This window comes from Dipodomys spectabilis, unplaced genomic scaffold (genome assembly GCF_019054845.1).
Source record: "Dipodomys spectabilis isolate Male_0828 unplaced genomic scaffold, ASM1905484v1 ptg000483l, whole genome shotgun sequence".
In the NCBI taxonomy this organism is placed as follows: domain Eukaryota; kingdom Metazoa; phylum Chordata; class Mammalia; order Rodentia; family Heteromyidae; genus Dipodomys; species Dipodomys spectabilis.
In genome coordinates, this window is record NW_024871160.1 from 111,475 (window position 1) to 399,832 (window position 288,358).

Here is a 288,358-nt window from a genome sequence, read left to right on the forward strand (position 1 = left end):
TTGTTTCCTTATTATTCAGATCTATAATTTTTACTATAACGTGTCTAGAAGTGTTTCTCCTGGGATCTTGCTTGTTGGGTGTTCTATATGCTTCTGTTATGTAGGTAAGATGTTCTTTTTTGAGGTGGGGAAAATTTTCACCGATTATCTTTTTGAATAGGTGTTGCATTCCCTTGCTCTGTAATTCCTCACCTTCTTCCACTCCAATTATATGAAGGTTAAATTTCTTGGCATTATCTGCTTGCTCTTGAATTTCCCTTTGGCTTAATTTGAGTGATTTTTCCATATCTGTCACTTTTGGTCCAGTTGGTGTATTCTGTCTTCTGTATCTGACAGTCTACCTTCCATTTCGTTCACTCTGTTGACCGTGGCTTCTATTGTGGTTTGCATGGAGGAAATTGATTCCTTTATGGATTCAATGTTGGTTCTCAAAGTACTGGTCTCACCACTTAATGAGGTGAGATCAGTATGTATTACCTCTAATTTGGCATTTATCTCACTTCTAACTGAGGTTTGTGCAGCTTCTATTTTTGCATGCATCTCCTGTTTGATATCCTGTATCTCTTTTGATATTTCATCCTTGTGCTCTTTCAATTTCTGATCTATTTCTCGCTTTATTTTTTGAGTCATTGCCTCCAGCAACCCTTGGATGTAGCTTTTGTCTTCCATTCCTGCTTTGCTCCCACTGGGGCTCTCCCCTGCGTGGCTGCTGGCTATTGAGGATAGCTTGCTCTCCTGCGTGGTAACAAACCTTGTAATTTTTCTCTGTGATTTTCGCATGGGAGTTCAGGAGACTAATCTCCAATCTTGTTTTGGTGTGTCTGTCTTTGCTTGGTTGCTGAATCTGTATTGGTAGAGAGAGTCTGTGCCTGATCTGGGTTCTGTTGGGAGCCTACCTCCAGCTGCCGGTCTGACCTACTTAAGATTCTCGGCTCTCTGCCGTATATCACTGGCAATTCCCGCCTGTGGAAGGGTTGAGCAGCCTAGACTGCTCATGTTTGCTCCAGCGGTGCTCGTGGCAAGATTAGATGCTCTGGATGCACTCTCCCAGATGCTGGAGTCTGCTATGGGCTCCTGATGGTTTTTTGTTTGTTTGTTTGCTTTGGCCTGGTTGTGGGCTTGAACTCTAGGTTTGGGTGCTGTCCCTCAGCTCTTCAGCTCAAGGCTGGCACGCTACCATTTGAGCCACAGCACCACTTCTGACTCTTTTTGCTTTTGTGATGCTGAGGAATCAGATCCAGGGCCTCATGTATCCAAGATTATCACTCTACTGCTGAGTTGCCTTATCAGCCTGAGCTCCTGCCTACTATCAGGTGCTGGTGGCCTGTGTTGTCCAATTCCCAGCCTAGAGTATATGGGTTGGGTTTTGGTGGGGTTTGTGCTTCTCTTGTCCTGAGCCTTCTTGTCTTTTTGGTCATAGGCATGCTTCCCAGGGGGTGCAGTTCCCTGTTTTTCTCCCCTCTGCTGAGGCGTATGCTCAGCTTTTGTCTTCACTTGGGAGGAGTTGGTTATGTTGTTCAGGCGCCGGATCCACAGGCCTGGTTCCGGCCCCCGCCTGGATGGTGCCGGTTGGGCCTGTGCTGCTGTGTATACCACCTAGGTTATGTAGCCTGGGGTACACAGTTCAAATTTCTTCTACTGTTGGTTGTCTTGACCCAGGGGCGCTGTTCCTGGCTTGGGCATTTAAGCTCCCTTCCAGTGGCGCTCTTGCTCTAGCCTGGCCAGGGGAGTGTGCTCCATGGGCTGGGGGAGATCTCAAACAGTTCCCAGTTTTAGTGGGTCCTGTGGTCCGGGTGTTGGGGTAGGGTGTCTGGGTCAGGGTCTGGGGATGCCCCCAGCTCTGGTCTCCCTTGAGGGATACACTGTCCCCTGTGAGGTACTCACCCTGGAGCTAGTTGTTTCTGTGTGGTGTAGTTCGTCAGTTGCTGTTGCAATCCGAGTTCAGTAGGGGTGGTTGCGGGCTGGGCTGGGCAGTGATGGCTCTGTGTGATTCTCTTCTGTCTCTGCATCTGTCGAAGCTCAGGTGGCTTCTGTGAGGGTGATCTGCAGGCGGCCCCCTGTGTCTCTGGGGCTCAGGCACCCCCACCGGTCCTACTGGCAGTGGCTTATCGTGCTGCCGCACGGCCAGTAAAGGTTGGGGGAGGGGTCCTCTCTCTTCTCTGTTCTGAAATTCTTCTTTTCCTCTCTTTCTTTTTTGTTGTTTTCCACCTCCTGTTTTTCTCTGACTGTTCATCTTTTTGTTGTTGTCGGTCTCTTGGGGAACTTGAACTCTCTTTGGGTTGGGGAGAGCTGTGGCGTTTCCCTACTGCCCTGTCGATAACTTGGTCCCCTCTCACCCATTGTGTTTTTACAAACCTATTATGGCCACATCACATCTTAGAAACTTCAAGGCCTTTGAGACTTCAAGCTCTTTCTGTGAACTCGTGTAGTTATTATCTCTAAGGCAAGGAGACAAACCATTGAGTTCCATTTAATATATTAAACCAATTTACACTAGAAAGGAGACTGTGATTACCTTATCCTGGACTGGATAACCAGGTCCAAGAGCAGTCTTGACCACCAAACCTCAGACCTCCAATGGGCAGCCCCACCCTATCTTAATTGGCCTGCAAACCACCAGCCAAAAAATTATGATCTCCAAAGCTCCAAACCTCAATGGGCCAGGCTTTTAACTTTTCCATTACTCACTCATTCGCTACAAACCTGTCATTCCATTCTAGTCTTTCTCTTTTTCCCTTCCACCACTTCCTTCTTCTCTTCAGGCCTCTCCAATCTCCACAGGCCTGCACTACTCTGCCCTAATGACCACTTTTCTGCTTCCTCTCTTCTCAGGTTTTCCCTTCCTGCTGTCTTACCACTTTCTTCCATCCGGGTAGCTTTCATTTTTATCTTCCCTTACAATGCTCTGAAAATGCAACTTATATATAGGTTGTACCCCTCCTCATTCCAATAGGTCTTCTGTCTAACAGTTTTCAACCTTCATTTCCCAAACTGCCCAATGTTCAATCACTTCTTGACAGCTCACCATGTGAGGCTTGACACCTCCACCTTTGGTGGCATTCCCCACACTCTCCGGTTGGCCAGGCCAAGAATTTACAATGATTAACAGCTCCCACAGATAATTATGGCTCCACTAGTTATTACAGTATCCTCATAGTGAATTAGAAGAAATTGAAATTGTATATGTGGTTTCTATATTACAAACTTGATGAGACATCACTAACCCATTGTGACCTCATCACTGCGGTGACATCACAAACTCATTGTGATATCACATTGCTATTGTGCCACCATGATCACATTGTGACATCCCAAACTTATTATGACCTCAGAAGCTTTGAAAGAAAGCATGGCCTTTGTGACATCACAGGCCATTTGTGTACCCATATCCTCATTTTGAGCTAATGACAATTGAGATCATACATGCCATTTTAACATCGCAAACTCTTTGTGACATCATTACCAGTGTAACATCACATTGTCATTATGACAACATCAGCAAATTGTGACATCATAAAACAATGACATCATAGCATTATAACATCACATGGTCATTGTGATGTCACAGATACATTGGAATGCCTATTCTGTTGTTCCATTCTATTTCAAATGTGGCAGAGGGGTTGATATTAGAAATATATTGTGACCACATAATCATTATGACATCCCAATACCTTGATAACACCACATTGCCATTATGATATCACTTACCCACTGTGACATAACAAAACTGTCTTACTCTCATAAATTTTTTGACATGCTGCCAGTGTGATCTCTTTGACATCTCTGAGTTCATATATTGTTTAACTCATACTTCAGGTATGACATGTGATATCAGAAATCCACTGTGACATCACATTGTCAGTTTTCATGACCATTGAGTCACATTGTGACATCACAAACCTGTTAATACCCATTACACTTGTGCCAACATATGCCTTTGGATACATCATTATCCCATATGAACTTATATATTCATTGTAAATTAGAGATTTGGCAGGAGATTGTGACATCACCATCCCATTGTGAAATCACAAACCTATGTGACCTCATCACCTGTATGGATCACCAACTATTTGTGACTTCAAAACAATACTATCTCATGTAATAGTAACATCACATTGCCAATGGGATATCTCTGTCCCATTGCATTTTCACCAACCTATTATGTCCTCATAATATTTTACAAAATTTATGGCTTTTCTGACTTCTAGAAACTTATGTGAACTTGTATCTTCATTGTGATCTAGTAGAATGAAATTGGACATGTAATGGTGATATTACAAATTCATTGTGACATCACTATCCAAGTGTGACCTTATCATCACTGTGACATCACAAACCCATTGTGACATCACATTGCCACAGTGATATCACGATCACCTTGTGATATCCAAAACCTGTTGTGATCCCTTAGCACATTTGAAAAAGCACATGGTGTTTGTAACACCACAGTCCCTTTGGGTAACCATATCCTCATTGTGAACAAAGGACAACTGACATCAGACACGCCATTGTAACATTACAAACGCTTTGTGACATCATCTATAGAGTGAGATCACATTGTTGTCAGGATACCATCAGCCCATTGTGACATCTCAAAATGACAATGACATCATAGCTTTATGAGACCACATTTTCATTGTGAGGTCATAGAGACAATGTGATTGCCTATTCTGTGATTTCATTCTACCTCAAATGTGGCACATAGGTTGATTTCAGACACCCATTGTGACTGAACTAGGCCCTGAGAAGAGACTCGAGCTAGGACAGCTTCTTTACAGGTTTTGTTTTTGTTTTAGGGATTTATAGAAAAAAAAAAAAAAACAACTTTGGCTCCAACCAGCTCAGTTTTTGGAATGAAAAGAATGCCTCTAGGTCCCCCTCCCCTTAACAACTTAACCCACCTTCATTGTTCTGTTAAGGACTGACCAACTAAACAGATAGCCAGTAATCTGGCTCATGCTGGCGTGCTGGGGACATCCCGAATTATTATAAACTCTGCCTTTTTCACATGCTTATGTTAAACTCCACTAAACTCCTTTGTGTATGTTTACCTTAAGCTCCGCTTTACTGTTGAATTCGTGAGTCATTTAAACCAAAAGTGATGGGCTGATTTAAACAGCCAATATGTGACAAAGTGTAACCTCATTGGCCACCTGCGTGTGGTCTGGTATGACTGTGCAATCTTTTGGGTGTGTGAAAATCTCATTGATCACCTACATGACCAGGCTTCACCTTGTGATTTTTGCCTTTAAAAACCTAAGCACGTGGGCTGCTCGGGGTCACAGTATCAGCTCCCGAGCCTGTGCTGCGGCCCAGGCTGTCAGTGTAGGAACCTTTTCAATAAAGTTGCTTCTTTAATAACAACTTTGTTGTGGTGGGCTCTGTCACTCCAGACGACTAGGTGGGCTTGCCTACCTGAGTAGGGGTCTTCCTACTACATGTTAATGGGGGCTCGTCCGGGATAGAGCTCTTAGCCGCTCCAACCTGAAGGGGACCGGGATCCCCGGTGGAGAGGACAGTGTTTGGGCACTCGGCTGTTGGAGAGAAGTTGGAGGAAAGCCTCGAGGTAAGTGAAGTCGACCTAGGTTAGAGAAGGCGCCAGAGTCAGGCCAAAAGTAGGGTGAGGCTGGACGCAGCAGAGTCCCCTACGGACGAGGAGATCCAGGGACGCCTGGACCCCTCAATTCCACCAGTCCTAGCAGTCCTAGTTGAATGGGGGCTTGCTTGTGGAGAAAATAGGTTGAGAAAAAGTAACTTTTGGTTTTGGGATCCCTCCTCGTTCTGTGTATAATCGTGTCTATGTGTGTCTCATTGTGCTTTTGCTTTTGCTTGCCATGTTTGTAATTGGATTTACTTTACAGGAAAAATATGGGGCAAAGTGAGTCCACTCCTGGGGCACCCCTAGACCTTGTCCTAGTTCTTTTAAAAACAAAAACAAAAACTGCTGGTTCTGCTTTTTTAACTTGCTTGTTTGTCAATTATGAAATAGCCACTGACCACCTGCAAGTGGCTCCAGTTAGATCTCAGCCTTAGGCCTTGGCTCAGGGGGTCTGAGCTTGGGGGAGAACCTGTCAGTCTGAGGGGACGGCCGCTAGGGATTTTTTTCCCTTTCCCCAAGATGACTGGGAATTCTCCTCCGCCTTGGAAGGCCCCTGGGTCAACGTTTGCAAGAATCTAAAAAGAAAAATTCTCTGGAATGAGTAGAGGGGGTTCGAGTCCCCTGCTAAGTGGTGCGATGTCACCCTATTCACTGAGACCTGAGTTTGTCTTTGTGGCCACTTGTCTGTCTTGTTTACTTCGGTGTGTTTTCTGTTCTGTTTCCAGAGGTAGGGAAGTTTTGGGTGAGCATGGCAGGCTCATTCAGCAGACTCTGGATTCAGCTTGCTGAGTGGGAGGAGCACAGAGTTCTGGTAGGGATAAACTGGGTCCCATTAGTCCCCAACTCTGCCTTTGGTTCTTGTCTAGTTCTGTTTTAGATTGTGGATCCTTGGTTTTTGTGTTTATCTGTGTTTTAGTTATTTATTTATTTGAACATCTTTGTGGAAATAAAAGTTCCAGCCTTCGACTGGGCTCGGTCACAGACCTGCTATGACCCCCTCCCTGTGAGACCTGGAAGGTTGCTGGGCTAGTTTGGTTTCCTTCAAGCCTCAGGCTGCATTTTCTCCTTGTGGAGGCTGCTGGCAGGGAGGGTGTAGAAGGCTGTGTGCCTGGTTTGGACTTTTTCAGCTAGTCCTGACAATGTAACAATTTGTAAAGTGCTCTTGTCTAAAATTGGATAAAAAAATCTGGCAGGTTTAGTTTTAGGTGACCCCCTCCCCCAGCCCTCCTCCAACAGAAGGGATTCAAAAGTCTAATTAGTGAATTGCCTTGCTAAATAAGCAAGCTCTGGGAAAATGAAGCCCAACAAATGTACTTAGTTTAAAAGGTATACTGTCTTAAATTTTTGTTTAAAAACTTTAAGATCTGTGTGAGTGTTTTGTGTGTATCTGTGAACGTGTTCAAAGATAAGAATTGCCAGCATGCTGTAACAATTGGGTGAGATTAAATTTAATATTCAAAAGGTTATGAGGTTTGGACATTACAAAATTTTTAAAGAATCTTCATAGTGTCTTAAATGACTTTTTAATGATTCTTTAACTTGAAAAATAGAAAATCTGGTATTTTAAAAACTAATATTTTAAAATGCCTAAGACTGTTTATACTGTAATCAAGTTATCTGGCTTAATAAAATGCATTGGCTATTTGGGATTTAGTTCACTTGGCTAAAATTTGGGGATAACTATTAGAAATTTAATTGTAAAGATTAGTTTAACACTGTCAAAGACAGTACCTGTTTTGTTTAATCTGTGTATTTCATTCAAGAACCAAGATAAGAGACAGGGAGAAAAACTTAGAAACCAACAGACCTGTCTTTAGAGGTAAGGGGTGAACAGGCAGAAGTGCAGTTCAGCTGGTCATGCATGGTGGGACAGGCCCTGGGAGGATTCCACGCATTGTGAAAGAGGGCAAGCAGGCACAAACGCTAAAGAGTCCGATTGGGTGTGTGCCTATTCCATAGAAGGGGCTGAGTGGCCCATCTTTGTTCTCTCTTTTCCCTGCAGATAGACACTGAAAACATGATGGTTAAAATGAGCGATGTGATGATCTGATTAGTATTGCTAAAACTTCCCCTTGGATGTGTTAACATTAAAATTAGGAAAGCCTTAAAAAGAGGGTAAAGAGCTATTTGTATAATGTGGCTTACTTTGAATTATGTTCTACAATTAATATATGTTCTTAAAAGTCATAAAGGTGTTAAGTGTAGCTTTTTGGTTCAGTTATGATGATTGTTATTTTCGCATTAAGGAGAAATTATCATTTGAGTTTAAAATTTTTAATGTGTGTCTGTTTTAAAACAAGCAGCCAAGAGACAATGAGTGACCCTTGGCCTCAAGATTTCAAGGGACCTCTTCAAAATGCAAATGAAATCTAAACTATAGAATATTAGAGGAGATTAATAAGAAGCTTAAAATTTAGGATGGATTTTTGGATATAAAGTTTAAAAGTAAAATTGCTTTTAATATTGGCTTCAATATGCACAAAGGAAAAATTAGGATTAACAAAATAATTGCTATGCCAGTTTGCTCTTATAGGTTTTTTAAGTTTCCAGCAAAGCCCAGAGCAAAGCACAGAGGATTCTTACAAGTTTGTCAGATGTAACTTTGGCTCTTAAGTTCCAGGTAAGAGCATGCTTAAAAGCTACTTCTATGTTGACCACGTTGTTGCTTTTAATTGGAGTAAAGTGGCCTTTTATAAGACTCATTGATCTGCAAACTGGTTCAAAGCCATCCCGGGCAGAAAAAGGTCCCTGTGAGACTGTAACCTCTACTCAGGCAGCAGAGTGCTGAAAGATCAAGCAGAAATGCTTTGGGACTCAAAGTGGCAGAGTGCTAGACTTGAGCTGTAGAGCTGAAGGACAGTGCTCAGGCCCCGAGTTCAAGTCCAGCGACCAGCTAAAGGAAAATGCCAATGAGGCATTTATCCGAATGTGGAGAAGACACTCCTGGGACAAAAGCAATGGAGGAGTATCCAGAGGCAGTAAGCCACTGCTTGGATGGCAGAAATGTCAGATCCTAGAGTCATTTCTGCGTGGCCCTTCAAAACTGGTCAGAGCCGGGAGGTCATGGGAAGAGTTTGTAAGCATGCCTACTGTCTATGACTATCTACCTTGTAAGGTACAGGAACTTGCCAGTCCTCTGTGATAGTAAAAAGCTAATGTTATAAAATGTGGAGGATAGTTTAAATCTCAACCCCTTTATGTGCCAAAAGCTCTAATTGGCAGTAACTATTGAGCTGACACCAGCTACATGAAATTCATTTGCTCAGGAAAACGTTTGTAAACCTGAGAGTGTGTTTCTATTGATATATGTCTAAAGGCCTGCAAAGGTAACTTAGGCATTGTTGGGATCATTAGAGATCACATTCCTAAGCCATCTAGAAAGATGCTTTTGCAAACCAGAGTGCTAAACAAGCTACACTGCTGTAGCCGGAGAAGAGGTCTGTGCAGTTGTCAAAAGTTAAGTATTGTTCTTATTGACATCTAACCCTGATAGCCTCTTTGTAGAATAGGGTAAGGTTATAGGTTCCTAGCTAGGTAGGATCAACGCCCCTGAAGTCAGCTTGAAGAAGATACAGAAGATGGACCTTCGTCCTTCTACCCCCTTTTTAAGAACAAGGGTCCAGAGTCAGTTTTGGAGAAATGAGGCAAAATAGATAAAATATTTTTTTTTGGAAAAGGCATAAAGAATAGTGTTAACAGTTGTAGGTGTGCAAAGTGTGGAGACTGCATCTGTCAGAGATGGTAACAAGAATAAGCCTTCTGAGCCTTCTGTGTCTATTTCCAAAAATATCTGGTTAGTAAAAAAGTTGTGATTTTGGTAAATTGTCCTGGGCTATTGTTTAATGATCCTAAAATCCAGCAGGATCAAAGCCTGTCAAGCCTATGCATTCTATCCTTAACCAGTCTGCGTAGGAATTTACAGCCCAACATGAGGTGTGACAGTCCCTTGGAGCCACTGAGAGATCCTGCTGCTGCTGCTGTTGCTGCATATCCTAATGGGTAGAGTTTGAAGACAGCTTCACAGTCACCTGGAGGAAACCTATGTCGTCACCCAGACCACCTCCACAGTAGTAAAAGTAGACTGAAATTCTGCCTGGTTCCATCACCTGAGACTGCATCCTGGTTGAAAGCTGCTAAATCTAAGATCATGTGGGACATTCTTTTGGGTGATATCCAGAAACCCTCTCTATTCCCACAGTGGATATTGGGAACAAGGATATCACTGGCTTGTCTTAGGCACTTGAGTGCATAGTGACTGGAAAGCCACTCTATAGTCACAGTCTAGTTTGGCTCTGGTATGGTAATAACCTGAGTGTGTTATCAATGCAGGTAGTAATGAGACCCAGCACTGCTCTTAGTCTTAAAATCTAGCAAGCTTCTGCATCACAGTGGTGCCTTAAGGCTGTTCTAAAATAAAGGTTCTGCAAGCCAAAGGAAAATTCGGCAGTTTTAAACTCCAGCCACAAATATGCTCAAGGAATTGTAAAGAAAGAAAGAGGGTGGTGAAGAAAGCCTTGAAAAAGGAATTGGGGAAAAATTGGTATCCTGGATAAGAAAGGATTTGAAAAGTAAGTATTGTCTTTAAGTGTTTGAGAAAAGGAAAGAAGACAAACCTCAGAAAGTATAAGTATGTAGCAAATGGTATGAGTATGTCTTGAAATTGGAGATTACGATAGAGCTGGTATAAAATTAAGTTAGCTGTGCTATACATAAAGTCAGGATTGGTGTACTGATATGGAATATTCTTTGTCTTATCTATATGCCTACTGCAATCTAGATGCTGGTTCAGTTAGAGCCACCAGGTAGACTCATTGGCAGAGGTAGTTCTCTGAAATCGCCTGGAACTGGACTTCTCTTGAAGCAAGGTAGCCTTTGTATTAGGAAAAGTTTGGCCTTGGTTAGAAGAGTCTGAGGGACTGAGTCATGTTATCAGCCTCTCTTCTCATGGTCCCCATGGGCGACAACCCTAATAACTGCCCTGGCTGGTGGAGTTCTCTTGCTTCTGACATTAAATGTAGTTCTCCATGGATGATGACCCTGATTTAAGCTATTACTGCCCACCTTGATTCTTAGCTTCCTGATGCTATAAATTGGCCCTTGTGTAATTAATGCATTAATGTCATTCATACAAAAGAGTATTGGGGCAATAAAATTAACGGTAGTGAGAACTCAACATGACTCCATCCCAATGGAAAAATTGAGTCAATGATTTGACTCAGGAACAAGTCAAAAGGAGGAATGAACTAGGCCCTGAGAGGAGACTCGAGCTGGGACAGCTTCTTTACAGGTTTTGTTTTTGTTTTAGGGATTTATAGAAAAAAAAAAAGAAAGAAAAAAACCTTGGCTCCAACCAGCCCAGTTCTTGGAATGAAAAGAATGCCTCTAGGTCCCCTCACATTAACAACTTAACCCACCTTCATTGTTCTGTTAAGGACTGACCTACTAAACAGATAGCCAGTAATCTGGCTCATGCTGGCGTGCTGACAACATCCCCAGTTTACTATAAACTCTGCCTTTTTCACATGCTTATGTTAAACTCCACTAAACTCCTTTGTGTATGTTTACCTTAAGCTCCGCTTTACCATTGAATTCGTGAGTCATTTAAACCAAAAGTGATGGGCTGGTTTAAACAGCCAATATGTGACAAAGTGTAACCTCATTGGCCACCTGAGTCTGGTCTGGTATGACAGTGCAATCTTTTGGGTTTGTGAAAATCTCATTGATCGCCTACATGACCAGGCTTCACCTTGTGATTTTTGCCTTTAAAAACCTAAGCACGTGGCCCGTTCGGGGTTGCAGCATCAGCTCCCGAGCCTGTGCTGCGGTCCTGGCCAGTCAGTGTAGGAACCTTCTCAATAAAGTTGCTTCTTTAATAACAATTTTCTTGCGGTGGGCTCTGTCACTCCGGACGACTAGGTGGGCTTGCCTGCCTGAGTAGGGGTCTTCCTAGTACAGCGACCACATTTCTATTGCAACATTGCAATCCCTTTGTGACCTCATATTGATATTGTGATACCATTAATGCAGTGTAACATCAGAAACTTGTCTTGTCTTCATACATTTTGTAACAAGCGACTACCTTGACCTGAGCTGGATGCTCAGAGCTAATTGCAGCCTCAACCATGAACCCTCAGGCCTCCCAGGAGAAACCCAGCCATTTAACTGGTCTTCAAACAACCAACCCCCAAAATAATCATCTCCAAAGCTCCACACTTCAATGGACAAGGCTTTATCCTTTCTCTTCATCCTCCTTCTCTACAGACCTGTCCTACCTTTCAGGTCTTTTCATTTTTTCCTTCCACCATTCCCTTCTTCTCTTCAGGTTGCTGTACTCTTGACAGGCCTTCCCTGCCTTGTCCGGGTGGCCAGTTGCCGTCCTTCACCTCCTGCTCTCCCTCAATTTCCTCTCCTCCCAGGTCTTTACCCTCCTGCAGTCTCATCACTTCTTTCTTTCCAGGCCTTTCCCCTTTTCCTTCCCCCTTCTGTTGCTCTGAACATGCAACCTATATATAGGCTGTACCCTGCCCCCAATAAAACATGTTTCCTGCATAACAGTTTTCAATCAATACTTCCCAAATGTCCATACCCAATAACTTCTTGGCAGCTCACCATGTGGGGCTTAACATCCTATCTCTTCAGCAGCATGTCCTGCCCACTCCAGCTGCATGAACCCGCCTCTCTGGTGGTCCAGGCCAGGAGGTCATGATGACTATCTGTTCCCGTGGATTGTAGGGGTACTGCTGGTTATTACAGTGTCCTCATGGTGAACTAGTAGCGATTGAAATTGGATATTACAAACTCATGACCTAACTAACCCATTGTGACCTCAAAACCACTGTGACATCATGAGCCCACCTTGACATCACATTGCTGTTTAGACACCAGGATCACATTGTGACATCCCAAATCTATTATGACTTCATCACCTTTGAAAAAATACATAGATTTGTGACATAACCGTGGCTTTGTGTGTCCAAACCCCACTGTGAAATATTGACAATTGAGAATCAGACATGACATTTTAACATCAAAAATTTGTGAGATCATCACAACTGTGACATCACATCGTCATTGTGATACCATCTGCTCATTGAGAAATAACAAAACTAACATAAGATAAAATTATAACTTCACATTGTCATTGTGATATCATCGACACATTATGAATGCCTTTTCTGTGATTTCATTCTACTTCACATGTGGCATATAGGTGGATATCATAAACAAATCATGAATTCATAAGCATTGTGACATCACAAACCCTTTGAACATCACATTGTCATTGTGATATCACTAACACACTCTGACATCACAAAGCTGTCCTGTTATAACTTTTGTGACATGCCTTTTTTCCTCATAATCTGTTGGAGACCTCATTAGATTTCACATATGACATTTGATATCACAAATTCCAGTGACATCATGATCATGGTGTCATCACACTGCCAGATGTCATTACCATTGTGTCAAATTCAGACATCACAAAGCTTTTAGGATTTCAATATGTGACAGCACATACTTTTGGAGAAACCATAGTCCCTTTGTGAACTCATGTACTCATTTTAAGTTAAAGACAATTGAGAACCATCATTTCATTGTGACATGGCCAGCACATTGTGACATCACCAATCTTTGTGACTTCATCACCAATGTGACATCATCAACTATTTGTGACATCAAAACAATATTCTGACATGATGTAGTCAGTTGACATTGCCATGGTTATATCACTGTCTCACTGTGTTTTCAAAAACCTAATATGACCTCATAACATTTAAAAAAATTCATGTCCCTTAGGACTTCAAGCTCCTTCTTTGAACTTGTATGCAGATTGTGAAATAGTAGCGATTCAAATTGGACATGTGTTTGAGATATCACAAAAACATTATAGCATTAAAAACCCATTGTGTCCTCATCACAATTGTGAATCATAAAGCTATCATGACCCCTAAGTACATTTGAAAACACGTATGGCATTTGTGACATCACAGGCCCTTTGTGTACCCATATCCTCAATTTGAACACATGACAATTGAATTCATATATGCCATTGTAACATCACAAACCCTTTGTGACCCCATCACCAGTGTGACAACACATATTCATTATGACACCATCACCTCCTTGCAACATCACCAATGTACAATGACCTCATAGCATTATGACATTATATTGTCATTGTGAGGTAATAGACACATTGTAAATGCCTATGCTCTTATTTCAATGTATTTTAAATGTGGCATGTGGGTTGATATCAGAAAATCATTGTGATCTCATAAATATATGGCATCACAATCACTTTGTGACATCACAGTGCCATGGTGATATCACTAACAAACTGTGATATCACAAACATGACCTGTCCTAATAAGTCTTGTGACGTGCTGCAATTGTGATGCCTTAGGCCCTTTATTAGCTCGTAATCTGTTTTCAAACTTATAATAATTCAGTTATGATATGTGATATTCGAAATCCACTGTGACATCATGATCATTGTGACATCATACTGACAGACATCATGACCATTGTGTCACACTATGACATCACAATCCTCCTAGGACTTCATCACATTTGTGACAACACATGCCTTTGGAGATACCACAGTCCATTAGTGAACTCAAATTCTCTGATTTCATGATAAATGAGAACTTTTATGCAATTTGGATATCACCAACCCATTGTGACATCATAGACCTACTGTGACCCCTTACCTGTATGGCATCACCAACTAATTATGGCATCAAAACTTCTTGTGATGTCACAATGTGACACGATGTTCATGACATCTGTCAGTGTGATGTCACAATGGTCATGATGTCACAGTGGATTTCTGGTATCTCATGTCATACATGAAATATGAGGTTGGAAACAAATTATGAGGGCAAAAAGTTCTAAGATATCACAATGTCAGCATGTCACAGAAGTTATGAGGATAGGAGAGGTTTGTGATGTCACATGCTATTAGTTATATCACAATGGTTCTGTGATGTCACAACGTGATTATGATGTCAAAATGGTTATGTAGGCACAAAAGTGTGTTTCTGATATCAACTCTCATGCCACATTTGAAATACAATGAAATCACAGAATAGGCATTCACAATGTGTCTATGAGGTCACAATGACAATTGTTGTCATAATGCAATTATGTCATTGAGTTTAGTGATGTCACAATGAGCTGATGCTCTCATAATGAAAATGTGATGTCACACTGTTGAGGATGTCACAAACACTTTTTGATATTATAATGGCATGTCTGATCTCAATTGTCATTAGTTAACAACAAGGATATGGGTACACAAAGGGACTGTAATGTTGAAAAAGGCATGTGATTTTTCCAAGGAGCTAAGAGGTCATAATAGATTTGAGATGTCACAATGGAATCATGATATCACGATGACAATATTGTCACAATGGGTTTGTGATGTCGTGCTGGTGATGATGTCAAAATGTGTTTGTGATGTCACAACGAGTTTGTAATATCACAATCAAATTTCCAATTACAATTGCTACTAGTTCTCAAGGAGGATACTGTAATAATCAGCAGGGCCCCGATAATCTAGAGGGTCCGATAATCAGCGTGGCCCCATCTTCTGGCCAGCTGGAGAGGACAGGGCATTCTGTGGGAGGGGCTGGTACATTAATCACCAAGTGTTGAGCTGTTAAGAAGTGATTGGGCTGTGGGGAGTTTGGGATGTGACAGTTGAAAACTGTTAGCTTTTGGAGTGGAGAAGGGGTACAGACTTTATATATGCTGCTTGTTCAGCGCAATGGAAGGGGAGATAAAAATTGAAAAGTCCTGGATGGAAGGAAGTAGTGTGATAGCAGAAGGGGAAAGACCTGGGAGGAGAGGAAGTTGAGGGAAGGCAGGAGGTGAAGGATGGCAACTGACGACCAAGGCAAAGCAGTTCAGGCCTGTGGAGAGTAGAGAGGCCTGAAGAGAAGAAGGAACTGGTAGAAGGGAAAAAAGGAAAGACTTCAAAGGATGCATAGGTCTGTAGCGAAGGAGAGACAAAGGGAAGGGGACAAAAGGCTTGCTCTTTGATGTTTGGAGCTTTGGATATCATAATTTTGGGGGTTGGTGGTTTGGAGAACATTTATTATAGTAAATGTGTCTCGGTGGATTCTCTTGAACAATAGAGGTCCGAATTTTTGGATACCCCATGGAGATTAATCCATTTGGATGGCATCAGGCCTTGGCCCCAGGGGAAAATCCCCATAGGTGAGTGTCAGCCTTCAGGGCCTCGAGTGTTTGTCTCCAGAGGACTAACATGGACAAAAGTCATCTAGGTACCTCTAGGGGTGCATCTGGGCAAGCTTGTTTTTGGGACCCCCCTCTAGAGGTCATTTGTGGCTTTCTTGGGAAGCCATCTGGCAACTCCTTGAGAGGTCACGTAGGGCTTCCTTGGGAAGCCATCTGGAACTTCATCAAGAGTGCATTTGCAACTTCCTTGCGAAGCCATCTGAGACCTACCCTGGAGGTCATTTTGGGCCTTCTCCAGTGGCCATCTTGGACTTCCTCCAGAGGTCAGGTGGGGCTTCCTCAGGAGGCCACCTGAGACCTATTCAAAAGTAGTCATTGGGGCTTTCTTAAGAGGCAATTTAGGACGACCTCCTGAGGTCATTTGGAGCTTCTTTGGGAGGTCATCTCGGGTTACCTTGATGAAAAATCTGACTGTCTTCAGACATCATCTGGGAATTCCTTGAGAAGCTATATAGGACCTTTTCTGGAGGTCATCTGTCACTTTCTCAAGAGGGTTATCTGGAACCTCCTCTGGAGTTCATATGTGGCCTCCTTCAGTGGCCATCTGGGAGCTACTCAAGAGGTAATCTCAGCCTCATGGAGAGGACGTCTGGGGCCTCCTTTGGAGGTCATCTGACACTTCCTTGGGAAGTCATTTGGAACCTCCATGAGAGGTCATCTAGGGGCTCCTTGGGAGAACATATGTGACATCCTCCAGAGTTCATCTGCAGCCTCCTCAAGAGGCAATCTGGGATGTTTTCTCTGTCATCTGGGACCTCCTGTAGAGGTCAACATTGATAGGTATGGGAAATGTGGGTTAAGTGTCTGTGGCTATTTGTCAGTGTGTGAATTCTGATAGTTCGATCTGTGTCCTGTATGCATCTCTGTTTACTCCTTTTCTCAGGATGGGAGAACAGGCCTAAAGTTGTAATATCCAAAAAATATTCTCCCCCAGGGTTACAGAATCCTTCAGAGGAAGATGCACTGATGTACTCTCTCTCCTATTCTTTGCCATCAGCTCCTCTAAACTAAAGTCCTCCCATACCAAAAGTGGTTACTTGTATCAGCCTGAGGTGGTACAAAGTAGTATGTTACCCTTATTACCCTTGAGGCAGGAACATAGAGGAGATGATGAGCAGGCCCCCTTTCTAATATATTTTCCCTTTAAAACTAGTGACCTGTATAACTGGAAACATCAAAATCCATCCTTTTCAGAAAAAATAAAACGAGGGGATCATTACCTCATTAGAGACACTAATTTTCACACACAAACACATCTGGGATGAGTGTCAGCAAATTTTACATGTGTTTAACCTGGTAGAAAAGGGAGTGAATCCTGCTCAGTGACTTAAAGGTGGTCCTTGGACCACACAGTAGCCCCACTATGAATCAGATCCTTTGGCGTTTTCTTTTTGGTAGTTAGTTGGAGATAAGAGCCTTAAAGGCTTTCTTGCCCTGGCCTTAAGCCTCTATCCTTCTAACTCAACCTTCCAAGTAGCTAGTAGGAGAAGCATGATGCTCCAGCATCCAGCTCAAACCAAGGTTTCTTCATGTGCTGTGAAACCTTTTTTTGTCTATGACCTCCCCAAATACTGGACCCTGGCACACTGTAACTCATTGTTGGATAAATAAATGAGTATCTGCCTATGCCAATACTACTGAAAAGTCCCATTCTATACAGGTAAGCATCCTGGGGGGGGGGAGGGGCAAAGCCTGATGTAGCTCTCCCAGTTCTCTTTCTTCCCTCTTCCCACCCTCCTGGTGCCACCGGACTTAACTGTTTTGGCTCCAAGGATGTGAGCCACGATGTACTCACTGGATTCTGGGGCCTCTGGGATGCCTATCTTCTCAAAGATCTCTGACCAACGGCTGACCAGCTCTGTGGCACTCAATTCCCTACTCATGTGTGAACAAGGTTGCCGCAAGCTGAAGGCCTGACTCAAGGGGCCTCCTTTGTTCCAACCGGGGCCAGCCAGGATGTTCTACCACATCCAGCCCCCAAGTTTCATGTTGCAGAGAAAGGATCCTCGAGGCGTCCCAGGTTTCTCTATCTCCCAGAGTCCAGTGCAGGTGCTGGGAATCATCTCTGTTCACAGCTGGCAGGCTAGGGATGGTGAGGTCACAATCTCTGTTCCCCACGACATCCTCGACTGTGGTGGTCACCCTAGAGAGAGCCAGAGGAGAATCAACAGCTGCCGTATAAAGGCAGTCAAGGCACGACGTTCATAGCAGGAGACCATCTGGCGAGGGAACTCTGCCTGTGTTGCTTTGAACGTCATTGTTTGTTGGCTGAAGTGGTCTATCTAATTTGACCCATAATCCCAGGTGTTAATGGAAATTGCCAGCTTCCAGAAAAAACCCTGGAAAAGTTGGCATTTCAGTTGTCCCAATCAAACTTAAAAGGTTCTAAAGTCACCAGTCCCCTTTTCCTTCCAGACAGCCTACAGCAGGTTAAAGAAACTGGCATTCAGAGAGCCTTAGCTAACTGCCAAGGCCTGATACCGAGCAGGCTCCAGGAGGGGAAACACACTTGCCTACCACTGCCTAGCTGGAAATGGCCTAGGAGGGACACAGATTGGAGTCTGCAGGACTCCAGGGAGGACTGCCCAGCAGCGCACTCCCCCAGGAGGAAACACCACCAGTGGGGGCCTGGGGCACCCTGCCCAGATGCCCATTGACACTGTCAATGCCCTGGGTAAGGTTGCCCCATCATCCTCGGCCGTGGTGAACCATCTACTATATAACAACGTTCACCACTCCCCAGACACTCCTAGATTCACTGCCCCTGCTCGACGCCCCCACATCTCATTCCCTAATTACGTTTTGTAGACACATTCCCAATCCTTGAATTAGCTCCAATTATACACACGAGAGCAGACTAGCTGGCTGGAAGAGTGCGGCTGTGGTCACACTCGTCTCACAAGCCTTCAGGCTGAAGACAGATGCACAGGTGTAAACTCTGATCTGCAGTTCACATAGGCCTCCTAGGGGAGACGCATGCAGGCCCAGCAGCTACTGTGGGATACAGAACAGAGGGAAGAGATAGCTGGAAAGGAATATCTACTGAAACCTTCCCCCAAAGGAGCCATGAAACGGTGAAGGAGAAAACAAAAATTATGGCTAGACTCCTACTTGGAATTGATGAAAAAAGAACAACAAACACACACACACAAACACACACATACACACACAAATAAAATGCTTTTGCTCTTTTTAGACATGGTGACTTAAATATATTTTCATTTTTCTCATCTCCCTGCTCTCCCAACATACACACACATCCAGACTGTGACAGAAGACTAATCCATGCAGTACCTGCAATTTGCCAACTGATCACTCAACTGAGCACAGTTAACTTGTATAAGGGAAAGATGGTATCTCTCTCTCTCTCTCTCTCTCTCTCTCTCTCATATGCACACACACACACACATACACACACACACAAACAGACTCAGAGCAATGCCTCTCCTGATATTGTTGGTTCCTCCTCTGGGACAAGGTGCAAGCTGGAGCACGAGGGTTCCCTTGTCAGAACCAGGGGCTCGACCCAAGGAAGCACCACTCTAATAATGCTGAACCACCCTGCCTCTCCCTTTCTTCAGGGCCAGACACTTTCCCTTGGGAACAACCAGCCTTGACTCCCCATTCACCAAAACCCCAGGTCAGGATGCTGGGTGAAGTTGTCAAAGATAGGTGGCTCCTCTGAGCCAGGACTGAAAACAAGCAGGAGGTCCTAGTACCCCAGAGGTGTGTCTGACCTGGGGTGAGGGCAATGTTGGGTAAATGGATGGGATCCTAAAGGCTACATACATGGATGGACTCCCTACTTCCAGCCTAGATGAGTCTGCGTGACTTGGTGGATTCTTGGGGAGGACTAGGAGACCAGATGAAACTGGAGCATAAGCAGATGGTGGCAGAGCTGGGAAATGTGATCACCCTGTGAGGACTGTTGACAGCTGGGATGGAGGGGGGACAGGCCGAGTGTATGTGTGTCATAAGGGGTGTGTTCCTCCCAGATATTCACCTTCTATCTGACCCCCAGTGCCCTCACCTCCCTAGTGGGCTCTTCTGGGACCCTGCTCAGGTAAAAAGGTAACCGAGCACAAAAGACAAGGGCTTACACAGCAAGGAGGGCCTATCTTCTGCATCCAACACCCACCACCCCCAGCAAAAAGGAAAAGACCCCAGAAGGCAGGTGAGGTGCTGCTCCCCACCTCTGACGAAAGCCACCAGGTTCCCACCAGGGAGAAGAAGGGTGCAGATGCATAGCTGTGTGTCTCCGACAGCTCCAGGCCAGGGGCTCTGTGAAGCCCCCTTCTCACTCTTTCCAGCATCTTCCCATTTCCTGGGACACTGGCCACTAGATGTGGGTGGGATCCCTGGGTCGACACCCACCCCCACCCTCCAGCCCTGGGGCACATTTATGGCAGGGCCATGGAGGACTTTGGGGCATGGCGCAGGCGAGGGAAGGATGGGAGAGGGGAGGCAAGAGGCAGGGGTCCGCGTCAGCAGAGGAAGAAGGGAGGCAAGAGGGTTCACAGGTTGTGGGCCCTTGGCAGCCACTCACCTGTGCTGCTGGGAGAAGCTGTAGGCAGTGGCTTTGTGTGCATGTGGGCCTGGAGTCCAAGGACTGAGGGCTGGGGTTGGGGCCAAAAACCGGCCAGGGGTGCGCCATCTCTGTTGGGTGACTCTGAGAGACAACACGGGTCCAAGCTATGTTTGAAACACCATGCTGCTGGGAGGGGGCAGGTGTATCTGCGTGGAAACATAGGGCGGCTGCACGAGAGCTTTGCTCTTCTTCCTCTTCCAACGCCACCCCTGCCTCAACTGCCACCATCGCCTCTGTGCTCCCCTATACCGGGACCTCAGACTCAGGGCTGCCATGGCCCTGAGTGGCTACCTGTGGCTGTGTGCCTGCTGTGCCAGCTTCATGTACTCTGTGCTCCCCACTAGGACCTGTGAAATTTCGGGGAGGCCGCTAGATGATGAAACTGCTTGCCCTTGTGCATGTGCTTGCTCTTCTCTCTCTCTCTCTCTCTCTCTCTCTCTCTCTGCCCCCACTCCTCTCCTGGGCCACCTCGTGCCTGGCCCCTCCCCCAGTGCCTGCCCCCATGCCCCTGGCCACTGCTGCCATCTCAGGGAGCACTGGGCCCTGCCCCCTCCTTCCCTTGGCCATGTCCCCTCTTCTGCTAGGCCCCTCCCCACACCCTTGGCTGCAAGCCCAGACCTGATTAGGCCCTAAAGCTTCCAGGCCATGGCAATTGCAGCCTCACCTCAGCTCAGCACTCCCTCCCAACCCCAGTCCCTTCCCAGGGGATTAATTCTCCCCTAGCCCCACTGTTGGAGGAGACTCTCCACCATCTCTCTCCACTCCACACACCAAGCAGGTACACAGTGATCCTTTGTGTGTGTGTGTGTGTGTGTGTGTGTGTGTGTGTGTGTGTGTGTGTGTGTGTGTGTTTGTGTGTGTGTGTGATTGTGTGTGTGTGTGTGTGTGTGTGATTGTTGAGGATAACAACCTCTCAAGGACTCAGAACATAGCAGCTTTTGAGATGACTCAGAACACAACACACTTCAAAAAACAGCATAAAGCACCCTGCGTAAAGGATTCAGCACACAGCTCCCTTTGAAGGACTCAGCATATAGTATCTTGTGTAGAGTACTCAGCACACAGCATCCTTTGAAGGAGGGAGTCCATAGCCCGCAGTGTAAAGGACTCAGCACATGGCATGCTTTGAAAAGCTCAGCATGTAGCACTCTTTCCCAGGGACTCAGTACATAGCACCCTGTGTTAAGAGCACCCACAGCCCCCTTTGAAAGGCTGAGTATGTAGCACCCTGTGTAAAACAGTGCACAGCACCCTTCGAAAGACTCAGCACATAGCACAATTTTGAAGGACTCAGCACAGACCACCCTGTGGAAAGATTCAGCACATACCACACTGTCAAAGAATTCACCACAAAGCACCATTTGAAGGACAGTACAGAGCACCCTGTGTAAAGGACTCGGCACACAGCACTTGAAAAATTCACCTCATCCCTCTTTTCTCAAGGGCTCAGCACATAGCAGCAGCCTTTGGGATGAATTAGCACACCGCACCTTTTGAAGGACTCAGCATACAGTACGTTATGTAATGGACTCAGCACATAGCACCCTTTGTGATTATTCAGCAAACAGCAACTTTTTGAGGACTCAGCACAAAACCCCAATGTGGAAAAGCCCCAGCAAACAGCACCCTGTGAATGACTCAGCACATAGCTGTATGTCACAAGTGCAGCTGTAATTAGAATTAGGGTGCTTTCTTCAGTATCACCATTCTTCAGAAACACTTCACAAATCCTACTAGTTTACTTTAGCCAACATGTGTTTTATGGAGGAGAGTCAACTGGGGGGTCTTGAACTCAAAGCTTGGGGTCCCTTTCCCTGAGCTCTTTGGTTCAATGCTAGAGCTCTACCACTTGGAGCCATAGCTCCAATTTTGATTTTTTTGGGTTGTTCTTTGACAGGTCTTATGGTGATCAGGAAGGGAAGGCCAAGTTGGGGTGTCTGTGGGCAAAGACTCTTAGCTCGGCCTGGAACTGACCTCTCCTTTCCTTGTGCCCCTGGGTGCTGGGCCTCTGGAGCTCTCTTGGCCTAGGGGGGAACAGACCTGCTCTGGCATCAGCACTCAGGGTGAACAAAAGTCAGCTTGGCCCTGGTCACTTCCGAAAATTAAACTCTAGAGAATGGCATGGGGCTGCATATCCCGCATATGGCCACCAGGGGGCAGGGGTCACCCACCATAGGGATTGTACCTGCAAGTTGTATTTACTCTTGCTTCCATGGGACCCCCATCATGCTTCAAAGCCACTCTGGAGAGGAAAGTCCTTGAGACTCTTACTTACAATTAACCATCAAAAGGCAAGTGGGGCTGTGGCGCAGGTCGCAGAACATTAGCCTTGAGCAAGAAAACTCAGGGATAGAGCCTAGGCACTGAGTTCACACACACACACACACACACACACACACACACACACACACACACACACACACACACACACACACACACCACATGCATGCAAAATCAGAGATCTCTACACTGCATTCTTCGAGTATTCTCTACCTTTTCTCCACAAAGCCTGATGGCTGTTGACCTAGGTGTTTGATGCATCCAGCACCACCTGTCATCTTTAATTTTGGGGAACAGAATGGCTAGAAGGTCAGCTTTCCACCATCCCAGCTCCTTGATTGGGTCATGGTCTATCCAGGCCCTTTGGAGCTCCTTTTACAGACTTTCCAAGATGCCTTCAAAAGGTCTCACATGCTGTGCACTGGTGGCTCATACCTGCCATCCTAGATACTCAGGTAGCTAAGATCTGGAGGATCATGGTGCCAAGCCAGCTTGGGCATGAAAGTGTGTGAGACTGTTTTCCTCGATGAATCATCATAAAACAAAAGTGCCCCTACGGATCAAGTGGTAGAGTGCTAGCCTTGAGAAAAAGAGCTCAGGGACAGTGCTCATGGACAACAAGGAGAGGCATTGCATGTTGACTTTGGGATTGGTATGGGCCAAATATAATTGGAATTTTCAAGTGCTCCAAGACAAAGCAGTACCTCCTTTAGTCCCGTGCTCCTCCATCTTGTCTCACACCCTGGCCTTGGCCATGCTTTGGGTCAGCATGGCTCTGGCTTGATGGCAGGGCTCCAAGGAGGAAGATCCCAGAGCAATCACACCGCCTCCTTCCACCCTTCTCACCCTGCTGCTTCTGCTCTTTGCCATAGACCTTCTTCCTGGAATCCATCCATGACGTCATCACTGCCAACATTGTGGTGAGTGGTGGGTCCAGCCTAACTCGGGGTAGTCAGAGGTGGAAGTCAGTCGGGGATTAGGAGCTTCTACCCTGTGTGTGGGCTGAAGTCAGGGCTGACCTTTATTTCATCCTGAGCCTTGAAGTGGTGGAGAGATAGTGTAGATTCCACATTGAGTCAGGTAAGATTGGAATCTAGAGGACCACTTGTGTGAGGTAGGCTGTGTGTCTCAAGAGGCCACTGTTCATGGTACTCCTCTCTTGGGACTCACCTCTCCCTCTCTCATCCCTAAATGTTAGAATAGAAAGTTCAACTAAGTGGATCAAAGAGGGGTCAGAGGAGTATTTCTGTGTGAACCAGACTTGTGCTTCATATTCATCCTAGCCCCTACTTCCTATTTATCTGAGGAATGGCCATATGGATTTGGGGGGGGAGGAATCATCCTAGCTGAGAATGTGGCTCAGTGGTAGATGGTCACCTAGCATGACTGACACCCTGGGTTCAATTCCATACAGAAAAAGCTGGAAGGGGAGGTAGGGCTCAACTGGTAGAGTGTCAGCCTTGACCAAAATAGCTCAGGGACAGTGGCCAGGCCCTGAGTTCAATGTCCAGGACTGGAAGAACGAATCTTTGTTGGAGGCTTTACTTCCCTTTGAAAATAATTTATTGTTTGTGAAAAGCCTAACATGGGTCTCTTCCCTGGCCACCAATGGGCCATTAGATGTCCCTTGAATTTGGGCCACATCCCAGCAGCCTCTGCCCTACCTGACCCACAGTTTTTTCATCCCATCTCATGGCAGATGGAGGCCTGAGAGAAGGCCACCTTGCCACCTATTTCTGGTGGCTTCCAAGGCTTTTGAAAGTCAGTATGTCATATAGAGAGTCATCATCCAGATCAGTCTACAGAAGAAAGGGAGGGAGCACTCCTTGTCCGAGCCTGAGAGCTGCAGGCCGCTCTGGATGTGGGGCATCTTCTGCAGGACGTGCTCCGTGGGGGAGTTATCTACATGTTCGGGAACTCCGACCTCTTCTTTGGCAGTTTCCAAGGTGTCTTGAAGTTGCAATTCTTCAAAACCTTTCTGCTCCTCTCTCATTTCCCCCACCCCAAAGCATAAGTCATTTGAAGCAGTGGCAGGGAGCTGGAGCCTGCTGTCTGTGCCTTCCCCTGCGAGGAGCGACAGCAGCTCCTGCAGTTCTCTTCTCCATCTACTCCTGGGAGAGCCAGCACATGAGCTCGGCTTTCTCCCAACACAGCTCATCCCAGATGAATGTCTGCTCTTTATACCCCATGAGGGACTCCTCGATAGTGCATATGTGTGCCAACAGCTCGCTGCATCGATGGCGGAGCTTATCTGCTGGACTATGGAAGTCCACTTCATCATTCAGGTCATGGACAAACCAGATTTTCTTTTTGGATGGCCACGTGTCCCACTTCCTATCCCTACGCCTGCTGTGGTGACAGCTCACAGAGCAGGGGGCCTGAGGCTCCAGCTCTGTCTGGCACTGTGCTGCTGGGTGGGCCTAGCACCTGCATCAGGGCCACCGCTCCTGCAGCAGGGGTTTCCCCCTGTGGATCTCAGCCTCTGAAAGCGCTCACAGAGCCATGTCCCTCTCGGTCTGGGGGACATCTCCAGACTCTACTTGGTCACATCTGGGGGAGTTACCTCCTCAACTTTTGCTTTTCAGGGCTCATGCCTTTCCCTTCTATAGGGAAAGCCAGGAAGCTCAGCTGGGCCTGCAGGCACTCCTCCTGTGCTCTGGTGGCTTCGGGGCACTGGAGCATGTCCTGCTACTTTGGGGACACCAACTGTTCCCCCCAGTTGGTTGGGCCTTGCACTTGCTTCAGCTGCTTCAGCAGCTGGGTCTACTTCTGCAGGTGCTGATGCAGGGCCTCCTTCTCAGTGTTCAGCCACTCATTGAAGACAATGTGCTGCTGACAGGTGGCTCTGAGCTCCTGCAGCTGGGCCAGGGACTGCTCATGCTGCTTCTGCAGCTCCCAAGCCACATGGCTCTGTCTCTCGGACACCCCTTTCCATTCCTCTATCTTCTCTTCTAAGTGATCTAGCTGTTCCCACAGCTGTTTCTTCACCTGCTGCTCTGAGTCCAAGATGCTGTTGAGGTCCTCCTTCTCACCGCTCACCCTGTGGAGAGCATCCCACAGCAGGGCCAGCTATTCCTCTGGCTATGGGTCACACACACATGCATATCATGGGGGTCTCGGATCTCCTGCCGACCCTTGGCCTTGTCCTCTAGTATCCGTAGTTGCTCCCACTGCTCCACGTTCTAGAGACAGCTGGTTTTCCTTGACCTGGATGTGACCTTGTTCCTCCAGGTTTTTCAACTCCATCTGCGTGTGCTAGGCCTGCACCTGCAAATGTCAATCAGCCTGAGATGGCTCTATCAGCTTCCTTCTAATTTCCCCCACCCCTGCTCATTCTTTAGGTACAGCACCTGCCTCTCTCTTTGCTCCTTCTCCTCTGTCAGTTGGTTTACCTGGTCAGTCAGCCACTGAGCCTCCTCCTTCCATGAGGACCTGTCAATGCACAGGTCCTCTGTGAAGGTGTTTCTCTCCAGATTTTCTGAGGTCACCATTCAGCTCAGGTTGTCCAGTAGTCTCTTCAGTACCTCCTGCCCCGCCAGCACTTGTTGGAACTTGCAGATTCTGTTCTTCCTGTTACTCTTCTGTGTCCAGAGTGCTTCCAGCTTCTCCTGCAACAGTGTGTTCACTTGCTCCAGGTCATTTAAGCTTCTGGTCTTTTCCTCGAGCTGAAGTGTCACATCATTCAGCTGTTCAAAGAACATTTCTATCTCCTTCTGTGCAGCAGTGATGGCAGAAGCGGCCATCTCCACCTCTGCCATGCCCCACTCTGTGGCCTGAAGGTGGCAGGTCAGAGCTTCTTGCTCCATTTCTGTGTCATTGACCACCTGCTTCACTTAGGCCGTTGCAGATTGTAAATCACTTTCTACAGAAACCAACCTCTGTATGGGTAGCTTGTGGATCTCTAGCTCTGTTTTTGGTTCTTTGTGCACCTCAGCTAACTTGTCCCTCTCTTTCTCCAGTCGACCCTGCAGGTCTGTCTTTTCCTGCTTCAGTGGTTGGATTTTGGCACAGAGTGACTGATTTTCCTCTTTTGCTGCAGTCCAGGGTGGGCACCATGTGTCACTAGCACCTCTGCAGATCCTTGGTGGTACCGCGACACTTGATATTCTTGACCCTGTTGGCTTTGACTGTGTCCAAAGGCATGGGAGGACCTCAGTCAGCATCACCTTTGGCTGTACCCTCCGTTGAATCACCCTCCCCAGTTGTGTTTGTCTTGGGGATCCCTCCCTTTTTCGTGTTCTGTGTTTTCTTGAATGTTGCAGGTCTAATGGTAGGATTCTTCTGCCAGTGTTCTGGTAGTAGTTTCTGTCCCACAGCTCTCTCATGAAGTCTTGTTGTTTCAGACATCTGAGCACTGGAATGGGAAAGATGGGCTGGCCACATTCCCAGGCTCTGGGAAATCTTCTATTCTCCCACTCATTGACAAGGACGTCAATTTCCTACTCTACTAGAAAGTTGCCTCAAGTCTCTAGCTCACCACTCAGTCACCTCTACCTTCCTCAACTGCTGATAGTGGTGTCAACCAACAGAGGGAATCTTGATGCTTAGCAGCATGGAATGTGGGGTGGCCATCATTCTTGTATCCCATTGGTCAGAAAGAACAATGAAAGAATGGGGTGTGACCAGAATCCTGTGATGCAGGCAGCATGGTCAGAGTCAATATGACAGAGGCTTCCCCAGCCCCTTTCCCAGGGAACTCTCTCCAATTCAGTTGGGGACAAGAGGATGACCTGCTTTAGTTGAATGACTGCACAGATTGTTGTGTATGTCTGTTTTTTGCCAGTCCCAGACCTTGAACTCAGGATCTGGGCACAGTCTGTGAGCTGCTTTTGCTCAAGGCTAGCCCTCTACCACAAGAGCTACACTGCTCTACTTCTGTCTTTGTTGGCACTGAAGTTGGACAGGGGTCTCAAGACTTTCCTGCCTAGGGTGAATTTGACTATAATCCTCCCATCACAGCCTTGTAAGTATCAAGGAGGACTGCTGAGAGCCACTGGTGCCTGCCTAATGATTAATCATTCTGTTCTTGGACAGACAAGTGAGTTCCCTATCCACAGGTTAAAATGGTGGGAGCTGGAGGCCACAGTTCAAATCCTGGTCCTGCCACCTCCAAATGGCAGGAGATCGTTAGAAACTCATTACTATCTATATGAATAGCAATGGAATGTGATGTATGTTATGACTGAATGGGCAGACCTTGAATGATTCTAGGATAAAATTATACACAATTATAGTAAAGGAAATTGATTGATTTTAATCAATACTTTATGTAGCATTTAAAAAATCACAGAGTATAAAGTTGCTATTTTTTCTGCCAGGACTGGGATTGAAACTCTTGGTCTGGGTAACTCTGTTGCACAGTGTGGAAAGGGGAAGCTGGCCTCCTTGAACCAAGAAATTCATGTGTGATCCTTAGGTCTGAAATCGATCCCCAGCACTGGAAAACAAGCTATTCATGTACATTTTAAATATATGATTTATATTTATATACATATGTTGACTCCATATTGCGTTCAGTGTAGTTATTCATTTTATTTTTTGTCTCATTCATGTAATGATTTTATTTTATTGACTATTATGGCACATAGAACATTGATTACATGATTAAATTGGATATAGGTCTGCATCTGTATTCCACTTATACCTGACACCCAGGACTTTCACAGAAAAAGAAACATGTGTCACCATCAGCTTCTTACTCCACGTTCATTGTTTGGGAGTGCTGGCATTTGAACTCACGGCCTACAGGGCCAAATTCATGAATGGATGAGGGTCAGCATGCCCTCCTGGGGCAAATTGAGCTGATAGGCAGATCCCAGGACCTTAGATAGAACCCTAGGGGTTGAGAAAATAAGAACAGATTGACACACAGATGGAAGTACCCTAATAAATACATGTGTTTATAGAATGCCAGAGATGTCTATCCATTATTCAGTTATATAGACTACTTTTCTACAATTCTTGGGCATTTATTATGCCTCCATGTAATTAATGTTATTATTTCATCCTCAATAAACTATTAAGTAAATCAGTGTCCTGAAATTATTGCATCCTTTTGAAAAATAGTATTCTTTTAATGCTTCATAAGATATTAAATAAAATCACTAAGCCGACTGATATCATGAAGTCTAATTTAATATGAGTGTCACTCATGAGCAACTCATTCAACCATGACGTTGATAACATTCCATCGTTATTCCTGTGGATGAGAACGAGTCTCTTAGGACCTCCCACCACCTGGAAGTGGCATAACTGGGATTCGAACTGTAGGCCTATGTTGCCGTGCAGTACTATGGCTAACCCAATAGCCCGCAATAAAAAAAAAATTATTTAGCTCCCTGGTTTGCAATTCATGCCATTTTTTTCTGCCAGGCCTGGGATTTGAACTCAAGGTCTGTGTAAATATGCAGCACTGTGAGGGAACTGAATCTGACCATGCTTGAAGACAAGAAACTCAGGCCTGTTCCCTAGGCATGAATTTGAGCCTCAAGCCTGGAAAACATACTCCTTATATCCATTTTAAAGATAGGATTTATATTTCCATACAGATATCCAGTCTATATTGTGTTTGGTGTGGTTATTCATTTTATTTCTTGTTTTATTCATTTATTTACCAATTATCTTATTGACTCTGATGACACCTCTACATTTATAATATTTTTAACATCTTATCACATAGCATCCAGATTTGTAGATATGTTCTCCATCATGCCTGACACCAAGGACTCTCCCAGAAAAGGAAAACATGTGTCACACTCGGCTTCTTTCTCCAAGATTAATTTTTTCGCTGCGATCTGAACTCAGGGCCTAGCAGGCCCAATTCACGAATGGAAGATTGTGAGCATTGCAGCCTCTAGCCAAGGAAGCTGTCAGGTGGCTCCCAGATGCTGATATCCAGCCCCAGGTTTGTCCAAAACAGTGATACATGGATAGGTAGACGGTGCTATACAAATAAATATATATTAGTAAAGAGTGCCAGAGCCGTCTAGCTATGATTGAATGACACCTACTATGTTCCTACCAACTCTTAGTTATTTATTATACTGCCATTAAAGGAATATTGTTCTTTTCATGCTTAATAAACTATTAATTAGGATTAATCAGGTTCTTGGGATTATTGCATCCAATTTTAGACTAGACAGAAGCATGAGCTACTCTTTCAATTGGTATTCCTATGCATAGGAACGAGTCTCTTCTGATCTGCCATTGGTAGGTGTCAGGACTGGGATTTGAACCCAGGAACTATATTGACAAGATGGCCTATGGCTTCACTGATAGCCCACCAGCCTTCAACAATAGCAGGTCAGGTCCACTTTGCAACCGTATCATTCAGACCCAGGATGGTCACTGTGCAAAGAAAAAAATGTAAAACTTCCAGCCCTCTGCAGCTCACCACTTTTTATTCTATCCTACTTTTTTTTTCTTCTTGCAAGCCATCTGGGCCTAGGATCCCAGGATCAGCTATGGGTCCAGAGGCTTCACCCCAACCTAGGGCAATCGAAGCTGAAACAGAGTTGCAAAGACCTGAGTTCAAGTATTGTGTTGTCAAAATAAAGAATAAATAAAAAATTAATTAATTAACTAAATTAAAAAAGAAATAAAATTCCCTGGTATGGAATTTCTGCCAGTTTTCTTTCCTAGACTGGAATTTGAACTCAAGGTCTTGGTAAATCTGTAGCAATGTTTGGGAAAGTGCAGAGTTGCCACTTCTTGAGATCAAACCCCATGCAAAGCCAAAAATAAAAAATTAAGTGACTGAGCTCAAAAGAGGGAGTAGTTGTGGAGATGGGAAGGAAGGCATGGTAGGGGGAAAACAAAGAAGGAGGCAACAATATTCAATAGGAAATGTACTCATTACCTTGATCATTTAACTGTAACTTCTCTGTACAACGTTTTTACAATACAAATTGAAAAAAAAAAGTAGTGCTCAGAGAAGCATTTTGGGGGTAAGGGAAAGATGTCTGAATAGATGTACAAAATTCTACACTGCTTTTTTTAATGTTCAGTATGGAACTGAATAAACATAACTGCTTCCATTAAAAAAATTGTTACTGTCTTGGAACTGGGGCCAGTATTTCCATCATTGCTGGGATTTGATCTCACCATCTAGGTAAATCTTTTGCACCATGGGTGAAGACAAAACTCACTGTCCTTGAGGAAATGAAATTCAGGCTAGAGATACCAGGGTCTGAATGAACGCCCTGCAATGGAAAAATATTTCTATATAGGTGTAATATATGATATATATTTACATATGTAAGTTTACATATTATGATTTTTATTATTGATTTTGCATTTATTTTACTTTTTACTTGATTCATTTATTTATTGTTTATTGTATTTAGTATTATTAAACACATAATATATTTAGTACATGTTGTACATCTATTATAAAATTATACACAATAATTTAGGACATTGACTCATTTTTCATTAATACTTTTTAAGTGTTGAACATGATACATAATTAAATGGAAGCATCTGTCACAGTCTTCACATGTTTAGAGTCTCTTCCAAGTATGAGCTTTGTCTTATTTATCTTTGGACACCTTCCTATAGGAATTTCTTTAGATGATTTATACTTAGAATCCTTTTCTTGAGGATAGGCAAGTTGAGGGATAAAATTGTAAGGGTGGGGCTAGAAATTTGTCTTACTGGTAGAGAGCTTGCTCAGCATTCATGGATGCCAGACTTTGAATCATCAGTGCCACAACTCAGAAAAAGCCAAAAGCTGTGGAGTGGCTCAAGTGGTAGAGTGCTAGCCTTGAGAAAAAGCTCAGAGACAGTACCCAGGCCCTAAGATCAAGCCCCAAGACTGTCAGAAACAATAGACCATGTGCTGGTGGCTCACAACCGGAACATTAGCTTCTCAGGAGGCTGAGATCTGAAGAACACAGTTCAAAGACAGCCTAGGCAAGGAAAGCCTGTTAGACTCTTCTCTCCAATGAACCACAAAAAGACCCCATGTGATGCTATGCCTCAAGTGATAGAGTATTTGCCTTGAGATGAAGGGCTCAGGTATAGTGTCTAGGCTTGAGTTCGAGGCACACATCAGGGGAAAAAGTGAGGGTTAATCAAGGTATTTTTCCTATTTGCTAATTAGGAGAACATTCTCCGGAAAATGAATGCTGATCTACACCAGAATTGGAGTCAGAACTCCATGTTGAAGTGTAGAATATCCATATGCCCAGCCTCTCAGGCTCTAGCATTATAACCGTGTTTCCTACAGGGTTCTGAAAGGTCCAATGTTGTAAAGCTTAATACGTTCCCCAAGCCTTTTGTGATAAGCAGTTGAATTATATTGTTAATGTCATTACAGTTCTGAAACTAGTAGAGCACCAGTAGCTCATGCCTGTCACCCTAGCTCAGGAGACTGAGGTCTGAGGATCACAGGGTGAAGTCAACCAAGGCCAGAAAGTCTATGACATTCTGACTTCCACTTCTGAAATGTCAGATGTTCAAGAGCTTCCTTTGTTTCCCTTGGTGATGAGAAGTTACTTGCACTTTAAATGTTCTTAGAATCCTTGAGCTATAGAAGCAGGAAAGAAACATTATTGAACCATCCTGGGTTCAAATGAAGTTCTCAGGATCCAAGCCCTAGCCATGTTAGTAGGATGAACTCCGGTGTAACATTGGATTTGAAGGCAGAAAACAGTTGCAAAAGCCAAAGTAGGTGAAGAGACCTAGGCCTACAGGATTAGGAGGCAGAAAGTATACACTCAACAGGGAAGTGAGCTGCAAAACCACTTCATTCATTCCAGGCATGGCCAGCCATGAGGGGAAACTGGAAATATTTGTTAGAGTTACAAGGTCAGGCTTTCCTCAGGCTCTTCAAACAATGACTAATTAACCTTCCTCCCTCAGGTGAAGGAACTTCAGGCTATCTTGAAGATACTAATAGAGAGCCAGTTTAGTGGGGGAGTGGAGAGGAACAGAGTAGAAAAACCATGCTCTTTGGTCTTAGGGAGTGGGTTCTTGACTCTCCATCTGTCAGATTTGAAGGTCCTTCTTCTACCTCTACCAGACCATTCTCCTTCCTTCATTCTCCCCATCATTAATGTAAATCCACAGTTCAAGGAGAGGCAGGGCCTTTTCTCTTCTGTCTCCAAGCACCTGAGTTACAACCTAGCTCTGCCCTCTGGACTCTGGGGCCCTGCCTGAGAAGTGGGAAAGAGACAATCTTCTTGCTCTGTAGTTGTTTGAAGGAGATGCTGGTGGTCTGGCACACTGCAGAACGCATCATGACTGGGATTTGTTCCCTTCTTCCCTCCTGACAATGAAGACTAGATTCATCTATCTATCTATCTATCTATCTATCTATCTATCTATCTATCTATCTATCTATCTATCTATCTATCTATCTATCTATCTATCATCTATCATCTATCTACCTACCTACTTACCTACATACCTACTTACCTGGCTATCTCTTTGCTGGTTGTTGGGTTGAACTCAAGGCCTGGGCATTTGCTCTAGAACTTTACTACTTGAGCCACAGCACCAATTCTGGCTTTTTCTGTGTATGTGCTACTAAGGAATCAAACCCAGGGCTCCTTGAATGCTAGGCAAGGGCTCTCTCACTAATCCACATTCCTCCCCCCCTCATATTTATCTTTTTTTTTTCTTTTTTGGGTCCAGTCATGGGACCTGAACTCTGGACCTGGGCGCTGTCCCTCAGCTCTTCAGCTCAAGGCTAGCACTCTACCACTTGAGCCACAGCGCCACTTCCAGCTTTTGTTCATGTTGCTTATGTGGTGGTGAGGAATCGAACCCAGAGCCTCAGGAATGCAAGGCAAGCACTGTAACATTGAGACACCGTCCCAGCCCCCTCATCGTTTTCGTTTTTTTTTTTTTTTAATTTAATTTTATTTTATTTGAGAACATACTGTACAGAGGGGTGACAATTACATGGACAGGATAATGCATACAATTCTTACCAAGCATTGCAGCCTCCTCCTTTGTTTACCCTTCACCTCCCTTCCCAACCTCCCCCCTCCCCCTCACCCAATCATACCCCCCTCCCCCCAACACTGACATTGTAAAGCTGGTTTTGACATGACATTTTTTACTTCTCATTGTTGCAACAGGTCCACCTGAATCCTTAAACGACTTGTTTGTCCCCATCTCCTCCACATGTTATACTGACATCAAATATAGTGAAAGCGGGGGTTACACTGTGGGGGAGGGACATACAAAGCAACAAAGAAATAATCTTATAAATGCGTTAGAAACACATGCATGAAAGAAACAAAAACATTAAAATACATATTTGAGGGTTCGTTTTCCTAACATCACATTCTCTGACTTTTTCCGCTTGACTCATACCTATACTAGATATTGCAAATAAGGGAAACCATGGGACCTATGTTTCTTTGGGCCTGGCTTACTTCACTTAATATAATTTTTTCCAAGCCTTTCCATTTCCTAACAAATGGGGCAATGTCATTCTTTCTGATGGAGGCATAGAATTCCATTGTGTATATATACCACATTTTCATGATCCTTTCATCTACTGAGGGGCATCTGGGTTGGTTCCATATCTTAGCTATGGTAAATAATGCTGCAATAAACATAGTTGTGCTGGTAGCTTTAGTGTGGTCTTTTTTGTAAACATTAGGGTAAATGCCCAAAAGTGGGATTGCTGGGTCATAGGGGAGTTCTATGTGAAGTCTTTTGAGGAACCTCCATACTGCTTTCCAAAGTGGTTGAACAAGTTTACATTCCCACCAACAATGAAGTAAGGTTCCTTTCTGTCCACATCCCCTCCAGCATCTGTTGTTGTTAGAGATCTTGATTTTTGCTGTTCTAACTGGAGTGAGGTGATATCTCAATGTTGTTTTGATTTGCATTTCTTTTATGGCTAGGGATGTTAAACATTTCTTCATGTCTATTGGCCATCCTTCTTTCTTCTTCAGAGAAGCTTCTCTTTAAGTCTTTCGCCCACTTACTTATTGGGCAGTTGTTTCTTTGAGGATTTGTTGTTGGGTGGTTTAATTTTTTGAGTTCCAAATATATTTTAGATATGAGACCCTTGTCCGTTGTATGGCTAGTAAAGATCTTCTCCCAATCCGTGGGCTTTCTATTGATCTTGCTAGCTATGTCATTTGCCCTGCAGAAGCTCTACAACCTTATGCAATCCCATTTGTCCAACCTTTCTTTGATTTGTTGTGTTTCCGGAACTCTATTCAGAAAATTTCTTCCTGAGCCAAGGAGACCTAGGGTTTCTCCTATTCCATCCTGTAATGTTTTCAGTGTCTGCTTTGAGTTCAAGGTCTTTGATCCATTTGGAGTTGATTCTGGTGCAGGGTGATATATAAGAATCTAGCTTTAGTTTTCTACATGTAGTTAACCAATTTTGCCAGCACCGTTTACTGGAGAGGTTGTCTGTCTTCCATTCTATTGTTTTAGGTCCCTTATAAAAGATTAGATGGCTATAGGTCTGTAGGTACATTTCTGGGTTTTCAATTCTATTCCATTGGTCCTGAGGTCTGTTCTTATGCCAATACCAAGCTGTTTTGATTACTATGGCTTTATAGTAGAGTTTGAAATTTGGTATTGATATTTCTCCAGCAGTGTTCTTTCCGTTGAGGAGCGTTTTTGCTATTCGAGGTCTTTTATTGTTCCATATGAATTTTTGGATTGCCTCTTCTATTTCCTTGAAGAATGAGGGTGTAATTTTGATAGGTATTGCGTTGAATTTGGAGATAGCCTTGGGAATTATTGCCATTTTCACGATGTTAATCTTTCCAATCCAGGAGCATGGGAGTTTTTGCCATTTTTTAAGTTCTGTGTTGATTTCCTTTTTCAAGATTTTAAAGTTTTCATCATAGAGGTCCTTCACTTCTTTAGTTAATTCCTAGGTATTTTATTTTTTGTGGGGCTATTACAAATGGAGTTGCTTTCCTAATTTCAGACACACTTTTCTCATTGTTGGCATACAGAAAAGCCATTGATTTTGGGGGGTTAATTTTATAACCTGCTACTTTGCAAAGGTTTGAATCAGCTTGAGTAATTTGGGAGTGGAGTCTATGGGATTCTTTAAATACAAGATCATGTCATCTGCAAAGCGGGAGAGTTTTATTTCTTCTTTCCCTATTTGGATCCCCTTTATGTCTGCATCTTGTCTTATTGCTGGAGCTAGGCATTCTAATACTAGATTGAAGAGAAGTGGAGAGAGTGTGCATCCTTGTCTTGTTCCTGAGTTAAGAGGAAATGGCTTTAGTTTTTCAACATTGAGTATAATGCTGGCTGTAGGTTTGTCATATACAGCCTTTATTGTATTGAGGAATGTTCCATGGATTCCTTATTTTTCCAAAACCTTCATCATAAAGGGGTGTGGGATCTTGTCGAATGCTTTTTCTGCATCTATTGAGATAACCATGTGGTTCTTATTCTTGCTCCTGTTGATGAGTGAATAAAATTAATTGATTTGCGTATAATGAACCAGCTTTGCATCCCTGAAATGAATCCTGTTTGATCGTGGTGTATGATTTTTTGGATGAATTGTTGAAGTCGGTTGGCCAAAATTTTGTTGAGATGTTTTGCATCAATGTTCATCAAACAAATGAGTCTATAGTACTCTTTTTTGATGAGTCCCTGCCTGGTTTTGGGATGAGGGTTATGATGGCTTCATACAATGTGTTAGGTAGTGAGCTTTCTCTTTCAATTTCATTGAAGAGTTGGAGGAGAATTTGTGTGAGCTCTGCTTTGAAGGCCTTGTAGAATTCCGCTGTAAAACCATCGGGTCCTGGACTTTTCTTAGCTGGGAGGTCGCTTATTGCTGTTTCTATTTCAATGCTTGATATGGGCCTGTTAAGATAGTTTAACTCATCTTGGTTTAGTTTTGGCATGTCAATATTTGCTAGGAAGAGGTCCATTTCTGTCAAGTTCTCAAACTTATTAGCATAAACGTTTGAGAAGTATTCCCCTATAATGTTCTGATTCTTGGTTGTTTCTGTGGTGATGTTTCCATTCTCATCTCTGAGTTTATTAATTTGGGTGTGTTCTCTTCTTTTTCTGATAAGATTTGCTAAGGGTCTGTCAATTTTGTTAAGTTTTTCAAAGAACCAACTCTTTGTTTTGTTGATTCTTTCTATAGTTTTTTTGGATTCTAATTCATTTAATTCTGATTTAATTTTGATTATTTCTTTCCGTCTACTGGATTGGGGTTTATCTTGCTGCTCTTTTTCAAGAAGGTTTAGATGTGTCATTAAATTGTTACTTTCAGATCTCTCCAATTTGTTGATGTAGGAGCTCAGAGCTATAAACTTGCCTCTGAGTACTGCCTTTGCTGTGTCCCAGAGGAGCTGGTAATTTGTGTGTTCATTTTTGTTGAATAGCATGAACATTTGAATTTCCTTTCTAATCTCTTCCATGACCCACTCATGATTCAGCAGTGTGTTGTTCAGCCTCCATGTGATACCGGACTTTCTTTGGTGGCTTTTTGTGTTGAGTTCTAATTTTATTCCTTTGTGGTCAGAGAGAATGCAAGGTATAACTTCAATGTTTCTGAATTTAGACAAGTTTGCTTTGTGGCCTAAAATGTGGTCTATTTTAGGAAATGTTCAATGTGCTGCTGAGAAAAACCTGTATTCTGATGCTGCTGGGTGAAATGTTCGGTAGATGTCTGTTAAATCTAGTTGATCTATGCAGCTGTTTAGATCTGCGGTTTCTCTGTTGAGTTTTTGCCGAGTTGATCTATCTAGTGGGGAGAGTGGTGTGTTAAAATCCCCAACAATTAATGTCTTTGGATCTATATGGGATTTGAGGGAAAGTAGTGTTTCTTTGATAAATTTGGGTGCTTCATTGTTTGGCGAATAGATATTTAGAATTGTAATATCCTCCTGAAGGAGAGATCCTTTAATTAGTATGTAGCCACCTTCTTTATCTCTTCTCACGAATTTTAATTTGAAGTCTATTTTATCTGATATTAGGATTGCAACTCCCGCCTGTTTATGGGGTCCGTTTGCTTGGTAGATTTTGTTCCAGCCTTTAATATTGAAAATGTGTTTGTTTTTACGGGCAAGGTGTGACTCCTGCAGGCAGCAGATAGAAGGGTCTTGTTTTTTAATCCAACTAGATAGTCTATGTCGCTTAATTGGAGAGTTCAGTCCGTTAACGTTAAGAGATAGGACTGAGAGGTATTTGGGAGTTCCTGCCATGTTGTCTACCTTCTTGGGGGTTGCGAAAACTGGGTTCCTGGATTCTCAGTTTGGGTGCAATTTCTTGACCTTTATTGCGGTCTTGTTGGTTTTCTATGTGTAGGACATCTTTAAGAATCTTTTGTAGGGCTGGTTTGGTGGAGATGTATTGTTTCAATTTTTCTTTGCTATGGAAGGTTTTTATTAGGCCTTCAGTTATGAAGGCGAGTTTAGCTGGGTACAGTATTCTTGGTTGATAGTTGTTTGTTTTTAGGTCATGCCATACATCATTCCAGGCTCTTCTTGCTTTGATTGTCTCTGCTGAGAAATCTGTGGTGATTCTAATTGGTTTACCTTTATAGGTGATTACCCTTTTCTCCTTGACAGCTTTAAGGATCTTTTCCTTGTTCTGAGTTGAACCTGTGTGGATTATAATTTCGTGGTGGGATGTCCTATTCTGGTCTGGTCTATTTGGGGTTCTAAAGGCTTCTTGTATCTCAACAAGCCTATCTTTTTGCATGTTCGGGAAGTTCTCTGTTAGGATCCTGTTAAACAAATTTCCTAGACCATTAACTTCTGTTTCTAGGTGCTCCTCTACACACATTATCCTTAGGTTAGGCCTTCTGATGGTGTCTTCCAGGTGTTGGATAGATCTATCATATTTGTTGGACTTGTCTTGGATGGTTGCATGTTCTTTCTCTATAATATCTAGGCTGTCTTCAATCCCTGGGATTCGATCTTCTGCATGGTCTAACCTGCTGTCAAGACTCTCTACTTTGTTTTTTATCTCTTTTCCTTCTAATTGGTTAGCTTTGATGGCTTCAAGTTCGTTGTTGAAGCTCTGTTTTAGGTCTTGTATGAATTTCTTTACTTCCTTAATTTGGTGTTTAGTGTTTGTCCTCAAATCACTTAGTTGATTGGTTATGGTTTCTTTGGACTCCCATTCCTTCTGTTGGGTTCCATTCAGCATTCCCTTTGTGGTCTCCCTGACTTCCTTCAGCTCTTTGTTAATGGATTCCATGAATGCCTTTAGTGATCTTTGTGTGTACTCTACCTGGTCTCTCAATTCCTGTATTACTCTTTGATTAGCTTCCTCCCGTTTGTGGGATTCCTGCAGTTCTCTTTGAGTGTTCTCAGCCTGCGCATGCCATTCCTGCCTTTCTCTTTGAGTATTCTCAATTGAGCTGCTCATGCAAATCCTGTATCAGTTTTTGAGTAGCTTCCTCACGCTTATGATATTCCTGTATAAACTTCTGGGATGCCTCCTCTCTCTCCCTTTCACGCTCATACAGAGTCCTTTGTACATTGTCAAACTTCTCATTTGTCATGTTTGCCAGCAGTGTTTGTAGAGCTATTTGGGAACTCTCCTCTGGATTATTCATTATCTGTTCTAACCCCTGATTATCAAGATTGGGAATTGAGATACCCGAATTTGCCATTTTTCTTGTGTTTTTCCGGCTTACTCTGCCCATTTGAGATGAAGATAGCACCAGTTTTGTGCTAGAACACTATCTTAAGGCAACCATCAACCAAAGTTTGCATTTGTACAGTCAATAGTCTACAGATACAATCTAGTTCAACAGATACATCTATTTGACATCAAACAACTATATGTTAAAGGACTTCGAACCGCAGAGAAGAATTTGAAAAACCAGAAATTATTAGGGTTAGGGAGAGATGTGGGTAAAAAATAGGAATAGATTGGTGTGGGGAGGTACAGGGAGAGTTAACTATGTCCTAATCACAATGCAGGAAATAGGTTGGGTAGGATGCAAGTAGAGAGAGAGAGAAAAAGAAGAAAGGGAAAAGGGAAAGAAAAGAGACCAGAAAAAAATAGAAATGTAAAAATTAATGTTATTATAGAGATTAAAAGACCATCTATTTAGAGAGGAATGTGAATATATTGAGAGAAAGGGAGGGACATAGAGGAGATGTGAAAAACTTTAAAAAAATGCTTAAAATATTATATAGGTATGAAGAGGTAGTACTGCTATTAATGAATTTAAGTCTCAGAGGTTTTGAATTGAGTAATAAGTTTGTGGATTAAGTGTGTACACAATGGGGGATAGGGTCCACTAGTTAACTACGGGTTTATCTGAGGATGTGCAGGACAAGAGTTAAGTCACATAAAGAAGAACAAAAGAGATTAAAAGGTGGAAAGGATAGGAAAGTGAGAAGAAAAGATCGGTACTTCAGTAGAGCTAGACAAAAAACTAAAAGATAATTAAGAATGAAAGAAAAAGAGAAAGAAGACAAGAAAAGAAAGGAAAACACACATTCATGTATTCCTAAAATAAAAATTATAAGAGGAGAAAAAAAAAGTTACTAGAAAACAATTATTTTTTCAGAAGAGGCAAAAATTAAAGATTAATAAAAGTTTTAGAAAAGGAAAAATTTTTTTATATATATATAAGTTAACAAAAAACAAAAAAAAAGAAAAGAAAAGAAGAAGAAGAAAAAGAAAAAGTTCTTTGATTTTTTTTTTTTTGGGAGGGGTGGGAAGAATCCTGTATCTCCCTTTTGTCTGTAACCAGCCTCTTGTTGGAGTCTCTGGTCAGCTTGAGGTCCTGTGGCTTGATTGGTTTCTTAAGTCAGTTTGTTGGAACAGGCAGAAAAATGCTCTGCTTTACCCAAGATTTTGAGATCCCCCTCCCAGTTTAGTTTACCTGGAGGGTGATCTGCTTTGAGAATCACAAAAGAGGGGGATGCAGTGATGAGGCTAGGTTCTGGGTAGAGTTGAGGCCTTTCAACAAACAGTAGCTTTTCCCTGGGGCTATTTTGTGAAAGAAACTCACAGCACCCAGCTTGGAGCCATTCTCAGGGTTTCTGTTTTTCAATTGATTTTGGTGGCTGCTAGAGGGAGGGGCAGCCTCTGGCTGTGGTTACCCAGTGAGGAGAGCCACTCCAATGGCTGGCGCCTGAGCTGGGTGACTTTTCCCTGGATGGAACTTAGCCTGTGAGGTCAGTTCGCCGTTAAGTTCTTGTGACCTGCTAAATGACTCGTTTTATTCCAAGGCCTGAGCTGGAGCTAGCAGCTCCTCCGAGCTTTGTCGGTATCCAAGATGGAGATCATCGGTGCTGGGGGGGGAAGGGTGGCCTTCCCTCGTCTGCTTCCTGAGAAGGAGTGAGGACATCGGGATTCTACTCACGCTGAGTCTTGGATCCTGGGTCGTCTCTGGTCTGCAAACTGCAGGATGAAGGTGTCCGCTCCTTGTCGGTTCTTGCTGGTGTTGAGTAGAATCCGCTCGACTGCTGCATCTGGCTCCTTCGTCCTGGACTGTGTCTCAGGTATGACCCCGTGGCGGTGGTCGCCGCTGCGACCCTGCCGCCGTAGCGGCAGCTGCTGGCAAGCGCTCAGATGTGTCTGCTTGGCTTCCCCTCTCTTGACTATCTCTCTGTCCTGTGATGGCACACTTGGTGTGATTCTCTGGCTTGGGACTATTCACTGGAACTCTGAAACTGCTTTCTATGCAAGAGCTTGTTCAGATTCCAGCTTCTCCTCCGCCATCTTCCCCTCTTGCCCTCATCTTTTTCTTAATGGTCGTTTTTACATAAGTATGCTGCCATTTCACGTCCCCAAGTTTAATTTTCTGAATATAGGTTACTTCTAAGAAACCTGATCTTCTCTTCACCTTCCTGGTTTGTGACTGTTCCTGCATTGGCCTCAAAATAAATTGCAAAAAAGGCTATTGAGGGCGACCTGCGTTTGTCCGATGGCTGCACAGATTGTTCTGTATGTCTTTTAGTTTCCAGTCCCAGACCTTGAACTCAGGAGCTGGGCACTGTCTTTGAGCTGCTTTTGTTCAAGGCTAGCCTTCTACCGCAGTAGCAATATGGCTCTACTTCTGGCTCTGTTGGCACTAAAGTTGGACAGGGGTCTCAAGGACTTTCCTGCCTTGGGTGACTTTGACCATGATCCTCCTATCACAGCCTTGTAAGTATCAAGGAGGCCTGCTGAGAGCCACTGGTGCCTGCCTAATCACTGGCTGATATTCTTGGACAGACCGGTGAGTTCCCTATCCTCAGGTTTAAGTGGTGAGAGGTGGAGCCCACTGTTCCAATCCTTGTCCTGCCACCTCCAAATGGCAGGAGATCCTAAGAAACTCATTCCTATCCATATGAATACTAATGGAAAGTTATATATGTCATGATTGAGTGGGCAGTTCCTAGATTATTCTAGGATAAAATTATACAGAATTGTATTATAGTAAACTGATCGGTTTTAATTAATAATTCATGAAGCATTTAAGCAATCACATTCATTAAATGGAGGCATAATGAAATACCTAAGAATTGGGAGTCACATATTTTAGAGATGCCATTTTTTTTCTGCCAGGACATTCTTTAGTTAATTGGTACATACCATTTTCTGAATGTAGTTTGGTATATGAAACTAGGATATATTATGCCTGAACTATTTTTATCAGAAATGCTTATAGCGAAATGTAGAGGTAAAGACAAATTATTTATATTTGTAGACAATGCTTGGTTAGTCCTATTCTCACATTCTCCATTCCCTTCATGAGAATAATACACATTGTAAGGAAATGCTTAGAGTGTTTTGGAGATATAGGTTGACTTTAAACCAGTGAGTGACTCTATGCTGCATTTTGTTTACTTTATATACAAAAAAGCTAAATTCTTACTTTATAATTTTCCTTAGGCTTTATACTAAGATTTAATATCTGATGGGTGACAAATGAAGATATAAATATTTTTAAACAGTGACTAAATTTAGGCTGAGAAATCTAGGTACAATGATACTCATGCACATAGGCCTCATCAGTCATGAGACGATGATATCAAAATGTTAACCAATGGGTACTGTTGTCATGCTTATGAGATTTTGTGTATTATAAACAGTGGTTATTAGAATTTTTTGTAATCTACATCATTTCATGGGTTATGAACTGAAGTGAGATATTATACTCAGAACAAAATTTAAGGAAGCATCCAAAATTATTTACCAGATATACATCATGTAACAAAATGGTATAAAAATGCAAGCTAAACTAAATAACTTTTGGGGAAAAAAAAGCATTTACTATTAATACAGAATCAGTATGATTGATTTTTCTTTTACCCAAGTTGCAATATGACTTACATGATGACTTTTCTGGTTATATGTTTAGTTAGGTCTTGATATTTAGTTGGAGAAGTTATGTTCTTTCATATATTCATTTGTCAGATCAAAGAGGAAATGAATTCCATGCCAGAGTCAACATCCATAATAATGTTACAGATGTATCCTTCTACTTTGCAAAAGTTTCAAATCAACTAGAGTAACTTGGGTCTTTTTTTGGACCTAACTAAATAGGTATGCAATTTTGTCAGTGCTAAAAAGATTTTGACCACCATTTATTAAACTTTTACTTTCCAGAACTACTTTTCTCTTTTCAGGAGATTTTTAATTTCATTTATGTCAAGTGTTAATGTTTTCTTTAGATAAGCCACATTCAGTCTTCTGCAAAGTGTAATTGGGAGTAGTTTAAATTATGTACAGTCAGCTACACTGCTCAGATTCTATTATTTGCATATTTTTTCTTGTTAAGTCAGCAGGAATTCATTCAGAATATGGATACTATTGTACATATTCATTGCCTTTCTGAATTGTTTAAAAATGTCATGATTTTGTTCTTTTATTCTTTTAAATATGTGCAGATCTCACTCCGCATACAGTCACATTTGTTTTAAACAATTTGATCCATTCAAGGGATTTGCTATATTAGGTTCATCTAGATGAATTTAATTACAAATTAACACAACCGCATTTCTGAGACCCAGTTATCTTTATGGCTCTACTCCAAGTTGACATGTATTTGAAGTTTTTGTGTATAAAAAATCTGGGCACAACATGTTTTTGTTCGTGGGGGATTTCTACATTTTTGGTTGTTTTTCCAGTTGTGGTGACTTCAACATATGTGTGCATTTTATTACAGTTGGTTTGTGTCTATATTTTGTTTCATATAACAGAGAGTACACAAAGAATCAGTGATTTAGAATGTTTCCTAATACAATTCAAGAGAGACATTTGAAATTTTGTGACAACTGGGAATGGACAGGTCTTCATAGTGGAGGGGGTAGCAGAATAACAGAGACATAATATGACATGATTTGAATTCTTCCTCCTCTTGCCTCACTATTTCCAATAATATTACTTCAAAGTCTTTAGCGAAAAGAAAATAATTTTGTCTGTATAAACTCAGAATTTTTGGTTCATTTGGGACACACTACACATTCATATTCATTTTAACTCGAAAATCTTCTTTCCTTAGTTTAAAATCACAGATGTGAATTTATAATGCTAAAATAGCATCTACTAATTTATATGAAATGGTCCAAACTATTTTCACTTCACACTATATGTAACATAGAGTGTAATAATAATAGTGAGTAATACAGTATGTAACAACTAACTTTGGGGAAAGTCAATTACAGTGGATTTTGGTGAGATATTGAGTAATAGTAAAAGTTATATTTGATTCTAATAAAAAATTCAATTACATCTAAAAATGACTCATAGTTATAAACTAATGCTCAAAAATAAGATTATTTACTGGAAAAAGCCAGTTTCTATATGCTTGCTTTTTAAAAATTGTCTTGACTCTGCGCTGTGGTGGCTCATGCCTGTAATCCTTGCTACCCAAACGTTGAGATTTGAGGATAGTGGTTCAAAGTCAGCTTGGGAAGAAAAGTCTGAGAGACTCTTATCTCCAATATATCTCTTGAAAACTAGAAATGGCACTGTGGCTCAAGTGGTACAATGGTATCCTTGAGCTGAAGAACTGAGGGACAGTGCCCAGGACCAGAGTTCAAACCCCACGACTGACAAAAAAAAATTGACATGGGGGCTGGGAAGGTGGCTCAGTGGTAGAGAGCTTGCCTTGCATGCATGAGGCCCTGGGTTCCATTCCTCAGCACCCCACAAGCAAAAAGAAAACAAGGCGGAAGTGGCACTGTGGTTCAAGTCGTACAGTGCTAGCCTTGAGCTGAAGAGCTGAGGACAGTTCCCAGGCCCAGAGTTAAGGCCCCACGACCAGATCCAAAATAAAAATTGACATGGATTTTTACTTTATTATTTCATGATTTTTTATTATGAAAATACATACAGAGGGGTTACAGTTACATGAACATTAATTAGTACATTTCCTATCAACATTGTTGCCTCCTCCTTTGTTTCCCCTTCCTATCCCTTCCCATCTCCCCTTCTGGGCCTATCCGCCCCTCTCCTCCACGCCAAAGTTGTAAACTTCGGTTTTTGATATGATGCCTTGTATATGACATTGTTGCAATAGGTACACCTGTATCCCTATTTGTTTTTCCCATCCTCTCCACAAATTATACCAACATCAAATACAGTGAAAATAGGGGTTATACTGTGGGATAGGGACATACAAAGCAACAAAATATCATATTATAAATATACTGGAAACAATAGCAGAAAAGAAAAAAAATTGAGTCTTTATCGTGGGGTTCATTTTGCCTAACATCAACTTATCTAACAGTTACAGTTTGTCTCTGACATATACTGGATATTGCAAATAATGGAAACCATAGGACCTATGTGTTTTGGGCCTGGATTACTTCACTTAATATAATTTTTTCCGAGGCTTTCCATTTCCTAACAAATGGGGCAATGCCATTCTTTCTGATGGAGGCATTGAATTCGATTGTGTATATATATCACATTTTCTTGATCCATTCATCTACTGAAGGGCATCTGGGTTGGTTCCATTTCTTAGCTATGGTAAATAATGCTGCAATGTGGGATGGGAAGGTGGCTCAGTGGTAGAGCGCTTGCCTTGCATGCATGAAGCCCTGGGTTCGATTCCCAAACACCACATAAGCAAAAAGAAAAAAACCCGGAAGTGGTACTGTGGCTCAAGTGGTAGAGCGCTAGCCTTGAGCTAAAGAGCTGAGCGACAGCGCCCAGGCCCAGAATTCAGGCCCCACCACGGACCCCCAAAAAAATTATGCTGCAATAAATATAGTTGTGCTGGTAGCTTTAGCATGGTCTTCTTTGTGATCATTTGGGTAAATGCCATGGGAATACTGGGTCATCAGTGAGCTCTATGTAGAGTCTTTTGAGGAACATCCATACTACTTTAGAAACTGGTTGAACAAGTTTACAGTCTCACCAACATCCCCTCCAACTTCGGTTGTTATTAGAGTTCTTGACTATAGCCATTCTAACTGGGGTGAGGTAGTATCTCAGTGTTGTTTAGATTTGCATTTCTTTTATGGCTAGGGAGATTGAGCATTTCTTCATGTGTCTATTGGCTATCTTCCTTTCTTCGTCAGACAAGATTTTCTATACATCTTTAGCCCACTTATTTATTGGGCAGTTGTTTCTTTGAGGATTTGTTGTTGGGGAATTTAATTTTTTGAGTTCCAGGTGTATTTTAGATATGAGACCCTTTTCCATTGTATGGCTATAGAAGATCTTCTTCCAATCTGTGGGTTTTCTATTGATCTTGCTACTTTTGTCCTTTGCCATGAAGAAGCTCTGCAGTTTCATGCAATCCCATTTGTCCAACCTTTCTTTGATTTGTTGTGTTTCTGGGTCTCTATTAAGAAAATTTCAACCTGTGCCTAGGAGACGTAGTGTATCTCCTATATTGTCCAGGAATGTGTTTTCAGGGTGTCTGCTTTGACTCGGAGGCCTTTGATCAATTTGGAGTTGTTTTTTGTGCAGGGTGATAAATAAGGATCTAGTTTTAGTTTTCTACAAGTGATTAACCAATTTTACCAGCAACATTTACTGAAGAGGCTGTTTTTCTTCCATTCTATTTTTTTAGATCCCTTATCGAAGTTTAACTGGCTATCGGTCCATGGGTACCTTTCTGGGTTTTCAGTTCCTGAGGTCTGTTATTGTGCCAGTACCAAGCTGTTTTGATTTCTATGGTTTTGTAGTAGAGCTTGAAATTTGGTATTGATATTCCTCCAGCGCTGTTCTTTTTGTTAAGGTTCATTATTGCTATTCAGGGTCTTTTATTGTTCCATATGAATTTTTGGATTGCCTCTTCTATTTCCTTGACGAATGAGGATGGAATATTGATAGGTATTGCATTGAATTTGTAGATAGCCTTGGGAAGTATTGGCATATTCACAATGTTGATCCTTCCAATCCAGGAGCATGGGAGGTTTTTCCACTTTCTAAGTTCTGTTTTGAATTCCTTTTTCAGGTTTTTAATGTTTTTATCATAAAGGTCATTTACTTCTTTGATTAATTTAATTACTAGGTATTTTATTTTGGGGGGGGCTATTACGAATGGAGTTGCTTTCCTGAATTTAGCCACACTTTTCTCATGTTGGCATACAGAAGAGCTATTGATTTTTAAGATTTAAATTTATACCTTGCTACTCTGCTAAAGTTTTGAATCAGCCTGAGTAATTTGGGAGTGGAGTCCGAGGGATTCTTTAAATAAAAGATCATGTCATCTGCAAAGAGGGAGAGTTTTATGTCTTCTTTCCCTATTTTGTATCCCCATTATGTCTGCATCTTGTCTTATTGCTGTAGCTAGGCATTCTAATACTAGATTGAAGAGAAGTGGAGAGAGTGGACATTCTTGTCTTCTTCCTGAGTTAAGAGGAAATGGCTTTAGTTTTCCACCATTAAGTATAATGCTGGCTGTAGGTTTGTCATATACATCCTTTATTGTATTGAGGCATGTTACCTGGATTCATAGTTTTTCCAGAGCCTTCATCATAAAAGAGTGTTGGATCTTGTCAAATGCTTTTTCTACATCCATTGAGATAATCATGAAGTTCTTATCCTTGCTCTTGTTGATGTGATGAAGTATTTTAATTGATTTGCATATATTGAACCAGCTTTGCATCCCTGAAATAAATCCTGGTTGATCGTTGTGTATTTTTTTTTGGAGGAATTGTTGAAGTCGATTGGTCAAAATTTTGTTGAGGAGTTTTGCATCAATGTTCATCAATGAAATGGGCCTATAGTTCTCTTTCTTTGATGAGTGCCTGCCTGGGTTTGGGAAGAGGGTTTTGATAGCTTCATAGTGTGAGTTCTGTAGTGAATTTTCTCTTTCAATTTCATTGAAGAGTTGGAGGAGTATTGGTCTGAGCTCTGCTTCAAGGCCTTGTAGAATTCTGGTGTATATCCATCTGGTTCTGGGCTTTTCTTAGATGGGAGTGCTCTTATTGCTGTTTATATTTCTATGCTTGATATGGGCCTTTTAAGATGGCTAAACTCACCTTGGTTGTGTTTTGGCATGTCGATATTTGCTAGGAAAAGGTCCATTTCTGCCAAGTTCTCAAACTCATTAGCATAAAGGTTTGAAAAGTATTCCCTTATAATGTTCTGAATCTTGGTTATTTCTGTGGTGATGTTTCCATTCTCATCACTGAGTTTGTTTATTTGGGTGTGTTTTCTTCTTTTTCTGATAAGATTTGCTAAGGGTCTGTCAATTTTGTTAATTTTTTCGAAGAACCAATTCTTTGTTTTGTTGATTCTTTCTATGGTTTTATTGGATTCCAATTTGTTTGATTCTGATTTAATTTTCATTATTTTTTTCCATCTACCGGATTGGGGTTTATCTTGTTGCTCTTTTTCAAGGTGGTTCAGATGTCTTATTAAATTGTTGGTTTCAGATCTCTCTAATTTGTTGATGTAGGAACTCAGATCTATAAACTTGCCTCTGAGTACTGTTTTGCTGTGTCCCAGAGGAGCTGGTAATTTGTGTGTTCATTTTTGTTTAATATCATGAACTTTTGCATTTCCTTTATAATCTCTTCCATGACTCACTGTTGATTCAACAGTGTGTTGTTCAAGCTGCATGTGTTACAGAAATTCCTTTGGTGGCTTTTGGTGTTGAGTTATAATTTTATTCTCTTGGATGCCATTTTTTGGCTTTCACTGTGGTCTTGTTGATTTTCTATGTGTAGGATATCTTTAAGTATTTTTTGTAAGGCTATTTTGGTGGAGATATGTTGTTTCATTTTTTCTTTGCTATGCAAGGCCTTTATTTGACCTTCGGTTATGAAGGAGAGTATAGCTGGGTACAGTTTTCTTGGTTGATAGTTGTTTGTCTTTACGGCATGGCATACATCATTCCAGGCTATTTTTGCTTTAATTGTCTCTGCTGAGGAATGTTAGGTGATTATAATTGGTTTCCATTTATAGGTGATTAATCTTTTCTCCTTGATAGCTTTAAGGATCTTTTCCTTGGTCAGAATTTATCCTGTGCATTTATTATGTGATGGTTGGATGTCCTGTTCTGGTCTGGTCTATTTGGGGTTCTAAAAGATTCTTGTATCTGAATAGGCCTATGTTTTTGCATGTTTGGGAAGTTTTCTGCCAGGATTCTGTTAAATAAATTTCCTAGACCATTAACTTCTATCTCTAGGTACTCCTCCACCCCCATTATTCTCAGATTAGGCCCTCTGATGGTGTCTTCCAAATATTGAATAGATCTATCATATTTCTTGGATTTGTTTTGGATAGTTGTATGTTCTGTCTCTACAATATCTAGGCTGTCTTCAATCCCCGAGATTTGATCTTCTGCATTGTCTAACCTACTCTCAAGACTTTCTACTTTGTTTTTTATTTCTTTTTCTTCTAATTGGTCAGTTTGATGGCTTCAAATTCTTTGTTGGAGCTTTGTTTTAGACCTTGTGTGAACTTTACTTCCTTAATTTGGTGTTTAGTGTTTATTTTCAAATTACTTAGTTGATTGGTTATGGTTTTCTTGGACTCCCATTTCTTCTGTAGTGCTCCATTCAGCTTTGCCTTTGTGGTCTCCCAGAAGTGTTTCTGCTGTCTGTTTATGGATTCCATGAATGTCTGTGTTGATCTTTGTCTATTCTCAAACTGAACTCGCAATTCCTTTATTAATCTTTGATTAGCTTCCTCATGATCACGCAATTCCTGTAATTCTCTATGACTCTTCTCAGCCTGATCACGTAATTCCTGTATTTCTCTTTGACTGTTCTCAACCTGCTTACCTAATTCCTGTATTAATCTTTAAGTAGTTTCCTAATGCTCACAGATACCTGTATTAATCTTTGGTATGCCTCCTTTCTCTCCCTATCATGCTCACACTGAGTCCTTTGCAAGTTTTGAGTAATTTCATTTACCATGTTTACCAATAGTGTTTGTAGAGTTTTTTGGAAATTCTCCTCTGGATTATTCATTAACTATTCTGTCACCTGATTATCATGAGTGGGAGTTCAGATACCTGGACTTGCTATTTTTCTTGTGTTTTTCTGCCTTGTTCTGCCCAGTTGATATGAAAATAACACCAATGTTGTGCTAGAAAACTATATTAAGGCAAGTATCAACCATAGTCTGGTAGTTGCACAATCAAAATGGATGCAGATACAATCTAGTTCAACAGATACAATCTATTCAACATCAAACAACCATGTGTTAATGAGTTAAGAACAGCAAAGATGGATATGGAAATTCAGAAATCATAGGCTTTAGGGAGAAATGTGGGGAAAAATAGGACTAAAGGGATGTCGAGAGGTAAAGGGAGAGTAAATTTAACCAAGTCCTAATCTCTGAGAGAGAAATGGATTGGACAGAATAATAGGAGGGAGATTAAAAAAAAAAGAACAAATGGAATACCAAAAATTTAAATTTAAGAAGTGAAACACTTAAAAATATGTAAGTGTAAAGAAATGATTTTGAGATAAGAAAAGGATAGGATGGGAGGAGAGGAGAGTTAGAAAGGAAACTTGAAAACTAAAAAATAAAAAATTTTAAAATTAGTTACTTGAAAATTATATAGGTATAAAGAGATAATACTGCTATTAAAAAGTTAAGCCTAAGAGGTTGTGAATTGAGTGATAAATTTCTGTATTAAATATGTACACAATGGGGGAAAAGGTCTAATAATTGACAACATGTATATATCTGGGGATGAGCAGAATAGCATTTAAGTCTTGCAAAAATAAGAAAGTAAAATGAAAACAATAAAAAAACAAAAGATCAAAAGAGTTTAAACACAAACACACAAACACACACACACACACATACACACACACACACACGCGCGCATCAAAAAAAAGTTATGAGAAAAGGAAGATTTACAGAAAACACTTTAAAAAATTAAAATTATAAAAAAGTTTCAAAAAAGAGTTCTTTGATTTTTTTGGGTTTTTTTTTGGGGGGGTGTGAATGGAAGACCTGTATCCTCTGTATCCATAACCAGTCTCTTGTGGAATCTCTAGTCTGCTTGTGGTGTTTGGTTTTCCTATGGCTTGATTGGTTTCTTAAGTCAGTTTGTTTGGGCAGGCAGAATATGCTATGTGTTACCCAGGATTTTGTGAGCCTCCTCTCAGACTAGTTCAGTGAGAGGGAAAACTGCTTGGAGTATCACAAAAGAGGGAGATGGCTGTTTCCTCTAGTTTGTAGACGCTGTGATGAGGCTAGGTTCTGGGTAGTGTTGAGGCCTTTCAGCAAGCAGAAGCTTTTCCCTGAAACACTCACAGAGCCCAGCTTAAAGCCATTCTCAGGGTTTATGTTTACTGAATTTCAATTGATTGTCTAGGCTTCTGTAGGGAGGGGGAGGCTCTGGCTCTGTTTCCCGAGTGAAGAAAGTCACTCTTCCGGGGACGGATCTTCTCTACCTGTGCAGGGTGACGTTCCCCTGGGTGGAACTGAGCCTGGAAGGTCACTTCTATTTCCTTTGACCTGCAAAATAACTCTTTTGTTTTCTTCCATGGCCTGAGTTGGAGCTAGCTGCTCAGTTGGGCCTTTGTCAGTATCAAAGATGGAGATTTCCCGTGGTTGTGGCGGGGAGGGGTGGCCTTTCCTCCTCTGCTCCCTGAGAAGGAGTGTGGATGTCAGGGTTCTACTCACGCCAGAGTGTTGGTTCATGGGTCATCTTTAGTCTGCAATCTGCAGGATGAAGATATCTGCTCCTTGTCAGCTCTTGCTGGTGTTGAGAAAATCCATTTTTCTGCTGTGTCTGGCATCTTTGTCCTGGAATCTCTCCATTGTAGGTTTGGTGACTACAGCTGCTGTCGCTGCCACCACATCTGCTGTAGCCGCAGCAACTGGCAAGTGCTCAGATTTGTCTCCATGCCTTGATTTTCCCTTTCTGGCCAAACTCTCTGTACTGTGGTGACACACTTGGTGTGATTCTCTAGCCTATGCCTGTTCACTGGAACACTAAAACTGCTTTCTATACGAGAGCTTGTCTAGCTTCCAATTTCTCCTCCACCGTCTTCCTCCAAACTCCCTTACATATTATTATGACATAATATTGTGACATCACATTGACATTGTGATATCACTGTGACATTCTATTTTCACAAACCTATTATGACATCACATGTTAGAAAAGTCATGGGTTTTAGGACTTCTAGCTCCTTCCTTGAAGTCTTATCCTCAATGTAAACTAGTAGCAATTGAAATCTGATATCTGATTGTAATATTACAAACTCGTAGTGACATCACTATTCCATGGGTGACCTCATTAACACCATAACACAAACCTATTGCATCATTACATTGGCATTGTGACATCACAATCACATTGTGACATTTCAATCGGTTATGACTTCTTAGCACCTTTGAAAAAGTATATGGCCTTTGTGATATCAAAATTCAGTTGTTTACCCATATAATCATTGTGGTCTAACAATTGAAATCAGTTATACCATTGTAATATTACAAAACCTTGGAGGAAGGATCACCAGTCTGACATCATTGACTGGTCCTCTCCTCATAATTTTGACATGATGTCCTTGTGAAACCTAGTCCCTTTGTGATCTCATAATGTTTTAGACTCCATATTTCAGGTGTGACATGACATATTAGAAATGCACTCTGATATGAAAATTGTGTCATCACTCTGTCAGATATCATGAGCATTGTGTCACATTTTGACATCACATACCTGGTGGGAGTTCATCATGTATGGGCCAATGCATGACTTTGTATATCTCACAATCCCATTCTGAATTCATATTCTAATTGGGAGTTAATGAAAATTGAAGTCCAGTATGTCATTGTGACATCATAAACCTACTGTGACCTCATGACTGTTATGGCATCACCAACTAATTATGACATCAAAATATTATTATGACTTGATATTGTGACACCATATTGCCCTTGTGATATCAGTGTTCCTTGGGTTTTGTAAACCTATTATGACATAACCATTTACAAAATTTATGGCCTTTGAGATGATTAACTTTTTAACTCATTTACTTATGATGCATAAAGCACAAGAAAATAGAATGAGGCATATTGAAAATAACTTTATTTACACTAGAAATGGGCATGAGTTTACCTTGTCCTGGGCTGCGCAGTCAGTGACAAGCCAGCCCCAACCACCAAATCTCAGACCTCCAATGGGAAGTCCCACACAGAGTTAATTGGTCTGCAAACCACCAACCCCCCAAATTATCATCTCTAAAGCTCCAAACTTCAAAAGGTAAGGCTTTTCCCTTTTCCCTTACTCTCTCCTTCTTTATAGACCTTTCCTTCATTTCCCTTTTTCCCTTTCATCACTTCCTTCTTCTCTTTAGGACTCTCCACTATCCACAGGCCTACACTTCTCTGGCTTGGTGGCCAATTGATATCCTTCCCCTCCTGCTCTCCCACAAATTCCTCTTCTCCCAGGTCTTTCCCTTCCTGCTGTAACACCACTTCCTTCCTTCCAGGTCTTCCCTTGATTTTCTCCAATTCCATTGCTCTGACCATGCAGCCTATATATAAGTTGAACCTTTCCATCATTCCAGTGTGTCTCCTGCCTAACAGTTTTCAACCATCACTTCACAAACTGCCCATTACCCAATCACTTCTTCACAGCTCGTCATGTGATGACAACATACTACCCCCTCCAGCAGCATGCCCCATGCACTCGAGTGGGCCATGACATGTGGCCACATTGATTAGTGGGCCCTGCTTATTATTAGGGCCCCACTGCTTTATACATCCCCCACTGGTTTTCATGTCCATTCAAATCGTGATTCCTTCTTACCAAATCCTAAAAAATCCCTTCTCTCCTCCAAACAGGCTTAAAATGTAAACTTAATAGAAAGCAAGTAAATTATAGAAACATACTAGTTAGCACTAATTAACACTTAGTAAGCCTTATCCTTAAGGGATCCTCTGAGTGTCTCTCAACAGTCAATCTTGCAGCCTTCTCTGTATATTGGTTCATTGCCTGTTTCACTTGAGACTGATGGATCTAATATTGTTTTCCTACTAATTTAATAGAAGACAGTGAAATTAGCACCACCAAGTAAGGTCCTTAACACTTCAGTTCCAATTCAGGAGCATGATGCATTTTTACCTACACCAGCTGTCCAAGCAAGAAAGAATGGGTGGAGTTTCTTTTTTAAACTCTATTTCTTAGTTTATTTCACTTACTTGAGGTCTAGCTTTTGAATTTATTTCTGAAGTGAGACTTGCTATAGAATAAACTACATTACTCCCCCAAAGAAATTTTCCTTCCAACTGGATTTAATTTCTTATTTTATATTTGAATATTTTTATTGTCATCCTTATGTTTATTTATTTTTAAACAATTTTTATTATTATAATCTTTAAGTAGTTGTACAGAGAAGTTCCCATTCTACAAAACAGTACATAAATGCAAGGTGTCTGACAACATTGTCACCCATCCCTCATAACCTTTCCCTTAAAATTTGAGATAGGTGATTACATATCTTTCACATATATCGCAGTATTGTGGAATTGTGATGCTTAAAGTCACAAACACTTTTTAACCTTGACAAGGCAAATTATCGTTATTATGGTCTAAAGTTTGTTAATTCTATGAGCTTCAACAATACAAATTATTTTTCCCACCTCAGGTGATGTTTAAATTTTTTCATCTTGCTTAGTGTGGGCTATTCCATCTTTCCCCCTCATTCCACCCTTCCCATCTCTGTGTTTTTGGTTGCTTAGTTATTTTTCTTCTATGTCCCGTGCAACTGATGGGCCCCTTTGTTGTATGTTGTTCCATTTCCCACTTATTCCGTTCCTCCTCCTGGCTTCTTCCATTGCGTGCATATTTCTATCATCTACATGGTCAATAACATGGAGTCATTAATGGTGGTACAACAAAATGAGTGGCTGTCCTTTGTTTCTCGAGTCCTGTATACTCTGTCATACCTTCTTGCATTTTGGCTTTAGCATCCACGTATCAGGTAGACCCCGTGCCATTTGTCTCTAGGTTCTTTGCTTACCTCATTCAAACAATGAGTTTGAATGAGTTCCATCTATTTCCCTGCAAATGCCATCATTTTGTCCTTTCTAATGGCTGCACAGTATTCCATTGTATATAGGTACCATATTTTTGTGATCCACTTATCAGTAGTGTCCCATCTGGGTTGTTTCCAAATCTTGGCTATTGTGAACAGTGCTTCAATAATCATAGAGGGGTGTGTGTGTGTGTGTGTGTGTGTGTGTGTGTGTGTGTGTGTGTGTGTGTGTGTGTGTTTGTATAGTGGTTCCTTTTGTTCAGAGTAGATGTCTAAGAGTGGTATAGCCAGTTAATAGGACAGGTCGATATTTAGCTTTCTGAGGTACCTCCAGAGTGCTTTCCAAAGTGGTTGTACTAGTATATATTTCCACCAGCACTGCAGTATTGTTTCTCTTTCTTTACATCCCTTCCAGCATTTGTCATTGGCTGAATTTAGGATGTGGGCTATTCTGACTGGGGTAAGGTGGTATCTCAGAGTTGTTTTTATTTGCATTTGCTTTACAGTAAGGGATAATGACCATTTCTTCATGTGTTACTTTGCTTCATGTGTTACTTTACTTCTCTTCTGAGAAGTCTCTCTTTAGCTCCCTTGACCATTTCAAGATTGGTTTGTTAGGTTAGTGAAAGGTTAGTTTCTTGAGTTCATCATATATAATGGATATTATACCCTTGTCTGATATATTGCTGGTAAATATTTTTCCCAATAATTTGGCTTTCTTTCTACTTAGTTGCTACTTTTTATCTGTGTAGAAACTTTTTATTTTAACGTAGTCCCATTTATCGAGTCATTCTCCAATTTGTTGTGACCCTGGGAATCTGTTCTGGAAGTTCCTGCCTGTGCCTATAAGTTCAAGTGTCTATCATACTTGGTCCTGCAGTAGTTTCAGAGTTTCAGGGTTGATGTTAAGGTCTTTAATCCATTTTGAGTTGATGTTAGTGCATGTTGCAAGACTAGGGTCCACTTTTAGTTTTCTGCATGTGGCCAGTTTTCCCAACACCAGTAGTTGAAGAGGTTATGCTTCTTCCACTGTATGTCTTTGGTTCCTTCGTCAAATATCAACTGGCTGTACATATGCGGCTATATTTCTGGGTCTTCTAACCTGTCTCATTGATTTTCAGGTCTCTTTTTGTGCTAGTACCACGGTGTCTTTGTTATTATGGCTCTATATTAGAGCTTGAAGTCCAGTTTCATGTTCCCTCCTGTATTCTTTCTTTTGCCTAAAATTGATTTGGCTATGCGAGGTCTTTTGATGTTCCATATGATTTTCTGGACTATTTTCTCTATTTCAGTAAACTAGGATATTGGAATTTTAATGGGAATTGCACTGAATGTGTTTATTAATTTTGGCAGTATAGCTATTTTTACCATATTAATTGTGCCTATCTAGGAACATGGGAAGTCTTTCCATTTCCTGGTATCCTCTAAGATTCCTTTCTTTAGGCTTTTATAGTTTTCATGGAATAGACCCTTTGCATCTTTGGTTAGGTTAATTCCTAGATAATTTTTTTGAGGTTAATGTGAATGGGGTTGTTTCCTTGATTTCCGTTTCTGCTTGTACATTGTTGCTGTTTAGAAAGGTGACTGATTTTTGTTGCATCCTACTACTTTACCAAATTGGTTTATAAGCTCTAAGAGTTTGGTTATGGAGCTTTAGGGATCATGGATTTATAAAATAATGCCATCTGCAAAAAGAGGTAGTTGATCTTCTTCCTCTCCTATATGGATTGATCTTCTTCCTCTCTTATGTGGATCTTTTTAATGTATTTTTCTTGCCTTATTGCTCTGGCTAAGAATTCCAGAACTATATTGAAGAGGTGTGGAGAGAGTGGGCATCCTTGCTTTGTTCCTGTTTTTAAGGGAATTGCTTATAGTTTTTCCCCATTAAGTATAATATTGGCCTTTGATCTGCCATGTAAAGCTTCTATTGTCTTATGAAATATTCCTTCTATTCCTATTTTTTCCAGAGCTTTTAGCATGAATGGGTGCTGAATTTAATCAAAAAGCCTTTCCGCATCAATGGGGAAAATCATGTGGTTCTTGACCTTGGATCTGTTTATGTGATGGATTACATTTATTGACTTACATGTTAAACCACCTCTGCATCTCTGGGATGAAGCTTACTTGGTCATAATGTAGTTATCTTTATATATGTTTCTTGATTCTGTTGGCTACAATTTTATCGATGAGCTTTGCATCTGTCTTAATCAAAGAGGTTGGTGTGTAGTTCTTTTTTGGGGGGTCTTTGCCTTGTTTGGGGAAGAATGTGATATTGGCTTCCCAGAATGAGTCTAGGATTACTCTCTCTGTTTCAATTTCTCTGAAGATCTTGAGGAGTATGGTTATTAGTTCCTCTTTAAAGGCCATATAGAATTCTGTAGTGAATCCATTAGGTCCTGGCATTTTCCTGTTGGAAGATTTCTTATTACTTCTTCTATCTCATTGCAGGTTATTGACATGTTTAATTGATTTATTTCTTCTTGGTTCTGTTTGGGCAATTTGTATTTCTTTTGTTTTTCAGGCAGGAAAAGATGTTTATTTATTGAATTGCTGCCCCCACCATGCATGGTGGAGAAGCATGGCTGAAAAGGAAGGAGGGCAACCCACCTCTGGGCCAGGACTTATCTAGGCCAGGGACAGGAAGAGGTGTGGCTAGGTGGGGGAAAGGTGTGGCCACACTGGATGTGACCTCAGGGTCTTGGACCCTCCTAAGGTCAGATGGGAGGGCAGAAACTTAGCCAAGAGGGAAGGAGGTGTCCCTGTTCAGACCTGATATTCCAGACTTTTGATTATTATGAAAAAGGACGAACATTCTCTCTGGCTACTTGTTGTTTGCAAGGGCCGTCAACAGAAGGGGTAAAAGGCTGAGATATGGTCCCCTCTGGGCGAAGGAAGCAGGCAACAGCTGTCACTTGGGCATTGAATCCTTAGATGAAGTTTGGAGTCTTGGATGAAGTCTGGAGAAGTCTCATGAGGCATTGAGGGACTGAAAAATGTACCAGAGAGCAAATAAATGGCAAGAGGAAGGACTTGGGGCTGAAAATGTTGGTAGAATTGTTCTAGCTATTTCTGACATCTGGTAACTAGGTAGAGAAGAAGACAAGTGATAAAGGCAAGAATATAAATTCCTGTCCAATTGAAAGTTAGACAGGAATGAACATTAGATGGTCAGGCTTCTTACTTCTATTGATCTTATGACTCTGGTTTATTTTGAAAGGGCAGGCACAAAGTTGCTGATGTGATATCATCTCCTCTTACTCCTCTCCATGTTTCCTTGATCCCCATACCAGCCGAGTCTAGCTGCTCATTGCTGGAATGGTTTGTCCCAGTTGGTATTCAAGGAGGTTTGTACTTAAGGCCTGGGCACTGTCCCTGAGCACTTCTGCTCAAGGCTAGCACACTACCACTTTGAGTTATAGTACCACTTGCAGTGTTTGCTGGTTAGAGATAAGAGGCTCTAGCAATGCTTCCAGCCTGTCTTTGCAGGTTAGTTGGGTGATGGAGTCTAAGGGATGTTTTGGCCTGGGCTGGCTTTGAACTGCAATCATTGCCACAAAAGCCCTTTGTTATTTCTAATTAAAGCAACAAGGACATCAAATAGAATAAGTAGGGCTTACCTGGTCCTTATCAAGAATTGAACAAATATTCTACAATGACAAAACTCGTTAGACGTGAGAATCTTAGCACAGATATACCCAATATTTTAGAATCACGTAGTCAGTACCAAACTACACAACACAAAACAAAAAAGGCAAAACTCAAAACTTAAAATTTCTGACAACAAAATTTAGACATCTCTGCTAACAAATCACATCAGATGGTTGGGCATCAGTTAGCAGTGTCTATGAAAAGAGCAACTTCTTAGCAAGGCACATTAGAAATAGATGAATGGAGGAGTAGTAAGCTTGGTGGAAGGGTACGGGTTGGATTGGGCCAATCCCTTAACCCACCATGTGGCCAAGATGGCAAACTCAAGTTGGCAAATTTCTGAAAAAATGCAAAGAAAGCCTTAACAAAAATCAAGCCTTGTTTGACCAGCCTTTGGTAGGGAACTAGAGGGGTCCCCAGGACCCAGGGCACAATCCAAAAAGTTGTAGAAAAGGGAGAGATATGGAAAGTTGGACGTGAATAGCAGAGGGCAAATGGAGCCTGAAAGTAAACAGACTTCGACCATGTACCATTGCAGAGGCAAAAATTGTCTAAATCTGACAACAGCATAAAAATATTAGGTGTGCCGTCTATACAGGGAGTGCAGGAAGCATTTCAGAGGGGTTTCTCTGCTTAGGCATGGCTCACAGCACCCTATTAAATGTGTAGGACAGTCAGTCTGTTGAATGAAGGAGAGCTGACCAGGCAGAAGTGGCGTCCCAACTTCCCCCGGAGCCCTCTAGAGAGAAACGTCCAACCCCCCAAACCAAGCATCCTTGGCTTCAGAGCGACCAGCCTTTCGGCTAAAGGCCATAGGAGCTCTTTGGCGTGGTGGCACATCTGAAAAGAGATTGAGAAACAGAGAGCCATAGAGACTAGTTTCACTCACCAGAGTAGAGAAGTGGTGTGGACGTGGATGTCAAGGCCAACAATGGTATTGGTAAAAAGTCTCATGTGGTATCTCAAGGCAGTTTGGTTCGCAGAAAGAGGGTGGTTAGGAAAGTCTGACATTTCCAACTCTAAAACCCCATCCGAGACACAGCATCATATATAAGGTATATTAAATAGGTAAGTTTCATTAGGTAGCTGATGAAGAGAACACCACATGCTATTTAGGCAGGAAAAAAAGTTTATTTAATCAACTTCTGCCCCCATCATACATGTTGGAGAAGCATGCCTGAAAAGGAAAGGGAGAAATAGCGATATGTATATTTGTAAAAATTCATCCGTCTCTGCTAGGTTTTCCTTCCTTTGTGAGTAGAGTCTGGAATTATTTCTTTATGAATGTTTGGATATCTTGTATGTTTGTTGCAATTTTCCCTGTGGCATCTCTGATATTATTGATTTGGGTCTCCTCTCCTATTTTGTTGCTCTTGCCAGTGGTCCGTCAGTTTTATTGACTTTTTAAAATACAAAAACAGGTCTTTGTTTTATTAATTTTACTTATAATTTTCTTAGTATCTCATTAATTTCAGCTCTTATTTTGCTTACCTCTTTCTGTCTAGCAACTTTAGGTTCAATTTTTCTTGTTTCTCTAACAGTTTCATTTAAATCATAAGATTGTTTAATTGGTCTATGTTTTCTTGATGTGCACACAGAGAACAATAAATTTGCCCCTCAGGACTGCTTTCGCTGTGTCCCATAGGTTTCTTTGTGATATATCTTCATTGTCATTGAATTGTAGGAACTTTTTAATTTCTTCTTTATTTTCTTCTGTGACCCATGTATTGTTCAACAGAGTGCTGTTTAATGTCCATGTGTTTAAGTTTTTTCTACTTTATGCTTTGTTACTGAGAACTAGTTTGATTCCACTATGGTCAGATAGAATACAGGATATTATGTCGATCCTCTTGTATTTGCTTAAATTCCTTGTATGAACTAAGAAATTATTTATTTTAGAAAAAGTTAGGGGGTTGGAAAAAATAAGACCCTGCTGGTGTGAATGCCTGTAATTATAGCTACTCAGGAGGCTCAGATCTGTGTATTCAGGTTCAAAGCCAGCCCAGGCATCAAAGTTCATGAGGCTTTTCTGGGGTTCTTCAGCACCACACCCTGCCTCAAGTATGGGGTTGTTCACCACCTTTGCCACCATGGGCTGGACTGGGCTTCTTGTGCTAGCCTGTTTGGAGAGGTGCTGCACCCCATAAGGGTCCAGAGTCGTCTGCTGCTGCTGTCGATGCTGTTGCCGCCAAAGCTGCTACCGCAGCTGCTGACACTGCCCCAGGTGCTGCCACTGCAGGATCAACTGGGCCACTTATTCAAGGAAGGTACCACAGCACAAGTCAGGTGTTAACCACTGCTGCTGTCTCGGGCTAGGCTGGGCTGCTGATGCGGGCCAGTATGGAGAGGCACAAACTGCCACGGGTCTGGAGTTGTTCACTGCAATTGTCCCCGCCCCAGCCACCGCTGCCTCCCTGGGCTGCTCTGGGATGTTCCTGTGGCTAGTGCCAAGAGGCATTGTGCACAGAGTCTGGGTGGTTTGCTGCCACTGCCAGCTGCCACTGCTGCTCCAGGTTAGGCTAGGCTGTTTACATCAGCAGGACAGAGGTGCCATGCTGAGGGTCTAGGGTCGTTCGCCACTGCTAACAGTTACTGTTGCTCCTGACTCGGTTGAGCTGATTGCACCAGCCAGGCAGAGGCGCTGTGCCAGGGAGGGTGAGGGAAGTCTTTCGGCTGGCTCTGCCTTCTGAGATTTCTATTTGTATTCTCTTGGTTGGCAGTGGCTCTTTGGAGTCTTCTGGAGGCCTTGGGATGCTTGCAAGTGTGTGGTCCTCTGAAGGTCCAGAGCTGGGGCCGCTTAAGCAGCCTGGTAAGAAGCCCTGCCATTTAAGCTACTCAGCATGGAGCCCCATCAACAACAAGGGATTTGGGAAGGGTCTTCCCCCTTTAATGTCTGTGTAAGTTTTTCTCTTTTCTTTTTTCACTTCCTCTCTGAGTAATCACCCTTTTTCTGGTGGGTCACTTGGAGAAACAGAGCACTGAAATCTGTATTTGGTTGGAGAGAGCTATGGTGTTTCCCTGCTGTTCCATCGCCATCTTGACCCCTCTCCTTCAGGTGGAGTTTTTCTTAGGTGGCCTGTGGGCCTTGGTTACCAAAGGATAGGTACATAAAAGAACATGTTGTAAAGCCTGCAGATTGTAGTTAGACATTTATGTTATTATAGCCTTCCCAAGTTTAGCAACCAAAGGGGGTGTTCTACCCTAAAGTATTTCAAAGGGATTAAATCGTTTAACATAAGGGCTACATATTGCTCGAAGGAGAACAAAGTTCAGGAGGCTTACGTAGCCATGGCCAGTCCCTGTATTTAATTTAGTTAATGTTTCCTTTAAGGTCATATTCATTCTTTCTAGTCCCTTGAACTCTGAGATTTATAAATGGATTGTAACTTCTAATTTATTCCTAGGGCGTTAGTTAATAATTGAGAACTTTGGCCATGAATGAAGGGGCATCTTTGGACCCCATAGCTAAAGGTAAGCCAAATCAACAAATTATCACATCCCTCAGCTCAGCCTGAAAAAGTGTCCACAATTAGTAACAGGTACAAATAACCATACTTTCCAGGCTTTACCTCGGTGAAGCTCACTTTCCCAAATTCACCATCTGAGGTTCCTCACATATGAATTGTTTCCATACGTTCCAGCTTTTCAGTATTTACCTGTTGGAAATTATCTACACACTTTACAAAGGATTGTCAGGCTGAGGCCCCACTGGTTTTCGAACAGTTATAGGCAGTGGCCCAGGGCAATTTACCAGAGTGCAAATATCTACATGTAAACTGACAGAAAGCTTGAGCCTGTATGAATTTTTCACAAGTTCAGTGTCAACATTTGCACATTTATTACTACTCTTTTTGCTTCTTACTTTAATCTTAACGACTAGGAGCTCTAGAGACCCCACTGGTTTTAGAGTGGTCTCCCAAGCTACCTGATCAGCTCAGATGTTTCCCTGTATCTTAGGGTCTCTAGTTTAACTCCTGTATAGTACGCTGAACCTTGGAGACTTCTTCCATTTTATTCTCTTCCTTTTCTCTCAAACTTGCTTTCATGATCTTACTCTCCTTCTCAATGTGCTCCTTAATCTGCAAATATTTTGACAGGGTCACAGGAGAGTTTCTTTGACTGGTCATCTGCTTCTCCTTCTCACATCACCTTTGCTTGCTCTTCAACTCCTCCCTTAAGTTCAAAAAGGTGCTACTGAGAGGTATTTTTTCCCACCTCCATCTGTTCCATAGGGACTCGGTGCTTCTGCATTACATTTATGGTGAAGGTCTCAGCAGTCGTTTTGGCCTTTTACTCTAGTAATTTATCTTTCTGGTTTTCCACTTAAGTGTAATTTTGTGACAGATCTTGCAACTGTTTGTTTAGCTTTTCTGCTTTTCTTCCCAATGCTCTTTCCCTTTCCCCAGCATTCTCTATCAGAGCATGTGGTCCTTTAAATCTTTCTGAAGAGTAACAATCTTCAGCCTGATATTTTCCTGTTCACTTTTCTTGGCCTGATCTTCTATGAAACAGCACTTCCCCGTCTTCTCTGCCAACTACTCTTTCCTTCTTTCTCTGTTGCCTTGAATTTCTGGTGACACTCTTCAAAGCTTATAATCAACATGTACTTCACCCTAATACATTCTTATATCAGATCCAGCTCCTTTTTAATGGCTATGATTTCTTAATGCAGCATCCAGATCTTTTCTTGGCCTCACTTGTGGTTAGCAAGGATGGCAGCATTGCTGTCCTGTGCTTCTGTTGGCCTCTGACTTGTAGTCCCCTAATTTGCCTCATGCTCACCCAGGCTAATGTACTTGAATTTCATTTGATTCTGAGTGTTTTCTAGGTTCCTTTTGAGGATTTTCTTCTCATTTTTGACTCTCACAAGTTCCTAATTTATATCTTCAAATCTTTTCTTCATGTTAAATAATTCTCTCTATTATCTCCTGTGTGCTCTATGTGCTTTTAATCTCTTGGTGGGTTTTTACTGGCACCTATAGGAGATTCATTCTTTTATAAGCCTGTGTTTTGAGTTAGAAGTGGGTAAATTTTTTTCTTTAACATATTTCTTCTTAAGTTCAGAGGGCTGCTTTTTAAATTGAACACAGTTAGAATTCGGAGCCCAAAGCTCCTTTGCATGTTTCTCCAGAGAAATGAATACATTTTCCAGGTGGTTAATGTGATTACTTACTCTGTCATTTTCTATCTTTCTCCTCCTTGGACATTCTTTTCCACAATGTCCATTTTGCTTGCAATAAGCACACTGGTTTAGTCCTAGAGGATCCCTACTGACATTTTCAAATGAATTGTACTGTCCTTGCTAAAGGTTTCTTGATCCATATTCTGGTGCTCCTACCAAAAATTCAAACTCACTTCTTAGACTCTTTTTTTCCAGGGTATCTCTGGTATCAAACACCCACTGGGCAACCACTTCCAACTTAGAATATACTTTTCCCTCAAAACCTTCTAACTTTTGAAGGTTTCTTCTAATATCTGTGGCTGACTGAGTAACAAAGGCCATATTTAGGGATCTTTGATTCTCCAGGTCTTCAAGATCTATAGTCCAGGCCTATAGGTCCTATAGGGTTCTGGGAGAAGTTCCAGAAAACGTTAGAGTACTAACTGGGGAACTGTCCCATTTCACTCACCTTAGATTGATGACTTGGCTTTCTAGATACTGTGGTATCCCTGCTAACCAAACCTGGCAATAATTGGTAAGCACCTCCATACCTCAATAGCTGTTAGTCTCAGCTTGAGTTTAGATTTTTTTTTTTTGGTCGGTCGTAGGGCTTGAACTCTGGGCCTGGGCACTGTCCCTCAGCTCTTCAGCTCAAGGCGAACGCTCTACCACTTGAGTTACAGCGCCACTTCCAGAAAGTTTTTTTTTTGGGGGGGGGGGGTCCGGTAGTGTGGCCTGAACTCTGGGCCTGGGCGCTGTCCTTCAGGTCTTCAGCTCAAGGCTAGAGCTCTACTACTTGAGCTACAGCCCCACTTCCGGCTTTTTTCTTTTTGCTTATGTGGTGCTGAGGAATTGAACCCAGGGCCTCGAGCATGCAAGGCAAGCTCTCTACCGCTGAGCCACCTTCCCAGCCTCAGCTTGAGTAAGTCTTGGGAAAGACTTGTTCCAAATGGTCTGGTTCAATAGTGGGGCTACTGTGTGGTCCAAGGACCACCTTTAAGTCACTGAGCAGAATTCACTCCCTTTTCTACCAGGTGAAACACACCTGTAAAATTTGCCGACACTCATCCCAGATGTGCTTGTGTGTGAAAATTACTGTCTCTAATGAGGGAATGAGCCCTTGGTTTTATTTTTTTCTGAAAAGGATAGATTTTCTGTATCCAGTTATACAGGTCACTAGTTGTAAAGGGAAAGTACATTAGAAAGGGGGCCTGCTCACCATCTCTTCCATGTTCTTGTCTCAAGGGTAATAAGGATAACATACCACATTGTACCACCTCAGGCTGGTACAAGTAACCACTTTTGGTATGGGAGGACTTTAGATTAGAGGTGTTGATGGCAAAGAATAGGAGAGAGACTACATCAGTGCATCTTCCTCTGAAGGATTCTGTAACACTGGGGGAGAATATTTTTTTGGATATGACAACTTTAGGCCTGTTCTCCCATCCTGAGAAAGGGAGTAAACAGAGGTGCATACAGGACACAGATAGAACTATCAGCATACACACACAGAACAATAGCCACAGACACTAAACCCACATGTCCACACCACTCAATTTTGACCTCTACAGAGATCTGAGATGACAGAGAGAACATCCCAGATTGCCTCTTGAGGATGTTGCAGATGACCTCTGGAGGATGTCACCTATATCCTCCCTAGGAGGCCCTAGATGACCTCTCATGGAGGATCCAAATGGTTCCCCAAGGAAGTGTCAGATGACCTCAAAAGGAGGCCCCAGATATCCTCTCAATGAGGATGAGATTAACTCTTGAGTAGCCCCCAGATGGCCACTCAAGGAGGCCACATATGAACCCCAAAGGAGGTTCTAGATAACCTTCTTGAGAAAGAGACAGATGACCTCCAGAGAAGGTCCTATATAGCTTCTCAAGTAATTCCCAGATGATGTCTGAAGACAGTCAGATTTTTCATCAAGGTAACCCGAGATGACCTCCCAAAGAAGCTCCACATGACCTCAGGTGGTCGTCTTAACTTGCCTCTTAAGGAATCCCCAATGACTACTTTTGAATAGGTCTCGGGTGGCCTTCAGAGGAAGCCCCAGATGACCTCTGGAGAAAGTCCAAGATGGCCACTGGAGAAGGCCCAAGATGACCTCCAGGGTAGGTCTCAGATAGCTTCTCAAGGAAGTTGCAGATGCACTCTTGATGAAGTTCCAGATAGCTTCCAAAGGAAGCACTACATGACCTCTTAAGGAGGTTCCAGATGGCTTCACAAGGAAGCCCCAAATGACCTCTCAAAATTTCTCAGATGGCTTCCCAAGAAAGCCACAAATTACCTCTAGAGGGGGTCCCAAAAACAGGCTGGCAAGCTTGCCCAAACGCACCCCTAGAGGTACCTATAGGACTTTTGTCCATGTTGGTCCTCTGGAGACAAACACTCGAGGCCTTGAAGGCTGACACACTCACCTATAGGGATTTTGCCCTGGGGCCAAGGCCTGATGCCATCTAAACGGATTAATCTTCATGGGGACTCCAAAAATTCGGAACTCTAATGTTCAAGGGAATCCATCTAGACATATTTAATATAATAAATATTCTCCAAACCACTGAACCCCAAAATTATGATATCCAAAGCTCCAAATATCAAAGGGTTAGCCTTTTTTTCCCCTTCCCTTTGTCTCTCCTTCACTACAGACCTATACTTCCTTTGAAGTCTTTCCCTTTATCCCTTCTACCAGTTCCTTCTTCTCTTCAGGCCTCTCTACTCTCCACAGGCCTGAACTGCTTTGCCTGGGTCGTCAGTTGCCATCGTTCACCTCCTGCTCTCCCTCAACTTCTTCTCCTCCCAGGTCTTTCCCCTTCTGCTATCACACCACTTCCTTCCTTCCAGAACTTTTCAATTTGTATCTCCCCTTCCATTGCTCTGAACAAACAGCATATGTAAAGTCTGTACCCCTTCTCCACTCCAAATGCTAACAGTTTTCAACTATCACATCCCAAGCTCCCCACAGCCCAATCATTTCTTAACAGCTCAACTCTTGGTGATTAATGTACCATCCCCTCCCACAGAATGCCCTGTCCTCTCCAGCTGGCCAGGAGTTGTGGCGACACTGATTATCGGACCCTATAAATTATCAGGGCCCTGCTGATTATTACAGTATCCTCCTTGTGAACTAGTTGTAATTGAAATTGGAAATTTGATTGTGATATTGCAAACTCGTTGTGATATCACAAACCCATTTTGACATCATCATCAGCACGACATCACAAAGCCATTGTGACAATATTGTCATTGTAACATCATGATTCCATTGCTACATCTCAAATCTATTATGACATCTTAGCTCCTTTGAAAAATCACATACCCTTTTCAACATTACAGTCTCTTTGTGTACCCATATCCTTGTTGTTAACTAATGACAATTGAGATCAGATATGCCATTATATCTTCATTGTGATATCACATTTTCATTATGAGAACATCAGCTCATTGTGACATCACCATACTCAATGATATAATCGCAGTATGACAACAATTGTCATTGTGACATCGTAGACACATTGTGAATGCCTATTCTGTGATTTCATTGTATTTCAAATGTGGCATGAGAGTTGATATCAGAAACACACTTTTGTGCCTACGTAACCATTTTGACATCATAATCACGTTGTGACATCACAGTGCCGTTGTGATATATCTAATACCATGTGACATCACAAACCTCTCCTATCCTCATAACTTCTGTGACATGCTGACATTGTGATATCTTAGAACTTTTTGCCCTCATAATTTGTTTCCAACTTCATATTTCATGTATGACATGAGATACCGGAAATCCACTGTGACATCATAACCATTGTGACATCACACTAACAGATGTCATGAACATCGTGCCACATTGTGAAATTACAAAAAGTTTTGATGTCCCAATTAGTTGATGATGCCATACAGGTAAGGGGTCACAGTAGGTCTATAATGTCACAGTTGGTTGGTGATATCCAAATGGCATAAAGGTTCTCAGTTATTATGATATCACAGAGAATTTGAGTTCACAAAAGGACAGTGGTATCTCCAAAGGCATGTGTTGTCACAAATGTGATGAAGTCCTAGGAGGATTGTGATGTCATAATGTGATACAATGGTCATGATGTCTGTCAGTATGATGTCACAATGGTCATGATGTCACAGTGGATTTCTAATATCACATATCAGAACTGAATTATTATAAGTTTGAAAACAGGTTATGAGCTCAAAAATGGCCTAAGACATCACAATTGCAGCACGTCACAATGCTTATGAGGACAGGGCATATTTGTGATGTCACAGTTTGTTAGTGATATCACCATGGCACTGTGATGTCACAAAGTGATTGTGATGCCATATGTTTATGGTATCACAATGATTTTCTGATATCAACCCACATGCCACATTTAAAATAGAATGAAATAAGAGCATAGGCATTTACAATGTGTCTATTCCCTCATAATGACAATATAATGTCATAATGCTATGAGGTCATTGTAAATTGGTGATGTTGCAAGGAGGTGATGATGTCATAATGAATATGTGTTGTCACACTGGTTATGGGGTCACAAAGGTTTTGTGATGTTACAATGGTATATATGAATTCAATTGTCATGTGTTCAAATTGATGATATGGGTACACAAAGGGACTGAGGTCACAAATGTCATATGTGTTTTCTAAGGTACTTAGGGGACATGATAGCTTTATGATTCACAGTTGTGATGAGGTCACAATGGGTTTTTGATGCTATAATGTTTTTGTAATATCTCAAACACAAGTCCAATTTGAATCGCTACTATTTCACAATCTGCATACAAGTTCACAGAAGGAGCATGAAGACCTAAGGGAAATGAATTGTTTTTAATGTTATGAGGTCATATTAGGTCATATTTTGAAACAGTGGGACAATGATATCACCATGTCAATGTCAACACACTTCATCATGTCAGAATATTGTTTTGGTGTCACAAATATTTGATGATGCCACATTGGTGATGAAGTCACAAAAGATAGATGATGTCACAATGTGCTGGCCATGTCACAATGAAATGATAGTTCTCAATTGTCTTTAACTTACAATGAGTTCATGAGTTCACAAAGGGACTGTGGTTTCTCCAAAAGTATGTGTCGTCACATATTGAAATCCTAAAAGGTTTGTGATGTCTGAATTTGACACAATGGTTATGACATCTGGCAGTGTGATGTCACCATGGTCATGATGTCACTGGGAATTTGTGATATCAAATGTCATATGTGAAACCTAATGAGGTTGCCATCAGATTATGAGGGAAAAAAATCATGTCACAAAAGTTATGATGACAGGACAGGTTTGTGATGTCAAGGTGTGTTAGTGATATCACAATGAAAATGTGATGTGCAAAGGGATTGTGATGTCACAATGGTTATGAGTTCATGATTTGTTTATGATATCCACCTATATGCGACATTTGAAGAAGAATGAAATCACAGAAAAGGCATTCATAATGTATTGATGATATCATAATGACAATGTGAAATTATAATTTTATCATATTTTAGTTTTGTGATTTCACAATGAGCAGATGGTATCACAACGACAATGTGATGTCACAACATTTTAATGTTAAAATGTCATGTCTGATTCTCAATTGTCAATATTTCACAGTGGGGTTTGGGTAAACAAAAGTACTGTTATGTCACAAAGCTATGTATTTTTTCAAAGGTTATAAGAGATCATAATAGATTTGGGATGTCACAATGTGATCCTGGTATCTAAACAGCAATGTGATATCACAGTGGGTTCATGATGTCACAGTGGTTTTGAGGTCATAATGGGTTGGTTAGGTCATGAGTTTGTAATATCACAATTATTTGTCCAATTTCAATCACTACTAGTTCACTATGAGGACTCTGTAATAACCAGCAGTACCCCTATAACAGATAGTCATCATGACCTATTAGACTGGACCACCAGAGAGGGGGGGTGCATGCCGTTGGAGTGGGCAGGACATGCTGCTGAAGAGATAGGATGTTAAGTCCCACATGGTGAGCTGCCAAGAAGTTATTGGGCATGGACATTTGGGAAGTGATGATTAAAAACTGTTATGCAGGAAACATATTTTAGTGGGGGCAGGGTACAGCCTATATATAGGTTGCATGTTCAGAGCAACAGAAGGGGGAATGAAAAGGGGAAAGGCCTGGAAGGAAAGAAGTGATGAGACTGGAGGAGGGTAAAGACCTGGGAGGAGAGGGAATTGAGGGAGAGCAGGAGGTGAAGGACAGCAACTGGCCACCTAGACAGGGCAGGGAAGGCCTGTCAAGAGTGCAGCAACCTGAAGAGAAGAAAGGAATGATGGAAGGAAAAAATGAAAAGACCTGAAAGGTAGGACAGGTCTGTAGAGAAGGAGGATGAAGAGAAAGGAAAAAGCCTTGTCCTTTGAAGTGTGGAGCTTTGGAGATGATTATTTTGGGGTTTGGTTGTTTGAAGGCCAGTTAACAAATGGCTGGGCTGCTCTTTGGAGGTCTGAGGGTTCATGGTTGAGGCTGCAATTAGCTCTGGGCATCCAACCCAGGTCAAGCTAGTCGCTTGTTACAAAATTTATGAAGGCAGGACAGGTTTGTGATGTTACATTGCATTAATGATATCACAATATCACTATGAGGTCACAAAGGGATTGCAATATCGCAATAGTAATGTGGTCACAATGGGCTTCTGAAATCAACCTATATGCCACATTTGAGATAGAATGAAATCACAGAATAGCCAATCACATTGTCTCTATGATCTCACAATGAAAATGTGATGTAATAATGCTATGTTGTCATTGTCATTTTGGGATTTCACAGTGGTCTGATGGTATCCTAACAAAAATATCATCTCACTCTGTAGATGATGTCACAAAGCATCTGTAATGGTACAATGGCATGTCTGATGTCAGTTGTCCTTTGTTCACAGTGAGGATATGGTTACTCAAAGGGACTGTGGTGTTACAAACACCATGTGCTTTTTCAAAGGTGCTAAAAGGTCACAACAGTTTTGGGATATCACAAGGTGATCGTGATATCACTGTGGCAATGTGATGTCACAATGGGTTTGTGATGTCACAGTGGTGATAAGGTCACACTTTGATAGTGATGTCACAATGAATTTGTAATATCACCATTACATGTCCAATTTCATTCTACTAGATCACAATGAAGATACAAGTTCACATAAGGAGCTAGAAGTCAGAAAGGCCCTAAATTTTGTAAAATATTATGAGGACATAATAGGTTGGTGAAAATGCAATGGGACAGAGATATCCCATTGGCAATGTGATGTTACCATTACATGAGATAGTATTGTTTTGAAGTCACAAATAGTTGGTGAACCATACAGGTGATGAGGTCACATAGGTTTGTGATTTCACAATGGGATGGTGATGTCTCAATCTCATGTCAGATCTCTAATTGACAATGAATATATAAGTTCATAAGGGATAATTATGTATCCAAAGGTATATGTTGGCACAAGTGTAATGGGTCTTAACAGGTTTGTGATGTCACAACGTGACTCAGTGGTCATGACAACTGTCAGTGTGATGTCAGAGTGGTGATTCTGTCACAGTGGATTTCTGATATCACGTCAACCTGAAGTATGAGTTGAACAATTTATGAACTCAGAGATGCTAAAGAGATCTTACTGGCAGCATGTCAAAAAATATGTGAGAATAGGACAGTTTTGTGATGTAACAGTGGGCTAGTGATATCATAATGGCAATGTGGTGTCATCAAGGTATTGTGATGTCATAATGATTATGTGGTCACAATAAATCTCTGATATCAACCCACCTCCCACATTTGAAATAGAATGGAACCACAGAATAGGCATTCCAATATATCTGTGACATCACAATTAGCATGTGATGTCACAATGCTATGATGTCATTGTTTTAGGATGTCACAATTTGCTGAAGTATTCATAATGACAATGTGATGTTACACTGGTAATGATATCACAAAGTGTTTTCGATGTTAAAGTGGGATGTATGATCTCAATTGTCATTAGCTCAAAATGGGGATATGGGTACACAAATGGCCTGTGATGTCACAAAGGCCATGCTTTCTTTCAAAGATTCTGAGGTCATAATAGGTTTGGGATGTCACAATATGATCATGGTGGCACAATGGTAATGTGATATCACAATGAGTTTGTGATGTCACCGCAGTGATGAGGTCACAATGGGTTAGTGATGTCTCATCAAGTTTGTAATATAACAAAGACATAAACAATTTCAATTTCTTCTAATTCACTATGATGATACTATAATAACCAGTAGAGCCAGAATTATCTGTGGGAGCCGTTAATCATTGTAAGTTCTTGGCCTGGTCCACCGGAGAGTGTGGGGAATGCCACCAAAGGTCGAGGTTTCAAGCCTCACATGGTGAGCTGTCAAGAAGTGATTGAGCATTTGGCAGTTTGGGAAATAAAGGTTGAAAACTGTTAGGCAGAAGACCCATTAGAGTGAGGAGGGGTACAACCTATATATAAGTTGCATTTTTAGAGCATTGGAAGGGGAGATAAAAATGAGAGCTACCCAGATGGAAGAAAGTGGTAATACAGCAGGAAGGGAAAAGCCTGAGAAGAGAGGAAGCAGAAAAGTGGTCATTAGGGCATAGTAGTGCAGGTCTGTGGAGACTGGAGAGGCCTAAAGAGAAGAAGGAAGTGATGGAAGGGAAAAACAGAAAGACAAGAAAGGAATGATAGGTCTGTAGTGAAGGAGGGAGTAATGGAAAAGTTAAAAGCCTTGCCCATTGAGGTTTGGAGCTTTGGAGATCATAATTTTTGGGCTGGTGGCTTGCAGATAAATTAAGATAGGGTGGGGCTGCCCATTGGAGATCTGAGGTTTGGTGGTGAAGGCTGATCTTGTACCTGGTTATCCAGTCCAGGATAAAGTGATCACAGTCTCCTTTCTAGTGTAAATTGGTTTATTATACTAAATGTGACTCAATGGTTTGTCTCCTTGCCTTAGAGGTAATAAGTACGCGAGTTCACAGAAAGAGCTTGAAGTCTCAAAGGCCATGAATTTTCTAACATGTGATGTGGCCATAATAGGTTTGTAAAAAAACACAATAGGACATTGAAAGAACAATACCAATACCACAATATCTTGTCAAAATAATGCTTTGATACCACAATTAGTTGTTGATACCATTCTCGTGATGAAGTCACAATAAGTTTGTGATGTCACAATAGGTCCATGATTTCAGAGTGGCATGGGATATCTCAATTGTCATTAATTGACAATGAATATATGAGTTCGAAAACGGACTGTAATGTCTCCAAAGGCATATGTTGTCACAAATGTGATGCCTTTCTAACAGCTTTGTGATGTCACAATGTGACACAATGGTCATGACATCTGACAGTATGATATCATAATGTATTTCTGATATCACATGTCAAACCAGAAATATGAGATTGAAAATAGATTATGAGCTCACAAAGGTCCTACTATATGACCATGACAGCATGTCACAAAACTACAAGGACAGGACTGGTTGTGACGGCACAGCAGGTTAATGATATCACAAAGGCAATGTGATGTCACAAAGGATTGTGATATCGCAATGGTTATATGGTCAAAATGGCTTTCTTCTTTTTGCCAGTCATGGGGCCTGAACTCTGGGCCTGGGCGCTGTCCCTCAGCTCTTAAGCTCAAGGCTAGCACTCTACCACTTGAGCCACAGTGCCACTTCTGGCCTTTTTTTCTGCTTATGTGGTGCTGAGGAATCGAACCCAGGGCCTCATGCATGCAAGGCAAGCACTCTACCACTGAGCCACCTTCCCAGCCCTCAAAATGGCTTTCTGAAACAGAGTGAATTCACAGAATAGGCCTTCACACTCTTAAGTCATAACAATGTCACTGATTTTTAATGCTATGATGCCATTGTTGTTTGGTGATGTCACAATGAGCTGATGGTGTCATAATGACAATTTATTGTCACTGCTGATTTAGGATGTTATAATAGTTATGAGGTCACATTATGTTTCTAATATCAACACACATGTCACATTTGCAATAGTATGAAAAAGCCGGGCACCGGTGGCTCATGCCTTTAAACCTAGCTACTCAGCAGGCTGAGGTCTGAGGATCGCAGTTTAAAGCCAGCTTAGGCAGGAAAGTCTATGAGACTCTTATCTCCAATGAAAACCACTAGAAATCCAGAAGTTTCTCTGTGGCTCAAGCGATAGAGTGCTCACCTTGAGCTGAAGAACAGGGACAGCACCCAAGCCCAGAGGTCCAGCCCCATGACCGGAAAAAAAAAGATTAAAATCAGGCATTCATAATCTATTTATAACATCACAATGGCAGTGTGATCTCATAATGCTATCTTGTCATTGTAGATTTGTGATGTCAAAACTAATTGATACTACCATAATGACAATATTATACCACACTGGTGATGTCACAAAGGGTTTGTGATGTTACAATGGCATGTTTGATATCAAGTGTCAGTTCATAATGAGGGTATAGTTACACAAAGGGACTGTGATGTCACAAAGGCCATGTGTTTTTCAAAGGTGCTGAGGTCCTAATAGGTTTTGGATGTCACCATGTGATAGTGATGTCAAATGGTAATGAAAGCTCACAATGGGTTTGTGATGTCACATTGGTTATGAAATCAAATAGTTTTGTGAAGTCACATGTCATAATCACATGTCCAGTTTCAGTTGCTACTATTTCACAATGAGGATATGAGTTCACAGAAGAAGACTGAAGTATAAAAGGGTATGAATTTTCTAAAATGCAGTAGGTTTTTGAAAACACAGTGGAAGAGTGACATCACAATGGCAATGTGATGTTGCAATATGATGACTTAATTATGTTTTGATATCGCAATTGGTGATGCCACACTGGTGATGAGTTTACAAGTGGTGTGTGATGTCACAATTGGTTGGTGATATCAAAATGACACATGTGATATCAATTGTCATAAACCCACAATCAGTATATGAGCTCACAAAGTGACTGTGATGTCTCCAAAGGCATGCGTTGTCACAAAAGGGATGAAGTTCTAACAGGTGTCAGAATGTAACAAAATGCTTATAACATCTATCAGTGTGATGTCACCATGATGAAGATGTCACACTGGACTCGGGTATCACATTTCATACCTGGATTGGGTATGAGAGGATTGGAATTTCACATTGGGTTAGTGATATCACTATGGAAATGTGGGGTCATGAAGGGATTGTGCTACCACAATGTCTATTAGATCACAATGTGTTTCTGCTATAATAGGTTTGTGCTGTCACAATTGGTTGGAAATGTTACAATGGCATGCCGGATCTCAAATGTCATTAATTCGCAATGAAGATATGAGTTCACAAAGGGACTGTGTTGTCTCCAAAGTCATGTGTTGGCCCAAATGTGATTAAGCCCTAACAAATTTGTGAGTTTACAATGTGACACCATGGTCTTGATGTCTATCAATGTGATGTCACAATGTTCGTGTCAGAGTCAATTTCTGATATCATATATCATACCTGAATTATTATGAGTTTGAAACCAGATTATAAGCTTACTAAAGGCTTAAAATATCCTAATGGCAGCATATCACACAAGTTATGACTAAAAACTCATGGCCTTTGGAGCTTAAGATTCTTTCTTTGAAATTGTATCCTCATTGTGAACTAGTAGAAATTGAAATTGGACATGTCATTGTGATATTACAAACTCATAGTGACATCACAAACTCATTGTGACCTTATCACCACTGTGACATCACAAAACCATTGTGACATCACATTGCTGTTGTGCCTTCAAAATCAAATTGTGACATCACAAAACTATTGTGAACTCTTGAGATGTACAAGTCGTTATGTCGAAAACGAACTTTATAATTTTCATGCAGATGGGGGGAGGGGGAGCGGGGAGGATAGGGAGGGGGGCAGGGGAAGGATGGTTAGGGATGGGAAGGGGAAACAAAAGAGGAGGCTACAATGCTTGATAAGAAATGTACTCATTATCTTGCCCATGTAATTTTAACCCCTCTATACGGTATTTTCACAAAAAAAAACCATGAAAAAAAGAAGAAAAAAAAAACAACACATGACCTCTGTGGCGTCACAGACCCTTTGTGTATTCATATCTTCATAGTGAACTAATGAAAATTGTTATCACACATAGCATTATATCCTCACAAATACTTTGTGTAATAATTATGTCTGTGAAATCACATTGTCATCATGACACCACCATTCATTGTGCATCACCAAACCCCAATGACACCATACCATATTTTTCTTTTTTTTCTTCTGTGAGTTATTTTTTATAGTAAATACAGTGTACACAAGGATTACAGTTACATGAGCACGGCAATGAGTACGTATACTATCAAACATTGATGCCTTGACATCACATTGTCATTTTCATGTCATGACCCATTTCAAATGCCTACTCTTTGATTTCATTCTATCTCAAATGTGCCATCTGTGTTGATATCAGGAAACCATTATGAACTCACAACCTTTGTGAGATCTAAATCTCTTTGTCACAGCACATTGCCTTTGTTATATCACTAACCCACTGTGACTTCAAATACCTCTCCTGTTCTCATAATTTTGTGACATGCCATTGTGATATTTTAGGCCCTTTGTGAGTTGAAAATCTGTGTTCGATCTCGTATTTCAGATATGACATGAGATATCTAAAATCCAGTGTAACATCATGATTTCACACCGCTGGACATCATAACCATTGTTTCACTTTGTGACATCTCAGACCTGTTAGTTATTCAGCTTTTTCACTACATATGCTTTGCTGACATCAGAATCCCTTCCCAAACTCATATACTCACGGTGTGTTAATGACAATTGAGATCCCACATGCCATTGTGTCATTACCAACCCCTTGGGACATCTCAAATCCATTGCGACCTCCTCATCAGTATTGCATCACCAATTGTGACATCAAAACATTCTTATAACATGATAGTGAGATATCACATTGTCATTGTGAAATCACTGTCCCATTGGGTTTTCACATAGTATGACCTCATACTATGGAGCTGCTTCTATCACCTGGTATCCTCATATTGAATTATGAGTCATTGAAATTTGATTATATCATTCTGATATTACAAACAAACTGTGACATCACAAAACCATTGTGACCTCATCACAACTGTGACATCAAAAACCCAATGGGATATCTCATTTCCATTGTGACATTATGGATCACATTGTGCCATCCCATACCTATTATGACTAATAACCACCTTTGAAAACACACATGGCCTCTGTGACATCACAGAACCTTTTTGTATCCTAGCCTCATGGGGAACAAATGAAAACTGACATCAGATATACCATAGAAACATAACAAATCCTTTCTGACATAATAATATTTGTGACATCATGTTGCCATTATGACACGATCAGCTCATTTTGACATGTAAAACTACAATGACATCATAGCATTGTAGCATCATTGTCATTCTGATGTCATAGACACATTGTGTTTGCCTATTATGTTATTTGATTCTATTTTTAATGTGGCATGTCAGTTGATACCAGAAATCCATTGTGAGTTCATGACCATTGTGATATCACGATGCCTTACTAGCATCACATTGCCAGTGTGATGTCACATTGCCAAATTGATGTCAAAAAGGGATTTTGATGTGACAATGGTTATGATATCACAATGAGTTTCTGATATCAACCCACGTGCCACATTTCAAATACAATGAAATCACAGATTTGGCACTCATAATGTGACAATGATGTCACAATGACAATGCCAAATGCTATGCTGTCATTATCATTTTGTGATGTCATCATAAGCTAAAGATATCATAACAATAATATAATGTCACACTGGTTATGATGTCACACATGGTCAATATAATGTCACACTGGTAATGATGTCACACAGGTTTTATTATCTTACAATGGTTATGAGGTCACAATGTGTTTCTGATATCAACTGATATGCCACATTTGAAATAGAATGAAATCACAAAATATTCATTCACAATATGTCTATGACAGCAAAATGGCAATGCGATGTCATAATGCTATGATGTCACTGTAGCTTGGTGATGTCACAGTGAGCTGATTGTGTCATCACAACAGTCTGATGTCACAATAGTGATGATGTCACAAAGGGTTTATGATGTCACAATGGCATGTCAGATCTTAATTGCCATTAGTTTATAGTGAGGATATGAAAATGAAGTCACAATGACATATACAAATGAACTGTGATGAAACAAAGGCCATGTTTTTGTCAAAAGTGCTAAGGTTCTTAACAGATTCTGGTTGTTAAAGTGTTAATGATATAAAAATGGGTTAGTGATGTCAAAACTAGTTTTCAATATCACGTCTTATTTCAATTTTCAATTGCTACAAGTGCACAATGATACAAGTTCATGGAAGGAACTTGATGTCGCAAAGGCCATAATTGTCTAAGATGTGATGAGATCATAATAGATTTGTGAAAGCATGATAGTTCAGTAATATCACAATTGCAATATGATGTCAAATTATAATGTCATAAGAGTCTTGTTATGTCACAATTAATTGGTAATGCCATAAGAGTGATGAGTTCAAATTAGTTTTGTGATGTCACAGTAGAATGGCATTCCAGACCTCAATTGTCATTAACTCATAATGAGTATATGAGTTTAGAATGGGATTGTGAGGATTCCAAAGTCATTTGTTGGCACAAATGTGATGAAGTCAGAACAGATTTGTGACGTGGCAATGTGACAAAATGGTCATTACATCTAGCAGTGTGATGTCACAATATTCATAATATCACAGTATATTTCTAATATTTAATGTCATACCTGAAATAATATGAGGTCAAAAATAGATTGAGTTCTCAATGGGCCTAACACAGTGGCAACATGTTACAAAACTTACGAGGACAGGACATGTTTGAGTTGTCACAGTTGTTTAGAGATATCACAATGGCAATGTTACATCACAAAAGGATTGTCTTGTCACAATGGTTATGAAGTCAAAATATGTTTTTGATATGAACTCACATTTGAAATACGAAATCACATAATAAGCCTTCATAATATGTTGTCACATTGACAATATGGTGTCATAGAGGTATGATGTCATTACCTACTTGTGATGTCACAATGACCTGATGTTGTCATCATGACAATGTGATGTCACACCAATGATTATATTGTAAATGCTTTGTGATATTATAATGGCATATCTGATCTCAATTGATATTTCACAATGAGGATATGGATACACAAAGGGACTGTGATGTCACAAAGGCCATGTGTTTTTTCAAAGGTTCTAACGATGTCATAATGGGTTTGGGTGGTAATCAAGGTGATTGTAATGTCACAATAGCAATGTGATATCACAATGGCTTTGTGATGTCACATTGGTGGTAAGGTCACAATGGACAGGACAGGTTTGTGATGTCAGAACAGGTTAATGATATTACAATGGCACTCTGATGTCACAAAGGGATTTTCATGTCACAATGGCTTTGAGGTCACAATGGATTTCTGATATTCACCAATATTGATAGCTTGTAATAGGATGAAATCACAAAATAGGAGTTCACAATATGACTTTAATGTCACTATGACATATAATGTCATAATATTATGATATTTAAGTTTAGTGATGTCAAAATGGCATGTCTCATCTTATTGGTAATTAAATTACCATGAGGATCCCAAAAGTTGCTATGTGTTGAGTCCTTCGAAAGGCACATTGTGCTGAATTCATTACACAGGGTTCTTTGTATTGTTTTTTAAGTGTGCTGTGTACTGTCATCCCAAAAGATTCAATGTTCTGAATCCTTGAGAGGACAATCACACACACACACACACTCTCACACACACACACACACACACACACACACACACACACACACACACACACACACAAACATGGAGCATTACCTTGCACCTAATTTGTGTGTGGGGTGGATGGAGTAGAGTCTCCCCCAGTGGTTGGGCTGAGGGGATCTTCAATTCCCCCAGGCAGCTGCTAGGGTTGGAGGGAAGCCCTGAGCTGAGGTGAGGCTGATTCTGCCATAGCCTGATAGCCTTAATGGAGAGTCAGGGCAGCACAAAGCCAGGAGCGGGGGCATGCCCGAGGTGGGGAGGGAGTGTGAATGAGGGGAGGACAGGGCGTGGCTGAAGGGGCACATAGTTGCTGCAGCTAGGGGCACATGGGAGCTGGCATAAATGCGCAGCAGGAGCTGGGCAGCCTGGGTGAGAAGTTGGGGCACAGAAAGAGCAGAGAAGAGCAGGCACATGCACCAGGGGTGGCAGCATCAATGGCTGACCTCTGCTGCTGTAGGAGCACAGGTCTGGGCCAGGAGCACAGAGGACACAAAGCCAGCACAGGAGGCACATCCCTCTTACAGCCCCAGGGAGGCTCAGAGGCCAAGTAGGCCCTGAATCCAGGGCCCCTGCACCAGGAGCTCATCTGTGGAGGGGGCAAGCTCAGCCCTGCCACCTGCCAGCCCCTGCCCTGGGCCCTTCCCCTGCCCTCCCCGTGACACCACGTTTGAAACAGGTTGCTGCCAGCTTGGACCCATGGCACCTTTTGGAGTCATCCAGCGATGGTGCACCCCTGTCCTCCTTTCTGCCCTGACCCGGTCCCGGTCCCCAGTGGTAGCCCTGCGGCTCTGCACCTCACGACCTCCCCTTACCCTCCACCTCCCCAGACCCAGACCCATGACTCCTGCCTCCCCTCTTGTGTCCCAAAGCACCTACCCAGCACCAGGCAGGCCAGCCCTGACTCTGCCACAAATGTGCACCAGGAGTGGAGAGTGGGGGAGTGGATGTTGATCCTGGGATCCCACCCCCATCCCTAGTGGACAGTGTCCCAGGAAAAGGGCAGATGCAGGTATGGGTGAAGAGGGGGCACCACTTAGCCCCTGGCCTAGAGCAGTGGGAGCCACAGAGCCATGCATCTGCACCCTTCCTCTCACTGGGGGGAACCTGGTGGCTTTACTCAGAGGTGGGAAGCAGCACTTCCACACCAGCCTTTTTGGGATATTTCCTTTTCTCTGAGGGTGGGTGGTGTTGGATTCAGAAGATAGACCCTCCTTGTTGTGTGAGCCCTTGTCTTTTGTGCTCGGTCATAATTTTACTTGAGGAGGGTCCCACAAGAGCCCACTAGGGAGGTGAGGGCACTGGGGGTCAGATAGAAGGTGAATGTCTGGGAAGAACACGCCCCTCTAACACACTTACACCTTGCCTGACCCCCCACTCCAGCTGTCAACAGCACTCATAGGGTGAACACATTTCCCAGCTCTGCCACCATCTGCTGGTGCTCCAAGTCCATCTGATTTCCTCATCTTCCCCAAGTCACCCAGAAGCATCTAGGCTGGAAGTAGGAAGTGTATCCATGTATATAGCCTTTAGTACCCCATCCATTTACCCAACACTGCCCCTACCCCGGGTCAGACACTTCTCTGGGGGCACAATGACCTCCTGCTTGTTTTCAGTCCAGTTTGAAGAGCCAACTGTCTCAGGACTCCTTCACCCAGAGTCCTGGCTAGGGTTTTGTTGAATGGGGAGTCAAGGCTGGTTATTCCCAAGGGAAAGTGTCTGGCCCTGGAGAAAGGGAGAGGCAGGGTGGTTCAGCATTATTGGAGCTGTGCTTCCTTGGGTCGAGTCCCTGGTTCTGAGAAGGGAACGCCCATGTTACAGCTTGTACATTGTCCCAGATGAGGAACCAACAAACTCAGGAGGGGCACTACTCTGAGTCTGTGTGTGTGTGTGTGTGTGTGTGTGTGTGTGTGTGTGTGTGCATGATAGAGAGAGAGAGAGAGAGAGAGAGAGAGAGAGAGAGAGAGAGAGAGAGAGAGACTGTGCTCAGGTGAGTGATCAGTTGACAAATTGCAGGTGCTGCATGGATAAGACTACAGTAACTATTATGGATTGTTGTGTGTGTTTGTGTGTGTGTGTGTGCGTGTGTGTGTGTGTTTGTGTGTGTGAGAGAGTGTGTGTGCATGAAAGAGAGAGAGAGAGAGAGAGAACCTGACTGATCTCAGGTGAGTGATCAGTTGGCAATTTGCAGGTGCTGCATGGATGAGTCTACAGTCACTGTTCTGCATTTGTATGTGTGTATTTGTTGTTCTTTTTTCATCAATGCCAAGCATGAGACCAGCCATAATTTTTGTTTTCACCTTCACTGTTTCATAGCTCCTATGGGGAAGGTTTCAGTAGATGTTCTTTCCACCTCTCACTTTCCCCTTTCCTATAACCCACAGTAACTGCTGGGCCTGCATGGGTCTCCCCTAGGAGGCCTGTGTGAACCACAGACCAACGTGGACACCTTCTGTCTTAAGCCTGAAGGCTTGTGAGATGAGAGTGACCACAGCCGCACTCTTCCAGCCAGACAGTCTGCTCTCATTTGTATAGGTGGAGCTAATGCAAGGGTTGGGTGGAGCTAATTCAAGGGGGATGTAGAGCAGGGGCTGTAAATCTAGGAGGATCTGGGAAGTGGTGAACGGTGTGACATTGCAGATGGTTCACCACTACCGAAGATGAGAGGGTAACCTTACCCAGGGCATTGACGGTGTCCATGGGCATCTGGGCAGGGGGCTCTGGGACCCCACTGGTGGTGTGGATTCCCTCCCGGGAGAGTGCACTGGTTTGAAGTCCTCCCTGGTGTCCTGCAGACTCTAATCTGTGTCCTGACTGTGCTTATTCCAGCTGGGCAGTGGTAGGCAAGTGTATTCCTCGTGCTGGAGCCTGCCCGGTATCAGGCCGTTGCAGTTAGCTAGGGCTTGCTGAATGCCAGTTTCTGTAACCTGCTGTGGGCTGTCTGGAAAGAAAAGGGGACCACTAACATTAGAAACCTTTAAGTTTGATTGGGACAACTGAAATGCCACCTTTTTCAGGGTTTTTTTTTTGGAAGCTGGCAATTTCCACTAACGCCTGGGATTATAGGTCAAATTAGATGGACCATTTCAGCCAACAATCAATGACGTTCAAAGTATCACAAGCAGAGCTCCCAAGCCAGATGGTCTCCTGCTATGAACGTCGTGCCTTGATTGCTTTTATGCAGCAGCTGTTGATTCTCCTCTGACTCTCTCTAGTGTGACTACCACAGTTGAGTGAAGGGTTAAAGTACTTGAAGCAGTGACAATTTGTTGCTCGTTTCAGAGCAGAGCAACACGTGGTGCTAAACCACCTCCTTGTGTGCCTTTATAAGACCTGTAAATTCTTATCTCAGAGCTCTCCTCCTGGGCTCTGCTGTGTCAGAGTGTAGTACGAGGCCCGGGCTGCAGCCCATTTAAATAAAACAGCTGTAGAGCCTGACTCTCAGTGGTCTTCTTGGTGGGGGTCCTGCGACCTAGGCATAACATTGAGGATGTCATGAGGAGAAGAGATTGTGACCTCACCATCCCTAGCCTGCCAGCTGTGAGTAGAGAGGATTCTCAGCACCTGCACTGGACTCTGGGAGATTCAGAAACCCAAGATGCCTGGAGGATCCTTTTTCTGCAACATGAAACTTGGGGGCCAGATGTGGTGGGCCATCCTGGCTGGCTCCAGGGGTAGGAGAGCAGGTCGCTTGAGCCTGGCCTTCAGTTGATGGCAACCTCATTCACTCTTGAGTGGGGAATTGAGTGCCACAGAGCTGGTCAGCCACTGGCCAGAGATCTTTGAGAAGATAGGCATCCCAGAGGTCCCGGAATCCAGCGAGTACACCATGGATCATGTCTTCAGAGCCAAAACAGTTAAGTTCAGTGGCACCAGGAGGCTGGGAAGAGGGAAGAGGAGAATTGTGGGAGAGCTACATCAGGCTTTGCCCCGCCCACCATGATGCTTACCTGAATGGGATGGGACTTCTCTGTAGTATTTTTGTAAACAGATGCTCATTTATTTATGCAAGAAAGAGTCACAGTGTGTGCCAGGCTCTGGAGGGGTCATAGACAATGAGAGTTTCCATTGCTGGTTCCACAGCACATGAAGAAATCTTGGTTTGAGCTGGATGCTGGTGCTTCATGCTTGTCATCCTAGCTACATAAGAGGCTGTAATGGGAGGATCGATGCTTGAGGCCTAGGCAGGAAAGCCTGTAAGACTCTTATCTCCAACTAACTACCAAAAAGAAAACACCAGAAGTGGATGTGTGGCTCAAGTCGTAGTCTGTTGGCCTTGAGTAAAAAGGCTCAGGGACAGCACCTAGGCTCAGAGTTCAAGGCCCAGGAGTGAGAGAAAAGGAGGAAAGAGATAAAGAGGAGGGAAGGCCGGATGGAGAAAAGGAGGAAAGGAAGGAAGAAGGGAGAACATGTGAGCCATGGTTTGGAGTCCCTGGATCAAGGGAGCCAACCATTCACAATCTATGTGGGGACAATTTCAGAGCCTAAAGCCAGTATGTAGGACCAAGCTACTGACACCTCAGCAACTTTCTGACATCCAGGAGCTGTGTGGTACCTGACTGCAGAGGTAAGCAGCCTCGGATAGGCACTAGGACTCAGGGCAGGTCACCAGGCTTCAATCATCCTTGGCGCCAATGAGTTTATTTTCTGGTCAGATAAGAATAAGCTGTCCAAGGGCTAGGGAGGTATTGGTGTGAGGAAGTGTTGGGGAGGGGGCAACAAGGGATAAGAAGGAAGATGAAGAGGGAGGACGATCACAGATAAGGAGTGTCATGACATTGGAGCCATGACTTCGCCTGACAACCTAGACCAAAAGTCATAGACCCTTGGACCCAGCCACACTGCTATTAAGAGTCCTGGCACATTGGGTTCACCATTGACCACCTGGCTATCATCCACTGCAGGTTGCCTATGCAGTACATCCTTGGGGACTGGAACTTTCCAGGGCTCAATCTGAAGATGACACCCCCCCACACCCTGTTCTTTCCTCCACCAGAGACAGAAGTAAGCTGGCCACTAGCACAGGACAGCCAAGGAATGAAGGTGGGAATAAGGACCCTTGTTGCCCCAAACTTCCTCTAGGGGGCACGAGGACCCCGTGATTGCCATTCTCAGAGGGAGAGATGGGTCTCTTTGCAGGCTCAGCCTTTAGTCTAGATGGCAGATCTGGGATTCAGAGATGGCAGATTGAAGGTGGGGCAGGTTTGGATAGAGGCTGGTGGGAAAACCAGAGGCACTGGTCTCTGAGCAAGGTTGTTCCTTTGAGAGTACTCACAACCCAGGAACATTCCTGGGATAGATCAGCCCTTTTCTCCTTCCTGAGTGAGAGGGACCTGGAGCCCTTGAGTCTGCATCCCTTGGCCAAGAAATCCTTTCATTCCCACATCCTGTGGTTGGATAACTAGACCTCACCTACCTACTCAGTGTAGAGGCAGGACAGTGAGAGATCTTGAGTCTTTGATAAGGTCAGGGGATCCTGAATATGCGATTGTACTTGATCATCCTAACTTGGTGCATGGCAAGTTCCATCTAAGATTACCATGATATAGGACATAGAATCTAAAGAATCAGAGCAGGATGGGGTCTGTTCTGGGAGTCTTGAGTATTATGTGTGAGCTTTCAGCTCCCGTATGCCCACCTGCTTCCCTTTCTTGGGTGAGGCTTTACTAGCAAAAGTTGAAACTAGAGACTGGGTCCTATCCCTTGTCATTTATACTCAAAGCTAGCACTCTACCATTTGAGCCACAGCTCCACTTCCAACTTGTTTGGGTTTTTATAATTGGAGATAAAGAGTTCTCATTGACTTTGTTGCCAAGGGTGGCATCCAACTGCAGTCCACAGATTTCAGTCTCCTGAGGGGATAGGATGACAGGCATGGGAAAGTATCTTTGGCCAGGTGGCACTAACTCATGACTGTCTTCCTAGGTACTCAGGAGGTGAGATCTGAGGATCAGGGGTCAAAGCCAGCCGGGTCAGGAAAAACCCTGAAGCTCTTATCTCCAACGAACCACCAGAAAAGCAGAAGTGGTGTTGTGTTGTGTCTTAAGTAGTAGAGTGCTCACCTAGAGCTGAAATGCTCAGGGACAGCACCCAGGCCTAGGGTTCAAGCCCCACAATTGAAAAAAGAAAGAAAGTAAAACATATTTGCCTTCAAAGGATGGTCCAGGTGTGGGAGGGACGAAGAGGGGGGGTGCTGTGGTTGGGAGACAAGGTGCTCTTCCCACTGTACAGACATTTCTAAGAGCTCCCCAAGTTTACCCCAGCTTGAAGCCACAGCTTCAAAAGGACGGAGCTTGTGGCAGGCAGGGAGTGAGCGAATGGGTGCAGGGGTGGGATTGCTGTGTGTGTATTCTCTCCAATAAAAGATGGATTTGGATGCTTGGTGACAAAGTCTGAAGTGAAGGGTTGCAAGAAGTTTGTGGCCTTATGAGATGGTTTTCCTCTGGTTATGTGAAGGTGTTGAATCCAGAAGTCTCCAGTGGCTCACAACTGTCATCCTAGCTACTCAGAAAGCTGAGATGTGAAGACCATGTTCAGAGCCAGCTTGGGCAGGAAAGTCTGTGAGACTTGATGTCCAATGGACCACCAGAAAACAGGAAGTGGTGCTGTGGCTTAAGTGGGAAAGTGCTCACCTTCAGCTGAAAAGCTGAGGGACAGTGACCTGGCCCAGAGTTCAAACCCCATGATCAACAACAAAAAAATAGGTGCCTAAGTTTTCTGCATAGCAGTGTGTACAGTGTGAAATGCCATGCTGGTCTATGAGATATTCCAGATATGTGAGAGGCTCAATGGTTTGTCTACAGTGGGTCTGAGGTCTGTAGTGCCACCTTCTTGGGGATGGTATATGATCCTAATGGAATGAGTTCATGGTTCTATTCTCAGGGACTGCTGAAGCCTTGGGCTGTCACTGTGTGTGTGTGTGTGTGTGTGTGTGTGTGTGTGTGTGTTGTGTCTGTGTCTGTGTGTCTGTGTTTGTGTCTGTGTCTTTCTGTGTCTATGTGTGTTTGTAGGTATAAGAACTGGGCCTTTAACTCAGGGCATACGTGTTGTTCCTGACCTTCTGAGCTCAAAGCTAGTGCTCTGACACTTGAGCCACAGGTCCATCTCTATCTATTTGGTAGTTCTCTGAGGATAAGAGCCTCATAGCCTTTCCTGCATGGGCTGGCTTTGAAGTGTATTCCTCAGACCACAGCCTCCTGAGTAGCTAGGATGACAGACATGAACCACCTCTGCCAGATTTGTGTGTGTGTGTGTGTGTGTGTGTGTGTGTGTGTGTGTGTATGTGTGTGTGTAGAAGTGGGTTGTAACAAGGAGCGCTGGACCCTTTGGGTAACTTCTAGCTGCTATCTTTGGGGGGAGGTGCATGGATGTTGTGTCTTAGGTTTTGGGGCCTGGATGGGTGAAACGCTTAAATTATAATACCAAGGGATCTGTGTTCCCTGGAGCTGTGTATTCCCTTGGTCCTGGTTGGTGGCAGAGGGAGCTTGGGAGGACCTGGTGGTGGGGCCCGCAGGGGGTGGCTCCCCAGGGGGACAGAGAGCATGGCCAGCACTTAGTAAGGATGCCAGCTCTGTTAGTATGGAGCGCATTGGATGGGTTAGGCTCTGGGTCTTTTCAACATGAGTTCTGATGGGTGAGGCCAAACCTATTTTAAATCTTGACTTATGATCTTCAGATCTCAGCCTCCTGAATAGCTAGGATTATAGGCATGAGCCTCTGGCACCGGGCCTCTGATTCATTTTGGTATATTAGGGTTTGAACTCAAGGCCTTAGGCTTGCCAGTCAGGTATTCTACCATGAAAGCCAAGCCTTTCTGTCTTGGGCATTTCCGAGATAGAGAGTCAATATATGCTCAGGCTGGGCTGGATCACGATACTCTTGTGACAGGTGTTGGCCACCATGACTGGTTCTCTGTATTGAGATGCTAGACAGGTAGTGCCACGTTTAGTCATCGGTTTAGATGGATTGTCCCAAACTCTTAGTACACAGCAGCTGATTCTTGACCACAGGTGAAGTTCTGGGTCTTGACCATCAGACCTCAGTATACTCCTGGGACAGTTGTGAGGAAACAAGGAATTAATATAGGGGGATCACTGGGGCAGTGCCAGGCATAGAAGGAGCGGTCGCCAGATATGGTTCTTGGAAATTCTGTGAGCATATGACAGGAAGATAGCTGGAAAGGGCTCAGATGGGGCCTGTTATTTATCGTGCAACAGGTATGGGATTATGAAACAAAACATGGCTCTCTTTCATCATTACCCTATCCCCATGTGGAAGGGGATCCTTCACTGTTCAGTTTTGCAGCTGGGGAAAATGAGGCACGAAGAAGCTGGATGACCTATTCATGACCGCCAGTTTACAGGAAGCTCAGCCTGACTTCTCTGCCATGCTCCCTATGGCTGCTATTCAGTCCACTTGTTTTGGTGGAAATTCCACTTCTTGTCAGTCCTGGGGCTTGAACTCTGGGCCTGGGCGCTGTCCCCAAGCTCCTCAGTTCAAGGCAGGCACTCTACCACTTGAGCCTTCAGCACCACTTCTGGATTTCTGGTGGTTCTTTGGAGATAAGTGTCTCACAGACCGTTCCTGCCTGCCCTGTCTAAAAAGCATGATCCTCATATCTCGGCTTCCTGTATAGCATGATGCCTGTGCCACTGGCATCAAGCATAAGTCCAATTCTGACTTTCTTTCTTTGTTTCTTTCTTTCTTTCTTTGTTTCTTTCTTTTTCTCTCTCTCTCTCACTCTATCTCTCTCTCTCTCCCTCTCTCTCTCTTTCAGGAACTGGTTGAATGGGTCCTGGAGGAGGTGGCTCAGCGTCTCCATGTGGCTGGGACCCACGGTGACCTTCTCATTCTGGAGGTGGGCTGTGGGTCAGGAGCTGTCTTGCTCAGCTTTTTGAAATAGCTCCCTGAGTTAAGCCCCTCTGTGCCTGGGCTAGAACATGATGGTTATTCATTATCCAGCCATCCTCTGAGTACTTCCCCACTACCCTCTGCTAAGACAGTTAAAGGAAAGTGGATGAGGAGGCATTGTGTTGTCCAACCACCCAGCAGGATCCTGGGCCTCTAATCCTCACTGCCATCTATCTGGTCAGACCCCAGTTATAAGAAAATGAATTCACTGTATGTCTACTTCGCTTTGCTGGGGTGTGTCATTTCAGGGAGGGGGGCAGTGTGCAGAGGAAAGACTCCGGACTTGACAGCTCTTGGGGTACATTTGTTCTTGTGACAGAGCCAAGTCATTGCTGTGGATAAGGAAGTAGGCACCATCAAACTGATCAGGAACAATGCTCAAAGGTAAGTAGGCAGGCTGTTGAAGTATAAAACCCACCCATGATTACTTCCCACTCACAATAAGGGGGGGGGGGATTGCAGCGCAGGTGGCCGGCACTGGCCCTAGGGGAATATAAATGGATGGTAGCATTCAGGTACTGGGGGCTCCCACCCATCATCTTGGATATTCGGGAGGCTGAGGTCTGATGGTCATGTCTAAGGGCCAGCGCAGGCAGGAGAGACTGTGATATTCTTTTCTTCTTTTTTTTTTTGCCAGTCGTGGGGCCCGAACTCTGGGCCTGGGCACTGTCCCTCAGTTCTTCAGCTCAAGGCTAGTGCTCTACCACTTGAGCCACAGCGCCACTTCTAGCTTTTTTCTGCTTATGTGGTGCTGAGGAATCGAACCCAGGGCCTCATGCATGCAAGGCAAGCACTCTACCACTGAGCCACCTTCCCAGCCCCGAGACTGTGATATTCTTATCTCCCCAAAACCACCTCCCCCCACCAGAAAAAGCCAGATGTGGTGCTGTGGCTCAAGTGGTAGTGCCTCAGCCTTGAATGAAAGAAGCTCAGGGATGACACCGAGGCCCTAAATCCAAGCCCTAGGACTCACAAAAAAATAATAAAATAAATGAATAGTGGGCACCTGTTATCTTACTACCAAAAAGAATGGATTTAGTCTTCTCTCTGGTACTTGTAGCTAAAAGTAAGGGGCTTCCTTTGATGCTCCTCTAAACCTCCCCTTCTCTCCATTAGCTCTACTGGCTTCATTTTCAGGATAGAATTCAGATCATTCCACTCAATGTGACCTTATGTACCCTCCCCTCCCCACCTTCCTTGGGGTGGGGATCCTGGATATACTCACCACTGGGAGGATGAGGCACTGCAGGGATGGGGGTAGGTATCTTCGAAACTCACACACATACACACTTACACACACACACACACACAAACACTCACCTAGGCCAACTCAGACTAACCTTTTCCAAAGGCACTTTATCTCCTTGGATTAAGTGACCTAGCAGAGGAACTTGATGCCTTGTAAATGACTATTTTAACTAGTGCTTGCTTGTTGGCACGAGATAAACAAAGAAAGAGTCTGGTGCCCATCACCTCTGGCTCAGGTTCACGTCTGACACCCTGGCTAATTAGGAGGCAAAGATCTGAGGATCAAAGATCGAAGCCAGCCATAAGCTGGAAAGCTGGTGAGAATCCACTGTCCATGGAACCACCAAAAAGTTAGATGTGGAGCTGTGGCGCAAGTTGTGGAGCACCAGCCTTGAGTATGAAAACTCAGAGAGACAGCTCTCAGAACATGAGTTCAAGCCCACACACAAAAATGGCCCCATCTTGTTGCCCCCAGACTGCCTGGGCCTTGAGTGTACTCTCACAGAGTGTGATACAGCACAGGTCCTGGGTAGTGTATCAGAGCCTTCAGAAATTGGGTGGTGGAAGCCAGGCCTACTCCTTCGTGTGCTCTTAACCCACAGTAGCTGGAAGGCAGAGCGTGACAAGGCAGGCAGCCTGCAGAGCGGAGAAGATCTTGCTCTGCCAGGGCGACTGGAGCGGGCTTTTTAGAGGCAGAACTTGAAAGGGGGTCTTGCTTAACAAGGAGGATCTGACAGGAAGCAGAGAGAGCAAAGATGCTGTAAATAAATTACAACATAGTTGAGCATGTTTAGTTCCAGCCAGGGCTGCTGGTAAGAAACTCAACACTGATGGGCAAGACTATCCCGAGACAGGCCTGAGGGTTCATAGAAGAACAGCTATCCAGGGTTGGGAATGTGTCTTAGCAGTAGTGGGCTGGCCTAGCACACAGGAAACCCAGGGTTCGATTCTTAAGTACCACATACATAGAAAAAGCCAGCAGCAGCACCATGGCTCAGGTGGAAGAGTGCTTGCCTCGGGCAGAAGAAGCTCATAGACAGCACCCAGGCCCTGAGGTCAAGCCCCAGGACTGTGAAAATAAAATAGCACTCCAATGGACGTTGGTGACAGGTGGTTGGCTATGCCCTGTAGCTCTTAGTAGATCCATCCATGCTTAGTGTCTCCTTCTTTGACAGAGGGGACTTGGACATTCCTTCTGCCCTGGACACCCCTGGAGGTGGTTATTAGCAACCCTCCCAACATCTTCCATCAGGACATGGAATAGCTGGCCCCAGAAATCCTCATGTACAGGTTGGTTGGGGCAGGGGGATATAGGGGCAGCCTCCAGAAGTCCTAGTGTGTCTGACCTGCCCCAGAGGACCAGTCCATCCAGAGGAGGCAGATGGGAGCTTAGAGAGGGGTAGAGATGTGGAGGGGGCACTTATATGCCCATGGCCCTAACCACATTCCAAGCCTCCCTTTGCTTTCTGTGAGGGAGATAGAGGAGTGTCTAGGTGGTAGTGTATAGAGGAGGACTAGATGGAAATTCTAAAGAATGAGACACCATAAGCCATGTGCTGTTGGCTCACGCCTGTCATCCTGGCTACTCAGGAGGCTGAGATCCAGAGGATCTCGTTTCTCAGCCCAAGCAGGAAATTCCAATGAGAGTGTCATCCCCAATCTCCAAACAGAAATGGCGCTATGGCTCAAAAGGTACAGAACTGGCCTTGAGCATAAATCATCATCAGGGACAGTTCCCAAGCCCTGAGTTCAAGCCCCTCAACAACAACAACAACAACAAACCCAGAAAGACACCCCTTGCCTGCAAATGATGGTGAAGCAATGGGGGTACTCTGGTTGGGAGACCAGATGCTAGCATAAGTGTACAGAAATTTCTAAGAACTCTCCAGGTTTGCCCCAGTGTGAAGTCACAGCAGGGTCGGCGTTGCCTTACAAACAATTCCAGAGGTCGTGGCCTGTCTTAGGCAGGGAGTGGGCTAATGGGAGCAAGGATGGGAGGGTATTGTCAATTATATTCTCTCTATCCATGGAAATATAGTTTTGGATGCTGGTGTCAAAGTCTGAAGTGAAGGGTTGCATGTGGTTTGTAGCCTGACAAGTTGGGTTTCACCTGGCTATAAGAAGGTAACTGAAGCCGGGTGCTGCCAGTGGCTCACAACTATCATCCTAGCTACTCAAGAGGCTGAGAACTGAGACTTGCAGTTCAAAGCCAGCTTGGGCAGGAAAGTCTGTGAGATTTTATCTCCAATTAACCACCAGAAAACCAGAGGTGGTACTGTGGCTCCAGTGGTAGAGCACACACTTTCAGCTGAAGAGCTGAGGGACTGCGTGCAGGCCCCTAGTTCAAACCCCATGACCGACAACCAAAAATAAGGTGGATGAGTTTTCTACATAGGATTGTGTACCGTAGGAAATGCCATTCCAGACGTGTGAGAGGCTGAGATTTGTCTGCAGTTGGTTTGAAGACGGTAGTTCCATCTTCTTGGGGTTTGGGATGTTCCGGTGCTCAGGGACTGATAAGGCCTTGGGCTACCCCTGTGTGTGTGTGTGTGTGTGTGTGTGTGTGTGTGTGTGTGTGTGTGTGTGTGTGTGTGCGTGTGTGTGTGTGTGTATTTCCCTCATCTTTCTCTGTCACCTTCCTGGGTGCCTGTCTTCCTCTTCCTGACTTCGGATGTTGCCCCTCTTCCATTACAGCCTTGCCTTTAGCCCCCTGTCAGGGTCTAAAATGAGTCCTAAATTGTCAGAGACCTGCATATTCCAGCTTTTCATTGGGGCCCATGTCCGGTTGTCCATATATTTGGCCTCCTTCAGGGGATTCTGGGTCAGCAGGGCCGGCTGGCATAGGTTCTCCCTTACCTCTGGAAGGGTGGGGTTCAGTCATGTGATGTCTTGTCCTTTTTCTCAGCTGGGCCTCTGGCTGCATGTCCCTCCCATCAGGCTGGCATTGGAGTGGGAGAAGGGTGGTTGCCAGTTACTCTGACCAACTTGAACTTGATAGCTGACTGAAGGCTGTCCAAGCAAGAAGGATCTTGGGCTGAATGGGAGGTGAGACCCAGGTGGCTTGGAAGTATCTGTTGTTGTCTAGGAAATGTCAACGAACATTATCACAGCCAAGTCTATCTTCCAGCCCCAGCTGGACCTCTCAGGTCCTTCTAGACAATTCTGGATTCCCAGAATACAGAGGCACAGATTTAAGATTCCAGGGCAAGGGAACTGGGGGATGAGAGACTGGTATGGACAGTACCTCAATGTTCTGGGGCATTAGCTTTGACCTAGTTATGCCCTCCTTGCGTAAGTTCACTTCTTAAGTCATGGCTGGCCACACACTGGCCATTTGTGGCAGTGCTATGGAAGTGGCAGGAGCGAAAGTGAGATCTAGGATGTCCAGAATCTGGATTTATGGTCTGTAGGGGTGGAGATGACAAAGGGTGCCTATTAAAAAATAAAAAACATCTCTGAGCTGGAACTCAGAGCCTAGGCACTGTCCCTGAGCTAACACTCTACCACTTTTTAGTAGTTAGTGGAAAGAAGAGTCTCACGGACTTTCTTGCTTAGGCTGTCTTCAAGCTGCCATTCTAAGAGCTCAGCCTCTTGAGTTGCTGGGATTGCAATTGGCTATGATTGCAATCTGGTATGAGCAATTGGCTAGTGTTAAGGATGATAGTGGATGCATGTGCTTGCGTGCGTGTTTGCGTGCATGCGTGTGTGCATATGTGTGTGTGTTTACCAGGACTTGAACTCAAAGCCTAGGTGGTATCCTTTAGCTTGTTTGCACAAGGTTGTTGCTTTATCACTTGAACTTGAAGCTCTGCTTTCCAGCTTTTGGTGATTCATTGGAGATAAGAGTCTGCCCAGGGTAGCTTTGAATCTTGATTGATCCTCAGGTGTCAGCCCTGAGTATCTAGGATTTTAGGCATGAGCCACTAGCACCCATTTGCAAGGATGTCTTTTCATATGCTCTTCTGTTCTAACAGCGCCTACTTACCCTGGCCTAGATCTCTGACCTCCACATCAGCTCCCACCAGCCCTTGACTGTGTGTAGAACATAAAGCTCAAACCTGATTCCATTTTTTTGTCCTCATGGGAGGGTATGTTTCTTTTGTAGCCTGGGGTAGGAGGGTAGCTGGAGGTGCTCGGCTGGGGGAGAGGTAGTCTTTTTTAGCCAAGAAGGAAAGTATGCCCAGTTGCTAATAGCTCATGCCTTCCTATTCCAAGCATCCTCAGCAGTCTGAGGTCTGAGGATTGCCATTCAGAGGCTGCCCAGCTAGAAAAGTCTGTGAGACTCTCTTCTGCAGCTAGCCACTGAAAAGCTGGAAGAAAAGCTGTGGCTCAAGTGGTAGAGTGCTAGCCCTGAATGAAAAAGGTGAGGGACAGAATCCAGGCCCTGAGTTCAAGCCCTAGTACCAGGATGTGTGCACGTGTGTGCATGCACACATACACACACACACACACACACACACACACACACACACACACACACATGCACACACACAGAAGAAGGTGTTAATGTTGAGCTCAGCTAGAAAACTCGGGGCACTCCTGAGGCATAGTCATAGTAAACTCTCAAGGCAGATCAAGTAGTTTTTCCCTAAGTAATTCTTGGGCTGAGGGGTCTGGGTCATGGCAGTAAGTTCCATGGAACCTGCCCCTCCATCCATGCACGGGGCCACAGGACCAAGGGAAGGACACTATGGATGCTCGTTTGTAGTCGGCCTACGATTGCATGCCTTCATCTCCCCCGAGCACTGGTGAGGAAAGTAAGGCTCTGAGCCCTGTGACTCCTGGGATAGTGACTGCTACCAGCAGCAGCCTGCTGGCTGTGGATACCTGAGACTACAAGTCGTTCATGAGCCCAACTCAACACCAGCCCAAGATGTTCCCGACAGATTCACACTCTTGTGATACTCGAGTGAGTGGGCATTATCTGCTGTGCCATCTTGCAGCTACTTCCCCTCCTGGCCCAGAACCATGGTCTGAGACTTCGATTTACTGCTCAGATCCACAATGCATCCATGACAGATGCCATTCTAATGAACAGATTAATGACCTCCGTGCTCCAAGGCTCGAACCTTCTCTGATACTGTGGCCTGCTCTGTAGGCAAAGGCCTCCAAAGATGCTGCTCTCAAGACTTGTAGGAAACTTAGACATTGGGAGACCCTCAGTGGCCCACTGGAAAGTAGGTCCAAGCAGGCCAGGTGTTGGTCATGGGACTTGAACTCTGGGCCTGCGGGCTGTCCCCGACCTGTTCGGCTTACCACTTGAGCCACAGCACCACTTCTGGTTTTCTGGATGTTCCTTGAAGATCAGAGTCTCCCGGACTTTCCTGTCTGGTCTGGCTTTGAACCGTGATCCTCACATCTCAGCCTCCTGAGGAGCTAGGAGGACAGGTGTGAGACACCAGTGTCCGGCTGATCTGGCCTTTCACCGCAGTAGAGTAGGAGCTTCTGAAAGCTTTTCTTTATTTTTTTAGGTGCTAGTACTGGGGCTTGAACTCTGGGGTTAGGCTCTTGTCTCTTAATTTTTTTCCCTCAAGGTTAGCACTCTACTACTTGAGCCACAGCTCCATTTTGGGCTTTTGGTAGTTCATCGGCAAGAAGAGTCTCACTAACTTTCCTCCCCTGAGCTGGCTTGACCCACAATCTCTATCTCAGTCTCCTGAGTAGCTAGGATTTACAGGGGTTGAGCCACTGGTGGCATTGGGCTAGAAGCATTTCTTAAGCAAGTATCCTTCCCTGCATTTGTCTTGACTCCTCCATGCAAAGGAGGTCTGAGGGTCAGGAGCTGTGAAAAATAAGCTTCCAGCCACTGGAAATGGCTGGGGTCTCTGGTAAAAAGCCAACTAATCTTCCCCCTGGGCCCCATTCGGGGACCCCACCCTCTGCCCTACTTGTGACTCAAATAAAAACTTGACCCAGCCTTGAATGTCCAACAAGACTTGTCTGAAGCCACATCACCATCATTCCACCACACCATCTGCTCTACACCACACCTCAGGAGCTTTGCCCATGCTGTACCTTCTGCCTGAGGCCCTCTGTCCTAAATCCACATCTTAGAACATCGGTGGAATTTTGGCATTGGTTATATCACCTCGTGGAGCAAGTCTTTCCTTCCCTTCTCCCTTTTTTTTTTTTTTAAATATTGAGTTTCTAGAGATGAAACTAGTGCAGGCCGACTGGCAAATGCTCTATCTTGGTGTGTGTGTGTGTGCATGTGTGTGCCAGTCCTGGGTTTGAATTCATGGCCTGGATGCTATCCAATCCCTGAGCTTTTGTGCTCAAGGCTAGTGTTCTACTACTTGAACCACAGCTCTACTTCTGGCTTTTTGGGTGTTTAATTGGAGAAAAGTGTCTCATATAGACTTTCTTGCTTGCAATTGGGATCCTCAGATCTCAGCCTCCTGAGTAGCTAAGATTACAGGGGTGAGCCACCAGCACCTGTCCTCTACTCTACCTCTTATCTATAACCTCAGCCCTCCTCTAAGTCCCAGAACAAAATATCACACCAGGATGGCTTTTTTCTTTTTGATAGTCTTGGAGATTCATCTCAGGGTCTCAGCATATCCCTGAGCTTCATTTGCTCAAGGCTATCACTCTATCACTTAAGCCAAAATACCACTTTTGGCTTTTTCTGTTTCTGTGATATTGAGCAATCGCACCCAGGGTTTGTGCATGTGTGCTAGGTAAGCACTCTACTACTAAACCACAATCTTAGGCCAAGGCTCCCTTCTAACGGGAGTTATGAGGGTGGAGTTATTGGATTACCCCCTTTGGTGTAGAAATGTCTATTTCATATCTTTGCCACAATTTGGGACCAGCCTGTGACTCATGAATGATAAATGAGTGATAACCACAGACCCCAGAAGTCTAGGCTCACATCCTACAGAAGGATAGAGAATATGGCGCCAGAACATTTGACAACTCCTACACCCTAGGAACTGTGCTTTCCCTGGAGGCAGTGGCTGGCTTCATGGTGTCCCAATGAGACACCTCAGCCAGAATATAAGGCTTCAGTTCTTAAATGGCAGAGAAGGAGGCTTTGTTCCTGTTGCCCGCTCAGACTTTGTACTCTCTGAGGACTTGTCCCAGCTTGCCCAGGTTGGGGGGCTGGGCATGGGCAACCTGCTGAATGCCCATTATCCATACACAGATACATGGTGTTAATGGCTCCTTTTTTAATTTTGGCAGGTCTGGGGTTGTACTATGATCCTACGCTCTGTTCCTGAGCAACTTTTGCTTGAGAGTAGTGCTCTGCCCTTGAGCCACAACCCCATGCATGGTTTTTTTTTTCCTGTGATCTCTCGGAAAGAAGAGTGTCGTGGACTTTCCCAACCTGGCTGAATTCAAATTGGCATTCTCTACATCTTGGCCTCCTGAGGAGCTAGGATCACAAGCAGGACCCACGGGCATCTTGCTTACTTTTCTTCTTCTTTTTCTTTTTTAAATCTTAACAATCTGAAATCTTTTTTTTTTTTTTTTTGAGTCTGGTCGTGGGGCCTGAACTCTGGGCCTGGGCACTGTCCCTCAGCTCTTCAGCTCAAGGCTAGCGCTCTACCACTTGAGCCACAGTGCCACTTCCGGCTTTTTTCTTTTTGGTTATGTGGTGCTGAGGAATCGAACTCAAGGCCTCATTCATGCAAGGCAAGCGCTCTACCACTGAGCCACCTTCCCAGCCCCACAATCTGAAATCTTCACGGTGTCATTCCAATGGTTTGCATTCGAATTAAACCTCCCAGGCCTGGAGTTTGAATGCTAGTACTGCCACCCACAAATGGAGGGAGAGCCTGACAAACTCATTCCTGTTCATGGGAATGCTTATATAGTGTTATTAAAGTAACAATTAAAATGTACAGTGGATTCATGACCCTATTTTAGAATGACACACAAAAATTATTGGGTTTATGTCTTCCATTCTAGCACCATGGTATAGTTAAGGATATTGATTAATTCTTAATTAATGCTTTTATAAGTATTCAACCCAGATACTTCACTAAATGGAGGCAAAATTTAATAACTAATAATTGGTAATAATGTATATAATTTAATATCCTCACAGTCCCACTCTCTGTATATGTATATATATGTATATATGTTTATATCTATTTCTCTATCTACTTCAATCTACACATTTATCAATGTATACATACATATATACATATATACATATATGTATATATATATATGGGGCACTACTAGTGGCTTGATCACAGGTACTCAGAACTTCCTGGCAGCTCAGTTTGCAGGAGGCTGGTCTACTAAGACTGTGACCCTATTTATGGATTGGGCATTGTAGGCTGTGAGATGAAATCCCAGCATGGCCAAAAATTTATTCGTGGAGTAAGAAGCCAATTTTTGACACATTATTTTCCTTCTCTATGAAAGTTCTTGGTCTCAGTATATGATGTATAATCCATATGCAACTATATCCTATGTGATATGATGTAATAAAAGAAATTTACAGGTGTATATACTAAATACTAAATAAATAAGGGTAATAAATGTCATATGCAGTAATCCATGTATGTAAATAGATCCCATATATTAATATTACTTTTTCCAATGCTGGGGCTTCAATTCAGGCAATGGGAACTGGTCTGAATTTCTTGTCTTCAAGGACGGTGAGCCTTTCCTCTTCACCCAGACCTTGAGTTCAAATCCCAGGCCTACTAGAAAAATGGTGCAAATTCCAAACCAGGGCCTTATTATAATTATAATAATAATAATTGTTGTTGTTATTATTATTGTTATTATTTTGGCCAAGCACGGGGCTTGAACCCAGGTCTTGGCATGTCTGCCACAGCTGGTGGTGGCATCCCAGGACCTGAGTTTAAATCTCGGAGTGGCAAAAAAAAAATAAAAAACTGTAAAGGAGAAGCATAAAACTGAGAAGTTCAAGGAGGTAGTTTTACTTTTTTTTCCTTCGTATTGTGACCTCCCTAGGACTAAATGACAAGGCCCAGAAAGCGTACATTATCTTGCATTGCTGATTGGCAGGGTATTAAGGAAGCCATAGCCAAAACCAGCAACTTAGGCCTGGAGGTCGAAACCCAGGACTGCCACTAATGAATGGAGATACTCAGAAACCTATTCCCATATATATCCATACAAATGGAATGTTATAAATGTAACAATTAAATTAGTAGTTAGTGTACGAAATTATAAAATTATACACAATTATACTATATTGACTAATTTTCAATTAATACTTTATTATGTGTTCAATCATGATACTTAAAAAGGAATAATTTAATTGCCAATAATCGGTAGTAATATTGTATATGCAATTTCATAATATATAGACATCTCTCTCTTGTATTAGACATATGCAATTATTTGTCTATCTACCAATCTATACATTTATCTGTTCATACAATTGTTACTCCTGGGGCTTAATGATAGAATGTTTGCCTAGTAAGTACAAAGCCCTGTGACTTTTGTGTACACAAAAAAATCCAGAAGTCGTGCTGTCAACCAAGCAGTGGAACACTAGCTTTGAGCATAAAAACTTAGGGACTGTGTCTAGACCCTTACTCAAGACCCAGGACTGGCACAAAAAAAAAAAGATAGAATGTTTTGACTGCAATGATGTAAGTATAGAATTACAAATACCTCATCACAAGTACAGGATTACAAATACCTCATCACAGAGCAAGCTGGGAGTCTGGTGCTGACAGTTGCCATCTAACTTGACAACATGTCTCATGATACTATTATCTTATATTCACCACTTAGAAACTTGAAGTGGAAGCTGGGCATCGGTGACTCATGCCTGTCATCCTAGCTACTTAGGAGGCTGAGAGATGAGGATCATGGTGCAAAGCCAGCATGGGCAGGAGATTCCTTGAGATGCTTATCTCCAAAGAACCACCAGAAAGCCTGAAGGGGCGCTGTAGCTCAAGTGGTAGAGCGTTAGACTTCAGCTGAAGAGCTCAGAGACAGCACCGAGGCCCAGACTTGAACACCTCCAACTTACAATAAAGAAGGAAATCTGAAGTGGAGTGCTGGGAACTTGTGTTAGGGGTAGAGTGCTTTGCATGTATGAAACCCTGGGTTTGAATCCTTAGTACTACATCCCTAGAAAAAAAGTCTGAAGTGGCTCTCTGGCTCAAGTGGTAGAATGCTATCCTTGAACAGGTGAAACAGGTACAATGCTCATGTCCTGAGTTCAAGCTCCAGGACTAGTGTATGCACACACACACACACACACACACACACACACACACACACACACATAAATATAGAGCAGAAGTGACGTTGTGACACAAAATGGTAAAGCACCTGGATTCTGCTCTGAGCTCATGGTCATCACCCTGGCCCTGTGTTCAACCCCAAAACCTAGCCACCCGGAGCCTGACTAGGAGAGGACAAAGGTTTCAAAACCTGATAAGGTTCACCAAACCTAGGTGACAGGAAGGATTGTGATTTTGCACAAGTGCTTAGATTTAGCAAACTTCCAGAATCTTAGGGAGGCACCACCATTGCCAATTAGGAATCTTTTCATTAGGTTCAGCTCCGTAGTTGTCTGCGAGAGGGACTCTTGAATTAATGGTAGCAGTTTGTTTCAACATTGGAACATAGTCTCAAAAAGACAGGACAAGAGCAGGGAACTTGGCCTGCCACAGGAGGTGGCACAAATGAAGGCTTCCTGTCAAAACAGAGCACTGGGGAAAGAGTTAGTTTGGGGTGCAAAGAGGCCTTTTTCTCCTGGCCTTCAGAGCCCATCCACACTCATCCTCACTAATTGCCCCGGATAAATTGTGTGTTACACAGCTGTACAGGAGTGAAGCTTTTTGTCTGCCTGTTCCAACAGTGAGTCAGACTTCCTCCAGCAGCCTGTGGTGCACAGAAACCCTCAGGATAACCTGGGAACAGTGAGGGGAGCCCCAGAACATGCACTGTCTTGAAAACACTGTCTGTGTTATGAAATCATTCTATCCAAAGCAAATTTCCTAGCTTGGTGCCTTTCTTCACAGCGACCTTGGATGTTCACCGATAGAAATACATGCATACATACACAGACACATGGAGTTAACAGCTCTTTTTTGTGGCTTTTCATGGCTTTTTTTAATGGCTTTTTTTAATGGCTTTTTTTTGAGGTTTGAACTGTGAGCCTAGACATTGTCCCTGAGCTCCTTTTGCTGAAGGAAGCACTTTATTGTCTTAAACCATGATTACCATAGGCTGGGGTACAGCATTTACACTCACAGATGATCCGGGGATCCTAGGACACGAGTTCAACTCCCAGCACTGGCAAAAATACATCAAACCAAAGAGAAAAAAACGGAGAAAGAAAAAAACAGAATGTTTACACAACCATTTTACCTCTTTTTCCTTGGCACTGTGACCATCCTGGGTCTCAATGACTCGGCTGGAAATTGTATGTCACCTTGCATGGCCTAAGGCTTCTGGGCTGTCAGTGAAGCTAGGCCCTGAGTTCCATGATCCTGGGACTGCCACCTACACACAGCTGAAGATCCTAGGAGACTCGTTCCTATCTATAGGAACACTAATAGAATGTTTGACATTTACTAATTTAATTACTAATTAGCTAGTCTTTCTAGTATAAGATTGTATGCAATAAATATAAGTCATTGATTAATTTAATTAGTACCTTATTAAGTCTTCTACCATGAGCAATTAATAGGGGCATAATTTTAGAACAAATAATTGGTAGTAATAGAATATATAAAAATAAGATATAGACAGACATCACTTTATATAGAGTTATACACTAGAACCTACATAAATGTCTGTCTCTCTATATATACATTTATTTATAGATGAATATACATATGTAAACACACACACACACAGCAAGCTACACATCTATCTGTTTATGTATTGGTCACTCCTAGGCCTTGACCTCAGGTCCTCAAATTTGCTCAGCAACTTCACTTGCATCAGACTGTTGTGCTAACATTAACTCCTTCATGAAGTGGGCCTTCTAGGCCTGGAGTTCAAATCACAGAACTGCCAAAAACTTAATCCTGGTGGAAGAAGCCAATTGTCTCACTTGTTTTCCTTATCAGTGAAAGTCCTGGGTTTCAGGAATGATGTATAATACATAGGCAAATCTATGTCCTATGTAATAGGATGTAAAAAATGTTATATGTGCAATCATACTCATTAAATAGATAAAAATAAATAAAACACAAAATAAAATGAATAACTACAATAACCACAATATGCATTAAAAGTGCATATAAATATAAATCATGTATGTGAATATTACTTTTTTTCGAGTGCTAGGACTTGAATTCAGGCCCGGAGAACAGGCTTGACTTTCTTGTCCTCCAGCACAGTGAGCTTCCCGTTCCCCCACAATGCTGCAGATTTATCCAGACCCTGAGTTCAAATCCCAGGCCTGGAGAAAAAATGGCGTGAATTCCAAGCCAAGGAGCCTCACAATTTTTAAAATATTTCAATTAATTAATTAATTAATTTATTTATTTATTTTTGTTTTGCCAAGCACAGGGCTTGAACTCAGGTAGTGGCAACTCTGCTTCAGCCTTGATCACTCTAGGCTGGGGTGCAGCCACTGTACCCACAGCTGAACCTGAGTTCCTGGGCCCCAAAAACTGACAGGAAAAAAAATGAAAAGACAGGTAAAAATCCGGGGACTTGCAGATGGCTCCAGTTTTACATTTGCCTTCTTTGCAAGGTAACCATCCTGGATTTGAATGGCATGGCTGAAAATTGTTTGTAAACTGGTATTTCTGAAGGCTAGCGGACTACCAGGGAAGCCATAGGCCACCTCGGCAACATAAGCTCTGTGTTAGAAACCCGTTCCTGTCCCTTACCAATGGAGGGAAATCCTAAGGGTCTTATTCCTATTCGTAGGAATACTGATGGAATTTTACGAATGTCAAGGTTGAATTAGTTGTTCCTGAAAGATACTACTATAAAATTAAACAGTGATTTTAGGAGACCGATGGATTTTAATGAATTTTTTTGACACCTTAAAAGGATACTTTTAATTCCATGGATGGAATAGTTTCAGAACAGTGGTTGATTCAATTAAAAATTCATTAAGGATGGAAACAGTCATATTAATTGCATAGAGGCATAATAAATACCCAAGAGTTGGTAAGAATGTAGTCTATATAACTGAAGAATGTATAGAAACCTTTAGCACTCTATAAAGATCTATATTAATTGTTTTTTATTCAGGGCTTTTTTTTGTGAGATTACCTTACTGAGGCGTTAAAATTACATGGTCAAGATAAAGAGTACATTTTGTATCAAGCATTGTTGCCTTCTCTTTATTTCTCCTTCCCAGCCCTTCCCATACTACCCGTCACCCCCATCAGATCCTCCCCCGCCCTCCGCACCAAACTTGTAAAGTTCGTTTTTCGACATAATGAATTGTACATCTCATTGTTGCAATGGGTCCACCTGTATCCCTTCCCCTCCACAAATTATACCAACATCAAATACAGTGAAAGCAGGGGTTATAGCATGGGGGAGGGGCATACAATGCAACATAGAAATCATCTTGTAAATATGTTAGAAACAATTGCATGAAAGGAAAAAAAAAACAAAAAAATTTGAATACTTATCTTGGGGTTTATTCCCCTAACATCAACTTATCTGACCTTTTCTGCTTGACTCAGACATATGCCAGTTATTGCATATACGGGAAACCATGGTACCTATGTTTCTTTGGGCGTGGCTTACTTCACTTAATATAATATTTTTCCAAGTCCTTCCATTTCCTAACAAATGGGGCAATGTCATTCTTTCGGATGGAGGCATAGAATTCCATTGTGTGTATATACCACATTTTCTTGATCCATTCATCTACTGAGGGGCATCTGGGTTGGTTCCATATCTTAGCTGTGGTAAATAATGCTGCAATAAACATAGTTGTGCTGGTAGCTTCAGTATGGTCTTGTTTGTGATCATTTGGGTAAATGCCCGAAAGTGGGATTGCTGGGTCATAGGAGAGCTCTATGTGGAGTCTTTTGAGGAACCTCCATACTGCTTTGTGTACTACCATCTGCATGCCAATCTGTTCTTATTTTGTCAACCCCTGGGGCTTGATCTCAGTGCTGGGAACTGCTTGTCAGCTCCATCTGCCCCATGCTGGCCAAGCTGACACTCATCCATTCATAAATTGAGCCTTGTAGGCTGTGAGTTCAGATGCCAGCACTCACAAAAATTGAAGTGTGGAGTAAAAAGCCCAGGGTGACATGTTTTCCTTTTCTGTGAACATCCTGGGTGTCAGCTGTGGAGTTTCATACATAGGCAAATCTATATGCTATGTAATAAATGTAGTAATTATTCCACGTGTAATAAGTCAATAAAATAAATGGCAAATAAATGAATAAAACAAAAAATTAAATAAATAACTACACTAAGCGCAATATGGAGTCAACATACAGGGCTCAAACTCAGGGCCTGGCAACTGCCTGGCAGATGAATTGGCTAGAGGCTGCTTTGCTGACAACCACCCATTCATGAACTGAGCTTTCTAGGCTCTGAGTCAAGATCCTAGCACTGCCAAAAATAGAATCTTGGAGTAAGAAGCTGAGTGGGACCCATGTTTTCCTTTTCTTTGAAAGTGCTCAGTGTCAGGTAGGATGTATAATTCGGGTGCAAATCTATATACTACATAATAGGATGTCATAAAGGTAAAAAATGTCATAAGTGGAATAATTGTCACTAAAATAAATGAAAAAGAGATTGAATTAATAGTGAATCATTCTGGGATAAAATTAGACACAGTAATTATAGGAGGTGGATTAAGTTTAATTAATATTTTCTTAAGTATTAACAGAATAAAAATGACATGTTGATATTATTAAATACCTAATTGATAGTAACACATGGTGCATAATTTAACTATATATAGACATCTGTTTCATTCTATAAAATATGTAATTATATGTATGGATAATAACAAGATATAGAGTAATTATTAATTAATGATTTATTAATTGTTCCACTGGGACACACCATTGAATGGAGACATAATTTCATACCTAATAATTGCTAGTAATATTATCTATAATTTAATAATATACAGACATCTCTCTGTTTATATCATATTTATATACAGCAATCTCTGGTCACTCCTGGTTTCAGTGGTTGAGTGCTCACCTAGTAAGCACCAAGCCCTTGGTTTGATTCCTCAGTGCCATATAAACAGAATACTGGGAAGTTCTGAGGTCTTTCAATCAATTGAGTGCTAGCCTGGAACACAAATGCTTAGGGACAGTGTCTAAGCCCTTACTCAAGCCCCAGGACTGCCGCCACAAAAAGGTAGAATGTTCTAACTGCAACTATACTAGGACAGAACTTCAAATACCACATCACAGAGCAAGCTAGGAGTCTGGTGCTGACAGCTGCCACCTAACCTGACTTAGCCAGATATAAACGCTGCAACCAGCTCCATGGAACCAGACACAACAGGCTTACCCCCATCATCCTAGCTGCTCAGGGGCTTTAAAACCCAGTCCTGGCAGGAATTCTGTGAGACTCTTTAAAATGTGGCTTCAAGTGGTAGAGCTCTAGCCTTGAGCAAATGTTATTAGAGTATAATCTCCATGTTTTGAGTTCAAGCCATATGCCTAACCCCCCCCCCCAAAAAAAAACACCACCACAATAAACCATTAGATGTGAACTTGTGTGGTTTGTGAAATGTTCCTCAAAGAATGGTGTTACTGATGAAAGCACCCTAATTCTAATAACAGCTTGTGGAATAGAGCTAAATGCTGAGTCCTTCATAAGGTGCTCTGTGCTGAGTTCTCCACATGGTGCTATGTACTGAGTCCTTCACAGGTTGCATTGTGCTGAGTTCTGCATTGGGTGCTGTGTTCTGGGTCTTTCACAAGATGCTGTGTGTTGAGTCATGCAAAGAGTGCCATGTGCTGTGTCCTTCACAGGTGCATTCTTTCATTGGGTCCTTGTAAGAGCTCCACAACTGAGATGATTATGCAGACAAGAATATTGAGGCTCAGATATGTCCCCATGGCAGGGACAAAATTATGTATTACTGAAGGCTAGTAAGTTGGCTCCTGTAGACAATTGTGTTTTTTTTTTATTCTGTTTTTTCACAGTCATGAACCTTGAACTCGGGGCCTAGGCACAGACCCTTACCTCTTGGGCACATGGCTAGCACTCTTCCACGTGGAGCCAAGGACCCCCTTGCAGCAGAGTGCCACCTAGGTGTCGAAAGCTGAGGTCTGTCATCCTGACTTCTCAAGAAGCTGAGATCTGAGGATCTGGGTTTCAAACTGTCCCAGACACAAAGGTCCCATGAGACTATTATCTCCAATTCACAACTAAGAAACCTGACATTGAAGCTGGGTGCTTGTTGCTCATGCCTGTCATACTAGCTACTCAGGAGGATGAGATCTGAGTATCATGTTTTAAAGCTAACCTGGGGAGGAAATTCTTTGAGACACTTAGCTCCAATGGACCACCAGAAAACATGAAGTGGAGCTTTGGCTCAAGTGGTAGGGTACAAGACTTGAGCTGAAGAGTTCAGGGAGAGCACCCAGGCCCAGACTTCAACTCCTACAACCAACAACAACAAAAAAGACAGAAACAAACTAACAAACCTGAAGTAGAGGGCTGGGAATGTGCCTTAGGGGTAGAGTGCTTTGCATCTATGAAACCCTGGACTTTATTTCTCAGGACCACAACACTAGAAAAAGGCTGCAGTGGCTCAGTGTCTCAATTGGGAGAGGGCTATACTCGTACAAGAGAAACTAGATACAGTGCTGATTTCCAGCTCCAAGACTGGTATATGCGCACTTGCACAGCCACACACACACACACACACACACACACACACACACACACACACACACACAGACCAGAAGTGAAGTTGTGACACAAAATGGTAAAGCACTGGGCTTCTGCCCTGAGCTCATGGTCAGTACCCAGGCCCTGTGTTCAACCCCCAAGCCTAGCCACCCAGGGCCTAATTAGGAGAGGTCAAAGGTTTCAATATCTGATGAGCTTCACCAGCCCTAGATGACAGGAAGCTTTGAGATATCCGACATGTGTTTGGATTTCCCAAGCTTCCAGAAACCTGGGAGAGGCATCATAGGCCCATCTTCTCCAACAATGAAACATTTCATTAAGTTCAGTGCCCTAGTTGTCTGCCAGAAAGTCCCCTTAGTTATATTGAGCACTGTATCTGAACACCGGAATATAGTCTCACAAAGGCAGGATAAGTGCACAGGACTTGGCCTGCCATGGGAGGTGGCACAAATGAAGGCTTCCTGTCAAAGCAGAGCACTGGGGAGAGGGATCGCTTGGGATACAAAGAGGCCTTTTTCTCCTGGCCTTCAAAGCCTGCCTACACTCATCATCACTAAGTGACACAAATGGAGTTGTTTGTTAAACAGCTGAACAGGAGTGAGGCCATTTGTCTACATATCCAGACAATGAGAGAGACTTCTTCCAGCAGGCCTGGGATGCAGAGAAACCCTCAGGCTACACTGGGAACAGTGAGGGAAGCCCCGGAACATGCACTGTCATGAAAGGAGTCTCTGTTATGAAATCATTGAACTGAAAACAAATTTTCTAGACTGGTGCAATTCATAATAGCTACTCTGGAGATTCATCTATAGGAGTACATCCATGTACACAGAGACATGGAGGTACAGGCTTTTATTGAGGGGGCAGGTCCTGGGGTTGAACTATGAGCCTAGGCATTGTCCCTGAGCTCCTTTTACTCAAGGGTATTGCATTAACCTTGAATCACAGCCCCACTTCTGGTTTTTTCTGTGATCTCTTAGAAATAACAGTGTCATGGACTTTCCTATGCTGGCTGGATTCAAACTCCGATTCTGTACATCTCAGCATCCTGAGGAGCTGGGATTATAGTCAGCCACCACGGGCTTTTGCCTTTCTTTTCTTCTTCATTTTTTAATCTGTACAATCTGACTTCTTAACAGGGTCATTCCAGTGGTTTGTTCTTTATAGCTGCTTTCTCTGAGAAGGATTTTCTCTCCTCATCTTCTCCTCTAGTCACAGGTTTGAAGCCAAAAGTGAGAAATGAGTGTCACAGGATTTGGCAGCTAATGTCTACATTACATGCCAGTTCTGTCACTTAGCATTGAGCTGCAGTGGATTTACTGTCTAAGGATGAGAAAACCGAAAGCTGGAGCAATCCTCATACTGTCTGCATTGCTCCTTTTGCCTATAAAATGATCTAATAATTATGAGTGTTGTGTGTCTCCAATCTTCATTATCTAGAACACACTAGAAGCATCTACATGTTTCTGTTTTTCTCTAGTACCTCCCGAGATTTAGACTAAGATTTTGTGTGGAGGCGCTCCTCAGGGAATCCCTGAAAAAGCTGGTTTCAGTCTCCTGGAGAGATCACAATTCAAAGTCAGCCTGAGCACGAAAGTCTGTGAGATTCTTATCGCCAATAAACCACCAGAAACCCAGAAGTGGAGCAGTGTCCCAGAGGGTAAAGTTCCAGCTTTGAGAGAGAAAGCCGAGCAGGGGACACAGGCCAGACCAAGCAGGAAAGCCTGGGAGGCACTTATGTCCAATTAATGACCAGATGGTTGGAAGTGGAGCTGTGGTGGTGGTAAAGCCTCAGCCTTGTAGGAAACAGCTGAGCAATGCATTGGGCCCTGTGTTTCAGCACTGGGATGGCTTCTCTTTTCAAAAAGAGAAGGCCAAGTTTATGTATCAGTCCACTACCTACTTATGTGTGTATATGACCTCCCTGAGTACAAACAGACCATATGCAATGCTTCTCCTTTTGTTTATTGGTTCATTTTTCAGATATGCTCATTGCACATACTGCACCATTCTCTTTATTTCAGGCCCATGGCTCTTCTCTTCTAGGGTTTCAGGCCTATGTCCTTATATGATGCACACTTAAGCTCTCAGCAGTCTTTATTTACATTTTATTATGAGGCCAATGTAGGAACAGCCACAAATCAGGCAAGGGAAAAGAAGATAAGGTTTTGTAGAAATAACTAGTATTCAGAAAATTAAATTTGGGGATGTAAAATGGTAGCATACTTATGTAAAAACTACCATGAAGAAAAAGATGTGGCTGCAGACTTGGATTAGTGAAAGAGTGCTTGCCAAGCATGCAAGAAGCCCTGGGTATGATTACTCAATATCACATACACAGAAAAAGCCAGAATTGGTGCTGTGGCTAGACCTGGCAAACGAAACCTATGTAGGTAGGTAGGTAGGTAGGTAGCTAGGTGGGTAGATAGATAGATAGATGATAGATAATAGATAGAAAGAAAGATAGATAAATAGAAAGAAAAATAGACAGATAAATATATAGACAGAATGAAACATGATAGATTAACCTTGTCTTGGATGTCAGGAGGAATGAAAGGAACAATTCCCAGTCATGATGCCTTCTGCAATGTTCCGGCTGCCAGCTTTGCCTTCACACAACCACAGAGCAGGAAGACTGTCTCTTTCCCACTTCTCAGGCAGCCAAATGCCCCAGAGCCAAGAGGGTAGACCCAGGTTCTAACTCAGGTGCTTGGAGACAGAAGAGAAAGGGCCCTGCTTCTCCTTGGACTGGGAATTTGCATTAATGATGTGCAGAATGAAGGAAGGAGAATGGACTGGCAGAGGAAGAAGAATGGTCTTTAAATCTGACAGATGGACAGTCAAAACCCCATTTCTTAAGACCAAAGAGCCGGGTTTTTCTTCTCTGTTCCTCCCCTCTCCCCCACTAAACTGGTTCTCTATTTTTCCCCTAAAGATAGCCTGAGGGTCCCTTCACCTGAGGGAAGAAGGTTAATCAGTCATTTTTTGAAGAGGGTGAGAAAAGCCTGTCCCTGGTGTAACTCTAACAAATGTTTCAGGGTTCCTCCCATTGCTGGCTTTTGCAGCTGACTTCCCTGTTGAGTGTGTACATTCTGCCTCCTAATCCTGTAGGCCTACGTTTCTGCACCTAGCCTGGCTTTTGCAACCATTTTATGTCCTTCAATTACAGTGTTACACTGGAGTTTTTCTACAAACAGTTCTAGGGCTTGGATCCTGATAACTTCATTTGAACCCAGGATGGTTCAATAATGTTTCTTTCCTGCTTCTATAGCTCGAGAACACTAAGAACATTTAGAGTGCAAGTAGCTTCTCATCATCAAGGGAAACACAGGAAGCTCTTGAACATCTGATCTTTCAGAAGTGGAAGTCAGAGTGTCATAGACTTTTCTGCCCTGGCTGGCTTCACCCTGTGATCCTGAGACCTCAGCCTCTTGAGCTAGGGCTTGGTTCAGAAATGTAATGACATTGACAATACAAGTCAACTGCTTATCACATAGGGTTCGGGAAGCATATTAAGCCTTTCAACAATGGACCTTTAAGAACCATGTAGGACACAAGGTTACAATGCTAGAGTCTAAGAGGCTGGGAATATAAATCTGCTACATTTGAACCTGGAGCTCTAACTCCAATTCTGGTGTACATCAGTGTTCATTTTCCAGAGAACGTTCTCCTAATTAGCAAATAGGAAAGTACTTTGATTAATCCTCACTTTTTTTCCAGTTATGTGTCTTGTACTCAACCCTGGGCACTGTCCCTGGGCCCGTCAACTCAAGGTGAACACTCTACCACTAGAGAAACAGCGCCAGGTGGGGTCTTTTGGTGGTTCACTGGAGATAACAGTCTAACAGGCTTTGCCTAGGCTGTCTTTGAACTGTAGTCTTCAGCTCTCAGCCTACTGAGAAGCTAGCGTTCCAGGTGTGAGCACTGGCATCTGGCCTATTGTTTTTGTCAGTCCTGGGGCTTGATCTTAGGACCTTGGTACTATCTCTGTGTTTCTTTTTCTTAGGGTTAGCCACTTGAACCACTCCACAGCTTCTGGCTTTTCCTGAGTATGTGTCAGTGAGGATTCAAACCCTGGCATTCATGCATGATGAGGGAGCGAGCTCTTTACCACTAAGCCACATTTCTAGCCCCACCCTTAAAATTTTATCCTTCAATTTGCCTATCCTCAGGAAAAGGCTTCTGAGTATAAATCATCTAAAGAAATCTCTATAAGATGATGTGCAAAGCTAAGAAAAAACTCAGGGAGAATGGGAAGGGATGGGTAGGGGAAATAAAGGAGGAGGCTACAATGCTTGATAAGAAATGTACTCATTATCTTGCCCATTTAATTGTAACCTCTCTCTACAGTATTTTCACAATAAAAAGAAAAAGAAAAAAGACCAAAAAAGAAAAAAGAAAAAGCTCATATTTGGGAGAGAATCTAAACATGTGAAGACTGTGACAAATGGCTCCATTTAATTATGTATTATATTTCAACTCTTAATAAAATATTAGTGAAAAGTGAGTCAATGTCCTAAATTATTGAGTATAATTTTATAAGAGCTGTGCAAAATGTAATAAATATTATGTGTATAATAATACTAAATACAATAATCAATAAATAAATGAATCAAAAAAATAAAATACAAAATCAATAATAAAATCATAATATGAAATTAACATACATATGTAAGTATATATCATACATTCATTACACATGAATAGAAATGTTGTTTTTCCATTGCAGGGTCTTCATTCAGGCCCTAGGAACTCTAGCCTGAATTCCTTTACGTCAAGGATAGTGAGCTTTGCCTTGCAAAAGAGTTACCTGGATGGTGAGCTCAAATCCTAGCAATGGCAGAAATACTGGCCCAAGTTCCAAGACAGTGACTTAATTTTTTTAATGGAAGCAGTTATGTTTATTCAGTTCCATACTGAAAATTAAAATAGGTAGCATAGAATTTTGTACAGCTATTCATATTTCCTTCCCGTACCCCCCAAAGTGCTTCTCTGAAAACTAATATGTTTCTTTTTTTGTATTTTTTATTGTAAAAATGTTGTACAGAGGGGTCACAGTTACATGAGCAAGGAAATGAGTACATTTCCTATTGAGCATTGTTGCCTCCTCCTTTGTATTCCCATTACCATCCCTTCCCTCCCATCTTGAAAACTAGCTCCCCCTGCCAATATCAGTGACTTAATTTTTCGTTTTTGGTTGGCATGGGGTTTGAACTCAACTAGTGTTAACTCTTCCCTCACATTGCTACAGATTTACCAAGAACCCGAGTTCAAATCCCAGGCCAGGAAATAAAACTGGCAGAAATTCCAAACCAGGGAGCTTTAGTTTTTAATTTTGTTAAATTATTTATTTATTTATTTATTGGCCAACCATGGAGCTTGAAATCAGGTCATGGAAACTGCCTCTGCTTGGATCTCCCTAAGCTGGGATGCAGTCTCTGATCCTGAGATCCTAGGCCCAGGGGGCTGTCAGGAAGAAAAGAAAAAGCTAGAAAACACAAAAAGTGGTGAGCTGCAGAGGCCTGGGTTTTTATTATTTTTTTTCTTTACACAGTGACCATCCTGGGACTGAATGACACGGCTGTAAAGTGGACCTGACCTGCCATTGCTGTTGGCTGGTGGGCTCTCAGGGAAGCCATAGGCCAACCTGTCAACATAGACCCTAGTTTCAAATCTCAGTCCTGACACCAATGGCAGAAGATCACAAGAGACTCGTTCCTATGCATAGGAATACTGGTTGAAAAAGTACTTCATGCCTTGGTCTAGTCTAAAATTGGATGCAATAATCTTAGAATGCTGATTGATCTTAATTAATAGTTTATTAAGCATGATACGAATAATGTTCCTTCACTGGCAGTATAATAAATACCTAAGAGTTGGTAGGAACATAGTAGGTGTCATTCTATCATAGATAGACGGCTCTGGCACTCTTTACTAATGTATATTTATTTGTATAGCACTGTCTGCCTATCCATATATCATTGTTTTGGCCAAACATGGGGGTCAATCTCATCATGTGGGAACCCCCTCACAGCTTCATTGGCAAGAGGCTGACATGATCAAACTCACCCATTTATGAATTGGGCCTGCTAGGCCCTGAGTTCAGATCCTAGCATTGCCAAGCATGATGGAGAACACATCTAAAATCTAGATGCTATATGATAGGATGTAAACAATTTAATAAATGGTATAGGTGTCATCAGAGTCAATAAAATAAATGGTAAATAAATGAATAAAACAAGAAATAAAATGAATAACTACACCAAACACAATATGGACTGAACATCTGTATGGAAGTATAAATCTTACTTTTAAAATGTATATAAGGTGTATCTTTTCCAGGCCTGAATCTTGAATTCAGCCCCCGCTATGAGGAGGGAATGGCAGGAGATCATAAGCTACTCAGTTCTGGACCTAGGAAGAGTCATGGTATGCTATCGATCTCATCCTTGAATCAGTAGTTTGTGCACTAAAATATACAAGGAACTCAAAAAATTAAATCCCCCAACAACAAATCCTCAAAGATACAACTGCCCAATAAATAAGTAGGCTAAAGACTTAAAGAGAAACTTCTCTGAAGAAGAAAGAAGGATGACCAATAGACACATGAAGAAATGCTCAACCTCCCTAGCCATAAAAGAAATGCAAATCAAACAACATTGAGATACCACCTCACCCCAGTTAGAATGGCTAGAATCAAGAACTCTAATAACATCAGATGCAGGAGGAGATGTGGATAGGGAAACCTACTGCATTGTTTATGCTAGTGTAAACTTGTTCAACCACTTTGGAAAGTGGTATGGAGGTTCCTGAAAAGATTTCACATAGAGCTCCCCTATGAGCCAGCAATCCCACTTTTGGGCATTTACCCAAATGTTTACAAACAAGACCACACTAAAGCTCCCAGCAAAACTATGTTTATTGCAGCATTATTTATCATAGTTAAGGTATGGAACCAGCCCAGGTGCCTCTGAGTAGAAGAATGGATCAAGAAAATGTGGTATATATACACAATGGAATTCTATGCCTCCATCAGGAAGAATGACATTGCCCCACTTGTTAGGAAATGGAAAGACTTGGAAAAAATTATATTAAGTGAAGTAAGCCAAGCCCAAAGAAACATAGGTCCCATGGTTTCCTTATTTGCAATATCAATTATATGTATGAGTCAAGCAGAAAAGGTCTGATAAGGTGATGTTAGGAAAATGAACCCTAAGATGTGTATTTAAATGTTTTTTTTTCTTTCATGCATTTGTTTCTAACGTATTTATAAGATTATTTCTTTGTTGCTTTGTATGTCCCTCCCCCACAGTATAACCGATGCTTTAACTGTATTTGATGTCGGTATAATTTGTTTAAATGAGGATACAGGTGGACTCGTTGCAGCAATGAGAAGTACAAGTTGTCATGTCAAAAATGAACTTTACAACCTTGGTGGGGGTGGAGGATTGGGTGGGGGTCGGGGGGAGGTTGGGAAGGGATGTGAAGGGTAAACAAAGGAGGAGGCTACAATGCTTGATAGGAAATGTACTCCTTATATTGCCCATATAATTGTAACCCGTCTGTACAGTATGTTCACAATAAAAAAAAAAGAATATTTTCAAACATTCTTTTTTTTTTGTCAGTCATGGGGCTTGATCTCTGTGCTTGAGCGCTGTCCCTCAGCTCTTCAGCTCAAGGTAAGTGCTCTACCAATTGAGCTACGGCACCACTTCCTTAAACCATTCTTTCGACATGACTTCTACCATCTCTTTTGAGGCAAAGCTATAGTCTATATATTAAATATTCTAATCATAATATGCAATAATTTGGAAGGATAAAACAATAGATATCATTAAAAATATGTCAAACACAATAAAAAGGACAATTACCCATCAAACAGATGCTTATCATCTTGACAGTTGGAGAACAACAGTCTGAGAATTTGCAGAATTCCTGAAAGGACAATATTTGAATTCAAAAGAAAGAGGAAAACACTTAAAATATTGAAAGACAAACATGCACTAATCGGTCATGCCTGTAATCCTAGATGCTCAGGAGGCTCATTAGTCGCTAAAGACAAGCAAGAATAAACTAGATAACATCAACTGATAACCTTTCATATTTCAAAAAAGGACAGTATAACAGAAGTGTAAATATATGCAACAGATAGAGGGCATATATTTGTTAATGCTACAATTTTAATGCTACAATGATCCTGAGACTTAAGTATTGTTATATCTTCTAATTATATATAAATTATTTGTGAATATGATATGTCTTTAAAGAAGATATGTAAATTAACAGTCAATAGGAGAAACATATGAAATGAGCTCCTCTTTAGTATCTAAGAAAAAAGAAAAAGAAAAGTGAGTAGCGTGACCATTATATAAGAAGATGACACAAAATATATTAATGCATTTGTGGAGAAATTGCTATACTCCACATAGCAGATCGATTTCTATAATACTGCAATCATTTTAGCAAGCAAGTTTTCAAGTCTTCAAAAGGTCAAAGAGAATTGTATAGGATCCATGCATTACACTTGTATGGATGTATAGAGAAGTAAAAAACTTGTTTGCACAAGTAATGTAGTTCATTGACAGTACACTGGAACAGTATATGTTAGACCCTACAAATAATCTGCTAAAACAAATTTTGAAAAGACACGCTATAGAGGATGTATGCTGGACAAATACCTGTAACTGAATTTTATATCTATTTTAATGTCTGTTCTAAAGTTTACAGATTTTCTATTTGAAGAAATGCAAGTTTGTGAAAATTAGGCTTGAAAAACCCATGATTGTACAATTCGCTTCCAAACCACTAAAATGTATACAATAAAATGAGATAATATATTGCATATGAATTACATGTCAACAAAAAATCTATTGTTAAAAATACTTCACACAAAATGCAGAATACTTAGAAATATTTTGGTGTTGGCTAAAAACTCTTTGTAAACTACAGTTTTTAAAGCGAAGATGTGATTTCTGTTTATTTTGAGTTCATACAGAGATAACTCAATCAAAAAGTGTATGCAATAACTGGAATACCTTGAAATTAGGTATCTTTTATGAGTAATTAATAACTTTTTCTGGAAGAAATTTTAGAAATGACAGAAGACACAAATATATGCATCTACATTTTATGAAAGTCATATGCTACTTGCTCAATCAAATTGCTTTTCTCTACTTTGCTAGGAAAAAAAAGTATTCTCCACATAAGAGCCAGTAACAGTGAAAAGAAACAAAATACACAATCATAGTGATTTATTTGGGAAAATAACAAATGAAATAAAGCAATTCCACTTAAGGGCTTCCAATATTAGTGTCTATGAAGATGTTCCTGAATGCCAACATCCATTCAATTTTTGGAATTTTAATTTCTAAGAACATGAAAACTACACAAGAATAGAAATATAGTCTTAGAGCAAACCAGCCTTGGAATCTTTTTTTGAGGGGGTCCGGTTTTGGGACCTGAAATCTGGGCCTGGATTCTGTCCCTCAGCTCTTCAGCTCAAGGCTAGCACACTACAATTTCAGCCACAGTGCCACTTCTGCCTTTTTTCTTTTTGGTTATATGGTGCTGAGGAATTGAACCCAGGGCCTCATGCATGCAACACAAGCAGTCTACCACTGAGCCACCTTCTCAGCCCTGGAATAATTTTCTTGTTTTTCTTTTTCTTTTTTTAAAAAATATTATTACTAATTTTTTTATTGTGAAAATACCTGCAGAGGAGTTACAATTTCTTTTTTTAAGGTCTTCAAGCATTTATTTATTTTATTTTTGAATTTTTTCATACTGTGAAAATACCATACAGAGAAGTTACAATTACATGGGCAAGATAATGAATATATTTCTTATCAAGCATTGTTCCTCTTCTTTGTTTCCCCTTTCCATCCCTTCCCATCCTTCCCCTACCCCCTCTCAGTCCTCCTCCCCCCCACCAAAGAGGTGAAGTTCGTTTTTGCACATAACGTCTTGTATATCTCATTGTTGCAATGGATCCACCTGTATCCCTACTTAAACTATTTGTTTTTTCGCTTCTCCTCCACAAATTATACCAACCTAAAATACAGTGAAACAGGGGTTATACCATGGGGGAGGGACATAAAAAGCAATAAAAAAAACTTATAAATGTGTTAGAAACAATCACTTGAAAGAAAAAAGCATTTGAATATATAACATAGGTTCATTTCTCTGACATCAACTTACCTGACTTTTTCTGCTTGACTTAGACATATACTAGATATTGCAAATAATGGAAACCATGGAACCTAAGTTTCTTTAGGCCTGGCTTACTTCACTTAATATAATTTTTCCAATTCTTTTCATTTCCTAACAAATGGGGCAATGTCATTCTTTCTGATAGAGGCATAGAATTCCATTGTGTATATTTACCACATTTTCTTGATCCATTCATCTACAGAGGGGCATCTGGGTTGGTTCCATATCTTAGGTATGGCAAATGCTGCTGCAATAAACATACTTGTACTGGGAGCTTTAGTGTGGCCTTGTTTGTGATCATTTGGGTAAATGCCCAAAAGTGGGATTGCTGGGACATAGGGAAGCTCTATGTGTAGTCTTTTGAGGAACCTCCATACTACTTTCCAAAGTGGTTGAACAAATTATCACTCCCACCAACAATGTAGTAAGGGTCCATTCTGGCCACATCCCCTCCAGCATCTGTTGCTATTAGAGTTCTTGATTATAGCCATTCTAACTGGGTTGAGGTGGTATCTCAATGTTGTTTTGATTTGCATTTCTTTTATGGCGAGGGAGATTGAGCATTTCTTCATGTGTCTTTTGGCCATCCTTCTTTCTTCTTCTGAGAAGATTCTCTTCAAGTCTTTAGCCCACTTATTTATTGGGCAGTTGTTTCTCTGAGGAGTTGTTGTTGGGGGATTTAATTTTTTGAGTTCCAGGTGTATTTTAGATATGAGACCCTTGTCTGTTGTATGGCTAGTAAAGATCTTCTCCCAATCTGTCTGCTTTCAATTGATCTTGCTAGCTATGTCCTTTGCCATGCAGAATCTCTGCAACTTAAGAAAATTTCGGCCTGCTCCAAAGGAGACCTACTGTTTCTCCTATTCCATCCTGTAATGTTTTCAGAGTGTCTGCTTTGACTCCGAGGTCATCACTCCATTTGGAGTTGATTCTGGTGCAGGGTGATACATCAGGATCTAGCTTAATTTTCTGCAATTAGTTAACCAATTTTGGCAGCACCATTTACTGAAGAGGCTGTCTTTCTTCCATTCTATTTTTTTTAGCTCCCTTACTGAACATTAGATGGCTATAGGTCTGTACGTTCATTTCTGGGTTTTCATTTCTATTCCATTGGCCCTGAGGTCTGTTCTTGTGTTAGTACCAAACTGTTTTGATTACTATGGCTTTGTCGTAGTCTTTGAAAATTGGTATTGATATTCCTCCAGCACCGTTCTTTCTGTTGAGGACAGTTTTAGCTATTCGAGGTCTTTTATTGTTCCATATGAATTTTTGGATTGCCTCTTCTATTTCCTTGAAGAATGAGGATGGAACATTGATAGGTATTGCATTGAATTTGTAGATAGCCGTGGGAATTATTGTCATTTTCCGGCTTTTGATCTTTCCAATCCAGGTGTATGCGAGTTTTTGCCACTTTCTAAGTTCTGTTTTAATTACCTTTTTCAAGTTTTTAAAGTTTTTATCATAGAGGTCCTTCACTTCTTTGGTTAAGTTAATTCCTAGATATTTTATTTTATTTTATTTTTTTCTTCTACTTTCATATTTTTTTATTGTTAAAATACTGTACAGAGGGGTTACAATTACATGGGCAAGATAGTGAGTACATTTCTTATCAAGCATTGTAGCCTCCTCCTTTTTTTACCCTTCCAATCCCTTCCCATCCATCCTCCCCCACCCAATCCTCCTCCTCCAAGTTGTAAAGTTCGTTTTTGACATGAAAACGAATACTTCTCATTGTTGGAACAGGTCCACCTATATCCTTATTTAAACGACTTGTTTTTCCCCTTCCCCTCCACAAATTATACAGACATCAAATATAGTTAAAGCAGGGGTTATATTTTGGGGGAGGGACAGACAAAGCAACAAAGAAATAATTTTATGAATACGTTAGAAACAAATGCATGAAAGAGAAAAACCATTTAAATACATTTCTTACTGTTCATTTTCCTAACATCACCTTATCTGACCTTTTCTGCTTGACTCATACATATAATATATATTGCAAATAAGGGAAATCATGGGACCTATGTTTCTGTGGGTTTGGCTTACTTCACTTAATATAATTTTTTCTAAGTCTTTCCATTTCCTAACAAATGGGGCAATGTCATTCTTTCTGATGGAGGCATAGAATTCCGTTGTGTATATATCCCATATTTTCTTGATCCATTCATCTACTGAGGGGTATCTGGGTTGGTTCCAGATCTTCGCTATGGTAAATAATGCTGCAATAAACATAGTTGTGCTGGTAGCTACCAGCACAAGTTCTCAAAATTATTAGCATAAAGTTTGAGAAGTATTCCCTTAAAATATTTGGGACTGCTGGGTCATAGGAGATCTCTATGTGGAGTCTTTTGAGGAACCTCCATACTACTTTCCAAAGTGATTGAACAAGTTTACACTCCCACCAACAATGAAGTAAGGTTTCCTTCTGTCCACAACCCCTCCAGCATCTGTTGTTGTTAGAGTTCTTGATTTTAGCCATTCTAACTGGGGTGAGGTGGTATCTCAATGTTGTTTTGATTTGCAATTCTTTTATGGCTAGGGAGGTTGAGCATTTCTTCATATGTCTATTGGCCATCCTTCTTTCTTCTTCAGAGAAGTTTCTCTTTAAGTCATTAGCCCACTTATTTATTGGGCAGTTGTTTCTTTGAGGATTTGTTATTGGGGGATTTAATTTTTTGAGTTCCACGTATATTTTAGATATGAGATTCTTGTCCGTTGTATGGCTAGTGAAGATCTTCTCCCAATCTGTGGGCTTTCAATTGATCTTGCTAGCTATGTCCTTTGCCATGCAGAAGCTCTGCAACTTCATGCAATCACATTTGTCCAACCTTCCTTTGATTTGTTGTGTTTCCGAGTCTCTATTAAGAAAATTTCGGCCTGCTCCAAGGAGACCTAGGGTTTCTCCTATTCCATCCTGTAATGTTTTCAGAGTGTCTGCTTTGACTCCGAGGTCTTTGCTCCATTTGGAGATGATTCTGGTGCAAGGTGATATATAAGGATCTAGCCTTAGTTTTCTACAAATATTTAACCAATTTTGGCAGCACCATTTACTGAAGAGGCTGTCTTTCTTCCATTCTATTTTTTAGCTCCCTTATCAAAGATTAGATAGCTATAGGTGTGTAGGTTCATTTGTGGGTTTTTTATTCTATTCCATTGTTCCTAAGGTCTGTTCTTATGTTAGTACCAATCTGTTTTGATTACTATGGCTTTGTAGGAGAGTTTGAAATTTAATATTGATATTCCTCCAGCAGTGTTCTTTCCGTTGAGGAGCGCTTTTTCTATTAGGGATCATTTATGGTTCCATATGAATTTTGGATTGTCTCTTCTATTTCCTTAAAGAATGAGGTTGGAATTTTGATAGGTATCACATTGAATTTGTAGATAGCCTTGGAAAGTGTTGCCATTTTCACGATGTTAATCTTTCCAATTCAGGAGCATGGGAGTTTTTCCCATTTTCTAAGTTCTATTGTGATTTCCTTTTTCAAGTTTTTAAAGTTTCCATCATAGAGGTCCTTCACTTCTTTGGTTAAGTTAATTCGTATGTATTTTATTTTTGGTGGGACTATTACAAAGGGAGTTGCTTTCTTAGTTTCAGCCCCACTTTTCTCATTGTTGGCATACAGAAAAGCCATTGTTTTTGGGGGTTAATTTTATACCCTGCTACTTTGCCAAGCTTTTGAATCAGCTTGAGTAATTTGGGAGTGGAGTCTTGGGATTCTTTAAGTACAAGATCATGTCATCTGCAAAGAAGGAGAGTTTTATTTCTTCTTTCCCTATTTGGATCCCCTTTATGTCTGCATCTTGTTTTATTGCTGTAGCTAGGCATTCTAACACTAGGTTGAAGAGAAGTGGAGAGAGTGCACATTCTGGTCTTGTTCCTGAGTTAAGAGGGAATGGCTTTAATTTTTCAAAATTAAGTATAATGCTGACTGTAGGTTTGTCATATACAGCCTTCATTGTATTGAGGAATGTTCCATGCTTTCCTAATTTTTCCAAAACCTTCATCATGAAGGGGTGTTGGATCTTTTCTAATGATTTTTCTGCATCTATTGAGATAACCATGTGGTTCTTATTCTTGTTCCTATTGATATGATGAATAATATTAATTGATTTCCGTATTTTGAACCAGCTTTGCATCCCTGAAATGAATCCTGTTTGATAAATGTGTATCATTTTTGGAGGAATTGTTGAAGTCGATTGGCCAAAATTTTGTTGAGAAGATTTGCATCAATGTTCATCAAAGGAATGGGTCTATAGTTCTCTTTCTTTGATGAGTCCCTGCCTGGTTTTGTGATGAGGGTTATGATGGCTTCATAGAATGTGTTCCGTAGGGAACTTTCTCTTTCAATTTCATTGAAGAGTTGGAGGAGTATTTTTGTGAGCTCAGCTTTGAAGTCCTTGTAGAATTCCGCTGTAAAATCATCTGGTCCTGGACTTTTCTTAGCTGGGAGGTCTCTTATTGCTGTTTCTATTTCAATGCTTGATATGGACCTGTTAAGATTATTTAACTCCTCTTGGTTTAGTTTCAGCATGTCAATATTTGCTAGGAAAAGGTCCATTTCTGCCAAATACTCAAACTTACTAGCATAAAGTTTGAGAAGTATTCCCTTAAAATATTTTGAATCTTGGTTGTTTCCGTGATGATGTTTCCATTCTCCTCTCTGAGTTTATTTATTTGGGTGTGTTCTCGTCTTTTTCTGATAAGATTTGCTAAGGGTCTGACAATTTTGTTAATTTTTTCGAAGAACCAACTCTTTGTTTTGTTGATTCTTTCTATAGTTTTTTTTTGGATTCCAATTCATTTAATTCTGATTTAATTTTAATTATTTCTTTCCATCTACTGGATTGGAGTTTATCTTGCTGCTTTTTTTCAAGGAGGTTCAGATGTGCCATTAAATTGTTCGTTTCAGATCTCTCCAATATGTTGGTGTAGGAACTCAGAGCTATAAACTTGCCTCTGAGTACTGCCTTTCCTGTGTCACAGAGAAGCTGGTAATATGTGTGCTCATTTTTGTTGAATAACATGAACATTTGAATTTCTTTCTAAGCTCTTCCTTGACCCACTCGTGATTCAGCAGTGTGCTGTTCACCCTCCATGTGTTACCGTACTTTCTTTGGTGGCTTTTGGTGTTGAGTTCTAATTTTATTCCCTTGGAGTCTGACAGAATGCAAGGTATAACTTCAAGGTTTCTGAATTTGGACAGGTTTGCTTTGGGGCCTAATATGTGGTATTTTAGAAAATGTTCCATGTGCTCCTGAGAAAAACGTGTATTCTGATGCTGCTGGGTGAAATGTTCAGTAGATGTCTGTTAAATCTTGTTTATCTATGCAGTTGTTTAGATCTGCGGTTTCTCTGTTGCGTTTGTGCCGAGTTGATCTCTGTAGTGGGGAGAGTAGTGTGTTAAAATCCTCAACAATTAATGTCTGTGGATCTATGTGGGATTTGAGGGAAAGTAGTGATTCTTGGATAAATTTGGGTGCTCTGTTGTTTGGCGAATAGATATTTAGAATTGTAATATCCTCCTGAAAGGGGCATCCCTTAATTAGTATGTAGTGAGCTTCTTTATATCTTCTCACAAATTTTAATTTGAAGTCTATTTTATCTGATGTGAGGATTCCAACTCCCGCCTGCTTATGGGGCCATTTGCTTGGTAGATTTTGTTCCAGCCTTTAACATTGAAAATGTGTTTGTTTTTATGGGTAAGATGTGACTCCTTAAGGCAGCAGATAGAAGGATCTTGATTTTTAATCCAACTAGACAGTCTATGTCCCTTAATTGGAGAGTTAATTCCTTTAATGAAAAGATATAGGACTGAGAGGTATTTGGGAGTTCCTGCCATGTTATCCACCTTCTTGGGGGCTGTGAAAACTGGGTTCTTCCTATGGTTCTTGGATTCTCAGTTTGGGTGCAGTTTCTTGTCCTTTATTGTGGTCTTGTTGGTTTTCTATGTGTAGGACGTCTTTAAGAATATTTGTAGGACTGTTTTTGTGGAGATGTATTGTATCAATTCTTTGCTATGGAAGGTTTTTATTTGGCCTTCAGTTATGAAGGAGAGTTTAGCTGGGTACAGTATTCTTGGTTGATAGTTGTTTGTTTTTAGGGCATGGCATACATCATTCCAGGCTCTTCTTGCTTTGATTGTCTCTGCTGAGATATCTGAGGTGATTCTAATTGGTTTCCCTTTATAGGTGATTAATCTTTTCTCCTTGACAGCTTTAAGGATCTTTTCCTTGGTCTGAGTTGATCCTGTGTGGATTATAATGTGACAGTGGGATGTCCTATTCTGGTCTGGTCTATTTGGAGTTCTAAAAGCTTCTTGTATTTTAATAGGCCTGTCTTTTTGCATGTTTGGGAAGTTCTCTGCTAGGATCCTGTTAAACAAATTTCCTAGACCATTAACTTCTGTTTCTAGGTGCTCCTCTACACCCTCCTCTACACCCTAGACCTTCTGATGGTGTCTTCCAAATGTTGGATAGATCTATCATATTTCTTATACTTGTCTTGGATGGTTGTATGTACTTTGTCTATAAAGTCTAGGCTGTCTTCAATCCCCAAGATTCGATCTTCTGCATGGCCTAACTTGCTGTCAAGACTTTCTACTTTGTTTTTTATTGCTTTTCCTTCTAGTTGGTCAGCTTTGTTGGCTTCAAATTTTTTGTTGAAGCTTTGTTTTAAATTTGGTATGAACTTCTTTACTTCCTTAATTTGGACTTCAGTGTGTATTCTCAAATTACTTAGTTGATTGTTTATGGTTTCCTTGGACTCTCATTCCTTCTGTTGGTTTCCATTCAGCATTCTATTTGTTGTCTCCCTGACTTCTTTCCGCTCTTTGTTAATCGATCCCATGAATGCCTTTAGTGATCTTTGTGTATTTTCATCCTGATCTCTCAATTCCTGTATTACTCTTTGATTAGCTTCCTCTCGTTTGTGCGATTCCTGTACTTCTCTTTGAGTGTTCTCAGCCTGCTCATGCAATTCCTGCCTTTCTCTTTGAGTATTCTCAAGCTGCTCACGCAAATTCTGTATAAGTTTTTGAGTAGCTTCCTCACGCTTATGAAATTCCTGTATACACTTTGGATTGCCTCCTCTCTCTCCCTATCACGCTCATACAGAGGCCTTTGTATGATTTCAATCTTTTCATTTATCATGTTTGCCAGCAGTGTTTGTAGAGCTATTTGGGAACTCTCCTTTGGATTATTCATTATCTGTTCTGTCCCCTGGTTATCATGAGTGGGAATTGAGATACCCGGACTTGCCATTTTTCTTGTGTTTTTCCTGTTTACTCTGCCCATTTAGGATGAAATTAACACCAGTTTTGTTCTAGATCACTGTCTTAAGGCAAGCATCAACCAAAGTCTGTATTTGTACAGTCAATAGTCTGCAGATACAATCTAGTTCAACAGATACATCTATTCAACATCAAACAACTATATATTAATGGGCTACGAACTGCAAAGAAGAATTTGGTAAACCAGAAATTATTTGGCTTAGGAAGACATGTGGGTAAAAAATAGGAATAGAGTGATGTGGGAAGGCACAGGGAGTGTTAACTAAGTCCTAATCTCAAAGCAGGAAATAGGTTGGATAGGATGAAAGTAGAGAGAGAGAAAAAAAAAGAAGAAAGAGAATGGGAACAAAAAGATTCCAGAAAAAATAGAAAGGTAAAAATTAAAAATATTATACAAATTGAAAACAAACTACTCAGAGAAGAACATGAATATAATGAGAGAAGGGGAGGGGTATAAAGGAGATGTGAAAATTTTAAAAATAAAAATACTTAAAATATTATATAGGTATAAAGAGGTAGTGCTGCTATTAAGGAATTTACGTCTAAGAGTTTTGAATTGAATAATAAATTTGTGGATTAAGTGTGTACACAATGGGGGATAAGGTCTAATAATCTACTATGGGTATATCTGAGGATGTGCAGAGCAGCAATTAAGTCACATAAAGAATGAAAGAGAAGAACAGGTGAAAAGGATAAGAAAGAAAGAGAAAAGATCAGAAGTTCAGTAGAGCTAAACAAAAAACAAAACAAAACAAAAAACAAAAAAAGGAAGAAAAATGCACACACACTTATACCCCTAAAATCAAATTGTAAGAGGAAAAAAAATTACCAGAAAATAATTTTTTTCAAAAAATTTAAAAATTAAAGATTAAAAAAAATTTTTAGAAAAAAAATTTTTATAAAAGGTACAAAAAAAAAAGTTCTTTGATTTTTTTGGGGACGGGTGGGAAAAATCCTGTGTCTACCTTGTGTCTGTAACCAGCCTCTTGTTGGAGTCTCTGGTCTGCTTGTGTTCCTGTGGCTAGGTTGGTTACTTAAGTCAGTTTCTTTGAACAGGCAGAAAAATGCTCTGCGATCCTCCTCCCAGGTTAGTTCAATCAGAGGAAATGGCTTTTTCCTCGAGTTTGGAGATGCTGTGATGAGGCTAGGTTCTGGGTACAGTTGAGGCCTTTCAGCAAAGAGTAGCTTTTCCCAGGGGCTGGTATGTGAGAAACTCACAGAGCCCAGCCTGGAGTCACTCTCAGGGTTTCTGCTTACTGAATTTCAGTTGATTGTCGATGCTGCTAAAGGGAGGGACAACCTCTGGCTCTGATTACCCTGTGAAGAAAGCCACTTCTGGGGCTGGCGCCCAAGCTGGGTGACTTTTCTCTGGGTGGAGCTGAGTCTGGCAGGTCAGATTAGGCTCTTGTGACCTGCTAGATGACTCTATATTTATTCCAGGGCCTGAGTTGGAGCTAGCGGCTCCACTGAGCTTTGTCGGTATCCAAGATGGAGATCTCCGGTACTGGGGGGGAGGGGTGTTCTTCCCTCCTCTACTCCCTGAGAAGGAGTGAGGAGGTCAGGCTTCTACTCATGTTGAGTCTTGGTTCCTGGGTTGTCCCTGGTCTGCGAACTGCAGGATGAAGATGTCTGCTCCTTGTCAGTTCTTGCTGGTGTTGAGTAGAACCGCTCGCCCGCCACGTCTGGCTCCTTCGTCCTGGACTCTTTGTGATTCTGGTATGGCAGCGGAAACTGCCGCTGCCACTGCTGCTGCCGCTGCGGCGGCTGCCCTCTCTGACCTAACTCTCTGTCGGTATTTTATTTTTGGGGGGCTATTAGGAATGGAGTTGTTTTCCTAATTTCAGCCACACTTTTCTCATTGTTGTCCTATAGAAAAGCCATCCATTCTTGAGGGTTAATTTTATACCCTGCTACTTTGCCAAAGTTTTGAATCAGCTTGAGTAATTTGGGAGTGGAGTTTGTGGGATTCTTTAAGTACAAGATCATGTCATCTGCAAAGAGCGGAGTTTTACTTCTTCTTTCCCTATCTCGATCCACTTTATGTTTGCATCTTGTCTTATTGCTGTAGCTAAGCATTCAATACTAGATTGAAGAGCACTGGAGACAATGGACAACCTTGTCCCCTTCCTGTATTAAGAGGAAATTACTTTAGTTTTTCACCATTAAGTATAATGCTTGCTGCAGGTTTGTCTTATACAGCCTTTATTGTATTTTGGAATGTTCCATGGATTCCTAATTTTCTGAGAACCTTAATCATAAAAGGGTGTTTGATCTTGTCCAATGCTTTTTCTGCATCTATTGAAATACCCATGTGGTTCTTATCCTTGCTACTGTTGATGTGATAAATTATATTAATTGATTTTCGTATATTGAACCAGCTTTGCATCCCTGAAATGAATCCTGTTTGATCGTGGTGTATAATGTTTTGGATGAATTGTTGAAATCGATTGGCCAAAATTTTGTTGAGAAATTTTGCATAAATATTCACCAAAGAAATGGGTCTACAAAAAAAAAAAAAGAAATGGATCTACAGTACTCTTTCTTTGATGAGTCCCTGCCTGGTTTTGGGATGAGGGTTATTGTAAAGCACATGGGCAGCAAAGATGGCACTGACAGTCAGTTGAGTGGGCAGAGCCCAATTTGCTTTACTTTCAGTGCATAACCAGCCCGAGGAAGCTTAGGTGTATGATAGGGTATGACCTTGACAGTGATAGGTTCCTTCTCCTCCACTGCCATGCCACTGGCTGCTATTTTTTTTTTTTTGCTTTAAAAAGGGTTTTCTCTGTGTTAATAAATGAGTTTTCCAGCTTGACTTGGCTCCCCGTTGGGTCTGATTGTCTCCCTGGCTAAGGGAGGCTGAGGAACGTGCGAACATCCGCATTATCTTTCCTCGGACCCCATCCATCTTTTGTGGGATGGACAAAGACTGGACATCTGGCTCCCAAGTTGGGTCTTGAAAGGAAAAGATACCAGCTGAGGCTAAATGGTCTCTCAGGGTAAGTGAAACCCTTAGTATGTGTAATGCTATCTCACAGAAGAAGGAGGAGGATGCAACATCAGGAGTAAAAGGAGTAAAGTAGGACTTGGGAATTGAGAAGGAAAAAGAATGGGTCAAATTTAATGGAGAACACACTGAAACATGCATCCAGGTGACTGTGAGAAGTTTTCTTTCTCCATTCCTTCTACTAATTTTTCCAGCCTGATTGTAGGTTTGAACGGATTTTGTTGCCACAGGGAATGGCCAATAGCCCGGCCTTTTGCCCACAATACATGGCTACACTTTTAGGGCCTCTGCTGGGTTTAGATACCTCCATTGCTTATGCCTACAAGGATAACATAATTCTGTGGCAACAAGACCCCAGACACCTTGAGTGGCTTCTGGCCCAGGTTCTTGCCATATTGAAAAAGGGGGATTTTACCATAGCCCTCAACAAAATTCAAAAGCTACCTCCTTTTAAAATGCTCGGGTCCCACCTTACCTTGACTCAGGCCAGCCCTCTTAAGCCTTTGTTGGATATTCCAGCCTCTCTAACCTTAATCCAACTTCAGAGTCTTTTAGGGGAAATCAATGGGTTGTTGCCATGGGTTTCTGTCTTTAAAGATAGTCTTGTGCCCTTATTTGCCCTATTAAAAGACAGAATGCCCCAAGAAGTTATTGCAATTACAGAAAGCCATCAGGCAATATTTTTGCAGTTCCATAGCTTTGTTTACCATTAATATTTTAAATTTTTCAAAAAGGGCAACTGAATCCAGATTTTAGAAGCACTGAGGACAACTAAACTCTAAGCCCCATGTAAAAGTCAGGTGAAAGGACCCCCTGACACAACAATGGAGAGGACCTGACCCCCTAGTTATTATGGGCAGGGGATTCGGATGCGTTTTTTCCAATAGGGGAGACAGCGCCCATTTGAATACCTGCCAGGAGCCTTAAGTTTTTACCCATTTCCTCTATGCAGGAGGATGTCCAAGGATAAACTAACCAACAAGAAAAGTAAAATGGCTATGGTGGCCGAGGCTTGTGTTTTAAAGAGGAAAGCAAGAAAGATAACCATTAACCATCCCCAAGGGCAAACAGCCCTTAAGAAGCTCTTGTGTTCTCTAACAATTGCAGATAGCAATCCTCCAGCTGTTGGCTGTCCTGACCCTCCCAGTCTTGGCAATGGCCTTACAGAATCTGCATCAACCTCAAGGGTGACTTGGGCAGTGATCAGCGCTGGCAATGTAGAAATCATCAGTAGCACCACAATAGAAGCTGTCCCATCGACCTGGTGGCCTGACCTTCACTTTGATCACACCCTATGTCATTATGTTTGGACCGTTTAATATTTCTGTAGGAGCTAATTATTTTAATGTTACCTGCTTTAATTGTCCTTTTACTAATTGCTTGTATAATGGCATTATTGCTAACTTATTGTTAAATAATCACCTTTTGTTATGTTTTCAGTTTAGATCTTTTTCAACCCCACAGGCAAATAGCTGGATTAGAACAAGCCCCACCTCTGTACTCTGAAGTAGCAAAGACTGCTATCCCATTCTTGACTAATGTTAAAGGACTGCTAATGACTTTGCTTGTCCTGGTAGTGCTTTTGCTGATGGTTTTTCTATGCCTTCCTTGCATTATACGTGCACTGCAAAACTCTTATGAGCTTAGCCAGCCAGTTACATAAGATCAAGCTCCAAGGGAATGAATTTCCCTCGAGAGGAATCGCAGACAGAGACGGGTAAGATGGGGTGTCAGTCTGACCAACCAAAGACAGGGCCTTCAGCTTCGCTCTGAAGAAGTTCCTGATGATGGGTAAGGCAGACAAGGCAATCCACCAACCTAAGAGAGGCGGGTTCACTTCTTTAAACAAAGAAGGGGGAGAATTTGGGAGCCATTGGGAGCTGAGAGTAAAGCTCAAAGGTCCTCTTGACCCCTGTGCTCTCTTAAAGGCACGTACAAGGAACTGGCTTACTTAAAAGACACCAGGTGCCCAGGATTACTTTGCTACATCTGCAGTTTGTTTTTTATTTTCCATGTTTTTCTGGTCTATAGTAGAATTGCCTGAGTATGGGGGCCCACGAGGATGCACCGTGCTGCATGTGTAGAACTCCCAATATGCAGGCTGCTCCCATGTTCTGAAGAGAACGACCTTAAAAGATACTGACTTTTATATATGCCCAGGAACTAATTGAACTGCTTTGGATATTTCTAACTGTGGTGGGACTGATGTTTATTACTGTGCTAGGTGGGGATGTGAGGTAACTGGGACAGGCTCTTGGATCATGTACGAGGACCCTCCCTATCCTTGTCTGGCGAATCAGGCCCCCCAGACTTGCTTCGAACCCCCAGTGTGGCCAATGCTATTCTTACCAATGTAATCCGGTTAAAATAACCTTTACAGAGGAGGGAAGAGGATAACTAATTGGGAGGTGGGTCTGCAGTTACAACAAAAAAGGGGGAATCTGTAGAGCACTTGGGCACCAAATATGGCACTGAGAGGGAGTTGAGTGGGCAGAGCTCAATTTGGTTTACGTTGAGTGTGTAACCAGCCTGTGGAAGCTTAGGTGCATGATAGGGTGTGACCTTGACAGTGATTGGTTCCTTCTCCTCCACTGCCACACCACCAGCTTCTTTTTTTTGCTTTAAAAAGGGCCTGCTCTGTGTTAATAAATGAGCTTTCCTGCTTGACTTGACTAACCGCTGGGTCTGATTATCTCACGGGCTAAGGGAGGATGGGTAACAGGCGAGCAGCTGCATTACCTTTCCTTGGCCCCCATCCATCATTCCTGGGACGGACGAAGACCAGACAGGTTATGATGGCTTCATAGAAAGAGTTAGGTAGAGAACTTTCTTTTTCAATTTCATTGAAGAGTTGGAGGAGTATTTGTGTGAACTCTGCTTTGAAAGCCTTGTAGAATTCTGCTGTAAAACCATCTGGTCCTGGGCTTTTCTTAGATGGGAGGACTCTAATTGCTGTTTCTACTTCAATACTTGATATGGGGCTGTTAAAATGATTTAACTCATCTTGGTTAAGTTTTGGCATGTCAATATTTGCTAGGGAAAGGTCCATTTCTGCCAAGTTCTAAAATTTATTAGTATAAAGTTTTGAGAAGTATTCCCTTATAATGCTCTGCATCTTGGTTGTTTCTCTGGTGATGTTTCTATTCTAAACTCTGAGTTTATTTATTTGGGTTGTTCTCTTCTTTTTCTGATAAGGTTTGCTAAGGGTCTGTCAATTTTGTTAATTTTTTCAAAGAACCAACTCTTTGTTTTGTTGATTCTTTCTATGATTTTTTGTGGATTCTAATTCATTTAATTCTGATTTTATTTTAATTATTTCTTTTCTTCTACTGCATTGGGGTTTATATTGCTGCTCTTATTCAAGGAGGCTCAGATGTCGTATTAAACTGTTGGTTTCAGATCTCTCCAATTTGTTGGTGTAGGAACTCAGAGCTATAAACTTGCCCCCGAGTACTGTCTTTGTTGTGTTCCAGAGGAGCTGGTAATTTGTGTGTTCATTTTTGTTGAATATCATGAACATTTGAATTTTCTTTCTAATCTCTTCCATGACCCACTCGTGATTCAGCGGTGTGTTTTTCAGCCTCCATGTGTTACTGGACTTTCTTTGGTGGCTTTTGGTCATGAGTTCTAATTTTATTCCCTTGTGGTCTGAGAGAATGCAATGTATAGGTTCAATGTTTTTTAATTTGGACAAGTTTGCTTTGTGGCCTAAAATGTGGACTACTTTGGAAAATGTTCCATGTGGTGCTGAGAAAAACGTGTATTCTTATGATGCTGGATGAAATATTCAGTAGATGTCTGTTAAATCTTGTTTATCTATACAGTTGTTTAGATATGCGATTTCTCCAGTTGATCTATCTAGTGGGGAAAGTGGTGTGTTAAAGTCCCCAACAATTAATGTCTTTGGATCTATGTGGGATTTGAGGGAAAGTAGTGTTTCTTGGATAAATTTGGGTGCTCTGTTGTTTGTTTAATAGGTATTTACAATTGTAATATTCTCATGGAGGAGAGATCCCTTAATTATTAATATGTAGCGACCTTCTTTATTACTTCTTACTAATTTTAATTTGAAGTCTATTTTATCTGATATTAAGATTGCAACTCCTGCCTGTTTATGGGGGCCGTTTGGTTGGTAGATTTGGTTCCAGGCTTTCATGTTGAAAATGTGCTTGTTTTTATGGGCAAGATGTGACTCCTGAAGGGAACAGATAGAAAAATCTTGCTTTTCAATCCAACTGAGTAGTCTATATTGCTTAATTGGAGAGTTAAGTCCGTTAACGTTGACAGATAGGACTGAGAGGTATTTGGGAGTTTCTGCCATTTTATACACCTTCTTGGGGGCTGCAGCAACTGAGTTCTTCCTATGGTTCTTGAATTCTCAGTTTGGGTGTGGTTTCTTGGCATTTATTGTGGTCTTGTTGGTTTTTTCTGTGTAGGAAATCATTAAGAATCTTTTGTAGGGCTGGTTTGGTGGAGATATGTTGTTTCAGTTGTTCTTCGGTATGAAAGGTTTTTAGTTTACCTTCGGTTATGAAGGAGAGCAAAGCTGGGTACTGTATTCTTGATTGATAGTTGTTTGTCTGTAGTGCATGGCATACATCATTCCAGGTTCTTCCTGTTTTGATTGCCTTTGCTGAGAAATCTGAGGTGATTCTCATTGGTTTCCCTTTATAGGTGATTGATCTTTTCTTCTTGACAGCTTTAAGGATCTGAATTTATCCAGTGTGGATTATAATGTGACAGTGGGATGTCCTATTCTTTTCTGGTCTATTTGTAGTCCTAAAACTTCTTGTAACTGAATAGGCCTATCTTTTTTCATGTTTGGGAAGTTCTCTGTTAGCATCCTGTTAAACAAATTTCCTAGACCATTAACTTCTCTTTTTAAGTGCTCATCTACACCCATTATCCTCAGATTAGGCCTTCTGATGGTGTCTTCCAAATGTTGAATAGATCTATCATATTTCTTGGATTTGTCTTGGATGGTTATGTTTTTTCTCTATAATATCCATGCTGTCTTCAATCCCCGAGATTCAATCTTCTGCAAGTTCTAACCTACTATCAAGACTTCTACTTTGGTTTTTTTTTCTTTTCTTTCTAGTTGGTTGGCTTTGATGGCTTCAAAGTCTTTGTTGGAGCTTTGCTTTAGATCTTGTATAGACTTCTTTACTTCCTTAATTTGGTGTTCACTGTTTATTCTCAAATCACTTAGTTGATTGGTTATGGTTTCCTTGGACTACCATTCCTTCTGCTGGGTTCCATTCAGCATTCCCTTTTTGGACTCCTTGCGTTCTTTCAGTTCTCCATTTATGGATTCCATGAATGCCTTTAATCATCTTTGTGCATTCTCATCCTACTCTCTCAATTCCTGTATTACTCCTTGATAAGCTTCCTCTGTTTCATGGGATTCCTGTAGCTCTCTTTGACTGGTTTCAACCTGTTATTTATTCATTTCTGTTTGAGTGCTCTTGAGCTGCTCACGCAATTCCTGTATCAATCTTTCAGTAGCTTCCTCATGCTCACGATATTCCTGTATTGGCCTTTCTTTTGCCTCCTCTCTCTCCCTATTACGCTCATACAGAGTCCTTTGCAGGTTTTCAAATTTTTCATTTACCATGTTTACCAGTAATGTTTGTAGAGCTTTTAGGGAGCTCTCCCCTGGATTATTAATTGTCTGTTCTGCCCACTGATTGTCATGATTTGGAGTTGAGATACCCGGACTTGCCATTTGTCTTGTGTTTTTCCTGCTTGCCCTGCCCATTTGGGATGAAAGTAACATCACTTTTGTGCTAGATCACTATCTTAAGGTAAGCATCAACCAACGTCTGTAGTTGCTAAGTCAAAGTCTGCAGATACACTCTAGTTCAACAGATATATATATATTCAACATCAAACAACTATGTATTAATGGATTACAAACCGCAAAGAAGAATTTGGCAAACCAGAAATAATTAGGTTTAGGGAGAGATGTGGGTAAAAATAGGGATAGAAGGATATGGAAAGGCAGAGAGTGAGTTAACTTAAATAAGTCCTAATCTCAAAGTGGGAAAGAGATTGGATAGAATGATAGTAGAGAGAGAGAAAAGAAAAGAAGAGAACGATATGAAAAGAGACAAGAAAAAATAGAAAACAAATATTAAAAATTAAAAAGTGAAACACTTAAATACTTAAAAATTATGCAAATTTAAAAACGTAATCTTCAGAGAAGAACGTGTACAGGATAAGATAAGGGTAGGGATAAAAAGGAGATGTGGGAAACTTTAAAAAAGGCTTAAAATATTATATAAAGAGGTAGTACTACTATTAAAGAATTTAAGTCTAAAAGGTTTTGAATTGAGTAATACATTTATGGATTAAGTATGTACACAATGGGGAATAAGATCTAATAATCACCTAAGGGTTGAGAGAAGAAAAGGTGAAAAGAATGAGAAGGAAAGAAAAAAATTATCAAAAGGTCAGTAGCGCTAAACAAAAATAAATAAAGAAAAGAAAGAAAAAAGAGAAAAAAAAGCACATAATTATATCCTTAAAATAAAAAGTATAAGAGGAAGAAATGAAGTTAATAGAAAACAAATTTTTTCAAAAAAATTCAATATTAAAAATTAAAAAAAAGAGCCGGGCACTGGTGGCTCACACCTGTAATCCTAGCTACTCAGGAGGCTGAGATCTGAGGATCGCAGTTCAAAGCCAGCCCGGGCAGGAGAGACCGTGAGACTCCTTTCTCCAATAAAACCACCAGAAAACCGGAAGTGGCGCTGTAGCTCAAGTGGTAGAGCGCTCACCTTGAGCTGAAGAGCTGAGGGACAGCGCCCAGGCCCATAGTTCAAGCCCCACAACCGACAAAAAAAAAAAAAAGTTTTAGAAAAAATTTTTTAATAAAAGGTAGATCCTGTATCTCCCTTGTGTCCTTAACCTGTCTCTAGTTGGAGTCTCTGGTCTGCTTGTGGTGTTTGATTTTGCTGTGGCTTGGTTGGTTTCTTAAGTCGGTTAATATGAGCAGGCAGAAAAATGCTCTGCTTACCCAGGATTTTTTGATCCTCCTCCCAGACTATTTCAATGGGAGGGAGATCTGCTTTGAGTATCACAAAAGAGGGAGATGGCTGTTTCCTCTAGCTTAGAGATGCTGTGATGATGCTAGGTTCTGGGTAGAGTTGAGGCCTTTCCGCAAACAGTAGCTTTTCCCTGAGGGGCTAACTTCTGAGTCACTCACTGAGCCCAGCCTGGAGGCTTTTTCAGGGTTTATGTTTACTGTATTTCAATTGATTTTAAAGGCTGCTGTAGGGAGGGGCAGCCTATGTCTCTGTGTACCCAGTGAAGAAATCCACTCCTGGGGCTTGCGGCCTGTGCTGGGTGACTTTTCCCTGGGTGGAGCTGAGCCTAGCAGGTCAGTTTAGGTTCCTGTGACTTGCTAAATTACTCTTGTTTTCTTCCAATGCCTGAGTTGAGCTAGCTGCTCAGGCAGGCCTTTGTCAGTATCAAAGATGGAGATCTCTGGTAGTGGAGAGAGGAGGGGTGGCCTTCCCTCCTCTGATCCCTGAGAAGGAGTGAGGATGTCAGGCTTCTACGCATGCCGGAATCTTGGTTCCTGTGTCGTCTCTGGTCTGCGAACTGCAGGATGAAGATATCTCCTCCTTGTCAGTTCTTGCTGGTGTTGAGTAGAATCTGCTCACCTGCCGCCTCTGCCTCTGGTGCCTTCGTCCCGGACTCTCTGTGTTGCAGGTATGGCGGCGACGGCTGCTGCAGCCACCACAGCTATCACCGCAGCTGTGGCAGCTGGCAAATGCTCAGATCTGTCTCCTTGCCTGGATTTTCCCTGTCTGGCCTAACTCTCTGTCCTGTGATGGCAAACTTGGTATGATTCTCTGGCTTAGGACTGTTCACTGGAACAAAAAAACTGCTTTCTATGTGGGAGCTTGTTTAGCCCCAGCTTCTCTTCCGCCATCATCCCAGCACTCCCTCTGAAACTTTTATTCAACTATTTTTCATTTCAAAGATAGGCAGTCTATTTTTACAAAAGTTTCCTAGTGTAAATCAACTAATATTGCAATAGAAATTAGAGTTTATTAATTTCAAGGGAATTTTAGATACACACTTGGTATTGTAGTAACGTTTATAATATATTACTTGAAAAAATTCTGTTCAAACTCTTAAATATTTGTGTCTAATGACAGGGAGAGAGGAAGATAATTCATACTGGTTAGGAATTTGCAATGCCTCAAAAATCTATTCAATAATTTGTTATAAGCACATAGACAAGCTACCTGATATGGCTTAGTTTTTTTTATTGTTTCTTAATTTATTCAAAAATTTAACATGGATGCATGCACAGTGGTAACATTAAAACTATTAATCAAAATACAAATATTGCAAAATCATAGACAGGTATCATAAGTTCAATAGTTAGCACTTATGATTCTAATAATAATTTTGATGAAGATGAAGTGTAGCCTGATAATGACAAGGTTGTGATTGAAAAGGAAAAATTTTTAGACATCTTTTAAGCCAGATTTCCCACATTGAATACATAGTACTAAAAAGCATTGGATTAATACAATAAGAATAACAAGAGGAGAGTTTCAATAACAAGAAATACAATCACATAAACAGGTGTTTATGTTATACTTTCAGTCTCTCTAAATATACTTACTTTTCTTGGTACTATTGTTTCCTTATAAATAAAATCGTTTATTTGCACATGTTGATTATCCCACATAGATAAAATATAATAAGCTGAGTGCTTTCTATTACAAATGATCTTGTTTGTTCTAGCCTTGGGAATTTAGGAGAAAGCCTTTCACTACCCACATAGCCATTGGCTTAGTTATATATCCCTAGAAGTTAACAACACATGCTTCATGCATGCTTCACTCATTAGGTAGAAATCCATGATCAGTTTTAGTTTCCATCCAGTTAATTGGAGAAAATCTATGTATAAATGTATTAAGAACACTTGGCAACAAATAAAGCAATAAGAAAAATTTTGATGGACTAAGATGTAGTTTTCAACTTAGTATGGTTAGTTCAAATACCATTCTCATAAAGACACCATTCAATAATCAATATTTTCCAATGACATATTTTTCAATATAGCTGTAAACACATGACACAATTTACATAATACCACTTACATATCTGGAGTTACCTTGAAAGGACACGGTCCTTAGAGCCAGGAGGAAAATTTATTTTTATTTCTGCATGAAACAATTCGTGATATTTATACCAACAAACTGAATTTGACTCTTTCCTTATTTGTAAGCTAGGGGGCAAAACGTAAGGACTCTTCACTTTTCTTTTTTTTTGCTCTAGAAGTTAAAAAATATATTCTTCAATATCTCTGGTAGATTACATCCATTACAGATGAGAAATGTAAGGCCAGTAGTCAATGTAATGAGTAAATAATGATACTAGAATTTGTGTCTGAGCTCTTCACTCTGTGTGCTTACAAGCAGAAGTAATTTGGTGATGGAAAGGACCAATATGAAAAGACTATGGGGAAAAACATACTTTGTAAAAGGTTGCTCATGTCTAGGTGACCAGTAATGATTACATGAAACACGCTGGTGGCAGGGGCATAAAAAGGACTACATAGAAATCATAAAAGTGACAGAAACTCACAAAATCTTGATCATTCATCTTTTCTAATGGGTGGGAGCAGAAGGGTAAGAAGATGTCTAAAGTGTTCTACATCTCTGGCCAGGCAACTGTGTTAGTGATATTCTTGGTGATAGGGATTGCAGGTGGAAATGATGGATTTAGGGGAAAAAACTCTGATAGTTCTAAAGTTTATATTAAACAAATGCAAATATAGGATTGTTTAGACATTATCAAAATATCCATGACCATGAATATGAAAAAGAATAATAAAATCAGGGGCATTATTAAAGGGAAGAGGACAAGGAAAGTTCTGACACAATTCTGAACAATGTGTGTACCAGTGTGGACAAGATTGGAAGAATGAGATAAATAAGGAAACAAGAAAGTAATAAACGCAGATTTACAGAAGTAAAGAAAGGAAAGAATTTGCAGGAAGAAAAGATCAAAACTGTTGCAGAGATATTGAAGGAAATATGCAATTTGGATTTGAAAACTAAAAAGATATAGACAATTTCAATAAGAACAGTGTTTTGGTGATATCTCCATGATGAAATAACCCTGTCAAACAATTTGCAACAAATTCTTTTTTTTTTTAATTTAATTTTATTTTATTTCTGAACATACTGTACAGAGGGGTTACAATTACATGGGCAGGTATATGTAGGAAGTGCTCTTATAAACTTTAAGCTTTTATTGAATGGAAGAGTTCAGACATTATCTTCACCACTAGGATTAAATTCCTAAAAAGATAAGGCTTTTGCTTTAATGCCTTTGTTTCATTTTCTCTTACACATTGGCAAGTAGGGAAGGATTCTGATGTAACAATAATACAAGGTTGACTTGTAATAATGCAACATCTAGGATCTAGTGTTAATTCGGATATTTACTAATTAGCTCCAAAATTTTTGGATATTTATATTTCTCCTGGGTAAACTAATGAGCTCCAAGAAAATGTCCCTAAGGAGCATTTCAATTCTAGTATTACTGGTTGTGTCAAAATACTTTAAATTATGCACCCTCTAATGTGGGCATAGGGTTAAACTGTGGAACTTTCCCCTTCAGATTGTGAGTACTACCCTATTGCTTAACATGGAGAAAGTACCCTCACACACAGACTGGGTGTGTGAAAACAAGAAGTGATACTTGAACAAGGGAAACATGGAACCTATGTTTCTGTGGGGCTGGATTACTTCACATAATATAATTTTTTCTAAGTCTTTCCATTTCCTAACAAATGAGCATTGTTATTCTTTCTGATGGAGGCAAAGAATTCTTTTGCTTATATTTACCACATTTTCTTGATCCATTCATCTACTCTAGGGCATCTGGGTTGGTTCCATATCGTAGCTATGGTAAATAATGCTGCAATAAACATAGTTGCACTGGAAGATTTAGTATGGTCTTGTTTGTGATCATTTGTGTAAATGCCCAAAAGTGGGATTGCTGGGTCATAGGAGAGCTCTAGGAGTTTTTTGAGGAACCTCCATACAACTTTCCGAAGTGGTTGAACAAGTTTACACTCCCAATAACAATGAAGTAAGGTTCCCTTTCGGGCCACATCCACTCCAGCATCTGTTATTATTGTTCTTGTCTATGGCCATTCTAACTGGGGTGATGTGGTATCTCCATGTTGTTTTGATTTGCATTTCTCTTATAGCTGGGGAGGTCGGGCATTTCTTCATGTGTCTATTGGCAATCCTTCTTTCCTCTTCACAGAATTTTCTCTGTAAGTCTTTAGCCCACTTATTTATTTATTTATTTACTTTTATTTTGAAAATAAAGTACAGAGGAGTTACAATTACATGGGCAAGATAATGAGTACATTTCTTATCAAGCATTTTAGACTCCTCCTTTGTTTCCCCTTCCCATCCTTTCCCATCCTCCCCACGACCCCCAATCCTCCCTGCCCCCCCCCACGAAAGTTGTAAAGTTCGTTTTCAACATAACGACTTGTACATCTCATTGTTGCAATGTAGCCCACTTATTTATTGGGCAGTAGTTTCTTTGAGGATTTGTTGTTGGGGGATTTAAGGTTTTGTGTTCCAGGTATAGTTTACATATGAGAACCTTGTCCATTGTATGGATAGTGAATATCTTCTCCCAATAAGTAGCCTTTCTATTGATCTTGCTAGCTATATCCTTTGCCATGCAGAAACTGTGCCATTACATGCAATCCCAATTTTCCAAATTTTCTTTGATTTGTTGTGTTTCTGCGTCTCTTTTAAGAAAGTTTTGGCCTATGCCAAGGAGACCTAGTAATGATTTCAGACCTGTATTGATTTCAGAGTGTCTGTTTTGACCTCGAGGTCCTTGATCCATTTGGATTTGATCCTGGTGCAGGATGACATGTATGGATCTATTTTTCATTTTCTACAAGTGATTAACCAATTTTGCCAGCACCATTTACTGAAAAGGCTGTCTTTCTTCCATTCTATTTTTTAGCTCCCTTATCAAATATTAGATGACTATAGGTCTGTGGGTTTATTTCTGGGTTTTCAATTCTGTTCCATTGGTCCTGAGGTCTGTTCTTGTGCCAGTACCAAGCTGTTTTGATTACAATGGTTTTGTAGTAGTGTTTAAATTTGGTATTGATATTCCTCCAGCACTGTTCTTTCTGTTAAGGATCGTTTTAGCTATTCAGGGTCTTTTATTGTTCCATATGAATTTTTGGATTGCCTTTTCTATTTCCTTGAAGAATGAGGTTGGAATATTGATAGGTATCACATTGAATTTGTAGCTATCCTTGGGAAGTGTTGCCATTTTTACGATGTTGATCCTTACAATATAGGAGCATGGGAGATTTTTTCCACTTTCTAAGTTCTGTTTTGATTTCCTTTTTCAAGTTTTTAAAGTTTTCATCATAGAGATCCTCCACTTTTTTGGGTATATTAATTTCTAGGTATTTTATTTTTGTGGGGCTATTACAAGTAGAATTGTTTTCCGGGTTTCAGCACACTTTTCTCATTGTTGGCATACAGAAAAGCCATTGATTTTTGAAGGTTAATTTTATACCCTGCTACTTTACCAATATTTTGAATCAACTTGAGTAATTTGAGAGTGGAATCCGTGGGATTCTTTAAATACAAGATCATGTCATCTTCAAAGAGGGAGAGTTTTCCTTCTTTCCCTATTTGGATCCCTCTAATGTTTGCATCTTGTTTTATGGTTATACTAGGCATTTTAATTCTAAATTGAAGAGAAGTTTAGAGAGTTGACATCCTTGTCTCGTTCCTGAGTTAAGAGGAAATGGCTTTAACTTTTTACCATTAAGTATAATGCTGGCTGTAGGTTTGTCATATAGAGCCTTTGCTGTACTGAGGAATATTTCCTGGATTCCTAATTTTTGCAGAATCTGCAACGTAAAGGGATGTTGGATCTTGTCAAATCCTTTTTCTGCATCTATTGAGATAAACATGTGTTTGTTGTCCTTGCTCTTGTTGATATGATGAATTATATTAATTGATTTGCATATATTGAACCAACTTTGCATGAAATGAAACCTGAAATGAATCCTGTTTGATCGTGGTGTATGATTTTTTTGGATGAAGTGTTGAAGTCGATTGGCCAAAAGTGTGTTGAGAATTCTTGCATTAATAATCATCCAAGAAATGGGTCTATAGTTCTCTTTCCTCGATGACTCCCTGCCTGGTTTTTGGATGAGGGTTATGATGGCTTCATAGAATGAGTTTGGTAGTGAACTTTCTCTTTCAATGTCATTGAAAATTTGGAGGAATGTTGGTGTGAGCTCTTCTTCGAAGGCCTTGTAGAATTCCACTGTATATCCATTGGGATCGGGCTTTTGTTAGATGGGAGGACTCTTACTGCTGTTTCTATTTCAATGTTGGATATCGGCCTGTTAAGATGGTTTAACTCATCTTGATTTAGTTTCAGCATGTCAATATTTGCTAGGAAAAGGTCCATTTCTGCCAAGTTCTCAAACTTATTAGAGAAAAGTTTTGAGAAGTATTCCCTTATAATATTCTGAATCTTGGTTGTTTCTCTGGTGATGTTTCCATTCTCATCTCTGAGTTTATTTATTTGGATGTGTTCTCTTCTTTTTCTAAGATTTGCTAAAGTTCTGTCAATTTTGTTAATTTTATCGATTAATCAACTCTTTCTTTTGTTGATTCTTTCTGTGTTTTTTCTTGGATTCTAATTCATTTAATTCTGATTTAATATTAATTATTTCTTTCCATCTAATAGATTGGGGATTATCTTGTTGCTCTTATTCAAGGTGGCTCAGATGTCTCATTAAATTGTTGATTTCAGATCTCTACAATTTGTTTGTGTTGGAGCTCAGGCCTATAAACTTGTCTCTGAGTACTGCTTTTGCTGTGTCCCAGAGTAGGTGGTAATTTGTGTGTTCATCTTTGCTGAATATCATGAATATTTGAATTTCCTTTCTAATGTATTTTATGATGCACTGGTCATTCCACAGTGTGTTTATCAGCCTTCGTGTGGTACAGGACGTTCTTGGGTTGCTTTTGGTGGTGAGTTCTAATTTTATTCCCTTGTTGTGTGAGAGAATGCAAGGTATAACTTCAATGTTTCTGAATTGGTTAAAGTTTGTTTTGTCACCTAAAATGTGGTCTATTTTGGAAAATGTTCCATGTGCTGCTGAGAAAAACGTGTGTTCTGATGATGCTGGGTGATATATACGGTAGAAGTCTGTTAAATCTAGTTGATCTATGCAGTAGTTTAGATCTGCAGTTTCTTTGTTGAGTTTTTGCCGCGTTGATCTATCTAGTGGGGAAAGTGGTGTGTTCAAGTCCCAAACATGTCAGATTTGAGGGAAAGTAGTGTTTCTTGAATAAATTTGGGTGCTTGGTTGTTTGGCAAATAAATATATCAAATTGTAATATTCTCGTGAAGGAGAGATACCTTAATTTGTATGTAGCAACCTTCCTTATCTCTTCTCACCAATTTTAATTGAAAGTCTATTTTGTCTGTTAGGATTGCAACTTCCGTCTGTATATGGGGGCCGTTTGCTTGGTAGATTTGGTTCCAGCCTTTCACGTTTAAAATGTGTTTGTTTTTATGGGCAATATGAGACTCCTGAAGGCAGCAGATAGAAGGATCTTGCTTCTTAATCCAACTTGACAGTCTATGTCGCTTAATTGGAGAGTCAATCCGTTAATGTTTAGAGTTAGGATTGAGAGCTGTTTGGGAGTTCCTGCCATTTGATGCCCCTTCTTGGGGGCTGCAGCAACTGGGTTCTTTTTATGGTTCTTGGATTCTCAGTTTGGGTGCAGTTTCTTGACCTTTATTGTCGCCTTGTTGGTTTTCTATGTGTAGGACATCGTTAAGTGTCATTTATAGGGCTGATTTTGTGGATATATATTGTTTCAGTTGTTCTTTGGTATGGAAGGTTTTTGTTTGGCCTTCAGTTATGAAGGAAAGTATAGCTGGGTACAGTATTCTTGGTTGATAGTTGATTGTCTTTAAAGCATGGCATATATCATTCCAGGCTCTTCTTGCTGTAATTGTCTCCGCTGAGATATCTGAGGTTATTCTAATTGGTTTCCCTTTATAGGTGATTCATCTTTTCTCCTTGAGAGCTTTAAGGATTTTTTCCTTGGAATTGATCCTGTGGGGATTATAATGTCACGGTGAGATATCCTGTCCTAGTCTTGTCTATTTGGGGTTCTAAAAGCTTCTTGAATCTGAATAGGTTTATCTTTTTGCAAGTTCTCTGCTTGGAACATGTTAACCAAATTTCGTAGTCCATTAACTTCTGCCTCTAGGTGCTCCTCTACTCCCATTATCCTCAGATTAGGCCTTCTGAGGGTGTCTTCCAAATGTTGAATAGATCTATCTTATTTCTTGGATTTGTTCTGGATAGTTGTATGTTCTTTCTCTAAAATAACCTGGCTGTCTTCAATCCCTGAGATTCGATCTTCTGCATGGTCTACCCTGCTCTCAAGACTTTCCACTTTGTTTTTAATTTCTTTTCCTTCTATTTGGTCAGCTTTGATGACTTCAAATTCTTTGTTGGAGCTTTGTTTGAGATCTTATATGAACTTCATTACTTTCTTAATTTGGTGTTGTGTTTATTCTCAAATCACTTAGTTGATCGGTTATGGTTTCCTTGGACTCCCATTCCTTCTGTTGGGCTCCATTCAACATTCCCTTTCCGGCCTCCCTGACTTCTTTCAGCTGTCTTTTATTGGATTCCATGAATGCCTCTATTTGGTAGGAAAGTAACACCGCTTTTGTGCTAGAACACTATGTTAAGGCAAGCATCAACCAAAGTTCTGTAGTTGCACAGTCAAAAGTCTGGGCCTTTTGTCAGTATCAATTTCTGGGCCTTTGTCAGTATCAAAGATGGAGCTCTCTGGTGGTGGGAGAGGGGCTGCCTTCCCTCCTCTGCTTTCTGAGAAGGAGTGAGGATGTCAGGGTTCTACTCATGCCAGAATCTTGGTTACTGGGCTCTCTCTGGTCTGCTATCTGCAGCATGAATATATCTGTTCCTTGACAGTTCTTCCTGGTGTTGAGTAGAATATGCACACTGTGTCTGGCATCTTTTTGACTGGACTCTCTCTGTAGGCATGGTGGCTCTGGCCGCTGATGCTCAGATCTGTTTCCTTGCCTGGATATTCCATCTCTAGCCAAACTCTCTGTACTGTGATGGCACACTGGGTGTGATTGTCTAGCCTAGGACTCTTGACTGGAACACTAAAACTGTTGTCTACGTGAAAGCTTGTTTAGCCTAGACCTTCTGCCATCTTCCTCCGTACTCTAGATTATGACTTTATACTCTAACGTGGGACAATGATCTGCTGTCAGTTATTTTCTACTCTTCTCCTTCTTTTGCCCTTCCACTTACATAATTTTTATTTACAGACACATGCTTGAGCTTGTATTTCTAAATTCTTCAAAATTATCTGAATTTCTTCATACTTCTGGCAGCCTCCTATATATTTCTCAATGGAATATTTTGTCACTTCCATTTTTATCCCATACAATATTGGATATCTTTCTGCCTAATTCAGCGCAAGATATAAATTACACTCATCCAGATATTTCAACATTTGTACCACCATAAATTACTTTCTTACGTAGAAATCATTATTTTAGTATTTCTGGGGAGGTATCATCTGTCATTTTTGAAAGACCCTACGTGATCCTTATATGCAAACCTGTTTTAAACCAATATGCCATTCAGTAGATGAACGAATCAACAAAATGTCAGATATATATACACACATATATATATACATACACACACACACACACACACACACACACACACACACACACACACACACACACACACATATATATATGGCTGAATTTTATGCTTCCAATTCAAAAGGAAATGGAAAGATTTTTCAAAATCCTGCTGAATAAAATAAGCAAGACTCAAAGAAACAGATTGCATAGTTTCCCTCATTTGTAATAATAGGAAATGTATAGAATAACACTAGCAGTTGAGCAGAATGGCTCAAAAGCTTTGTATATAGGACCATACAAGATCATGTTGAGCAAAATGAACACCTAGATATGGAAATAGAGGTTTTTCTTTGTGGCTGTTTTTTAATGTACTATGTGATTTCTTTTTTCTTTTGTGTTTTCCCCTATAGTTTATCCCCTGCTGTATTTGATTTCAGTACTGTGTGTATTGCACATGCATTTATCATAATTTAACAAGGCAAGATGAACAACAAATTGGGGAGACAAAGGACAAAGGGTAAACCAATGCAATAGCAATACTCACAAGACAACATGTTAGAAATTTACATTACAACTTGTGAGGGATATGGGGGGAAAGGAAAAGTGTGAGAAAAATGAGGTAGTGGTTAAAATTTCGACATATTATGTATTCACTACCTTACAATTAATGCAACCTCTGTATATATCACCGTAAAAATAAAATTAAACTAAAAATAAGTTACATAAAGTATAATTTCACTGTATTGCTATAGTAAATATTATTCTATGTGCATTACCTTTTTTAAAATGAACACTATTTGGCATCTAATTTGAATTAATTACACCTTCTTTATCAGAGGTTCATCAACTTGAATGTTATCAAAATATACAATATTTTCACAATATACTTGCCTTAGTTTTCCAAAAAATTATAATTTCAGTATTGTCTCATAGTAAAACAAAAAACAGTTTAATTCTCTGGAAACTCCTAACTTTTAAAACTGAATAATTCTTCAAAGGACAGTATATATGTGTTTTTCAAAGTTCTTACAAATACTAACTACTCATTTTCAAATTCTGAGCATTTCATATCAGAAATATTCAAAACATTACCTGTTTGCATGTTATTTAAGTCTGCAATAGCTGCAGTTTCTAATGAGGTGTTACATATTGAGAAATCAACAGAAAAAAATAGCCACATTCTGGTGAAGAATATAACTATGAAGTATGTGTAATAATTAATTCCTCAAGAGTAAACATTTGTTCATCAGAGTAAGCTATTATTTCTGTGACCATCAATCCCAACCTTTTATGCCATAAAGTCTTCCTAGCCCAACAGTTTCCAATTTGTAAGTTGCACCTTAAATTTCCCTTAATTCACATCATGAATAGCTTATCACTATTGTGAAAAAATACTACACTTGTGCTAATATGATGCCTTTCCTATTGTGGAAAGTACACTACACTAAACTTTGCGGCAACATTTTTCTGATTTGTAGAATTCTGAACACTTGCAAATATTATTTATATTTTTTATCTATCATAGATATTCCGGAGACTGAGATCAAAAGATTATGGTTCAAAGCCCAACCAGTCAGGAAGATTCCTTAGATTCTTATCTCCAATAAATTTCTCAGGAAAAGCCAGACTCAAGTGGCACTGAGTTTGAAGTGGTAGGGCATGAGCCTTAAGCACAAACCACCTCAAAGAGAGTGGCCACGCCCAGTGTTCAAACCTGAGGACAAACCAAAATATAAAAACCAACTCCAACCTTAGCATTTTTCTCATTGTAAACAGAGTCATGTAATTAAGGAAATTTCTTCCTGTATTATGAATAGATAGAAGACCCAAGACCTCACACAATTACTCTCTTCATACCATGTTATACCAAAAGCTCAAAAAATTGCTTGTTCTAAATTTATAAATTAATATCATCCATTTGTTGGCAACTCTGTCTAGATTATTCACACTATCAATTTATACATGAACTGTTGGAATTATGAATTAACTAAGTTCAAATTAAACCTCGCTTCAAAGAATATTTTAGGCAAATAAAATGCCAGATTCATTTGTGAATTTCAAAACCTCTACTTAAAAAGAATTTTGTAGTATCCTATAGAATATGAAATTACAAACAAAACCAAAATATTTATTTTAAATATAAATTCTAATTTAGCAAGGTCTATAAAGTCCTACATTAGATTAACTTTGTATTTTTCCAGGCTTAAAATTTTGTAATCTTTCATTATTTCTTTGAAATCCAACAGAATGATACTTACTTTTTCAAATTTTTGATTGGGAATCATGAGCCATTTTGCATCTAAGAATCTTGTGTAATGAAGAGAGCATTTAAAACACAACTGAGGATTATATATGAGTTGCATTTCAACAAGAAACATGCCTTCTCAAAACATAATGACAAGATTAGCCCAAACTTCCAACTGTGTATTCCTTTCTTGTTGTTTGGCTTGTTTCATTGAGACAAAATTATACTACCTGGCCCAGGGAAGGTATCACTATGTAATCCCACTCTCTAATCTCCTGTCTTAGTCTGAGTGCTAGAATTCCAGGCTTGTATCAAATTTCCCTGCCATAGTTTGGTGGTTTATTTAATATAGATACAGACTAGCAATTCTGAACTTCTCCTATGATCTTATCCATTAGATTGACTGCTCAAACTGTTTATGTACAATTTTCTTTTCTGCAAAGCAGTTTTTTATTTTTTCAAATTTTGTGCCATTAGACATCAATTTGCATGAAATAGCACATTAAAGTCTTATTCCTTAAAACATGCATAGTAACAACATATAAATGCAAAATAAAAAATATAAAAGTTTTAGAGGAAAATGTAGAAGAGATTCCTCATGATTTAAAGTTGATAATATTCCTAGAGAGGGCATTAAGAATACAAAATATATATTAAATATAAATTTAAAACTAATATTTAATGAAATATATAAATGAAATTTACCTTCAACAAAAATACAGCTTACTCAAAGGATACTACTAAGAAAATGAAAAAGGTAAGCTATAGACTAGAAGAATATTTGAAAGCAACATATCAGATTAAAGTATTATATGCATTATGTAGGGGGAGAAGGTTTGGTTGGGGGGGAGGGGGGAGGCTGGGAATGGATGTGAAGGGTAAACAAAGGAGGAGGCTGCGATGCTTGGTAAGAAATGTATGCATTATCCTGCCCGTGTAATTGTAACCCCTCTGTACAGTATGTACTATTTTCAAAGATGTTCTATCATTTGACACAGGATATGAACATTTTCAGATGCACCTGCAGGGGTCACTGATTCATTCTGCCATGGATCCAATCCCTTTAATAATGATTAATTGACTTTCTTATTATCTCTGGTCCCTAGGTATGTAATATTCTCAAACTTCTTTGAAGAAATTTCATTTGAGGACTTTCTAATATTAAAAATTATCACTTGATCTAGTCTTACTTAGGATATATTTTCAATTGTTTTCTAACATTTCTCCACATTTTGAGAGTTGTTTCATTTGTGCAGGTGGGTTTGTACATATATATGCCTCTGTGTGTATGTGTATGTTTGTATGTTTTTATGCAAAAGCCTCAGCAACCTTGTTCAGCAATCTTGCTCATGACTAGAATTCCATCACTTGAGCTCATGCCTATAATTCTAGCTACTCAGGAGGCTGAGATCTGAGGGTTGCAGTTCAAATCCAGTACAGGTAGGAAAGAAAGATTCTGAGGCACTTATCTCCAATTAACCACCAGAAAACTAGAAGTGGTGCTGTGGCTCAAGAGGGAGAACATTAGCCTTGAGCTGAAGAGTGGAGAGATATTGCCCAGGCCGAGTTCAAACCCTGCCACAACCATCAGAAACAAAAAAAGATAAAAGAAAGAAAAGGAAATGAGATCTTTTCCACCAGTTCTTTGCTAGTGTAATTCCCACTTTCTCACCATGGATTTTTTTTTTCCAGTTAAGTCCATGCTGTTATATCTAACTTGCTTTGGAACCAGAATTATTCTTCCATTGTACATTTTACAAATTTGTGGGATTAGCAACCATGATTTAGAGATAGAAGTTGAAAGACAGTGACCTCATCGTTCATGTTCCTCTTAGTATTAATTATTTCTCTATGTCACTCCCATAGATCTACATAATGACCTTGGCTTTATTGGTTCAATGTTGTCTTATTTGCAGAATCTCCTATAGTATATTGAACCATTATACTTAAACACAGAACTTTTCTTTCTCTTATTATTCCCATTGATTCTTCTACTGTTAACTTGTGTACACTTGGGAAATAATGCAAAAGACACACACACACACAAATAAACGTTTCTGAGAATCTTCTCCCAGTTAAATTTAATTTAAGAGCACTTATGAAATTTGAACTTAATGTACTCCTGGATAATGGTTTCTTCATTTATAGTAAAAATAGTGTACAGAGGGCTTAGAGTTACATAAGTAAAGTAATGAGTACATTTCCTATTGTTATATCCTCTTTTGTTTTTCCTGTGGTATCCGTTCCCTCTCCATCTACTCAATTCCCCCTCAACTCCCCAAGTTGTAAAGTTCATTTTCTACATAGTGTCTTGTTCATATCATTGTTAAAATAGGTCATCCTGAATCTTTGTTTCAGAATTTTGTTGTTTTCCTACCCCTCCCCACACTAGAAAAATGTACATGCAAGATGCAGGGCACCAACATAATATTCAGTTCAAACAGGAGTTATATGATGGGGGAAGAACATGGAGGAGAAAAGAAAAAGTCACATAGTACATTTTGATACATTAAAAACAATTGCAATAAAGAAAAAAAAACAAGTTGTGTCCCTATCTTGGGATTCATTTGACTTAACATTATCTTATATGGCCATATGTACATGAACAATGTTTTTATAAGCCATTTAAATTTTATATTTTGTATTTACTAAGTTGTCTCTGAAAGGCGTGTTATCTCATGTCCAAAGATGTCTTTGTGCTAGTTCAATGAAGCCTGAAAACATTCATTTTACCTCGAGCAGTGCCATAGATTGTTACTGGAAGTAAGTAGAAGGAAATGTTACTGCAGGTGGAAACTGATCCCAAAGGAGAAATTGAACATAGAGAAATGACAAAGTGCAAGTTACTTTGTGTGTTCCTTTTTGCTATACAAGAAAATAATCCATTGTCCAAATTAAGAAACATTGAAGTTATACCTTGCATTCTCTCAGACCACAAGGGAATAAAATTAGAATTCAACAACAAAAGTCAGCAAAGAAATTCCTGTATCACCTGGAGGTTGAAGAATACACTGCTGAATCATGAGTGGGTCATGGAAGAGATTAGAAATGAAATTCAAATACTCATGATATTCAACAAAAATGAACACACAAATTATCAGCTCCCCTGGGACACAGCAAAGTCAGTACTCAGAGGCAAGTTTATAGCTCTGATTTCCTATAGCAACAAATTGGAGAGATCTGAAACCACCAATTTAATTAGACATCTGAGCCTCCTTGAAAAAGAGCAGCAAGATAAACCTCAGTAGAGTAGATGGAAAGAAATAATTGAAATTAAATCAGAACTAAATGAATTAGAATCCAAAAAAAACCATAGAAAGAATCACAAAACAAAAAGTTGGTTCTTTGAAAAAATTGACAGACCCTTAGCAAACCTTAACAGAAAAAGAAGAGAACACACCCAAATAAATAAACTCAGAGATGAGAATGGAAACATCACCAGAGAAACAACCAAGATTCAGAACATTATAAGGGAATACATCTCACAACTATATGCTAATAAGTTTGAGAACTGGGCAGAAATGGAACTTTTCCTAGCAAATACTGAGATGCAGAAACTAAACCAATATAAGTTAAAGCTTCTTAAGGGGCCCATATCAATCATTGAAATAGAAACAGCAATAAGAGCCCTCCCATCTAAGAAAAGCCCAGGACCAGATGGTTTACAGCGCCTTCAAAGCAGAGCTCACACCAATACTCCTCCAAATCTTCAATGAAATAACAGAAAGTTCACAACCCAACTCATTCTTTGAAGCCATCATAAACCTCATCCCAAAACCAGGCAGGGACTCATCAAAGAAAGAGAACTATAGACCCATTGCTTTGATGAACATTGATGTAAATCTTCTCAACAAAATTTGGGCCAATTGACTTCAACAATTCATCCAAAAAATCATACACCACGATCAAAGAGGATTCATTTCAGAGATGCAAAACTGGTTCAATATACGCAAATCAATTAATATAATTCATCACATCAACAGGAGCAAGGATAAGAACTACAATGTTATCTCAATAGATATAGAAAAAGCATTTGACAAGATCCAACACCCCTTGATGTGAAGGTTCTGGAAAAAACTAGGAATCCATGAAGCATTCCTCAATACAGTAAAGGCCATATAGGACAAATCTACAGCCAGTATTATAATTGATGGTGAAAAACTAAAGCCATTTCCTCTTAAATCAAGAATGAGACAAGGATGTCCACTCTCTACACTTCTCTTCAATCTAGTATTGGAATGCCTAGCTACAGCAATAAGACAAGATGCAAGCATTCGAGGGATCCAAATAGGGAAAGAAGAAGTAAAACTCTCCCTCTTTGCAGATGACATGATCTTGTATTTAAAGAATCCCACAGAATCCACGCCAAAATTACTCAAGCTGATTCAAAATTTTGGCAAAGTAGCAGGGTATAAAATTAACCCTCAAAATTCAATGGCTTAGCAGGGCGCTGGTGGCTCACGCCTGTAATCCTACCTACTCAGGAGGCTGAGATCTGAGGATCGCGGTTCAGAGCCAGCCCGGGCAGGAGAGACCGTGAGACTCCTATCTCCAATAAACCACCAGAAAACCGGAAGTGACGCTGTAGCTCAAGTGGTAGAGTGCTCGCCTTGAGCTGAATAGCTGAGGGACAGTGCCCAGGCCGAGTTCAAGCCCCACGGTCGACCAAAAAAAAAAAAAAATCAATGGCTTTTCTTTATGCCAACAATGAGAAAGGTTTGGCTGAAATTAGGAAAGCAACTACATTCAGTGTAGCCCCACAAAAAGTAAAATACCTAGGAACTAACTTAACCAAAGAAGTGAAGGACCTCTATGATGAAGATTTAAAAATCTGAAAAAGGAAATCAAAACAGAATTTACAAAGTGGAAAAAACCTCCTATGCTCCTAGATTGGAACGATCAATATAGTGAAAATGGCAATACTTCCCAAGGCTATCTACAAATTCAATGTGATACCTATAAATATTCCAACCTCTTTCTTCAAGGATATAGAAAAGGCAATCCAAAAATTCATATGGAACAATAAAAGACCCTGAATAGCTGAAGCGATCCTTTTCAGAAAGAACAGTGCTGGAGGAAGATGAAAACCGAATTTGAATTCAACTACAAAGCCATAGTAATCAAAACAGCTTGGTACTGGCATGAGAACAGACTTCAGGACCAATGGAATAGAATTGAAAACCCAGAAATGAACCTACAGACCTATAGTCATCTAATATTCGATAAGGGAGCTAAAAATGTAGAATAGAAGAAAGACACCCTCTTCAGTAAATGGTGCTGTCAAAATTGGTTAAATACTTGTAGAAAACTTAAGCTAAATCCTCATATATCACCCTGTACTAGATTCAACTGCAAATGGGTCAAAGACCTCTGAATCAAAGCAGACACCCTGAAAACTTTACGTGATGGAATAGGAGAAACACTAGGTCTCCTTGGCACAGGCCGATATTTTCTTAATAGACACCCAGAAACACAACAAATCAAAGAAAGGTTGGACAAATGGGATTGGATGAAATTGCTGAGCTTCTGCATGACAAAGGACATAGCTAGCAAGATCAATTGAAAGCTCACAGATTGGGAGAAGGTCTTCACTAGCCATACAATGGACAAGGGTCTCATATCTAAAATATACCTGGAACTCAAAAAATTAAATCCCCCAAAAACAAATCTTCAAAGAAACAACTGCTCAATAAATAAGTGGGCTAACGACTTAAAGAGAAACTTCTCTGAAGAAGAATGAAGGATTGCCAAAAGACATATGAAGAAATGCTGAACCTCCCTAGACATAAAAAAAATGCAAATCAAAACAATATTGAAATATCACCTCACCCCAGTTAGAATGGCTATAATCAAGAACTCTAATAACAACGGAGGCTGGAGGGGATGTGGACAGAGGAAAACTTACTGAATTATTGGTGGGAGTGAAAACTTGTTCAACCATTTTGGAAAGCAGTATGGAAGACTCCACATGGAGCTCCCCTAAGATTCAGCAATCCCAATTTCGGGCATTTACCCAAATGTTCACAAACAAGGCCACACTAGATGTACCAGCATGACTATGTTTGTTGCAGCCTTATTTACCATAGCTAAGTTATGGAACGAACCCAGATGCCCCTCAGTAGATGAATGGATCAAGAAAATGTGGTATATATACACAATGGAATCGTATGCCTCCATCAGAAAAAATGACATTGCCCCATTTGTTAGGAAATGGAAAGACTTGGAAAAAATTATATTAAGTGAAGTAAGCCAAGCCCAAAGGAACCTAGGTCCCATGGTTTTCCTTGTTTGCAATAATTAGTATATGTCTGAGTCAAACAGAAAAGGTCAGATAAGTTGATGTTAGGGAAATGAACCCTAAGTTATGTATTCAAATGTTTTTTTGTTTCATGTGATTGTTTCTAACATATTTATAAAATGATTTCCTTATTGCTTTGTATGTCCCTTCCCATGGCGTAACAATAACCCCTGCTTTCACTGTATTTGATATCGCTATAATTTGTGGAGGTGAAAGGAAAAAATCATTTAAATAGGGATACAGTTAGACCCATTGCAACAATGAGATATACATGTCATTAAGTCGAAAATGAGCTTTACAACTTTGTTGGTGGGGGAAGGAGGATTGGATGGGGGGGAGAGGTGAGGATGGGAAGGGATGGGAAGGGGAAACCAAGGTGTAGGCTACGTTGCTCGATAAAAAATGTACTCATTATCTTGCCCATGTAATTGTATCCCCTCTGTACAGTATTTTCACTATAAAATATATATATATGTATATATATATTCATTGTTAGAAAAAAGAAAAAGAATCCAAGGCTTGAAGGAAACTCTGTCCCTGACTTTTTTCAAGTGTGTACTTTATTCATATAAAAATTGTCTGTAAACGTCTTCTTGAAAGTATTACAAAAGGAAACAATGTGCCATTTGAAGGCCAGCATAGAATAAAAGGAAATAACGTTGTTTTAAAAGTGTTCTATTACAAGGAAACAAAGACTTGGAGGTTTTAAATTGTCTTATGCGTGGATATTTCACTACTGAGATGATTCTGTTGTTGCAGAAGTCATTTATTAATTCCTTTAGTCTTGTCCTAAATTCCCCAGCGCAATTTGTATTCCAAAAAAGCTGGATCCACTGAGTATGATCAGCAAATGGAGCCTGTTCTCAAACCAGTGCTTTAAGGATGGTCCCTAACAAATATGTGGGTTTCTTTTGCTTGTTGGTTTGTGTAGTTTGTCCTTGTTCTGGAGCTTGAACTCAGAGGCTGGACCATGTCCCTGAACAAATGCCTTCCCTGGCCTACTTCCCCCAAAGCTAGTACTCTACTGCTTTAGCCAGAACTCCACTTCTGGCGTTTTTGGTGTTTAGTTACAGATAAGAATGTGACAGACTTTCCTGTCTGGGTTGGCTTTGAACTGAGAAAGTAAGAAAGCCATGTGACATCAACTGTATCAAGATTTCTGTTTTGAACCAAGGAATACTAGACGAAGTTTATTAAAAAGCTAATATTTGACAATTTTTAAAAGAAAAGAATATGTCTAGCAAAGAATTCATTACTTAAATAACTCCACAAATGTAGGTGCACTGAATCATTTTGGAAGCATTTTTTCAACTGCTTGGGAATACAACTATTGACTTCATAGATCCTTTTGGGGAAACTTAGTCATATTTGCCTGTTGTCACTGGCTTTGTACACAGATATGCTGTACATACTTCAAAGGGCCTTACATAAAGGAAGTCTTGAAATTCTCAACAATATTTAAATAATATTTAAATAAGATGCTCCCTATATTTATTTTCGCATTTGGGGATCATTATGTAAAACATTAATAAAGGATTTTTATATTTTTTTTATTTTTCACACTAAAGCAAATACACTTTTCCTCCTTGCAAGCCTGATTTTGAAAGAGTCAGACACATACAATTATTTTATAGACAAAAGTTTACTGTTTTGGCTTAGGTGTTTTCCTGCCTTTGGGTGTTGCTCTCTATTATTTTGGCAACTATATAGAAAAACAAGAAAAATCCATTATGCTTTTGTTGAATTTTTCAAAGTCAAGCTGTCTTCAAACACAGTTTTCTACTCCCTTCTTCACTGCTAATTAAAGTTTAATTATTGCACTTTAAATAACAAAAAACATACTTTAAGGTATATTCTCATTGAAACCAATGAAAACAGGCATTTCTGCCATTGCTTTGTAAATTGTTTCCAAGTATTTTCCTTGGCTATTTTCATTATTGCCTTTGTTCCAGTCTTCTAATCAGGAATACAGTGTTACACAAAAAGATCCTCCTAAGATATAGGATGTTAGGCAGAAAAAATAGATATATAATTAAAGATTTTCATCTCTTATGAGACTGAAAAGCTCAGAAGACATTTTGCTATTACTGGCATGGTTCTTAAGCTAAGTGAAATGCATGTACATGTGACAGTTATTCCAAAAAAAATTATGGCTTATACTTTTCTGCTCCAATGAGATAAGTAACTTTACTGTCAATGAAATCTCTGACAAGGTTGGAGGGCATATTGATTTTAGGGTAGAAAGGTTAATGTTAGAAAGCCAAGGGAGATTTCTAAAACAGCACCGCCTATCACTTGTCAGTTAATTATACTTATGGCACGTAAGTATATAAATACATAAATATGAATTGATTGGGAAATGTGTGACTTACACAATTGATTCAATGGTTACCAAAACCAGAAAACACTTCTCCTCATTTATATAAACTATTATATATAGTGAGGATTCAAAAATTTTTAGAATTATATTTTAACATTTATGCCAAAATATTGGTTTATTTTTAACACTTTATTTTTAAATTTTGTCGATCGTGGGGCTTGAAATCTGTGCCTGGATGTTGTCCCTCAGCTCTTGACCTCAAAGCTAGTGCTCTACCACTTGAGCCACTGCCAGTTTTCTGGTGGCTTATTGAAGATTATGTCAAGGAGCCGGCGCCAGTGGCTCACGGCTGTAATCCTAGGTACTCTGGAGGCTGAGATCTGAGGATTGCGGTTCAACACCAGCTGGGGCAGGAAATTCTGTAAGACTCTTGTCTCCAATAAAACCACCAGAAAACCGGAAGTGGTGCTGTGTCTCAAGTGGTAGAATGCTCAACTTGAGCTGTCAAGCATAGGGACAGTGCCCAAGCCCAGATTTCAAGCCCAATGATAAACCAAAATTAAAAAAAAAAACAAACAACAAAAAGTCTCACGGACTTTACTGCCTAGGCTGGCTTTGAACCATGATTCTCAGCCATCAAACTCCTTAATAACTAGGATTACAAGCATGAACCACTGGCACCTAGCTACATAATTATTTTTTACACATTTATGAAGTATGGAGTGGTAATCCCATTCATTTATAGGTTGTGTAATGATCAAGCTATATCATATCTATTAGTTTCTTTATGTAACATTTCTTTTTAGTTAGAGTGCTCGAAAAGTTATCTTCTGGCTGTGATGAAATAGCTATTCTTAACTATAATCACTTTGGTTCTTATGGTATAAAATTAATATATTTACATTTAGTATTGGAAGTCTGCTAATTAAACTCATAGAAAACATGAATTGTATGGTGAGAGAAGTTCATGGTTCCAATACTTGATTTAGGAAAACAATTATGCCTTTTGTTTTCAATTATATTTCTGTAGGAATGTGAACTATTCATTGATTTAACTGTTAAAGTTGATAACTGTTATATGATATCAAGCTGATTCCAACTTGTATTTGAAGATTGCACATTTAACACAAATATGCTTCCACTTTCTTCTACCACATAACTAAAATAACAGTAAAGCAAAGCTTGCTGTTAGTGGCTCGTGTGTAGAATCCTAGACACTCAGGAAGTTAAAACCTGAAGATTTTGGTTCAATGTCAGTCTAAACAGACAAAAATGTGAAAACTTATCTCCAATTGTCCAGCAAGAAGAAGAACAGGATGTGGCTCAAAGGATAGAGTGTGTTCAGCCATGAGCAAAATGTACAAGGAAGACAAACACTGAGTTCAAGCCCTAAAAATGGCATAGACACAGAAGACAACAATAAAAAGTACTATGAACATCAATTATGAAGACAAAATAGTAGAAAAGATCATGAGAAATATTGCATAAAGAGCTGGAAGACAGAAATCATTTGACAGAATGTTGATTCAGGAGAGGGAAAAATCACAGTCTCATTGGTACAATCACATTGTACTCATTTGTGTTGAAACCTGGCTACTGGGTAACACGGGAATGAGTAGATTGGATTACCTGACATAACAGACATTGCTTGTGACTGACTATGCACCATCCCACTCTGAAAAAATCTAAAATTGTGCTTGCTAATTTAAATAAAACCTCATATAAGATACAGTTTGGTCCACACAGACTGGAGTCCTTATTTTGAGGCTTCAGACTTATGTGAGGCTTTTGTTAATAACCAGTCCTGTTGTACCCAGTTTCCTTTGTGCACCTATACCTTACAAAGCTGACACCAAGCCAAGGCTTTGAACTAGACACCACGGCATTAATCTCTCCCTTTCTCCAGCTACAACTCTTTTCACATGCTATCTCTGTCTTAGTATTAGTTGTTTTCTTACTAATCCCTACCAGAAAACTCTTATATTCATCTAAACTCACTATAAGTATCCTAGTTCAAAAAGGGATTAAAGGTTTACCATTGGCTGAGGCTCTCATCTGTAGGTTTGCTCCCTAATAAATCTGTGCTACAATATCTCTCTTTTCTTCGTGTCTTTTGAGTCTGACAAATGATTGATTCGGTTTCATGTAATCCCATTTATCCAACCTTACTTTGGAAGTTTTGACCTGTCCCAAGGAGCCCTCGTGTTTCCTCTAACTCTTCCTTTAAAATTCTAAGGTATCTGGACTTACATTAGGGTCTTCAATCCATTTGGAATCGATTATGGTGCAGGAGGATATATAAGGATCTAACTTCAGGTTTTTGTGTGCACACAATTCCATCAGCACAAGTTTTTGAAGAATTTGTCTTTCTTCCATCCTGTGTTTCTGGCTCCCTTATCAAAGATTATGTGCCTATAGGAGTGGATTCATTTCTGGGTCTTCAATTCTGTTCTATTGATGGAAATCTGTGCTTCTATTGGAAAGAATGGCATTACCACATTCCTGAGGAAATTGACTACTCTGTAAACTGAAAAGCAAAATTCTATGTTTACAAGATAAAATTGAGGAAAATTTTGAACACATAAACTGTAATATAGAGAGGAAAATGTGGGAGAGAAAAGATAAGATGAAAAGTAGAGTAGCTGTCAATTGAAGAACTCATAAACAATTATCAAAACTATACAAGAGAGCTGGGGTAAAGCTCATTTGTAGGACTAGACTAATATATACAAAGCCATAGGTTCAATCTCCAAGAAGACCTAATAATAAGTTAATAAATAGTAATAATCAAATAATTACTCGAAATAAATGCTTTTATATGAGAGAGGTCTGAATCCTAAAACAGTAAACAAAATACCCTAAATTCTTGTATCCAATGACATGAAACTACAAGAATGAAGAGGAAATAGTTTTCCTTTTCTCTCCTTTCTTTTCCTTTCCTGTTTACTTCTTTTCTTCTTTCCTTTGGCACCACTGGTGCTTGAAGTTGCTAAGGCTCTGACCACTTTAGATTATTTTTCAGATGAGGTATTCCTTTTTGTCCAAGCCTCCCTTGAGCAATAATCTCTTACCTATGGCTTCCACAAACGAGAGATAACAGGGAAATTACCCTATATCTTGCTTTCTTTTTTGTACTTTCTCACGACGTTTTTTGGTCTCTGCCTTCTAATTAGCATGGCGTAATTCAATTAAAACATGGACCCATACTATTTTTCATTGTAAACATTCAATATTGACTTCTGTTTTCTAGATATCATTAAATTCAATTGAGACTAGTATGGATATTTATGATGTTATAAGAAGAACATAGAGAAATCCCTTGAATAGGTTTTTTTCAGTTTCTTTAAATATTTATAGTATGAGATTAAAAGTAGGACATTAATATTTCACAAGTATTATGCAGACTTCATTTGTTTTAGTGATTTTGTGCACGCATTAAGTTCAATATAATTTTATCAAAAATATATGAATAGTTACAGACACGTTTCTTTACCAAAAATAAGTCTGTCTCATGCTTCCCTTTTATATTAAACCCACTACTTCTCTTGGTCCCATCCCAAACCTGTTTCATCCTGGAAACCAAAACATTTTTTTTCTCCGACTTCTAGATTATGCAATAAATAAGCTTTTAGGATTGCCCTCAAATCTATGGTAGATTATTCCCTGTTGGTTTATGCCTTAATATTGTATTGAGTTCACTCGATTAGCCTTTTGGTTCTGTTATTAGAGAAAGTAGCACAATTCGTTTCCCATTCACCTGAAGAAACCTTGAATTGATTTCCATTTCTTTAACTAGAGGAAATATTGCTGCTATAATCCTCTGTGTTTTGGCCTTTGGGTGAATGTTTAAAATTTATTTTTATGAGACAAAGCCTGACGAGCTCAATTCCTGTGCTATACTCTAGGTGGTTGCATATTTCATATTCTAGGAACCTGTCAAAATATTTTCAGAAGTAGCTTTCCCATTTGAGATTCCTGCCAGCATCCAGTTTCTCTGTTTCTTGATAGCATTTAGTATGGGCAATATTGTATTATGTGCAGTAATTCTCATACATGTTTTATGATGCCATTTTTGTTTTAATGTGCATTTATTTGATGACTAATGATGCCTTTCTTGCGCTTATTTTTCACAAGATGTATTTTGCTAGTTTCTAATTGATGTTCTTTTTAACTTTAGTTTTTGAGAGTTCTACGTAGAGTATAATTTGAGGCATTCTTCAGGTATAGGATTTGCAAATATTTTATTCTTATGGGTACACTTCATCAACATTATCTTCATCATCATTATCATAATAATTATCATCATCTGTTGGCTCTTCATCCATCCCACGAAAGACGGCCAGGGTCTGAGGAAATGTATGTGCGGCAGCTCACCCTTTACCCAGCCTCCCTCAGCCTGGGAAACAATCAGACCCAGCAGGGAGTCAAGTCAAGCAGGAAGAAACTCATTTATTAACACAGAGCAGCCTTTTTAATGCAAAAAAGAGCAGGTGGCATGGCAAGGGAGGAAGAGGAACCAATCACTGTCAAAGTCACACCCTATCATGAAACTAAGCTTCCACAGGCTGGATATGCTCTGAACGAAAGCAAATTGTGCTCTGCCCACTCAACTCCCTCTCAGCACCATCTTTGCCGCTCATGTGCCCTACAATCATCATCATCATCATCATCATCATCATCATCCTCATCATCATATCATCATCATCATCATATCATCATCATCGTCATCATCATCACAATTAGTAGTATTATTATTAGTTTTGTATGTTTATGTATGGTCCTGGGACATGAACACAGGGTACCTGAGATTAGTTTCAATTTGTTAACAATTTACCATTTCAGTCATGCCTCACTTGTGCTGATTAAACAGAGATAAGATTTTCAGGGACTTTATTTTGTGGGTTGCCAGCAAACAGCAATACTCACATCACAGCCTACCAAGTAGTTAGGTTCAAATACATGAGTCCCCTGTTCCCAACTTCTATTCACTACTTGCATATGAGCTTTCACAGACTAAATTATTTTATACATTTTTGAGTTCTACTATATCGAGTTTTCCTTTCCTACAATTTTAATGCCAAATTTATGTATGTTTCATCTCCAAAATTGTCAAGGCATCTTCCTTTGTTATACATTTACATCACTCTTTTTGTTTTATATGCCACCTTCAAATCCTGCTTGAAGTTAATATTTGAATAAATTGTTATTTTAAGTCAATGTTCACTTTTTAATTCTCCCCAATATTGTCTAACATATCACCACTTATTAAAGAGAATGTCACTCCACAATTGTTTGGTTTTACACTCTTATTAAATATTCCTTGATAATAATTAAGTGGCTCTAATCTGGTGTCCTACAGACACATTGAGCTGTATAATCTTTCCTCTACAAATATAACAATTTTACAGTAACATAGCTTTAATATTAGACAGAGAAATATATTCCAGTTTATTTTCCTTTGTCAATGAGTCAGAGTGATGGTCAGGTGTTTTTAGAAATTTTCATAAACTTATAAATAAAACTGTGAAGCTGGGCACTGTTAGCTCACGCTTATTATACTAGCTGGATAGGAGGCTGAGATCTGAGGATTGCGGTTCAAGGCAGCTGGAACATGAATGTCTGTGAGACTCTTATCCTCAATTTACCACCAGAAAACAAGAAGTGGCACAGTTGCTCAAAGGGTAGAGCACTCACTTTGAGCTGAAGAGCTGAGGAACAGTGCCCAGGACTAGATTTCAAGCCCCATGTATGACCCCAAAAAAGGGGTGTGGGAACAATTAATATCTATGCTCAATTGTATCCTCCAATCCATAAAAAGTATATGTCTCCATTTACTTAGATTTTTGCTTTTATATTCAGCATTGCATAATTTTCATTGAGGGAAAGTCAACAACACTTTAATACATTTTGACGATATGTGGAGATGGAACAAAAAAATTCACAGAAAACAGATGAAAAATAAGGGGCAATGGGAATGGAGAAAGACAGAAATGGGTTAATCAAGCCCTTGATCAATATGTGAGTGTGTAAAATATTTCAATAAGGTTTCTTTGTACAATTAATATACACCATTTAATAAATATCTTCCAAAGGCATTGATATTCAAGTATGTCATAAAGGATAAATACAGATTTTTGTGGTGAAATGAAAGATAGAAAATACATACTTATATTAATACTTATAGTAATAATAAACTAAGAAATTTGGTCAACATTTTGAGGGCTCATGGCTCATTAGAATAGAAGGCCCTTTGTATCTAACATAAGACTAAAATATTAGACTTCAGCCTATCTTTAAGACTGCTTAATGCTCTTGCCTTTTGAGTAAGTATTCTCTTTATTTTTGTTGTTGTTGCTGGTGGTGGTCGTGGGCCTTGAACTCTGGGCCTGGGCACTGTCCCTCATCTATTCAGCTCAAGGCTAGATCTCTACCACTTGAGCCATAGCTCCACTTCTGGTTTTCTGTAGGTTTATTGGAGATAAGAGTCTCATGGACTTTTTCTGCCCAGGCTGGCTTTGAACCACGATCCTCATTTCAGCTTCCTGGGTAGCTACAATTATAAAATGAGCCACCAGCACGGGGCTGGAATCAGTATTCTTAGTACAAAGAAAAAATACAAGTGATTTGGAACCAAGCTGTAGAAAGCTGCTTTTTTGGCTTCCAACGAGAGCTGACTGGTATCTTATGAGTAGATAGATTTAGGAAAAATTGAACATATAAGTCCACATGGAAGGCTACAAAACATTTTAGTGAAGATCCAAAAATAATAAGGGCATGAATTGCAATAACTACCTTGGTAATAAGGGACATGTTTGGAAGTTCAGTCTCTATAGTTACTTTTGTAAATGTACAATGTCATTTTATTCATTTTTGTTGTTGTTGTTTCCTTAGTATGTTCTTTCCCCTTTGGAATATCTCCTGTTGTCACTGTACTCGATTTTGATACCCTGCATCTTGTATATACATGTCTAATCTGGGGAGGGTAAAGGGAATTAAAAAACGCTGAAACAAGGACACAGGATGACCCATTGCAACACAGATAGCAATAAGACTATATTGGAAATCAACCTTATCATTTCATGCTGCGAAGAATGGGGAGAAAGGAATGTGGGAGCTGGGGGAGGGAGGGGATAGTGGGACAACAACAAGGAAGGAAAGGGGTAATAATGATCAACAAGTAATGTATTCATTGCCTTACTCATGTAACTGTAACCCCTCCATACAACATTTTAACAATAAAAATACAATAAAGTAAAAACAATAAAGGACATATTTGGCAAATAAAATAAAATGCTAACTTACAGACAAATGAAAATAATAATAAACATGTATGTACACATCTGTATATTCATATAAATGTATACATATATAGGTATTTGTGTATGTACACATATAAGTATGAATATATGCATATGCACATAGTGTGTATGCATATACATTTATTTAAAGAGACTTGAATGAGAAATATATTAATGCCTATGAAAAACTTTAACCATCCTGCCTATGAAAAGCTTTAACTACCCTGAATATGTTGTCAAAAAATGAAAAGTATTTTTACATATCTTTATAATAATATACCAAAATCCAAAAATATGTTCCACAGTGCAGGTTCAGATTTAACAACTAAACAAATATCTAAATGTTAATCTATTAAATAGAGCCTCTAGAATTCAAATAATAAATTTATTTTATTCTTAGATATATTATATCTATGCTGCATTTGTGTGTCTCAAGCTTGTAATCCTTGCTACTCAGGAAGCTGTGGTCCAAAGCCAGCTTTGCTAAGAAAGTTTGTGAGACACATCTCAATTAATCACACACACACACACACACACACACACACACACACACACACACACAGAGAGAGAGAGAGAAAGCCAGAAGTGGAGTTGTGGATCAAACGTAAGGACACTATCCTTGAGTGAAAAAAAGGAAGTTATAGGCCTTGTGTTCAAATCACAAGAATAACACACACCCACATGCACACACATGCACATTATGTCTAAATTCTTATTTTAGTTTGAAGAAATAAGCAATATCATGAATAGTAATATTTGTTTCATATCCTGCAACTTTTATGAAGTGGTTTGTAGTACAATTTGCTTTAAGATATAACATAGGTCATTAAAATTAATATTAATCTAGTTAATATTTATAATTACTCATAACACACTGGTATTTTATGTATACACTTAAGACATATTATGAGTAAAAGAAAGAAAGGAAGAATAGAAGAAAAGAAAGAAAGAAAGAGAGAAAGAAAGAAAGGAGGAAAGAAGGAAAGAAAAAAGAAGAGAGGGATGGAGGGAAGAAGGGAGGAAGGAAAGACAGAAGGAAGGAAGGAAGAAAGGAAGAAAGGAAGGAAGGAAGGAAGAAAGGAAGGAAGGAAGGAAGGAAGGAAGGAAGAGACAAAAACAATATAATTTACAAAATCTGTTATTTAGCCCAACATAAACTTCATTTAAGTTAACCCTTTTGTAAACGCAAGGTTACAATTGCCACTTCTCTGCAAGTTCTCCATGCATGAATGAAACCAACAAAGGAAGGATCAGAAATAACCAGATGAATCTGTTTGCATCTCTAGTAAATATGTACACAAATCTTTTTCTCATTTTATATACATCATCAAATAACTATTTGCGTTGTTATAAATATTCTAAAAATTGATGTAACCAAAGTATGTCACTTTAGTATTTAGTATGTCACACTAGTATTTATAATGCTATTAATATTACAGTCTTCATATTATATTAATTATAACAATTATATATTTTATCAGAGAAAATAGCATACTCTGATTTGGTGTCTGTGGGAGACTTAATAGCAGACAGCAATTAAAATCTAAGGAGATCTGTATTTCTGAAAGCAGTTAACTCATTGGAGATTGTTCAAATACATCAGAAGGGCCTTAGAAAGGCTGAACATGTTTACATGATTGCCCATGATGTGATTCAAGAGCCACAAAACAATCATACTTCACTTTGTCATCACTACAATTATTCCCATTGTAAGAATCATTCACATAAATTACACGATATGGGTTTGTCCTAAAGTTATTATTTTCTATGAAATAATATAGAAATGATACACTACACTGAGTTAAAGAAAAAGTTGCATAATATATTGGACACTGTAACTCTTTCCAATTACACGCATTGAAATTCTATTCCCCCGTCTGGTAACATTAGAATCACTTTCAGAGATGACCCTGCAATAATGATCCTGATGAAAGAAGCCCAATATAACTAGTCAGCAAACAGATTATAATGAACCAGAAAGTAGACCCCCATAAGACAAAGATTTGCTTTGAATAACAATTTTTATAATTAATGTTCAAGCTTCTAGAGTATGGGTAATATAGTCCTGATATTTTTAATCCACTTACTTTGAAGTATTTTCTTATAACATCCCAACAGAGAACAAAAAGCAAAGTAGTATTGATTTAAATTTCAAATTTTTGAAAAAACTATTCATAATGTTTTATTATTTGAACTTTATTCTCCAAACCTCCAGGTTACAAATATTATTAAATGGGAATTGAATTGAGGTTCAATGTTCTATTCAACTATCATAATTAACATTTGGAATATTTTTATTATCTTTAAGTATTTGTACAAAGGAGTTGCCATTCACTGAAACAGTTTATGAATACAGTGTCAACCCTTTCAACCTTCTCATCCACCCCTCCCAATAAACCCAGTCCTTACTTATCTCAATATTATGTTATGTATGGAATTACTTGCCATTTAACAAAACATTTTATGTATACAATACACTTGGAATTGTGTTACCACTTCAACATCTTCATCCCCATTTCACACTACCCATTGTTTTGTATATTTCAATTCTGGGAAGTATGCAATGGATTCTTGCCTGTATTCTATCCTTTTCAATTTCCTACCCCTCCCACCTTGCCCCCCACTGTCCTCTCTTGTAGTACACATTTACTGGTATTTATTTTATTGCGTTTTGACTTAATGTTTTAAGAGAACTATACTATTTTCTCTTTCCATGGACTCTGATACTTCAGATAATACATTTACCTCCTAGCATATCAGCCACTATGTTTACTTTTACATTTATACGCACCTTCTGACTACCAAACATAAGGAAAGTCATACAACCTAATTTTCTCTGGGTCCAGTTAATTTCACTTAATATGATTATTTCTAAGTCTGTCATTTTCCTTAAGAATGGTGCAATAGGGGCTGGGACGGTGGCTCAGTGGTAGAGCGCTTGCTTTGCATGCGTGAGGCCCTGGGTTCGATTTCTCAGCACCACATAAGCAAAAAGAAAAAAGCCAGAAGTGGCACTGTGGCTCAAGTTGTAGAGCGCTAGCCTTGAGCTGAAGAGCTGAGGGACAGCGCCGGGGCCCCAGACCTCAGGCCCCAAGACTGGACCGCCCCCCCCAAAAATAATGGTGCAATATTATTTTTTCTGATTGATGAATAAAATTTGATTGTGTATGTATATATACATACATACTTGTAAATAGGGATCAATTATTGATCCCTTTTTGCAGTGAGAGGCATCTGGGCTGATTCCATATGTTGGCTACAGAAAATAATGCAACAATGAACACGATTGTGCTAGCACCTTCAGTGTGGTCTTCTGCTCTACTGGATAAATGCCAATAAGTGGAGTTGGTGGATCATAGGGAGCTCTCTATTCAGTTTTGTGAGCAACCTCCATAGTGTTTTCCAAAGTCGTTGAACAAGATTACATTTCCACCAACAATGTAATAGAGTTTCCTTTGGACAACTTCCCTATCAGTATCTGTAATTGTTCATTTTTTCATAATGGCATTGTAACAGGGATGAGAAGAATCTCAGTGTTGTTTGGATTTGCATTTCTTTCATGGAGAAAGATATGTCTAATTGTCATTGTTACTTTTCTTCTAAGAAGTTCTCTTTAAGTCATTATCCCATATATTAATTGGGCTCTTGTTTATTTGAGGGTTTTTTTGATCTGTAAATATGGGTTAGTTATGTAAACCCTTGTCTAATGCTTAGTTAGTAAAAATCTTCTTCCATTCTGTTCTCTTTCTATATACCTTGCTAACTTTTTCCTTTGCCATGAAGAAACTCTTCAGTATGATGCAACTCTATTCACCCAGAAATAATGATATTTCACCATTCATAAGGAAATGGAAAGACTTGGAACAAACCTATATTAAGTGAAGCAAATCAGACTCAAAGCAATATAGGTTGCCCAATTTCCCTCATTTGTTGTATTAGAATGTGCCTCTAATTCTACAACTTAAAACACCTGGATGTTAAAAGAGAAAACATTACACTTGGACATGATAAATTACATGGGATTCTAAACATTTATACAGTGAGATCAAAGGAGGATGCCCTTTGGAGAGGATCAAAAAGGCTCAATAGCTATATAAATATTATCATATCAAATAATGTTCATCAAATTGATCTCCAAGAAATGATAATGATAGTTGTTTTTTTTTTTATTTTGCTTTTTTCATCTGAATTCGGGTGCTGTTTGTTTTGTTTTAATTTCTGCACCTTTGGTCTTATATGTAAGTTTGGAAAGGGCAAGGGGAAACAAAGAAATGGTGGGACAAAGGGTGAACAAATGTAACAATGCCACTCAATAGACACTACCTTGTAAATGAACTATACAACTTATGGGGGAGGGAGATTGAAAGGGAAAAACTGGGAGAACATGAGGGAAGAGGTGACACTGTTGAAAAAGAAATGTGCTCATTATCTGACTTATGTAATTGGACCCTTCTGTACATCATCTTTACAAATTAAAAATGGACCTCATAAACAGGCCAGAGTAGTTATATTAATATTAGATAAGATTGGCTTTAATGTATTCCTTCCCTTACACATGTAACTAATCTCTCTTTAAATCATCCTAACAACAAAATAATTTTTTTTTAAATAATGAAATATAAAACCTGACAGGAAATAGAAAAACACTGAAAAAATTTAGGTTCAAAATGCAAGTAAATTTTAGACTTACACTCTGAGCAAGAGTTAGGATAAATGTGAAAAAGAGGCTTGCTAACATGCTGATTCGGTTATATGTAGGCTTAGGCAAAGTGATCTAGTTAGAGCTGGGGTTAGGATGGGGAAAAGATGCAAGATATTGTGTAAAACTGCCACATATTTTAAGAAGAATGAATCATAGAATGAATGAAAACGAATGTCTGTGTTACTTTAAAGATTCAGATATAATTTGGTTTAAAGAGTGAGATACTTTTTTGTTCTGGTTAGGGTTAGGGAAGGATAAGCTTTAGGGTAAATTTAAATTTTCCACTAAGAAATAGAAGCAAAAAATATGCGATTGAATAAAATCTAAATAATTTTCCTTACATTAACCAGTTGGTGTTAAATCAGTCTGTGTTTAGGATTAGGTTTCTGGTTAACTGGGGTTGAGGATAGAGTAAAGAAATGGGTTAAACTTGTGGCTCATGCCTATTTTCCTAACTACTCAGGAAGCTGATTTCTGAGGATCACAGTTCAAAGCTAGCCCAGGCAGGAAAGTCTGTGAGACTTTTATCTCTAATTAAACACCAGAAAACCCAAAAGTGGTGCTCTGGCTCAAGCGGTTCAGCTCACACCTTGAGCTAAAGAACTCAGGGATCGTGCCCAGGCCCAGAGATCAAGCCCCACGCCAGACAAAAGAAAAAAAAGAAATGTGTTAAATGTTAAGTAAAGCTGAATGTTATTTAAGTTCTAGGAATTCAGGAAAAGAAGGGATAATGGAAGTACAATGTATTTCATAATATCAGGATTTGAGATCAATGGGTATAATGATTCCTGTTATGGAACAAGATACATTCAGAATTAAGAGTGAGAAAATCTATAGGGTTTAAGAATACCTGCAATTTATTTCAAGAATTGTAAGTGGAATTTCAGATAGGATTGCACAAAACGAGCATTTTTCATAAATTTTTGAATTGGGATACTATTAGTGTCAAGGTTATGGTTAGGATTCCAGCCATGGTTAGGGTTAGAGTGAAGGAGAAAAAATGAGGCTCAAATTCAAAATAAATTTTAATATAATCCTTGTGCGAATTACAATGAATGTGAACTAGAGTATTGCTATTAATATTAGATTCTACTTAAAATTACGCTTATGGTTATTCTCAATGTTCCAGTTGAGATTATATTTAGGTTAGAAAATGACTCAGATATTGGAAAAAATTGAAACCTATGTTTGGAATGTTTATTTGAATCAACTTAGGATGAGAGAAAACTAATGAACTTGTGTTAGTGTCATATAATTTGGATTAAGACCAGGGTCAGTATTTTGTTCTGATTATGATTACTGTTATGAATAAGAAAGTTTTTATTATAAAATTGAGTTTTCACTAACAAGTAGAATAAAAAATATGACACTGAACAGTAACTAGAGCATTGTCATTATATTTATTTTTCAGTGATCCTTCTTGTAATGATTAATGAGCTTTTTCCAGCAAGGTTTAGGTTGAGAGTGTTAAGTAATGGACTAGGTGGTAAGTAAATCTGAAACTGTTTTAGGGTACAGGGGTTCAGAAAAAGGTAGGATCAATGGAAACTACAGTATTTTTCCTGATAAGATAATTTGAGGACAAGTAATAAAATTGTTTATGTTAGGGAACAAGATAACTTCAGAGGTAGAGTCAGGAAATTTTGGGGAATTATGGCAAACTGTATTCATTTCCAGAGTCCAAACTGGAGTATTCATTAGAATGATTAAAAACTAGACTCTTTTTCTTAAACATTAGAATTGGACTATAATTAGGGTGAAAGTTAGGTCTCAGTTCCAGCTGGGATTCGTGTTAGCATTAAGGAAAACTTCATTTTCAACATAATGTCTTGTGAGTATCATTGTTGAAATGGTTCATCGTATGTTGAACCTAAATTTTCTATTTCTCTAATCCTAATTCTAATTCTTTTTGGGATCCTAACCCTAACCATAAAACCATAATAATAATGATAGCTCAATTCAAAAGTTAAAAAAGTATTCAATTTTTATTCATCCTATTAATCCACTGTACATCTTGAGTTAAGCTGCAATTTAGCTTAACTTTTCCAAATTAGTTTACATGTGCATATATAAAGATGTAATTTTATGTGAAAAACAAAAGATCTTTGGAGGTAGGAGTAATGAAAAGGAAATAGAGGAGTATAATCAAATACTTTAAATATATTATGAAATCGCCACTTCTGACAATTAATATCCATTAACAAAATAACTAAAAATTAATAAAAAGTACACTGCCTTCTAGTGTTCTTTAAGAGAACCATGACATGTCTTGTGAAATACTTACGTTAGATAAACTTTGTTCATGCATAATTTATATTGTTATTGGCCAATTATTTAACTTAATGAATAAAAATAAATCAAATAATATTCCATGACAAAAAATATAAAACAGTTACTTAGTAATTGTTTGAGAAATAGTTATAATCATGCATTTTAGGAAACTGAATTTCTGTTTCCCTACACAGGAATGAATTAGGTTTACTAATCTAGTATTTGTAGTAAGTTTAGAGAACATAATTGGCATGAAAAACATCTAACAGTACATCTTCTCTTGAATGAGTGATATTTTAAACATTGTCTTTTATTCAAATGAATACTTAGGTTTACATTTCAGAATAAATGCTATTTTAACTCCCTTCAGAACAAGTACTTGCTCTGCAATTAAATGTACTAGCATATTCAGATATTTAAAAGCTAAATTTTCAGTTATATATGTAGCTTTACGTATTCAGAATGACATGATTTTTTATTCATAAATGTTTAACCTCAGATTTTTGCTTCACCAATATAAATGGTCTCAAGAGGTTGTAGTGAAGGCTCCAGTAACCAGATTGGTCAAAATCATTTCCTGAATTCTAAATTTTAAATCTAATAATTTTTAGGCTTTGATAATATCATGTATTGTCTCTTCAGAGCAATTAACCTAAAATAAATACTATTTTTAAGCATTTCACTCACATTGTAAATAGTATTAACATAGGTCAAAAAGAGACTAATTATTTAAGATTCAACATATTTGGTGATCTTAGTGTGAAGAATGTAGAGAGTAGAGATTTTTATATTCAATAAATATTTTTGTTTATATTAAATCATATATCTGGATTTCTAATTTGGAGGTTAATCACATGGAAACAGGAAAACAATAAAGGAGTAATTACTTTGGGATCATTTTTCTTCTTAAAATTATGAAGCAAAAATATCTCTAAGAATATATTTTTCAATAAAATGTTTCAACTCTTAGTAAAGTGCATTATACTTTAATATAAAGTTTTTCTCAAAATAGAAATTCTGCAACTAATCTAATGTATGTGTTCATGCACAAAATCCTGTGACTTCTAGTCTTGTTATGTGATTTTATTTATATTTTTTAGTTGTGACATGATCCATATTTACATTTATTACAAACATCTGTAATTATACAAATCATCTCTGTACACACTAATTTATGTAAGATAATATACAAACAAAATTATCTTTTTTCCTGTATCCAACCGGGAAGGATGATGTGCTGAAGTATATTAAATGAAAGTACTCTAATGAAGAGTCTTTATGGAATGAAAATTTGCAACATGTGGATGTTCTACTTGGCTGAACAGGAATTCTTGTTTCTACAGTGCTTTCTTACCTTTTAATCCCACAAGGAAAGCTACAAAAATTGAAGTTCATATGAAGGAATTGCATTCCTAAATGATGTGGCAACCCTGCTCAAAAGTTTTATGTTCTATATTTTTAAGCATATTAGTAATTCAGCTGTGAGTACATTGCATGAGACTCCTGAATTCCCAGCTATTGCGGTGTAATAATCAGAAGAGAGGAAAAAGATTATATTAACCTCCAATTCCTCCCTTTGACCTTCAATATACCAATTAATTGTCAAAACAATCATGTAAGATGTTAGTTCATTGTTCCCTTTCTAATTAGAGATTAAGCAAGTGCTTTTAGCAGTTAAAAGTGGATTGTGTTACAGATACAAAATCTTCTTCTATAGGCTCATAAATTGAAAACTTGTCTTCCTATATTGAAAGCACAATTAACACTTACATTTTTCCAGTTATTTTGCTTACCTATGAGTTCTGATCATAAATCCTCTTATGAATTTTTATTGTATCTTTGAATAAATCACACGATTTGCATGTACTTATCATCTTAAGGACAGGCAGTCTACCTTTATATTTTTCATTCTATGTGACAAACCCTTATTTTTTGTTTCCCTATATGCTGAAAAAAATGTATCCATGGAAACAAGATATTGACAGCAAATCTGAGTGTAATTTTCATTTTTCAAATTTCAAATATAATATAAACTTTGTTTTGACTAGTCATTTTTTAACAATGAGTGATATTCATGAACACTAACATTTTGGTGCTTTTAAGTAAATTGAGACTTGATGTAGTATGGTAGTTCTAGTGTGTAGTTGATTTAATCATTAGATTATTCATGTATAAACATGTGCATTGCACTTTTTTATTTTTTTAGTCTTTTTTTGGAGGGTTCCGGTCATGGGGCCTGAAATCTGGGCCTGGGCGCTGTCCCTCAGCTCCTCAGTTCAAGGTTAGCGCTCTACCACTTGAGCCACAGGGCCACTTCTGGATTTTTTTTCTGCTTATGTGGTCCTGAGGAATCGATCCCAGGGCCTCATGCATGCAAGGCAAGTGCTCTACCACTGAGCCACCTTCCCAGCCTCGACTTTTGTATTTTCATATATAAAATAGTCCCCAAGGTTTTACTTTAAAGTATAATGGGGGAGGGTTGTCTTCATGTTAAAAATTTTATATATATTTCAATTAAAGTATTAGAATGGATTTATTGATTAAAACATAGAAAAGTGTAAATAGTCAGGTTTCTTGCTTGAGACTGCATAAATTTCATATGAATGCAGCTCAAGATGAGATTGAGAGATAAATTCATATTCATATCACTGAGATTTACATCACAATATAGGAAATATAGGTATTTTAAGGAATTGGTCATTCAAAGCCCTTGATATATAATGGAGGAAGAATTGAATTGAAAATAGCAGAGGATAACAAATCAATATGCAGGGATTATGATTTTATAATACTAATATGAAAGAACTGAAGCTTTAGTCTTCTGAAAAAGAAAGTTTAGCTTGTAAATTCAATATAAGGCATCAGCTGTGATGAGTCTAATATCTTTCCTCCAAGATATCCAAGAGTACTATACTCATCCTCTAAAAAGTAAATAAGTAATTATTTTAATAAGCTTTGCTTAATATTAATTTACTTGAAGCAAAAAGGTTAAAATGTCTTCTCTTTCTTTCAGTGTAATAATATACATTTCATATTATTACTGTCTCTTCATACAAGCCTGAAATCACTATTTCAAAGTAACATAAACAGAAAAACAAAAATAACCGGAAGTGAACAGACAAAATATTACCTCCTCTGGGACACAAGAACACAGGCAATACGCAGGAAAATTTATAGCTTTGAGTATATACATAAAAATTAGAACAATCTTAAATCAGCACTAATAATGCACCACTAGGTCCTTGAAAAACAGGAACAAGCCAATTCAAAAACTGGTAGATAGAAATCATACAAATTAGATTAAAGAAATAAATGAATTAGAGTCTCAGAGAAACATACAATCATAATTGACCGATGTGTTAAATAGTTCACTTTCATCAATGTTCAAGGAACTCCATTGCTTCATTTTTTCACCCTTTCCCTAAAGCTCTGTGCCCACCCCCACCTTCCTGAAGATGTAGAATGAATATACCATGCATAAGGTAAAGAAGACAGAATCATCACAAACTATAAATAACAACAACATACATTAAACAAAAAACAGAGTCTTCTGTTTCCATACCTCATAGCTTGTTTCAGGATGTTTATCATGTTATATAAATGTAATTGTTTTTATAATAAAGTCAATTCAGGGATTAAGGTGTGATAAACTTATAATTTTCTTTCTATTTAGTAATGCTTTTATTTTACATTAATGTTGTAAGTAACACAATTCAAATCCTAGTGAAATTTGGAGGTTCAGATTTACAGTTAAATATTCAAAAGTTCTAATAGTTCCATTTTGGCAACCAAACTGAAAAACAGGCATGTTTTATCCTCAGGAATGTCATTATTTCATATGCAATTTTCATATGTAATTTTACCTATGTTTTCTCTTATATGAAAACATATTATCTGCTAATCAGAGAAATACAAAAAGACATTTAATTATGATATGAAAAGTGCATCGACATGAATGAATGAAATCAGGGAGTAGATGGCCCAGAGCTGGGTGGTTCTGTTAAATATTCTCACGATTTTGAATGATCTGGTGTTTTAGTATGTGTGGAATTATGAATGTATTTTATGTCTGGACAAGAAAGTTTGATTAATAGATCATTGTCTGATACCCAATATCTGGAATCTAACCTGAGTCAGAGTGGTAAGTATGTGTGTGTGTGTGTGAGAGAGAGAGAGAGTATGTGTGTGTATGTGTGTGGGTGTGGGTGTCTCTCTGCCTGCCTGCAAGTCTGGATTTAGAAGGAAGTATCTTATTTCTCTGAGGGTATATACTTAATTCTATTAGGTATACTCCATTAATGACAGCAGATAAAGTTAATGAACATTTTGTGCCATATATTTATGTTCCTATGATTGCACGAACAAACTAAAAATTATGTTTGGGGTATGAGTTTGTAAAAGGTCAGCTGAAAGTATAAACATTTGTAATCTTGAGAAAGATATCAATGGCAATCATTTCAGTGTAGATAAATTTTCACAACACTTGCAGTGATAGGTAATCCTATATCAAAATTCAATATTTATTGATTTTCCATAGCTACACTATCCTATAAATTTGTAGGAAAACAAGTTAAATTATAGAATCATAAAAGTAATGTGATTATTTATTGCAAACAATTTTACAGTTAGGTCATGATTGTAAGCACTAGGATCAACAGAAATAAAAACACAATATACAACATGGAGTGAGATATTTTATAATGAAGCATATTTTAATATACTCTACTTTGTTAGAAAGACTAGAACGTTGGGTTAGCTTTATAACCTACCATAATAAGTGATATTGTCCATTTATTAAGCAGAAAGGCTTACTCAGATTTACAAGATTGAATGTTTCAGTGTATGTTCAACTGGTTTTATTGCTTTGGGGGCCAGTGACAAGACAATGTCAAGGAGGGGAGTATGTCAAAGAGAAATGTTTTTTGCCTAGAATGATTAAAAGATAAAAGAAGAAAGAAAATGAGAGTCTTTTTCTCATGAGTTTCACTCTGAAGAACTTAATCTCCAGAAGAACTATTCAGGTATGCTCCATAGTCTGGGAGGAATTGGAATGTCATTTTTCTTTAACACAAAGGTCTTTATGGGGCATTCTAAAATCAAATGGCAACATCTTCACCAATGATAACTTGTCCAGGGGTGGAAGCCACTAGATACTTCTATAAATTCTAATCAGATCTCAGCAGACTAAATATTTTATGGAATTCCCATTAAAATAGTTTCTTTCAGATTGACTGGGTCTTCATAATGTGTATCTGTGTGTTTAGATGTGTGTGTTTGAATAAACTAATAAAACAATGTGGCAGATAAAAGTATTAGTATGGTCTTTTTTTTTCTTCTCATACTATGAAAGCCTGTCAAAATTCCCAATCAAATCCCATCCAAGATTCAAACAATAATGCTGTCCCAAAATTTCTTTACGTTAACCTAAGTACATCCATCTCATTTCAGATGGCCATGGTATAGGAAAATTTTAAGTCTTCCAATTACGTTGTCACCAAGGAAACAACGTACAGTATTTCTTTTAAAAAAACCTAGAATGTAGAATATTTTATCCATAAAATTGAAGGAGTATACATTATAGGATTTAATTTAAATATTTAGTCACATAAATGGATATTCTTTATCCCCAACTCAGAGCCCTTTTAAACTACATAATTGCACAACTCATCTATTACCATCTTCCATGAAGACAGTCCCTGCTGTAAACAAACCAGATGTGGTGAACAAATTAACATGTACACCATTGTTACATGCTGATGTTCTAAAGCCTGGAAGTGAAAGAGCATTTAATGCATGTGTAGAGCTGGTTCTAAGGATTATGGAAAGTGATTACTTTGCACCATAAAAAGAAAAATCCACAGATGTTTTAAGTTGTTTTTTGTTGTTGGCATTTGTGAGATATATTTTGGAAAGCACAATGAATGAAAGCATGCTATTTTGTAAAACTTTGCTGGCTGACACATTTACTGAAATATTTCATATGAGAAGACAGACAATAGGGTGGATAGGATGTGGTATGCAGCTTTAAATACAGACAAGCAAAACAGAGAATGGAAATTTTTTTTTCCTTAACAAATGCTTTCTGGATATATTGTGCTATACACTATAATGATGAAATAAACATTTCTTTGGAAAAGTAAGGAGAAAACACTGTCACCTGTTGATTTTCTTTTTAAAGTGAATCTTAAATGTCAAGTTCAAAGAAATTTAAAAGCCTTAATAAAATATTATCGAGTATTACTTTCATTTTTGCTGAATAGTTAAAACAAACTGACAGACTGTTAGTCCATTAAGATTTATAAGTTTCCTGCTATACATTTCCTATTGTTCCTCTTTTTGGGGGTGATATATTTTTTTTTTAGAATGACTACATGGCCTTAACTATTACCCTCAAAATGTATGCTGTCATAGAATCAGTGAGTTTTTGGGGTTTTTTGTTGTTTTGTATGGTTTATTTGGTCAGTCTTGGAGCTTGAACTCTGGGCCTCAGTGCTGGTCCTACATTTCAGCTCAAGGTGAGCGCTCTACCGCTTGAGCCACAGCACCGCTTCTGTCTTCTAGTGGCTTATTGGAGATAAAAGTCTCACAGACTTTCCTGCCGGGGCTGTCTTTGAACTGAGATCCTCATATCTCAGCCTCCTGAGTAGCTAGGATTACAAGCATGAGCCACCAGTGCCCAGCCAGAGAGTTTTATTTTATTAAATTAAGACAATAGTAGGCTCATTTTATGCCAACACAAAATATAAACACCAATGACATTTTTCCCTAAAAAAAACAACACTTATAAAAAAATCATGAGGGGGGACCAAGATGGCGATGGGGCAGTAGGGAAACGCCACAGCTCTCTCCAACCAAAAAGAGAGTTCGAGTTCCAACGCTTAATCTCCCCAAGAGACCGACAACAACAAAAAGACGAATACTCAGAGAAAAACCAGATGTGGAAAATAACAAAAAAAGAAAGAGAGGAAAAGAAGAATTTCAGAACAGAGAAGAGCGAAGACCCCTCCCCCAACCATTATTTGCCGTGCGGCAGTGTGCCAAGCCGCCGGCCAGCCGGCCACGCGGGGGCTGCCGGAGCCCAGAGACACAGGGGGCCGCTTGCAGATCACCAGGTACCGGATTGCAGAACAGTGGATCACCAGGAACAGAGAAACCTACCAGCCTGGAGTCTCCACGAGGATCCCACCCCCACCCCTCACTCTCCACCAGAGCGGAGAGGCTCCATCCCGCCAAAGCCGCCCGGCACCAGCAGCAGGACAAAGGGACCTGTCGGCAGACCACCCGCCCAATCACGATCGCAACGACCTGGCGGGGGCCGCCCAACCCAGCCCGCAACCACCCCAACTGAACTCGGATTGCAACAACAACTGACGACCTACACCACACAGAAACAACCAGCTCCAGGGTGAGTACTCCACAGGGGACAGTGTAACCCTCAAGGGAGACCAGAGCTGGAGGGAATCACCAGACCCTGACCTAGACTCCCTACCCCAATATCCAGACCAAAGGACCCACTAAAACTGGGAACTGTTCGAGAGCTCCACCAGCCGGTGGAGCACACTCTGCTGTCCAGGCCAGAGCAAGAGTGCCCCTGGAAGGGAGCTTAAATGCCCAAGCCAGGAACAGCACCCCTGGGTCAAGACTACCAACAGTAGAAGAAATTTGAACTGTGTCCTCCAGGCTGCATAACCTAGGTGGTATACACATCAGCACAGGCCTAACGAGCGCGCTCCAGGCTGGGGCCGGAACCAGGCCCGGGGATCCAGCGCCTGAACAACACAACCAGCTCCTCCCAACTGAAGTAAAAAGCTGAGCATACGCCTCAACAGAGGGGAGAAAACCAGGAAACAACACTCCCCAGGAAGCATGCCTGTGACAACAAAAGACCTGGAGGCTCAGGACAAGAGAAGCCCAAACCCCACCAAAACTCCACCCATATACCCTAGGCTGGGAATTGGGCAACACAGGCTGCCAGCACCTGATAGTAAGCAGGAGCTCAGGCTGATAAGGCGGCTCAGCAATAGAGTGATAGTCTTGGATGTATGAGGCCCTGGATCTGATTCGTCAGCATCACAAAAGCAAAAAGGGTCAGAAGTGGTGCTGTGGCTCAAATGGTAGGGTGAGAGCCTTGAGCTGAAGAGCTGAGGTACAGCACACAACCTAGAGTTCAAGCCCACAACCAGCCCAAAACAAACAAACAAAAACACATCAGGAGCCCATAGCAGACTCCAGTATTTGAGAGAGTGCATCCAGCACATCTGATCTTCCCAAGAGCACCCGTAGGAGCAAACACAAGCAGTCTAGGCTGCTCAACCCTTCCAAAGGCGGGAATTGCCAGCAATCTACAGCAGAGAGCTGAGAATCTTAAGTAAGTCAGAATAGCAGCTGGAAATAGGCTCCTAACAGAACCCACATCAGGCACAGACTCTCTCTACCAATACAGAATCAGCAACCAAGCAAAGACATACACACCAAAACAAAATTGAAGAGCAGTCTCCTGAACCCCCATGCGAAAATCACAGAGAAAAATCACAAGGTTTACCACTACCCAAGAGAGCAAGCTCACCTCAAAAGCCAGCAGCCACGCAGGGGAGAGCCCCAGTGGGAGCAAAGCAGGAATGGAAGACAAAAGCTACATCCAAGGGTTGCTGGAGGCAATGACTCAAGAAATAAAGCGAGAAATGGATCAGAAATTGAAAGAGCACAAGGATGAACTATCAAAAGAGATACAGGATATCAAACAAAAGTTGGATGCAAAAATAGAAGCTGCACAAACCTCAGTAAGAAGTGAGATAAATGCCAAATTAGAGGTAATGCATACTGATCTCACCTCATTGAGAGGTGAGATCAGTATGCATACTGATCTCACCTCATTGAGAGGTGAGATCAGTACTCTGAGAACCAACATTGAATCCATAAAGGGATCCATTTCCTCCATGCAAACCACAATAGAAGCCACGGTCAACAGAGTGAATGAAATGGAAGGTAGATATAGAAGACAGATACAGAAGACAGAATACACCAACTGGACCAAAAAGTGACAGATATGGAAAAATCACTCAAATTAAACTAAAGGGAAATTCAAGAGCAAGCAGATAATGCCAAGAAATGTAACCTTCGCATAATCGGAGTGGACGAAGGGGAGGAATTCCAAAGCAAGGGAATGCAACACCTATTTAACAAGATAAACAATGAAAATTTTCCCCACCTCAAAAACGACCATCTTAACTACATTACAGAAGCTTATAGAACCCCCAACAAGCAAGATCCCAGGAGAAACACTTCTAGACACATTATAGTAAAAATGATAGATCTGAATAATAAGGAAACAATCCTGCATGCAGCAAAAATGAAGAAGGAGCTATACTACAACGGGAAAAAAATTAGAATCACTGCAGATCTCTCCACACAAACAATGAATGCAAGAAAAGCCTGGGAAAGCACCATAGGAGCCCTGAGAGCCAATAAATGCCAACCCAGACTGATATACCCGGCAAAGCTAGCATTCACATTCGATGGAGAACTGAAAACTTTTAATAGCAAAGAAAAACTAAATGAATACATAAACATTAAGCCAGCATTACAAAGAATTCTAAGAGGGGGGACACAACCTGAAGAAAGCAACCAGGAACTGGGACCTGCCCCAAACAGGCATTACTCAAAGTCTAACTGAGCAAGCACAGGAGGAAAGGAAAGAAGAAAAACTTAGGAAAACGGAATGGCAGGGACAACAATGCATCTCTCTATACTTTCTCTTAATATAAATGGGCTGAATTCGTCAATTAAAAGAAAACGAACTGAGGACTGGATCAGAAAACAAGACCCATCCATCTGTTGCCTTCAGGAGACCCACCTCTCAGCCAAACATACAAACAAACTCAGAGTGAAGGGGTGGAAAAGGATCTACCAATCAAATGCCCCCAGTAAGAAAGCAGGTGTAGCTATCCTGATATCTGACAAAATAAACTTTTCATTAAAATCAGTACAGAAAGACAAGGACGGACAATACATATTAATAAAGGGAACAATCCAAGAGGAGGATATAACCATCATCAACTTATATGCCCCAAATATTGGTGCACCCAGATATATCAAACAAATGCTCTCAAACTTACAGAATAAAATAGATCCCAATACGATAATACTAGGAGACTTTAACACGCCACTCTCACCAAAGGACAGGTCTACCAACCAGAGGATTGGCAAAGAAGCTACCGAATTAAGTGAGGCCATACTTCAAGCGGAATTAACTGACATCTACCGAGTATTTCACCCTAAAACAACACAGTACACATTCTTCTCAGTAGCTCATGGAACTTTCTCCAAAATAGACCATATCATAGTTCATGCAAGGTACTTAAGCAAATACAAAGGGATCGACATAATCCCCTGTATCCTATCTGACCACAGTGGAATCAAGCTAGCTCTCAATAACAAAGCATACCGCAGAAATTTCTCTAATACATGGAAATTGAACAGCACACTCCTTAACAATGCCTGGGTAACAGAAGAGATCAGAGAAGAAATAAAGCATTTCCTACAACTCAATGAAAATGAAAACACCTCACAAAGAAACTTGTGGGACACAGCAAAAGCAGTCCTGAGGAGCAAATTTATTGCCCTCAGTGCCCACATCAAGAGAATGGAGACAGACCAAGTAAATAATCTCATGTTGCAACTAAAACAGCTAGAAAAACAAGAAAAAATGGGACCTAAAGCTACTAGACAAAGCCAGACAACCAAATTAAGAGCAGAGATTAACCAATTAGAAAATCAGAAAACCATAACCAAAATAAACCAAACAAAAAACTGGTTCTTTGAAAAAATCAACAAAATTGATGGCCCGTTGGCAAGATTAATTAAAAAAAGAAGAGAGGAAACTCATATTAATAGGACTAGGGATGCCACCAGAAACATCACAATATGTACCCAAGATATCCAAACAATTCTAAGAGACTACTTTCAAAAGCTATACTCTCTAAAGGAAGAAAATCTGGCAGAAATGGATGCATTTTTAGAGAAATACAAGTTACCCAAACAAAGCAAAGAAGAAGTTAACCAATTAAATAAGCCAATATCCTATAATGAGATACAGGAAGCTATCAAAAAAGTCTTCCAACAAAAAAAAAGCCCAGGACCAGATGGATTCACAGCAGAATGCTATTAGTCCTTTAAACAAGAACTAATATCCATACTCCTAAAGCTCTTCAGAGAAACAGAGAAGGAGGGAGCTATCCCAAACTCATTCTACGAAGCCAATATCACACTCATCCCCAAACCAGGCAAAGACCCAACCAAAAAGGAGAATTACAGGCCAATTTCCTTGATGAACACAGATGCAAAGATCCTTAACAAGATTCTAGCTAACAGAATCCAGAAACACATAAAAAAAAATACACTATGATCAGGTAGGCTTCATCCCAGAGACACAGGGATGGTTTAACATACATAAGTCAATAAATGTAATCCAACATATCAACAGAGCCAAGGTCAAGAATTACATGATTATCGCCACAGATGCAGAAAAGGCCTTTGATAAAATTCAACATTCATTCATGCTAAAAGCTCTGGAGAAAAAAGGAATAGAAGGAACATTTCTAAAAACAATAAAAGCCATTTATGACAGACCAATAGCCAATATTATACTTAATGGGGAAAAGCTACAACCAATCCTCCTAAAATCAGGAACAAGGCAAGGATGCCCACTGTCTCCACTCCTCTTCAACATAGTCCTAGAACCCTTAGCCAGGGCAATAAGGCAAGAAAAAAGACATTAAAGAGATCCGCATAGGGAAAGAAGAAGTTAAACTATCCCTTTTTGCAGACGACATGATACTATACCTCCACGATCCCAAAAACTCCATCCCCAAACTTTTAGAAATCATAAGTCACTTCGGCAAAATAGCAGGATACAAAATAAACCCACAAAAATCAGTTGCCTTCCTATACACTGATAATGTACAGGAAGAGAGGGAAATAAAGGGAGCAACCCCATTCACAATAACCTCCCCCAAAATAAAATATTTAGGAATTAACCTAACCAAAGATGTAAAAGAACTATTTAATGAGAACTATAAAAAGTTAAAGAAAGAAATTGCAGAAGACACTAGGAAATGGAAAGACCTCCCATGCTCCTGGATAGGTCGACTTAATATAGTAAAGATGGTAATACCTCCAAAACTAATATACAAATTCAATGCAATTCCTATTAAAATCCCAATGACGTACATCACTGAAATACAGAAAACAGTCCAAAAATTTATATGGAACAACAAAAGACCTAGAATAGCCAAAACAATTCTAGGGGATAAAGACAATATGGGAGGGCTATCCATGCCGAACTTCAAACTCTACTACAGAGCTATAATAACAAAGACAGCATGGTACTGGCACAAAAACAGACCCGAAGACCAATGGAACAGAATAGAAGATCCAGAAATAAATCCACAGGCCTACAGCCAGCTGATATTCGCAAAGGAGCCAAAGACATACAATGGAAGAAACACAGCCTCTTCAACTGCTGGTGCTGGGAAAACTGAGCAGCCACATGCAGAAAACTAAGAGTGGACCCCATCCTATCACCATGCACCAACATCAACTCAAAATGGATTAAAGACCTTAACATTAAACCTGAATCTCTGAAACTACTGCAGGACAGAGTAGGAGAGACACTTGAACTAATAGGCACAGGAAGGAACTTCCTGAACAGAGTCCTAGGGTCACAACAAGTTAGAGAGAGACTCGACAAATGGGACTACCTTAAAATAAAAAGCTTCTGCACAGCTAAATCTATCGCAACTAAGCTAGAAAGACAACCAACTAATTGGGAAAAAATATTTACCAGCAATATATCAGACAAGGGGTTAACATCCTGTATATACAGGGAACTCAAGAAACTAATCCCTCCCAAACCTAACAAACCAATTACTAAATGGGCAAGGGAACTAAAGAGGGACTTCTCAAATGAAGAAATAAAAATGGTAAAGAAACACATGAGGAAATGTTCATCATCCCTGGTGGTGAAGGAAATGCAAATAAAGACAACCCTGAGATACCACCTTACCCCAGTCAGAATGTCCCACATCCACAAATCAGCCAATGACAAATACTGGAGGGGATGTGGAGAAAGAGGAACCCTATTACACTGCTGGTGGGAATGTACACTTATACAACCACTTTGGAAAGCAGTCTGGAGGGTCCTCAGAAAGCTAAAGATTGACCTCCCTTACGACCCAGTCATACCACTTCTAGGCATCTACCCTGAACAAAAGGAACCCATATACAAGGACAGGTGTACCTCCATGTTTATTGCAGCACCGTTCGCAATAGCTAGGATATGGAAACAACCTAGATGCCCTACCACAGATGAATGGATCCAAAAATTGTGGTATCTATACACAATGGAATATTATGCAGCCATTAGAAATGACAAAATAATGGCATTTGCAGGGAAATGGATGGAGCTAGAAGGAATCATGTTGAGCGAGGTAAGCCAAGAACGAAGAGACAAAGGGTACATGGTCTCCCTGATAAGTGGATGCTAAATCCAAAATGTAAGGTGATACGACAAAACTAACAGGACTTAAGAAACAAAGAACTCCCTCTTATCTGGTTGAATCACTACTAAATATCCCCATGCTGCTGATCACAAATATGGTATATAACATGTGAACACTATTATATATTACAGACTGTGGTAGACAATTTACTCCAGGAAAGTTAGAATGAACTTGTGACTTTGAAATTATGTAATCACTTAATCACAATTAAAAAAAAAAGAACCTTGGGGAAGGGAGGGAGGGAGGGGATGGTAGGGGGAAAACAATGGAGGGGGTAACAATGTTCAAGAGGAAGTGTACTCATTAACTCACTCATGTAACTGTAACCCTCTGTATAGTATCTTTACAATAAAAAAAAAATCATGAGATTCGGAGGAAGATGGCAGAGGAGAAGCTGAAGGCTAAACAAACTCTCTTATAGAAAGCATTTTAGTATTCCAGTGAACAGTCTTAGGCTACAGAGTCACACCAAGTGTGTCATCTCAATGCAGAGAGTTTGGACAGAGAGAGAAAATCCAAGCAAGGAAACAGATCTGAACACATGCAGCTAGCCATGGCTGAAGTGTCAGAGTTGGTAGCAGAGACACTCTTAGCATCCATAACTACTGAGAGAATCTGGGACAAAGGCTCCAGATGTGGCAGACGAGTGGATTCTTCCCAACACAATCAAGAACTGACAAGGAGCAGATATATTCATCCTGCATATCACAGACCAGAAACTGTCCCGGAACAAGATTCTGGCATGAGTAGAAACCTGATATCCTCATTTCTTCTCAGGGAGCAGAGGAGGGAAGGCTGCGTGTCACCTACCACTGGAGATCTCCATCTTTGATACTAACAAAGGCCCAGTTGAGCAACTAGCTCCAACTCAGGCCTTGGAAGCAAACAAAAGTGTCATTTAGCAGGTCACAGGAATCTGCCCTGACCTGCCAGGCTCAGCTCTACTCAGGGGAAAGTCAACCAGGCCAGACAGAGAAAAATCTGCCCCCTGAGGAGTGACTTTCACCACTGGGTAAACAGAGCCAGAGGCTGCCCCTCCCTACAGCAGCCTAGACAAACAATTGAAACTCAGTAAACATAAACCCTGAGAATGGCTCCAAGCTGGGCTCTCTGAGAGTCTCAGGAGCTAGCCCAGCAAGGAAAAGCTACTGATTGCTGAAAGGCCTCAACTCTACCCATAACCTAATCTCATCACAGCATCTTCAAACTAGAGGAAACTCCCTTCTCCCTCTTTTGGGATACTGAAAGCAAATCTACCTCCCACTGAACTAGCCTGGGAGAAGGATAACAAAACAATGGGTTAGGCAAAGCATTTTTCTGCCTGCTCAAACACTGACTTCAGAAAACAATCAAGCCACAGGAAAACCAAACACCACAAGCAGCCCAGAGACTCCACCAAGAGACTGGTTATGGACACGGAAGATACACAATCATCCCATTGCCCCCATCCCCCCCCCCAAAAAAATCAAAGAACTCTTTTTTTAAATTTAATTTTATTTTTTATTGTGAGAATACAGTACAGAGGAGTTAAAATTACATGGGCAAGATAATGAGTATATTTCTTATCAAGCATTGTTGCTTCCTTGTTGTTTCCCCTTCCCATCCCATCCCATACTTCCCCCTCCCCCCAACCGATCCTCCCCCACCTCCCACCAAAGTTGTTAAGTTCGTTTTTCGACATAATGAATTTTACATCTCATTGTTGCAATCAAAGAACTCTTATTTGGACCTTTTAAAAAATTAATTGTTAAAATTGTTTTCTATTAATCTTATTTTCCTCCCATAATTTTTATTTTAGGTGTATAGGTGTGTGTGTTTGTGCTTTTTTAAATCTCTTCTGAACTTTTGGTCCTTTTTAAGTATTCTTTTCATTTTTTTCTGTTTCTTTCTTTTTTTGTGTGACTAAATTGCTGTTCGGTTCATTCCCAGATATATACCTGTTTTTGATTATTAGACCTTATACCCCATTGTGTACACATTTAATCCAGAAAATTATTACTCAATTCACAACCTCTTAGGCTTAAATTCTTTAACAGCAGTATTATCTCTTTATATGTATATAATTTTCAAGTAACTAATTGTAAGAATTTTTATTTTTTAAGTTTCATTTCTCCTTTCAATCCATCCCTTCTTCTCATCTTATCCTTTTCTTCTCTCAATATCATTTGTTTAAACTTACATAATTTTTAAGTGTTTCACTATTTAAATTTAAATTTTGGTTTTTCCATTTTTTCTTGTTCGTTTTTTTGTAATCTCTCTCCGATCATTCTATCCAAACCATGTCCCTCTCTAAGATTAGGACTTGGTTAAATACCACGTTTTCGTGATCCATCCATCTACTGAGGGGCATCTGGGTTGATTCCTATCTTAGCTATGTTAAATAATGCTGCAATAAATATAGTTGTGCTGGTAGGGTTAGTATGGTCTTGTTTGTGATCATTTGGGTAAATGCCCAAAAGGTAGATTGCTGGGTCATAGGGAAGTTCTAGGTGGAATCTTTGAGGAACTTCCATACTACTCCAAAGTAGTTGAATAAGTTACACTCCCACCAACAATGCAGTAAGGTTCCCTTCTGGCCACATCCCCTGAAGGATCTGTTGGTATTAGAGTTCTTGATTATAGCCATTCTAAATGGCTTGAGGTGGTATCTCAATGTTGTTTTGATTTGCTTTTCTATTATGGCTTGGGAGGTTGAGCATTTCTTCATGTGTCTATTGGCCTTCCTTCTTTTCTTTTCAAAGAAGTTTGTCTTGAAGTCTTTAGTCCACTTATTTATTGGGCAGTTGTTTCTTTTAGGATTTGTTGTTGGAGGATTTAATATTTTGAATTCCACATATATTTGAGATATGAGACCTTTCTCTATTGTATGGCTATCAAAGATCTTCTCCCATCAATGGGCTTTCTATTGATCTGGCTAGCTATGTCCTTTGCAAAGCAGAAGCTCTGCAATTTCATACAATCCCATTTGTCCAAACTTTCTTTGATTTCTTGTGCTTCTGGGTCTCTATTAAGAAAATTTCAGCCTCTGCACAGGAGACCTTGCTTATGTCCTACTCCAATCTGTAATGTTTTCAGTGTGTCTGCTTTGACTCCGAGGTCTTTGATACAGGATGATATATAAGGATATAGTTTTAGTTTTCTATGAGTGATTAACCAATTTTGCCAGCATTTTTACTGAAGAAGCTCAGTACTGTACAGAGAGGTTACAGTTACATAAGTAAGGTAATGAGTACATATCTTATTGAGCATTGTTGCCACCTCCTTTGTTTTTCCCCTACTATTCCTTACCTTCAACCATCCCCAACAACTCCCTCTAATAGTATCTTGTAAATCTCATTGTTACAATGGGTCAACCTGTATCTTTTCCTTGCATCTTAAATGAAGAAATGCTGGCTTGTTTCATGCTGATTCTACTTGTGTAGACACACTTAAAAACACTTTCAAAGTCCAAAAGCATATAAATGAATTGCACTCCATCTATTGTCAGTTGGTATAATTGTGTTCTACACATTTATTGACAGATTACAAATTATTCTCAAATTTTAATACATTAAAAACTTTCTTTTTTTCTCATTTTCATTGCCAGGACATCGGCACGACCTCAGTCAGAATTGCTCACTTTAGACTTTTCATATGGGTTGGTTAAATTTTGACCTGCACTCCAGTCTTCTGGGGAGTCACTCATCTGCTTAGGAATTGATGCTCACAGTTGGAAAAGAGCCCAAGGAAGGATGCCATTTAAAGCCTTATAACTTTATTCTTAACAAGGATATTGTCCTGCTACTTTGGCTGTTGAGAGTGTCTACAAGAGCAAGCATTCCATGGGGGGCAGGGAGACACCATATGACTTATACGTATTGAGATTTCCGAGTTACTTGCTATCACTTGTCCTGCATTTTTCAAGTCGAATCTCTCTAAACGTACCAGTTGGAAGAGATAAGCGGAGTGGTAAAAGAACTCTTAGAGACGAATACATCTTCAACACATTTGTTTCCAAGCATTCTGTCTAAGGCATATTCAACAAGTAGTGAAACCTGTGTTGGCTATATCTATGTGTCTTTTTCCATTTGTGCATGTGTACATGTGTGTACGTATGTGTGTATTTGTGTGTATAGTAACATTCATGTGTACATATATGGGCCGATATTCGTATATATGCATATATAAATAAAAATACATATATATATATATATATATATATATATATATATATATATATATCAGGTGTTCAGTGATTTAATCTAGAGTTCTCAGCACATTGTCCTTATCAAAAAGTGTACATGATAAACTGCTCTAAGCATCTGTGTTATATGAGGGGTATCCTTTGTACACACTTCCCCCATTAACTTGTTTTTCATCACTGTGAACAACTTCAGCCTACTTTCCCATAGGATAGCTTTGTTTTTGTTACTTACTGATAATAAAAGAAAAAGGTTGTTTGTAAATGAAAAAGAACTTTTAGGTCCCAGGCTAAAAGTATATTATCAGTCCCAATGATTCGTATGAGATAAAATTTATAGTAGTACTAAAAGTGAAAAGGAATTCTTAGATCTGTTGTTTTGTCATTTAGAATGGCAAAGAATAATTTCACGTCACTGTTATAACTCTTAAAGAATGCAAGGGTAACTGATGGTCCCTATCATGTTCCCACAAAACCAGTGGATCCTGAAGGATAATAGTAGACCAGCAGAAATTCTAAGTAGCAGACATAGAGCATGAAAGAGAAAGAGCAGAAATGAGAGAGAGTGAAAGAGAGAGAAAAATATCATAATATTAAAGTGCGTAACAGATAAACAAGAGGTGTATGAGGATATTCATACTGCTATTTTGAGACTCTACATGTACATTTCAAGGTATTTGATGTATGATAACGCATCAAAATAAATTATAAAGTCATTTTGATAATAAATAAAAATGGCTCAGAAGAAATTATAAATGCAAAAACAGTCTTCACAGAAGCAAACTCTCAGAAATATTTCTTGACTTTGAAAAGGATAAATTGGATGCAGTTAGTATAAATTTAGAAGTATGACAATTCACAAAAATATAAAAATGTATTCACATATTTCATTATATAACCTAAAGCAGAAAGCAAATATTGTTCAGATGATTTTTCAAATCACAGTTTCTCAGGAGCTGGGTAGGTGGCTCAGTGGTAGAGTGCTTGCCTTGCATGCATGAGGTCCTGGATTTCATTCCTCAGCACGACATAAGCAGAAAAAGATGAAAGTGCTGCTGTGGATCAAGTGATAACGCTAGCCTTGAGCTGAAGAGCTGAGGGACACTACCCAAGACCCAGAGTTCAAGCCCCACAACCAACAAAACCAAAGCAAAAAACAAAACAAAACAAAAAACAGTTTCTCAATTTTGTGGCCTCAACACTGTAATACCACTACTTCAGCCTAGGGTTAAGATTTTAGGTGTGGACATTTATCAACACTCCTGATTCAGACTCTACTTGATATAATTCTTAATCAATATTTTGTTTTTAGTTTTGCTATTTGTAAATTCACATGCACCTATGAAAAATGGTGTGGCCATCCCAATAATATTCTCAAAGTACCTCTTAATCACGACTCACAAAAAGTTGTATTATATTATGACAAGGAAAAAATGCTATAAATAAAGAAAACAATAATTATATATTAATGATTACTAAAATAAAAAACAAAACAATTACCAGGGTTTTCAGTATTTGAAAAGTACATAGTAGATTTTACTATTTTCTCATATTCCTGTACATGTAAAACTGGGTAAAGCTATGAGTAGCCTTTAAATTTACCCACTAAGATTACTATTTATAGATAATCTCATCATGTGTATGTGGCTTTTATCATTATTTGTTCATCACTAACATATAACTTAAAGGAGCCCTAAAGATTTATCAGAAACCTTGTACTTAAATTCTTAACTCTTCACTCTGCTTCTTTACACAGTCTTTGCAACTTCTCATTAGCAAAGTTTCTATAAACTCTGAAATGTACATACTTAGTAGTACATACTACCGGAAATATTATATACTTTATCGAAAAAATTTATGACCTACCAGTCTTAATTTTGCATATATAAGCAAATCCCAAAATGAAATATATTTAAATCATTAAAACTTTTAACAAACCTTAACATTTGCTGCAATGATCATTATGACAGGTGCCTTGTGTAGAATAATTGAATTCCTCCTCCTACACATCTCATGAACAACAAATAACTGGAATTATTTTGTTTTTGTCATGTCAATATTGACTTTATTCTTAAATGTGTGCTTATGTAAGAAATACATGGTTGCAAAATTTCACAATTTTATGAACTTACTTTTTGTTGAATTGTCTAGTTTAAGACAATCAATTACACTTTATATATAAAAAATGTTCTGTGCTCAATTTGGCTGCACATACACTAAAATTGGAACATACAGAGAAGATTAGCATGGTCCCTGCACAAGGATGACACGCAAATTAATGAATCGTTCCATATTTTTACACCAACAGATGCTGGATGGGATGTGGCCAGAAGGGAAGCCTACTGCACTCTTGGTGGGAGTGTAAACTTGTTCATCCATTTTGGAAAGCGGTTTGGAGCTTCCTCAAAAGAATCCACATAGAGCTCCCCTATTACACAGCAATCCCACTTTTGGGCATTCACCCAAATGATCACAAATAAGTCCATACTAAAACTACCACCACAACAACGTTTATTGTAGCATTATTTGCCATAGCTAAGATACGGAACCAACCCCGATGGCCCTCAGTAGAAGAATGGGTCAAGAAAACGTTCTGTGTGTGTGTGTGTTTGTGTGTGTGTGTGTGTGTCTGTGTGTGTGTGTGTCTGTGTGTCTGTGTGTTTTTGTGTCTGTGTGTGTGTGAATGTACACTTACACAACCACTTTGGAAAGCAATCTGGTGAGTCCTCAGAAAGCTAATTATTGACCTTCCTTATGGCTCACTCATACCACTTCTAGGCATCTATTCTGAACAACAGGTACCAATATTCAAGGACACATGCACCTCCATGTTTATTGCAGCACTGTTCACAATATACAGGATATGAAAACAACCCATATGTCCCACCAGAGATGAATGGATCCAAAAACTGTGGTAACTATACACAATGGAATATGTTCCAGCCATTAGAAAGACAAAATAATGGCATTAGCAGGGAAATCAATCAAGCTACAAGAAATCATGTTGAGCGAGGTAAGACAAAAGCAAAGAGACAAACAGCACGTGGTCTCCATTGTAAGTGGATGTTAAATCCAAAATGTAAGGTGATACAACAAAATTAACAACACTTAAGAAACCAAGGACTTCCACTCATCTGGTCGAATCACTACTAAATATCCTCATTCTGCTGATCATATTTGCACACTGAAGGGAAACCAGGAAGACGACAAGAACTAGAGGGAATCAGGGAAAAACATACAACAGTGGGATCCATCAGCTGCACTGGACATTGACCAAAATGAACTAAGCAACTCAATGTCACTGAAGGGAAGGAGGGAACAAGTGGGAAAGAGGGAACAGCAGACACTATACAAAACAAAAGAAATATACATATTTCAAAACAAAAAACTATACATATGAAAGAAATAACTCTATTGCAAAGCTCATAGAACTCATAAGTATTGTAGACCATGATAGACAATTTGCTCTATCAAAGTTAGAATGTGTTTGTGACTTTAACTAAGCATCATTATCCCACAATATTGTGAAATATGGGAAATTATGTAATCATTTAATCACAATAAAAACATTTGAAAAAATGATGAAGGTGGAAAACTAAGTTGCTCTAAAAAACAAAAAAGGAAAATGTTCTGTGTGTATATGTGTGTACACACACACACATATACTATATATATACATATATATGTGTATATATATTAATTCTATGCCTCCATCAGAAAGAATGACATCGCCCAATTTTTAGGAATGGAAAGACTTGGAAAAAAATTATATTAACTGATGTAAGCCAAGTCCAAAGAAACATAGGTCCCATGGTATCCCTTATTTGCAATGACTAGTATATGTCTGGGATAAGCAGAAAAGTTGAAAAGCTATGTGTATATGACTACATAAGTAGATGTTAAGCTAAATGACCCCCAAGATAGAGACACAAGTGGTTTTTTCTTTCTTGCTGTTGTTTCTCACATATTTATAATGTACAACGTGATTTCTTTTTTTTTTTTTTTTATGTGTTCCTCACCAACAATATAACCCTGTTTTCACTTTACTTGATGTTGGTGCACCTGCATCTTGTATATACACTTCTCTAATTTGGGGAAAGAAAGGGACAAAACAACATGCTTAGATGGGAATACAATTTGACCCATTGTATAACAATAGATGCACAAGACAATATTTTGAAGAACGAATTTTACAATTTAGGCTGGGGACATTGGGTGCGACTTGGGGGTGTGAGGAGTGTACTTGTGGAGGTGGAAGGGAAGGAATGGTGGGGGAAAAACAAAGGAGGAGGTAACAATGCTTGATATGAAATGTACTTATTACTTTGCTCATGTAACTATAACCATTCTGTACAGTATTTTTACAACAAAAAATGTATAAAAATGTTTTGAGATGGAAGAGTTTATTTTGCCTATTTTACCCAAATAATATCGTTAACAAATAAATTAATGCAAAACACTGATATGAAGATATTTTGAAAAAGTGAGTTTGTGTGCATTCCTGCGTGTTGGCATGCTCAGAGTTTGAAATCAGGGCTTCAAGTTCTTGCTATGTCTTTCTCTCTAGATTGCTGAGCTACTATATGAGCTACATCTCCATTCCTGGCCCTTTGTTAGTTCATTAAAATTTTTGAAAAATAATCTCATGAATTTATTTTGCCCTGATTGGCTTCCAAATGTTATCCACAGATCTCAGGCCCCTGAGTAGGTATCCCGAGTAGTTAGGATTACAGGTGTGACAAACCAGCACAAGGCTTTCAGAATAATTTTGAAAGTAGAAGAAAATTTACTTCACAGTGGCTTGTTTTATCATTTCCTAGTTTTAAAGCATTTTGGAGTGATTATATGTGATTTTTTTCATTCTTGAATTCTTAAAATACAGTAAGTGATGATATTTAAAAGATTTAGTACTTTTTAAAAACGATACTGGAACTTTAAACAAAAAATAAAATAAAATATATGAGAGCAGCAATACAGGAGATGCGACTGGGGGAAATACTGTAGTATCGTAGAGTAGACGAGCTGTGGAAAGGAGTAATTTTACATTAACATAGCAAGTAATAAACTAGCATACAGCTTTTCAGCCTCATATCAGTTATTAAAAAGTTTAAACAAAATGCATAATCAGCAAACCAATAGAGATAAAATAGAAAACTAAACAATTAAGATGAAGAGATGACTTGGACCAAGAATAACAAATGACACAATTAGGAAACAAATAACAAGCTGCTGGGCTGGGAAGGTGACTCAGTGGTAGAGTGCTTGCCGTGCATGCCTGCGGCCCTGGGTTTGATTCCTCAGCACCACATAAGCAAAAAGAAACAAGCCGGAAGTGGTGCTGTCAGCGCTAGCCTTGAGCTGAAATGCTGAGGCAGAGCGCCCAGGCCCAGAGTTCAGGCCCCACGATCGGACCCAAAAAATAAAATAAAAAAAAACAAGCTAATAAGTTTAAAAATGATCAACCTTAATTCTATTGAGTTTTTTAGATCACAATTTGTTAGAAGTATAAGTCAAATCAGAGTTTAATAGTATATCATTTTAATAATAGTTACTTATTGATTTCTTAATATTGAATGTTTAATATATAATTTTAATTTCAGCAGCTATAGAAAAGAAGAAAGTGAAAATAATTTTAATAATATATTTATGAATTGTAAAATTGAGAAGCATTAGAGTTTAAACAAATAGCATATAATTATTGCTTCATTTCTGTAATTTAATGTAATAATTCAAAGTGTATTCTACACTTAGCACTCATCTTAACATCAAATAATAAATTATTGCACATGACTCTTGGTATTAGTTGGAAGGGTTCATCACTGTGGTAAAATTCACACCACACAGTACACGAAAGTATGACCCCTCTCATAAAGCTTAAATTGTGGAAATTTGATTTCTACATGCATGTTAAATTCTTGTCTAGGTGACATCTATAAAATTATTTACAATTATATATACGGGGACTGTTTCAGATGATTCTTGAAAGTCATATTCATTAATTAAATTTTTTTTATTTCATACCAAATAAATATTTACAGAGAGACTGAATTTTTGTGTAGATGATGGTGTATGTGTGCCAGATTATATGTATTAAGGCTTATTTTGTATTCCTGACATTGTTTCTAGAGTTGGATTTATTTGTCCATTATGAGTTAAGTGTATTATATTGGATATATGAAAGTAAACTGAATGTTTATTCCATTAATCCTTTGTCTAATCCCAATATAAATTATCCATGTGTTTAAAGTAATGAAAATAACAATAGATAAAAGCATGATAAATCAGTCTGTAGTAGACAAATATTTACACCATTGAGAGTTGGTCCTCTTTTACACTACAGAATATTCTTGGGAATATGTGCTCCAGGCTGACCACAACTGAAGATTATTACGGTTTGATCTATCATAAGAGAAGGAAGGAAAGGTAACCTTCCTTCCAAATGTCTGATCCCAGGAATGTGCTCTGCTTTGTGGTGCATACTTGGAAATGAACAATTTTCACAGTCAACCTTGAAAAGCCATCTTGATAGATGACTTCTGTAAGTGGTTATAAAGCATTATTGATGGCTTTGCAAGGATGCCTGATTGCCTCATTTTGAGACAATTAACAGGAATTTAGTCAATTGTTTTTGTATCTTTAGGAGAAAAACCCATTGACTCTAGGCCAGGGGATCACAGGGGCCCAGAGAATCTACCACCTTGAATAGTAATCCTAGACATCTAACACAAAACACAAACACACATAAACTCCAGTAAGCACAACCACTCAGGGTTGCTATCATAGCCTACATGAAGTCAGGCAAAAAACAGAAGCTGAGAATCATTTAGCTGATAACTAATATATTTTTTATAAGGCAGACTCAAATGAGACTCCAGAGAAAGGACAGAAAGACTGATCAGGGAGACTAAAATTGGCCACACAAAGATTGGAATGTAGAATTCCTTGTAGAACAAATAAATCATAGAACGCTTGTGCATGTAAGAACAAGAAAGAAGACCAAATTCCAGAAGGGTACATTTTCTTAGAAGTCAGCTTAATCAATTATCAGTGCAAATCTTTGAACTCTTAAATATTTGACCACATGTGGGAGAAGGTTGAAAAGAAAGAAAATTTCATCACTCTATTAGGAAGTCCAATATCACATTAGGAAGTAATCAAGCACAGATTTGTAATAAAAAGAGAAAACAATTATTCAAAATGAGGGTTTCATTTCTTTTGATGTAAAAGTTCTTAAATTAGGTGCTAGCAAATACCGTACAATTGATCCAGTCCCCCAGCTGAGTTAATATTGATTGCAGTATTACCACATGAAGGAAAAGAGAAAATTTACAAATGTTTGATGAAATGAGGTGAAGGTGATGTGTTCTAATAGTAATATCTGAGGTTTAGGCACAGGTGAAGAGGTGGATTTTCTTTTCTAAAAATCGTGTCAGTGAATCACAGCTGTAATCCTAGCTACTCAGGAAGCTGAGATCTGAGGACTACAGTTCAAAGACAGCCTGGGCAAGAAAGACTATTATTTCCATTAAACCATCAGAAAACCAGAAGTGGCACTGTCGCTCAAGTGGTATAGCACCCACCTTGAGTTGAAGAGTTCAGAGACAGTGCCCAAGTCCAGACTTCAAGCCCCTCGAACAGCAACAAGAAAAAATATCCTTTTCATGGACTACGTACATCTCTTCCTAACATTCAACAAAGGAGCCATTTTATCACCCACTACATTTGAGTCCTAATCTAGCTACTGCATATATATGGATTTGGTATCTTATATAAAACGGTTCATATTTGCGGAAACAAATACCAGCAGTGGTAACTTTTTTCCAGTCCTTGAACTATGGGCCTGAGCCCTGATCATGTATATACTGGTAGCTTTCATGTGAGCTTGTTTATTTATTGTATTACTGACCATAAGGGGAATTACTGGGTCTTAAGGGAGATCTACATTTACTCTTTTCAGAAAACTCCATACTGCATTCCACAGTGGTTGAACATGTTTAATTTCCCATCAACAGTGTAATCGAGTTCCCAATTGGCTACATCCATGCCAGCGTTTGCTATTGTTAGTTTTCTTAGTAATGGCCATTATAATGGGCGAGGTAGAATCTGTCTTGTTTACTTATAGATTTGTATGCATCTTCTAGCTACAATAAATGAATGAATCCATGAAAACTATATTGCTCTGAGTCTGCATTCCTTTCTCTTTTCTCTTAATATAATTTTCCCAAACCTTTCATTTTCCTTACCAATGGTGAAAAGACATCTTTCTGATGGGTGAATATAATTCCATTGTGTGTGTGTGTGTGTTTGTGTGTGTGTGAGTGTTTGTGTGTGTAAGATGACTATAGGCCCATGAATTCATTTCTAAGCTTTCTGTTTCATCTGTAATTTTGTAATTCCATATTATAGTTGCATTGCTTTCTCTTCTACATTGAAGAATATTGTTGGGATTTTGATGAGTATTGCCTTGCCAATTGTTTAGGGGAAGTATTGCAGTTTTCAAAATGTTAATTCTTCCAACTAGGAACATTGAAAGACTTTCTATTTCCTTGAATCTCATTCAATTTCCCTTTTTATATTTTTAAAGTTTTCACATATAGGTCCTTCACGATTTTAGTTAATTAATTCCTAGTTTTGTTGTTGTTGTTTTGTTTTGTTTAGATTTGATTTGATTTTGAGGCTAGTATATGAGGTCGTTTTTTGGATTTCAGCGTGGATTTTCCCATTGTTGGTAACAGAAAAACTACTGATTCTTGTGGTTTTTATATCCTGCTACATTGATGAAGGTTAGCATCACATTTATTAACTTGAGGGAGGAATCCATAGGGTCCTTTAAATACAGGGTCTTTTCATCTGTAAAAAGGGATAGTTTTACTTCTTCCCTATTTGGATCTGCTTTATTTTTTTCTTTTGTCTATTGCTCTTGCAAGAAAGTCCACTACCATATTGAAGAGTAGTAGAGAGTGAACATCTTTTTCTAATTCTTCATGTTAATGACTTCATGCTTCCACACTTAGCTAAATGCTGATTATCTCTATCATATACATACTCAGTTTAATATTGAGGAATGTTCCACGCATTCCTAGGTTCTCAGACCTTTTAATCATAAAGGGGTATTGGAGCTTGTTAAAAGCTATTTCTACACCCTATTGACGATCATGTGTTTTTTGTCCCTGCTTCTGCTGATGGTTTGTATTATGTTTATTGACAAGAATATTGAATCAAATCGTATCCAAGATGAATCCTATTTGATCATACCATATGATTTTTTTTGTTATTTGGTGAAACTGGTTAGTGAGAATTTTATTAAGAAGTTCTGCATTAAAGCTTATCAAAGAGTTTGGTTCATAGTTCTCTTTCTTTGGTGAATCCCTATGTGATTTGGGGAGGAGTCTAATTCTAGTTTCATAGAATGTGTTTGATAATGTGTCTGTCATAGATACTAGATGGATGCATCTTGGTTTTTGATACTACTATCTAATCTATGTCTTCTATTTGGAAATTTAAGTCTATTGATATTGAGCTTTAAGACAGAAATATCTGAAATAAGTCCTGATATGTTATACACCTGTTATTAGGAGCTGTGCCTCATCTACTCTTAACATATTTACCTTGTTCTCTGGTAGGGAGCATTTTATATAAATAGTTCCTCTTCTTCTTGATCTTCTCTATTTAGTATATATTTGATTATATTCTATTCTGATAATTTGGTGGACATAGGTTGTTTCAAGTTTTCTTTGTCATGAAATATGTTTATATATCCTTTAAATGTAAAGGAGAGTTGGCTTGGGACTGTATTCATGGTTGGTAGTTGTTTATCTTTAATGTTTGTCATATATAATGCCAGGCTTTCCATTAACCATATCAGCTAAGAAACCTGTTTCTTATTCTGACTGTATATCCTTTATAAATAATCAATCTTTTCTCTATGGCATCTTTAAGAATCCTTTCCTTGATCTTTAATAATCCTCTAATGGATTATGATATCATGGTGGATTGTTCAGTTCTAAAATTCTGATTGGTTTCTAAAGGCTTCTCTTCTCTGAATGAGCCTTTCTCTTTGGATGTTTGGCATGTTCTCTGCTAGAATTCTATAATATGCTTCCCATCCATTTAGTTTCTTGCTCTTCTCCTTCCTGATACTTATCTCCCTGAAATTTGATCTTCTAACTGAGTCTTGAAGTTCTGGCAAGATCATTTCTTATTTCTTGGATTTGTTCTAAATGATTATTTCCTCTTTCCTATTAGATCTATTCTGTCTTTGACCCTGAGATTATCTTCTATCTCATCTATTTGCTGTGGAGACTTTCTACTCTGTTTTTGATTTCCCTGTCTTCTAATTGGTCATTTTTAGGGGTTCTGTCTCCTTATTAAAGCTTTGTTTTAGGTCTTGTATGGACTTTCTGTACATTTTTTCTTTGGTTGGGGGAGATGTAAGGGTTGTTTTATTAGCTGTGTCTTCTCTCATATCTTTTAACTAGGCATCCATTTTTTCTTGGACTCCCTTGCCTTCTCAGAATTTATTTATCTTTCTGTTTGAAGTCTCCATGAATTATTTTCCTAATGACTGGTTGGTCTCATCTTGTTCATAAATTTCCTTGTAGATGTTTTCTATCTTTCCATCAATCACATTTTTCAGCAGAATCTGTAATACATTTGATAACTATCTTCTAGGTCCTTGATTGTCTGTTCTAATGCGTGGTTAATTACTGTGTGAATTATACTACTTTGTCATCACTTTTCTTGTATTTTTCTGATTTGTTCTGTCCATTTGGAGGCTTTCTTTTGGGGGAGCTATGATATTAATATGTGACTCTCTATGTTCTTGGTTGATTTCCAGGGTCATGGTTTGGTTTCCTGTTGTGATTTGTTTTTCTGGAATTGCATTTTTGTCTAGTCCATTAAGTGTAGGAATAGAAATCAGTTGTGGTGAGATGTTGTGATGTTAATATTTGTGGTTCCAGTGACCATTTGGACTGTCCAGTGGTATGGTGAATTGTCTATGTGTATGGATGTGGCTTTCTCTGATGTACACTTCTGTTCCTGCTTTTTTCCATGTTGCCCTTTTATTTCCACATTGCACATGTGCTTTTGAATGTGTTGCCCAGTGTATTCCTGGCTGGTACCTTTTCATAGATTTCTGTTTTCTTGTGAAGACGGTATGGAATCTTCTCATGAATTGTATGTCTATAATTATGTCTATATTTATAGCTGCATAGCTATAATTATAGCTGATTTAATGTGACCCTCTAGACCTAGAGTACCTGCTAGGACTCTAAATTTCTGTTTCATTAGTGATTACTATGATAATTTTCTGTGGTTATTCTGTCATTGTTTTTCTCTTCCTCAGATTTATTTTTTATATTGTGGATTTTTTTACATAATTTAGGATTTTTGATTGTTGTATCAGGTTATTTTGTTTTCCTGCTTATATTACTTTGAAATAGTGATTTCAGGCTTGTAAGAGGAAACAGAAAGAGACAGAAATGTATGTTATTAAATTGAGAGAAAGAGAAGACATTTAAATCTGTTTACTACAAGTAAATTAATATTAAGCAAAGCTAATGAAAATAATTACTTATTTACTCTTCAGAGGATGAGTATAGTACTCTTGGATATCTCAGAGGAAAAGACTTTAGACTCATTACAATTAATGACTTACACTGAAATTACTGGCTAAACGTTCTTCTTCAGAAAGGGAAAAGCTCCATTACTTCCATATTAGTATTATGAAATCATAATAGCTGCATGTTGAATTGTTTTCCTTTTGCTATTTTCAATTCCATTCTTCATCCATTATGTATCTATGGCTTTGAATGACCAATTCCTTAAAATACCTATATTGCTTATATTGTGATGTAAATCTCAGCAATATAAATATTAATTTATCTGTGAGTCTTATCTTGAGCTACATTCATATGAAATTTATGCAGTGTCAAGCAAGAAACCTGACTTTTTTTTACTCTATCCTATGTTTTAATCAATAAATCCATTCTCTTTAGAAATGCGTTCTCAACTTTTAAATTGCTCCAGTAAACATCATGTGTTTCTAGTACTTTTAATGAAGTAAATATAAAGTTTGGAACATAAAGACAACTCCCCTATTATTCCTTTAAAGTAAACTTTTGGGGATTATTTTATATATAAAAATAAATAGTGCAATGCAATGTTTATACATGAATAATATAATGGTTAAGTCAATTAGACACATGAACTACCATAGCAATTCTCAATTAACATAAAGGCATCAAAATATTGTGTTCATGAATATCACTCATTTTTTAAAAATGACTAGTCAATACAAAATTTATATTATATTTAAAATTTACAAAATGAAAATTACACTGAGATTTGCTGTCAATATCCTGTTTCTAGGAATACATTTATTCAGGAAACAGGGAAACAAAAAATAAGGGTTTGTCACATAGAATGAAAAATGTAGACGCAGACTGTGTTTCCTTAAGATGTTAAGTATCTGCAAATCGTGTGATTTATTCAAAGATACTATACACATGAGAGAATTTGTGATCAGAAGTGATAGGTAAGCAAAGTAACTGGAAAACTGTGTCCTTAAGTTGAGCTTTCAATATAGGATGACAAGTTTTCAATAAATGTTCCTATTAATCTGTATCTCTAACACACATACAGCATTCTACATTTTCCCACATACTCCCGTTCTCTTAGCTCAGTTCCTGATCGATATTCTTCTATTTCATGATTTCAATTCCGTCTAAAATAACAAGGTGGGCGTTTTTTGTCTCTAGATCCAATACAGTAGTATGAATTCATGGAGTTTGACTTGAATGTCAAGTATGAAGATACTGTATTCAGGGTATTCTTAATTGGCTTGAAACATAGAAAGATACACAGTATACTAAGAACAAGGGACTTGATCTCAGGGAAACATACAGGTCCAGGCAAGATCCTGAAGCAAAGAAAAACAAGGGAGTGCAAACATCAATCAACTATAATTACAAAGGAATGGAACTGATCTCTGATGTGTCTGGGTGGCAGCTCTATGTGTGTGTGTGTGTGTGTGTGTGTGTGTGTGTGTGTGTGTGCGTGTGTGTGTGTGAGTAGAGAGAGAGAAAGAGAGACAGACAGCGAGAGAATTTAGTGTGACTTCCATATTTACAGTCCATAGAGCATTACTTGTTAGGGAGGAGGTGCTCATATCAGATCTGTGATACTACTGTCATCACTTTACTACAAAAAACACTTGCTTAATCTCTAATTAAATAGGGAAAATAAACTAACATCTTACACGATTGTTTTGACAATTGATTAGTATATTGAAGGCGAAAGGGAGGAATTGGAGATCAATATAATCTTTTTCCTCTCTTCTGAATATTACACTGCAATAGATGTGATTTCAGGAGTCTCCTGCCATGTACTTCCAGTTGAATTACTAATATGCTTAATAATATGAAACATGTGATAGAGAAATAGATCACCCAGCAAGCACAAAGAATTTGTGATAAGACTGAGCTTTTGAGCAGGGTTGCCACAACTTTTAGGAATGTAATTCATTCATATGAACTTCAAATTTTGAGGCTTTCCCTGTGTGATTAAATGGGAAGAAAGTACTGTAGAAACAAGAATTCTTGTTCAGCCAAGTAGAAAGTGTTCATGTTTCCATCCTCACGTTGCAAATTTCCATTCCATATAGACTCTCTTTTAGAATGCTTTCATTTAACATACTTCAGTACCTCATGCTTCCGTGTGGGAGACAAGAAAAAAGATAATTTTGTTTGTGTATTAAATTACGTAAATTACCATGTAGAGGCATGATTTGTATAGTTACTGAAGTTTGTAATAAATATAAGTAGGGCTCATTTCACAATAAAAATATAATTAAAATCACATAATAAAACTAGAAGTCACAGAATTTTGTGCATGAAAACATACATTAGATTAGTTGCAGAATTTCTATTTTGAAATAAACTTTATATTGAAGTATAATGCACTTTACCTAAGAATTGAAACATTTTATTGAAAAATATATTTCCTGGAGATATTTTTGCTTCATTATTTTAGGGATACTGTTGGAACCATTGTAATAATGAGATGTACAAGACGTTATCTCAAAAGACGAACTTTACAACTTTGGCTGGCAAGCGTGTGGAAATGGGTAAGGATGGGAAGGGGAAACAATGCTTGATAAGAAATGTACTCATTACTTTGCCCATATAATTGTAACCCCATTGTACGAAATTTTCACAATAAAAAAAGTTAAGAAGAAAATGATCCCAAAGCAATCATTTTTTTTATTTTTCTATTTCCATGTGATTTACCTGCAATTTAGAAATCTAGATATATAATTTAAGTTAACCAAAAATATTATTGAGTATAAGGGTCTTATACTCTCTACATTCTTCACACTGAGATCATCAAATATGGTGAGTTTGAAATGATTAGTCTCTGTTTGACCTATGTTAATATTATTTAAAATGTGAGTGAAATGTTTAAAAAGTAGTATTTATTTTAGTTGCTCTGAAGAGACAATAACTGATATAATCAAAGCCTAAAAATGATTAGATTTAAAATTTAGAATTCATGAAATGTTTTTGACCACACTGGTTACTGGAGCCTTCACAAAAAACTTCATGAGATAATTTATATTGATGAAGCAAAAATCCCACACTGGTTACTGGAGCTTTCAGAAAAACCTCATGAGACAATTTATATTGATGAAGCAAAAATCCCAGAGTTTAGGCATTTACGAATAGAAAAATCATGTCATTCTGAATATGTAGAGCTACATAACAAACAGAAAATTTAGCTTTTAAATATCTGAATATACTAATACATTTAATTGCAGGGTAAGTACTTGTTCTGAAAGGAGATAAAATTGCATTTATTTTGAAAAGTAAACCTAAGTATTAATTTGAATAAAAGACAATGTTTAAAATATCACTCATCCAAGAAACAAGATGTACAGTTCATTGTTTTTCATGCTTATAATGTTCTCTAAACTTACAACAAATACTAGATTAGTAAACCTAAAACATTACTTTGTAGGGAAATAGAAAGATTCTTAAAACTCATGACTATAACTTTTTCTCAAACAATTACTAGGTAACTGTTTTATATTTTTTGTCATGGAATCCTATTTGATAAAATTTTATTCATTAAGTTAAATAATTGGCCAATAACAATATAAATTATACATGAACAAAGTTTTGAACAAGTATTTCTTTCACAAGACATATCATGGCTCTCTTCAAGAACACTGGAAGGCTGCGTGTTATTTATTTATTTTTAGTTATTTTATTAATGGTTATTAATTTTCAGAAGTGGCAGTTTCGTTACTCTCTTTCCATAATATATTTAAAACATTTGATTATACTCCCTCTATTTCCTTTTTGTTACTCCTTCCTCCAAAGATCATGTTTTTTACATAAAATTATATTTTTATATATGCACATATAAACTCACTTGGAAGATTTAAGCTAAACTGCAACTTAATTCAAGATGTACAGAGGATTAACAGGATGAACAAAAATGAATATTTTTTGTTAACTTCTGAATTGAACTATCATTATTATTATGGTTAGGGTTAGGATACCAGACAGAATTAGAATTACGTTTAGAGAAATAGCAAATTCATGTTCTACAGAGGAAGACCTATTGCAACAATAATACTCACAGAACACTGTACTGAAAATGAACTTTAAACCATGGGGAGAGAAGAGTGATGGAGATGGGAGAGGGAAGGAATAGTTGGACAACAACAAAGAAGGGAGTAACAATGGTCAACAAGAAATGTACTCATTACCTTACACATTTAACTGTAATCCCTCTGTCAGCCTCATTAACTACTCAGGAAGCTGATTTCTGAGGACCGCAGTTCAAAGCCAGCCCCGGTAGGAAAGTCTGTGAGAATTTTATCTCCAATTAACTACCTGAAAACCAAAAAGTGGTGCTGTGGCTCAAGTGGTACAAGTGCACACCTTGAGCTAAAGAACTCCGGGATTGTGCCCAGGCGCAGAGTTCAAGCCCCACGACCAACAAAAGGAATAAAAAAAGAAATGTGTTAAATGTTAAGTAAAGCTGAACTTTTTTAGGTTCTAGGAATTCAGGAAAATCTGGGATAATGGAAGTACAATGTATTTCATACTATCAGGATTTGAGATCAATGATTATAATGATTCCTCTTATGGAACAAGATAGGTTCAGAGGTAAGAATGAGAAAATCTGTAGGGTTTAGGAAAAGCTGCAATTTATTTCGAGGATTAGAGTGGAATTTAAGTTAGGATTGCACAAAACGAGCATTTTTCATAAATTTTAGAATTGGGATACCTTTAGTATTAAGGTTATGGTTAGGATTCCAGCCATGGTTAGGGTTAGAGTGAAGGAGAAAACAATGAGGGTCAAATTGAAGGTAAATTGTACTACAAGCCTGGTAAGAATTAGAATGAATATGAACTAGAGTATTGCTATTAATAGTAGAATCTGCTTGCCATTAGGCTTATATTTATTCTCAATATTCCAGTTAAGATTAAGTTTAGAGTTAGGAAATGACTAAGATATTGGGAAAAAAATTGAGACCTATGTTTGGAAGGCTTATTTGAATCACGTTAGGATGAATGAAAACTAGTGTAACACTAACTAGTGTTAGTATAGACATTATTTGGATTAAAATCAGGGTCAGTGTTTTGTTCTGATTATGATTAGTGTTATGAATAGGAAAGTTTTACTATAAAATTGAGTTTTTACTAACAAATAGAAGCAAAAATGTGAGCCTGAATAGTAACTAGAACATTATCATTATATTTATTTCTCAGTGATAATTCTTGTAATGATTAATGAGAGTTTTCCAGCCAGGTTTATGTTGAGAGTTAGCATTAAGTAAAAGACTAGATGATATGAAAATCTGAAATTGTTTTAGGATACAGTGGTTCAGGAAAATGTAGGATTAATGGAAACTACAGTATTTTTCCTGGTAAGAGAATTTGAGGACAAGTAATATAATGGTTCATGTTAGGGAAGAAGATAACTTCACAGGTAGAGTCAGGAAATTTGTTGGAAATTAGGGCAAATTGAAACTCATTTCCAGAGTGCAAACTGGAATATTCATTACAATGAATAAAAAATAGTGTATATTTAATATTAATTTTGAGCTATTACTAGGTTGAAAATTAGGTTTCAGTTCCAGCTGGGCTTAGTGTAAGCATCAGGGAAATGGAAAATTTAGGGTCAAACTGAAAATAAATCTTTGAATAACAAGTCAAGATCGAATTAGGATGAATATGAAATAGGAAACTGCTAATAATATTAGGATTAGGATATGATTAGTGTGAGGGTTAGCCTGAATGTTGTGTTAGAAAAATGGCAAGATATTGAGTAAAACTAGAAAATATTTTAAGAAAGATGAGTTGAAGCCAAAACAGGATGTATAAATTTAATGTACTTTTGTGGCTTTTAGAATCCAAAGGCAATTGGTTCTAGGGTTAGGGTTACTTTTCTAATTTATGAACTAATGAATTAAAGGCACAATTCTTTCATTCTTACAAACCAAGACAGTCAAGAGTTGGGGAAAAAAAAACTTTCTACATGAAAATGTGTCTTAAAATATTTTCTAACCAGGATTAAATAATAGTGAACAGGGTGTCATTTATTAAAATTAGGCAAGTTGATGATAAAACTTTCAAAAATATCAAAACACATAAGATTTGAACTCAGATATGTTATTGGGAAAACAGATACTTGCTCTAGCTGGGAAATTGTGTGTGTGTGTGTGTGTGTGTGTGTGTGTGTGTGTGTGTGTGTGTGTGTGTATGCACCCAGCACTGGTCTTCTAATGAGGCCTGGGTCCTGTCATCAGCTTATTCTGTGGAATTATGGCACTAAACCACGTAGCCGAAGGCTTTCTTCTGGCTTTTTAATGGTTATTTTGAGATAAATACCTCATGGATTTTACTTTCTGGACTTAATCTTCTGATCCCCAGTAATCCTTGGGTTAGTGTTATTGTGGGTGCTACCACAAAGTGACAGTTCATTAAACTGGGAGCAATATGGAAGTACTCATGCAAGATATGAAGTAACCAGTTCATTAATGTGGGAGTAACAGGATCACATTTGATTGCCTTCAAACACATTATTTCAGATGAGTTTAACTGAAGCCCAAAGCATAATCCAAACCTATTAGCCACACTGTATGAAGTAGCACATATTCATGGTGTAGAATATGTACAATGAATTGAATCCTGAATCAAAAGACTTTGTTGGGTTTGCCTCAAAGAAATAGAGTGTAATTGAAATGAAGTCCAGACTGGAGGCCTGTAGCGAGCAGGAGAGCATCTGCTTAGTATGTGTCCAACACCCAGGACCATAAAAAAGTAGAAGGGAAAGTGTAAGAGAAAGAGGAAAGGAAAGGAGGAGGAAGGGGTAAGAGAGGAGGAAGGGCATAGCAGGAGGGAGAAGAGAAGGGGACAGGGAGAAAGTAGAGGTAGGAGAGAAGGAAGAGGGAAACAGGACCCTGGGGAAGAGGAGCAGGAGAGGAGACAGGAGGAGGAAGATAAATGCAATATAACAGCAAGAATTGTCGGAAAACATGTTGCATAAATGATTTGCATGTGCATGGCAGGATTATTTTCTAATCAGAAAGACAGCTAGCACAGTGACAATATGGGTGATACCTGTTGCTCAGTCATTTTATTCTCTTTCTTCAGTGAGGAGTTCAGAAGAAATGCTGAGTTCGGTGTTTTACAGATATATTTCAGGATTTCTTTTTCATGAATCAAACAATGGAAAGAAATAAATGCAACTTCCCTTAATTAAAAAAAGAATAGAAGCTATATTTATTTGTATTACTATGCATAAAGAAATCCTGGAGATTTCTGGTTAATTCAGAGGGATCCATGCAAAAATATAATACAAGAGGAAACTAAAACTGTTTCTAATGTATAATAGGTTATCATTGATGAAAAGTTTTACTGGACATTTTTCGTTTTTCTTTTTTTATTTTTGTTTTGTTTTTGTTTTGTTTTTGCCAGTTTTGCATTGCTCCAAGGCTGTTCTCTGGAGCCCTTTCCAAGTCACCACGTGAAACTCCATTTCTGTAGTCCCTGTGGGTGTGGGTGCCTCCTCAGGTCACCCGTTGAGATGTATGGCCAACTCCTTTAAGGTGGATGTGCAGTGAGTGGATGTGTGTGCATGCTCCCCAGCATTGCCAGATGAGCCACGCCCACCCTTCCCACCTAACTTCCCAGTTTCAGTTGCTCCATTTCACCCAGGAGCTGGCAGCCATGGGTCTGGAGTTGAGGCCACTGCTGCCCTCTCCTCCTCCAGTTGTGCTGGTACTGGTCTTATGTGCTCCTGAGTGCATTGCCCATCCTAGGGAGACTCTGTTCTGGGGTCACTGCCTCCCCACATGAGTGCAGTGTGAGGGACACCATTTTTGTACACTGCACAGTCCATGGGTAAGGGAAGGCTGGGTATGCAGTCTGCCCCCTTGGGGCCAGGCAGCCTAGCCGTGGTTCATCTCATCAGTCTTTAAGGGGGTCTGGTTACTGGAGCCATGTGTTGGACCCTCTGCCAACTGGCTTGTGACAGCTGCAGCAGCTCAGCAACCTGGAGCCCCTTCAGCATCTCTGTGGACCTCCATTTTCTGGTCCTTGTGGACTCGGGTACAGGGCCAACCGTACATATGCCAATCAGTGCCAGAGAAGCCTGGACTTGCAGCACAACAGCTGCAGCACCGAGGGAATGAAGGCCCTCTTGCTTTGCTGTGTAGCCTCCTCTGTCGCCCTTCTGGCCCACATGGGCCCAGCTCTGGATGCCATTCCAGGGATACTCCATTTGGAGGCAATGGGGTCACCCCCTACCCTCGTTGTTCTCCAAAGCAGGGGAAAGGACATGGCCTTGGCAATGTAGGCTGCAGAGATGGAAGGCAGGACTTAGCATCTACCCTGCTTTCCTCCCTGGCTTTGGCACCTGAGTCTGGGTTGCTTGGCTTGGTCACTAATGGAACCTTGTTTGCTACAGCCCACCGCAAAGGTCCTGCACCTGCTGCAACAGCAATTCGGTGTCCTGGACCCCCTTAGGGTCCCCACATGGACCTCTGATGGGTCTACTTGGGCTGGGTGTGGGTTTCATCACAAGACTCCCATTAGGAAGTGCCACACCCCTTCCTGGTACTGCAAGCAAGAGGTGCCACATATATCTACTTTCTAACATTTACCTTCACTGAGATAAACAAAACTTGGAAATATAAATAAGTTTTATAAAAACAAAATATATAACCTATATCACTTCAACCTTCTAAATCATTGTAATATTTTTATATCCAGGAGGAATTCTGTCTGTATTTACTTATTTTACATTTGAATGTAATGTATTTTGTGTTTATTTAACTATTCTAGTATAATTTCATTTGCACTACTTACAATTTTTTTCAAATTCTGAGATTCAATCACGTGTTTATGGATAAGTGTTTTGTTTTACTTTTATTTCAGTTTTCCATTATGGCCTTATGATTACAAACAATAAGATCCATTCTTGCTAGTATATAGTTCGATGATTTTGGACTAGAGACTCAAGGATATAGTATAACATATACAGTAATGTGTATCACTTTGTTTAATACTGCTCCATAAAATAATTAATAATTCAGGTGGCAGCCACTTCATCTGGCATGCTGGTCTGTCTGGTGAAGTAGGATCCTAGTGGCAGCCTGCCCATATCGGGCCATTGCGGGCACCTCGCCTGGGGCTGTGGGAGAAGATCAGGGTGCACCTGCTGTTCAGCGAGGGCAGCAAACCGGCAGCTGCTGTGTAAATGACACAGTGTCACTGACTCACATCTAACACATGCCTGCCCCGTGGGCTTGGGCCCTGAGGATCAGCCCCTGGGAGCACACACACACCGTGGGGCAGGGGGCGCCTAACTAGGAAGGTGTGCAGACCAAACATAAGCCACTCTGCAGATTGGCTGGTACAGTATTTATTCTCCGTAGAGCAGTGGACAATTCTGCTCTGCTGTGGGGAGAAAACAAGAAAGACAGACCCAGGCAGGTGAAGCCAACTTTTTGTACTCAGGCTGGCAAGTAAACTTTCCTCCATGCACTTTCCAGCAGGCTCAGGAAGCCCTTCCATGCTCCTTGTCCATGGAGTAGCAGCCAGGGACACTCAAGTCTGGTACTCCTGGCTGCTCTTTTGGGTTTGTTTGTTAATTTATACAGACAGCCCCTCCCTCAAACAGCAGAAGAATTCTGGGTATTGTAAAATGTTCTGCATCTGAGCATTCCCAATGTTTGGTTTTTGTATTGTTTCTTGTAAATGCTTTGTGAAATTTGTGTTTTAGGTGTTGAGGTGTGAGCGAAGGAGCCAGATTATGAACATAGTTTCCTACCAGTCTTTCATTTATAAATGAAAACAGATTCTCTATAAAAATGCCTACCATGAAATAACTTGAGAGGGGGAAAAAAAGGCTGCTTTCTCATAAGATAAAAATGTGCTAGTTTTATGTGCATGTTTTATGCGCTCAAAATACAATTAAGTAACTCACTATCTAGGAACAATTGTCCAGAGCTAAGAGTTGAGTGTCTGGGAGCTAGAGGCAGGGTGTTTGTGAGCTTTATCCAAAGGGAGGGAAGAAAGTAAAAATTCATTAATAACTTTGTAGAATCAAGGTGGCAATACAATATGAGAATCACAATAAACTTCTTTGCTATTTGGGCTCTTTTATTCTTCCATATGAATTTTTGGATTGCGTCTTTTATTTCATTGAAGAGTGACATTGGGATATTGGTAGTTATCACATTGAATTTGGATATAGCCTTTGGCAATATTGCCATTTTCATGATGTTAATCCTCCCAATCCAGGAGAATGGGAAGTTTCCCACTTCCATAGCTCTGCTTTAATTTTCCTTTTCTGGTTTTTAAAGTTCTCATCATAGAGGTCCTTCACCTCTTAAGTTAACTCCTAGGTATTTTATTTTTGTGTGGCTAGTACAAAGGGGTTGCTTTCCTAATTTCAGCTGCACTCTTATCGTTAATGGAATACAGGAAAGCCTTTATTTTCTGAGGGTTAATTTTATATTCTGCTAGTTTGCCAAAGTTTCTGATCAGCTCAAGTAACTTGGGAATGGAGTCCATGGGTTTCATTAAATACAAGAGCATGTCATCTTCAAAGACGGAGTGTTTTACTTCATCTTTTGCTATTTGGATCCCTTTAAGATTGCATCTTATCTTATTGCCCCAGCTAGCATTCTAATACTAATTTGAAAAGGAGTGGAGAGAGCAAATATCCTTATATTATTCCTGAATTTATAAGAAATGGGTTTAACTTCACACCATTAAGTATAATCCTGGCTGTAGGTTTGTCAATTCTTAGCAGAAAGAACAGCACTAGAGCAATATTAGTTCCAAATTTCAAACGCTACTAAAAAGCCATAGTAATAAGAACAGCTTGGTTCTGGCACAAGAACAGACTTGAGGACCAATGGAATAGGACTGAAGACTCAGAAATTAACCCCCTGACCGATAGCCACCCAGTCTTTGACAAGGGATCTAAAAAAAGAGAATGGAAGAAAGACAGCCTTTTGAGTAAATGGTGTGGGCAAAATTGGTTAAACACCTGTTAAACTAAAGCTGCATCTGTATATATCACCCTGCACAAGAATCAACTCCAAATGGATCAAAGACCTCAAAATAAAAGAGGACACCATGAAAACACTACATGAAGGAATAGGATAAAATCTAGGGCTTTTTAACACATACAGAAATGTTCTTAATAGAGAGCCAGATACAAAGAGTAAAGAAAAATAAGTTAAAGAATTCATTCCTTAATTCATCTCTTTATGAAACAAGTAATTTACTATTACAGGATGAGATGGAATTATAAATTCCAAGTGCTGATACAGTCTGTATGTAATAAACATATTACAATGGTCAAAAAAAAGAAATCAAAGAAAGGTTGGACAAATGGGATTGCATGAAACATGAGAGCTTCTGCAAGACAAAGTTCATAGATAGCAATATCAATAGAAAGCACACGTTCTGGGAGAAGATCTTCACGAGTTATAAAATGGACAAGGTCTTATATGTCAAATGTACTTAGGACTCAAAAAATTAAATCCCCCAACATCAAATCCTCAGAGAAACAACTGCTCAATAATTAAGTGGGCTAAAAACTTAAAGAGAGACTTCTCTGAAGAGGAAATAAAAATGGCCATTAGATACATGAAGAAATGCTCAACTATTCTAGCCACAAAAGAAATGGAAATCAAGAGAATATTGCGATTGTACCTTACTCTACTTAGAATGGCTATAATCAAGAAATTTTTTTTCCTGTTTATGTGGTGCTGAGGAATCGAACCCAGGGCCTCATGCATACAATGCAAAACACTCTACTCCTGAGTCACTTTCCCGGCCCCTAATCAAGAAATTTAATAACAACACCTTAGAGGGGCTGTGGCTAAAACGGAACCCTATTTCATTGATGGTGGGAGTGTAAACTTGTTTAACCACTTTGGAAAGCAGTATGGAAGTGCTTCAAAAGACTCCATGTAAAGTTCCCCTATGTCCCAGCAATCCCACTTTTGGGCATTTAGGCATTTACCCAAATGATCACAAACAAAGTCATACCAAAGTTGCCTGTGCAAGCATGTTTATGGAAACAACCTCGATGCTCCTCAGTTCATGAATGGATCAAGAAAATGTGATACACACACACACACACACACACACACACACACACACACAAAATGACACACACACAATGGAATTCTATGCTTCTATTAGAAAGAATGAGATTGTCACATTTGTTAGGAAATGGAAAGACTTGGTAAATATTATATTAAGTGAAGTAAGCCAGGCCCAAAGAAACATATGTCCCATGGTTTCCCTTGTTTGTAAGGACTAGTACATGTCTAGGACAAGCAGAGAAGATCAAAGGCTATGGACGTATAACCATATAACCATATAAGGTGACATTAAGTGAAAGGACCCCAAGTCAGACACACAAGTGATTTTTTCTTTCTTGTTTTTGTTTTTAATATACTTATAATGCGCTATGTGATTCTTTTGTAAGTTCATCCCCCCATGGTATACCCCATGGTATAATCCCTGTTTTCACTGTATTTGTTTCCAGTGTTCTGCAACTTAAATACATATTTTGTAATTTGGGAAGTGGAAAGGTTCTAGCAGAATGCACAAATGGGGATGCAGGTTGAGCCATTGTGATTATGAGATGTACAGGACACTGTGTTGAAAATGAATTTACAATGTCGAGTAATGGTCAATGAGGGAGGAGTTGGAGAGTTGGGGAGGGAAAGGGTAGTAGGGGAAAAACAAAGGAGGAGGTAACAATGCTCAATAAGAAATGTACTCATTACCCTACTCATGAAACTGTAAACCCTCTGTATAGTATTTTTACAATAAAAAATATAAAACACTCTTCCTGGTATAGATTCCCAGTGCTGCCCACGGCATTGCATTTTTTACCTTTTCTGGCTGTGGTTAGGTCCATCTGCCTAATGGATCAGTACTCTTCAAGGCTTCTTGGTCCTGAAGTGGGACTTGGATTATCCAGTGACGTTTGGAACTAGGCCAAGGACAGGACAAAACCACTTCCAGGGCATTGCTTCTTCATTCCCCTCCCCCCACCATGCAACCAGGATTGCAAGCAGAATTTCTCTGAATTCGACTCCAGAAAACAATCACTGAACCAAAAGGCAAGGTCACCAACACCTCCCCTCCTCCCCCCAATTCCTCCTTTCTTCCTCCTTGGTAAAGTACAAAATAATTTTGTAGGTTTTGGCAAACACACAAATTGCCCACTACCTCCCCTTTTAAACTAGGCTTAAAGTCACTAAGCATTTAAACTGATAATGCCGCACTCATTATTCTGGACAACAACTTCAGGTTGTTTGATGCTTTAATTTGTTGTTGTTGGTGGTGGTGGTAGGAGGGCCTCAACTCTGGGTCTAGTTGTTATACCTAATGAGCTTTTCAGCTCAAGGCTAGTGCACTACCACTTGAGCCACAGAGCCATTTCCACATTTTTCTGCTTATGTGGTGCTGAGGAATTAAACCCAGGACCTTATGTATTCAGGACAAGTACTCTACCACTGAGTCTCCTTCCCAGCCTTAATGCTTCAATTCTTTAAATTGTATTTTTGTCAGTCCTGTGGTTTAATCTCAATGTATTAACATATTCCTGAGTTCTTCAGCTCAAGTGGAGCAGTCTACCACTTGAGCCACAGTGCCAATTTCTGTTTTCAGATAAGCGTCTTTCAGATATTCCTACCAGGGTTTGCTTTGATCAGTGAATTTTTAAATTATATTTCTTCTATGTATTTATTGGAATATTGCAGTTTATCTGAAATTTAAAGTTTTCTGTAAAACTCTGTCTTCAAGTATTCCAATAGTATTAAATATTACATTTACAATCTATGCTGTAGCAATACATTCTGAAATTATTATGTTAAGATGAAAATCTTGTTGTTTGTAGAAAAATCCCATTAAAGTACAAATGGGAAATATGCTTATTTCAGCAGCCTTGAGTCTCCTTCTTATTTATTTATTTGTGAAAATACCATATAGAGGGGTAACAATTACATGGGCAAGATAATGAGTACATTACTCATCAAGCATTATTGCCTCCTCCTTTGTTTCCCCTTCCCATCTGTTCTCATCTGCCCACCTCCCCCCGCCGTTGCTCTCCAGACACCCCTTTGCCATCCCCCACCCTTGCCGGCCAAGGTGTAAAGTTCGTTTTTCTTTTATTTTTTATTTGTTTATTTTTTTATAGTGAGAATACCAACAGACAAGTTACAATTACATGGGCAAGATAACGAGTACATTTCTTATCAAGCACTGTTGCTGCCACTTTGTTTCCCCTTCCCATCCCTTTCCATACTACCCCCCTCCCTCCATTCGACCCTCCCCCCACCCCCCATCAAAGCTGTAAAGTTCGTTTTTCGACCTAACGACTTGTATATCTCATTGTTGCAATGGGTCCACCTGTATACCGAGTTAAAAGATTAGTTTTTTCCCTTCTCCTCCACAAATTATACCAACATCAAATTCCGTGAAAGCAGGGTCTTTACTGTGGGGGAGGGACATGCAAAGCAATATAGAAATCATCTTATAAATATGTTAGAAACAATCCCAAGGAAAAAAAAAAACATTGAATCCTTATCTTGTGGTTCATTTCACCCAACCTCAACTTGTCTGACCTTTTCGACTTATCTCAGACATATACTGGTTATTGTAAATAAAGGAAACCATGGGACCTATGTTTCTTTGGGACTGGTTTATTCCCTTAATATAAATTTTTCCATGTCTTTCCATTTCCTAACAAATGGGGCAATGTCATTCTTTCAGATAGAGGCATAGAATTCCATTGTGTGTGTGTGTCTGTATATATATATATATATATATATATATATATCACATTTTATTGATCCATATATATATATATATATATATATATACCACATTTTATTGATCCATGCATCTACTGAGGGGCATCTGGTTTGGTTCCATATGTTAGCTATGGTAAATAACGGTTCAATAAACATAATTGTGCTGGTAGCTTTAATATGGTCTTGTTTGTGACCATTTGGGTAAATGCCCAAAAGTCGGATTGCTGGGTCATAGGGGAGCTCTATGTGGAATCTTTTGAGGAACCTCCATACTACTTTCCAAAGTGGTTGAACAAGTTTACATGCCCACAAACAATGCAATAAATTTCCCTTATGCCCACATCCCCTCTAGCATCTGTTATTATTAGAGTTCTTCATTATAGCCATTCTAACTGGGGTGAGGTGGTATCTCAATGTTGTTTTGATTTGCATTTCTGTTATGGCTAGAGAGGTTGAGCATTTCTTCATGTGTATATTGGCCATCCTTCTTTCACCATTAAGTAAAATGCTGGAAGTAGGTTTGTCATTTGCATCCTTTATTGTATTGAGGAATGTTCCCTGAATTCCTAATTTTTCCAGAACCTTCATCATAAAAGGGTGTTCTATCTTGTCAAATCCTTTTTCTGCATCTATTGAGGTAAACATGTGGTTCTTATCCTTGCTCTTGTTGATGTGATTTATTGTATTAATTGGCTTGCGTATATTGAAGCAGCTTTACATCCCTGAAATTAATCCTATTTGATCATGTTGTATGATTTTTTTGGATGAATTGTGAAAGTCGATTCACCAAAATTTTGTTGAGAAGTTTTGCATTAATCTTCATCAAAGAAATGGATCTATAGTTCTCTTTCTTTCATGAGTCCCTGCCTAGTTTGGGGATGAGGTTTATGATGGCTTCATAGAATGACTTTGGTAGTGATCTTTCTCTTTCAATTTCATTGAAGACTTGAAGGAGTATTGATGTGAGCTCTGCTTTGAAGGCCTTGTAGATTTCCTCTGTAAAACTATCTCGTCCTGGGCTTTTCTTAGATGGGAGGTCTCTTATTGCTATTTCTATTTCATTGCTTATTATGGGCCAGTTAAGATGGTTTAACTCATCTTGGTTTAGTTTCAGCATGTCTATATTTACTAGGAGACAGTACATTTCTAACAAGTTCTCAAACTTATTAGCCTAAAGGTTTGAGAAGTATTCCTTATAATATACTGAATCTTTGTTGTTTCTGTGGTGAAGTTTCCATTCTCATCTCTGAGTTTATTTATTTGAGTGTGTTTTCTTATTCTTCTAATAAGATTTGTTAAGGGTCTGTCAATTTGTTAATTTTTCAAAGAACTAACTCTGTTTTGTTGATTCTTTCTATGCTTTTTGAATTCTAATTGATTTAATTTTGATTTAATGTTAATTATTTCTTTCCATGTACTGGATTGGGGTTTATCTTGCTGCTCTTTTTCAAGGAGGCTCTGATGTCTCACTAAATTGTTGGTTTCAGATCACTCCAATTCGTTGATGCCTCTGAGTACTGCATATGCTGTGTCCCAGAGGAGCTGTTATTGTGAGTGTTCATTTTTGTCGAATATTATAAACATTTGAATTTCGTTTATGATCTCTTCCATGACTCACTAGTGATTCAACAGTGTGCTGTTCAGCCTCCATGTGTTACAGGACTTCCATTGGTGGCTTTTGCTGTGGGGTTCTAATTTTATTCCCTTGTGGTCTGAGAGAATGCAAGGTATAACTTCAATGTTTTTGGATTGGGACAAGTTTGCATTGTGACCTAAATGTTGTCTATTTTGGAAAACGTTCCCTGTGCTGCTGAGAAAAACGTGTATTCTGATGTTGCTGGGTGAAATATTCGGTAGATGTCTGTTAAATCTAAGTGATCTATGCAGTTTTTCATATCCGTGGTTTCTCTGTTGATTTTTTGCAACGTTGATATAGCTAGTGGGGAAAGTGTGTGTCCCAACAATTAATATCTTTGGATCTATAGGAGATGTGAGAAAAAGTACATTTTCTAGGATAAATTTGGGTGCTCTTGTGGGGAATAGATATTTAGAATTGTAATATCATCCTGAAGGAGAGATCCCTTAATAAGTATATAGAGACCTTCTTTATCTCTTCTCACCAATTTTAATTTCAAATCTATTTAACTGATATTAGGATTGCAACTCCTTCCTGTTTATGAGGTCGTTTGCTTGTTAGATTTTGTTCTAACCTTTCACTTTAAACATGTGTTTGTTTTTATGAGCACGTTGTGACTCCTGAATACAGCAGACAGAAGGATTTTTTTTTAATCCAACTAGACAGGCTATGTTGCTTAATTGTATTGTTAAGTTCGTTAATGTTGGGAGATAGTACTGAGAGACATTTGTTAGTTTTTGCCATTTTATGCACCTTCTTGGGGGCTGCACTAACTGGGTTCTTCCTATGGTTCTTGGATTCTCAATTTGGTTGCAGTTTCTTACCCTTTATTGTGGTCCTGTTGGTTTTCTCTGTGTAGGACATCTTTAAGTAACTTTTGTAGGGCTGGTTTGGTAGAGATATATTGTTTCACTTTTTCTTTGGTATGGAAAATTTTTATTTGTCCTTCAGGCATGAAGGAGAGTATAGCTGGTTACAGTATTCTTGGTTGATAGTTGTTTGTCTTTAGGGCATGGCATACATCATTCCAGGCTCTTCTTGCTTTAATTGTCTCTGCTGAGAAATCTGAGGTGATTCTAATTGGTTTCCCTTATAGGTGATTGATCTTTTCTCCTTGACAACTTTAAGGATCTTTTCCTTGGTCTGAATTGATCCTGTGGATATTATAATGTGGAGTTGTGATGTCTTGTTCTGGTCTGGTCTATTTTGGGTTCTAAAAACTTCTTGTATCTCTATAGGTCTATCTTTTTGCATCTTTGGGAAGTTTTCTGCTAGGATCCTGTGAAACAAATTTCCTAGACCTTCTGTTTCTAGGTGATCCTCTACACCTATTATCCTCATTAGGCTTTCTGATGGTGTCTTCCAAATGTTGAATAGATCTATCCTATTTCTTGGATTTGTCATTGATAGATGGATGTTCTTCCTCTATAATATATAGGCTGCCTTCAATCCCCGAGTTTCAGTCTTCTGCATGGTCTAACCTACTGTCAAGAAATCTTATCACTCACAAAGCCTTGGTCCTGAAAAACTCCTCCAAACAATTGTGACTACATCATGCTCTGCTGGAAACCCCACCTCCACCCTAACACACTTCCCAAAGTCCTGCCATTCTCCATTAGAAACCCCGTCCCTTACTAGCCTATGTCTTCCTAGTACCACCCTGCCCTCTCAAAGTCAGACCCTGAAAAGCCACTCCCTCATAGCTCCACATTCCTGCTCCAGAATCCCCACCTTCGGTCAACCTCTTGCCTCCATTCCCTGCCCTGCCTTATGAGAAACCTCACCCTACATATCCCACAAGGGCTCACAGTGTTCCACCAGATCCCCTCTTCTAAGTAACCTCCTCCATTGTAGCCTTGTTCTTCCTTCTCAAAGCCTTGCCCCAAACAGCCTCCTCCCCAGTGACCCCACCTTCTTCCAATGAAAACCTGTGCACCTGCCAGCTTCCATCCTAAATCCTGCCTACTCCACAAAAGATCCCTTCCCTAACAAGTCTAGTCCTTCCTGTTCCCTCCCTGATGTCTCAAAGCCCTACACACACTGGCCTTCGCCCTCAAAACACTGTTCTGTTCCACCATACAGGCTGTGCCAATACCACCTCCTCCCTTAAACCAGACAGAGCTCCACCAGAAAACACATACCACCTCATCCATGAAGATCTCATATAGTAACTTTTATTACTAAGGGATTTTGAACATAAAAACTGGGGAAATAAAAGTTCCGGCCTCCAGCTGGGCTCAGTCACAGAGAAGGCTTTGTGCCTGGTTTTGACTTTTCAGCTAGTCCTGACAATGTAAAGTGCTCTTGTCTAAAACTGGATAAAAATCAGACCAGTTTAATTTCAGGTGACTCCCCAACCCCAGCCTTCCTCCAACAGAAGAGATTCAAAAGACCAATTTTTGAAATGCCTTCCTAAATAAGCAAGCCTTGGGAAAATGAAGCTCAACAAAGTTACTTAGATTAAAATAAATACTATCTTAAATTTTTCTTTCAAAACTTCAAAATGTACATATGATTGATTTTGATTTTTGCATGCTTAAAAATCTGAGTGTGTTTGTATGTGTTTGTGAAAATGTTCATGATAGAAATGGTCAGCATGCTGTAACAATGGGCTGAGTTTAAGTTTAAAGTTCAAAAGATTATGAGATTTGATCATTACTAAAATTTTTTAAAGCATTTTCACATTTTTAAAATGGCTTTCGAAGGATTCTTTAACTTAAAAATTAGAAAATCTGGTATTTTAGAATGCATAAGGCTGTTTACACTTTAATCAAGATATCTGGCTTAACAAAAAAGGAGAAATTGAGAAGCCAACAGAAGACCTATCTTTAGGAGTGAAGGGTGAACAAGCAGAAGTGCAGTTCAGCTGGTCATGCATGGTGAAACAGGCCCTGGGAAGAGTCCACTCATGGTGAAAGAGGGCAAGCTGGCACAAACGCAGTTCAACTAACCCTAAAGTGTCAGATTGGATATATGCCCATTCCACAGGAAGGGCCAAGTGGCCCATGTTTATTCTGCCCCTTTTCCCTACAGATAGACACTGGAAACATGATGGCAAAAATGAGTGATGTGAAGATCTGATTAACATTGCTAAAACTGCCCTTTGGATGTGTTAAAATTAAGAAGGCCTTAAAAAGAGGGTTAAAAAGTTTATTTGTATAATGTGGTTTGCTCTGAATGATATTCTGCCATTGGATATGTTATTTTTAAGGCATAAAGGTGTTAAGTCTAGCTTCTTGGTACAGTGATGGTGCTTCTAATTTTTGCATTAAGAAAAAAAATGTTATTTCAGCTTAAAAGTTTTCATGTGTATCTGTTTTAAACAAGCAGCCAAAAGGAAATGAATGACACCTAGCCTCGAGAATTTAATGGGTTTCTAAAATGCAACTAAAAACTAAAGTATAGACTATTAAAACAGAGATGATTAGGAGGCTTACAAATTAGGAACGGATTTCTGTATATAAAGTTTAAAAGTAAAATTGTTCTAAACATTTGCCTCAAAGTACAAAAAGAAAAATTAGGATGACCAAAGTTATTGCTTAATTCCTATTTCAGTTTGGTCTCATTGGTGTTTTTGTTTGTTTGTTTGTTTGTTTGTTTTTGGTAACAGTTCCCAGCAGATCCACAAAAAGGAGTGAGGATTCTTGTAAGTTTGTCAGATGTAACTTTGGCTCTTAATAAGTTTCAGGTAAGAATATGCTTAAAAGCTACTTCTATGTTGACTGCCTTGTTGCTTTTAATTGGAGTAAAATGGCCTTTTATGAGACTCATTGATCTGAAAACTTGTTCGAATCCAGCCTGGGCAGATAAAAGTCCCTGTGAGAATGTCACCTCTACTCAGCCAGCAGAAGGCAGAAAGAGCAAGCAGACCTGCTTTAGGATTCAATGTGGCAAAGTGCTAGCCTTGAGCTTTAGAGCTGAGGGACAGCACTCAGGCCCCAAGTTCAAGTCCAACAACCAACTAAGGGAAATGCCAATAAGGCATTGTTCCCAGTATGGAGAAAACACTCCTTGGACGAAAGTAATTGAGGAGCATCCACAGACCGTAAGCCACTGCTTAGAGGGCAGAAATAATGTCAGATCCTTGAGTCATTTGTGCATGGCCCTTCAAAAATTGGTCAGAGCCAGGAGGTCATGGGAAGGTAGTTTGTAAGCATGCCTAATGTCTATGACTGTAAGGGACAGGAAATTGTCAGTCATCTGTGATAGTAGTAAAAAGCTAAAGTTGTAAAATGTGGAGTATAGTTTAAATCCCAAACCCTGCATGTGCCAAAAGCTCTAATTGGCAGTAACTTTTGAGCTGACACCAGCTACAGGAAATTCATCTGCTCAGGAAAAGTTTGTAAACCTGAGAATGTGTTTCTATTGATATCTGTCTGAAGGCCTGCATAGGTATCTCAGACATTGTTAGGACTACTAGAGATCACGTTCCTAAGCCATCCATAAAGATCCTTTTGCAAACCAGAAGGCTAAATAAGCTCCACTGCTGTAGTCAGAAAAATGGTATGTGCATTTGTCAAAAGTTAAAATATTGTTCTTAATGACATCTAACCCTGGTAACCTCTTTGTAAAATAGGCAAGTTTATAGGTTCCTGGCTAGGTAGGATCAACACCTCTGAGTCAGCTTGAAGAAGTGACAGAAGATGAATCTTTGCCCATCATCCCCTTTTAAGAACAAGGGAAAATATTCACTTTTTTTTAAAATGTGGCAAAATAGACAGAAGGAAAAGGCATGGGAAATAATAGTACAAGCCTGAGCCCTCTATATCTGCTTAGAAAATCCTAGAATTATTAAAAGAACTATTTGTTTAAAAAGTTGTCATCTTGGTAAATTGTCCAGGGCTATTGTATAAGTTGTCTTAAAAACTAGTGGGGTCACAGCCTGACAAGCATATGCAATGTATGCTTACCAGTCTGTGTAGGAATTTGCAGTCCAGCACGAGGTGTGACATTCCCTTGGAGCGACTGTGAGACCCTGCTGCTTCTGCTCCACACCCTAATGGGTAAAGTTCAACAACAGCCTGACACTTACCTGGAGGAACTTTATATCATCACCCAGACCACCTCCACAGTGGTAAAAGTAGATTGCACTCCTGACTGATTCCATCACCTAAAAATGCTTCCCAGTTGAAAGCTGCTACAACTAAGATCGTGTGGGACATTCTCTTGGTAATATGCAATAATCCTCTATATTCCCACAGTAGATGTTGGGAACAAGAATATCACTGGCTTGCCTTAGGCACTTCAGGGTCGCAACCTAGTTTGGTTCTGGTATGGTAATAACCTGCTTCCTCCTGGGTGTTTTTTAAAGATAAAGGAGATATTTTTTTTTAATCAATGGAGGTAGTAAGAGGAATGAGACCCAGCCCTAATCTTAGCCTTAAAATCTAGCAAGCTTGGGCTGGGAAGGTGGCTCAGTGGTAGAGCGCTTGCCTTGCATGCCTCAGGCCCTTGGTTCGATTCCTCAGCACTACATAAGCAAAAAGAAAAAAGTTGGAACTGGCGCTGTGGCTCAAGTGATAGAGCACTAGCCTTGAGCTGAAGAGCTGAGGGACAGTGCCCAGGCCCAGAGTTGAGGCCCCATGACCGGACCCCCCCAAAAAATTCTAGCAAGCTTTTCATTCCACTGGTGACTTGAGGCTTTCGGGGATTACTTCGTTCCACAAGTCAAAGGAAAAATGGGCAGTTTTAAACTCTCACCACAAAGAAGCTCAAGGAATTGTAAAGAAGAGGAGGGTGGTAAAGAAAGCCTTAGGAAAGGAACTGGGGGAAAAGTGGTATCCTCTGGATAAGAAAGGATTTAAAAAGTAAGGATTGTTTTAAAATGTTTGTAAAGAAGACAAACCTCAGAAAGTTTAAGTATGTAGCAAATAGTATGAGTATGTCTTAAAATTGGAGTTTACGAGTACAGCTGGTATAAAATTAAGTTAGCTGTTATATACAGAATCAAGATTGCTACAAAAAAATGTCAGGGCCTTTGGTACTGTTAATTTTGTTACTCACAATCAGACCTTGTAGACTGGTGTCCTTTGTAAAAGAGAGGATCAGCACAGTCCATCTATTAGTTCTGAGATCCCAATACTAAACTGTAAATATAGAAGACTGTTTCAATTAGGGGAACATGATTGGTCCCCGATGCTCTAGAAGAGGAGGGAATGAAGAGCCAAAGTAACTCCAACTTGAGATTAACCCCACCATCTTGTGCTAGGCTGCCCTCAAAGTAAGCCCAAGAGAGAGAGAGAAAAAAAAAACACAGGTTGCCACCAATCCTGCCCACCCTTAAGAAAGCAGAACAGTTGCTCAATTGTTCCAGGAACAGAACATACCAACAGTTTAGAAAAAGAGCAGTATGTTAGGGTGGACTCAAATCAATCATGTAACTGCTTGTGTGGAAATTCCCTAAACTTGTTTGTTCAATACTATAAAAGCTGTGCTGATTTTGTGCTTGGGGACTCTTACTGTCACCAGTTACCAGTGTGAGGAGGACTAAGCTTGAGCTTACAAATAAATGACTCTTTTGCTGTTCGCATTGGTCATAGTCTCTTGTGGTCTTTTGGGGGCCCCAAGTCCGTACAACAGTGCTTGATATAAAATGTCTCTGCCCAGAGATTTGAATGTTGGCATGTATAGTTTAAATGATTTAGGGTAATTATTTACACCTAACACATGCTGAGGTTTTTATTTATACCTCTCTTTCACCCTTTCTTTCTTCCTCCCTGTCTTTATTTTTTTCTTTTCCTTTCATTCTTTCTTTCTTTCTTTCTTTTTTTTCTTTCTTTCTTTCTTTCCTTCTTTCTTTGTTTCTTTCTTTCACTTCCTTCCATCTGTACTTCCTTCTTTTCTTCCTTATCTCCTGCCTTCCTTCCTTCCTTCCTTCCTTCCTTCCCTCCCTTCCTCCTTCCCTCCCTCCTTCCTTCCTTCTTTCCTTCCTTCCTTCCTTCCTTCCCGTCCCTCCTTCTCCTTCTCTGTTTTCTTTTCTTTCTTTCTTTTCTCTTTCTTTCTTCCCCTTTCTTTCCTCTTTTATGAAATGAGTATAAATTTAGATATTTTGTTTGCTGAACAAGTATTATACCATTAGAACAATCCTTTTGTAATTTAGTTACTTTGCTCATAGGTTATCAATTTTACTGAGGGCTGAACAGAGGCTAAGTTCCTCACCTATGTCTGCCAAGTAACTGGGATCACAAATGCATTCCAACTTGCAAGGCTTTAGGATAATATGAGAATCATATTACTTTCCCGGCACACTGGTTCTGAACTGTAATCCTCTCAAATTCTATCCCTTTAGTTAGTAATGTGAGCTCCAATAGCTTGCCCTCAGTATAGATTATCTAAATGAATGATTGAAGGTAATTTCACTTTAATCTCTTTTTTTGCCAGTTCAGGGACTGTTATAATTTTATTTCTATGTACATTTTGTGTATATGTGCACATTACTTTTAAAATGTTGCTCTCTCTCACTTTTTTTTCTTTTTTCTTTTTGTTGGTCATGGGGCTTGAATTCCAGGCCTGGGTGCTGTCGCTAAGTTCTTTAGATCAAGGCTAGCACTTTACCACTTGAACCACAGTGGCACTTCCACTTTTTGGGGTTTAATTGGAGGCAAGAGTGTCACGGATTTCCTGCAAGGGCTAGCTTTGAACTACCATCTTCAGATCTCAGCTCTTGCATAACTAGGATTACCGGCATGAACCACTGGCTCCCAGCTAAAATGTTACTTATTTTAAGTTCTATGATTTATTGAGGGAGCAGCATGAGTGTGTTGAAGGGAAACTTTCAAGTCATCTCTCTAAATAATTTCAGAGTTTCATTTTCATAATATTGCAGTGATTAATAACAGAAGCTCCCAAAGTAACAGAATGATCCTTCATAGTCTCCTTCCCATAAGTATTATTGGAGGATGAGCAAAAACTAAGTATAAGGCAATATGTACTTGAAATTATAAAAAAAATTTGATGATACATAAAGAGCCATATTACACAGCGTGCTTTTCATTTTATAAAGAAAAGAATGTCATACAAGTATAATTATTGGCAGGCTTTTTCATCTGAAAAAAAATTATAAAAAAGCTGAAGGGGATCAGCAACCATTTAAGTGTGATATAACATTGGAGAATATAAGACATGAATTTATTCATTAAATAATTATCTAGGAATGGTATCTGTTCACTAAATTTATTCATTGTACATTTTATTTTATTTACATGTCACTTAATATATAAATACATACAAGTGTGTATATATATGTATGTATATATATATATATATATATACATATATATATATATATCAGCAATATCTGTCCAGTGAATTGTATGGTTAGGTAATTTCATCATGTCAAGTTCATCAAAAGGATGGACTTCCATAAACTTTAACAACCCTGCAACACCACTGCACATGCAAACTTAAGTGTTCACAATTGTAAGCCAGACCTGTGTTTTACCAAAGCTTTGTATATAGTGTGTTATTTTTTCATTTAAGCTTGACACAAAATGTGTTTGCCCTAGAAATAAATGATGGCATTATAACTACAGTAAGTTAGTGTAAATCTTTACATTGAACACATGTTAAGTATGAGTTGTTCTTGCTTTCCTTTTCTTATTTTATCTTTAGAAAATTGATTTCAGTTTTGATGTAGTGTTTACCAGACAGGTGCTCCATCACTGGAGTCACTCCACCAATCCTTTCTTGTTTAAGTTACTTTACATATAGAGTAACAATTTTTGCACCCAGCTCCAAAAGCAGGGACCATGATTTCATTCCAATATACCTACCTAGTAGGTTGATATAGGTGATACATTCCTTCCTAGACTGATTCAGAACTGTGATCCTCTCAAATTTCTACCACGTTAGTTAATAGTGTGTGCTCCAGTTCTGCATACCTCTAGAAGATATGACAGAAGTAAATGATTACAGGTAATTTGAGTGAATCATTGGCTCATAGGTGATTTGATATTAAAACGTAGGGTGAGTTTGAAAGTATAATCACAGTAGTCAGATATTTTGCTAAGTAAATTTTGCTTCACATTAAAAAACACCTGGACCAGAATTCAGGACTTATTTTGTTGTCTGTCAACTTGTATGTCATCTGGAAAAATAAACTTAATGTCTTCCATGCGTGGTAAAGATCTTTGAATGGTCTGATGTGCTGGTTCACATCTATAATCATGGTTAGCAATCAGAAATAAATAGATCACAATTTGAAAATAGCCTATCCAAAAATTAGGAAATCTCAATCTCAACAAACTAGTGGATCATGTTGAATCATGCCATTAATCTCAACACCACAAGAGGCTAAGTCTCTGCTCAGTACCTGTGTCACTTAGGTAACTGGCTCACTTGGAGGCAGTCACCTCTCCTGATGCAGAAACTGGGCTGAGATTTAGCCAAGAGAAGGGAGGAGTCTGCCCCACCTTCCCAGGGTGGACCTCCAGAATGCAGTGAATGTGCTTGCTTTCCTCCTCCAAATGGCTTGAGACGCCATGCTGCTGAGTGCTCATTATTTGATTCCAGTTACCTGTGTTAGAGGTGTAAGGTAACAGTAAATTAAATTTCACGTTTGCCAATTGAGCTGTTCTTCACCGCCTGTGAGTTCAACTCACCAAGTATCCATTTTTTGAGAGTTGAGAACACTCAGGTAAGGGAGAGAGGGAGGGTGAGTGAAAGAGAGGAGAGATATATAGAGAGAGGGAGAGAGAACAGAAAGAAAGGAAGGAAGGAAGGAAGGAAGGAAGGAAGAAAGGAAGGAAAGAGGATAGAAGGAAAGAAAGAAAGAAAGAAAGAAAGAAAGAAAGAAAGAAAGAAAGAAAGAAAGAAAGAAAGAAAGAAAGAAAGAAAGAAAGGAAGGAAGGAAGGAAGGAAGGAAGGAAGAAGAAAAGAAAGAAAGAAAGGAAGGAAGAAAGGAAGGAAAGAGGATAGAAGGAAAGAAAGAAAGAAAGAAAGAAAGAAAGAAAGAAAGAAAGAAAGAAAGAAAGAAAGAAAGAAAGAAAGAAAGAAAGAAAGAAAGAAAGAAAGAAAGAAAGGAAGGAAGGAAGGAAGGAAGGAAGGAAGGAAGAAAGGAAGAAGAAAAGAAAGAAAGAAAGGAAGGAAGAAAGAAAGAAAGGAAGGAAGGAAGGAAGAAAAAGAAAAGAGAAGAAAGATAATGATTGAGAATGAACGGTTTGGAGTCAGGAGTTACATGTTACATGGCAGAAGTCCTACCTGTATTTAGTATTAGGTCTGCCCAAGCCATGCAGACCTTATGCAGACACTTCCCTTCTTCTTGGTTAACTTTCCATCCTTTATGTGTAACCTAGGTATCTGGCATGCCTGGAGGCAGACACCTCCCCCTCCTACTAAGTCACAACCTAGTCAGCCTCTGGTCAAACTTTCCATTTGACCAGAGGATATTCCCAGGCCCTGCGGTCACATCACAGCCAGAATTTTCCTCCACCAGGCCATATCGCATCCGGTCCTTGGCCTAGATATGTCCTGGCCCGAGGTTGTGACAACCCCTTTTTTTTCACATGCTTCTCCACCATATATGGCATGGGCAGCAGTTCAGTAAATAAACTACTTTACCTGACTGAATACCATGCGGTGTTCTCTTCATTGGCTACCTAATGAAACTTACCTTATTAATATACCTTACACTTCAGAGTTTCTAGTTATGAATTCATGGATATTTTTCTGACATATGTGAGATCAATATCTACAAAACATATGTACTAACTCAACATTTAACAGTAAAATTCTGCCTGGAATCTTTTTTATCAATTTTTTAATTTTGAAAATAATGCACAGAGAAGTTGCAATTACATTTGCAAGATAATGAGTACATGTCTTATTAAGCATTGGTGCCTCCTCCTTTTTTTCCCCTATTCATCCTTTCCCATCTCCCACTTCCTCCTCCAAAGTTGTAAAGTTCGTTTTTTGACATGTGTTGTACATCTCATTGTTGCTATGGATCCACCTGTATCCCTATTGACATAATTTGTTTTTTTCCCTTCCCCTCCACAAAGACTACCAACATCTGAATTTTTAATAGCAGCTTAATTAACCTTAACATCTATTTTGTTTGCTTTGCTTTGTTTTGTTTTTAGCTTAAAATAATCAAAGATTTGGTGGGACAATCTGCAAAGATCTCTGCCTTCATATTTTCTAATCACCCTGGGCTACAACATGTGTGCTACCAGATGACATGATGGAACTTTGAAAAACTAGAAAGCAGATACACATCATAAGGTCCATGGCTTTGGGATTTCTCAGATTATTTTTTAAATGTAATTGTTGCTAAGGTGTGTAGAGTGAGTTTACCATATCACAATTCATATAACGTGTACATTTGCCTTGTAGACAGCGCCATCCTTTCCTGACCTTTCCCCCAGTTTTTGTTTGTTTTGTTGTTGTTGTTTGTTTTTGTTTTTGTGTCTATCAGTTTCAACTCAGGGTTGGTTGCTGCACCTGCGTTTTTGTAATCAAGGTTACTCTACCTCTGGAGTCCCAGCTCCCTTTATGGCTTTTTGGTTGTTAATTGGAGAGAAGAGTCACAGATTTTCTCACTCCTGCTGTCTTTGAACTGTGATCATCAGCCTCCTGAGTAGCTAGGATTATAGGCCTGAGTCCCCAGTGTCCAGCTACTAACGTGTTGGTTTCATGCTTCCCTGGTTGTGTTACAATTTTCCTCAACTCTTGGCACTAATACTACATATTGCCTGGCTCAAATCTGAATTGGTGGAACATGCTTTTATTTTGAGGAAAGCAGGAATAGGAAACTATAGGCCATATGGACATATAAGCTAAACAAATCATTTGGAACATGACATAAAGACAAGTAAATTTATTGCCAGTTGACTGTGTCCTGTCTTTACTGTTAATTTTGCATGGCCGCAGAAATAAGGTTTCTCATCCTTTTCTAAAAACAAAACAAAAAGCCACCAAAAAATATTACGTATGAGTCCAGCAATTTCCTTGAATTACAGACCAATCTGCCCCTATTTTATGAAAAAATGTCCTTTATTCAAGTGCTGCTATTTTTCTAACTACAAATATAATGAAAGCTTTAGTAGTCTGTAGAATTGTATACCACAGCTGTCATTTTAGTTTACAAGAAATTCAGACTTTAAAATGTTTATTTTTTTTTGACAGTTATGGGGCTTGGACTCAGGGCCTGGACACTGTCCCTGAGACTCTGTGCTCAAGTTAGTTAACATTCTACCAATTGAGCCACAGAGTCACTTCTGTTTTATGAGTTGTTGATTGGAGATAAGAGTCTTATGGGGACTTTTCTTCCTGGGCTGGCTTTGAACTGCGATCCTCAGATCTCAGCCTCATGACTAACTGGGATTACAGGCATGAGAGACTGGCACCTGGCTTTAAATACTCATTTTTAAAATGAATTGCTTGGTGCCTCTGGCTCACATATATAATCCTAGCTATAGTTAGGTTTACAGTTATGAGAAACAAACACTAGGTAAGTGTTGTTCATGATGGTTTGTATTGCCATGTTTTAATATTGTTTGTTTCTTATACTACAATGCTATTATTTTTATTTTCACCTAGGAGGGGGTGATAAGTGCTAGTCAGTGTTGAACTTTCTTTGGATGAGATGGAGCCATGTGGATGATATTTCCTAGAATGGCATGGAATTGAAATCTTCCTGCTCTCAGCTCCCCATGGGCCTGGGATGATAGAAGTATTCCATCAAACATAGCCAGGGGTTGGGGAGTATTGCAGGTAACCCTACACTGCTCTGGAACTGATGTCCCAAATACCTAGCTTTACAGGCAAAACCATCTTATATTCCATTTCACTTTGAATAGCTTATGTATATACTTAGAGAGTACAATGATAACATACTACATGTTAAGTATATAAAATAGCCAATATAATTAGCAGGTTTATCTCCCTAAACATTCAAGCTCATTTATTTTGGTAACCTCCTGACTGTGTTAACTATTTTGGAATATACCATAAACACGAATACACTGACAATGTGCAAAATATTGGAAGTTGACAGAGATAGAAACAAGTTAGATTGATGTTAGGAAAACGATCCCTTAAATATGTATTTTAATGTTCTTTTTTCTTTCATGCATGTGTTTCTAATGCATTTATAAGATTATTTCTTTGTTGCTTTGTATGTCCCTCCCCCACAGTGTAACCCCCACTTTCACTATATTTGATGTCAGTATAACTTGTGGAGGAGATGGGGACAAACAAGTCGTTTAAGGATTCAGGTGGACCTGTTGCAACAATGAGAAGTACAAAATGTCATGTCAAAAACGAGCTTTACAATGTCGGTGTGGGGGGGGAGGGGGGGAAGGATTGGGTGGGGGGAGGGGGGAGGCTGGGAAGGGAGGTGAAGGGTAAACAAAGGAGGAGGCTGCAATGCTTGGTAAGAAATGTATGCATTATCCTGCCCATGTAATTGTAACCCCTCTGTACAATATGTTCTCAAATAAAATAAAATAAAATTAATTTAAAAAAAAGAAACAAGTTAGATTATGTATAGTAAATATATATTTATCTATTGCTTCTCTGAAGAATATTATCATATATTCACCATGACAATACCACCATATATTCACCATGACAATAATTTTCCTGCAGTGTAGAATTTCCCATTTTATAATCTGCCATCTTCATCTTTTTACATCTTTTTACGTTATAAGTATGAATGTTTTCCTGTTTATTATAATGTTTTGAAATTATTATATGATGGAATTAAAAATTTGTAGAGTCTACTGAAATTATCTCATTTTGTTTGGATTTGTGATTCTAAGTCAATAAGACCATGGTTTCCTGAAATTTATGCTAACAGACTATATCACCAAATTATATTCTAATTACATCTTATTATTGTATTTTTATATAGGGTTCTACTGTTGCTGTTTTATGATATAGAAAGTTGTGGAGCTAGACTGAAACTTGAAACCCCACTGCCTCCAGTAACAATGTTTTATCACCAGGTTATGGAGGCTGATAAGTATAGCTCTAACTAATCAGGAGTTTGAGACCTGAGATTTAGTTCAGACAGCCTGAGCATGAAATTTTATGAGTCTCTTCTCTCCAGTTCAGTAGAGAAAGCTTGCAGTGGAACTGTGGCATAATTGGTAGATCACTACTGTCACCAGAAAGATACTCCGGCTTGTCATATAGCCCCTGAATTCAAGACCTAAAACACAGATATGCACAACACACCCTCACACACATACACACACACTCCAACACACATGTACACACACATTCTCTGGCAATGTTGTATCTTAAATTCTTATCCAGAGATTGGGCAATAGGCCACTAATTTGTGAAGGTTTTTGCTGATTATTTTGAAGGAGGAGGATAGTTCATGGGACAAAGATGACAAGATTAGGAAACAAAAAACTAACAAAGTCCTAGGATGTAGATGTCAAAAATAGATGCAAGAAGTACATGGCAGCCTGAGAGGGCCCAGAGAGGAAAAATGATTTCTGTAGGATGAGAGGAATAGTGACAAATAAGGCATGGATCTGACCTAGGAAGTGTTCCTTGAGGTTGAGAGCATACTGATTCCCAGGCCTAGCTGAGGATATTGGGATTTGACAATGTTCACATATGTATAGAGTGATGTGGGAGGGGAGATTTCAGCTCACACTAATACTCCTCCAACTCTTCAATGAAAGTGAAAGAGAAAGTTCACTACCGAACACATTCTATGAAGCCATCATAACCCTTATCCTAAAACCAGGCAGGGACTCATCAATGAAAGAGAACTATAGACCCATTTCTTTGATGAACACTGATGCAAAACTTCTCAACAAAATTTTGGACAACCGAATTCAACAATTCACCCAAAAAATCATACACCATGATCAAACAGGATTCATTTCAGGGATGCAAAGTTGGTTCAATATACGCAAATCAATTAATTTTATTCATCACATCAACAGGAGCAAGAATAAGAACCACATGGTTATCTCAATAGATGCAGAAAAATCATTCAAGAAGATCCAACACCCCTTTATGATGAAGGATTTGGAAAAATTAGGAATCCATGGAACATTCCTCAATACAATAAAGGCTGTATATGACAAACCTACAACCAGCATTATACTTAATTCTGAAAAACTAAAGCCATTTCCTCTTAACTCAGGAACAGGACAAGGATGTCCACTCTCTCCAATTCTCTTCAATGTAGTATTAGAATGCCTAGTTACAGCAATAAGACAAGATGCAGACATAAAGTGGATCCAAATAGGGAAAGAAGAAATAAAACTCTCCCTCTTAGCAGACGACATGATCTTGTATTTAAAGAATCCCAAAGACACCACTCCCAAATTACTCAAGCTGATTCAAAACTTTGGCAAAGTAGCAGGGTATAAAAGTAACTCCCCAAAATCAATGGCTTTTCTGTATGCCAACAATGAGAAAAGTGTGGCTGAATTTAGTAAAGGAACTCCATTTGTAATAGTCCCACCAGAAATAAAATACCTAGGAATTAACTTATCCAAAGGAGTGAAGGACCTCTATGATAAAAACTTTAAAATCCTGAAAAAGGATATCAACACAGAACTTAAAAAATGCAAAATCTCCCATGCTCCTGGATTTGAAAGATTAACATCGTGAAAATGGCAATTCTTCCCAAGGCTATCTACAAATTCAGTGTGATACCTATCAAAATTCCAACCTCATTCTTCAAGGAAATAGAAGAGGAAATCCAAAAATTCATATGGAACAATAAAAGACCCCGAATAGCAAAAACGCTCCTCAACAGAAAGAACATTGCTGGAGGAATATCAATACCAAATTTCAAACTCTACTATAAAGCCATAGTAATCAAAACAGCTTGGAATTGGCATAAGTACAGACCTCAAGACCAATGGAATAGAATTGAAAACCCAGAAATGAACCTACAGACCTACAGCCATCTAAATTTCGATAAGGGAGCTAAAACAATAGTATGGAACAAAGACAGCCTTTTCATTAAATGGTGCTGGCAAAATTGTTTAACTACTTGTAGAAAACTAAAGCTAAACCCTTATATATCACCCTGCACCATAATCAACTCCAAATGGATCAAAGATCTCGAATTCAAACCAGACACTCTGAAAACATTAGTGGATGGAATAGGAAAAACCCTAGGTCTCCTTGGCTCAGGCCAAAATTTTCTGAATAGAGACCAGGAAACACAACTAATCAAAGAAAAGTTGGACAAATGGGATTGCATAAAGTTGCAGAGCTTCTGCATTGCAAAGGACATACTAGCAAGATCAATAGAAAGCCTGCGGATTGGGAGAAGATCTTCACTAGTCATACAACAGACAAGAATCTCATATCTAAAATATACTTGGAAGTCAAAAAATTAAATCCCCCAACAACAAATCCTCAAAGAAAAAACTGCCCAATAAATAAGTGGACAAAAGACTTAAAGAGAAACTTCTGTGAAGAAGAAAGAAGGATGGCCAATAGACACATGAAGAAATGCTCCACATCCCTAGCCATAAAAGAAATGCAAATCAAAACAACATTGAGATACCACCTCACTCCAGTTAGAATGGCAAAAATCAAGAACTCTAATATCAAGAGATTTTGTAGGGGAGGTGGACAGAAGGGAACCTTACTTCACTGATGGTGGGAATGTAAACTTGTTCAACCACTTTGGAAAGCAATATGAAGGTACCTCAAAAGACTTCACATAGAGCTCCCCTATGACCCAGCAATCCCACTTTTGGGCATTTACCCAAATGTTTACAAACAAGACCACACTAAAGCTACCAGCACAACTATCTTTATTGCAGCATTATTTACCATAGCTAAGATCTGGAACCAACCCAGATGCCCCTCAGTAGATGAATGGATCAAGAAAATGTGGTATATATACACAATGGAATTCTACACCTCCATCAGAAAAAATGACATTGCCCCATTTGTTAGGAAATGGAAAAACTTGGAAAAAAATATATTAAGTGAAGTAAGCCAGGTCCAAAGAAACATAGGCCCCATGGTTTCCCTTATTTGCAATATCTAGTATATGTATGAGTCAAGCGGAAAAGGTCAGATAATGTGATGTTAGGAAAATGAACCCTTAGATATGTATTTTAATGTTTTTTTCTTTCATGCAAATGTTTTTTTCTTTCATGCATGTGTTTCTAACGCATTTATAAGATTATTTCTTTGTTGCTTTGTATGTCCCTCCTCCACAGTATAACCCCTGCTTTCACTATATTTGATGTCAGTATAACTTGTGGAGGAGATGGGGAAAAAAAAGTAGTTTAAGGATACAGGTGGACCTGTTGCAACAATGAGAAGTACAAGTTGTCATGTCCAAAACGAGCTTTACAACGTCGGTGCAGGGGGAGGGGGGCGAGAATGATTGATATTGGGGGGAGGGAGGCTGGGAAGGGATGAGAAGGGTAAACAAAGGAGGAGGCTGCAATGCTTGTTAAGAAATGTACGCATTATCCTTCCCATGTAATTGTAACCCCTCTGTAAAGTATGTTCACAAATAAAATTAAATTAAATTAAAAAAAGTATAACCAATTTAAGAGGTCAAATACGTATTTTGTACTGACAATCATCTTACAGCAATAACTTACTAACTAATTATGTCGGTATCTTCTTACCTAACATACAATAAGAGCTGAAAGCAGTCTCTTTTTCTAAATTAATATTGTAAATGCTTTGATTATGATGACTTTATTATTAGACAAATAATATGTACAGAAAGGTGGTTCCACTGAAATGACATGACAGACTCTGATAAATAAAACATTTCAACACAGTTAGCTTTTTTCAGCCTCACCCTGTCCACATTGGCAAACAACATTTCAACAGCACATGCACACATATACACATACACACATGTTCGCACATGTACACACACATATACATGCATGCTAAATTCAGGGTATATTGTACAAAAAATCCAAATAAAATATTAGTGATTAGGACAAATGATAATATGCCTTATTACAAAATAATACATAAACCATTACCACGCATGTTACATTTTACCTGCCTTTCCACATGTGACCACTTAATTTATTTTTAATTAATTAATTACCCTATTAATTAATTCATTTTTTTGGTGCTAATCCTAGTGCTTGTACTCAGGGCCTAGCTTTGTCCCAGAATTTATTTTTTGTTTCAGTTTTCTCAAGGCTAGGATTTTCTGCTTGTACCACAGCTCCATTTCTAGCTTTTGATTGTTACTTTCAAATCAGAATCTAATGGACTTTTTTTTTCTTGGTCTGCTTTCAAACCACAATCCTCAGATTTCATCTTTCTTATTAACTAGTACTAAAGACATAAGCCATCGGTATGGCTTCTACTTTTTCCTCTATAGTTATCTAATGCCCATACTTATATAGTAATTTTAAAATGAGAGTATAGAAGCAAGATGTACAGTGATGATACTGTCCAGTCAGAAATTCAAGTTAGTAATGTAAATTTATTACTAAAACCATACACAAACAATACCATGATATAGTGTAAGAGAACTCACTATTGAACATACGAGCCTTAAGAGTTTTCTAATAGATCTATTATTTATTGGTACCCAACATTAGAAAAATGTATGAGGCATTGGTAAAACAGAAGTCCTTTGCATGACTACATACATTCTTTGTTTTTTTAAAGACACTTGCTTTCATCTAAAATGTAGGCCTGACTATTGTCTTCATGTGATTTTGATGATTGAAAGTGCTTAGTGAGAAAGTCAAAACGTATTAGTAGTCCTTAACTATCAATTCTCATTTTCTTCTTGAAGAATATTATGATCAAATCAATTGTTCAGAATCAGCAAGCAATACTTCACAATCATGCTTCCAGTGCAAGTGGATCACCAGTAAGAAATCCTCAATACCAATTTCCACAAAGTTTTGTCACAGATACAATCTCCCTGCTTTCTCTAGCTGCTTTACTACCTTCTTATTCCTTCATTGTACAGGAAAAGTATGATTCAACTGATTTCAGTCAGATCTGTTACTAGAATTATCAAGGATTTAGTTTATTGTGTGTAATTTTGTCAAAGTTATATCTCTTTACATAGGCTACTAAAAATGTATTTACTAATTTCAAGTAAATACATAAATTCTATTTCCATCTCTTTTAAAAATAAATTTTTGTTTGCTCTATAAATTGATCAGAGGCATGGATTTTGTGGCTAGCTAGGTCATTATACATCTGTCTCTCTCTTTCTCTCTCCCTTTCTTGGTTCTCATAGATAATATGATTGCTCCATAATTATCCTAATTTATTTTGCTTTTATATTTTTGGTTGCATCATTTCACTTTTTGCTCTGCCATTTCCCATATCATTTATATAAAAGGCATTATTTCCTATTTTCTCATTCCTAGAATAATCTGCACATGAAGACATCACAGGTCCTCATTTTCAATGTGTACATTTGAATATGGAGGAAAATCTTTCCGCTGCTCTCCATCAATTCCCTACTCTCCAGTTAGAATAATTTCGAATAGTAAAATTGGAAAAAGAGAAAATAAATCATGATGAATAAACAATTGCAGAAAATTCACCGGATATTTCTGACCAGTTCAACCAATGTGAAATATTAGGGAAATACATGGACACCTCATTCCCACTGCCACTCAAAGTCTCTGGTTAGGCAATTCTTAGGAATATGGGGAACAAGATGAAAAAGTAAGGAATGGTATCAATTGCAAGAAATAAAATTGGAGAAGGATCCAAGTAATTTTCTTCATTGGGCTGCCGAAAATATTCAGCTTATTACATTGCGGAGACTTCTTTCCCAAAAGGCCACTCATGTGAATAGTAGGGATGATGATGAGTATACCCCTCTTCGAGAAGCCTACAGTGGAAACTTAGACATTATCAGTGAGTTGATGTCTCAAGCGGCACATGCAATAACTGTAGATGACTGATCACCCTTGCACAGTGCATATACATGGAATAATACCAGAGTGGCTTCTTTCTTACTTCATCATGATACAGATACCAATGCCCAGACTAAAGGACTCATTTTTTTAAAAAAAAAATTTTTGGTTTGGTAGTGGGACCTGAACTCTGGGCCTGGACGCTGTCCCTCAGCTCTTCAGCTCAAGGCTAGCGCTCTACCACTTGAGCCACAGCACCACTTCTGGCTTTTTTTTCCTGCTTATATGGTGCTGAGGAATCGAACCTAGGGCCTCATGCATGCCAGCTAAGTGCTCTACCACTGAGCCATATTCCCAGCCCAAATATTTTTGTTTGTTTGTTTTTTGTTGTTGTTGTGGTTTTTTTTGATCGGTTGTGGGGCTGGAGCTCTGGGCTTGGGTGCTGTCGCTGTGCTCTTCAGCTCAAGGCGAGCGCTCTACTGCTTGAGCCACAGCGCCACTTCCCCAAACTAAAGAATTTTTGACACCTTTACATCTTGTTGCTGAGAATTGAGATAGCAAAGATACGCTGGATCACCTTCTGTTGAACCATTATATAAAACCAGGCCGGAAGAACAACATAGAAGATACTGTATTTGATATTGCCAAAAGGATAAGTATGTATCACTACCTCTATGAAGTTGTGATAGGCTATACAAATTGTTCACTGAAGTCTTAATGGTCGGGTTAAGTTTCTTAAATTTCAAAAATGCAAGTCCATCTTTTGTGTCCCTACAAAATATTTTCACAATCCAAATAAGAGCAATATATATATTTTTTGGTCAGTCATGGGGCTTGAAATCTGGGCCTGGGAGCTATCCCTGTGCTCTTCAGCTCAAGGTTAGCGCTCTACCACTTCAGACACAGCTCCACTTCCAGTTTTCTAGTGGATTATTGGAGATAAGTGTACCACAGACTTTCCTTCCCAGGCTGGCTTTGAACCATGATCCTCAGATCTCAGCCTCCTGTGTAGCTAGGATTATAGGCATGAGCCACCAATGCCTGGCAGCACCAATATTTTACTGTAAAAATTCATGGATTCCGTGGAATTCTTCCAAGTGAATTGCCTGCTTTGGATGTCAAAATGTATTCAATATTTTTTGTGTATATATATATAATAATTTCTTCAGAGTTTGTGATTTTTTTAATCAGAAATAATTTTAATTTATCTGTTGAAATGATTAGTACAGAAACTAAAATATTTCTTGTGCTTGTCTGAAAAAGTATATTTTAAAATATTCTATATTCTATGTTTGCAAAATGTTCATAATTAATTTTATTTTCTCCTAGATATACTTTGAATTCTACATTATTTTATAATATATAGGTTCATTAATGTGTCCTTTCTGATTGTATTCCATATAGAAACAGTTTGCTTCCTTTTTTTCTAGGACTTAATATTATTTTTTTAAATTTTATTTTATTTTTATTTGGGATAAAATGACAATGTTGTCTAATTTGAGAATATTTGTAAAGTTTATGCTATGTAAACGCCTTTCTGAGGTGAAGATTTAATACACTGATGTCAAACTAAATTATATGAATTACGTGTATTGTTACACTTGTAATTTTGTAATCAACTTTTTAATAACTGTTTTTCATTTCTTGAATCTGAAGAATGAAAAATATGGAATACTTCTCAAATTTTCATATTATCCTTGTGCAAGTGCCATGTTAATCTCTGTATTTTAATTTGAGTATACATGCTGCTAAAGCGTGTAGTATCCTCTAAATTTAAGTAGTTAATCATGCAATCTTTATACAGGTTTATATCTATGGGTGCCTACTTGTAACAAGGAAACTTTATTGTTCCTTACAATGCTATCGATCTTATTTCCCTAAAATTCTGTGAATAGTGGAAAATTTATATTTATCAGTCGATTGCTCACATTTGCAAAATTTTTTTGTCAATGACTATCTTAAGTCTTTTTATTTGGAATTTGATCATACTCTCAATTATTTATAGATAGGTCCAAAGGTGATGGCTTTTTCAAGTACTTATTTATTCAACTGAATTAGCTTTGCGGACCTAATGGATTCAAAGTAAGCGTTGCTTAAGAGCTACTTCTAAACTTCTTCAGCTGACATTTTCCCAAATGAGGTGTTACAGGAACAAATGTCTACCTGAGCCTTTACACTTCTTCCATGTGGGAACAACCCAACCAGAATATCTTACCCTGACAGCATAGATTGTCTTACTAGAAGAAAACTAATCTTGGTTACAAGGGATCATACAGGGATCAACAGTTCAAACAGAACTGTTCAGACTAGAAGGTATTTTATCAAAATATAATTGTTTATTATACCTTCCATTTCAAAAGTAGCTAACGCCAAGAAGGTGAAAAAATTGTTCGTATGCATGATTACTTAATGTCCTGGCCTGTCTACCATCCAACCATGCAGGAACTTACACTACTGCCTTTTTATCACCCAATATTTTCATAGTTGCAGGAGAAGTGCATATGTTTCTCCTCATTATTAGGCATTAAATTGATAATGTTTTAATCACAGTGTTTCCTATTGCCTCCATGCTGTAAATCTACAAATGGTAAATCTTTAGGTCTAACTCTATCAGACACTGAAGTAGAGATAATGGAATAATACTTTAAAATAGAGTTGCCTTTAATACAGTAACTACAACAGAACAATACAAAACGTGTGCTTTTTAATTACATTATATATAGTTATATATTTTATATTGATATGTGCTGATTTTATATTTCACACATTGAAACTTACTAGAATTAGTTGATAGTTTTACAAATAAATTGATATTTATTTATTCCAATAAATAGAATTGGAATATAAATAATTAGGTTTAAAATATATATTAGACTGTAAAAGTATCAATGCAATGTTTTTAGTATAAACTTATGATACATTCTAACTGTTCTTGGTCTTCTGAATCCACATGGTAAAAAAAAAACAATGTTTTCCTCTAATCAATAATGGATTTTACTCTGCTGCTGTTTATTGTTTTAATTCGCTTGTCCCAAACTGTTTTTCTCCATATTTCTAAAGCATTCCTACTGATTATGCCCAAATTTTGCTAAGATGTCTAAAAAATATTATTCTTCTGCAATACCCATGCATCCTAGGAACCCAGGTCCGAGTTACCTGCATCATAAGATAACAGGGGCAAAACTTCTCACCAAAGCCCATGCAACATATCAACACAAAGTAATTGAAGACCCATCTCAATTTCGCATTTCCTATATTTCAGGGCACCAATTCCTTGAGATGCAGGAATTAGAAGTAAGCAATTGTGAAATACAAGGCTACTTAAAATGAAGGATGAGATCGCAAAATTTGAGAGAAAGTACTGTAATTTAAACATTCAACTTACAGATAACCAGCCCATATGAGTGAACAAGTTCACAAAGTGTCATAAGATTATTTTTAATACCCCTTACCTATTATTAACGAAAGATTTTATTCCAACCTAAGTGGGCCAAAAAATAGTTTCTGGGAGGCTAGATCAATAATTGGTCTACCAATGCCCTGAAATCTTGACTTAGAGCTCAAATGTAATTCAGAAAAACATTTGAAGCACTAAAGAGTGCTTCAAACACTGGGAATTCAGTACAACATGTTTCTGTGGTATAAAAATGTCACTCTCAAACCAATGATAATCTATATTTAATCTCCTGAAAGTGTATTCCTTTTCAAATAAACATTTTGAAATCACATTCGCCAAAATAACATTTGACAAGTTGATGATACTTAGTGACATTACAAGTTTTTCATGTATAGGGAGCAAGTTACAATAGAGTTGAATTATTTACAAAGCACTAATGTCAAACATGTTCAACCATTCATTAAAGTGTAGAAATAATACCACCCACAATTTGTGTTTTTCAGTAAGAGACTTCCAGAAGTGTGTTAAATAGATCAGCCTCCTAAATTTCAAACCCAAACATTAGCTAATAAATTACATCATTTAATAAGTTACATTTTTAAAAAATCACAAATAGTTGCCTTATCATGTTATTTTATGTTTTCCCTCTGTCTAACATAGTAAGAAATATGACTTTAAGTCTTTAATATGGGTACTCATCAGAGATATGACAAATATAATATCTGTCTTCTATTTCTATCATATTCCTCTCTAGGAATAAAGTCAATTTTCTTCTTTTTCCAAAACTTATAGGTAGTAGAAAATATTATTCCATGTAAAATAAAAGAATCACACCATTTTACAAAGCCATTTATAAAAATTCATTGTTAGGAATACATTTTAAGCTATTTTTTAACTTTCTTTTTGACTAAAGATTAATCTTCCAAATGGGTGAGAATAAAATCATGTTTAGGTGCTTCACGTCTCCAGTCTTGCAAATTGTTGCTGCAGATGAATGAATTATGGAAATATAAGCTGACATCAGTTCAAGAATATGCAGGATTGAGACTCCATGGAATGTATATAAACCTTTCAAAGTATTAATAGACAGTTTAACAGAATGACTATCAGGAAGTTGAAACCAGAGAGGAATTATAGTAAAGACATAGAATGAATGAAAAATGAACAAGGGGTAAGTACAGCTAGAATACTCAATGTACACATATCATGAAGGGAGTGGTAAATTGGAAATAAATCTTGGAGAAAGGGTTGTTTGAGAATGATGGAAGGAGTGACTCTGATCTAGGAGCATTGGACAATTAGATGGATATATTTAATTGTAACACAATTGCACAACCTTTTAAAATTCAGTTAAAAACACAAGAAACAAAAACACACAAAAATCACAACCAAACAGCAATCTCTAGAGAGTATGAATATGACCTCTCAAAATTTGAATCAGTTAATGAAGGGCAGTCTTGGGAAAAGCAAACAAAGCTGTTCAAAGAGGAAGTTTGGGGTAGGGGAGAATTTTGAACAGAATTAAATAGATTGTCTAAGGTTATAAATCACCTACATCTGCTCTAAACAGTATCTTTCTTCTATGAGTTTTTTGTCTGAACTGGATAATCCAGTCCTGAGAAACACTTGGTAGCTTGTGAGGTAGAATGGAAGAAACAAGATCAAGAACCCATTACTCCACTGGAGAGAGAACAATCCTCTATATTTTCTCTAATCTCTCTTCACTACTCTTTCTTCAAACTTTTAAGTCAATTGATTTTAATTTATATTTTTCCTTTTTCCTCTGGCAAAGTAATTGGTCAAAATAATTTCATTAAATATTATTTGTCATTTTCTTCTTTCATGCTGTTTAATTGGCCAAGTGAGTCCATTAAACTACCCTCTTGCATTTGGTTGCCATGAAACAACATCTATGTTAATGAGGAAAAATCTAATGCTAAACTTTGTCTCCAGAAAACAGTCCAAGAGGCTCTAATCACAAATATTTGGCTGCATTTTTTTTCTTTTACCTTGAAAGACTTCTTCTGGCTAAAGTGCCCACAATAAAAAGTACTACATCACTTGTTGGTTCAATCAGAATTGTCTAACCTCAAAGATATATTTTGCTAACAAGATGCTTAGAAGAAACAAAAAAATACTGCACTTTTATCTTCTCTCTTAAGATTCTCCTTAGATACCATATCAGAAACAGTGAAGTTATTCTATGCAAAATTATTTCAATAGATTATTTTTCTCTTGGTCTTGCATTAGTTCACCAAGATGTATGGAGGAGAATAGAGTTAAATCACCCATACCTTGGAAGAAAGTGTGTGTTAGAAAAGGACAATGCTTCTATGTCCTACTTCTATGTCCTTCCCTTAGCTCTTGCCGAGTTCCAATTAATCACAGCTTCTTGGCTTCAAGTCTAGTGAAGCTGAAGAGCCATACAGGCTCCACCACTGCTACATCTTCATTATTTCTCTTTTAAAACTCTTTAAGTTGCCTCATTTGGATGTGGAATTTATTTTCATGTCTTCATTCAATCAGTTCTGCATTATAGTGAGACAAATGTGCTCTGTAAAATCACTTTAGGGAGTAAAAATACTAACACAATTTACATCAAAAAGTTTTGGCCTCCCTTCACTGCAGAAGACAATACGCTTAGCTAAGGCTTCTAAGAAAACTATTTTTTATTAACTTTTCCATTTGCTCAATTCTTTGCTGAACTTTTAGGCATATGTAATAAAAGAAGTCTTCATTATCTCATATTAATAAGAATATTATTTTTGTGAGCCACTTGGAAATGTGAAATCATTGGTTTGAAGTATCCAATCAGATTTTTTTCTGTGTTTCACTGCTTCACGTCCAAAGACATTGTGGAAAGTGTTACAAACAGAAAGGTGTAATCCCAACACCTTCTTTCATTGTGGAGGTCACTTTCTCCCTAAATATTTTGACTCAAATTATCTTTTTCAGAGAATTAATGTTTGATAATTAAAGGTAAATTCACAAATTTTGGTGCCTTATTTTTTTAAGAACTTTTAATTTAAATTCCAATACAACCTTGTTTCAAACACTGAGAATATAGTTCCTGGGTAAGGACAATTCTCAAGGGAACCTACAGGATTTACAGCAAGGTTTCTGAGGTCTGATTGTTTAGTGTGAAAAAGAGCCATCTTCATCCACATTGCTCCGTCTCTACTAAGTCTCCTTGGATTTCTTTGCATGAAAGCCTATTCTTCCAGGCAATTTAAAATTTTTTTAATAGGCTAAGTTGTTAAAAATTTTGAACAGTTAAATTTTACCTGTCATAACTTTAAAACTCTTTGAAATCCTTTATCAGAACCGAGAATTCACCAATCCTAATTCCACCTTTACTATCAAAAGGTTAACATGCTGTTTTCAGAATGTTATCAATGCAGCTATTATTTTCCAGTGGCTTTGTAATGAGTATATATAACCATATTAGCTGATGCTAAGCAAAATGAATTCCAAGATATGGAACCAGATTTTTTTTTCATTTATGGTTGTTGTTTTTGATGAACTATGTGATTTCTGTTTTCTTTGGGTTTTTCCCCTATGGTTTATCCCTGCTGTATTTCATTTTGTATTGTGTATACATTTACCTTGATTAGCGAAGGGTAAAGGAAAAACATAATGGTGAGACAAAGGACCAAAGGCAAACCAATGCAATAACAATACTCACAAGACATTATGTTGGAAATGTACATTACAACTTGTGAGGGGTAAAGGGGTGAAGGAAAACTGTAAGAAAAATGAGGGAGGGTTATCAAGTTTGAAAAGTTATGATTTGATACCTTACAATTACTGTAACCCCACTGTACATCATTTTTATAATAAAATTGAAAAAATAAGCTGCATAAAATATAATTTCACTGTATCGGCCCAGTAAATAATATTCTTTATGTAGTAACATTTTAAAAATCAATAATATTTGGCATCTAATTTGAATTAATTACCCCTTCTTTATCAGAGGGTCATCAACTTGAATGTTATCCAAGTAGACAATATTTTCACAATATACTTGCCAAATTTTTCAAAAAAGAATAAATTCAGTACTTTCTCATTCTAAAACAGAAAACAGTTTAATGCTATGGAAACCCATAACTTTTAAAAGTAAGTAAGTTGTTAAGAGGACAGAATATATGTGTTCTTCAAAATTCCTATGATTAATAGCTACTCATTTTTAAATTCTCAACATTCCTAAGAGATTCAAAACAGTACCTGTTTGCATGTTATGTAATTCTGCAATAGATGCAGTTTCCAATGGGGTATTACAGATTGAGAACTAAACAGAAAAATAGCCACATTCTGGTAGAGGATAAAACTGTGAAGCATGTGTAATAATTAATTCTTCAAAAGTAAGCAATTGTTTATGAGTAAGCTATTATAAATATGACCATCAATCCCAAGATTTATGCCATAAAGTCATCCTAGCCCAACAGTTTCCAACTTGTAAGGGACACCTTAAAATTCCTTAATTCACATCATGAATGCCTTATCTCTATTTTGAAAAAATACTACACCTCTGCTAATGTGACACCCTCCTTGTTCTGAAAAGAACACAATAAACTGAGCTGCATCATTTTTCCTCCACTGGTATTCTTGAGATCAGAACACTTGCAAATATTATTTATATTTATACTTTTTTAATTATCATAGATATTCAGTATGCTAAGATAAGAAAATTATGATCCAAAGCCCACCCAGGAAGGAAGGTTTCTTAGAATCTTACCTCCAAAAATCTCCACGAAAGCCAGACTCAAGTGGCCCTGAGATTGAAGTGGTAGGACATGAGCCTTGAGCATAAACAGGCTCAGAGACACTGTCCAGGCCAAGAGTTCAAGCTCTAGGACGAACCAATAAAACAAAAACAAAATTGAAAACAAACCCCAATCCCAGCATTTTTCTCCATGTATACAGAGGCAGGTAAATAAGGAAATGGCTTCCTGTGTTACATATATGAAGAAGAAAGAAGATGTCACACAATTACTATCTTCATACCATATTAAACCAAACCCTTAAAAAATTGGTTTTTCTAAATGTATAAATTAATGTCATCCATTTGTTGGCAACTCTGTCTAGATTATTCACATTAACATGGTATACATGAACTGTGCGAATTATCTATTAACTATGTTCTAATTATAACTCTTTTGAAAGAATAACTAGGCAAATAGAATGCCAGAATCATTTGTGATTTTTCACTTAATCCCTCTACTTAAAAAGAATTTTGTAGTATCCTATAGAATATGAAATTACAAACAAAACCAAAAAATATATTTTAAATTTAAATTCTAATTTAAAAAGGTCTACAAAGTCCTACATTAGACGAACTTTGCTATTTCTCCAGACTTAAGCTTTTGTAATCCTTCAACATTTATTTGGAATCCAACAGAATAAGACTTACTTACTTTTGCAAATTTTTGGATGGGAATCATGAGCTATCTTGCATCTATGGAGGTTCTGTAATGATGAGAGCATTTAAAACACAAGTGAGGATATATATGAGTTGCATTCAATAGGAAACATAATGACAAAATTAGGCCAAACTTACAACTGTGTATTCCTTTAATGTTGTTTGGTTTGTTTTACTGAGACAAAATTATTCTACCTGGTCCAGGGAAGGTACTGTTATGTAATTCCACTCTCTAATCTCTTGAGTCCTAGAATTCCAGGCTTGTATCACATTGACCTGCCATATTTTCTTTATTTATTCTAGAAACAGACTAGCAATTCTGAACTTCTCCTATGATCTTATCCACTAGACTGACTGCTCAGACTGTTTATATACTATTTTCAAAGATGTTTTAACATTTGACACTGGATATAAACATTTTCAGATGCACCAGCAGGGTTCCCTGACTCATTCCTCCATGGATCCTATCCCGTTAATAATGATTGCTTGACTCTCTTACTATCTTTGGTCCCTACCTATGTAATATTCTCAACTTCTGGGGGAAAGTTCACTTGAGAGATTTCTAATATTAAAAATTATCACTTGATTCTAGTCTTACTCAGGACCTATTTTCTATTTTTTCTAACTTTTCTACATATTCTGAGAGCTGTTTCATTTGTGTATTTTTGTGTGCACCTATAAGTGCCTCTGTGTGTATGTGTATGTTTGCATGTATGAATGCAAAAACCTAAAGCTGTTATTCAGCAATCTTGCTCGTGACTGGTATTCCAGCTTTTGGCTGGTTAATTATAGGTAGTGTCTTAAAGCCTATACTGTCCAAGCCAGATGCAAATTGAACTTCCCAGACTCCTTTACATTCTTAGGTTTTATTTTTCCAGGAGTATCAACTTTTAAACTTCAAACACTTTTGTGAGTGTAAAGTCTAACCTGTAGCCCAGATTTTTAACTCAAGAATTCATATAAAGATAGATGAACATTTACATTACATATCCTGAGTGTACACTGTTAGAAATGTGATCATAAACCAAGTTGTTGTAAGATCTGAGGATTAGGTTTTAAAGCCAGCACGGGTAGGAAATTCCTGGAGACTCTTTGCTCAAATAATTACCAGAAACCTGGAAGTGGCACTGTGGCTCAAGGGGAAAAGCACTAGCCTTGAGCTGCGTTTCAGAGGGACAGCCCCCTGTCCCATATTTCAATTTCCACGAACAACAACAACAAAAGTATTTAAGAAAAGGAAAGAAAAAGAAATGTGATCTTAGCCACCAGGTTCATTGCTAGTATAATTCCTGTTCTCTCAGATGGACTCTTTTTTTCCAGTTAAGTCTATTCTTCCATATCTGACTTACATTGGAAACAGAATCATTCTTCCATTCTCCTTTTTGCACATTTACGTGATTATCAAGCGTGATTTAGAAAAGGAGTGGCCTCATGCTTCATGTTCCACTTAGGAGTAATGCTTTCTCCATATCACTCGCATAAATCTACATACTGGACTTGGCATTATTGTTTCAAAGTTTTCTTATTTGTAGAGTCTTCTATATTGTATTGAACACTTATACATAAACACAGAACTTCTTTTTCTCCTATAATTGCTATTGTTTCTCTTACGGTTAACTCATGTACACTTGGGAAATTAATGCACAGCACATAGACTCACAAAAAATGATCTGAGGACCTTCTTCCCATTTAAAATTCACATTAATTTACAGAGCACATAAGAAGTTTGAACAAAATGTTCTCATGGATAATGTATTAATAAGCAATTTAAATTGCATTTCTATTTACTAAGTTGTCTCTGAAACACGTGTTACCTCATGTCCAAAAGTGTCCTTGTGCTATTTCAATGAAGCCAGAAAACAGTCATTATTTTCTGTAGCAGCACCATAGATTGTTACTGGAAATAAGTGGAAGTAACTGTTATTGGACGTGGAAACTGATCCCAGGAGAGGAATTGAACATGGAGAAATGATAAAGTTCAAGTTAACTATTCCTTTCCTTTTTACTGTACAAGAAAAGAATCCAAGGCTGGAAGGAAACTCTGTCCGTGACTTTTTTGAGTGTGTCCTTTACTCATAAAAAACTTGTCTGTAAACATCTGGTTGAGAGTATTACAAAAGGAAACAATATGCCATTTGAAGGCCAGTATAGAACAAAAGGAAGTAACTTTGTTTTAAAAGTGTTCTACTGCAAAGAAGCAAAGATATGGAGGTTTTTAAGTGTCTTATGGATGGATGTTTCACTCCTGAGATGATTCTCTTGTTGCAGGAATCAGTTATCAATTCCTTTAGTCTGGTCATGAGTTTTCGATAGCAATAAGGATTCCAAAAAAGCAGGATCCAGTGAGTATGATCAGCAAAAGCAGTCTCTTCTCGGACCACCACTATTATAAGGAGAGTCCCAAAGAAATACCCAGGGTTTGTTTTGTTTGCTTGTTTGTTTAGTTTGTGCTGGTTCTGGGGCTTGAACTCAGAGACTGGCCCCTGTCCCTGAACAGTTGTCTTTCTTTCCCACCTGGCCCAAAGCTAGTACTCCACTGCTTGAGACAAAACTCCACTTCTGGCTTTTTTGGTGTTTAATTACAGATAAGTGTTTGACAGACTCTCTTGCCTGGGTTGGCTTTAAAATAAGACAATAAGAAAGCTAAGTGACATCAACTGTATAGAATTCTCTTTTGAACCAAGAAATATTAGATGAAGTTTATTATAAAGCTAATATTTGACAATTTTTAAAGGAGAGAATATATTTAGCAAAGAAGCCATAACAAATAACTCAGCGAAAGTAGGTGCACTACTAAATCATTTGGGAAGATTACAATTGACTTCATCATTCCTTTGGGGGAAACTTAAAGCCATATTTGCACTTTTTTATTGGTTGTGGGGATTGAACATTGATCCTGGGCACTGTCTCACAGCTCTTCAGCACAACTTGAGCACTCTACCACTTTAGCTTCAGCACCACTACCTGGTTTCTGGGGTTAATTGAAGATAAGTGTTTCATGGACCAGTGTTTCCTGACCAGGCTGGCTTTGAACCACAATCCTCTTGTCTCAACCTTCTGAGTAGCTAGGATTAAAGGCTTGAGCCACCAGCACCCAGCTCATATTTGCATTTATGTGCACTTAATGTCACTATGTAGACAAAGAATGGAAATCTGAACCAAATGATGTGACATTGCAGCTTTTCAGAAAAATTGAAGTAGCAATAAATATGTCCTCCTTTTCCATTTTGTTACATTAATGACTCGAGTTATGGGACTCTTACATTAGCATCCACTTTCATCTTTGTTGGTGTATTTAGTATCAGGAAATGTTCATAGAGAAGTATAGAAAGACAGATTTTTAGGAAGCAAAGGAGATCAGGTATGAAAGAACAGCATGGAAGAAGATACATTTATCACACAGAGATTAAGAACTAGCCTAGGAGATTTTGAATGCTAAAGGCAATGAGGAATAAGCCTAGTTGATAACTAGTTCTTCAATAACCAAACATGGTTCCCTAGAACGGTTTCTCCTGTACCTTAGTTTCTATCATTTTTTCTTTCCATCTGGAGTTATTCTTTCTCTTCTGTCACAATTGTTAATTAGCCTTTGCCTTTTTGGTGTGATGACTAGCCAAAATAATTCCCAAATCTCACTTAGACTATCCTTCTCATGGTGACTAGCAGTGACCCCACTCAAAAGCCTGGAATCTTTTAATTTTCCAGTATTAATCTTCACCTGACATCTAAGCACATTCCCGGCATTAATTGCCGTGACCTAATGAACAAAACATTCTTTCAACACAGTATCCTAACATAGGTAAAGTACATGAATTAGGGACTATTGTCAGGTATTAGTATGGAAGGAGGAATTATATATTCCAAATATGGGTTCTTTATTTTGCATTTACTAACTAAATTGTTGTTGTTGCTGCTGTTGTTGTTTTGGCAGTCCTGGGACTGAACTCAGTGCTTGGGAATTATTCCTCAGCATTTTTTTCCCTCAAGGCTAACCCTCCACCACTTGAGGCACAGGACCACTTCCAGTGTTTCCTTTTCAATTTATGTGGTACTGAGGAATTGAACCCAAGGTTTCATGCATGCTAGGCAATCACCATACCATGAAACCACATTCCCAAAACCCTAAATGACTTTCTTAAAATGGCATTACATTTTCATTCTGTAATTATGTATCATAATTTTAGCCAGTAATTTTTGCTAGAAAAGTGCATTGAACACAGTATGGAGTCCAGTAAGGCTAGACGGACAATGCATAACTGTCACAGTGTAGCCAGGGCACAGAGGGACTTACCTCATGGTGCTTGTACAACAGACTGAGTGAGACAGCTCCTGACCCACAGCCTACCTCCAGAATGAGAGGGCCACCTTGGTTCTAACCACATGGGGATGCTGAGAAAGAGAAAGAAAGAAGGTCAGAATTACACTTAAGCCAGATGCCGGTGGCTCAGTCCTATAATCCTAAGTACAATAGAGGCTGAGATATGAAGATCGTGGTTTATAGCCATCCCGGGCAGCAACACCTCTGAGACTCTTATCTCCAAAGAACCACAAGAAAACTGGAAGTGGTGCTGTGACTCAAGTGGTAGAATGCTAGCTTTGAGCTGAGGAGCTCAGGGAGCTGCCCCAGGCCCAAAGTTCAAGCCCCATGATGGAAAAGAAGTGGACTTCCCACCACAAAATGTGGACTGAATAGCACCCATTGTCCTAGGGAGCATGGCAGAGAAGTCAGGCCTAGCTTCCTGTCAGCTGGGAGTCTTTAGTGGGTCATCCGGTTTATCTGTGCCTCAGTTTCCCCAGCTTTAAAACTGAACAAAGTGAAGGATCTCATTACTCATGGGGATAGGATAATAAATAAAGAGATCCATGTTTTGTTTCATAATCCCATACCTGTTGCACCATTAATAACACACACCATCTGAGATCTTTCCGGGTATCTTCCTATCATATGCTCACGGAATTGCCAAGAATAGTATCAGATGGCCTCTTCCTCTGTGCCTGTCCCTGATTCAGAGATCCCTCTGTATTAATCTCTTGTTTCCTCACAACTGTCCCATGAGGAGATTGAAGTCCAATGGTTGAGGCCCAACCCAGAGTTTCACCTCTGGTCAAGAATCTGCTGCCGTGGACTGAGTTTGGGCCAATCTGACTAAACCAATGACTGAGTGTGGTGCTACATATCTACCATTCCAACTACAGAAGAACGGGCCTGGTGGCTAATGCCTGTCACAGATAGGAGGACCATGATCCAGCCCAGACCGAGCATATATTAATTCTCCATCTCAGAAATGCCCAAGACAGAAAAGCTTGACTCTCATGGTAGAAGACCTAACTGGCAAGCCTAAGGCCTTGAGGTCAAACCCTAATATACCAAAAAGAAACAGAGTCCCAGTGCCAGAGGCTCATGCCTATAATCCTAAGTACTCAGGAGCTTGAGATCTGAAGATCACAGCTCAAGATTTAAAATAGGGTTGACCTCACCTATCAGACATCATGATGAGAAGACCCAGAGTCTGACCTATGCTGTTGCGCTCCATACTAGCTGAACTCATATCCTTACTAAGTGTTGGTCATGCTCTCTGTCCCCCTGGGAAGCCATCCCCTGTAGGCCACACTCCCAGGTCCTACAGAGCTCACACTGCCACCAACCAGGCCAAAATAGTACACAGCTCCATTGCACACAGATCCCTTGTTCTTGTAATTTAACAGTGCTGTGTCCCCTTCAAGCCTCTCACCTTTCCAGGCCCTCGACCTCAGCTGTGAATCCCATACATGCCCCAAAGTTAGCAGGTAGAAGTTAGCAAAGCATTCGGCCTCCTTGTTACAACCCACTTCTACAGACACACACACACACACACACACACACACACACACACACACACACACACACACACACACACACACACACACACATCCAGACCGGTGACAGAAGTTTCATCCATGCAGCACCTGCAATTTTCCAACTTATCACAAACCTGAGCACAGTCAGGCTGTACAAGGAAAAAGATGATCTCTCTGTCTCTGTCTCTCTCTCTATGTCTTTGTCTCTCTGTTTTCAGGTGAAAGGTTGACGGAGCACAGAAGACAATGGCTCACACAGCAAGGTGTCTATCATCTGCATCCAACACCTCCTATCCCCAGAAAAAAAGGAAAAGACCCCAGAAGGCAGGTGTATACATGCTGCTCTACACCTCTGATTAAAGCCACTCGGTTCTCATAATGGAGAGGAAGGGCGCAGATATGCGGCTGTGTGGCTCCCACTGCTACAGGCCAGGGGATCTGTGGCGCCCACTCCTCACCCAACCCTGCATCTCCCCGTTTCCTGGGACACTAGCCGCTGGGGATGGGGGTAGGATCTTCAGGTCAACACCCACCCCCTCCCCTCGGGCACATTTATGGCAGGGCATGGGCCAGAAGTTGAGGCACAGGAGAGGCGCGGGTCGGGGTCGGAGGGAGGAGATATGGGGTCCCAGGGTGCAGGGCTGTGTGGCAGCCACTCACATGTGTTGCTGGCAGAAGCTTTTGGCAGCTGTTCCAGGTGGTGAAAGCAGCAATGGCAGAGGCATTAAAGACACTCAGGCCCTGAGCAGAGGACAGAGGAGCCAGGACCTGGGCCGCAAACTGGCTCGTGGCACACCATTGCACCATTGCCTGAGGAAATCTTGGGTCTGAGCCCGCAGCACCAGGTTTGAAATGCTGCTCCATGGGGAAAGTGGGGAGGGGGCCGGGACTCAGGCAGGCACAGGGTGGGCCTGAGGAAGGCCTCTCCTTGTAGGCCTCGAGTCTCTTGCTCACCACTCAGCCACCTCTACCTTCCTTAACTGCTGGTAGTGGTGTCAACAAACAGAGGGAATCATGGTGCTACTGGGCAGCATGGAATGTGGGCGTGGTCACCATTCTTGTATCCCATTGGTCAGAAAGAACCATGAAACAATGGGGGTGTAGCTGGAATTCTGTGATGCAGGCAGAATGGGCGGAGTCAAAATGATGGCAGCCCCTTTCCCAGAGAACTCTGTCCAATCCAGTTGGGGACAAGAGGGTTACCTGCTTTAGCCATGGCTGCACAGATTGCTGTGTATGTCTGTTTGTTCCCAAACCTTGAACCCAGGATCTGGGCACAATCTGTGAGTTGCTTTAGATCAAGGCTAGCTCTCTACCACTGGAGCCACATGGCTTTACTTCTGGCTTTGTTGGCACAAGTTGGACAGGAGTTTCAAGGACTTTCCTGCCTAGGGTGACTTTGACAACGATCCTCCTTTCACAGCCTTGTAAGTTTTAAGGAGGACAGATGAAAGCCACTGATGCCTGGCTAATCATTGGTTTTGCTGACGTTCTTGGACAGGCCTGTGAGTTCCCTATCCTCAGGTTTAATTGGTAGGTGCTAGAGGCCACAGTTTGAATCCTAGTCCTGCCACCAACAAATGGCAGGAGATCCTATGAAACTCATTCCTATTCAGATGATTACCAAAGGAATGTGAGGTATGTCATGGTTAAATGGGCAGTACTTGAGTGATTCGAGGCTAAAATTATACACAATTACATTATAGGACACTGGTCAATATTAATTCTTTATGAAGCATTTAAACATTCACCATCATTAAATAGAGTGCAAATGAAATACCTACGAATTGGGCATCACATAGCATGGAGATGCCTTTTTTTTTTTTTTCTGCCAGGACTGGGATTTGAACTCATGGTCTAGGTAACCCTGCTGTTGCACTGTGTGGAAAGGGGAAGCTTGCCTCCTTGAATTCAAGAAATTCAAGTCTGTTCCTTTGGCCTGAAATCGATGCCCACCACTAGAAAACATCCTATTTGTGTACATTTTAAATATATGATTTATATTTATATGTATATGTAGATTCCATATTGCATTCAGTGTAGTTACTTATTTTATTTTTTGTTTTATTCATGTATTGACTACTCATTTTGTTGACTATTATGACACATAGAACAGTGATTCCATTGATTACATAGGATATAGGTTTGCATATGTATTGCACATCCTTCCTGACACCCAGGACTTTACAAGAAAAGGAAAACATATGTCACCATCAGCTTCTTACTACACAATTCATTTTTTGGGAGTGCTGGCATCTGAACTCACAGCCTACAAGGACCAATTCATGAATGAGTGAGTGTCAGCCTGCCATCATGTGTCAAATTGAGCTGACAGGCAGTTCCGAGTACCTGAGATTGAGCTCCAGCGGTTGACCAAATAAAAAAAGATTAACATGCCGATGGTAGTACACTAATAAATATATATCTTTATAGAGTGCCAGATATGTCTATACATTATTCAGTTATATAGACTACATTCCTACCAATTCTTGGGTATTTATAATGCTACATGTAATTAATGTTATTGCTTTCATGCTTAACAAACTATTAAGTAAATCAATCAATATTCTGAAAATATTGCATTCTGTAAATAATAGTATTCTTTTAATGCTTCATAAATATTAAATAAAATCAGTCTCCTGAAATGATGCTGTCTAATTTTATAGGAGCGTCATTCACCATCAACTCATTGATAATATTACCTTGTTATTCCCATGGATGGGAACGAGTCTCTTAGTATCTCCTGCCATTGATTGGTGTCAGGACTGGGATTCGAAATCAGGGCCTACATTACCATGTGGACCTATGACTTCCTCAATAGTCTGACAACCTTCAGCAATCCAAGATGAAGTACCCTTTGCAACAGTGTCATTCAGACCTAGGAGGGTAACCGTGCAAGGGAAGAAGACATAAAAAGGCCATCTTGCTGCATTTTTTCTGTACATTTTTGCCACACAAGGCCTGGGGTCTAGGATCCCAGTATCTACTGTGGGTCCAGTGGCTGCACCCCAGCATAGGGTGATCAAAGCTGAGGCAGAGTTACCACAACCTGAGTTCAAGCCCCCTGCTGGGCAAAAAATAATTTAAAAAGATTAGCTTCCTGGCTTGCAATTCACCCCGTTTATTCTGCCAGGGTTTGGATTTGAACTCAGAGTCTGGGTAAATCTGCAGCACTGTGGAAGAAGGGGAAGCTCACCGTACTTGAAGATAAGAAAGTCAGGCCTGTACTCTAAGCCAAAATTCAAGCCCCAGCCTTGGAAAACATATTATTTATATACATTGTAAATACAGGATTTGTACTTACCTATGGATGTTCAGTCCATACAGGTTAGGTGTGGTTTTTCCTTGTACTTTTTGTTTTATTCATTTATTTACCATTGATTTTATTATGATGAAACCCATTCCCTTTATTACATTGATGACATCCTATCATATGGAATCTAATCTAAATTTGTAGACGTGTTCTCCATCATGCCTGACACCCAAGACTCTCAGAGAAAAGGAAAAAATTTTCACACTTGGCTTCTTACTGCATGATCCAATTGTTGGTAGTGCTGGGATATAAACTCAGGGCCTAGCAGGACCAATTGGTTAATAGTTTAAGGTGACCACACCAGCCTGTGAGCAAGAAAGGTGTTAGGCCATTCCCAGGAACTGACATTGATCCCCAGGGTGGGCCACGATAGTCATAAATTAATAATTTAAACATAGGATCTATATTTACATATATGTGTGGACAGCATCTTACGTTTGGAGTACTTTTTCTCCTTATTTTCTGTCTTATGTAAGTTTTGTGTATTTTACTGAGTAAGGTAACAGATATAACTCTGCTGACATGGATGACAACCTGTTCCTATAGGTATAGGGTTGCCTATGCATTCTACATCCTAGTGGAAGACTGGGACTTACACAGGAGAGGAAATCATGTTTAACGACTGGCTTCTGACAGCAGAATGAAACTTTTGTCAATGCTGGGATTTGAACTGAGGTCTGTGTAGCTCTTTTGCACTTTGGGAGAAGGGAAATCTCACCATCCTTGAAGAATAGAATGTCAGGCCTGGTGCAGGGCCTGATATGAAGCCCCAGCACTGGACAAAATAACAAGCCCGCCTTTTGTAAACATAGGATCTCTCTTTACCTACAAGTGTGGTATGCATCTTGCATTCTGTGTAGTTTTTCTTTTTATTTTGTGTCTTATTCATGGATGTATTGTGTATTTTATTGAGTATGGTGATAGATATAACTATGCTGACATGGATAACAACCTATTTGAATGGCTATAGAGTTGTCTATATAGAATTCTCCATGCTTGCTAAGACCCAGGACTTTCACAGTAGAGGAAACCAGGTGGATCGATTAGCTTCTCAAATCTATGGTGAATCTTTTGGCAGTGCTGGAATTTGAACTCAAGCCCTAGCAGGCCCAATTGGTGAATGGGTCATGGTGAACACACCAGCCTCTGAGGCACTAAGGAGGTAGGCCATTCCCATGACCTGAGATGAAGCCTTGGTGGGCGCCAATATAGTCATAAATTCATCATTTAAACAGAGGATCTATATTTCCATACATGGATGGGCAGCATCTTGCATTCAGTGTAGTCATTCTCTTTATTTTGTGTCTTCTTCATTGATGTATTGTGCATTTTCTTTATTATAGGATGACAGATATAACTGTGGTGACCTGCATGACAACCTATTCCCATGAGTATAGAGTTGCCTATGCATTCTCCATCCTAGCTGAGACCCAGGACTTGCACAGCACAGGAAAACTGGTGCAATGACTGGCTTCTCACATTAGGGTGAATTTTGGCAGTGCTGGTATTTGAACTTTGGGCCTAGGAGGCCCAACTGCCCAATGGGTCCACGTGATCACACCAGACTGTGAGCAACTAAGGTTCTGGTCCGTTCCCAGGAACAAAGATCGAGCTCCAGGGAGGCCACAATTGTTCTGAATGAATCATTTAAACATGGGATGTATATTCAAATCCGTATGTGGACTGCATTGAGCATTTAGTGTAGTTATTCTATTTTGTATGCTATTCATGGATGTATTGTGTATTTTCTTCAGTATATGATGACAGGTATAACTGGGCTCACATGATAACAACCGATTCCCATGGCCACAGAGTGGCTCATGCATTCTTCATCCTAGTTGAGACCCTGGACTTGCACAGGAAAGGAACACAGGTGCAACAATTGGCTTCTGACATCAGGATGAATCTTTTGGCACTGCTTGGATCTGAACTTGGGGACCAGCAAACCCAATTGACGAATGGGTCCCTGTGAGCACACCAGCCTGTGAGCCACTAAGGAGTAAGGCCGTTCCCAGGACTTGAGATGGACCCCCAGGTGGGGTTGGGGGGACACACTGCAGTCATCCATTCATAAGTTGAAGGTAGTATGCAAATAAGTACACATTTGTATAGAGTAGGAGAGACGATAACCTGTGATGGAATCCAATCTACCATCTGTCTACTGATTCTTGGATCTTTCCAGATGCCTTCATTTCATGACTGTGATGATTCTTGTCACGCTTAATCAACACTACTTTACAAATAAGCTATACCCCATGAGTCTTGCCTATCACTTCCTAGTCACATCATGCATGAACTACACATTCGATGAGATCGATCACATTCCATGACTTTTCCTGGTACAGAAATCAGTATCTCAGGATTTCCCGCCATTGCTTTCTCATTGGGGTGGGCTGAATTCAAGCCTCAGGCATGGAAAACATACTCCTTGTATACATTTTAAAGACAGGATTTATACTTACATACAGATGTTCAGTAGATATCGTGTTTGGTGTGGTAGGATTTATACTTCCACACAGATGTTCACTCCATATCACGTTCAGTGTGGTTATTCATTTTATTTCTGTTTTTATTCATTTATTTACGATTAATTTTATTGGCTTTGATGACACCTATACCATTTATTACATTGTTTACATCCTATCACATACCATCTAGATTTGTAGATGTGTTCTCTAGCATACCTTCCACCCTGGACTCTCCCAGAAAAGGAAAACATGTGTCACACTCGGCTACTTACTCAAAGATTAAATTTTTGGCAGTGCTGGTATCTGAACTCAAGGCCAAGCAGGCCCAATTCATGATTGGGTGAGTGTGAGCACAGAAGCCTCTAGCCAATTAAGCTGTCAGGTGGTTCCCAGGCACTGAGATCAAGCCCCAAGTTTGGCCAAAACAGCAATACATGGATAGGCAGAGGGTGGCATACAAATAAATATATATTGTTAAAGAGTTCCAGAGCTGTCTGTCTATGACTGAATGACATCTATTACGTTCCTACCAACTCTTAGGTATTTATTATATCTCCATTGAAACAATATTATTCTTTTCATGCTTAATAAACTATTAATTAAGGTCAATTAGCATCCTAGGATTATTGCATCCAATTTTAGACTAGACAAATGCATGAATTACTCTTTCAATCTGTATTCTTATGCATAGGAACGAATCTCTTGTGATCTCCTGCCATTGGTAAGTGTAAGGATTAGGATTTGAACCCTGGGCCTATGCTGACATGTTGGCTTATGGCTTCCCTGATAGCCTGCCAGCTATCAGCAACGTCAGGCCAGGTCCACTTTGAAACCATGTCATTCAGACAGAGGATAGTCACCGTGCAAATACAAAATTGTAAAACCCTGAGCCCTCTACAGCTCCCCACTTTTTGTGCTGTTCTGCTTTTTTTTTTCTTCTTGCAAGCCTTCTGGACCTAGGGTTCCAGGATCAGCTTTGGGTCCCGAGGGTCCACCCCAGCCTAGGGAGAGTGATGCTGAGTCAAAGTTGCCATGACCTGAGTACAAGCCCTGTGGTTGGCAAAACTAACTAAATTGAAATAATAAAGCTCCTTGGTTTGGAATTTTTGCCAGTTTTCTTTCCTAGCCTGGGATTTGAACTCAGAGTCTTGATGAATCTGTAACAATGTGACGAAAGGTGCAGAGTTGCCATTACTTGAATTCAAACCCCATGCCAAGCCAAAAAAAGGTCACTGACCTCAGCAGGAAAGTTAGTTGTGAAGATGGTAGGGAAGGGATGGTAGGGGAAAAACAAACAAGGAGGCAACAATGCTCAATAGGAAATGTACTCACTACTTTGCTCATGTAACTGTGACCCCTCTGCACAACATTTTAAAAATTAAAAGCGTACAAAAATTATGTAGTGCTCAAGAAGCACTTTGGGGATAAGAGATGGATGTCTGCATAGCTGTACAAAATTCTACAGTGATTTTTTTTCAGTTCAGTTTATTCAGTATGGAACTGAATAAACATAACTGTTTCTGTTACAAATATTAAGTCACTGTCTTGGAACTGGGGCCAGTATTTCTGCCATTGCTGGGATTTGAGCTCACTGTCCAAGTAACTCTGTTGCACTTTGGGTGAAGGCTAAGCTCCCTGTCCTTGAGGAAATGATTTTCAAGATAGAGTTCCCAGGGCCTGAATTAAGGTCCTGCAATAGAAAAAATATTTGTATACATGTGTAGTATAAATATATATAGGTACATATGCATGTTTTTTTTCATATTATGATTATTATTATTGATTTTGTATTTAATTTTTATTTTGTACATTTTATTGTTTATTGTATTTAGTATTATTATATGCATAATAGTTATTATGTTGTGTACATATATTATAAATTATACACAATAATTCAGTACATTGACTCATTTTCATTAATTCTCTATTAAGTGTTGAAACATGATACATAATTTGTCAAGTCATTACATGGTTAGAGTCTGTCCCCAGTATGAGCTTTGTCTTATTTATCTTTGGACAACTTCCTATAGGGATTTGTTTTGATGATTTATACTCAGAAGCCTTTGCTTGTGACTAGGCAAGTTCAGGGATAAAATCTTGAGTTTGGGGCTGGGAATGTGGCTTAGTGGTAGAGAGCTTGTTCAGCATGCATGAATGCCAGGGTTTGAATCCTCAGTGCAAAATACTCAGAAAAAGCCAGCAACTGTGGTGTGGCTCAAGTGGTAAAATGCTCGCCTTGAAAAAAAGCAGCTCAAAGACAGTACCCAGGCCCTAAGTTCAAGCCCCAGGTCTGGCAAAAACAATACGCCAGATTCCAGTGGCTCTGGAAACCTACTTTCTCAGGAGGCTGGGATCTTAAGAGCATAGTTTGAAGACAGCCTAGGAAAGGAAAGCCTGTTAGACTGAACCATCAAAAAACCCCATGTGGGACAAGTGGTAGAGTGTTTGCCTTGAGCTGAAGGGCCCAGAGACAGCGCCCAGGCTTCAGTTTGAGACACACAACTGGAAAAAGAGTGAGGGTTAATCAAAGTAATTTTCCTATTTGCTATTTATGAGAATATTTTTTGGAACCTGAATGCTGATGTACACCAGAATTGGAGTCAGACCTCAAGGTTCATGTGTAGCACATCCATAAGCCCAGCCTCTCAGATTCTAGCATTATAAATATGTGTCCTACAGGGTTCTGAAAGGCACATTGTTGAAAGGCTTAATATGCTCCCCAAGCCTTTTGTGATAAGCAGTTGACTTGTATTGTCAATGTCATTACAGTTCTGACCCTAGCAGAGAACCAGTAGCTCACGCCCATCATCCTAGCTCAGGAGGCTGAGGTCTCTATCACAGGGTGAAACCAGCCAAGGAAGGGAAGTCTGGTACATTCTGACTTCCTGTTCTGAAAGGTTAGATGCTTAAGAAATTCCTGTGTTTCCCTTGGGGATGAGAAGTTACTTGCACTCTAGATGTTCTTGGAGTTCTTGATCTACAGAAGAAGGAAAGAAATATTATTGACCCAATCGGGGTTCAAATGAAGTTCTCAGGATGCAAACCCTAGCTCTGTTAGCAGGAAGAACTCCAGTGTAACACTATATTTGAAGGACAGGAAACTGTTTCAAAAGCCAGGCTAGGTACAGAGAACTAGGCCTGCAGGATTAGGAGGCAGAATGTACACACTCAACAGGGAAGTGAGCTGCAAAACCACTTCATTCATTCCAGGCACAGCCAGCAATGGGGGAAACCTGAAACATTTGTTAGAGTTACACCAGGGTCAGGCTTTTCTCAGCTTCCTCAAACAATGACTAATTAACCTTCCTCCCTAAGGTTAAGGGAGCCTCACGCTATCTTTAAGTTACCAATAGAGAGCCAGTTTAGTGGGGGGAGAGGAGGAACAGAGTAGAAAAACCCTGTTTTCTGGACTCAGGGAGTGGGTTATTGACTCTCCATTTGTCAGGTTTGAAAGCCCTTCTATCTCTGCCAGTCTTTTCTCCTTCCTTCATTCTCCACATCATTAATGCTAATCCCCAGTCCAAGGAGGGGCAGGGCCATTTTTCTTCTGTCTCCAAGCACCTGAGTTAGAACCTGGCTCTGCCCTCTTGACTCTGGGACACTTGGCTGCCTGAGAAGTGGGACAGAGACAGTCATCCTGCTCGGCATTTGTGTGAAGGCGATGCTGGTGTCCTGGCACACTGCAGAAAGATTCATGATTGGGAATGTTCCCTTTTTTCCTTCTGATATCAAAAACAGATTCTTCTATCAACTTTCTTTCTTTCTTTCTTTCTTTCTTTCTTTCTTTCTTTCTTTCTTTCTTTCTTTCTTTCTTTCTTTCTTTCTTTCTTTCTTTCTTTCTTTCCTTCTTTCCTTCTTTCCTTCTTTCCTTCTTTCTTTCTTTCTTTCTTTCTTTTCTTTTTCTCTCTCTCTCTCTATCTCTATCTCTTTCTATTTCTTTCTTTCCAGCTATCTACCTACCTTCCTACCTAGGTAGCTATCTCTTTGCCAGTTGTTGGATTGAACTCAAGGCCTGGTCACTGTCTCTAGCACTCTGCTACTTGAGCCACAGCACATATTCTGGCTTTGTCTGTAAACAGGTGCCTGAGGAATCAAACCCAGGGCTTCTTGCATGCTAGGCAAGCACTCCCTCATTAATCCATATTCCCAGCCACTTCATTTTTTTTTTCCTTAATGGTAGTTTTTACATAAGTATGCTACCATTTTATGTTCTCAAGTTGAATTTTCTGAATACCAGTTACTTCTCTTCCCCATCTGATTTGTGATTGTTCCTGCATTGCCCTCATAATAAAATGTAAATAAAGGCTGCTGAAAGCTTCAGTGTGCATCATATAAAGGCACAGGCCTAGAACCCTGGAAGACAAAAGCAATGGGCCTGAAATGAAGAGAATGATGCTGTATTCACAATTAGCATATCTGAAAAATAAACCAGTAAATAAAAGCAGAGTGTGCACTATGGGAGGTAATATCCATACACACATAAGTAGGTAAGGCACTGATATATAAACTTGGCCGTCTCTTTTTGAATTTTTCTGTGGCCATCCCAGGGCTTAAACTAAGGGCCCGATGTGTCCCTGAGCTGCTTTTGCTCAAGGCTGAGGCTCTACCATCACCAAAGCTCCACTTCCTGCCAACTGGTAGTTAATTGGACATAAGCAATTCCCAGGCTTTCCTGCCTGGTCTGGATTGTATCTCCTGCTCAGTTTTCGCTCTCAAAGCTGGAGCTCTACCCTCTGGGCTACTGCTCCACTTCTGGTTCTCTGTTGGTTTATTGGAGAAAATAGTCTCAGAGACTCTCCTGCTCTGCTGGTTTGAATAGCGTTTTCCTGAGGAGGCTTCAAGTGGTTTCCTCAGGGATTCACCAAGGAGCCACTCCACACAAACCCTTAGTCTAAATCTCTAGGAGTACTAGAGAAAAATGGAAACATTGTTATACCCCAGTCGCAGGACCCCCACCAAAAAGACCACCGAGAGTCAGAATTTACAGCTGTTTTAAGGTTTTACTTAAACGGGCTGCAGCTCGGGCCTTGTTATACACTCCGACACAGCAGCACCTGGGAGAAGAGCCCCAAGGTAAAGATTTGCAGGGTTTATAAAGGCACACAACCAACCAGGTGTTTGGATTTCCACCACATGTTGCTCTGCTGGAAACAAGCAACAAGTGGTCACTGCCTCAAAACTTTAACCCTTCATTCTCCCCCCTTGACTTATGGTTCTAAGACACAATCTTGTGGCTCCAGCCTCAAAATAAACTCCAACAGCTCTTGATCTTGAAAGGGTATGGTCCCTAACTGACCTTAGCCATACTATTAAACAACAATACCAATAACAATCAGTTCATTTTTCTTCGCTTGAGGTTAACTCAGAGTGGTTGGGTAGGATGCTTTCAGACTTCCCATGTTTCCCCAAGGTTGTCCAGGGCAAAGGAGGTCTGCCGGTCTGGCGTGGGAGCAGAGGATCCAAGCAGCAATTCCATCCACCTTAAGGGCAGTAGGTGTAGCCAGTAGCACCATGTAAAGTCCCTTCCACCGTGGTTCCAGAGATATCAGGTTGTGCCTTCTAACAAACACCCAGTCACCTGGTTTAAACAAATGTGGGGTAGGAATAGAAGCAGAATCATATAATGCTCTAAGCTGGGGCCACATATTCTTATGCACCAGCTGTAAATAGTCAAGCTTACACAGAAATTCAATATCATCCAAATCAGCAAGCAATTCTGTCTGAAGGATAGGGATAATGGGTAGAGGGTGTCCATACATTATTTCAAAAAGAGTAAAGCCAAGCTGATTGGGTGAATTTCTTACTCTAAACAGGGCGAAAAGAAGCAGCGATACCCAGTCTGGGCCAGTCTCCAAGGCCAATTTAGTTAAGGTCTCTTTTACAGTTCGATTCATTCTTTCTACCTGCCCTGAACTCTGGGGTCGATAAGCACAGTGCAATTTCCGATCCATCCCCAGTGAGGCGGCTATTACCTGACTTACTTTTGAGTTGAAGGCCGGTCCATTGTCCTACCCAATGGTGGATGGGAAGCCATACCTGGGTAGGATTTCTTCCAGGATCTTCTTCGATATGACATTCGCAGTCTCATGCTTTGTTGGGTAGGCTTTAACCTATCCTGAAAAGGTGTCTACAAAAACTAGCAAATATTTATATCAAAAATTTCCAGTTTTAATTTCTGTGAAGTCTACTTCCCAATACACACCTGGCCTATCTCCATGGAGGTGAGCTCCTTTTGTAACCAGTTGAATAGGGGCATTGGTGAGCTGACAGGCTTTAAAATTTTTAACAATGTCGTCAATGAGTTGATTTCCTTGCCTGATTTTTATTTCTGAGTGTCAGCAAGTCGTTCATTCTTCAGGTTCCCATTTGAGAGACCAGATGGATTCTCATAAGAATTCCCTTGCCCAATCTTTGAGGCAAGATAAGTTTCCCCCACCAGTTTTCCACCAGTCTTTATTTCTTTCTCTGTTTGGGGGTTTATAGGACATGGAAATTTTCTTTATCCACTCCAAGTCTTCTTGGGAGTACTGAGGCTCAGGAGGCAAAGCTTGTGACCCTGGGTCTACTTCCGCTCTGGGCTGAGGTCCACCTCCTTAGCTGCCTGATCGGCCAAGTTATTTCCTTTGGTTATTGAATTAGTTACCTTTGATGGCCAGGACAGTGCATAATGGCAATATTTACTGGTTCCCATAAGGCCCAGATGAGGCTTGAAATTTCTTGTTCATTTATAATAGCCTTTCCCTCAGCTGTCAACAGCCCCCTCTCTTGGTAAATGGCTCCATGGACATACACAGTGGCAAAAACATACCGACTGTCCATGTAAATGTTTAGTCTCTTCCCTTTTCCCATCTGTAGGGCTTTTGTTAGTGCCTCTAGTTCTTCTTTTTGTGCAGACATTCCCTGGGGGAGTGCTTCTGCCCACAGTATCTCAATGTCCGAGGTGACTGCTGCACCAGCATACCTTTTTCCATCTCAAGTGAAACTGCTGCCATCTGTGAACCAGGTATGCTTGGCTTGTGAAAGTAGTGGGAACAACCAGTCTGGCCTCTTTTCTTTGGCCTGGTCGCTCCTTTCACAGTCAATTTCACGTTCTCTGTCCTTCCTTTCCTGTCTTTGCTGCTGTCTCTCTCTTATTGTAAACCTTTTCTGCTGCAGCTACTATGTCCCTAATAGACTTTTTACCAAGTCTGTCTAGAGCCTGCAACTTTCACTTTATGTCTGGTGCAGCTTGATTTATATAGGCAAACATAATCATCTGAGCCAACACCTGGGTTTCAAGATCATACAGGTATATTGACTAAAAGCTTTTATGAGCCGCTCAAGATATGCTGCCGGACTTTCACTTCCTCCCTGTCTATCATCAAAAACTTTGGCCATATTACTAGTTTGGCAAGCCACCGCCTTGAGACATGCCAAAAGGGCCTGGCGATAGATGAGGAATGGCTCCCTACTTTCAACTGTATTGTTGTCTCATGATGGTCAGATCTCAGGAAAATAGGCAGTTATCATGGCAGGATCCAGGATTGGTGCTCCTGTGGGGCCAGGGATATGTTTCCAGGCTGCCTCTTGGATAGTCTCTCTCTTCGGTGGTAAAAAGGACCTGTAAAAGCAGACTAAAATCATCCCAAGTGGGCTGCTGTGTAAAGAGAATACTTTCAAGCAAACAAATTAAATCCTGGGTTTCTTAGAAAAGGGGGCATTTTGGGTGTGCCAATTGTATAGATACTGGTAGAAAATCGCCAATATTGGAGTGGCTGTTGACCATTCGCATCCACAGCACCTATGGCATGTATGGGGAAAAGAGCTGCATTAGAAGGGGGGTTGATCCCATGGCATCATCGAGTGATTGGCCCCTCAGAAACTATAAGGGCAGGTGCCAAGTGTTCTATAGCTCCCTCCTCCTCTTGATCATTCTCAGGTTCTGCAATAGGAACCTGGAAAGGACAGTATGGGGGAGGAAACATTTCTTCTTCCAAGTTATCTCCCTGAAAAACCGGGGCGTACCTTTTCTTTTCCTCTGTCTCAGATTCTTTTTGTAAGTCTAGGGGGCTAGATGGAGTGGTGCCTATAGTTTCCAGTCCCGTAAGACATACAGTCCAAAAAACAGTAAACAGTGCAAACAAAACACACCTTACAGTTACAAAAAAAGCCTTACAAAGTGGAGATCTCCCAAACTGGTCCACTGACTACAGTCACGGTGTGGTTCCACACCCAGGCCACACAGCAGAAGGAGCAGAGCCACAGTGGGGGAGTTGGGCCTCTGTTAGGAAGCACTCTTGGTCAGTTCCGGCCTAACACTGAATCGATCCCCACCCCCTAATTCACATGGCGGGGTTCCAAGAACCCCCACCCCACAAGAGGATCTTGGACGTCTCCCAGTTCCTCCAGGGTTGTGGTGCAAGCGTGTCTGCTTCAACAACCCTTTATGAATCAGAGTAGCCATCCTCACAAAGGAAAACGAAAGTAAAACAGACAAATGATAGGACAAGACAAATTAACAATGACAGCTCTGTTCTACCTTTAGAGTCTGAGATCTCGTGGGTCTTTGGGGGGATCCCGGACGAGCCCCCACTAATATGTTATACCCAGGTCGCAGGATCCCCACCCGAAGACCATCGAGAGTCAGACTTTACAGCTGTTTTAAGGTTTTATTTTTTTTATTTTATTTTATTTTTAATTTAATTTTATTTTATTTGTGAACATACTGTACAGAGGAGTTACAGTTACATGGGCAGGATAATGCGTACATTTCTTACCATGCATTGCAGCCTCCTCCTTTGTTTACCCTTCACATCCCTTCCCAGCCTCCCCCCTCCCCCCCTAATCCCAATCCTTCTCCTTCCCCCCCTTCCCCCCCTTCCCCGCCCCCCCCCCCGCACCAACGTTGTAAAGCTCGTTTTGGACATGACAACTTGTACTTCTCATTGTTGCAACAGGTCCACCTGTATCCTTAAACAACTGGTTTTTCCCCATCTCCTCCACAAGTTATACTGACATCAAATATAGTGAAAGCAGGGGTTATACTGTGGGGGAGGGACATACAAAGCAACAAAGAAATAATCTTATAAATGTGTTAGAAACACATGCATGAAAGAAAAAAACATTAAAATACACATCTAAGGATTCATTTTCCTGACATCACATTATCTGAACTTTTCCGCTTGACTCATACAAATACAAGGTTTTATTTAAACGGGCTGAAGCTCAGATCTCATCCTACACTCCAACACAGCGGAGCCTAGGAGGAGAACCCAGAGCTAAAGCTTTCAGGCTTTATAAAGGCACACAACCAACCAAGTGTTTGGATTACAACCACGTGTTGCTCTGCTAGAAACAAGCAACAAGCGGCCACTGCCTCAAAACTTTAACCCTACACATGAAGATGCTATTAGTGTGTTCTAGACACTTAACGTTGGAGACACAAAACACTCATAATTATTAGATCATTTTATAGCAAAAGGAGCAATGCAGACTGTATGAGGATCGCTCCAGCTTTCGGTCCTCATATCCTGAGACAGTAAATTCACAGCAGCTCAATGCTAAGTGACAGAACTGGCATGTACTGTGGATATTTGCTCCCAAATCCTGTGACACTCATTTCTCACTTTTGGCCTAAACCTGTGACCAGAGGGGAAGATGAGGAGAGAAAATCATTCTCAAGGAAAGCAGCTATAAAGAACATTGGGTAGTTTACTTATAAATTAAATCCTTGGGAATGTCCCCGTTAAGAAGTCAGATTGTCCAGATTAAAAAATGAAGAAACAAAGAAATAAGGTGCCAGTGGCTGCTGTCTGTAAACCCAGGTCCTCAGGAAGCTGAGATGTAGAGAAACTTAGTTTGAATCCAGACATTGTAGGAAAGTCCATGACACAGTTATTTCTAAGACATGACAGAAATACCCAGAAGTGGGGTTGTGACTCAAGCTTAATGCAGTACCTTTGAGCAAAAGGAGCTCAGGGACCATGCATAGGCTCATATTTCCACCCAAGGACCTGCCCCCTCAAAAAGAGCCTGTACTTCCATGTCTTTGTCTATGTATTGTATTCTTATAGGTGAAATTAACGAGTAGCTATGATGAATGGCACCAACGTAGGAAATTTGTATTAAGTACAATGAGTTCATAATAGAGAGACTTCTTTCAAGATAGTGCATGTTCCGCGACTCCCCTCACTGTTCACAGTGTAACATGAGGTTTTCTCTGCATCACAGGCCTGCTGGAGGATGTCTCTCTCATTGCCTGGACAGGCACACAAAAGCCCTCACTCCTGTAGAGTTGGGTAACAAACAACTCCATCTGGGCCAGTTAGTGAGGATGTGTGGGCAGGCTCTGAAGGTCAGGAGAAAAAGGCCTCTTTGTACCCTTAGCTATCTCTCTCCCCAATGCTATGTTTCAACAGGAGACCTTCATTTGTGCCACCTCCCATGGCAGGCCTAGTTCTGTGCACTTATCCTGCCTTTGTGAGACTATATTCTGTTGTTCAGTTACAGAGCTCAATATAATTCAGGAGTCCTTCAGGGAGAAAACTAGGGCACTGAACATAATGAAATGATTCATTGCAGGCAATTTTGGGCCTATGGTGCCTCTCCTATGTTTCCAGAAGCTTGGGAAATCCAAGCACATATTGGATATCACAAAGCTTCCTGTCATCTAGGACTGGTGAAGCTCATCAGGTTTTGAAACCATTGACTTCTCCTAGTTGGGCCCAGGGTGGCTAGGTTTTGCGGTTGAACACAGGGCCTGGGTGCTGACCATGAGCTCAGTGCAGAAGCCCAGTGCTTTACCATTTTGTGTAACATCACTTCTGCTCTGTGAGTGTATGTGTGTGTGTGTTTGTTTGTGCACATCACGTGTGTGTGTGCATGGGTGTGTGCGTGCATGCACACATATACATGAGTCCTCAAGCTTGACCTCAAGACCTGAGCACTGTACCTACTTTCTCTTGTAGAATGATATCCCTCTCCCACTTGAGCCACAGAGCCACTTTAGGCATTGTCCTCGTGATATGGTCCTGAGAAGTGAAGCCCACGATTTCATATATGCAAAGCATTCTACCACTAAGGTACATTCCCAGCCCTCTACTTCAGCTTTGTTAGTTTATTTCTGTCTTTTTTTATTGTTGTTGTTGTCAGTGGCAGGAGTTTACGTCTTGGCATGGGTGCTGTCCCTGACCTCTTAAGCTCAAGTCTTGTGCTCTACCACTTGAGCCACAGAGCTACTTCCAGTTTTCTGGTGGTTCATTGGAGCTAAGTTTCTCATGGCCTTTCCTGCATAGGCTAGCTTTGACCCATGATCCTCAGATCTCATCCTGCTGAGTAGGTAGGATAACTGAAATAAGCTCAAGCACCCAGCTTCACCTTCAGGTTCTTAGTAGTGAATTGGAGATAATAGTCTCATGGTACCTTTTGTGACTGAGATAGTTTGGAGTCCAGATTTTTAGAACTTAGCTTCCCGAGAAGGCAGGATGACAGACTTCAGCTATTGACCCGTTGGCCATGGCCTCTGCTGCAAGGGGGTCCATGGCTCCACGTGGTGGAGTGCTAGCATGAGCCCAAGAGGTAAGGGTCAGTGCCTCAGCCCCGAGTTCAAGGTTCATGACCAAGAAAAAACCAAACCAAACCATTGTCTGCTGTAGACAACTCACGAGTCTTCAGTAATACATAATTTTGTCCCTGACATGGGGACCTATCTGAGCCTCAATATTCTTGTTTGTATAATCATCTAAGTTGTGGAACTCTTACATAGACAAGATGTAAGAATGCACCCGGTTAAGGACATAGCACATGGCACTCTTTGCATCACTCAGCACACAACATCCTATGAAAGATTCAGCACCCAGCACCCAATGCAGGACTCAGCACACTGCATCCTGTGAAAGACTCAGCACATAGCACCTTGTGTACGACTCAGAACTGAGCACCCTAAGGAGGACTCAGCACATAGCTCCATTCCACAAGATGTCATTAGAATTAGGGTGCTTTCATCAGTATCACCATTCTTTGAGGAAAATTTACAAACCATACAAGTTCAAATCTAATGGTTTAGTGGGGTGTTTTTCTGGGGAAGGGGTGTTAGCCACGTGGCTTGAACTCAAAGCTCTACCACTTGGAGCCACATTTTGAGGTGTCTCTCAGACTTCCTGCCAGGACTGGGTTTTAAAGCCTCTGAGCAGCTAGGATGACAGGCATAAGCCAGAATGACATGGGTAACCCGTGGAGCTGGGTTGCAGTGGTTTACAAATGACTAAGTCAGGTTAGGTGGCAGCTGTCAGCACCAGACTCCTAGCTTGATCTCTAATGAGGTATTTGAAGTTCTGTCCTTCTATAAGTGCAGTTAGAATGTCCTACATTTTTTGGCATCAGACCTAGGGCTTGAGTAAGAGCTTAGACACTGTCGCTAAACGTTTGTGCTCAAGGCTAGCACTTCATTGATTGAAAGACAGCAGAAATTCTGAGTTTTCTGTTTTGTGGTACTGAGGAATTGAACCCAGGGCTTCGTGCTTACTATGAGAGCACTCAACCACCGAGCCTCAGGAGTGAACGAGATGTAAATAGATAACGATTGCTGTATATAAATATTTTGTACACAAAAAGAGATTTCTGCATATTATTAAAGTGTAGATAATATTGCTACCAATTCTTAGGTATTAAATTATGTCTCCATTTAATGATGTTTCGCAGTTAACAATTAATAAAGCATTAATTAATAATTACTCAATATCCCATAATTGTTTATCATGTATGTACATATAGCCGTACATATAATTAGATATTTCATAGAATGAGACCAATGTCTATATATTGTTAAATTATGCATCATGTGTTACTCCCAATTATTAGTTATGTCTCCATGTAATTTTTATTCTGTTAATGCTTAATAAAATATTAATTAAACTTAGTGCACATCCTACACTTATTGCATCTAATTTTATCCTAGGATGATTCATTACTAATTCAATCTGTTTATCATTTACTGTAGTGGTAATTCTTCTACCTATGATGTTTTTTACCTTTATTACATCCTATTACGTAGTATATAGATTTGCATCCAAATTATACATCCTACCTGACAACGAGCATTTTCACAGAAAAGGAAAACATGTGTCATGCTCGGTTTCTCACTCCAAGATTACATTTTTGGGAGTGCTCGGATCTAAACTCAGGGCAAAGAAGGCTCAGTTCATGAATGGGTGACTGCCAGCACAGCAGCCACTAGCCAATTCAGCTGCCAGGCAGTGCCCAGGCCCTGAGATTGAGCCCCGTATATTGACTCCAAATTGTGCTTAGTGTAGTTATTCATTTTATTTTTTTATTCATTTAGCATTTATTTTATTGACTGCTATAACACATGGAATATTTACTACATTTATTACATAGGTTATAGAATTCCCTATGTATGAAACTTTACACCTGACACCCAGGACTTCCACAGAAAAAGAAAACATGTGTCACCCTGTGTCTTACTGCATGATTCAATTTTTGTTAGTGCTGGCATCTGAACTCACAGCCTACCAGGCCCAATTCATGAATGGGTGAGTGTCAACATGCCAGCCTGTGGTATATGGAGCCGACAATCAGTTCCGAGCACCTGAGATTTAGCCCCAGGGGTTGACAAAACAAGAACAGATGGACATTCAGATTGTAGTATACAAATAAATATAGATCTTTATAGAGTGCCAGAGATGTCTATACATTGTTTAGTTATATAGGCTACATTCCTACCAATTCTTGGGTATTTATTATGCCTCCATGTAATTAATATTACTGTTTTCATCCTTAATGAATTATTCATTATATCAACCACTGTCCTGAAACTATTGTGTCCATGTAATTAATAGTTTTCTTTTAATGTGTCAAAAATATTCATTAAAATCCATCGGCCTCCTAAAATCACTCTCTAATTTTATGCTAGTATCATTCAGGAACAAGTAATTCAACCTTGACATTCATAACTTTCCATCAGTATTCCTATGAATAGGAACGAGACAATTAGGATCTCCCTCCATTGGTAGGGGTCAGGACCTGGCTTCGAACACAGGGCCTATGTTGTCGTGTTGGCCCATGGCTTCTCTGGAAGAACGACAGCCTTCAGCAATGCCAGGTTACCAACATTTTTCAGCCCTGTCATTTAGACCCAAGATGGTCACCTTGAAAAGAAAACAAATGTAAAACCGGCAGCCATCTGCAAGTTACTGGTTTTTTTTTTTTTCCTGTGTCGTTTTATTTATTTATTTTTCCTGTCAGCCTATGAGGCCCAGGAACCTAGGTTCGCCTGTGGTTCCAGTGGCTGCAACCCAGCCTAGAGTGATGAAAGCTGAGGCAGAGTTGCTATGCCCTGAGTTCAAGCCCTGTGCTTGACAAAATAAAAATACATAATACATACATGCATACGTACATATACATTACAATATTTAAACAATTATTAGGCTACTTGGCATTGTATTCATGCCATTTTTTTCTGCCAGGCCTGGGATTTGAACTCAGGGTCTGGGTAAATCTGCATTCCTGTGGGGGAAGGGAAAGCTCACAGTGCTGGAAGACAAGAAAGACAGGCTTGTTCCTAGCATTCGTAAAAATAATATTTGTATACATTTTACATACAAGATTTATATTTAAATACACATGTTTACTGCATAATGCAGTTAGTGTAGTTATTCATTTTATTTTGTTTTTTATTTATTCATTATATATTTTAGAGAGTATGATTACAAGTATGATATTTTTTACATCCTATTACACAGAACATAGATTCGCCTATGTATTATACATCATTCCTGAGACCCAGGACATTCACTTATAAGGAAAACTAGTGGGACAATTGTCTTCTTCCACCAGGATTAAGTTTTTGACAGTTCTGTGATTTGAACTCTGGGCCTAGAAGGCCCACTTCCTGAATCGGTCAATGTTAGCACACCACTCTGACGCAAGTGAAGTTGTCGGGCAAATTTGAGGACCTGAGATGAAGCCCTAGGAGTGGCCAATGTATAAACAGATAGATGTGTAGATTGCAGCGTGTGTGTGCATTTACATATGTATATGAATCTATAAATAAAGTTATATAGAGAGACAAATAGACATTTATGTAGATTCTAGTGTATAACTCTGTATAAAGAATGATGACCTATATCTTATTTTTATATATTCTATTACTATGAATTATTTGGTCTAAAATTATGCCTCCATTAATTAATCACGGTGGGAGACTTAATAAAGTATTAATTAAATTAATCAATGACCTATATTTATTGCGTACAATCTTATACTACAATGACTAGCTAATTAGTAGTTCAATTGGTACATTACAAAGATTCTATTATTGTTCCTATAAACAGGAAAGTGTAGGTGAAAGTCCCAGGATCAATCTCAGGGCCTAGGTGTCTTCGTTGGGCTCAGGCTTCACTGACAGCCCACCAGACTTCGGCCATGTAAGGACATGTACAATTTTCAAGCTGAGTCATTGAGAGTCAGGATGGTCACAGTGCAAAGGAAACAAAGGTAAAACTGTTGTCTAAAACTTCCTGGTTTTTCCTCCTCCATCTTGGTTGGTTTATCTTTTTGCCAGAGCTGGGAGTTGAACTCGGGTTGTAGGAACCCTGGATCATCTGTGGGTGTAATAGCTGCACCCCAGCCTAGGGTAATAAAGGCTAAGGCAGAGTTGTGGCGACCTGAGTTCAAGCCCCGTGCCTGCCCTCCCAAAAAAGTTAAGGTCCTGGCTAGGAGTTTGAACCATTTTATCTGTCATACCTGGAATTTGAAATCAGGGACTGGGTAACAGTATTGTGCTCTGGGTGAAGTGAAAGCTAACCTCCTAGAGGAAAGAAAAATCCGGAACATTTTCCAGTGTGTGAATTCCAGCCCTAGAAATGGCAAAAAAATAATATTTATATACATGTATAATATATATCATACACATGTATTTGCATAGATATTACACATTGTATCTAGGGCACAATATTTCCACAGAAAGGAAACCAGGTCAACATTGGCTTCTTACTCCCCTATTGACTTGGGCACTCCTGGGATTTGAACTCAGGGCCTGGAATGTCTAATTCATCAAGGGGTAGTTTAAGCACAGTAGCCTCAAACAAATTCAATGCCAGGCAGTTCCCAGGACCTGAGTTCTAGCCCCAGGATTGGCCAATATATAAATAGATAGATGTGCAATTTGCTGCAAATATATGTAAATAAATATATATAGTGAGAGAAAGAGAGAGATGTATATGTATATTCCAGTGTACATTTAAATATAAAAATATTATAGAATGTGAGATGTCTATATATTATTAAATTACATGTAATATATTACTAATAATTATTAGGTAATGAATTATGCCTCTATTTAATGAAGTATCATGGATTAAGGCACAATAAAGTGCTTCCTTGTGTAAATGGAGCTCACAGACAATTTCTAGGCTCATAGTTCAAGCCTCAGGATCTGCACTAAAAAAAGGAGCCAGTAACTGCATGTGTATGTGTATATATGCATGTATTTCTATCAGTGAACATCATAGTCGTTATGAAGAATAGCACCCAGTAAATTTGCTTTGAATTGAATGATGTCATAGCACAGAGAGTGCTTTCAAGACAGTGCATGTTCCTGGTCAAAAAAAATTTAAGACCGTGGCTTGGAATTTGAACCATTTTTCTGACAGGCCTGAGATTTCAACTCAGGGTCTGATTAACTCTCTGACACTGTGGGGGAGGGGAAAACCACCATCGTTGAAGACAAGAATTTCAGACCGGTTTCCAGGGCCTGAATTCAAGCCCCAGCACTGGAAAAAATCCTTTATTTATTTTTTATTGATTTTATTTAGTAGTATTACATATATAACATTTATTTCATTTATTACATCTTATGACATTGACTTATTTCCATATAGATTATACATCACACAGAGACCCAGGACTTTCACAGAGAAGGAAAAAAATGGGTCAAAATTGTCTTCTGACTCTACATATAAACTTTTGGCCATGCTGGGATTTGAAATCACAGCCCACAATGCACAAATCATGAATGGGTCAGTTGTAAAAAAAAGCCTTTGGCAAACTGAACTGCAAGCCATTTCTGAGGACCTGTGATCAAGCAATAGTAGTGGCGGATAGACAGATAGATAGATTGATAGACAGACAGACAGACAGACAGACAGACAGACAGACAGATAGACAGATAGACAGATAGATAGATAGGTAGATAGATAGATAGATAGATAGATAGATAGATAGATAGATAGATAGATAGATAGATAGATAGATAGATAGATAGATGTGTAGTTTGTTATGTATATAGAGAGAATGTGAGGATATTAAATTATATATATTATGAATTATTAGTTATTAAATTATGCCTCCTTTTAATGAAATGATGTATCATGGTTGAATACTTACTAAAGCATTAATGTAAAAGTAGTCAGTATTCCTTAATTGGGAGAATCATACCATGGTGCTAGAATGGAAGACATTATCCAATACTTTTTGTGTGGCATTCTATAAGAGAATCATGAGCTAACTGCAAATTTAATTGTTACTTTTATAACATTCCATTAGGCATTCCCATGGATAGGAATGATTTTCTCAAGATCTCCCTCCATTTGTAGATGGCGGTACTGGCACTTCAATTCTAGACCTGGGTATTTTACTTCGAAATGCAAACCATTGGAATTGCACTGTGAAGATTTCAAATTGTCAGGATGAAAGAAAAGAATGAGAAGAAAAGAAAGCCAAGTGTCTGTGGATCCTACCTGTAATCCTAGCTCTTCAGGAGTCTGAGAGGTAGACAATGCCAGTTTGAATTCAGCCAAGACAGGAAATTCCACCACACTTTTATTTCTGAGGGATTAGAGGAATAAAAAATTCCCATGAACGGAGCTCTGACTCAAGGGCAGAGCGCTACCCTTGAGCAAAAGTAGCTCAGGAACATTGCCTAGTCTCATAGTAAAATCCCCGGACCAGCCAATAAAAAAAAAGCCAGTAACAACATGTCTCCCCATGATTGTATGCATGTATTTCTACTCATGAAGGTCTAGAGTTCCTATGATGAAAGGTATCCAGCTAGGCAATTTGCTTTGAATAGAATGATTTCATAGAACAGAGAGAGTTTTCAAGACAGTGCATGTTCCGGGGCTCCTCTCACTGTTCACATTGTAGCCTGAGGTTTTCTCCACATCGGGGACTGCTGGAAGAAGTCTTCCTCATTGTTGGAACAGGCTTCACTCCTGTACAGCTGAGTGATAAAAAAAAACTCCTTCTAGGCCAATTAGTGAGGAGTTTGGGTAGGCTCTGAAGGCCAGGAGAAAAAGGCCTCTATGTACCTTAAGCTATCTCTCTGTCGAGAGCTCTGTTGTGACAGGAAGACTTCATTTGTGCAGCTCCCGTGGCCAAGTTCCCTGCACTTATCCTGTCTTTATTAGACTATGTTCCAGTGTTGAAATAACCTGCTACAATTAATTCAAGGGTCGTTCTGGCAGACAACTACGGAGCAGAACCTAATGAAATGATTCATTATTGGCAATGATGCCTCCCTGGGTTTCCAAAAGCTTGGTAAATCAAAGCACATATGTAATATCACTATGCTTCCTGTCATCTATGCTGGTTAAACTCAACAGATTTTGAAATTTTGACCTCTCCTAGTTGGGCCCTGGGTAGCTGTGTTTCAGGGTTGAACACAGGACCTGGATACTGACCATGAGCTCAGAGCAGAAGTTCAGTTCTTTATCATTTGGTGTCACAGCTTCACTTCTGGTATCTGTGTGTGTATGTGTTTGTGCATGTATGTGTGTTCATATACTTGTCCTGGAGCTTCAACTCAAGACCTGAATACTGTACCTGAGTTTCTCCTGTACAAGGATAGCACTCTACCACTTGAGGCATACAGCCATTCCAGGCTTTTTTCTAGTGATGTAGTACTAAGGAATCCAATCCAGGGATTCATACATGCAAAGCACTGTACTCTTAAGACATATTCCCAGCACTCTACTTTAGATTTCTTTCTTTCTTTTGTTGGAAGTTGGAGGTATTTAAGTCTAGTCCTAGGTGTTGTCCTTGAGCTCTTACCTGAAGCCAATCACTCTACCACTTGAGCAACAGCACCCCTTGAGATTCTTGGTGGGTCACTGGAGAGAAGCATCTCAAGCAATTTCCTGCCCAGGCTGGCTTTGGACCTTGGACCGTGATCCTCAGCTCTCAGTGTCCTGAGTACCTAGGATGACAGGCACAAGTCAGCAGCCACTAGCTTCCACTTCAAGTTTCTAAGTGGTGAATAGGAGATCATAGTCTCATGGGACCTTTTGTGTCTGGGACAGTTTTGAACCCAGATCGTCAGATCTCAGCTTCCTGAGTAGGCAGGATGACAGACCTCAGCTACTACACGCCTAGACTGTAACAGTCTGTTGCAAGGGGGTCCTTGGCTCCATGTGGTAGAGCGCTACCCATGATCCCCACTGGTAAGTGTCAGTAGCTAGGCCCTGAGTTCAAGGTTCATGATCAAGAAACAAAAATAAAACAATTGTGTGCAGGAGACAACTCACTGGAGTTAGGTACATACATAATTTTGGCCCTGACATGAGGACATATCTGAGCCACAAGTTTCTCATCTGCACAATAATCTTACTTGTGGACCTCTTACAAGAACCAGATGAAAAAATGCACCCCATGAAGGACTCAGCACACAACAACTCATGAAAGACTCATCATATAACTGTAACCCACATAATGTCATTAGAATTAGGGTGCTTTCATCAGTATCACCATTCTTTCAGAAACACGCCACATACAATCCAAATTTAGATTTCAGAGTGGTGAGGTTTTTTTGGAGGGGAGTCAGCCACGGGGATTGCACTGAAATGTTGGGGGTACTGTATTAAGGTCTTTTGATCAGACTAGAACTCTACCACTTTAAGCCACAGCTCAGAGTTTCGCACACTTCCTGTTAGGGCTGGGTTTTAAACCCACCAGTGTCAGATATCAGCTCCCGAGTATCTTGGATGACAGGGTGAGCAAGCCAGCAGCATCTAGTCCCTGGCACTGGGTTCCAGCGGTTTGCCTCTGGCTAATTCAGGTTAGATGGTAAATGTCAGCACTAGACCCCCAGCTTTCTCTCTGATGAGGTATTTGCAGCCCTATCCTTATATAGTTGCAGTCAGATCATTCTATCTTTTCCTTTTTTTTTGGTTTGGTGCCAGTCCTGGGTCTTGAGTAAGGATCTAGACACAGTCCCTAAGCCTTTATGTTCAAAGCTAGTGCTCGAATGTTTGAGCTGCAGCCCAACTTGTGGATTTCTCTATGCAAATGGTAGTGAGGAATTGAACCAAGGGCTTCGTACTTACTAGGCGAGCACTCTACCACTGAGCCTCAGTAGTGACAAGTGTATAAACAGATAAATGTGTAGATTGGTAGATAGACAGACAGATAGATAGATAGATAGATGTAGATATATTTAACGAGAGATGTCTGTAAATTATGAAATTGAATATAAATATTGACAATTAAATTATTCCTTCCTTTTTAAATATCATGATTGAACGCATAATAATGTATTAATTGAAAATTAGTCAATGTAGTATAATTGTTGTGTATAATTTTATAATATAATCGTACACTAACTACTAATGTAATTGTTACTTTTACAACATTCTATTTTTACAGATGTCTATTGAAAAGCGTTTCTTCTTTAATTTTAATTTTTTTAATTTGTTTTTTTTTTGGGGTCCGGTTGTGGGGCCTGAACTCTGGGCCTTATCGCTGTCTCTCAGCTCTTCAGCTCAAGGCTAGCGCTCTACCACTTGAGCCACAGCGCCACTTGCAGCTTTTTTCTTTTTGCTAATGTGGTGCTGAGGAATCGAACCCAGGGCCTCTAGCATTCAAGACAAGTGCTCTACCACTGAGCCATCTTCCCAGCCCTGGAAAGCGTTTCTTAGAATCTCCTGCCAGACATTCATTAGTGGGAATCCCCGGATTCAACCTTCAGGCCTAAGTTGCTGATTTCGGCTTGGCTTCCCTAATAGCCCGCCAAACATCAGCAATGTAAGGTCATGTACATTGTCTAGGCATTGTTATTTAGACCCAGGATGGTACTATACAAAGGAAAAAAAGTAAAACCATCTGATTGAACTTCTCAGTTTTATCCTTTTCCTTTTTATATTTTTGCCAGCCCTGAGATCTGAACTCAGGACCTGGGATTCCAGGATCAACTTTGGAAGAAATGCCAAGATTTGAGTTCAAGCCTGGTGCTTGGACTAAAAGAAAATAACAATAATTATAATGACAACAATAATAATAATGATGATGATGATGATGATGATAAGGCCCTGGCTTGGAATTTGCACCATTTTACTGGCAGGCCTGGCATTTAAAATCAGGGTCTGGGTAACTCTGTGGCACTGTGGGTGAAGGGGAAGATCACCGTCCTTGAAGACAAGAACTTCAGAAAAGTTCCAAGGGCCTGAATTGAAGTCCGAGTACTGGAAAAAATAATACTAATATATGAGATCTATTTAAATACATGGGTTTATTCCATATGACTTTTATTACCCTTATTTATTTAGTATAATTACACATAAAACATTTATTTTATTACATCATATCATGTATACTGAGACCCAGGACTTTCACAGAGAAGGAAAAAAATGTGTGAAAATTGGCTTCTTACTCCATGAATACACTATTGGCTATGCGGGGATTTCAACTCACAGCCTACAATGCCCAGTCCACCAATGGGGTCACAGTCTTAGCCCGGAAGATCTGAGTACTTGTGATCAAGGAACAGTAGTGCCATCTATCTATCTATCTATCTATATATCTATACAGATATCTATCTATCTATCTATCTATCTATCTATCTATCTATCTATCTATCTATCTATCTATCTATCTATCTATCTATCTATCTATATATGTGTGTGTGCATATATATATATATATGTGTATATATATATATATATATATATATATAGTATACTGACAGAGGGAATGTGAGGATACTATTGAATTATATATTTTTACAAATAATGTGTTATTAAATTATGCATCCATTTAATGAAGTATCATCATCTAATACTTATAAAATATTAATAAAAAATCAGTCAATATCCGTAATCATACCATCGTGCTAGAATGGAAGATATAAATTTAATAATTTTTGTGTGGCATTCAAAAATAAAGTCATGAATTAAGTGCAAATTTAATTATTACTTTTATAACATTCCATTAGCATTCACATGAATAGGAATGAGTTACTCAGGATCTCCCATTATTTGTGGGTGGCCATCCTAGCATTCGAATTCCAGGCCTGGGAAGTTTACTTCGAATGCAAACCATTGGTATGACACCGTGAAGAATTCAGATTGTCACGATAAAAAAGAACAACAAGAAGAAAAGGAAGCCAGGTGTCAGTGGCTCTTGCCTATAATCCTAGCCCCTCAGGGGGCTAAGATGACAATTTGAATTCAGCTGGGTAGGAAAGACTGCGATATTCATAGTTCTTAAGAGATCACAGGAAATGAAAAGAAAATAACAACAAAAAAACCCTGAGTGGCCCTGTGGCTCAAGTTGCATAGCACTACCCTTGAGCCAAAGGGCTCAGGGACATGGCCTGAATGATGGGCATTCAGCAGGTTGCCATGCCCAGTCCCCCAACCTTGACAAACTGGAACAAGCCCTCAGAGAGTACTAAGTCTGTGCAGGCAGCTTGAACAAACATCCTTCAGTGCAGTTTAAGAACTGAAGCCAGGAAGCATTTGCCTGGGCTGGTGTGTACAACAGGTGAATTATGTCCTGGCACTTATCAAGGGAAACCACAATTCTTAGGCTGTAGGAATTGTCGAAGGTTGTGGCTCCATATCCTATATCCCTCTGTAGGATGTGAGCCTAGGTCTCTGGGGCCTGCTGGCCATCACTCATTCATCATTCCTCATTGCTGAGTCTCAGGCTGGTCCCAAATCCTGGGAAGATAGAAAATAAGCAGCAATTTCTGTGCCAAAAGGGGTAATCCAATAAATCCCACCGTTATAACTCCTGTTAGAAGTAAGCCTTCAGCTTCAAATGTGGCTTACTGGTAGAGTGCTTACTTAGCACACATGAAGCCCTGAGTTTGATTCCTCCCTAACACGGAAATAGAAAAAGCCAAAAGTGACACTGTGGCTTAAGCAATAAAAGTGCTTACCTTGAGCAAAAGAAGCTAAGGAACATGCCCAGACCCTGAGGTAAAGCTCCAAGACTGGCCAAAAACAAAAACAAAAAAAAACAAAACAAAGGTAAGCATGGTAAGACATTTTCTACTGGGACGTAGAAGAGGGCTGAGGTTATGGGTAACAGGTAGAGGGCAGGTGCTGTTGCCTCACCCCATTAACCTTAGGTACTCATGAGGCTGAGATTTGAGGATCCCAAATACAAGCCGGAAAGTCTATATGATACTCTTTTCTCCAATTAAACTCCCAAAAAGCCAGAAGTACAGCTGTGGTTGAAGTAGTAGAGTGCTAGTCGTGAGCACAGAAGATCAGGGATAGCATCCAGGCCCTGAATTCAAATCCTAAGACTGGCACACGCACACACACGCACACACACACACACACACACAAATACACACCAAGATAGAGAATTTGACAGTCAGCCTGCACAATTTCCACCTCAGAAACTCAATATTTAAAAAAAAAAGAGGGAGAAGGGAGGAAAATCTTGCTCTAGGAGGTGATATAATCAGTGCCAAAATTCCACAGGAGTTCTAAGATGTGGAACAGGAGAGAGAGCCTCAGGCACAAGGTACAGCATGGGCAAAGGTATTGATTTGTGGGGTAGAGCATGTGGTGTGGATGGAATGAAGGTTCTGTGGCTTCAGACAAGTCTGGCCGAACACTGAAGGTTGGGTCAAGTTTTGTACTTGAGTCACAGGTAGGGCAGAGGGAGGGGTCCCAGATTAAGGCCCAGAGAAAGATTAGCTTGACTCTTCACCAAAGACCCCAGACAATTTCTGTGGCTAGAAGCCTATTTTTCACAGCTTTGCATGGAGGAGTCAGGGCAAATGCAGGGAAGAACTCTTGCTTAAGAAAAGTTTCTAGCTCAATCCCACCAGTGGCTCACCCCCTGTAAACCCTAGGTACTCAGGAGCCTGAGAGCAGAGATCATGGGTCAAAGCCATCTCAGAGGAGGAAAGTTAGTGAGACTTTCTTGACCATGAACTAACAAAAGCCAGAAATGGAGCTGTGACTCAAGTGGTAGAATGTCCACATTGAGAAAAAACGTTAAGAGACTACAGGTCAGAACCTGAGTTCAGGCCCCAGAATTGGCACCTAAAAAATAAAGAAAAGCTTTCAGGAGCTCCTAGTCCACTGTGGTGATAGGACTCATCAGCCAGACAAGGGTTGCTTATGCTGGCCCTCCTAGCTCCTCAGGCTGACATGTGAGGATTGCCGTGCAAATCCAGCCTGGGCAGGAATGTCCGGGAGACTCTGATCTCCAGTGATCCACCAGAAAACCAGAAGCAGTGATGTGTCTGAAGTGCTAAGCTGAAACGCTGAGAGATGGTGCCCAGGCCCAGACTTAGAGCCCCATGACCAATACCTGGCCTACTTTGACCTCATGCTGTGGCTCTTGGCAGACTACTTTCCACTGGGCTCCTGATGGTCTTCCAATGTCTATGTGTCCTACAAGTCTTGAAAGCAGCCTCCCTGAAAGCCTTTGCCTACAGAGCGGGACACAGTACAAGACAAGGATCAAGCCTTGTGGAATGGAGGTCATCGGCCGGGTCATCAGAAGGGCATCTGTCATGAGTGCAGTGTGGATCTGAGCACTAAATCGATGTCTCAGACCACGGTTCTGCGTCAGAAAGGGTAGACCAGATAACGCCGGCTCACAAGGGAATCACAAGAATGTGAATTTGTCAGGCACACCTTGGGCAGGTTTTGGGCTCATGAGAGACTTGTAGGCTGAGGAATCCAAAGCAGGCTGGCTGCTGCTTGTAGCAGTCACTATATCCCAGGAGTCCCAGGGTTCAGAGCCCTGCTTAACTCACCATTGCTCATTGGCAGATGAAGGTCTGCTATCATGGGATAACTAAAAAGGAGCATCCATAGTGTCCTTCCCTTGGTTCTATGGCCCCATGCTGGGATGGAGGGGCAGGTTCCATGGAACTTCCTGCCATAGGCCAGACTCCTCAGCCCAAGAAGGACTTAAGGAGAAACTACTGACGTAGCTTGAGAGTTTACTTGGATTATGCCTCAGGACTGCCCTTAGTTCTAGCTCAGCTTATCATTACTACCTTCCTCAGTGTGTGTGTGTGTGTGTGTGTGTGTGTTTGTGTATGTGTGTGTGTGTGTGCATGCACACACACGTGCATGCAAATGTGTGCATGAGTGAAACTTAGTAGTAGGGCTTGACTTCAGGGCCTGTGCTCTGTCCCTCAGTTTTTTCATTCAAGGATAGCACTCTACCACTTGACCACAGCTTTTCTTCCAGCTTGCAGGTGGTTCTTGGGAGAGGAGAGTCTCACAGACATTTCTTGTTGGGCTGCATCTGAATGTTAGTCCTCCGATCTCAGCCTGCTGAGGGAGCTAGGAATATGAGAGCATGAGCCATTAGAATCTGGCCTCGCTTTCCTTCTTGGATAAAACAGAATACCTATTTCCTAGCCAAGCACCCATCTACAGCTATCCCTCTTTCCCTTCCCCTAACCCTCTGGGATTCAGAGGAAACATACTCTTCCCTGAGGACAAAGAAAAAGGATGCCCTGACAGGTTTGAGCTTTATGTTCTCCACAGAGTCAGGGGCTGCTGGGAGCTGATGTACAGGTCAGAGATTTAGGCCAGGGCAAGTAGACAGTTGTTAGAAAAGATAGTATGAAAAGACATCCGTGCAGCTGCATGCAAGTGGCTCATGCTTATAATCCTAGCTACTCAAGGCTGACACTGGAGGATCAATCAAGATTCAAAGCTAGCCTGGGCATACTCTTATCTCCAAAGAATCACCAAAAAGCTGCGAAGAAGAAATACTATAATTCAAATGTTAGAGCACCAAACATGTGCAAACAAGCTAAAGGTTAACCCTAGGTTCTTCAAGCCTTGATAAACACACACACACAGAAACACACACACACACAACCCATATGCATGCAAAATCAGAGATTTCTACACTGTAACCTTTGGGTATTCTCTACCTTTTCCCCCACTAAGTCTGGTGGTTGTTGGCCTGGGAGTTGGATGCATCCAACACCACCTGACATCTATAATTTTGGGAACACACTGGCTATAACGTCAGCCTTTCCCAATCCCAGCTCCTTGATTGGATCATGGTCTATCCAGACCCTTTGGGGTTCCTTTTACAGACTTGCCAAGATCCTTTAAAGAGGCATCACACGCTGGTCACTGGTGTCTCAAGCCTGTCAAGTTAGCTACTCAGGAAGGTGAGATCTGGCTTCCAAGCCAGCTCGGGTAGGAAAGTGTGAGACTCTTATCCTCGAAGAACCATCAGAAAACAAGAAGTGTCCTTGTGCTCAAGTGGTAGAGTGCAAGCCTTGAGAAAAAGAGCTCAGGGACAGAGCTCATGGAAAACAACAACAAGGAGAGGCATTGCATGTTGGCTTTGGGATTGGCATGGGCCAAATATTGGAAATTTCAAGTGCACCAAGATAAAGCAGTACCTCCTTTAATCTCATGCTCCTCTATCTTTTCCAAACCATGGCCTTGGCCGTGCTTTGGGTCAAGATGGCTCTGGCTTGACGGGAAAGCTCCAAGGAGGAAGATCCCAGACCAATTGCCCTGGCTCCTTCCTCCATGCTCACACTGCTGCTTCTGCTCTTTGCCATAGACCTTCTTCCTGAAATCCATCCATGAGATCATTGACACCGACACAATGGTGAGTGGTGGGTCCAGCCTAACTCGGGGAAGTCAGAGGTGGAAGTCAGTTTGGGACTAGGAGCTTCTACCCTGGGTGTTGGCTGAGGCCAGTGCTGACATTTATTTCATCCTGAGCCTTGCAGGGGTAGGGGACAGTGTAGACAAAACATTGCGTCAGGTAAGATGGGAATCTGTAGGACCACTTGTGTTGGGAAGACTGTGGGACTCAGGGGACCACTGTTCTTGGTACTCTTCTCTCAGACGTCCCTCTCCCTCTCTCATCCCTCAATACTAAAAGAGAAACTTTAAGTAAGGGTGTCGATGAGGGGGCAGGGAAGTATTTCCGCGTGAGCCAGACTTGTGCTTCATATTCATCCTAATCCCTAATTCCTATTTATCTGAGGATTGGCCATATGGGTTTAGGGGTGGGGGATCATCCTAGATGAGAATGTAGCTCAGAGATAGTCACCTAGCAAGCCTGAAGCCCTGGGTTCAATTCCACAATGAAACCCTGGAAAGGGAGGTAGGGCTCAACTTGTAGACCACCAGTCTTGATCAAATGGAGCTCAAGGACAGTGACCAGGCCCTGAGTTCAAGCCCGATAACTGGAAGAACAAATCTTTGTTGAGGCTTTATTTTCCCTTTGGAAACGATTTATGCTTTGTGATAAACACAACATGGGCCTCTTCCCTGGCCACCAATGGGCCATTAGATGTCCCTGGAATTTGGGCCTCCTCCCAGCAGCCTCTGCTCTACTCGGCCCACAGTTTACCCTTCCATCACCAGGCAGATGGAGGCCTAGAGAAGCCCACCTGGCCACCTAGTTCTGGTGGCTGCTGAGGATTGTGGGACTCAGCATGTCACATAGGGAGTCATCATCCCCATCAGTCTACAGGAAAAAGAGATGGAGCACTGCAAGCCTGAGTGCACCAGCTGTGGTAGTTTTGGATTTGGGGATCTGCCGCAGGATATGCTCTGTGGGCTAGTCCTGTACGGGGCATGGAACCCTGACCTCTCCTCTTGCAGTTTCCACACTATCCTGAAGTTGCAATTCTTCAAAACCTTTCTGCGCCTACCTCATCTTGACCGCCCATGAGCCTGAGGCCTCTGAAGCAGCTGCACTGGTGGGGAGCCCAGCCTGTGTCAGCATTTGGAGCCCTGTGTAGGAGTGAGAGCCGCTCTTGCAGCTATCTACTCTTCATCTTCACCTGAGACAGCTGGCATATGCACGGGGCTTTCTCCTGACACAGCTGATCCAGAATGAACATCTGTCCTTTACATGCCAGGAGGGATTCCTGGGCAGTGGGGATATGTGCCAACAGCTGGTTGCATCAATGGTGGAGCTCATCTGCAGGACTCTGGAAATCCACCTCATCAGGCAGGTTGTGGATGAAGCAGATTTTCTTCTCGGATGCCCACTTGTCCCACTTCCCATTCTCTCACATGTTGTGGTGGCAGCTCACGGGGCGGAGGACCTGTGGCTCTGGCTCTATCTGGCACTGAGCTGTCCAGAAAGGGGGAGTGCCTGAAGCAGTCCGGCAGGAGATTCCCCCTGTGGATCTAAGCCTCTGAGAGTGCTAACAGAGCCACATCCCTCGCAGTTTGGGGGACATCTCCATCCTCTGCCATGGGCACATTGAGGAGAGTCGCTTCCTCAGATTTTGCTTCTCCAGGGTCCAGAGCTTCCACTTCCACAGGGAAAGCCAGGAACCTCAGCTGGGCCTGCAGGTGCTTCCTCTGTAGACTGATCACTTCCAGGCACTTGAAACTGTCCTGTCACTTTGGGGGCACAACCTAGTGCCCCAGTTGGTCGGACCCTGCAAATGTTTCAGCTGCTCCAACAGCTGGGTGAGCTTCTGCAGGTGCTACTGCAGGACCTACTACTTGGAGCACAGCTGCTCATTTGAAGTGATGTGATGCTCACAGGTGGCTCTGAGCTCCTGTATCTAGGCCAGAGCCTGCTCCTGCTGCTCCTGCATTTCCCGAATCGCTTGGCTCTCTCTCAGCCACCTCTTTCCATTCCTCTATCTTCTCCTCTGAGCCGTCTAGCTGTTCCGGCAGATGTTTCTTCACCTGCTGCTCTGAGTCCAACGATGCTAGAGAGAGCCTCCTTCTCACTGCTCACCCTGTGGAGAGCGTCCCGCAGCAAGACCAGCTGTTCCTCCAGCTGTGGGTTGCACACACATGCACATCGTGGGGTCTCGGGGATCTCCTGCCGATCCTTGGTTTTCTTCTCTAGTCTTCCCAGTTGCTCCTGCTGCTCCCCAATCTGGAGATGGAGTCTCTGGTTTTCCTGGACCTAGATATGAAGTTGTTCCTCCAGGTATTTCAACCCCATCTGCATGCGGTAGGTGTGGGCCTGCAGGTGGTGCTCCTCCTGAGATGGACCCTCGGGGGGCCATGGCTCTGCCAGCTTCCTTCTCTGTCCCCCCAGTTATTCTCTAGGTGCAACACCTACCTCGATCCTCACTCCTTCTCCTCTGTCAGTTGGTTTACCTGCTCGGTCAGCCAACAGGCCTCCTCCTTCTGCGCGGAACTCTCAATGCTCAGGTTCTGCGAGAAGGTGTCTGTCTCCAGATTTGCTGCGGTCACCATTCAGCTCAGGTTGTCCTGAAGTCTCTTTAGTACCTCACACCCATCCAGCACTTGTTGGAACTTGAAGATTCTGTTCTTCTTATTGCTCCTCTATGTCCAGAGTGCTTCCAGCTTCTCCTAAATCTCTGTGTTCACTTGCTCCAAGTCATAGAAGTTATTGGGTTTTTCCTTGAGCTGAAATGTTACATCATTCAGCTGTTCAAACAACATTTCAGTCTCCTTCTGTAAGTAGTAACCACAGAAGCCTCTATCTCTGGCTCCCCCATGTGCTGCTCTGCGGCCTATAGGCAGCTGGTTAGAGCTTCGTGCTCCATTTCTCTGTCATATGCCATGAGCTTCATGTGGGCTTGTGCCGATTGTAAATCACTTTCTGCTGAAACCAACCTCTGTATGGGTAGCTTGTGGATGTCTAGCTCTGTTTTTGGTGCTTTGTGCACTTGGGCTACCTTCTCCTTCTCTTTCTCTTGTCAGTCCTGCAGGTCTGTCTTTTCCTGCTTCAGTGGTTGGATCTTGGCACAGAGCACCTGGTTTCTTCTTTTGCTGCAGTACAGGGAAGGCACCACATGTTGGTAGCACCTCTAGATTCTTGGTGGTATCGGGACCCTTGACACTCTGGACAGCGATGGCTGTGACTGTGTCCAAAGGCAGGGGAGGCCTGTAGTAGGCATCACCTTTGGCCAGACCCTGCATTGAATCACCCTCCCAGTAGTGTTTGTCTTTGGGATCCTTCTCTTTTTTGTATTCTTTGTTTTCTTGAATGTTGAAGGTCTGACAGGAGGATTCTTCTGCTGGTGTTCTGGCAGTAGTTTGTTGCCCTCAGCTCTGTCTCAGAGTCTTGTTGTTTCAGACATCTGAACGCTGGGATGGGAAAGATGGGCTGACCACGTTCCCAGGCTCGGGGAAATCCTGTAATCTCCCACTCACTGACTAGGTCATCAATTTCTGATTGTACTCCAAATTCGCCTTGAGATTCTTGCTTACCACTCAAATGCTACTAGTGGTGTCAACCAACAGACAGTCAGATGGCTGCACAGATTGTTGTGTATGTCTGTTTGTTGCCAGTCAGTCGGGGACATTGAACTTAGGATCTAGGCACAGTCCATGAGCTGCTTTTCCTCAAAGCTACCCCTCTACCACTGGAGCCACATGGCTCTACTTCTGGTTTTGTTGACACTGAAGTTGGACAGGGGTCTCAAGTACTTTCCAGACTAGGGTGACTTTACATATGAATCTCCTTTCACAGCTTTGTCAGTATCATGGAGTACTTCTGAGAGCCACTGGTGCCTGCTTAATCATTGGTCTTGCTGATGTTCTTGGACAGACTGGTGAGTTCCCTATCTTCGGGTTCAAGTGGTGGATGCTGGAGCCCACAATTTGAATCCTGGTCCCGCCACCTCCAAATGGCAGGAGATTCTAACTCATTTTTATCCATATAAATACCAATAGAATGTGATGTATGTCATGATTGAATGGGCAATTCTTGAATGATTCTAGGATAAAATTATATACAATTATATTCAACGATACTGATTAATTTTAATCAATACTTTATGAAGCGTTTAAAAAATTACATTCATTAAAGGGAGAAATAATGAAATACCTAAGAATTGGTTGTCATATAGCATAGAGATGCCATTTTTTTCTGCCAGGACTGGGATTGCAACTCATGGTCTGGGTAACTCTGTTGCACTGTGTAGGAAGGGGAAGCTTGCTTTTTTGAAGTCAAGAAATTCAAGTCTGTTCCTTAGGCCTGAAATCGATCCCTACCACTAGAAAACATCCTATTTGTGTACATTTTAAGTATATGATATATATTTACATACATATAATTGCTCCATATTGCATTCAGTGTAGTTATTTATTTTAACTTTTGTTTTGGATTTGAACTCAGCATTTTGGTATCTCTGTGGCACTGTGGGTGAAGGGGAAGCTCACTGTCCTTGAAGACAAGAAATTCAGACCAATTCCCAGGGCCTGAATTGAAGCCCCAGCACTGTAAAAATTACACACATGAGTTTAGTGAGTATGACGTTTATTACCCTTATTCATTTAGTATTATTACGCATATAACATTTCATTTATTACATCCTATCATACAGGATAATTTGCATATGAATTATACATCATACTGAGACCCAGGACTTTCTTTTCAGGAAAAAAATGTGTGAAAAGTCGCTGCTTACTACATGAATAAATTTTTGGCAATGCTGGGATTTCAATTCACAGTATAAAATGTCCAATCCATAAATGGGGTCAAAGTCTTAGCACACCAACCTCTGGCAAACTGAGCTGCCAGGAAGTTCTGACGACCTGTTACTTGTTATCAAGCCACAGTAGTGCCCTATATACATGTGTGTGTGTGTGTGTGTGTGTGTGTGTGTAGATTGATGTATATATATATATACATATATATGTATATTTAGAGAGAGAGAATGTGAGGATATTATTAAATTTTATATATATAGTTACCAATAATTAGTTATTAAGTTATGTCTCCATTTAATGAAGTATCATGGTTGAATACTTATAAAAGCATTAATTAAAAATTAATCAATATCCTTCCATTAGGGGAATCATAACATAGTGCTAGAAGGGAAGATATAAATCCAATGATTTTTGTGTGGCTTTCTAAAAAGGAATCATGAATTAACTGCAAATTTAATTACTTTTATAACATTCTATTAGCATTCATGTAAATAGGAATGAGTTTGTCAGGATCTCCCTCCATTTGTGTGTGGCAGTCCTGGGATTCGAACTCCAGGCCTCAGAAGTTTACTCTAATGCAAACAATTGGAATGACATTGAAGATTTCAGATTGTCACAATTAAAAAAAAAGAACAACAAGAAGAAAAGAAAGCCAGGTGTCAGTGGCTCCTGTATGTAATCCTTGCTCCTCAGTAGGCTGAGATGGAGAGTATGCCAATTTGAATTCCGACAGGGCAGGAAAGTCTGCAACAACCTTATTTCTAAGAAATCACAGGAAAATATCCCCATGGGTTGGGGCTGTGGGTCAAGGGCAGAGTGCTACTCTTGAGAAAGGAAGAGGTGATCAGGGATAGGGCCTAGTCTCATATTTCAACCTGAGACCTGTCAAAGAAAATAAGAAGGCAGTAACCCCATGTCTCTGTCTATATATGGATGATGTACAGATGATATGCATTCAGCAGGTTGCCCATGACCAGACCCCCAACCTGGGAAAGCTGGGACAAGCCCTCAGAGAGTACTAAGTCTGAGGCAGTAGCTTGAACAAAGCATCCTTCTCTGCCATTTAATAACTGAAGCCCAGAAGGCTTGCCTTGGCTGGTGTATGCAACGGATTCATTAAGTTCTGGCTGAGATGTCCAATTGGGTGGGACATCTTCCTAGGCTGTAGGAGTTGTGGAAGGTTGTGGCTCCATATTACATATCCCTCTGTAGGACTTGAGCCTAGATCTCTGGGGTCTGGTGGCTATCACTCATTCATCATTCCTCCTTGCCGAGTCTCACTCTGCTCCCAAATCCTGGCAAATATATGAAATGGCCAGCGATTTCTGTGCTGAAAAGAGTATGCCAATAAATCTCACGCTCATAGTTCCTGTTAGAAGTAAGCCTTGGGCTGTGAATGTGGCTAAGTGGTAGAGTGCTTACCAAGCAAGCATGAAGCCCTGGGTTGGATTCCTCAGTACCACATAAACAGAAAAATCCAAAAGTGTCACTGTGGCTTAAGAGATAGAATGTAGCCTCGAGAAAAAGCAGCTCAGGGACATGCCTAGACCCTGAGTTCAAGCCACAACACTGGCAAAAACAAATGTTAGCTTGGTGAGACATTCTCTTCTGGGACTCAGAGGAGGGCCGAGGTTATAGGTAAGAGATAGAGGGCAGGTGCTGGTGGCTCACCCCTGTAATAATAGCACTCAGGAAGTTGAGAACTGAAGATAAT

The 288,358-nt window shown here is 39.8% G+C and overlaps 1 non-coding gene and 1 pseudogene across 1 annotated transcript; one reads left to right on the plus strand and one right to left on the minus strand.

Annotated features, from left to right (window-relative positions):
- The first annotated feature begins 188,967 nt into the window (after positions 1-188,967).
- On the plus strand, positions 188,968-189,073 carry LOC122098657. The gene has a single exon (XR_006145766.1). It is a non-coding gene; the product is annotated as a U6 spliceosomal RNA (small nuclear RNA).
- A 47,180-nt stretch (positions 189,074-236,253) lies between these two features.
- Positions 236,254-236,350, minus strand: LOC122098650 (annotated as a pseudogene).
- Between the last annotated feature and the right edge of the window lie 52,008 nt (positions 236,351-288,358).